We start from the raw sequence: 281,721 nt of genomic DNA, 5'->3' as shown, positions 1-281,721 counted from the left end.
TTTTCTGGGCTCGGTGGTATAAAATAAAGTTTGGAGTTCTCCTTTTTTTTTTGGTACCGGGATTGAATTCAGGGGCACTCACCCTCTGAACCGCATCCCCAGCCCTATTTTGTATTTTATTCAGAGACAGGGTCTCACTGAGTTGCTTAGCACCTCTCTTTTGCTGAGGCTGGCTTTGAACTCATGATCCTCCCAACTCAGCCTCCCAAGTTGCTGGACTCACAGTCCTGCCCCATCACACCTGGCTTTGGAGCTCTCCTTCTGTCTGAGTGTTGCTTGCTGCTTCTGACCTGTTTCCCCCAACAGTAGAACACCCTGGTCTATTTCAGGGATATGCTGCAGTGCTCTGTGAGCAAGTTTTCCTAACAAAAGCTTTGGACTGCTCACCCTGGCGTGTGGTGCTTCTTTTTTTTGAATCCCAACTAGCCCTATCTCAGGAAGATTTGAGGCAATCCTTTGTGGCAATTCCCCTGCCACAGCTTTTAGGATGATGCCACATTAGAGTTCAGCAGTTGTTGTTTGGGGCATCTGGACCCTCAGACTGGCCTGAAGTTACTGTTTCCTTTTTGCATAATTGGGTGTCATGTTTTAGGGTTCTGCAACCCAGGGCAAGTTGCAGACGTGCTGGGTGGATGTGTTTATTGTGGCCCCTGCTGGTGGCTTCTATTAATACTGGCTGAATACATTGCCAGTAACTGCTTGCATCTCCTCACCTGGGCCAGAGTCCTGCAGGCAGAACCAGGAGGAAAGTCAGCACTCTGTCCAAGCAAGAGGCACTAAAGCAACGGACAGCCCATACTGTCCAAGTGTTAATGACTTAGACTGGTTAGTAACAAGTGTATCAGGTGCTTGGCAACTCACTGAAAACCTAGCAAGGGTTAAATAGCAAAGTAGACATTTTAGCATCATCAGAATCTGTCACAATCACTGAAAGAATTAATGGAGAGATTTCTAAGATTTTTTTTTCAGATTAGAACTTGTAGCCAGTATATTAACTACAGACATAAATGAAAAAGAACTAGAATCAGATTCAAAATCATTTAAATGGCATTAAAAAATAAATGTTGAACAGGGTGTTATGGCTTGGATTTTCTGTCTGTTGCAGTACTGAGGACTGAACCCAGGATACTGCACCACTTCACTAGGTCCCCAACTCTTTTTTTTTCTAAGTTGTTGAGGCTGGCCTTAAACTTGAGATCCTCTGGCCTTAGCTTCTCAAGTTGCTAGGATTTCAGGCATGTACCACCATGCTCAGTTATGGTTTGGATCTTAATATTCCACAGAGGTCATATGCTTGGTCCCCAGCCTATGGCACTATTGGGAAGTGTGAAAGCTTTAAGAGGTGGAGCCTAACAGAATAACAAATTAAGTTGTAAGGTCATTGGGAGTTGCTCTCGAAGGGGATGCTGGTCATCCTCTGCCATGTGTTCCCTTCGTGATGTACTATGCTGCCACAGGCCTAAAGCAACAGTGTCAAGTAACCATGAACTGAAAACACAAGCCAAAATAAAACTGTCCTCCTTTTAAATTGTTTATCTCAGGTATTTATCACAGTGATGGAAATTAATTTTAAAGGAGATTAAAACTGGGCTAGGATGTAGCTAAGTGGTAGAGTGCTTGCCTAACGTGTGCAAGGCCCTGGGTTCCATCCCCAGCACTGCAAAAATAACAAGAACCAAAGCAACAAACAAATAACACGCCTTATTCCTTCCATAGGCACTTGGATTCTCTTGCAATATGCCAAAGGATCAAACTTGACATAATATGATCCACTAGTGGGGTACTATATTTTTATACTCATGATATTCTGACAGTGGTTCCCCCTGAGGAATACTGCCCACACTTTTTTTTGCAAACTCCTCAAATTGGTAAGTAGAGATGGCTGGACCTTGAATGAGGAGAAAATCCAGGGTCCTTAACCCAAGTAACTTTTGAGGGGTTGCCTCAGCAACTACTAAGGATTAAGTGCTGGCCTTCTGCCTTCAACTGTAAAGGAAGGACCTACACCCATTTGGCTTCTTTGGATAGTGAAGCCAGCATAGTCCATATTTAAGATTTTTTCTAAAGCCCTGTACTGGGCCATCAGACAAGAAGTCATATTTAAGTGGGCCCCTGCAACAGGAAGCCTTCAGGAGATCAGGAAGCTGTAAGGCAGGCCCGCCGCTGAGCCTCATCTCCCTTAGCCCCATGGAATTACGTTCTCAAAGCTGATTGGAGTCTTTGGAAATTATATGCCACCAGTATTCACTAGCCCTGGCACTTCCCATGCTACTGAGAAGCACATACTCTGTAGAAGGAACCCACATGTACTCCCTATTCCTCTTGTAAGAGAATCCAAGCACATAGATTCCAACAGACAGCACCTGCAGTTCTTTCCTCGGTTTGAAACTTGACCTGTTTGCACATGGGCAGGCAGAGCAACCCTGAAACAAAGCCTGATGGGAGGGATGGGAGACACCCTGGCGCCTTGCCTCTCAGAGGGCTATCACAGAAGGGCACTGGCAATGGCTTCCAGAGTTCTCTACCAAGGAAATTTCCAAAAGCAAAAAAATAAATAAATAAAATAAACAAATACAAGGAAATTTCTGGTAGGGCACCTGTAGCTTTAACATGCTGAGAACTGAACTTGAATTGAGATAAAGAACACAACAGACGGGAGCCACCACAGGCGGGCTACTGCTGAGGAAGGAAACAGTGAATTAGAGGGCCACACTGAGAAAATCTTGCAAAAGGAAGGACTAAAGAAACTAAGAGCAAGACCAAAAGAATTAAGGATAGAAGGTAAAGGTGCTAATATTCAGATAATAGGAATTCTAAAAGGAAAAATAAACATGAAGGGAAAAAGTGAGCCCCTTGGATCAAAAAGGCAGAAAGAATGCCGAAAAAAGGAGATAAAAGGAACTGCCCACACCTCCATATCACAAAACCTTACAAGTATCAGGGAGAAAGCTTAGAGAGTGTGCCACATACAAATGAAGGAGAAGTCAGTCGACATTAGATTTTTCAACAGCAATGCTAGATGCAGGAAGACAAAGTTGTTTCTAAGCCATTAAAGAATTTAGAATCCAGAATTTTATATACATCCAAACTGTCATTTAAATATGATGAATTACTTCCAATATGCCAATTATGACAGAAAGTTAAATGGATTAAATTCATCAGCTAGAAGATAAAAAAATGATTCAGTTCTTAAAATCTAGATACAACTAGAAACATCTCAAGCATGGGTGTACCAAGATGAAAATGCAAGGGATGGAAAAAGGCTTGTTAGGCAAAAAATACTAGCTAGAAGAAAGCTAGGGTAGGTGTATTAACACCAGATGAAATGACCAAACGCACGTGGAGGAGCCCCACAATCATAGAGGTTTCTAGTCCCTGAAGATGACAGCAATTCTGACATGTTGTGTTTATACACTCCAGCCTTGTATATGTGTATTCTTCTTGAAAGATTTTCAAAAATTGGGCTGGTGGGGCTGGGGTTGTGGCTCAGTGGTAGATCGCCTGCCTTGCACATGAGGCACTGGGTTTGATCCTAAGCACCACATTAAAAAAAAAATAAATAAATAAAATAAAATAAAATATATATATATATATATATATATATATATATATATATATATATATATATATTAATTGGGCTAGTGTGTGGCTCAGTGGTAGAGAGCTTGCCTAGTATTTTTAAGGCTCTGGGTTCCATCCCCAGCACCGCACACACATATATACACACACACATACAGATACATACATACCTAAAGATACAAGAAAGCCATATAAAAAAAGAAAGTGAGGGGGCTGGGGATATAGCTCAGTTGGTAGAGTGCTTGCTTTGCATGCACAAGGCCCTCGGTTCAATCCCCAGAACCACACACACACAAAAACAAACAAACAAACAAAAAAACGAAAGAAAGAAAGCCTGGTCAGCAGCAGGCTTTCCCAGCAGGCTCCTGATGGAATTTAAGAAGATGGTTACCTTGAGCCTTGGGAAAGGGAACAGAATGGAATGGGTAGATAAGTGGGGGGTATAGGACACATTGTTGGGTTATTGTTAAAATCCCATTCTCATGAAGGTGATTACAACATTAAACATAACCAACCAATTAAATACAATGACTTACTATATTTTAATTTTTATTTAATTTGGGTTCTTTTGTGTATGTGGGGGTGGGAACAGGGGGTTGAACATAGGGCTTTGTGAATGCAAGGCAGATGCTTTGCCACTGAGCTACATCCCAGTCCTTATTTATTTTGTACCAAGGATTGAACACAGAGGTGTTTAACCACTAAGCCACATCCCCACCCTTTTTTTGGAGACAGGGTCTTGCTAAATTGCTGAGGGCCTCACTAAGTTGCCCAGGATAGCTTCAAACTTGTGACTTTCCTGCCTCAGTTTCCTGGGGTTGCTGGGATTACAGGCATGTGCCACCACGCCCAGCTATTATTTCATATATATGTTTTTGGTTTTTTTTTTGGGGGGGGGGTTTCCTTCAGTGTTTTGGGCAAAAACAGCTGGAATGTTCAAGGCTCTGGCTTGGGCTCAGCCTGCTGGGAAAGCCTGCTGCTGACCAGGTGACAGGCACTCTGTGATCTGTGGTCAGTATGCAGAAAGAAATTTGGGGTGTCTGGTGGACTCTACAACTGGCATCAAGTTCCACATACTTAGCGGTATTCATTTACTAAGGCATTATCAGAATGTCTGGGGACACATCCTCCTCTTCAGCACTTTGAAGCTGGAGTGTGTGGCTGGCAGCACTTGGAGGGTAGGGAACTGTCCTGCTGGAACTTTTTTCAGTTTGTACCCTATCGTCAGTGGGTAAAAAGTTCTGGAGGTCGGCTGCACCACATTGCAAATGTACTTAATGCTAATGAACTGTATGCTGAAAAAATGGCTAAGATGGTACATATTATTGTGTATTTTACCACACCTAGGAAAAACACTAGAAACCAACACTTAAAAAAAAGTTGCATCAAGGGAAACTTTAGCCTTTTTATCCTACAAGGGTTGACTGCCCTAGCCCCACAGGCTACCTGGTAATTACAAAGGGAAAATAATAATACCTCACAGGTATTTTAGTCAGCTTTTGTGTCACTGTGATCAAACATTAAAAGAACAACTTAGACAGGGTAAAGTTTATTTTGGTTCATGATCAGAGGTCTCAGTCCATAGGTGGCTGACTCCATAGCTCTGGGCCTACAGTGAGGCAGAATATCATGGGGGCAGGGTGTAGGGAAGGGAAGCTGCTCCCCTCATGGCAGCCAGGAAGCAGAGAGAAAAGGGGGAAGGTCCACAGGGAAGAGGCACCCTTCCAGGGCATGCCCCCAGTGACCTGCTCCTCCAGTTACACCCTACCTGCCTACAATGACCACCTAGTCTGTCCAAATAAGACGGACCGATTAGATTACAACTCTTGTAATCTGACCTTTCACCTCTGATTAATCCTGCATTAGCAGGAGCTTTTGGGGGATACCTCATATCCACCATAACAACGTGGAAAAAGTTTAGAAGCCACCCCCTTTTCCCAGGTGATTAAAATCAGTATCTGCTGTAACCAGACCTCTCCTCCTGAAGCATGTGATGTCCCTTACTTGCACTACCTAGAGTAGTCACTCAGAAACAACAGGACACCATACTTTTATATCAAGAGGTGCAGTAAGACCTTGGTCCTGTGCTGTTGGTGCTAAAGCTGTTTGTCTCAAATCTAAGCACGCAAAAGCAATCATACAAATCCAACACCGGATATTTCTGTCGGGTGATTGAGCTTGTCAAAATAGCCAATTCTATAAAGAAAAAAGTTAAGGGGTTTGTTCTAAATTAAAAGTAACTAAAGATATATTAACTAAAAGTAACAATGCTGTGTGTATAAATAGAATATGGCAAAATGCTCTTAGCTGACTCTGTTGAAGGGATATGGGCATTATTTTACAATTCAACCTTTATTTAAGTTTGAAAATTCTCATGTTTGGTTTGGAGAAGGAAAAGCTGAACAACTAGGAGCTAAGTATACAACTACAAATGTGGGGAGAAGAGCTACAGAATAAGCCCAAAGGGGTGTAAGTGGAAAATATGACAAGAGCAGAAATTCATGAAATAGAAACAGGTACTAATGAATGGGAATGAAGGCAAAAAGCTGGTGCTTTGAAGAGACTAATAATGAACTTCTGCCAAGAGTGACAGGGATACAAGGAGAAAGCATAAATGATATTTGATATGAAAAGGAAATAACTTTGGATACAAATTTACCTTATAAACATAAGGTAAGTCTACAGATAACTTGTGCCAGTAGATTTGAAGCCATACTTAAAATGAGAAAATATGGAAGTATTTTTCCTTGAGAGTATAACTGACTCAAGAACAGGAAACCTTACTAATCTATCACCACTAAAAGTTCAGAGCTGGAGAGGATAGGAAAGGCAGCAGAACACAACAGACACTAGTATGGCAATATGTAAATCAATGGATGTGTAACTGATGTGATTCTGCAATCTGTATATGGGGTAAAAATGGGAGCTCATAACCCACTTGAATCAAAGGGTGAAATATGATATATCAAGAACTATGTAATGTTTTGAATAACCAACAATAAAAAATTAAAAAAAAAAAAAAGTTCAGAGCTGGGTGTAACTCAGTGGAAAAGCACCTGTCTGGCATGTACAAGGCTCTGGATTCCATTCCCAGCATCACAAAAACAAAACAAAAATCTAAGTCAAAATCTAGTCACCTCCTTAAGAAATGCCAAGTTAGTTACAGAAATTTTTACTAAACATTTTAGAAATCCAGAATCCCAGTCTTTGTTTGGTGGTAATAGGGATTTAACCCAGAGCCTTGTACATGCTAGGCAAATGCACTATACATGACCTACATCCCCAATCTGTAATATAATTTAATTGTCTTGGTACTGGGGAATTGAACCCAGGGTACTTTACCACTAAGCCACAATCCCTGCCCTTTTTATTTTTTGAGACTGTCATGCTGAGTTGCTGAGGCTGGCTTCTAATTTGCAGTCCTCCCAAACTGGTAGGATTACAGGCGTGCACCACCACACCCTGCTCTCCAACTCATTTTGTGTTGATATGAACTTGACATAAGAAAACAAAAAACAAAACAACAACAACAACAACAAAAAAAACAGGGCTGGGGCTGGGGCTCAGCAGCAGCACACTTGCCAGGCGTGTGTGAGGCACTGGGTGTGATTCTCAGCACCACGTATAAATAAATAAAGGGGGCTGGGGATGTGGCTCAAGCGGTAGTGCAATCACCTGGCATGCGTGTGGCCTGGGTTCGATCCTCAGCACCACATATAAACAAAGATATTGTGTCCGCCGAGAACTAAAAAATAAATATTAAAAAATTCTCTCTCTCTCTTAAAAAAAAATAAAAAATAAAGGTCTATCAACAACTAACAAAACAAAACAACAACAACAAAAAAAACCAAGGGCCATAGAAATCTGAAAAGCTTAAACCATATCACTTATGAGCTTACAATTTCCCCGAATATCAGGAACCTGAATCCAGCAATGTGAGACAAACAACAAAACATTGTGACAGTTTTTGCCAAGAATGCAAGTTTTTTTGTTTTGTTTGGGGTCTCACTATGTTGTTCAGGTTGGACTTGAACTGGTGACTCAAGCATCCTCTCCAATAGCTGGGATTATAGTTGTGTGTCACTGCACCTGGCTTATAAGAATGCTCTAATGTGTCAAAATGTCAAGATACTTCACCACATTTACAGATTAAACAAAAGCTCCACATGATGTGTTCTGGTTGCCATTTGTGCTTCTTGGTGCTTATGCCCGGGTAGCTGGGTGACAAAGTGTGAGATGGCTGTGTAAGAAATACCCATCAGAAGTGACATGGCTATAAAAGCTGGTCTTGAAGTGATAAGAACTGCAGAGACAGGAGGGCCCCAGAGTGTCAAGTACCATGCCAGGAGGGGCCACAATGCATGGATTGGCCACAGCTTCAGTGGAAAGGGGCTCTTGGGACATTCTCAGTGCATTCTGGGAGATCTCATCAAACACGGTTGGATCCCACCACAAAGTTAGGGAAACAGATAACAGAGAATGACAGAGAAAGTAGCACACAGAATTCAAGGATCTTCCCACCATGCATAGCTACAGTCTACAGGTACTAAATAGCTGATAAAAAATGGAGAAGTAGAGATTAAAAGATTTTAGGGGTACTAGGGATATAGCTCAGTGGTCAAGTACTTGCCTAGCATACACAAGAGGCTATCAGGTAGATTATGGAATCACCGAGAAAGCTGGAGAAAAAAGTAAAATCAAACTTTTAGATATAACACCAAAAATCTCACAGTGACACAGCCCATAAAGGGGGAACAGTGGAGTAATTAAGGGGAAAAGACAGCCTCAAATGTTAGAAAACTGAAATTAAATCAGCTACCTGTATAATCTGAGAATCTACAAACAAGCAGGCAAACTCAAAGAAACAGAAGGAAAAGGTCAACAAAAAAATGCACCTCTTGCAAAGCTAGCTAAAGAAAAGCAAATACAAAGAGTACGAGACACAGTTGTTGGTTCCACCTGCCTGTACCCCCCTCCCAGCCTTTTTTGGTAAGAGTACTTCTCTATTCTGTGGGAAACATACATCATACAGATAAGGTGTGGTTCATTCTTCTCCCTCAGGCCTGGCCACAGCACGTGACCCTAGCAATACCAATCAGCCTTCCCTGAATCACAGGGATCCTCAAGCAAGGGCCTCTGTCTATGCAGGCTGTGTATAAACTGGAGCTTCCTGCAGAAAACATCTGTAGGACGCAAAAGGATCCATCAAGCTGAAGCCAGAGACGGCTCTGAGAAATGCTGGCCTCTGACAGCTTTGCTCCAGGCACCATTCCTCAACATCACGTGAACAACTCTCACTGGCTTCTGCTAAAGAAGGTGATTTTTTTTTATCATTTACAGGTAAGAGATCCTAAATAATACAAATATTATGCATGATATTTTGCCCCAAAAGTTAAATATTAATGAAATGTACTATCTTGAAAGGCAGAGGTCTGCCCCTAAAATTAAGGAATTTGACACTCTGGACACACCTAATAAGTCCTACCAAATTCTGAAGAAACTATCATTTATTCAAGTCTAAAGATGATTTAATGTCTCCAAACTTATTCAAGGCCCTAAGCAACTCAGTGAGACCCTATATCAAAAGAAAAAATAAAAGGGCCTGGGCATTGGGCTGGTGTTTTGGCTCAGTGGTAGAGCGCTTGCATAGCATGCATGAGGCCCTGGGTTGCATTCTCAACACCACATATAAATAAATAAAGGTCCATTGACAACTAAAAATATATATATATTAGGAAAAAAAAAAAAAGGCCTAGGGATTTAGCTCAATGGTAAAGCACCCTATTCAATTCCCAGCACACCCCGCCCCCCCAAAGTGAAATTGGCCCATAGACACAAAAGTCCTAAATAAGTAAATAAATAATATACTGAATTATGCAAAACTAAGCAGGGTTTGCAACTGCATGCACTTGATCTCAGCCCCAACTATTCAGAAAGCTGAGGCAGAAAGGTCAGAAGTTTGAGGTCAACCTCAGCAACTCAATAAGGCCTTGTCTCAAAATAAAATGGGCTCTCTGGATATAGTCAGTGGTGGTGTGCACCTGAGTTAAATTCCCAGCACCAGAAAATCCAGTAAAACAAAAAAATAAAAATAAGCAGGATTGCTGGGTGTGGGCGCACGCCTGTGACCCAAGTGGCTTAGAAGACTGAGGCAGGAGGATCATGAGTTCAAAGCCAGCCTCTACAACTTAGTGAGGTCCTAAGCAACTCGGGGAGACTCTGTCTCTAAATAAAATACAAAAAAGTGCTGGGGATGTGGCTCAGTGAATAAAGATCCTTGGGTTCCCTCCCTAGTATCAACATTAGGAAACCTATTAGGCAAGTTTTAGGAAACCTATTAGGCAAGTTAGTACATTAATACAATAATTTGATTATCTCAGCAGATGTCAAAATTCATCATTGTTGAATAAAATGGGGAAAATACATGTCAATAATCTAAGAACAGAAGGAACCCTTCAGCTAATGAAAGAAATCCACCAGATGCCTAAAGCAAGGACCCTATCTCATGTTGAATGAGAGCACCATTCCCACTAAGAAACAATTATGGGTGCCATTTGACACCCTGGAGGCCCTGGTCTCTGTGACTCACAAGGAGAAGAAACCGAGGTAAAGGGTAAGATAAAAGATGCTACTAGCAGTACATGACTTTGACTAAAAAGCCAAGAGAATCAACTGAAGAATTATTAGAACAAATCAGAGTTCAATTAGATCCATGAATTAAGCAACAAAGCTTTCCTATATGCTAGTGACAGTCAGAAACGTCATTTCAAAAGATCCCATTCATACAGGGTGTGGTGGTGCATGCCTGTAATCCCATCGGCTTGGGAGGCTGAGGCAGGAGGATCACGATTTCAAAGCTAGCCTCAGCAAAAAGCTAGGCACTAAGCAATTCAGTGAGACCCTGTCTCTAAATAAAATACGAAATAGGGCTGGGGATGTGGCTCAGTGGTCAAGTGCCCCTGAGTTCAATCCCCAGTACCACCCCCCCCAAAAAAAAAGATCCCATTAATAAGGAATTCATAACAAGTAACAAATAATTTTACAAAATTCCTAAGACTAAATCAAATTAGAAATGTAAATGGCCCATATGAGAATACCCACACTTTACAAAAGAACACATATACCTACCTCAGTCCTGGAGAGGAAGATTCAAAACCGCTAAGATAACCATTTCTTCCTAAATCAGACTACATGAAATCATGCCAACGAAAATCCCAACCAGACTCTTACATGAAAAATTGGCAAGCTCATTCTAAAGTTCTATGTAAGAGAAAATGCAAAATGGTCAAGGGTGGGGGCAGGGGAATTGCATCCCAGGTCCTAAGCACACGGCAATACATGACACGAGCACATGGACCCTCTGATCAGACATCTCAAAGAGAAACCCAAATACATGTAGGAGTTTGAGACAGGGACTTGCTCTATTGCCCAGGCGAGCCTCAAACTCACAATCCTTTTGCCTCAGCTTCCCGAGTGGATGGGATTATAAACATGTGACACACTGCACCCAGCTTGCAGGAAATTTTTAAAAAGGTACTTCCAATGAGGAATCAATGATTCAATAAATTTTATATCTGAATGACTCTTCTAGGAAAAAAGTTAGCTCTCTACATCCTATAAAAAACAAACTTGAAGGCGGGCATGGTGGCACATGCCTGTAATCACAGTGGCTTGGGAGGCTGAGACAGGAGGATCAAGAGTTCAAAGCCTCAGCAATTTAGCGAGGTCCTAAGAAACTCAGTGAGACTCTCTCTAAATAGAAAATACAAAACAGGGGTGGGGATGTGGCTCAGTGGTCAAGTGCCTCAGAATTCAATCCCTGGTTACCCGCTCCCCCCAAAAAAAACCCCCAAACTTCAAAAGAAAAAAAAAAACACTTCAGATGAATTTCTGTATCTGTGTGAAGATATATCTTGAATTCATCTGATTTCTGTATACACACGTACATCATTTTACACATGTATATATACATATGTATTCAAGGCCAAAACAAGAGAATGTGCGTGAGAAGCAGAAAAATGAGGTAGAGCTCCAGAGAATGTGGAGACTGGTAAAGTCCTTCTGGTTGTTTCAGAAATGGGATATCTTACAGTGTATGTGTCGCTTACACCTCCAGTAATAACCAAAAAACATCCTGAAGAAACAAAATAAGAGTCCTTAAGGACAGCTGCAGAGCTCAAGGAAGGCCCAGTGGCTTACAACAAGAGGTAAACCGGAGCATACTTGCGGAGTTGGTGAATGGGTGAGTTTTCCCCCAAAGGTTACTGCTTCTTGATGAAGTATGAGCCTGCAACTACCAGGGAAGGAGGATTTAAGTTTTAGACACCCCAGAGTAGACCGGCTGGGCAGTGCTTAGTGTCCATTTAGGCTTGGAGGGATTCATTTAAGGTACAATGAATGGGCCAGGCTGACTGCTTTCTGGCCCAAGTGCCTGGAGTTCAAGCATAGAGGTGAATGACCAGGTTCACTCAGGGTTAGAATTTTACTAGATGAAAGGAATGGCAGAGACAGAGGAGTGAAGGTGTGGACAGCAAACCCCACACTACAAAAGGAGGAAAGTGAAGGCAGAAGGTTAATGGTAGGAATATTAGGATTGAAAATAAGGATAGAAAACTTTTGTAGAGGAGGTAGCTAAGAAAGCTAGGAAGTGGCAAATGCACAGGTTATCTAAATTCTGAAAATACTGCAATATTTAGTGATATCAAAGGTTCGGGGAGCAAGTAGGGGTGTAGAAAGCAAGATAGAAGATAAGGACATTCAGGCTGAAGATCTCAAGGAACCAGGGATAAAGTGCTGAAAAGCTCCATCATGGCGGGGATGCTCTGACCCAGCAGGGAGAAAGACTAAGCCAGGATGTGAACTCTTTTTTATTTATTTTTTAATACCAGGGATTGAACTCAGGGGCACTCGACCACTTCCCCAGCCATATTCTATATTTTATTTAGAGACAGGGTCTCACTGAATTGCTTAGCACCTCACTTTTGCTGAGGCTGGCTTTAAACTCGTGATCCTCCTGCCTCAGCCTCCTGAACCACTGGGAAGGATTACAGCGTGAGCCACCACATCCGGAAGGATGTGAACTCTTTGATGCCTAGGACAATGCCAATCATAAGGGGGAGAGGACAGTTAGAGGCAAAAGCTTCTAAGAAGAGGGATCACAGGATTTCCAAGAGGGTCAATGTCTACTAGGGAGGCTGTGGCAAGAGGATTATAAGAAAGTCATAAGGAGGCCACCAACCCTACTTCTGGTGCTGATGCACAAAGGAAAAGGGCGAGGGTGAGAACACAGCCTCCATTTAAAAAGTTATACAACACACATACACACACACACACACAAAGTTATACCACAGCCTGGTGTAGTGGTACATTCCTGTAATTCTAGCTACTCAGGGAGGCTGAGGCAGAGGGATTGAAAATTTGAGGCCAGCCCCAGCAACTTAGCAACACCCCACCTTTTTAAAGAATTATATAGGGCTGAGATGTACCTCAATAGCATAGCACTTGCCTAGCATGCATATGGCCCTGGGTTCCATCCCTGATACTGAGGCAGGTGTGTGGGTGGAAAGGTTATATGACAGTCATATCATCAGGGAATAACCCAGTTTTAAAATGGAATCAGGAGATGGTTAAGACACAGAGGTTCACTGACCACAAAGCAGATGTTCTGGAGGTAATGAAAAGTTAAAAGTACAAGAAAGATATGGTTTAACGAGGGGATGCACAGCAGCAGTGGTAGGAATGATTAGAAAGGCTGGGGAAGCAGCTCACAAGGCACCATAGGATTCATCCAGAGCATCTATAGAGGCAGGTGTGTGGGCATAGGTCCTTTGCTACAACCTTGAATGCTTATATCGGTGTTAACTGCAAGAGGCTAGGAAGTAGGACTGTTCCTAATTGTGAAACACACAAAAGGAGGTACAGCACAGGGCCTGGCACTTTCTAAATGCCCAATAAGTGTGTGTCAGTGAATCACTTGGGAAAGACTCAGCCAGTTCCCATTTCCTCCCCCATCTGGCCACAAGCCCCAAGGCCTCTACCAAGAAGCAGGTTTTTAGTTTACCACAATTCTCCCTTCCCACAGAGAGCCACTCAGACACCAGTACAAGTCACCACCCACCAGGGGTTTAATTCTCCTAGGACAAAAGGTCAGTTCAAGAGGGTCCTGCCTTGTCCCCATCCAGGGGTAAAGATCTGCAGGGCACCCTGGGAATGTCCAAGCCCAGAGGAGCCTGGGAGTAGTCCCTGAGCAAGTGGAAAAGTGGATCCCAGAGTCTCAGGCCACCTCTTCCTCTTCACTCTCCTCCTCACTCTCATGATACTGTCTGCGATTGGTGTTAACAAAGAGGTCAGAATCATCTTCAGAGGCAGACTCTTCTCCTGATGACTGTGGCTCAGCTGGGAGTTCTGGCTGAGTCTGTCTGCATGGAGGAAGCAGAAAGAATCAGCCTAATACCTTCTAGGAAAATCAAATCTGCAACCAAGGAGTCCCCAAAAAGGAGGATCATTTGGCCAAGCAGTCAGACACACAGGTGTTTAAAAATGCAGCAGTTCCAGAGAGAGAGAGAGAGAGAGAGAGAGAAAGCAGCAGTTCCTTAAAAAACACAAGAAGAGACAGAGAGTCAGAGCCAATAGTGGGAAAACAAACATTGTCCCCCACCCCAAAAGTTTACTACAGCCATTGGTTTCAGTTAGGAATCAAAACAATTCTACTAACACTTACTAGGCCCATATTCCATGCCAGGTACCGTACTAAGCAACTTTATAAGCATTAGCTCCTTCTTACAAAGCTCCTATCTTATATCTGAGAAAACAATCTTAAAAGACTAAGTAACACGCCTAGAGTAACTTAACTATAAATGGCAAAGGTAGGAATTTAACCCAGGGCATCTAACTTTCAAGCCATATTCACAACCACATGTTCTGCCACATGTTTAGGAACTCTCACCAGAAATGAGAGAGAAATGTAGGCTCTACTTTCTCCAGACAAAGGTAAAAACCCTATTTTCTCTTCCCTACACTAGGGTGTGCTCCTCACCTGTTCCTGTTGTGTTTCTCAGCCACTTCAGAGAAGGCCTCAGGCCTGTGCCAAGAGAAGAGCCAGGTCAGAGAGGACAGAGAAACCTCTCAGCAAAAGAGCTGTTTCCAGCTGTCCCTGCCAGGGATGCCACATTCTTCCCTCTCCCAGTTCCCTAGCTAGGAAGTCAGTATCCCCCAGAAACCACAAAACTAAGGATCAGGGGCATCCTACCAGAGGCCCTCCTTCTGCAGAGAGCGCACATGGTCCTTGCAGAGAACAAAGGAGATCTCAGCCTTCACCTTTTCTCCCTCTTCAATGGGGTCAACAATGAGAAAGTCCCCTGTAGGCAAGAAAAGGCATGCTTGCAATGGGGAGCCAGGACCACAGGAAATGATTCTGTCTCCTAGAAGGCTGCCTTTCTCACCTCTCTTAATCCAGATGTTCTTGCGGTATTTGGATGGCATGCTCACCAGGAAGCGCTGCCCTTGGGCTGTCTCCACCTCATGCAGATTATTCCCTGGTGTCCTGAGTACCTGGTCCAAGAAAGACCAAGAGACAGCTTTATCAGTCACAAACACCCTCTGAGCTGCAATGCACCCTACTCCCACCCCAAGGGTCCTATGGAGTGGAGGGGTTGGGAGCAGAGCAGCCTGTGCCCAATGCCACTCACCCTCACAATCTGTTGCTGGTCAGAGGGCACCATGTGCTCCCCCAGCACCTCCTTCACCACATGCTTCCTCTTGGTGGCCTGTGACATGCTGGGTCCTGTCCCAGGGTGGTTAGGAACAAGAATACCGTAAGCTCCTTCTCTGAAGTTATTTTGATGACAGTTTCAGAAGCCAGGCTGTATGAAGATATGAAGATGGGAGGGGCCATTTACTGGAGAGTGACACAGCATCCTGGTTAAGGATTCAAGGTCTCACTGCCTAGATTCAAATTCTGCCTTGGCTATTCCCTGTTTATCTTTTTTTTTTTTTTTTAATTCGCTTATTTGCTTTTGATACTGGGGATTGAACTTAAAAGTGCTTTACCAGTGAGTTACATGCCCAGCTTTTTTTTTTTTTTTTTCCCGAGATGGGTCTGGCTAAGTTGCTCAGGGCCTTGCTAAGTTGCCGAGCCTGGCCTCCAATTTGTGATCCTTTTGTCTCAGGCTTTGGAGTTGCTGGGATTACAGGCTTGCTGCAGCAAGGAGTGTCAACTTCTCATTAAAAAACAAATGACAGGGGCTGGGGTTGTGGCTCAGTGGTAGAGTGCTCGCCTAGTGTGTCTGAGGCACTGGGTTTGATCAATGTCTAAAAATAATAATAATAGGACAAAACTGCTCACCTTTTCTATGCCCCCCCAAAACAATAGCTAACTCAACACTGCTATAAAATAAGATAATGAAAATGCCCCCAGCATGCATATCACACGAGATGACTCCTGTTATCAGAAGTCCTGTTGTGGTCAGGAACTATACATATTTCAGAGAACTTGAGATAAATTGTACCTTTCTCGACATGAATATCATCCCATCTCTAGCACAGCCACGTAACACAAATGCTCAATCTCTTAACACACTACAGGCAGAGACGAATTCAGTGACCACCACGACTGTCCAAGCCAGAAATGCGTGAAGGGTCGAGGTGAAGCAAGCTTGGTCTGCGGCAGCTGCCGTATCTCGGAAGACCAGAGCTGGTATCACCGAAACTGATAGTTTCCAGAGGAAACTCCGACGTGTCTCTAATTGCCGTCTCCAGTCCTCTGCTCCCTTCACCCGGAGGAAAGACCCACACTTACTCGTTGGCCCTTGGGTACCACAGGCGCTGCACAAGCAACCCTGTTTTCCAGCTGGACGCTGAGAGCGGATAGTTCACGACTCGAAATTTCAAAGCCGAGCCAACGAAGGCACAAAAATGGGACTTGCCGGTGATCACCACGGAACAGCAGTTCTGGACTCCGGATCGTGGCGTTCCCAATTTCCGCGAGTCCAACTACAAGGAGGACATCAGTTTGAGTCGGACCCTGTCGTGTACTTCCGGCGCTCTCTCAAAAACCTTCCGGCCGCACTTCCCCTACTTTGTCCGTTCCTCTAACTTGTCCTACCGCGGGGTCCGTCAGACCCAAGTCCTTGGGTTCTAAGTACCGGGTAGTGAACAAAGGAAGTATCCTGTTCGGAAGCTTCTCTCTCTCAGACTGGAGGAGCAGCCCCAGAAGCGAGACCACAGAGGGCAGCGTGGCTTTCCGCCAGGGGCCAAAAAAGAGCGGCTAGTGACTACATGACTGAGACGTGGGGCAATCCAACTCTATGGCCCCTCAGCGGCTAGAAGTGCCCAATTACTTTTTTAAGGCGGGTCTTGAGACAACCCGGAAGCGGAAGTCGAAGAAAGTTCTAGTGGGTTGAGGTATCGGCGGGAGCGGCCGAGTAGCAAGAGCAACCGTTACTGGAGCCGGAGCTGCCTGTGAGCGTGAGCCTCCCAGCGGGGCCCTAGCTGGAGGCTGGAGGAAGGGCGGGGAGGAGGGGAGGAAAGGGACCCCATTGCTGTGGCGAGCCAGGGAGTGCACCTTAGGAGAGGGTTCGGCCGCGGGGAGGAGCGGCGCGTGGCGCGTGGGAGCGGCGGAGCGTGGAGGGGGCGGGGCGAGGCCGGCTGGGGCGGTGTGAACCCCGCGGGGCCGCGCGAGCTGGGGGCGGGGCCGCGCGAGCTGGGGGCGGGGCCGCGCGAGCTGGGGGCGGGGCCGCGCGAGCTGGGGTCGGCGCCGCGGGCCTGCGCCTTCGCTCTGAATGCCGTGTGAAGGGCGGGTGAGGCAGAGACCGTTTTGGTTTTTCACACCGCATGGCTGCTCGAGCAGTGTCAGTGTCATCTTTGCGCAGCCAAGGTCACCGAGAGTGTCAGCTCTAGGGCGCGTCCTGGCCACCGACTTTGGGTGTCTTTCTATTGCCCTGCGTGCGCCACCTGTTAGAGCTGGATTGTTTCTATTGGGACTGCACGGAAACCTAGTTCCCCCAGGGAGTGGAAGACATTTCTTTTCTGAATTGTAGGGAGATTGTCCCTGGTTCTCAGTTTTCTCTGTGAAATGAGGGATTTCACCATAATGGCCCACCTACGTTTTAATATGAGATTGCTCTTGAACCTTTGGGAGCTCAGGTCCTCAGCCCTAACTTGCATTCTCTTGAGATTCCTAGATTAAGCTCGATCAAGATGACCACCTCCCAAAAGCATCGAGACTTCGTGGCAGAGCCTATGGGGGAAAAGCCAGTGGGGAGCCTGGCTGGGATTGGTGAAGTCCTGGGCAAGAAGCTTGAGGAAAGGGGCTTTGACAAGGTGTGGGTTGGCTACGTGTACCAGGGGAGACCTGAGGGGAGAGATGGCAATTTCTTAGGGCAGACTGGGAGTGGGAACAAGCTAGGGGGGAGGAGTAGACAGTGGTGGATAATCCGAAGTGACTGGCTACCTGGGAGAGATGAAGTAGGGGCAGAACCTGCCCTACTTCATGGGCTTGTGTGCTCTAAATGTCACAAAAGTGGCATTGTTCTCCTATCCAAATATCAAGCAAGATTGACTCTGCTTAGCTTCAGAGGCCAGAGGGGATCTGGCACATTCAGGGTGGTGAGGTGGTAGACAGCTGTCTTGCTTTTATTCTCCACAGAACTCAGCAGCATGCCTTTTATTTTGCCTGTTTTGCAGGCATATGTCGTCCTCGGTCAGTTTCTGGTGCTAAAGAAAGATGAAGACCTCTTCCGAGAATGGCTGAAGGACACATGTGGTGCCAATGCCAAGCAGTCCCGGGACTGCTTTGGGTGCCTTCGAGAATGGTGTGACGCCTTCTTGTGATGTTCTCTGGGGAGCCCTCAATCCCTAGCCCCATTATCAAGTCTCCAGAGTTTGCAGCTGAGTGGGGGCTCCTTGTCCTCTACAAAGGAAAAGATTGCTGTTGTTGTACTCCAGGGTCTTTGGGAGTTCTCTCCCCTCACCATTTCAATCTTTTTTGGAATTTTTGCTCTTGCATGCAACTCCCTTTTTCTTTCCCCTGCCAGTTCCATGGAAATCATTAACCAGCTTTTCTGATTGGATTCCTGGCCCCTTCCCTCACCCCCACCTTCACCTCTGGTCTGTTTGATGCCATTTGGCACCTTTTTTGGCATAACAGTCACTGTCCTTGTAAAGTTTTTTAGATCAATAAAGACAGTGGCCTTCATGACTGAGTGTTGTGTGTTGAAAAGTAAGTGGGCTGAGAGTTGCCTCTTCCCCAGAGCTGATGGTGTCTGCTGCACTCCTTATCAGTGCAGAACGAAACTGACACCTTCCCTTCCCACTCCTAGAGGGTAGCCACCCTAGCCACATGGGCCTTGGGCAGGTGGCTTGGAGTGTCCCAATCCCAGGATGATGTGGGAGAGAGTGTGGGTTGACTTCCTGGGAGCCAGGTAGGCTATGGTGTTCCAGCTGTCACTCAGGTCAACAGCTAGGCAGCACCTGGTGGAAAAGTCAGTAGGAGTCAGGTACCAGGAAGAGGGTGGACTGGATATAGGTAAGAGTTCACCTACTGATCACCCCATCATCTCTCATGCCCTCAAAGGCGTGGGCAGGGCTCTTGCTATCTGCCCAGATGTCTTGGGGGAAAGCAGTAAGGGAGTTACACTTGAATTCAGTATATTTAGGTCCTTTTCTCTCTTGCTCTTTTCTTTCTGTACTAGGGATTAACACAGAGCTTTTTGTAGGCTAGGCAAGTATTCTACCACTAGGCTGTGTCCCCAACCCATTTTATTTTAGTTTTTGGTACCAGGGATTGAATCCAGGGACACATAACTACTGAGGCACATCCCCATTCCTTTTTAAATTTTTGAGACAGGATCTTGCTAAATTGCTGAGGCTGGTTTTGAACTTGTGACACTCCTGCCTGAGTCTCCTGAGCCGCTGGGATTACAGGCATGCATCACCATGCCTGGCCCTTTTTATTTTGAGACAGGGTCTTGCTAAGTTGTTCTGGCTGGCTTCAAACTTGCCGTCCTCCTGCCTCAGCCTCTTGAGTTGCTGTGTGTGACAACGCCATGCCCGGCTTGATCCTGTTTTTTCTTGGGACATTTATGAACCTTCCTGAAACTGAAACTTTTGCAAACATTTTTTTCCTTTCATAATAATAAACCATTGTTTTGTTTTTTAGAAGTGAAGAGACTTGGGACTCAGAGAAGTTAATTTGCTCATAGACTTGTTGCTGAGAAATAGCCAGGCTAATTCAGACTGTAACTTGGGCATGTCACTTAGTCCCTCTCGAGTCTCAGTTTTCCCACTTAGGAAATGAGATTGTTTTAGGGATCAAATGAAATGCTAGCTGTATACCACCCATTCATGCTTGGCATTCATCCCTTCAACAGACCATCATTGAACAGCGACTTACTTGCTGTATAAACAAATTGTTCACACAGTCTCTACTGGCTGAAGAGGCACAATTGATGGGTATTAAAACAAATGGATAATATGAGTTTTCAGGGACGTCAAGTTAGAGAAAAATTAAGAGATTAAGTTGACAAAACTACATTAATATTAGAAATTCTATATAAAATCATAGAGTGAAGGGACAAACCTGGAGTGGAAAAGATATTTGAAAAAATATAAAGTATCTAACCCAGAGCATGTGGAACGGTGGTCAAGAAAAAGTTGGAAAGAATAGAAAAACTGGCAAAAGACATAAAAGGCAGTCCCAGAAAATATACCCTAACAGCATGTGAAAAGGCTTGATTTCATTAGTAATCAGAAAAGCAAATCCCATCAACACCCACCCAATTGGCAAGAATCTTAAAAAGTCGGACAATAACAAGCATTGAGCATATGGAGCAACAGGAACTCCTGTGTTGGTGGGAGTGTGAATTACTGTGAGCACTCTGGGAAAACACTTGGGCGTTATTTTACAAAGCTGACACACCCTGTGAGCTGGCAATTCCACTCTTAGGACTATGCCTTGAAGAAGCTCCTGAACACCTGCACTAGGACATTTGTGAGTGTGCATAGTTCTGTTGATTATAATAGCCCCCAATGGGACACAACTGGTGGTTCTCAGTATGAGGATAGATAAGTAAATAAAGCTGCACAGTGGTGAAAAACCAACAAAAAGATGGGGTCCGCTCATGTAAAGTTAAGTGAATTCTTGCTTAAGGATCCCTATATAGATGGTAAGTCTAGAAAGGAAACCAAGAAGCTAGGCATAGTGCTGCACACCTAGAGTCCCAGCTACTAAGAAGGCTAAGGAGGGTTGCAAGTTCAGTGCCCATTGCTGTGCAAAAAAAAACAAGGGAATGCTTATTGCAAAAGTTAGTAGTAGGTCCATAGTGTAGGTCAGTGGTGGAGCACCTGCTGAGCATGGGCAAGATTCTGGGTTCCATCCCCAGCACCAGGGGAAAAAAGTCAATAATAAGAAAAAAATCTGTGGTAGAGGGTGTGATAGTGGAAGGGCTTGGCAGTGGGAGAGGCATTTCCATTTTTTTGACCTTTGGGGTGGTAATGTAAACATTAGCTACTTATTAAATTGGTCAGGGGCAGGGTGTAGCTCAGTGATAGTGTTTGCATAGCATGTGTGGGACCTGGGCTTGATCCCAGTACTAAAAAAAAAGTTGTTTTTTTTTTTTAATTTACCTGAACTCATCTGTTCTTCGATGCCCTTAATGTGGATCATTCTGAAATGTATCAGCTACATTTCAGAATAATATAAGGAAACACAAAACTAAAGACCAGAGGATGGAACAATGATCTGGTAAGCTGGGCACTATGGTCTGTAGGGACAAGGGTCCAGTTGAGGCTGTATCTGGGTAGGATAAATGGCCCACTGTGATAGAGACGTCAGATGGCCAATCCAGTTGGCTATAGTCAGCCACCGTACAAGTAGAAGCATCACTGAATGCTTAGAAAGCACATCCTCAAGGCACAGAGTAAAGTGCAGCAGGCCAGGCCAGAGAGGTGGCTAAAGCACACATGATGAGTTTGTGTGTGTGTGTGTGTGTGTGCGCGCGCGCACGCGCACGCATGCACGCACTGGGGATTAAACCCAGGGGCATTCACAACTGAGCCACATCCCCAGCCCATTTTTTTTAATATTTATTTTTTGTAATTGGACACTATTTTTTAAAAAATATTTATTTTTTTAAACACAATATCTTTTATTCTATTTATTTTTATGTGGTGTTAAGGATCGAACCCAGAACCTCACGTGCTGGGCGAGTGCTCTACCACTAAGCCACAACCCCAGCCCTCCCAGCCTATTTTTATATTTTATTTAGAGACAGAGTAGTTTATGTCTTCACTAAGTTGCTGAGGCAGGCTTTGAATTCCTGACCCTTCAGCCTCAGCTTCCCAAGAAGCTGGGATTACAGGCATGTGCCACCATACCTGTCCAAGATGACATTGTTATGCAATATTTTTAAAATTCAGATGAAGGCCAAAATCCACAACAAACAAAATATCAAAGAGAGGATCCAACCCTGTATACAAATTTGCTTCTGCCACTTCTCCCTGGTCCTTGCTAGATGGGGGCAGAAGGGATAGCAGCTTCTCCCTCATGTCTGTTCCAGCTTCAGGAAGTTGTGACTAGGTGGGTCTCGGCCTTCTACAGGGACCAGGTCTCTTCCTCCTGCCCCAGGACCTACCAGAGCCCCTTACCCACTCCAGGTCTGGGTCCCCAGCTCAGAGCCCTGCATGTGCTTGGGACAGTGGGGCACAATGGAGGGAGGGAGGGGTATATCCAGGCCTGTTTCCCTGGCACCCTTCACCTACCTGGCTCCTCCCCAGCTGGTGGCTGGCATCAAGTACTACCTGACAGTGGAGATGGAGAGCACAGCGTGCCGGAAGACCAGGGTCTCTGGAGACCATGTGGACCTCACCACCTGCCCCCTGGCCACAGGGGTGCAGCAGGAGGTAACAGCACTGCCCCAAGCCCGCACCCTGCACAGAACCTGAGGCCCTGGGCTTGTCCCATCTGAGCTGGTCTGGCTGGCTGGGCAGAGACTTAGCTGAACCTGCCCTGCTTTTGGGTGACTCAGCTTCAGGCCAGTGTGAGGTGCAAGAGGAGAGGCTGGAGCTTTCCTGGGTGTGGGGGATTTGCTGGAAAGACCTGGGATCTAGTCCCATCATCAGACTATGTGTCGCTGGGGCCAGTGATTGCCCCTCTGTGGCCCCAGAGTGACAAGGCAGGCAGAGAGCTGGCTCCTGGGCTGGCCTCACCCCTCCCTGTGCCTTGGCTCTCTACAGAAGCTGCGCTGTGACTTTGAGATCCTCGAAGTCCCTTGGAAGAACTCAGCTTCTCAAACAAGACTGTGCAGCTGTAGTAGGTTTGCAGGTGGGAGTGGTGGGCCCCCAAACACAGCCAGAAACTCCCAATAGTCTTAGAAAAGGGATTGGGACAAAGAGAAGAGAGATAATGTCCCAAGACTAGCCCCAAGGACAGTGTCTGCTCAGAAGGGGAGTGCATGCCCTGCTTCTCTCAGCACCTGGGAGAAGTTCAGGCATGCATGTGGGAGGTTCAGCCCACTGGGTCTTGGACACTGAGTTTTCTGTCCACTAACGTTCCTGTGCCTGTGTGTGGTCCAAAGTGGGTTGCCTGTCCTGCACAGCCACTGCTGTGTAGGCGATGTCCTGGTCCCATGGCCTCTTGGTCTACAACATTTCTAGTACAATTGAATTTGTGGCTGTAGTACATACTCAGACACATACACTCACACCTACAACCCTCAACTCTACAGACATTCACACCCATAAACCCACAGGACACACTCAGATGTTCCCAGACACCATAGACATGCCCTGAAAAAACACCAGCGCCCACCTAGCAACCAACTATCCAGCAACACAACCTAGCAACCCAGAAGCAAAGCAAACACAGAAGCAGCACCCCAAGATAGCCTAGAGATGGGCACGCAGACTCCCAACACTAGCCAGAGTCCCACGTCTCCACCTGGGGGTGTTCCTTGGATGCACCAACTCGCACCCACACCCAGGACAGGAGGAAGTAACCTGGTACCTTGAGGCACTGGGTGTTTGCAGTGTGAGGCCCAGATTGGTAGCACTGTGGGGGAGTGGGGAGCAACCCAGATGATGGGTGACCCTCAAACAATATTGAACAAATAAAGCAAAATATACAATGGTGTGATTCTGTTCATGTAAAGTTAAGAAGTAAATTCTTGCTTAGTGACCTCTACATAGATAATAAAACTAGAAAGAAAAGCAAGGAAATGTTTATTGCAAGTCAATAGTAAGCCTGGCATGGTGGTGCCCACTTGTAATACCAACTACTTGGGAAGCTGAGGCTGGAGGATCACAAGTTCAAGGCCAGCCTCAGAAACTTAGTGAGGCCCTGTTTCAAAATAAAAGGATTGGGAGTGTAGATCAGTGGTACAGTGCTTGCCTTGCGTGCAGGGCCCTGGATTCAATACCTAGTATGGCAAAAAGTAAAGAAAGAAAATATCAATAGTGATTATCTTTGTTTGATTATGGAAGGGTGTACAGGTGGGAGTGGCATTTCATTTTTGACCTGGATGGTGGAAATACATGCACTGACCCTGCAATTATTTGTTAAAAGGAACATGCATCTTCTGGCTTGTTTTCTATGTATTAGCTACATTTCAGAATAATAGAAGGATAAGAAGGAAACAAAAAATAAAAAAAACTGGTGATTGAATGAGTATGGGACAAAGTGACAGAATTGTCACTAGTAGGAATGAGGGTTCTCTCAAGCTGGGTCTGGGCAGCGTGTGGCTCAGCTGGCAGGTTCCGCCAGAGCAGGGCCACTGTGGTTCAGCTGCTTCCTGGGAGGAGCCCATTGAGGTAGTAGAGTGGCCTTCTCTGGAGTCTGTGACATACTATGTGCCTAATGTTTTCCTGATGGGTCCAGACACACTCAGCCTCAACCCTTGTGCTTGTGACACTGTCATTTGCCTGGTGTGCTTAGGTAGGGGCTCGGTAGGGCTACAGCTTCTCCACACTCAGCCCTGACACAGTCACATTGTTGCTGTTGAATGACAAGGTGATGGAGATGCTCTCCTGCTCTATGAAGCCCTTCCTGTGGCTCCAGCCCATACTGGTTGCCTGGCTTTGCCTCCCTGGCTCTGGCACTGGGACCCTGGTGGGACCCTGTGTGACATACTCTCTTCCTTGTTTCTTCAATGTTCGCCTTTCCCTGGCTCACCCATGGGTTTTGTCACCTCTCCCTGGGGCTCGACTGGAGCCCAGGACAGATTGATAGGGCAGGAGCCCTTCATCTGGGCTCTTTATGTTATATCTCACACAAATCCCTGGATCAGTCCTGGGGCATCAGGGGACAAAGGGCATCTAGAATGTACCTTGTGACAGAGTGGCCTCTTAGAGGTCCAGCCCTGACTCAGCTTGTAGGTCAAAGGGAGCAAGGCCTGGCGTGCTGGAGAGAGGGCATGCCTGATGGAGGAGGCAGAGCTTCTCAGCCAGGGCTCAGGGCTCAGCAGGTTGAGCTGAGCACCTACTGGCCTGGGGTTGTTGGTGGGCCCAGAAGTCAGCAAATATTCACACAATATACCTCTTGCCACCCTGACTCCCTGTATGCAGCCAGAGCTTGACCCCTCAGTTGCTCTAGTCCCTAGCACTCAGATCTGGCCCGCAGCTTAGGGTGAACCCTGGTGTCCTAAGGGCTTCTTCCTGCTGTCCCTAGAAAGGAAGGGACAAACAGCCCAAGACACCTTCCCCACCTAGCCCAGTGGCAACCCAGATGGAATAGAAGACGCCCAGTTGGTGCTCATGGCTGTGGCCTCCCTTTCAGGGTGTCCCCTCCCTGCAGGCACCAGGACTCTCTCTGCGGCCATCACTCTGGCTTCAACTAATGGTAACCTTGAAGAACCAGCCAGGGGCACAAGTTCTTCCCTCAGTCACCTGGTGATCTGGAGCCAGTTGTTCCACCCAGTGCAGGGCTCTGAAGATTCAATCAGCTGATGAACAGGACACCCCGGCACTGAGGGGAACTCCTCCATGGAGTCACACGTGTCCTTGCCAGGAAGTTTTCTTTCCAGGATATGTGTGACAGGACAAGGGGAGCAGAGTCCTAGGGAGAGAATGTCCTTCACCCAGCTGAAGTCTCAAGGAAGAGGGATGGGGTGGGCTACAGCAAGGAGCCTGCCAGGGTGGGCCCAAGGTGAGGAGGTTGTGAGAGGCCTCCCTGGTCATCAAGACCCATCAGGCCATGAGAAAGAGAAGGGTGCTGTGGGCAACCTGGGTTGGAAGGCCTGAGCCACAGCAAATCTGGAGCCTGTGCCCCATGGCCAGTGGGATGGCCAATCTCAAGTTCATGCTTGGCCCAGGGCGTTTTCTGGAAGCCAGAGTGATCCAGACAGGATGGAGCCCAGACTACAGGCTCCTTTCTGGATGAGACAGACCACCTTCAGGAAGCACCCCTCTGCAGAACAGCCTGGTCAGCACAGGACATTGCGGGCATGTGGGTGCTACTCCAGGTCCTACCATTTCTTCTTTGACCCCTCATTTCCTCCTTGTAGAAAAAGGTAATAATCACTACTCTGCAGAGCCACTATGAGAACAAGAAAATGTGACTCAAGGCCTAGCATGTGGCAAGAGTCCAGTGATGGTTAGTTTCCCTCTCCTCCCTCTTTTTCTCTCCAGATAGTACTTCTAGCCAAGTGACTTCAGATTAGCTCTGATTAACTCTTCTGCAGATGAGGATACAACTACCTCAAGGTTTGAGAGGAGTAATCAGTGGACGAGAAGTCCTTGGAAATTGCTAGATTGTAGCACCAAAGACTCATTGACATTAGCACAAAGCAGTGATGGACAAGGTAGGTGACAGTGACTGGTGACTCACTGTTTCTTGGTGAATCAGAGATGGTGCTTTACTTTTCAAGGGAGTTATGAGAAGTAAGTGTGGCCATGACTGAGCTCCATGTGGAAGAGCAGAGCTGGGGCCTCCCAGGGAGGTTGCCTGGTCCCTGTGGCAGCCTGCCACCTCTCCCTGTGAGCTGTCCTATGCCTCTCAACTCATGGTCCCTACCTGGCCAAGCCTCCTCATCAAGCCAAGCTTAGGCCAGCTCTCCAACAAACAGAAGTCTGTCTCTTTAAGACAGACACCTGAGCCTGTGACAAACTTGTGACCTTTTCCTTGGAATCCCAGGGAGGTAGCAGTTTGTTTTTCATAGCTGGACTGACTGGGTGGGGAAGCAGATTGGCAGCTGGACTGGCAGTGACCATGCTCTGGTCTGAGAAATCACTTCCTCATGGCCCTAGGATTCTAGAATTGGGGAAGGGGGAATGCTGGATGTCTGCTTATGATACTCACCACAATAATAGTGCCGGGGTGATGGCACACACCTGTAATCCCAGCAATTCAGGAGAAGGCCGAGGCAGGGTGATCTTAGTTCAAAGCCAGCTTCTGCAATTTAGCAAAATGTGGTCTCAAAATAAAAAGTGAAAAAGGCTTGGGATGTAGATCAATGGTAGAATACCCCTGGGTTCCATCCCCAGCACCACAAACCAAACCAATAATAGCTATCACTAACAAAGCACCAATCTTTTGCCAGGTACTGTAAGTGGCCACCTCCTCTGAGCCCCATGTAAGACTCCAAAAAGATTTCAATGTCCCAAGGACAAATGTCCTGGCTCTCCAACATATATTAAAGCCCAAATTATGCAGACTCTAAAGCACAAAGAATTCTAACAAAGTCCAGGCTTTTCCTGTGTTGATTGCTTCAATGCTATTTTTTATATATTTATTATTGGAGTCTTTCAAAAAGTTGTGGGGTCCCTATGTTGCTGGTACTTCTAGCACTTGTCCAGTGTGCCTAGGGGTGACTCGGTCTGCAGGCATTGGCGTTAGAACAAACTTAGGAGAAAAAAATTTTTTTCTTAGAGAGAGAGAGAGAATTTTTTTAATATTTATTTTTTAGTTTTCAGCAGACACAACATCTTTGTTTGTATATGGTGCTGAGGATTGAACCCGGGCCGCACGCATGCCAGGCAAGCGCGCTACCACTTGAGCCACATCCCCAGCCCAGGAGAAAAATATTGTTACCCTTTTTTTCAGCTGAGGCTCTGGGAAGTTGAGTGATTTGTCCAGAGTTATCCAGTCAGTTAAACGGCAACAGGTATGACAGCCCCTTTTTCTGACAGTTCTCACCCTTGGGACTCAGTCTGGTTTAGGACTGCTAAGTTCTTAGAGCTCCCGGGCTCAAAAGCCAGCATCTCCATTTACTGGTGATCAACTGCTGTCTATAGTCAAATCAATTCTCCCTTCCATGTTATTTCCTCCTCTGCAAAGTAGAAACTCTATAATTCCCTCTTGGTGCTGATTGTGAGTTAAATGACACTGGCTCAGGGCAGTAATGTCACCTACTTACCTGCTGTTTGTAGAACATCTGGCCTCTTCCAATTTACTTGTATCAGTTCATTGAATCCTCACAATACTCACTTTCCAGAAGAGGAAACAGAAGCAGTGAAAGGTTAAGTAACCTCTCCAAGGTCACACAGCCCAGAAATGGTGGGACAGTAAGAGCTCAAACATAGCTGTTGGTAGATCAGACTGGACAGACTTTCTGTGAACTGTTCCTACAGTGGCACTTAGTGCTGGGGTTTGTGGCTGTGCTCTCCCTTGCTGGAGGGCTGGGCAACGCAGCATCGTGGCACACAGGGGTTCTCTGACCCCTCGGCCCAGCCTGCAGGACCTGGGGGTGGGGAAGGCACCGTGCAGGGATCCGGGATCCGGGGGCGACTGGCGGCAGGCGGGGCCGGGCGGGGCCAGGGAGCCCGTAAAAGCAGCACAGGCTTCGGCTTGGCACTGACACTGCAGCCATGGCACGTTCTCACCTCCCGCTGGCGATGGGCCTGGCTCTGATCGCGCTCTGCCTCCTGGCGCTGTCCCCTGACGCCCGTGCTGATCCGCGAGGCCGCAGGACTGGAGAACGCCAGGACCTGGCTCCCAACGACCCGCAGGTGCAGAGGGCGGCGCAGGCAGCTGTGGCCAGCTACAACATGGGCAGCAATAGCCTCTACTACTTCCGCGACACGAACGTCATCAAGGCGCAGAGCCAGGTGAGCTGGGCAAGGGAACCCCGCCAGGGCTAGTCACTGCCTAGGTGCCCAGTAAAGGGGATGCCAAGGCAGAAAGCAATATTGCATACGATACTTAAAAAAAATTTTTTTTAGTTGTAGTTCGTGCAATATCTTTATTTTTATGTGGTGCTGAGGATCAAACCCACATAATACATGCAAGGCAAGTACTCTATCACTGAGCTACAGCCCCAGCCCACAATGCTTTCTTAAATGTTCATTTATTTTTTGTGACACTGGGGATCTAACCCAGGGCTTTGGGCATGTTAAGTAAGTGCTCAAGCACCAAGCTGCACCCCTGCCCACTATACAGTGCTTTCTTTTCTTTTCTTTTGGTAATGGGGGTTGAACTCAGGGACACTCAACCACTGAGCCACATCCCCAGCCCTGTTTTTGGATTTTATTTAGAGACAGGGTCTCACTGAATTGCTTAGTGCCTTGCTTTTGCTGAGGCTGATTTTGAACGCATGGTTCTCCTGTCTCAGCCTCCCAAGCCACTAGGATAATAGGCGTGCGCCACCATACCTGGCTTCTCAAAATGAAAAATCCACCATGAACCAAGTTTCAGGATCCAATCCTGTAAATACAGAGTTCCCTTCACTAGAATCCCCCTGGTCCCTGCTAGATGGGGGCAAAGGGGAGGCAGAAGGGACAGGACAATAGCCTCTCCCTGGTGACGGCCTCAGCTTTGAGAAGGTGTGCCCAGGTGGGTCTCAGCCTCCTGAAGGGACCCGGCCTCTTCCCTCTGCCCCTTCCCCCTGCACCAGGACCCACCAGAGCCCCTTACGCACGCATTCCAGGTCTGGGTCCCCAGCTCAGAGCCCTGCATGTGCTTGGGGCAGTGGGGCACAATGGAGGGAGGGAGGGGTATATCCAGGCCTGTTTCCCTGGCACCCTTCACCTACCTGGCTCCTCCCCAGCTGGTGGCTGGCATCAAGTACTACCTGACAGTGGAGATGGAGAGCACAGCGTGCCGGAAGACCAGGGTCTCTGGAGACCATGTGGACCTCACCACCTGCCCCCTGGCCACAGGGGTGCAGCAGGAGGTAACAGCACTGCCCCAAGCCTGCACCCTGCACAGAACCTGAGGCCCTGGGCTTGTCCCATCTGAGCTGGTCTGGCTGGCTGGGCAGAGACTTAGCTGAACCTGCCCTGCTTTTGGGTGACTCAGCTTCAGGCCAGTGTGAGGTGCAAGAGGAGAGGCTGGAGCTTTCCTGGGTGTGGGGGATTTGCTGGAAAGACCTGGGATCTAGTCCCATCATCAGACTATGTGTCGCTGGGGCCAGTGATTGCCCCTCTGTGGCCCCAGAGTGACAAGGCAGGCAGAGAGCTGGCTCCTGGGAGGAGGCTGACCCCTGGGCTGGCCTCACCCCTCCCTGTGCCTTGGCTCTCTACAGAAGCTGCGCTGTGACTTTGAGATCCTCGAAGTCCCTTGGAAGAACTCTTCTCAGCTTCTCAAACACAACTGTGTGCAAGTGTAATCGGCCCCCAGGCGGGAGCGGATGAAGGGACACATGGTGGAGGGCACCTCAGAGCCATTGCCACATCTTCTGCAATAAATCACTGGCACTGCTTCTTGCATTGGTTTCTTCTGTGTGCTCCACTCCCCACTTTCCACCCAGCTACTGATGGCTCCAAACATTCCCCAGCTGACGAGCCACCCATGGTATTCCAGGGGGTGCTATCCCAGCCCAGACAGCACTGACAGTTCAGGGCTCAGCCCTTGAATCTGGGGATCTCCAACTTTCCAGCATCACAGACATGAGGAAACAAATTCTGGGGTCCCCAATCACAGACTCCCACTAGCCTCAGGTAACAGACAGGAGACAAAGTCACAGAAGAGGGATTGTATCCCAAGACTAGCCGGGGACAGTGTCTGTGAGCACTTAGAAGGGGAGCCCATGCCCTGCTCCTCTCAGCACTTGGGAGAAGCTCAGGCATGCATGTGGGGTGCCCAGCCCATTGGGTCCTAGACACTGAGCTTCCGGCCCACTAATGCTCATATGTCTGTGTGTGGCCCAAAGTTGTCTTACACAGCCACTGCTGGCCAAGAGCCATGAGGCCAGGACATTGCCTCTTACATTCTCACTAGTAGGACCCCCCCAGGTTCCCTTGGCAAGACCCCTGGAAGGCACTTGGGGCATCGTGCTGAGTGACCAGCATTTTCCTTCCTATGATCGGTAGAGGCTCTGTTGGTCACTTTCATAGTGATCTGGCCACATTCACAGTGGCCCTAGACAGCTGCCCTGATCCTTGAAGTAGCAGAATGGGTCTTCATGCATAGGCGTGCCTTCCTGCAGCCTCAGGGGTCGAGCTACGCTCACCTGTTCCTTTGTGATATTACTCCCTTGCCCTGTTTGGGAAAGAATGTTCCATGGAAATGCCCTTTGGGTGTGGCCTTCCTAGATGTCAGTCAACCTGCTGACAGCAGACATCATGAAGTTAGACTCAACCCCCTGAAACCTGACCCCTGGCCTCATTTGAATGGCTTCTCCTCAATAAAAGGGGTCAGAACATGCTGGCTCTCTTTCTGTGGACTCTTAAGTTCAGAGGAGCCGTCACAGGACTCCCAAAGAAAAAGGTATCTCTGCTCTTGTGTGGTTATTTCGCGCAGCCCAGTTCCCCTGGAGTGATCCTGAGTGTTTTTGTCGCCAGGAACATGACAAGGCACTGGACATGGAGCCCCAGAGGGAGCAAGTGCAAACCTGCTGCCCACATGAGGAATAGTTCTGACTGAATGTCACTTAAAGAAAATAGGGTTGCAACATTTCTTGCATAGTTGAATTTGTGGCTGAAGTGCATACTCAGACACACCCACTCACACCTACAACCCTCAACTCTACAGACATTCACACCCATAAACCCACAGGACACACTCAGATGTTCCCAGACACCATATACATGCCCTGAAAAAAACACCAGCGCCCACCTAGCAACCAACTACCCAGCAACACAACCTAGCAACCCAGAAGCAAAGCAAACACAGAAGCAGCACCCCAAGATAGCCTAGAGATGGGCTTGCAGACCCCAGACACTAGCCAGAGCCCCGCATTCCCACCTGGGAGTCTCTCTTTGATGCACCAACTTGCACCCACACCCAGGACAGGGGGCAGTAAGCTGGTGCCTTGGGGGTTCTGGTTGTCAGCAGTGTTCAAGCCCAGAGATGGCATGGAGAGAGCTCTGGCATTCCTTCTCTGCTGCCCACACGCCCTTCTTTCCAAATGTCTCTATACCCCACCTGTTCCTGCCTGGGCCCCACCTAGTGGTGGGATGTTATGAGCTTCAGTGCCAGCTCCTTGCCTGCTGCTCAGTCACAGGGGACTACACAAGGATGAAGATGGAGAGTTACAAAATAGATGCTGAGTTCCACCTGACATGAGTAGCTGAGGGTTTGACAGGGACATGAGGAATAACTTCTAGCCCTGCTCCTGCTGGACCCTGCTGGCTATGACAGCCCAGACAGCTAGTGTGTGTGTGGCTGGCTTGGAAGTGCTCCATGTGACACCAAGCAGGAGGCTCCAACACAGGACCAATGCAGGGTAGGTGGCAGAAAATGCTTGATGAATGAATGCGTGAGATCTTGGGGTGAGGCAAATCCCAGGGATGACTGCCTAGTGGCTTCTCCATCCCTGGAATCTCTGCCCAAACCTAGATGGCATTTCCTCTGCACAGTCCATTCCTGGACCTTGGGCCAGCCTGTGTCCTCAGCTAGGCTAGGAAGGGGAAGCTGCTTCTGTCCTAAGGCACGGGGGCTCTACCACTGTCTGGTCCAGCCCAGAGGCAGAGGTGGTTATCAAAACTGCTGCACCCTGGACTGGCCTCCACTAAGGGTGAGATGGTTGTAGATGGTGGAAGACCCCAATACTGGGTGGGGACCCTCAAGGTTCAGACTTGGCTTGAACTTGATTTAGTGCTAGGTCTGCAGTATCTAGCACAGGCTAGCCCAGCCATGGCCACAGCCTGTCCAGACTCAGGCTATAAATAGGGGAATCTCCCAATGCAGCTGGTCCATCCCACTTACCTACTGCTCGCACCTCCCCTGAGGCCAGAAGGACTTGAGCAGCCTCCTCCACCCTCCTTACTGAGGCTCTGTAGTCTAAACCCAGGCAGAGGGCAGGGTGGATGACAATGACCTCAGACCCGATATCCCCAAGGTTGATGTCCTTATACTGGATGCTCATGGTGCTGCTAGGCCTGAATTTCTGGGGTCTGAGCCCCATTCCTGGAGCCCACTGGTCCCCCCAGGCCTCGATAATGTTGACCTATGGGCCAGATGGGCCTTCCTCCCCTAAGTGGGCTACTGCTCCCTCTGTCCCTTACCAGCACCACCAGTTCCTGGGCCTAAACCACTTTCTGCATCACTCTTCTGGCTGTTGCCAATGTGCTGCTGGGCTGAGAGGATAGCCAACACCACCCTTCATCCCACCCCCAGGGGCACCACACAAGTTCCCTTGCCCTGTGTTTTGCACAGCCATAGAAGACACAAAATCGTCTGGGGTGTAAAAACTCTGTTGGGGCCCAATTCCTGCAGGGCCCAGACAACCACGGTAGCAAAGTTGGGGACTTATCCCAACACCCAACTCCAGGTGGGCAGCTTGCCAGAGGCTTGGGTCTGTATCTGGTGGCACTCTCCAGGGTCACTTCTTGAAGTCCTCCTCTCCAGCCTGTGGGATGGGAGCATGAAGGAGCCAGTGCCTTGTGTGACTACTAACTACTCTGGGGCCACTTCTGGCAAGATCCCTAGGTCCCCCATTTCCTGTCCTGTTTGGCTCACCTCAAATGCTGTGTCAACAATCTCATCAATGACAGATGCCTGGGAACGGAACTTCTGCTGCTGATATTCCACCCCAGCCACCAGCTGCAGGAATTGGAACTGGAGCTCCCGCTGCCTGAAGGGACAAGGTGGGGGAGGCTGGACTCTGCTGGCCTGCCTGTATTCTTTCTGGGCCCCCAGAGCTCCCACATGGCTCTTTTTGCCAGTTTCCCCCAAAACTTAATCACCCAAGACCTCCTTTTCTATTTTGTTTCTTTCTCAGTACCTAGAACAGCCCCCATGTCTGCCTGCACCATGGAGAATTCCAGAATTAAATTGCTCACCTACCCATCTGATGCTCCCTCATCTAACCAAGCCTCTCCATAGACCCACTTAACCACCCACCCACATTCATCTACCCCACCCTTCCCTCACTTGGTCCTCCCTAGATCACCCATCCACCTACACCGTGACCATACTGTGCGGGAAGCCATCCACCTAAACCCCCACCCCTTCCCCCATTCACCCACCAGCCCTTCTACCCCATTCATCACTCCACTGGATCTTACCAATCTATCCATCAAATACAGCCAACACTGTAAGATGCTCCAAGGACATAGATGAATAAGAAACAGACTTTGCCCCCAGAGCCAGAACACTGACCTGCTCTGGTTAAGTGTAAACACAGGGTGCTGAGGGCACAGGGAGGGGAACCTCCCCCAGTGCTGGGGGTCTAGAAAGGCTTCAGGAGGGACTGTCCTTAGAGGTGAGGGACTGTCACTGAACTGAGTTTGGAAGAAATTTGGGAGTATGCCAGGTTGGAGCAGGGCTCCTGGAGCTCTGAATCTCAAGAACATTCAGAGAGAGCTCTGAATCTCAATAACTGTGGGGCTCAGGGCAGGCTTCAGGGGAAGCTGCTGCAGCGGGTGGGTGAGTTAGTTGAGGTGCATCTGAGAAGTGTCAAAGCAACGTCAAAGGGGGAACAGAGGAGGGGGGAAAAGCCAAGGTTACACCAAGAACCACTCTTGGGGGAGGGGCCCTATGGGGATGATATCCCCAAGGAAAGTGTCTCCGCGTGCTGAGAGCCCAGACCAGAGTGGTCAGGTGCTAGAACATGAAGGATGAACAGGAGAGCGCCCCAGGAGACAACTGGAGCCAGGATTGGAACTGAACTCTCCCAACTCCTGGTCAACTGAGCCTGACACCAGCATCCAGAGAACATTCCAGGCAGAGAACAATGCAGGCAAAGGCCTATGGGTAGAGAAGTATGTGCCATGCTTGGGAAAGAGTGTGGGCAAACAAGGTTGTGCCAGTTGGGGGTTGGTGGCTGCAATGATATGAGGTTAGCAGAGGACTAGTCAGACAGGGCCCTGGATGCAGGCCATGAAGCTTGGATTTTCTCTTGGATGAGAGGAGCCCAGAGGCTGGACGGGGGAGGGCAGCACCTGGCTTTCAGACAGAGGGGTCTCAGGAAAGAGAGGAGCAGAATCCCTGCTACAGGAAGGTCCCATGGTGCAGGCAGCCAGGGGCCACTCCTGGTTTCCACATCCCAACCCCATTCCACTCCCTTGCACAGAGGTGGCAATGTCCCTTTCCCTCCAGTCCTACTGCCAGCCCCAAGACTGCCTCACTTGACCTGAGGCCACCCTCCCTTCTCATCTTCTCACTTGTCAGTCATGGCCCCAAACTTTCGGTCGATGAACTGATTCCACAGGGTGGTCTCGCTCACTGTCTCCTCAGGCTCTGGAAAAAGAGAAAGTGGGGCGGGGTGGGGTGGGTGAGTAGGAAGATGCCCGGATCTGCAGGGAGGAGGAACGCCAGCGTCATGGAGGTTCACAGAGAGGGCCGAAGGTGTTTCCATCCCTGATGCCCAAAGAGTTTGCTTCTCCAGGCACAAAGCATGTCCCCATCCCGCTCCATTCCCTCTTACGTGTGTTTGTGGTGCTGGGTTTGGAACTCAGGGCCTCTCGCGTGCTGGGCAAGTGCTCTACCACTGAGCTAAACCCCACTTTTCTTGTGGAGCCACCCCTTAGTTCCATGTTGTCTTGCTGGAGGTTAGCTCTTTCCACAGTTCCAAGGACACGTGAGGGCAGCCCGGCCAGTTACAGGCTACGTGATTGGTTCAAAACTAGGCAATGATTCTACTGGAACTAAGCATGCTCATTTCTGGGATTTTGTTGGAATTTGCAGAAGACCATCACTTTTCTGCTGGTAGAGGTATGGTTAGCTAAACTGTAAGGACTTGGCACTATACTTGTTGGTGACCCTTTTGCTATCCAAGGGAAAACTCACTCTAAAAACAAACCCACACAGATGCCCATAGAGCAAATATAAAAGACCAGATTCTGATCATCATTTGTGCCCTGGATCAAGACATTCTTTTTTTTCTTTCTTTCTTTTTTTTTTTTTTTTTTTGGTACTGGGAATTTGACCCAGGACTTTGCCATGGAGCCACATCCCCAACCCTTTTTTATTTTGAGACAGGATCTCATTAAATTGCTTAGGGCCTCACTAGATTGCTGAAGTGGCCTTGAACTTGTGACCCTCCTGCCTCAATCTCTGAAGTAGCTGGGATTACAGGCGTGCACCACTGCACCTGGCTGGATCAAACCATTCTCGAAAGCCCATGCACCCTCAACTTGCTAAGTCATTGGAGCCAATAAATTTCTCTTCTATTCTTCTCTTCTCTCTCTCTCTCTTTCCTTCTTTTTAATTAAACCACTCGAGGTGGCCCTGTGAATGATCCTAAGAGTGGGATTCTAGAGCTCAGATTTCAAAGTTCTGGGGAGGATCACAAGTTTGAGGCCAGTCTCAGCAACTTAGCAAAGCCCTAAGGAACTTAGTGAGACCGTGTCTCAAAATAAAATACAAAAAAATGGCTGGGGATGTGGCTCAGTTGGTAAAGCACCCCTGGTTCAATCTCCGATACAAAAAGAGAAATCATCATCATCATCATCATCATCATCATCATCAAGTTCTGAGGATCTTTCAGCAGGAAGAAAACCATCAGGCTCAAAATCAATACATCCAGGAAGTGAGGTGTGAAAAATGAACACACAGGCAAACTTATTTTCGTAGGCTCTCAATCTGGGTCAAGAGACTCCAGACAAGTATATACAACCTTAATGAAATCCACAAAGGCAGTTGAAACCATCATGGAAGAGTGACTTTCATGAACTTCCTAAGTTATTAATAGGAATGGGAGTTTGGTGAATCAGACTTTGGCTTATTATTTGTTTTCCAAGTGGGTCTTTCTAGAATGGACAATAGAGGCAATTCGCTTTAGAAGATTGTCCTAGAGGCCTTTGAATCAAGGTACCAAACTCCAAAAGTCCTTCCATGTCATTAGGTTCTAAAACTGTAAAATTGGGGGTAATTCTGTGTCCAGCTGTGGAAGGAGGTAGGGTGGACAGAGACTGCCTATGCCCCCGGGGTGGCACAGGGTCTGGGCAGCTAGGCAGTACCTGTTTGCCTGAGCTCCGTCAGTGAGTCTTCCAGCAGATTCTCATGGATTTGGGCGGCCTTCTGAAGAGAAGAGGTCTCAGTCCTGCTGGAGTCCCCTGCCCCCATCCCTGGAGCACCCTGGCCCCCCCTCATGTTTCCCAGGACATCTGCCCCGTGTGGCACCTCCTGTTTTACTTTCTCCAGGCCTCTGAGCAGTGCCATCTGGAAGTTATCCACCAGGACAGCGATCACCAGGCTGAGGAGGGGGACAGCGAGGTGCTTTCAAGGGGGACACCAGAAGAGAGGCATGACCAGGGTGAGGGGCTGGGGTGGGGACTCCTGGGAGAGCTTGGGAGTGAGGCTGGGCAGCAGAGCAGGGTCCTCACTTGAGGAAGATGAAGTATTGGATGATGATGTAAATCATGAGAATGGGGATGATATACCAGGCGCCTGCGGGAGGGGGAGACAGGAGTGTCAATTGAGCAGTCTCCTCCCACCCTTGCTGTACCCCTACCCCAGGCTTCAGAAGCCCCGAATCACAGGTGGGGTAGCTGAGCCCTCAAGGTCTGTGTGCCCATCTCCTGCCCTCTGCCTACCCCGGGCCCTGCTGTCCATGTAGATGAGGGACCAGTCATCCAGGGTGAGCAGAGTGAAGAGGGTGAAGATGGTGGTGAAGATGTTCTGGAAGCGCATGGGGTCCGATTTGCGGAATAGTGCCCGCAGGACCACAGAGAAGAGGACTGGTTGTTTAGGACCAAACCAAGCTCCTATTTCCTGCCCCTGTGCCCTTCCTCCTGCTTTCACTCCTGCCACCCTGTCCCCTCCATGCACTGCCCCAGCCGCAGGGCACAGGATACAGAGGCAGGTAAACATGAGTGTAAGGATGGCTGCGATAGATGGCAAGGAGTGGCCCAGGGTTCCTGTCACTTCCTGGAGGCTGTTCAGGATGCTGTGGGCAGAGATGGAGAGGGAGGTGAATCAGTGGGGGTGGGAGGAGGTCAGTGGCAGTAGCCAGAGCTGGTACTGAAAGCACAGGGTCCCTGATTTGCTGGTGACTTGGGGGAATCCTGTTGCTTCCCTGGAAATGAAGAGGTGGCTCCCAGGGATGGCTCCCGGAGGAGGCTTATTGGAAGCAGGCTGGGGTCTGCGGCTGCCCTTGCCCCATCATTTGAGCAGGTCACAGTGGATTCCTTGGTTTGTTTTCTGATGTTGTTTTTGTAGGACTGGAAATTCAACCCTGGGTTTGGTGCATGCCAGGCAACACTCTGCCTCTGAGCCACATCCTCAGCCCCACAGTGGATTCCTTGGGAACCCAGGCCTGTGTCCCCTCTTCCTTCAGAGTCCCTACAATCAGACCTGAGCCTCCGCAGTACTCGAATGGCCCTCAGGGCCCGCATGCTCTTGAAGACCTTGAGGATCCGGAAGAGGCTGTGGTTGTAGAAGGAGAAGGAGAGGGAGTTGACCTGCATGAGCACGAAGTCCAGCACGGCCATGAGCATGATGAAGAAGTCTGAGGGTAGACGGTGTCTGAGTGGCAGTGGCCTCCCTGTGCCGACACCTCACTGCTCCTCCTTCCTCCTTAGCCTCCCCCAGGCAGTTCAGTGCTGCCTTGCCACCGGCCGCAGCCCCTTTCCACCCACCCAGATTGTTCCAGAAGTCGAAAAAGTATGCCAGGCCCAGAGCAATGATCTTGAGCAGGGCTTCCATGACGTAGATGCAGAGGAAAATGCAGTCCAAGACTAGGAAGTACCACTCTGTAGGGACACCAGGGGGTCATCAGGACTGTCCCCAGCCTCCCAGCCTCCTCCTTCTCCCTCTGTCCACAGCGGCCTCATGCAAGCCCAAATACCCATGCTCTCCCTGGGTCTGCCCTAAATGGCTGTGCGACTTAACCACACTGTACCTTCATTTTGTGGGCAAAGTGGGGATAATAACAGTCTGCTGGACAGAATTGTCGTGGGCATTAAATGCATTAGAATAGAGATGGACAATGACCATGTGGCGGGTCCTTTCCTTCTCACTGCTCCAGGTAATTTTAGGGGCCAGCCTCCCCAGGCTTCCCACAGGCTGCTTTTAACTTCCTGCTCCCAGGGCTCCCCACACCCTGCCCACCCACAGCAGCATATTTAGAGCAGATGTGCCACCTGGTGGCTACATCTGTGAACAGCACAGCCTCCTGTTCAGTGGGTTTCCAGCTGACCTCTGCAGTATCTTTCTTAGCCTGTCTCTAACACCCCAGTGTCACTGAATTCAAAGGATAGAGGATCAAGTGTACTAAATTATATAAATTTCCTGGCCCTGGATGAGGCCCATTTAGAGCAGATGCGCCACCTTGTGGCTACCTGGTGACCTCCTCCACAGGAACAGGGCCCCGTGGTTCTTACCACCCCGGATCTCGACCTCAGCAAAGGTCTGGGCTACAAGCATGACGGTGTTGAGGCAGACGACGAGGAAGATGAAGGTTTCAAAGGCCAGGGACTGGGTCAGCCTCCAGATCAGTCTCCGGAAGCCCCAAACGAGGTGGCTTAATTTATCCCACAACCACTGGAAGAGGTCCATAGTGTGCATCTTCTTGTGGGCCCGCGGGGATCGGCCCACTGTAAGGAAGCCAGAAAGTTACATCTCTGTAGGGGGTGTGGGGATCTCATGCCCCCTCCCAGACTGGTTGGGGGTCATTATCAACCCTGCCTGTTGGCCTGCTGCCATTCACCGATAGCACTGTAGGCTAGTCCTGTGCTGATCTTGACCAAAGTCCTGACTTCTGTCACACCAGGGGCCAGCCCGTTTGGGATTTGGAGTGGCTTGAGTGGATTTTGAGGGTTCCTGACACTAAATCTCCACGTCTTTATTTGCCCACATGGAAGCTTATGCATGGAAACCCTCACTCTCCTCACCTCATCCTCTTGCTGAGCCTCCCTCTCCCTTTGAGATCCTTGAACTTCCCTTCCTCCTGGATGCCTATCTTGCCCCCATCCAGTAAGTTACTCATCTCTCTTCGCTTGTTTGTTGTAAGACTATCGCCATATTTATTGAACTACTAGGAACCAAATCTGGGAGTTTGTGAGTTACCAGATAAGGTCCCTCCCTACCCTCCAACAGGGCCCTCATGCAGGCACTAGTTCCCAGCGGCTCATAGTTAGTAGGGGGAAAGTAGCCACACAGAAGCCACCGAGGTACATGTTCTGATATGGAAGACAACAGGCTCCTAGTACTGGATAGCCTCTGATGGACTCAGTGACCCCCTCAGTCTTAGATCCCCCTTGAGAACAGGAGCCATGCTGGATCCTTCCTTATTCTCCCAGGACCTAAGCACAGTCAATAAGAGGTTCAACATTTGAGAAGTAAATATGTGAGCAAAGCAGTGACCAAGTGAAGAAACACCTCGTGGCCTGCAGAGGTGCACAACGCAGGGAATGAAAGAGCGGATGGTGAACAGTGAGAAGGGGAACTAGCGGGCACAAATGGATGCAGGTGAATGGCAAGCTTCCTGATGTGTGCAAGGTCAGACCCAGCTGAATCTGGGCTGGGCGGTGGGGTCTGGGGTGGGGAGGACCAGAAGAGACTCACGTTTGCGCTTCTGAAAGTGCTCATCTTCACTCCAGCTCTCTGTGTCTTTGGAGCTGCGGGGGTGAATCTTGCTGGACCTCCGAGAGGGGGATGAGTAAAATGTGACATGGGACTGAGTCACGCTGTGCCCCCAGCTTCTGGTGTGAGTTATGCCAGGTGAGTGGGATGCCATATAAGAGGGGGAGCTGCCCAGCAAGCTGCGGGACTTGCGTGGCTCTGTGGTTGGTGGTCCGCTCAACTTGTTCTCCCCGGGATGGTGCTCACCAGAGTGTTCCCTGCGGTGGTGACCACCACGATGATGCACACCACGGAAGTTGGACCCCTCAGAGGAACGGTAAGAGGAGCTCTCTCCATGAGGAGTATGTCTTCGGTGGTGGTGGGAATCAGGATAGTGGGGCCTGCTGTAGTGGTGGGGTTCAGGTAGATGGGCCTCATCATGGTGGTAGTCTTCACCATGTTGGTAGGGCCCACCATGGGGATGGTGGGAAGGCTCGCCATGGGGATGGTGGGGAGGCTCGCCTTGGGGATGATGGGGAGGCTCACCTTGGTGGTAAAACGCAGCAGAGGAGTACTGGGATAAATTTTCTCCAAGGTGATGGGTCTCACCATAGTAGTTATGAATTTGATCTTCACCAGGATGGTGGGCCCCAACATGATAGTGGTGCCCACCAGAATGGTGATGCTTGCTATGGTGGTGGGGCCCGCCACGGTGGAAGGAATCAGTATGCTGGCGGGACTCCCCATGGTGGTGGGTTCCACCGTGGTGGTGGATTCCAGAATTGTGGGACCCACCACCACGATGCATCCTACTACCATAGTGATGCTCATCATTAAAGTGGTTCTCACCAGAATAATGTTGAGAATGGACAGTGCCATGGGGGAGACCCTCACCAGGGGATGGATAGTGGTGAGCCCTGCCACGATAGTGGGCCTTGTCACGGTGGTGGAAAGGATAGGAGTAGGGATTTTCAGGGTCTTGGTAGTGAGGTCCACCATGATGACGGAGCCCACTGTGATGGTGGGGCCCCCTGTGGTGATGGGTCTCATGATGGTGGGCTCCACTAGGGCCTGGCCGGTGGTATGGGGATGATGAGTGGGGGTGAGATAATGTATCCAAGTCATTTTGAATCCTTTCAGTCACTGAAGATTGATCCATAACTGTGCTGGGAATGGTAGAATGAAGAGAGCTAAAGAGTTGGAACCAACAGTTCCCTCCCCGGATTTCTCTTCTCTCCTAAGCTGAGCTTAATGCCAACTGTGGCACTGGGCTTCTAGGAAGGCCTGACTCTTCTCTTGGAACTCTCCTCTCTATGATGTCATTAGCAGGTTTGGACCCCATTTGCAAAAGCCTCTTCCTGAACTATTCTTCAGAATCAAGAATTATTATGTCTAGCACCTTCAATGTAAAATAAGGAAACAGATCCAAGGTGATCTAGCTGGCCAGTAGCACCAAAAAAGTCCAGGCAACACCATTTTTCTATCACTCATTTTAGACCAACTGTTGCCATGAAGAACTTCATGAGGCCAGGTTGTGTAGTTCTCATCCCACTTATAGATCAGTTGGCTCCCCTATAAATAGGTGTGGAACATTGGGCCTATTGCTTAATTTTCTTATGCCTCAACTTCTTCCTCTGTAAAATGGGAATAATAACACCTACTTACAGGATCAAAAAAAAGTTATGTAAACCTTATACTAGTATAACAAATTAAACCAAATTAATTAATTAATTAATTTTTAAAAACCCTTATACTAACAGTATAATGAATGTTAGTTGCTATTTTAGTTATCTTTTTTATGACTGTGACCAAAAGACCTGACAAGAATAGTTAGAGGCAGAAAAGTTTATTTTGGGGCTCCCCTCACACAGGTCTCAGTCCATTCATCGCTAAATCCATTGCTCTGTGCCTGAGGTGAGGCAGAATATGATGGCAGAGGGTGTGGCAGAGGAAAGCAGCTCAGAATTTAGCAATCAGGAAGCAAGGAGAGTTCTGCTCACCAGGGATAAAATATAACCTCCAAAGTCCTACCCCTGATGACCTGCCTGTTACAGCCACACACTTCCTGCCTACAGTTATCATAAAGTTAATCCATATCAGTGGATTAATCCACTCATTAGGTCAAGGCTCTGGTAACCAATCATTTTACCTCTAAACTTTCTGGCATTGTCTCACCCATGAGCTTTTGGGGATACCTCATAGCTAAACCATAACAGTTGGTATTATATGTCACGAGCCAGCCATGGGCTGTGTGTGTGAGCTATGCGCATTTGAGCCTGTGAGGGAACTGGACTGACATTGCTGCCTGGTTGGGCTGTGCACCTTAGGTGTGCCTTTTTGCCTGCTTTGCCTTGGATCCCACACAGCACCTGAGATGGGTGTGGCTTTCCAAGATGTCAGTCAATCTGCTGACCATAAGGCATCACCAAGCAACACTCCACCCTCCAAAACTAATCCCTTGCCTTATTTGGGTGGAATATTCTATGAATGGGTTCTCCCCAATAAATAGGGGAGTTTCAGGTGTGCTCTCTCTCTTGCCTGCCTCCCTTGCTTCTCCGTGCCCTCCAGTGTGGGAGCTTGATTCTTGATTCTTGATTCTGCAAAGCCATCCTGAACCGTGAAAAAGGTATTTTCTGTGTCTGTGTGGCTTTTTCATTGCCAGCCCAATCCACGCAGAATGACCCTGATTCTGCGTATTGCAACAATTATATTCTGTCCTTAGTCACTGATATTGATGGAAATACCTCTTTGGGGCTATTAGCAAAATAAAACTATCAGCCATTATTTGTCGAGGACCTACTTCACATTTAATTTATGACTCACAATTACCCCTCCTGGTGAATTTAGTCATTCTTTTTTACAGAGATAGGTGCAGTGGCTCGGAAAGTATCAGTTAGTTTCTTTGTTAGTAAAAAGTTTAAAATCAGTGCTGTCCAAATCTAGAGGCTCCTCCCATCACCATCATGCTGTTCTGTCTTCCTCCTGAAATCTACTGCACAGCTTGCCCTATGCGCTGAATTCCCTTGTACCCAGCACAGCTCTCCTGGAAGTTTCCAGGTCTCTCTCTTGACTATGTTTGCTTCCTGAGTGTTTGGTCACAGCCAAGTCCACAGTGGGCACAGGTACTGGATTCCCCATGATGGAGAGATACTCTTATCTCTTCAAGGGGCTCCCTGCCTGGTATGAGCAGCAGACAGGAAAGTTTGTGGCAGGAATGCCCACTGACCATGAATCTCTTCTCCTCTTCTTCTTGGGCACAGTCTTTCACCTTGAGTGTGTGCATGTGCCACACACACGTGTGTGTTTTATGGCGTTGGGATGGAACCCAGGGTCTTGTGCATGCTGGGCAAGTGCTCTACCATGAACTACTCCCCAGCCCGGAGTGTGTGCCGTAAACAGCTGTGGCTAACAGGAGAGAGCAGAAACAACATGAGCAACTTCTGGGTCTCGGGTTTGGACCACTGGGCAGGTGAACCTCTCTTTTTCTTCCTGTGGGATTGAGAGCAGGTCCATCAAGAAGGCAGGATCAACATTCTAGGACAGGACTTCAACTGAGCATCTGAGGACCACAGTATTCCCTGAGATGTTTCTAGGTTGAGGGTTTTGTATCATGCTCAGGGGGGAAAAAAATACTCCAACAATCATGGGATGCAACATTTTTGATGATGGACAGCTATGGAGCAGCCTCAGAAACCATTTGCTGGAGATGGTTCAGCCCCTACAGCAGGAAACAGCAGGACTGTTTCATTCAGTTGAGTCCTTTTTTGATTTTTCATGGGGTCATGACATCTGGTGGCAATCTGTGAACACGTGCTTCCTGGAGAGGAAAATACCTTGGCCCTCCTGAGCGACCTCCCCACCTTCCCTAATGTGACAAGGACTGACTTATGGAAGCAAGCTGACTCTACTGGTGTGAGAGAAAATCAGCAGAAGATTTCCTTCTAAAGCAGTGATTTTTCTATCTGTGACTCAGCTGCCTCCCTACCACTTTCACATTGGTGGCAACACAATAAAACATGGATTGTACATTACAAATGAATTTTATTGTGATGATTTGATCATTTTTGAAAGTTTCTTTTTTTAAAACTTTATTTATTTAAGTTTTAATGTGGTGCTGAGGATCAAACCCAGTGCCTCACACGTGCTAGGCAAGTGCTCTACCCCTGAGCCACACCCCCAGCCCGCCCACAGGTTTCTTATTTAGTCATCTACCATGCCTCTCTTTTCTTTTTTTTTTTTTTGCATCTTATCAGCATTTGTATTTAACCAAAGGATCTAACTGTTCAATGTGGTGATTTTAAAATATGAGGTGTGAAAAGGAAGCATAAGCTGCTTTTTTAAAAAATGGACACAATTTTTGTACATGTTTAGGGTACAGACTGACATTTCAGTACATGTATACAATGTTTAATGTCAGATTAAGGTAATCTGCATATCTATCATCTCAGACACAAATCATTATATCATTTCTTTTCTTTTCTTTCTTTCTCTTCTTTTCTCCCTCCTTCCCTTCCTCCCTCCCTCTTTCTTTCTTTTCTTTATTTTTTGTGCCAGATATTGAATCCAGGAGTGCTTAACCACTGAGCCACACCCCCAGCCCTTTTTTATTTTTTTGAGAGACGACTTCGCCGAGTTGCATAAGGCCTTATTAAGTTGTTAAGGCTGGCTCTGAATTTGTAACCTTCCTGCCTCAGCTTCCCAAGTCGCTGAGATTACAGGTGTGCACCACCATGCCTGGCTGACACATATCATTTCATTGCATTAAAAACATTCAAAATTTTCTCTATTAGCTATTTTGAAATATTCAATTAGCTGTCATCAACCATAGTTACCCTGCCATAACGTAGAACATTAGAAGTTATTGTAATAGCATTGATTAATAGCTATTAATTATATCTCCCATCCAACTGCACCCATTTCCCTGTCAACCAGGCTATCTCCACCCTCTCTCCCTCCAAGATCTGGTAACCACTCTTCTATTCTCTACTACTTTAAGATCAACTTTTTAGCTTCCACATATAACTGAGAACATGGTATTTATCTTTCTATTCCTGACTTACTTCACTTAACATGTCCTCCAGTTCCATCCATGTTGCTACAATGACAGAATTTCATTATTTTTATGGCTGAATGATACTCTGCTGTGTATGTGTGTGTGTGTGGTTTTTTTTTTTTTTTTTACTCATTTATCTGTTGATGGACAACTAGGTTGATTCTGTATCTTGGCTATTGTGAACAGTGCTATAATAAATGTGATAACAGATGTCTGTCTCTCTGTGTCTCTGTCTCTGTGTCTCTCTCTGTCTCTCTCTGTCTCTCTCTCTCTCTCTCTCTCTCTCTACTTGGGATCAAACCCAGGGCCTCATGCATGTTAGGCAAGAGCTCCACCAATAGCTCCACCTCCAGCTGACAGACATCTCTTTGGCATACTGATTTTAGTTCCTTTGGATGTACACTCAGTAGCGGGATTGCTGGATCCTATGGTAGTTCTATATCTATTTTTTTTTTTTTTAGTAAATTTTATACCCTTTCTCATAATGGCTGTACTACTTTACATTCTACTTTACATTCCCACCAACAATGGGTGACAGTTCCCATTCCTCTGCATCCTCACCAGCCGCTGTGGTTTGGATTTGGGTTGTCTCCCAAAGGCTCATGTGGCTTGGTCCCCAGTGAGCAGTGTTCAGAAATAGAAAATGACTAGATCAGGGGCTGCGACCTCAGCAACAGCTAAATTCATCAATGGTTCATCTGATGGCACTATTGCAGGATGTGGGCCCTTCAGAGGAAGAAGGTCACTGTGGCATGCCCTGGAAAAGTATGCCTAGGGGTATGGCTCAGTGGTTAAGCACTCCTGGAAAGGTATGTCCCTGGACCTTCCTATCTCTGCCTACTTTCTGATTGCTATGAGGTGAACAGCTCTGCTCCAGCACACCCTCTCCACCCTCTGCCATGTTGCTTTGTCTCACCACAGGCCCGTAGCAATAGAGCAATAGATCTGAAACCTCTGAAACCGTGAACCAAAGTAACTCTTTCCTCCTTTAAGTTGTTTTCCTCAGATGTTTTGTCACAGTGACAAAAAGCTAACTGACACACCAGCATTTATTTGTTTTCTCTCTCTTGTTATATATATATATATATATATATATATATATATATATATATATATATACACATATATATATTAGTTATAGATGAAACTTTATTTTTATGTGGTGCTAAGAATCGAACTCATGGGCTGGGGATGTGGCTCAAGCGGTAGCGTGCTTGCCTGGCATGCGTGCGGCCCGGGTTCGATCCTCAGCACCACATACAAAACAAAGATGTTGTATCCGCCGATAACTAAAAAAATAAATATTAAAATTCTCTCTCTCTCTCTTTAAAAAAAAAAAGAATCGAACTCAGTGCCTCATTCACAGGTGCCAGGCAAGTGCTCTACCACTGGGCCCCAGCCCAGCCCTGCTTTCTCTTTTATGCTAGCCATTCTAACAAGGATGAGATGGTATCTCATTGCAGTTTTGACTTGCATTTCCCTGAGGATTAGTGATATGAGCATTTTCCTCATATGCTTATTGATTATTTGCAAATCCTATTTATTTTATTTTTTAATAACTTTATTTTGCTTATTTATTTTTATGTGGTGCTGAGGATTGAATCCAGGGCCCTGCACGTGCTAGGCAAGTGCTCTACCACTGAGCCACAATCTCAGCCCTAATTATTTTATTTTAGTTTTTGCATATCGTATTTTGAGAAATGTCTGTTCAGGTTATTCTCTCTCTCCCTCTGTCTCTTTGATACTGGGATTGAACCCAGGATTGCTTAGCCACTGAGCCTCATCCCCAGCCATTTTTTATTTTTTATTTTGAGACAAGAGTCTTACTAAGTAGCTTAGGACTCACTAATTTGCTGAGGCTGGCCTTCAACTTGCAATCCTCCTGCCTCAGTCTCCTGGGTCACTGGGCTTACAGGTATGTGCCATCATGACTGGCAAAATCTTTCTATTTTTCTGATGCAGCACTAATTGGTATAAATTTCCCTCTTAGAGCCAGGTGAGGCAGTACATGTCTGTAGTTTCCTGGACCTGAAAAGTGACTTGTTTGTTACTTTCTCAAGACTTGGAAAGTTTCCAATAATTATTTAATTAAATGCGTTTCTATGATTTTTCCCCATTCTCTTCTCCTGAAAAAAGCATAATGTAAATGTTTACTCATTTAACATTGTCCTCTAAGCCTTGAAGACCTTCATTCTTTTTATTTTTTTTTATCTAATTGGATTATTTTAAAAGACCTATCTCCAAGCTCAGAAATATTTTCTTCTGCCTGATCCATTTTGCTGTTGAGGCTCTTAACTGTATTTTTAAATTTCATTTGTTGCGTTCTGTAGCTCCAAGACTTCTGATGGGTTCTTTTTTATAATCCCCATCTCTCTCTCTGCTGAATTTCTCACTCATTATCATGAATTCTCTTCCTAATTTTGTTGAATTCTGTGTTCTCTTATAGATCGTTGAATTTCCGTAAAATTCATTCATTTGAATTATCTGTTGGGCAGTTCATCAAATTCGTTTTCTTTGTGGTCAGTTGCTCGATAGCTCTTGTGTTCCTTTTAGAGTCAATCACCTTATCTTGTTTTTCAGATTTCTTGTCCCCACATTTGTATTTGTGTGTTGGGTGGATCCGTTGCCTCTGCAGTTTTGTAGGGTGGCTTTTTTAGTAAGGACTCTTTGCTGACAATGTTTCCTAGGGTGTTGATTGTAGATGCTGCTTTGTCTTTGATCTTTGGGCACTTGAGTGTAGTGTGTGTGCAGCTTCTTCAGCTGTAATCCATGTTGACAGGCAATGTGTGTGAGTGTCTCTGTGACCTAGGCTGCAGGAGTTGTGGGATGCAGCTCCCCCAGCCGGGACAGGTTTGCTGGCATCTCTGGGTATGGTGCACCTGGCTGTAGGTGTGGGGCATCCATCTGTTTCCTGGATCATGGAGAGCAGGCTTAGTGCCCTGGGCCCAGGTGGGTACAGCATAGTATACCTGAAATCGGGGGGGTTTCCTGTCCATGTCCGAGGGCTGCACAGATGGCTCTGCCAAGGCTCCAGGGACCGACCTGCTCAGAAGGCCTGCCCAGCTGCTCCCCAGGGCTGAGTGTGGTGGATGGGGCCAAGCGTCCAATTCCCACAGCCTTAGTGGGTTGAGCTTCTGAGAAGAGGCTTATAAATTGCTTCTTGGGGTCACAGGAGGATATGTAGGGCCATCTAGTTGTTTCTAGGGTCCTTGGTGAGATAAGCCACTGAGGAAGGGCTGCTCAGCTGCTTTAAAAAAAAAAAAAAAAAAAATATATATATATATATATATATATATATAGTTGTTGATAGACCTTTATTTAATTAATTTATTTACTTACATGCTGTGCTGAGAACTGAACCCAGTGTCTCACACATGCTAGGCAAGCGCTCTACTGCTGAGCCACAACTCCAGCACCAGAAGCTGCTTTTGTGGAATATAGAACAGTTGTTGGCAGAGGGTAGTGTGGCCCAAGCTCCACCGTCCCAGTGTGATGTTTCTGTGCAGGCTTGCTGAAGGAACTACATGATGTCTTTGGCTGACATCTTAATCAGGTACCTTCTAACCTCCAAGTGATAGAGCAGCTGGCATCACAGCTTGGACTTTTGCAGAGACTTTTTAAAGATCTAAACCTAACACTGTCAGATTTACATGTTTCCCAGTAAATGAGTCAAAACAGTATGACCAGCCAGGCCTGGTGGTGCCCACCTGTAATCCCAGCAACTCAAGAGGCTGAGGCAGGAAGATCACAAATTCAAGACCAGCCTCAGCGAGACTGGTCTCAAAGTTAAAAATAAGATGGGCTGGGGATATATCTCAGTGGAAGAACACCCCTGGGTTCAATCCCCAGTGCCACAAACAAAGCAAAGCAAACAGAGAAGTAAAACCCCATGACCAAATGTGATACCTGGATTTAGTCCCCAAATCCAGAAGGGACACCACACATTGCCTTTCTGTCTTTGTGGTATATGGTGGAAGGACACCTACTCGTCCCTCACTTTACAAATGATATCCCACGTTCCACAGATCTCTGCACCCCCAGGATCTTTCCTGATGTGTCAGGACCTCAAATTTTCCCGGATTCATCTCTGATTCTCTGGCATGCAAGTAACTAAACCACCTAGGGTGCTTCCCTTCCCTGTCCACAGAGTTCAAGGTCCCTCTGTACCTTGCAGTTTTCAGGAGAATGGCATGAGTGAGGGTTCAGGTGGGCAAGACACTGAAGGTGTACTGTCATCCCAACTATTTAATGCAAACTGAGTATAGTTTTCCAAACTCATGGGACTTTTTACCACTGAGCCAACTTCCCTGGTCCTCGTGGGAATTTTTTTTCCCCTTTTGATATCAGGGGTTGAACCCAGGGGTGCTTAACCACTGAGCCACATCTGCAGCCCTTTTTTTAAATTTTTTATCTTGGGACTGGGTTTCCCTAAGTTGCTTAGGGACTAGCTAAATTGCTGAGGCTGGCCTTGAGCTTGTTGTTCTCCTGCCTCAGCCTCCCAAGCTGCTGGGATTACAGAAGTGCACCACTCCTCCTGGCCCTCATGGGAATGTTAAGGAAAGTATTTTCCAGTTCAACAGTTGCCTACCTGTTGCTATGATTTACATTCTCCATTAATTTTTTTTCCTTTGCTACTAGGGATTGAATCCAGGGGTTCTTTACTACTGAGCTATACCTCTAGTCTTTTTTTTTTTGAAATGGGGTCTAAGGCTGACCTTGAATTTGTGATCCTCCTGCCTCAGCCTCCTGAGTTGCTAGAATTACTGGTGTGTGTTATAATGCCCAACTTCCAATACAAAGTTTTTAAAAGTCAAGGTGACAGCTGTAATTGGCATCACCAAATCACCATTTACTTTTGCACCTTGAAAGAGATTAATTTTGCAGTACTGCCCATGCACCTCTGAAGTCCTTGATGGTGACACTATTCTCTGCAGTTTCTCAGGATTCTAGTATCACTTTTGCCTTATAATTCAGCAGAGGTGGGAGGCCAATTCTGGGATTTCCACCTAGACTTTTTTCAAACCCCAACAGCCCCCACTGCAGTGTTGGAGAATCCATGAGAGATTCTGCCTGCTGCTGAGTATTAATCTCACAATGAATTTTAGGACTAGGGAAATGCAGCACCATTCAGTGGCCCTTGAGAATTGGTATTTAATTTGTAAAGGTCTTTGGTGCTAATTGGTTTCCAAGGGTAATAATATTGGAATGAATATCTCAAGCTACAGTAAATTCATACAGTGTCATGTTAGCTAAGCTCAACTGTATTTCTTAGAATTCTCTTTGTTATGTAGTTCTGCGTCAGTGTGGACCCAAGTGACATTTTGTGCAAGGTTGGAAAGTGGAAGTAAAATGGGAGTCAGAGAACCTGGGTGTGGTTACTCATGCCTGTAATTCCAGCCACTCAGGAAGCTGAGACTGGAGGATGACAAGTTGGAGGCCAGCCTCAACAAGGAGTCATCTCTTTTTTTACCAGAAGGGTTGAGGTGGTGGAGATAGCAGAAGCTGGTGAGGCTCTCACACAGTGATCCTTATTTGGTAGCTCATCTTGTTGGCAAGAGGTAGCTGGGTCCTCAGTTCCATACCAGGTCCTCCTTCAACTTCTGGGTCTCCTGGTCCAGGTTCTTGCTTAGCTCCATGTTAAAGAACCAGCTCCTCCTGCAGGTCTTTGCATCATCGATGCTGGAGGCTCAGCTGCAAGGGAAACTGATGTGTTTTTCTGGTTCACCCAAGGGTCCTAGCATGTCCTCACAAGTTCCACCTCACATTCATCCCAACTACTTACCTGCTGCCTTTAGGTTCCATTACCAGATAAAGAGGCAACAGTCTTAATTAATCAGTGCTCATGCTGTGTCTTATCCCTGTAATGCAACTTTCACCGGATAGAATCACCTCAGCAATTTTGTTTCTCTAATCAGATCCTGATACAGTAATTTAGAAGATGCGTGTTTTAGTCAGCTTTTCCACCCCTGTGACTAAAATACCGGACAAGAGCAATTTTAGAGGAGAAAAAGCTTATTTGGGGCTCATGGTTTCAGAGGTCTCAGTTCATAGCCAGCCAGCTCCATTGCTCAGGGCTCAAGGTGAGGCAAGAACGTCATGGCAGCTGGGTGCGGTGGCACACACCTGTAATCCCAGCCACTTGGGAGGCTGAGGCAGGAGAATCGAGAGTTCAAAGCCAGCCTCAGCAACAGGGAGGTGCTAAGCAGCTCAGTGAGACCCTGTCTCTAAATAAAATACAAAATAGGGCTGGGGATGTGGCTCAGTGACTGAGTGCCTCTGAGTTCAATCCCTGGTACCACCTCCCCCCCGAAAAAAAAAAATCATGGCAGAAGAGTGTCGACCCTACCTGCATTCAGTTACCACTCTGTGAATCCCTAGCAGGGGATTAATTCACAATTGGATTAAGGCTTTCATAATACAATCATTTCTTCTCTAAACCTTGAATATTCTTACAAATGAACTTTTGGAGGACAGCTCTTATCTAAGCCATAAAAATACATACACTGCCTTTTCTCTTTGTTGAAGAGCCTTAGAGTTTTATCCATATCCATCTGTCCATCTTTCTTTCTCCTTTTTCTTTTTGGTATTAGGGATTGAACCTAGGGGCACTTAATCACTGAGCCACATCCTCAGTGCTTTTTTTGCATTTTATTTAGAGACAGGGTCTCGCCAGTGGCTTAGGGCCTTGCTAAATTTCTAAGGCTGGCCTTGAACTCTCCTTGATTCTCCTATTTCGGCCTCCCAAGCAGCTGGGATTATAGGCATGCGAACTACACCCACCCCTTCTCATTTTAAGAGCAGAACTGGCCTGGAGTGTAGCTTAGTAGTAAAGCACATGCTTAGCATGCACAAAGCCCTGGGTTCGATCCCCAGTACCAAAAAAGAGAGAACAGAAAGTACATGTGGAACTACTTTGGGAGAATTCAGAAACTTCTGGATCTTGCCTGAAAAGAAAAAAAGCATCTAAGGACTATTTTGGAGACAAGGTAGAGAACAGTTCAATGGTGCATAAAAGAGATTTGGATTTTTAAGCTAGAGACACTTCTGTGATCAGTAACCAATTCAAAGCCTTTGATTAGCTGCCAAAGGATTCTGGTCGCCCCTAACATCCTTGAAGTGGGCTCCTCACTGTAACCACCCCCACAGGAAGCCAGAGGAGGTCTGTGCCTACCTGGTCACATCCTGCACTCACCAATTCCTGCAGCATTTGCGGGTTTACTTCTACAGCTGCAGAAGTGCCCGATTCATTGGCAGAAGGCAACAGGGAATATCTAATTTCCCTGTTAAGGTTTTCTGTTAAGGTCCAAACTTTGGGGGTGGGGAACCTCTCATGTGCTGCTGCCCGGTGGCATCCTTGCTTCCCAGGACTTTGTCATCCAGGGAAGTGTCACTGTTTGGTCCCACGGGCAGCCCCTGAGTCGAAGACTTGAATGGCTGCTTTAATCCCTGGTGGATCTCTAGTAGCCACTGCCAGCTATTCCCAGAATAAATTGTGGCAGGAAAAGTCTTTGGCCTCATTGTTAGTCCAGTTTCCTTTTACCATAAATACAATCTTCTTAAAGTGTTTTATTATTCTTGTTTTTAAAGTCAGTAGTATCAGGTAGTATCAGTTGTAGACATTTCAATACAATTTCTTTAAAAAAAAAAAAAAAAAAAAATATATATATATATATATATATATATATATATATATATATATATATATTAGTTGTAGATGGACACAATAACTTTATTTTATTTGCTTATTTTTATGTGGTGCCAGGGATCAAACCCAGTGCCTCAGACATGCTAAGCAAGCGCTCTACCACTGAGCCACAACCCTGGCCCCTCAATACAATTTTGTTTTGAAAATTTTCTTCTGTTTTTATAATTTGTAGAGAACCTACAATTCTCCAGAGTTGTCATTTTGAAGACCCTTACTTTCTCCTGGGGTGTGGTGACACTCTAGGGCTAGGAGACCAGGCGCCGGGCTGCAGCTGCTGTTGGCCCTGCATGGATGCGGAGTCCCAACTCCTTCTTTAATGTTTTCTTAAGTCCAGGTCAGGAGGTTGGCACATTTGTTCCATGAAGTAGCAAATGTTTTAGGCTTCAGGGGCCATCTTGTCACAGGAAAGCAGGGAGCTGAAACTCCAAACCTCAGTTCTTGTGTTCCAACGAAAGAAAATCTAAAGTCAGACACCAAAAACTGTGCAAGAGAACTTTGTTGTATGTAAAAGTAAAGTAAAAGCAAAGTGAAGCTTAAGCAGAGAGCACTCTCAGAGGAGAGAGTGGACTGTCTCTGTGCAGAGAATGACAAAGGAGACAATGCTGTCTCCAATTTTATTACTGTTAGATGTTTACCAGGAGAGCTGGGACCACCTTCTGTACTCTTTGCCAATAGAACCACACGCAGCCCTTCTCATCTTAAGAACAGAACTGGCCTGGAGGTGCAGCGTAGAGCAGGAGGTCAAGCTGTGGAGCTTTTGACCTTAGTTGGTCGTCTCTGGAACTGTCATAGTGGCCATCCTATTTAAGGGGGCTTCATTTACAAGTCAATCCCATGTTAATGTGAGCGCTGGGGTCAGTAACTGATCAAAGTTACCTAGTGTATTTGCGGTACTGAAGGAACCTTTCTTCCCAGACACTTATTGCCATAATTCCTAGCTTTACACCAACCTAAATGGACCCTGTCAAGAGTTAGTCCCAGGCAGGTGTGGTGGCACATGCCTGTAATCCCAGCTGCTTGGGAGGCTGAGACAGGGGTATCGAGAGTTCAATTCCAGCCTCAGCAAAAATGAGGAGCTAAGCAACTTGGTGAGTTGCTTAGAGTTTACAATTCTAAGTAAAATACAAAATAGGGGGCTGGTACTGTGGCTCAGTGGTAGAGCTCTCGTCTCGCACGTGTGAGACCCTGGGTTTGATCCTCAGCACCACCTAAAAATAAATAAATAAATAAAATTAAGATATTGTGTCCATTTTTAACCAAAAAAATTAAATTAAAATAAAATAAAATACAAAATAGGGCTGGGGATGTGGCTCAGTGTTTGAGTGTCCCTGAGTTCGATCCCTCGTACACCCCCCCCGCAAAAAAAAAGAGTTAGTCACATTAATCCTTTTCTGTTGATGTGATTTCCAACTAGCTCCCTTGTTTCTTTTTATTTTCTATAAATTAACTACCACACTTTGCTTTCTCATCTACTTTGGAAGTAGTTTAAAGAAGACCCTAAAGTAATTTTTTTAATATTTATTTTTTAGTTGTAGTTGTACACAATACTTTTATTTTATTTATTTATTTTTATGCTGTGCTGAGGATTGAACCCAGGGCCTCACACATGCTAGGGGAGTGCTCTACCGCTGAGCCACAACTCCAGCCCCACCTAAAGTAATTTAAAGAACACTTGTGACCTTGCCTGCGTTTCACTGCTCATTTCTAGCTACTGCCTAACAACCTGGTCTTCATCATTGTGACTGTTACACTCTGCCACTGTAGTGCACAAGCAGTCACGAACAACAAATAGATGAATAAGAATGGCTTTGTTCCAATAAAATTTTATTTACAACAACAGGTGGGGGATGGTGGTCAGATTTGGCTTGCTATTTGCTGGTCCCTGAGCTAGAATGTCAACAAAATGAGAGATCAGCCTGTGATTTCAGGCTACCAGTAACATCTCTAAATGCCACCTAGGAAGTAAGTGGCAAGCCAGTATATGTAGGAGTTCCACCACATACCCACAGTGGGTACAGATAACCTTTAGAGCATAAGTAGTAGTAAAATGTGGTAAGCTCATGAGGAAGTGATGGGTTTTGTGTACCTTTTTTTTTTTTTGTGTGTGTGTGTGTGCGCACGCTTTTTTGGTAGATGGACATAATACATTTATTGATTTTTTAAATGTGGAACTGAGGATTGAACCCAGTACCTCACACATACTAGGAAAGTGCTCTACCACTGAGCTACAACTCCAGCCCATGTGACAAATCTTTACTTTTAAATGAGTATCAATTTACCAAATTAATAGCATGAAACAAGTTCTTGAATTCTATTATCTGGTAATGTTTATTAAGATAAACTAAAAGCAACCCAAACAAGTAAACTTAGTATTCAGTGTTCTAACCCTTTTCCAGAATATATTTTTTAGAATTATTTTTTGTAGTTGAAGTTGGACACAAAAACTTTATTATTTATTTATTTATTATTTTTAGGTGGTGCTGAGGATCGAACCCAGGGCCTTGCACGTGCAAGGCGAGTGCTCTACCGCTGAGCCACAACCCCAGCCCCAGAATAGATGATATTAAGGCTGACTTTGCTTCATACAAATTACATATCAGTATTTACTACATTGCATAGGTAAAGCCCTTGAGCTTCAAGAAAGTGTGAGGGAGCAGGATGTGGTGGCACATGCCTGTAATCTCAATGATTTGGGAGGCTGAGGCAGGGTTGCAAGTTTGAGGCCAGTCTCAGCAATATAGAAAGATCCTGATAACTAATTTGACCCTGTCTTGAAATAAAAAATAAGAAAGGGCTAAGGATGTGGCTCAGTGGTAAAGTACCTCTGGGTTCAATCCCTGGTACCAAACAACAACAACAAACCAAAGGATAAGGAAAAAATTCTTTAACCCCTTTTTTTCTTCTAAGAATTACTTTTTCCTATTAGGTCTAAGAAAGAGGATTGGGAATGGAGCTCAGTGGTATAGTGCTTGCCTAGCAAGTGCAAGGTCCTCTGTTCTATCCCCAGCTCTTCAAAAATAAAACTTCCAGGAAAAAAAAAAATCTGTAGGTTCAAGAAAGAAAAAGTCAACATTGATAAATATATTACTTGAGCTAAAAAGCACAGGAAAACAAGCTAGGCACTCATTAAATTTCTAAGAAATATAGGTCAAAAGATGAAACATTTAGATAAGTACTAAGTACAGAGGACTGAAATGTGCTATCCCCAGAAAGCCAAGGGACTATATAACACACAGGATTAGTTTACTACCTTTCATAAGAGTAGACCTTGAGCTTTGCCCCCAGGGCATCTAGAATGCCTATCACAGAACAGGTGCTTCTTTCTCCTCTTGTCCTTGGATGTGGTAGCTTTCATGGATTTCTGGCTGGCGGCACTGACCAGGGCAGAGAGGTTATCCAAGACCTCATCCCTTTCTTCTGGAAGAGAGATGAGGGGAGAGAGATGGCAGCCGGGGTCCTCAGATTCCTGCAGCCCTGTGGGTCAGAGGAGAGAATGTTGGGTCTGGAAATAGGTCTGCAGGATGGTCATCATCTTCTGTAGGTCACCTCCTTCTCCTCTTTGGAGCTGGAGCTGCCATGGGATCCCAGGGCCACCACCTCCTTGGCCTTGAGCTCTTTCTCCCTCTGCAGGTGGCACTGTTTAATGTTGGCCCGAGTTTCTGTGGCCTGCTTCAACCTGTGTTCTTCAACTTGCTGGCCTTGAACACTTCTGCCACCTCCTTCTCAGCCTGCAGCAGCTGCTGAGTCCCCTATGACCGACTAGTCACAGATGGGGCCACTTTTGTTCTTTTGGTTGTTTTTGTTGTTACCGGAGTTGAACCCAGGGACCCTTAACCACTGAGCCACATCCCAGCACTTTTTATTAATTTATTTTTTGCAACAGAGTCGCACTAAGTTGCCAGGGCTCAATAAGCTGCTGAGGCTGGCCTGAAACTTGTGATCCTCCTGCCTCAGCCTCCAGAGTCTGTGGGATTACAGGAGACTCTGGCCGCTACGAGCAGCAACTTTTGTTTATAATATAATTTATTTTATTGTTGATTTATTAATTTTTTTAATAATGGTTGTATTTAACAACTAGCTTGCAATATTCAGATTTCAGGAGTCAGCAAGAAGGCTAGGGTTGTGGCTCAGTGGTAGAGCGCTTGCCTAGCATGTGTGAGGCACTGGGTTCGAGTGCCAGCACCACATATAACTAAATAAATACATAAATAAGGTCCATCCACAACTAAAAAAATATTAAACAAACAAACAAAAACAAAAGAAGTCAGAGCCACACCTGTCATCCTGCATCATTTGGGGAATGGTGGTGTAATCCATGCGGCTGTGGTCTGGGGGTAATGACAGACCCAGGTGAAAAGTCTTTGGGGGTCAGACCAGGCTGAGCCTGAGGGTATTTGGTTTTGAATCCTGTGTCCCACATCATGAGATTGGAATGGGGGTGGAGCATGGGGATTGGAGAGGCCAGTTCTGTTCTGCCCTTTGCCCCTGAAGGTGCCAGCACAACCCTTGGGGAGGAGAGAGATGGCAGCCCGGGTCCTCAGATTCCTGCAGCCCTTCTGGGTCAGAGGAGAGAATGTTGGGTCTGGGAGGTTGAGAAAGGGGCTGCCGCTCTTCCTTCCCTTCTCTCTTCCTCCCCTCCACGCCTTCATCTGGATGGAGCCAGAGGGAGCCTTTTCCCCAGGCCCTGGCTCTGCAGTCCTTTTCACTCCTCTCACTCATTCTGGGAGGCTGCCCAATTGCGTTGGCAGATCACCAGCTTCTCTCTGTGCCCTGCCTTACCCCAGGCTCCCAAAGCACTCTGTTCCCCCCCAACTCGGGGCCACTCTCAGGAGGCCTTTAGAGCACTGCTCTTTAATAAGGAGGCCGCAGGGACGGCTGGTTGTGTGGGGCCGTGCAGTGTATTCTGATGGTAAGAACTACTGGCAGGAGCTGGGCTTGGCATCTGAGCACTCTGGTTTCTGCTTTGGCTCAGCTATTTTTCCTGCTGGTGGGCCAGGGCATGACATCTTTTAGTGCCTCAGTTTCCTTTTCCATAAGAGGGGTTAAGAGTTGCACCTAACTCACATGTTGTTGTAAGATTCAAATATTTTAAAATACATGATCCATGGAGGAAAGCACCCAGTACATTCTAAGTGCTCAATAAATGGTAGCTGGTATTGTTGTTCTTATTAACGGAACTTCTTCTGGCAGCACTTGCAGTTTCTCTTTTAAGCCTTTCTCCTGCCTGCTTCAGTGACTCCTCATTATCTGTAATAGAGGGCCTCAGGGCACCTTGCCATGCCAAGAATGGGCTACTGCTGGGCTGAGATAGTGACCTGCTCAGTTCTGGGGCAACCTCCCTTGCTGATCATCTGTGGCCATTCCACTTATTCCAGAACAATCTGAACTTCCTCCTCTCCCTTTCCTCTTTCTCCTTCTCCTTCTGCTTTCTCATTTCCAATCTTTAAAATCTCCCTCCAAATTTGGCCCAGCAAATGAAGTTGAGTGACATATGATGGCCAGCTGAAGAATACACACACACACACACACACACACACACACATTTCAGGAGAGGGCTTCTTTATCTGATGTGGGTGAGCAGGGGCTCTGATTCCTCAGTCCAAACACCTCCAATGTCAGCTGCAACCCAGAGGACAGGCCCAGGCCCTGGGGTCCAAATGCCCTGCAGCAAAGTTCCTTCTACCAACACACATCTGGCGCTGGCCCCTCTGTGCCCACAAGGTTCTAGAGCTTTAGAATCATGTGGCCCCTGCTGATATACCTAGCCTAGTTATCTCATTAGATCAGAAGCCAGCTTGTCACAAGTTATGAAGGATTCATTTCTGTTTTCTGTAAAAATATCAGGATGTCTGTATGGCCTGGCCATTAGTTGATGTTGTAAAGCTGATTGGAATGCCTGCCAGTGCCCAGAACTCACCCATGTCCAGTTTTCCCTGACCATATAACAACCCTTTCCTAAACCTTAGTGACGCCTCATAAATTCTGGCCTTCCCTGGCCGGATAACGACCCTCTCTGAGTCTCTAAGATCTCCATAAATTCTGATGCCGGGGCCAGCAAAAATGTAAACTTGTGTTATGGTCCTCAGAGTGTTGTTATCTGTAACCCCCCTTTGTGTAACTTTTTGGGCTATAAAACTGGGCCACAAAGAAGCCTCGCCGCTGTCCTTGGCTCCCACGATTTTGATGGGCAAGGCAGCCCGGCCGGTCGAAATAATAAGCTTGCTTTAATTTGATTTTAATTTGAGTCAGTGGTCTTTTCTTGCGTCGTGGTCTAACACCTGCCTCAAGGAGCTTGCCTTTATGTCTGGAACAATAATTGAATAATTTTCAGAGGAATTTATCTAGGGAGGGGAGAGTCTCTGGGATCAGGAGGTAATTGACTGGATGGGGGAGATGGATTAGTGTTTTTTGCAAGAAAAGACAGTACCTGTGGCAAGAACCTACCCCCAAATAAAGGATAAATATTCTTGGTTTCTTCTTTTGCCTCAAAACATGATGTTTACTCAAATAATTTATAAAAAGAAATGAAAAAATGCCCAACATAAAGAACAAATGAAAATCGGAAAAAAAGTTGTTCAAACCTTTTGCTCCCTCCCACTTCCTGCAGCCCCTCAGCCCTGAGGATTAAACCCTGGCTAGGCAGAGTAGAGCAAAAGAGCCCTTGTCAGGTAAGGTGGGCAATAGTAAAGGGCATGTCCTCAATGGAGGTGTTTTAGATGGTCTCAATGCGTCTCTAAGAGTTCCCTTTCTGTCACCATATTAGTAGAAACACCCTTATGGCCACAATGTCCACTATGATCCATTCTAAGGGTATAGCTTTCCCGACTAAAGAAAACTACTGAAGCCAAGTGCAGTGGTGCATGCCTGTGATCTCGGCTACTTGGAAGTCTGAGGCAGGAGAATTGAAGGTTCAAGGCCAACCTGGGCAATTTAATGAGATCCTGTCTCAATATAAAAAGGCTGGGGATGCAGCTCAGTGGTAGAGCACTTGCCTAGAATTTACAGGCCCTGGGTCCCATCCCCAGTACTGCAAAAACCAACATGCCATAGGCAGAGATGGCAGGGAGGTGGCAAGAGGTTCACGTTATTCAGCTTATTCCAGTTACTCTCTCAATGATGTGTTCAGGGCCATCCTCTCTGGGCTGGGAATCTTGACTGGTTGACATGACCCTTAGAAATCCTGCCAGGCATGGTGACTTGCACCTGTATTTACCAGCACTCAGGAGGCAGAGGCAGAAGGATCACTTGAGCTCAGTAGTTTGAAACCAAACTGGGAAACATAGGAAGACCTCGTTTCAAAAACATACAAGAGTGAAATTAGCTAATCTGAACTTCCAAGCATGTCATTCAAGGCCTTTCCTAAACTGGTACTGGCCACCTAGAGGGCCCAGTGTGTATGTCAGCTTTCTGTAACAAAGGTACTGTATCAAACTACCTGAAATAATCAGTTTATAAAGAGGAAACATTTGTTTTGGCTCAACAGTGAGGCCTAACTCAAACTTGAGGTCTTTCTGCCTCAGCTTCCCAAGTGGCTGGGATGAAAGTTGTTCGCTATAGTACCCCAGTCCCACACACTTTCATTCTTCTGTATTCATAAAAATCAAGATTATTGCTGGCCCATATTATGCCTTTGGGCCAAGTGGAAAAATGCACCTCTTCCTCAAAATGCTGTCTTCCAACTGCTAGAAAACTCTTAAACGGATGTGCCAGCCTGTAACATCTACCATGTGTTAATACTGGAGGAGCCCTGATAAAACCAGAGGTGGCAACTTGGGGGCACTTCTATGTGCCAGACATTGTGTTAGGTGCCTTATCTCAAATACTGTTCCCAGAATCCCATGGGGGGATCTTTATTTCATGGAGGTTGGCTGGGTCAGGCTCAAATACTGAGTGAAAAAAAGTAGGGCTGGGCGCAGTGGCTCATGCCTATATAATCCTAGGGCTCGGGAGGCTGAGGCAGGAGGATTGAAAGTTCAAAGCCAGCCTCAGCAAAAGTGAGACACTCAACTCAGTGAGACCCTCTAAATAAAATACAAAATAGGGCTGGGGATGTATCTCTGTGGTGGAGTCCCCCTGAGTTCAATCCTTGGTACCCCTGCCCCCCAAATGTAGCCAGTAGTAGCAGATCCAGGGTTTGAACTTCAGAGCACTGATGGTTAATTATTAGGAAAAGTCATATCCATGGAATCATTGCCTCCCACTGGCTGCTCCTACATCTGTTCCATACCTTGCGGTGAGCTCCTTGAGGCAGGGGCCACAATCACCACGGTTCTAAAGCTCTAGAACTTTGCAGGGTAGGCACAGAGGGGCCAGACCAGATGTGCATTGGTGGAGCTTTGTTGCAGGGCATTGGGACCACAGGGGCTGGGCCTTCCCCTGGGTTGCATCTGGAGGAGTTTGGACTGAGGAGTCAGAACCCCTGCTCACCTCAGGGTCTGTCCTTACCCCTACATCAAAGAAGCCCTCTCTTCCTGTTAAGTTTCTGAATGCAGATATTTCTGAGTTCAGAATTGTGGCTGCAAAAGTGGGGCAATGTAAATGCCTGCCTGCCGAGAGCCTGGGAAGGTAGGGGAGGCCTATCAAAGCAGATTGAAAAGGCATGTTTGAGTTTCTGAGGCAGACCCAGGGTAGGGTGAAGGACGTTCCTGCCGGAGATGTCACCAGAGGCTAGGGCTGGCAGAAGAAGGAATAAAGACATCTTCTAGGCTTGGGGGCCAAAGGACACCTGTGTTTGAATACACGACTTTGAGTCTAGTACAATTCTTTATTTCTGCTGAGCATCAGAGAACTAATTATGGCCTTGCATGCTCTAATTATTGCCTTTTCCAGAGCTCTACTGGTAAAAAGTGGGGTGCTATATAAATCACCCCTTTCAAGCCTAAGGAAGTGTGCTATGATTCAGGTGGGGTTTACCCACTCGAAAACTTGTGTTGAAATTTGGTCCCCAGGGGCTGGGGATGTGGCTCAAGCGGTAGCGCGCTCTCCTGGCATGCGTGCGGCCTGGGTTCGATCCTCAGCACCACATACAAACAAAGATGTTGTGTCCACCGAAAAATAAATAAATATTAAAAAAAAAAAAGAAATTTGGTCCCCAATATAATAATGCTGAGAGGATATGATGACTTTAAGAGGTGACTAGGTCATTAAGATGGATAAACACCTCACTCATGGGTGTGTGTTCTTGCTCTTGGGAACTGGCTTAGTTACTGTGAGAGGAAGTTCTAAAGTGAGGCCACCCTTCCTTGTGTTTTGTCTCTTTCTCTTCTGCTTGCACCCACTTGCCCTCTGCCACATGGCCCAACCTGATGCTGGTGCCATGTTCCCAGCATTCAGAACCCTGAGTCAAAACAAACTTCTTTCCTTATAAACTCCCCAGTCATAGGTCATTTATTATGGCAACAGACTGTATCTATGACTAAGATACAGTGTCATATGGCCTGCCAACCAACCATTGCAATCTTCATTGTCCAAGCAGGTCAACTATTTTCTCTGTGGAAAAAAAAAGAAAAGATAAGAGCTGATATTGGCATCTTGGTTCTTCACTTTACATTCTTTTGGGAGGTCCTGGGAGTCAGCCTAGCCTGTGCCATGTGACTTTATTTAAATGGCACCATGCACAGCAATTACAAGCACAGACTTTGAAGTTATGCTGTCAAGGTTCAAATTCTAGTGGCCACTTTCTAGCTGTGTGACCCTGATGTCACTTAAAATTCATTTTCCAACTGGAACATGGTGTCTATCTCCTAAGTTAATACATGGAAAGCCCTTAAACAATGACTGGCATACAGTGGACCATATTAGATATCATTTTTATTTTTTGTCCAGATATGTCAAGGTAGCTCTGAAGAAAGAGAAGTCCTGAAATTTTGCTAGTCTTAAGGGAAGTTTCATTTGAAAGTGCTAGATTTGGTTATATTTTTTTTGGGGGGGGGGGCACTGGGATACTATGGGTTTAACGTAGGGGCAATTTACCACTGGGCTACATTCCCAGCCCCTTCATGTTTTGAGAAAGGGTCTTGCTAAATTGCTGAAGCTGACCTTGAACTTGCAATCTTCCTGTCTCAGCCTCTCAAACTGTTGGTATTTCGGGCTATGCAAGAGTGCCCAGCAGATATGGATATCTTGCTGTGCTCAAGAAAACTGGGAGAGGAATTGGTCCTCCTTAGAGTAGGGACTTGCTGGGAGAGGTAAAATTGGAGGTAAACATTCCCTAACCTGAAACCGGAAACGGATCCTCCTCCCAGAGGAGGATCTTCACACTGTTCTTCCTAGTGCAGTGTGCTCTAACCTGCACAGTCCTTACTGTTTGCTTCCATGCTTGCTTCCATTTCACTGTCTTGGGTGAGCTCCAGGAAGATAAAGACCCTATCTGTCCTGGTCACCTGCATCTTCAAGTTACAAATGCTGTTCAGTTAATGATGCCAAATAAACAAAAATGACTGATTTGAAAAATGAGAGAGACTGAGGTGGCTGTGGTCTGTATTGGTGAGCCCAGTCAATCAAAGGGTTGAGGAGAGTTGTGGGCCTTTGGGAGGGGCAACTAGGAGCTTGACTAAGTCTAGGTTCCCATCTTCATAGGGGCGAGTCACAGTACCTCCTAGATATCTGTCTCATACTCAAATATGGGGAATCTGTCTTTCAATGAATGACATACTGCCTGCACATTTTAAAGGTGTTTTATTTAAAAAAAAAAAGAAAAGAAAAAGAAAAAGAGAAAAACAAACCAACAAAAAGCCCAATCCAGGAACTCTTGGTCCTGGGAGTCTGGGAGCAGCTTAGGTTTGTGGGGAGGGTGGAACCTGGAAGACACACAGTATAGGGGTCTCTGCAGCCCTGGGAAGAGCAAGAACCCAGCCATACTGAGAAACAGCACAGCCACTGCCTGGGGTTCAGCCCCACTCTGGGGCTTGCACTCATCTACTTGGAAAGACAGGTGTGGGGGGGACCCAGCCCCCAGAAAAAAGTAGGGCCAGGGCTTTGGGACGGACCTTACACCTCTTGTTAAAGTCACCAACCAGCTGGGAAGAAGAGGGTGGCCCAGGGCTCCATCAGGCCTAAAAGGTCGGCTCAGATGGGGAGATGCACCCTCAGTTCGGTGTGAGGCTCAAGCCCCTGGGAAAGAAAGGGCCCTGATGGGGCAGGACCTGGAGGCAGCCTCCTCCTGGGAGGGCAGGGCAGGATGCAGGCTCTGGGAGTCAGCTCACGGCTCAGGAGCCCTGGGGACTTCGGGGGATGGCTCGAATGGGTCTGGGTGGGGGATTGTCCAGGACGGGTTCGGGCCGGGCCCGAGCACCACCACGGCGCTTCTGCTTGCGCAGCAGATAGTTCGAGTACTGCACCTCGGGCATGGCCAGCTTGAGGCAGGCCTCGGTGGCTGGGCCGGCGCCGCCGCCAGGCAGGTCATAGCCCATGATGTCCACCTTGCGGCTGGGCTGCCATGGCTGCAGCTGCTTGGTGCGGATCTGCGCGGCTGGACGCAGCACCGGATCTTCGCCGAAGCAACGGCGCAGCAGGCGCTGCCGGGCCTCGCGCAGCTCGCGCGCTTCGCGCTCCACGCATGCGCGGCCGGCATGTGCCACGCGGCGCCAGAAGGTGGCGTTGAAGTGGTCGTAGAGGCTGGCGTCGAGGGCGTTCCAGGCGCGCGCGGCCCGCGCCAGCGCTTCAGGGATGGCAGCCAAGCGCGAGCTGGCAGCGCGTGCGTTGAGCTTGGCATAGAGCACGTCGTCCAGGTCCCAGGCCAGCAGGCGCCGCAGCAGCACGAGTGACTCGTCGAAGTACTCAGCGATCATGACGAGCGAGAAGACCTCCTCCACCTGGCGGATCAGGCCCGCCAGGTAGGCGGCGTCGTCGCGCGGGCTGCGTTCGTTGTCACCGCCCAGGTCGTAGGCCAGCGTGTTGTGCGCGAACATGGCGAAGTGCTCGCCCGCGCGGTAGTAGGCCTCGGGCGTGCGCAGGAAGGCCTCGAGCGACGCGTTGGGCACGCGCCGGAAGGCCGGGCAGTACTGGTTGTAGTAGCTGAAGAGCGACTCGAACATGGCGGCCGGCTCGCGCAGGATGGTGACATAGACGGTGCCGGGCGGCATGAGGCGCTCCAGCTCCGCGCGGTCAAAGCGCAGGTGGCTGGCCAGCACGTGTGGCGGCCGCGTGGCCGGATGCACGAAGTGCGCCGAGAAGTTGCGCGGGTAGCAGAACTGGTGCTCGCAGCTCGGATGCGGCAGGGCCACAGTCAGGTTGTGGCGCTCGGCGAAGCGGAACAGGATGTTCTGCACTGTGGTGCCCGCCGTTTTGTGCGTCTTCAGGAAGGCCACTGTCATATGCTTGGGGCGCGGTGGCGACTCCCGCAGGGGTGGGCAGCTCAGAGGGAATAGCTTAGGGTACCTGCAGGGCCCGGGCATATGTGAGAGGAGGGCTTGCCCGGATGTGCTGCCCAGGCTTTACCCCTGGAGCAGTGGGGGCAGGGGTGCCTTTAAGCTGGGCCCCACGATCCCTGCTGTCCTCCTGATAACCACACCCTTGTGTATTCTCCTCTTGGGGTGACTGGGCTCATCGATGCGCATGACGAATAGAATAGGGCAGAAACTATGGGATGTCACCTCTTAGATTATATCAGAGAAAGGCTATGGCTTCCATCTTGATGGTGTTTTCTTTTTCCCCCTCCCACTCTCTCTAAGATAACTCATGTTGGGGGAAGCAAGCTACCACACTGTGTGCAGCCCTATAGGGAGGTAACACATGGCAACAGACTGCTTGAAGAACTGAAGTCTGCCAAACCACTTGAGTGAGCTTGGAAGGGGATCTCTTCCAGTCAGACCTTCAGATGAGGAGCAGCCCTGGCTAACGCCTTGATTGCACACTCATGGAAGACCTGAACCAGAGGTACCCAGTAAGCTACACCTGGATTCCTGACCCACAGAAAGGGAGAGAATAAATGTTGTTTTCAGCTGCTAAGTTTCAAGGTAATTTGTTTATTCAAAAATAGATAATGGGGGCTGGGGTTATAGCTCAGTTGGTAGAGTGCTCACATCGCAGGTGTGAGGCACTGGGTTCGATCCTCAGCACCACATAAAAATAAAACAAACGGGGGGGCTGGGGTTGTGGCTCAGCCATAGAACATTTGTCTAGCACATGCGAGGCCCAGGGTTCGATCCTCATGAGCAAATAAAAATAAATAAATAAAGATATTGTGTCCAACTAAAAAACAAACAAATAAATAAATAAAACAAAGGTATTGTGTCAATTTACTATAAAAAATGTTTCCAAAAAATAGATAACGGAAGGGACAAATGCCCTTCAGGATCCTTGAGGAATCCCACTTACAGATGTAGAAACTGAGGACCAGAGGAGAATCTGGAGACAATCACTAAATCCTCTATCTTCTTCTCATTTTACTCTTTAACTGATTCCTCACTTTTTAGGTGGGGGACACCAGGCTTTGTAGCAAGCCATTTGTTATAGGTTCTGTTAAGATCTCTGGAGCCTTAGTCATACATTCAGCATTTTTTTTTTTTTTGAGCAAAAATCTACTGTGTGCCAGACACTCTTCTATGCTCAAGAAATGCAACAGTCTACGAAACAGATGATACTCCAACCCTTCATGAAGTGTTCATTTCTGTTCCTCCTTCCTGAAACGAGGGTGTTTGGGATGACTAGTGACCTATAAGGTCCTGCAGGTTTTAATTCACTCACCTTTTTCTCTGCCATCCTAAGATCACGTAATGAGGGCAGTGTGAAGCAGCTTACAGAACACCATGGAGATTTCCTATCTGTAGCTGCTTTGGTTCAGGATAACGGCTACACACACATAAGACTAGCAAATCATTTGGTTCACACTGTTCATACCATTCTCAGGGGCAGGCCACGTAGAAAAAAAAAATGGGAAATTGAGGTTCAGAGAGGTACAGGGAATTGTTGAGTTCACAGGAAGTCAGGAGCAGGGGCAGGATTCCCATCAGTCAGCACATGGTACCTTGTATCAGGGTGACTAGTGGGTTGTACATACCATCACTCCCACTTTATAAGTGAGGAACTGAGGCTCAGAGAAGTGAATGGCTTTGCCCAGAACAAAAGAAGTAATGAGAAGTTATGTGCTGTCCACTGGGGCAGCACTCAGCTATCATGCTGTTCCCACAGGGTTTGGGCTGAATTCATATCCTAGCTAACTCTGACTGACTCTATGACTTTGAACAAGTAACTCAGTCCTTTCAGTGAAGGCCAGTTGTGGATGTAGAGGACATGTATGGAAAGCACTTTCAGAGTAAAGGAGTAAAGATTAACAGAAGGACTCTTCTGTTAGGTAGAAGAATGGGAAGGGGAGCCCCAGTTCTTTTATTTTTGACACAGGGTGTTGCCAAGGGTGGCCTTGAACTTGCAATCCTAACTCAGCATAGCTGGCATTGCTGGCCAGCACCACCATCCCTGATAAACCCCTTCTTAGTGTGAACCCATGTGGCTCTGAGGGAACTTGCCTCCTTTGGGGGCCCACCCACTTACCAGCTGAGCTGCGCCCCCTGGTGGATGAGAAGGCTTACAGTGCTGCACCCCAGTACCAGCAGCAGGATTTTCCTGCGGCTCATGGTCTTGGTGGCCTGCTGCAAGCGCTGCAAGATGGATGGCATGGTGGAGCGCCCAGCCCTTGACCAGCTAGGGCCTCATTAGCCAGGACTCCCTTCACTGGCATTCATGGGGGCTCATGAGGCTCTGGTAGTAGGGCCAGTGTTCCCAAGAAGCCTGGCAGGAGAAGGAGGCAGACAGGTTTGCAGTGGGCAGAGGAGATGGGCTCTAGGCCCTAGCAGGACTGCTGCAAAAGAGAGCTCCAGTGAGTGGGGTGAGCAGCAAGGCCAAGGCAGATCAAATTCCTACCTCCTGTTAACAAGACCCGACCTCCTCACTGTTGGAGATAACCTAGTCTTGGGTGGAATTACAGGGTCTGGTGTGTGGCCAGCTCTTCAGCCTATAGCCACTTCTTACACCTTGTCTCTCCCTCTCCACCTGTCCCTAACTTTTCTTTGTCTCATGGCCATTTGTCTGTCTCTACAACATGTGGCTCAGAACACAGAAGTCTCAGCTTGAGTTTTGCCCTTCTCCAGGACTCCTAGTTTGATTACTTCAGCTGAGGGGTGTGTCTGACCTCGGCAAAGACTAAGCTACTGATCTCCACCTCCTTAAGTCTCAGATCAGTACTGCAGGCTTACTCCCTGCACTCTCCATTACAGACTCTCATTTAATCCTCACTACAGTGCTAATGTAAGTATTATTCCCACTTTAAGGATGAAAAAAGTGAGGTTCTGAGAGGTAATGTCACTTGTGTGTGAGCACATAGCTGGTAACAGCAGAACTGGGATGCTAACCTACTCTTTCTGGCTCCAAAGTATATGCCCTTAGACACTATAATGTGTTGTTTCCATAAAAACTGATTTTTCCATCCCTGCCCTGGTTCTGGCATTTTTGCACACTTCTGACCCTGAGCCCTCCTGGCTGGGCTCCTGCCCTGATGGCTCAGGACCAATAAATCGACGAGGGAAAGTGGGACTTGAATCCTGGAACCCTATTTGGATTCCATCCCCAGACACCTGAAACCCAGGTGGCCCTATCAGCTGACTGCAGTGGAGGTGCCCAGCAAAGGGGATAGGGTGGCAGCCTGGGAGAGGAGAGGGGCATGGGTAGCATAGAAGCGGCTCCTCCTTGTCCCTTTGCTGAGAATCTCTAGCAGGAGGTGAGCCTCCATCCCAGGTGAGGTGCAGGAGTGGGAGGCAGGAAAAAGGCCTGATTTCTGGCCAGTCTACTTTCCCCACCCAAATGCCTTGGCTCAAGGGCAGCACAGCCCTTGGCAGCTGAGGTGGAAAGTCAGCTTCAGCAGCCATGCCTGACCCCAGGCTAGCGTGGGTCTCTGTCTCATCCCACAGGCCTGTGTCCAGGTTCAGGTTCAGGTTCACCTTCAACACACACCCCTCTCCAAAGGGGAGGGGCAGCCTGAAGCCTTATGGGCATGTGCATGTGTGTGGATCTAGGACACCTGGGTCCCAGGAGGGGTGAGGTAATGAGAAAACCCTTTTGATCACCACCAACCTCCAGGTTCCTGGGCTTGGCTTCCAATCTCCCTGGCCCCCATTAATCCTGGATTAGATTTAAACCTGTTTGGGTGAAAAGATGTCCTGGTTACGCTTCCTCTTCTCTCCAGGCCCCAACACCTGCTTTCTTCCACCAGCCTGTCGACAGACTAATCTGCCTGGAGCTGAGGGGGTGAAAGGTCTAGCTACAAAGGACAACCAAGGGCACAGCAGAGGCAACCCAAGGCCGCCTTTCACTTTTCAGGAATTGCTGGGGCAGAGGAGGGCTGGCTCAGCTGGGTGGGGAAGCCTGCAGGAGGAAGCCTGAGCTCTTCCTGGCCCTCTCCCTGGTCCACACCTTCTCAATGTTACATCCCTGCTTAGAGGACTTGGTGACCAAATGGGGGTTTCTGAAGGAGTGAAATGGAAGTCTATTTCTACCTCTGCTAAACTCACTGAAACCACTCTTATTTCTCAAGGGAGTCTAGGCCTGCCAAGGAGGTCAAGTCTATGGGGAACTATAGCAGGCCTTTCCCTGGCCATACAGAAAGGATGACAGGGGTACCTGGTGTCTCCTCCACTCTACCCCGTGCCTTCCCACACTCCCAACATCTAAACTCTGGGGAACTAGCCAGACCCCAGTTTGAGGCCTTCTTGGGGATGGGACATCATCAGTGCAGGAATTCCCTGGACACCAGCCCCCAGTGATGGGTGCCAGGGTCGACCGTTTGGCTTCTGTCAATGACAGCTCATCACCTCCAGATACAGCCTGATCTGTTCCTGAGCACCCACCCCCAACCCACGGTTCCAGAGTTCTTCCTGGGACAGTGGGATCATCCTGGCACCAATATCTTCCCCAGCTTGCCCCTCCCCCTCCTATGCTGTGCTGTGATTTGTGCTGCCCTCCCAGAGCGCATGGCACATTTTTCTCGGTGACAGACCTTCAGGTATTTGAAAGCAGGAACCCTGTTTCTGGGTGGGCACTTGGCCAGACAAAACATTCCAGGTCATGAGAGAGGGTGCCACTTGGACATTGGAGGAGGCCTGCCTTGGCTCTGCCTGTTCACTGCAAGATGCCTCTTTTGGAGATGGATTCAGGGCAGTGGGAGCCACAGGGGGCCACTTGCATTGGGTTTCCTTCTGGTGTTGAGGCTGGTGGGTGCAAGTGGATGGTGGTGCTGCTGGACCAGTCTTTAGAGCAGTGAGTGGCCTTGGCTCCTGCTCACAGATGCTTCAAATGACTCCCCAGTCTCCTGGGTGTCTTCTTTATGGAGAGAGAGAGAGGTTCCCTCCACCATCCCAGGCAGGTCAGGGTGCCAACCTCATCAGAATATCAGTGCTAATTTTAGTCAGAACAATCTACCTCAGGCTGCTGCCCAGTTTTGCAAATTGCTTTCTTTTCTCCAGAGAACCAAAGAAGAAATGGTATAGCCTGCCAGAGCTTTGAAAACTGGCCTGGATACCCACCCACTTCCAAATGAGCCCTTTCTGCTCTGTCTCCTCCAAGCTCCAGGGTTGATACTGATACATTTAGAGGAAGGGGTGCTCTGCACTGGACTATTTGGATCTGACCTCCCAAAGACCTGGAAACAACTCCATCCTGACTTGGGGGACGGTTCAGCCCAGTCAGGAGGGAAAGTGACCCAAGGCCCCAGAGAGGAAGGGGAAAGGGCAGCGGAGGGGCAGCACATTGTGGCCCAGGAGATAGAATATCTTTCCACCTCTGTCCTTTTCCTCTCTCCTTCCAGCCTGCACCAGGTCCCCCCAACCCCCTCTCCCTGTCATCCACCCCCGCTGCATCCCTGCCTCTGAATTCCCTTCATCCTTTTTTCTCCATCACTACTTACCCCCACCCTCCTCCCATTCCTCAATTTCATCCCAACCTCTCCCTGAGATCCGGACACCGTAGGGAATAGGCCAGATTCGCTTTCCCACCCGGGGAGAGTGAGGGTAGAGCGGGCCCCTCCTTATGCTTCCCGGGGCACTAGGCCCCCAGGACACTCTCCCGCCTCCCCTTCTTCCCCATCCCCTGCGGTCCACTCCCTTGGTCGCCCCTAGCCCCAGGTCGGCCACTGCAGTACTCACGCTGCGCAGGTTGCCTGGGCCTCCGACTCAGGTCGGGGTTGGCCCTGTTCGCGCCGGCCTCTTGTCCTGAAATCTGCACGATCCCAGGGCGCCGGGGGCCCTGAGCGCAGAGTGCCGGTCGCTTGCCTCGTAGCGACTAGATGGGATCAGGTGGCGGCGTCCGCGGCTCGGCTCCTCTGGGCTCTGCTTGCCGCCCGCCCCCATCTCACACCGGAGGCGGGGCGGGGGCGGGGGCGGGGGCCGGGCGGCTCGGAGGAGGGGGAGAGGAGAAGGAGCGGGAAGGGGAGGGGGACCACTGGCTGGCCAGATGCCGGCGAACACACTCTCCGGGTGGCATCTTTGGATCCGGGCATCTTTCACTGACAACCATGCAGAGCTGGATACAAACGTGTTCAGCTTCCTTTTCTCACTCATCAGAAGGGTAAACTGAGGCTAAGAAGGTGTCTGTATACTCTGGCATTCCTGGAAACCACTGGTCAACCTTGGGCTGGGGAACTATAGCAGGCCCACATCTCCTGTGTGGCTTAGAGAGGAGGTACACTCATAAGCACCCACCAGCTCATTCCCTCCTTCTCCCTCCTCTTTCCACCTCTAGTAGAGAAAACAATTCCTATCTGGTCCCCATGCCCTCTCCTTTTCCCTTCCAGCCTGTTTTCCAACCAGCTGAAGCAGCCAGTCTACTCACCCTTTCACTCCTGACCACGGTTTTTATTCAGACTGGGGCCTGTGCCCAGGCACCTTACAACAGGAATACAAGAGCCCTAGCTCAATCTGGTTCTTCTATTATGTCTCAGAATTAAGAAACAGCTCCTCAAGCCCCTTTGCTTCCAGTTCTAAAATGGGGAGCTGTTCTTGGAGCTGCTCTACATGTGAAGGCTCCTTGGGGACTCCTCTTTTTAGCTCCTACTTGTGCAACCTGGGCAGAAGCATCTCCCATGGCCATATCAGACCCCAACTTGGTTTTATGACTGGCATAAACCTCATTTTCCCCTATGTTCTGGGCAAGGATCCTGGAGCAGGAGCAGCCACCCAAAGCTGGAATCAGAAGGGTCTGGATACCCACTTCCAGTGCACTCAGGCAATAGGTAGGTGTCATGTAAGAATCCTTGTTGAGGAAAAGAAGAGAATGGGGACTCTTGGAGTCAGGAGAACTGTGCATTGCCCTTTTTGGTCCTTGGACACATCAGTTTCTTTCTGTCCCTCAGTCTTCTCTTCTGCACAATTTTGGGGGATACTGCTACCCTGTCTGCATGCCAGTACTATTGTAATAAAATGAGGCCCCACTGGGTGTATCCCTTTCTGCTCTAGCTGCTTTAACTTCTCATCCATCAGCTCTTAGATATCCTACCTTAGAGACCCCCATCTCCCTGCCCCCCAAGCACATTCCTTCTCCTGGGGCCTTCAGCCTTAGATGACCTTCGTTGTGTGCTCTGGTTACAGGGAGCAGAAAGAGCCTTCCTTTGGGCAAGGAATGTTCCACCTCAATAACTGACAATCTGAAGGGAAGGCTACCACTGTTCTTCTGTGCTGTCCTTTCTGGGTTTTTCTTCTCCTCTGGGAATGGCAGCAGGAGCCTAGGGTAGTTATAGTGAGGCAAGAGGGAAGAGTGAAGGTTTGGGTAAGAGTAAAGATAATTTCCCAGTCAGGGATAAGACAAGAACCAACTTTTCCTAGCCCAGTCCTTTCTTCTGTCTCTCAAACCTTGCCTTCTCTGCATCCGTTGCTATATTCTTTTTCCCTTTCTTCCCTTACTTTTCTTTTGGGGGCAAATGATGAAATGGAGCTATGTTAGCAGAATTTTAGGGCTCCAGGACTCCAGACAACTAGATTCAGCCACCTATCCCAAAATGCCAACAAAAGACATGAACAGGGGTAAAGGCAGGAAAGGAGCTTTAATCAGTGTGGCGGCAGTAGGAAGGACAGAAAAAGGCCCAGAGACCTAATATCTGTCAGCTGGGGCTACAGAAATTTTGAGGCTTTTTAAAAAAGGGGAACAAAGGCAAGCATAGGGGGGTTGCACTGCTGGGGGATCTGCATAGTTGGCAAAGCAGGTAATCTTGGTCTAGTTGATCATTATCTCAGGACTGGTTCTGCAAAGCTATAAGGGGATGAAGGGAACAAGTTTCCATCATGACTGCTCTTGCTTAGGGGGGCAGTCTCACTTCTGTGTTGGGTAATTGCTCCTGGTTGGACAGGGATCTCACCATGGGGTGACCTGTCTGAGAGCTCTCTGTTGCTTGTGAATAGTTTTAGTCCCTTGTCATGAAGATGTTTATTGATCAGACCTGTTGCTCCTGAAATCCAAGGTAAGCAGGACAGAACAACTCAGGAGAACTCAGAAGGAAAAAAAAAAAAGTAAAAAAGAGTTAGTGGCAACATGGAGGTCAGGCCTGCTTTCAGGTAGAGAAAAGATCTAAAGGGTGTATGTAGGGAAAATTTTGCATTTTTCCTCTCCTTTACTTAATTCACACACACAAACTCAAACCTGCTGTCACTGAGAGCAGTGTGACAAAGCTAGGTGACAGAGGTTGGGAGAGAAAATGTTGACAGGACAGGGAAAGGTGGAAATTGGGCAGGCAAGGGTCACTTATGGAAGGCACAGGGTCACCAGCTGAAGTCCTGAGTTTATTTTCAAGTAAACAAATATATAATTATTTTTTCTTCGAGGAAAAAAATGTATATACCCCAGTAATAATTTATTAAGTGCCTTTCGTATACCAGGTATTGCAAGACAGAAAAAGATCAAGTCCCCGATTAGGTTTTTTTGGGGGGTGAGGTAGGGAAAAAGAGCACAAGAAAGATTTAAAAACAAATGGTGGGCCAGGCGTGGTGGCACACACTTGTAATCCGAGACAGGAGGACTGAAAGTTCGAGGCCTGCCTCAGCAATTTAGCGAGACCTTATCTCAAAGAAAGAGCTGGAGATGTAGCCCGGTGGTAAAAGTGCCGCCCCTCGGTTCAATTCCTAGTAACCAAAGCACCCTCGGTTCAGTCTCCAGTGGCAAACTAAACCAACCAACCAAACGAAAAATCTCCACAACGAATGGTGGAAAACTGAAATGTATTATGGGAGCTCCAAAACAGGAACGTAAAGCGGGAAGAAGGCTTGGCAGAGAAGACGTTCGAGGCTGCTCGAAAGGTGGAAAAAAAAAAGGGGGGGTTTTAGTGTCGCTTTTCGTGGGAGCTCAGCCCCCGCAGGCCCGCTTCTCTCCCGGCTCCGATCCCCTTTCAGCCCATTCATCCGTGCCTGCGCCAGGGGTGGGCGGGCAGTTAGACACTGTTTTATCATAGGCATCGGCTTTAATCTCCCGCTGGCGCCCGCAGGGGAAAGTGTCTCGGGACGCCCTGGGGAAGTAAAAGCCCAGGCCTCTCACGCCAGACCCGGGCGTGGGGCCGGAAGACTGACCACGCTGGGGCAGGCAAAACTGCCGAAAGCACGCCCTGGGCCAGGACCAGCACTCCCCGCCGCCCCGCCCGTCGCCCCACAAGGGAGTTCCGGAGCTTAGGTTGGCTCAGCAGGCGGTGGACCCGGAGGCAGCGACCCGCGGACCACAACTCCCAGAAAATTTCGGGACGGGGCCGCCCATGGCCCGGGCGTGGCGAAACACGTCTCCCGGCGGACGGCAGGGGGTGGGCCTCAATCCTAGCTGTCTTCCAACCACGGAGGGGACGTGGCGTACGTCGCTGCCGGAAGTCCCGGGAATTAGGACTCGAGGCTGGCCCGAACTTCCGGGTTGGTCGCGCGGCTTCCTGTGGCCAAGATGGCGGCCGAGCATCCCGAACCCCCCAAAGGGGAGTTACAGCTGCCGCCGCCACCACCTCCAGGGCACTATGGTGCCTGGGCTGCCCAGGAGCTTCAGGCCAAGTTGGCAGAGATCGGAGCTCCGATCCAGGGTAAGAAGCGTGGGGAGGTCTGAAGGGGGCTTTGTGGGCCTGCGGGGAAGCGGGTTAGCCCTTAACCCGGGAGACCCGGGACGTGGGGCTGAGGCGGGCAGCTGGGGGCCTGCGGGGGCCAGGCCTACCCTACTGATCCTGTGCTTTGCTTTGCAGGGAGTCGCGAGGAGCTGGTGGAGCGGCTACAGACTTACACCCGGCAGGTAAGTGTTAGAGGCGGGACTTCAGGATAGGTTGAGGCCTTCAAGACCCCTCAGCTCTGGGTCTTCATTCGTTATGTACTTAGGCACAGCGAGCAGGGGCTTGACCTTTGGCAGAGCTTGTCTTTGCCTGCTTTGTCGTAATCGCTTCTGTCTGCATTGGTTCTTACCAACGCCCTGCCCCAAATCTGGCGGACAGGCGTTGGGTAAATTTTGTTGACTGACAGGGAGAGAATGTTATTTAGTGTAACAGCTCCTCTTGAGTTGATTTAGAGCCTTCCTTTCTGTTTTGCAGACTGGCATTGTGCTGAATCGACCGGTTTTGCGAGGGGAGGATGGGGACAAAGCTGCTCCCCCTCCCATGTCAGCACAGGTAAGGATATTGTTTCACTTGAATGGGATCCTTTTTGCTTAGAGTAGCTCCTTCTCTCTTCATGCATTATAGTGGGGATGCATCTAGCAGATTGGATAAGGAGGTCCTGAGATGACAAAATTGGGAGCTCTGTTTCCCTTTTTGGTGCTGATATTTGCCTCCTTCCCTAGTACCTGCTCCTTCAAATTCGTCATTCAGAATTTAACTAGAGCTGGGCGCTGTAGTCCCAGCGGCTGGGGAGGCTGAAGCAGAAGAATGAGTTCAAAGCCAGCCTCAGCAACAGCGAGGTGCTTAGCAACTCAGTGAGACCCTGTCTCTAAGTAAAATACAAAATAGGGCTGGGGATGTGGCTCAGTGGTCAAGTGCCCCTGAATTCAATCCCTGGTATCCAAAACAAAAACAGAATTCAACTTGAGGGGCTAGGGTTGTGGCTCAGTGGTAGACTGCTTGCCTAGCCCATGTAAGGCACTGGGTTCAATCCTCAGTACCACATAAAAATAAATAAAATAAAGGTGTTGTGTCCACCTACAACTAAAAAAAATATTAAAAAAAAATTCAACTTGAATGCTTATAAGCCTGATTTGATTCTCCCCCATACAGAAGCAATCACCTTTTTAGCTCCCCCAGGGGTAACTTCCATGTTATTCAATGAAACTTTAAGGGATGATTTCTTGATTTGATTATATACTCTTTGCTTTAGTAAACCATTGGGGTTTGTGATGCCACGATGCACTGGTTTCTATTTATTTAAGTCCATATCTCTTCGCATCCAGGATTTGCTTCTCCTCCAAAGCAGTGGTTGTCACCTGGGATTTATTGATCTCTATGTGTGGAGTAAGAAGTTCCTAGTTGGTTTTTAGAAGCATCCTTGAACCTTCTGAAATTAAATGCAGAATCTGAATTCATGATATTTTTTTGAGAAAAGAGTTGATAATTTTCTTTGGTTCTCTTCTCATGATATTGCTATGGAGCATTCTTTTATGGAATAATATGTTACTAGAATTTGAATCCCAGCACCTGGCTTATGGTAGATGTTAGGTTGGTTTGAGGTGCTAAGGGAACAAAGCACTAGACAACCCATGCAGGTGAAAGAACCAATCAGGTGACAGACAAGCAGTGATGGTGCCTTATAACCACCTGTCAATCAGCGGGGTCTCCTGACCAATTCTGGAAGGACATGATTCTCAGCAAGATCCCCAGGAGGACAAGGGAGTCTAAAAACCTCCCTTTCCTGTCCCAAGCCCTCCCTTTCTGCCCTAAGCCCAATAAAATTTCAATGGGGCTGAGCCTGGATGCGATTCTCCTAGACCTGCTCTGTTGGACTGGAGGATCACCCCCTAGGAGTGATTCTCAATAAAGCCTTGTTCATCTGTTTTTAATCTGCCTCCTTTTGATCACTGGTGCCTGACCTTACAGTAGATCCCAACAAATGTTTGCAGCATGAATAGATAAATGCTTCCTAGTTTATGGTCTTATTTTCTTCACAGCTCTCTGGGATTCCCATGCCACCACCGCCCATGGGACTTCCTCCTCTGCAGCCCCCTCCACCACCCCCACCACCTCCACCAGGCCTTGGCCTTGGCTTTCCTATGGCTCATCCGCCAAATTTGGGGCCCCCGCCTCCTCTCCGTGTGGGTGAGCCTGTGGCTCTATCAGAAGAAGAAAGGCTGAAGCTGGCACAGCAGCAGGCGGCATTGCTGATGCAGCAAGAGGAGCGTGCCAAGCAGGTAGGGCAGGTGGAAGCCTGTGTGTTGGCTTCATTAGGTCCCTGAAGGGGGAGTGGAGCCTCAGAAAGCTGGATCCTGGGGCCAAGGCTTTTGGGACGATCTGGGACAAAGATTAGAACATAGGTCCAGGACTGGAAGAGGACCACAGGAAGCAAAAAGTTGTGGCAGATTGGCCTGGGGGGTTTTGGTGCTGGTATGAGCTTGTTTTCTTTTTTAAGCAGGGAGATCATTCATTGAAGGAACATGAGCTCTTGGAGCAGCAGAAGCGGGTAATACCCCTCCCCCTAATCTTTGACCTCATGGTCCAGTCTATAGGCTGTCATTTAGTGTTTAGTGTCCAAAATGAGGTGCATCACTCAAATTTTCTGTGGAGGCTACCTCATCCCCAACTATGTTCCAGTATCTCCCAAAGAATTCCATTTTTCCTATAGTCCAGGTGTTGACAAACCAACCTGGAACCTGCTTTTGAGTGACCTGTGAGCTAAAAATTATTTTTATATTTTTAAAGAGTTGTAAGAAAAGAACCTCAAACCAAGAAGAGAAAACATAGTTCATATAATAGCCCAAAAGCCTAAAATATTTAAAAATTCAGTGGCCTATTACACAAAAGGTTTATTGACTCTTACCAGTCTTATATAATTTTAGGTACCTTGGAGAGGATTCTGGGTTAATTTAGTCCTTTGTATGGGATTTAGACTAAATGTGATGCATATAAATTTGGGAATGATGTAAAAGATATTCTGCTTGAAGTGCAAGGATAGAGGGGATGTCAGAACCTGGGTATTTCCTCCTTGTTCTTATGTCAGTTGTTACCCATTAGGATACTCAGTAGTATTGGAAAATAAGGATTTAAAGCTGCAGGTATGGAAATACACATGAAGTACTGGCTTTGCCCAGACTTTGGCAAACATTAAGGGGTAAGAATTTTCTAAGGAAAGAATTCAGCTGGATATGGTGATACATGTCTGTGATCTAGCAACTCAGGAAGCTAAGCCAAGAAGATTTCAAGTTTGAGGCCAGCCTTGGGAAGTTCAAGGCCAACCTCAGTTAACTTAGACCTTGTCTCAAAAAGTGAAAAGGGCTGGGGAATATAGCTTGGTGCTAAAGCACCCATGAGTTCAGTCTCTAGTACTTAAAGAAGAAAGGAAGAAAAAGAATTCATAGTTCTTTCTAAAGAATTTTTGGAGAAGAAAACTCTCACTGAGAAATGTAAGGCTGCATTTAGCTAAACACTAAATTCTCTTCTAGGAACCAGAAATTTCCGGGGGATTTCGTTGGTGTTATTCTCAGGGATTGTTTGTTTTGATATGAGGGCGCTTCTGTTTTGATCATTAGTCTTGAAGTGCAAGGATAGAGGGGATGTCAGAACCTGGTGTTTCCTCCTTGTTCTTCTCAGGCCTATTACCTGGCTAAAAGATTACATTTGGCATTTTCAAATGGGTCTCCACTCCTGCTTTCCTCCTGTAGGCAGCCGTGTTACTGGAGCAAGAACGACAGCAGGAGATTGCTAAGATGGGCACCCCAGTCCCTCGGGCCCCACAAGACATGGGTCAGATTGGTGTTCGCACTCCCCTGGGTCCTCGAGGTAAGAACCTGGAATGACTAGGAAGAACAAGGAAGGTAATTTAAAAGGTTCAAAAAAACTTTTTTTTTTTTCCTGGTGCTGGTGATTTAATCTAAGTCCTTGTGTATATTAAGCATGCCCTGTTACTACTGAACTATAGTTCCAGACCCTAAAAAAGACTTTTTTTTTTTTTTTTTGAGGGTGTTCTGGGGATTGAGCTCAAGGTACTCGACCTCTGAGTCACATTCCTCAGCCCTGTTTTGTATTTTATTTAGAGATAGAGTCTCACTGAGTTGCTTAGTGCCTTGTCATTGCTGAGGCTGGCTTTGAACTCACAATTCTCCTGCCTCAGCCTCCTGAGCCGCTGGGATTATAGGTGTGGGCCATTGCGCCTGGACTATTTTATATTTTATATAAAGACAGGGTCTCACTGAGTTGCTTAGCACCTTGCTGTTACTGAGGCTGGCTTTGAACTTGTGATCCTCTTATCACAGCCTCCTGAGCTGCTGGGATTACAGGCATACACAAGTTTTTTTTTTTTAAAGTGCTGTGGGCCCTCCATATCTGCTGCTTCTGCATCAAAGCATTCAACTAACTAGGGATTGAAAATATTTTAAAATAATTTGCTGTGGTGGTGCATACCTGTAATCCTAGCTACTTGGGTGGCTAAGGCAAAAGAATTGCAGATTTGAGGCAACTTAACGAGACCTTATCTCATAATAAAAAATAAGAGATGGGAATGTAGTTCAGTGGCAGAGGGACCTGGGTTCAATCCCCAGTACCACAAAAACAAAAAACAAAAACTTTATTTCTGAACATGTTTAGGTTTTTTTTTCTTATCTTTATTCCCAAGACATACTGTAGAAAAGTGATTCATGTAGCATTTGCATTGTATTAGGTGTTACAAGTAATCTAGAGGTGATTTTAAAGTGTATGGAAGGATGCTTGTGGGAAAAATGTGCACAGGCCATACAGATACTATACCACTTTTTAGAAGGGCTTGAGCATCCTTGTATTTGTGTGGGTTCCAGAAACAAATTCCCTATGAATACCAAGAGGCAACTGTATGTATAACATTTAAAAAATATTTATATAGTAAATGTACAGTTTAATGAATTTTAAAAAATTGATACACCCGTAACAACCAATACTTAGACCAAGAACTAAAACATTCCTAACACTCCAAAAGCACCCTTGTCACTTGTCACTCTCTGCCTTGAAGAGTAACCATCACCCTTTCAGTGAAAGAAGTAGTTTTTTTTTTTTTTTTAATGTGTGTGCTGCGGCTCAAACCCAGGGCCACATACATGCCAGGTATGTGCTCTTGTTGCTGAGCCACATCCCCAGCTCTGGAGGTCATTTTTTAAGAGGTGTTTTGTCTCTTCTGACATCGGACTTCTTTTCTTCTTTCTTTCAGTGGCTGCTCCAGTTGGCCCAGTGGGTCCCACCCCTACTGTTTTGCCCATGGGGGCTCCTGTTCCCCGGCCTCGTGGTCCCCCACCGCCCCCTGGAGATGAGAATAGAGAGGTGAGACTAATGATTCCTTCCTAGGGACAGTAGAATGGAGGTTTGGAAGGAGACTATTTTAGGATTTTAGAGGATTTTGTGAGAAGATTGCAGGGGTGGATTTAAGGTCTTAGTGGGAGGGGAAAGCCACATTGGTTAGAGTATGTTTAGGGTAGGGCAGAGGGATCTGGAAGGCATTTCTGGTCAGAGTTTTGAGGTCCTGCCCACTGTCTGTTGATTACGTCACCCAGCTGGTAGCCTTTGTAGTATAAGAGGTGAAAGTCAGAGGAGGAAGAGCACTGTGATTCAGCCCCTCTGACTGGTTGTCTGGCAGATGGATGATCCTTCAGTGGGACCCAAGATCCCTCAGGCTTTGGAAAAGATTCTGCAGCTGAAGGAGAGCCGCCAGGAAGAGATGAACTCTCAGCAAGGTGAGTGTATTGGTGGGTCCTGAAGCTGCAGGCTATGACTGCATCCTCTTTGTCCCCTCCCTGAGGAGGCTTTAGAAAGTTACTGGCTCTTGGCAGAGTGAAGGTACTCTGGGCAGGGCAAGGGCACTGGAGAAAATCAAGTCTTCTTGATTTTCTTTTCTTTTTATTGTTTGTTCAAAACATTACAAAGCTCTTGACATATCATATTTCATACATTAGATTCAAGTGGGTTATGAACTCCCATTTTTACCCCAAATACAGATTGCAGAATCACATTGGTTACACATCCACATTTTTACATAATGCCATATTAGTAACTGTTGTATTCTGCTACCTTTCCTATCCTCTACTATTCTTCTTGATTTTCTCCTTTCTCCTTGACAGAGGAAGAGGAAATGGAAACAGACACTCGCTCATCCCTGGGCCAGTCAGCATCAGAGACTGAGGAGGACACGGTGTCCATATCCAAAAAAGAGGTATATGATGGAGCTGGTCTGGAGGTATTGCCAGGAGATGGGGCTCAGGTACCAAAGTAAACTAATTGTAAGTGTTCAGTAAATAGTATCTTCTGATGTTTTGTGTCAATTTTTGTTCTTTTTTTTTAACCAGAAATTGAACCCAGGATGCTTAGCCACTAAGCCACATCCCATTCCATTAATTTTTTTTTTTTTTTTTTTAATTTTGCGATAGGGTCTTAACTAAGTTGCTAAGGCTGACTTTGAACTTGCAGCCCTCCTGCCTCAGCCTCCTGAGCCACTGGGATTATAGGCATGTACTACTATGCCTGGCTCAATTCTTGTTCTAAACATCTTGCAGATGTTTTTCATTTCATTCCCATAAATCCCTTTAAGTTCTCAGATCTGTGCATGCCTACAGTTTACACTGAAAAGGCTGAGGTTCTGAGAAGTACAGTAACTTACCAAAGGTACACAGCTTGAGAGAGGCAGAACTTGGGATTCTGTCCCCAGGGCCTCTTTATGGCTGCTTTATGAGATTGCCTCTTTGGGGAAAGACTGAGCGTTGAATTATTGTTAGAGTAGGGATGGGCAAGGTGCTTGGATTCTCTGACTGAGTTGGTTTTTCTTGTCTTGATAGAAAAATCGGAAACGTCGAAACCGAAAGAAGAAGAAAAAGCCCCAGCGTGTGCGGGCAGCATCCTCGGAGAGCTCTGGGGATCGGGAGAAAGACTCTGCCCGGTCCCGAGGCTCTGACTCCCCTGCTGCTGATGTTGAGATTGAGTATGTTACTGAAGAACCCGAAATCTATGAGCCCAACTTCATCTTCTTCAAGAGGATTTTTGAAGCCTTCAAGGTAGACAGAGCGGCACACTCGGGGTTGGGGGGCAGTCGGACAGGCTGGTAGACAGGGCTGAGGAGGTGGTGTTTCAGTGCAGGGTTCTGGAATGGGATGGGGGCTGGCTCTTGAGAGGTGGGGTTTCCACAATGTCTGCCTCCTCAGCTCACCGATGATGTGAAGAAGGAGAAAGAGAAGGAGCCAGAGAAACTTGACAAAATGGAGAACTCTACAGCCCCCAAGAAGAAGGGCTTCGAGGAAGAGCATAAGGATAGCGATGATGACAGCAGCGATGATGAGCAGGTCAGGGCATCCTTCCTTGGCGGGGAACAGGAACAGGGGTTGGGGGGGCATCTAGCCTTCTCTGGGACCATGGTGAACTTCTGCAGGTTGTTCATGGCTTATGAAAGTGGGGATTCCCACCTGCTCAAAAGAGGGATTGTTCTGTCATAGGAAAAGAAGCCAGAAGCCCCCAAGCTGTCCAAGAAAAAGTTGCGCCGAATGAATCGCTTCACTGTGGCTGAGCTCAAGCAGGTGAGACCTGAGATGACCCAGCAGGCCCTGGATCCTGGCTGGAGACCCATGTGAGGCACGCCTTTCACCCTGTGGGAAAGTTTGGGTGACTTGGATATGGTCCTTTGGAAGAAAAAGGAAGCCTAAGGGCTGGTGCTTTCTAGAGGTCTTGTTTGGAGGTTCTAGCCACGTAGTAGCTACTCGTATACCTTGACCCAAGAATGGTCCTCCTCTCTCAGGCAAGATCATGGACTTCAGAAGGAGGAAGGGGACACCAATGTAGCCAGCCAGATGAGCTGGATCAACCCTTGCTATCACAGGGTTGACTGGTGTCGCAGCCACATGGCCCTCACATCAGATAGGACTTTCTAGAGACATGTTGCTGTGTGTTTTCCAGCTGGTGGCTCGGCCTGATGTTGTGGAGATGCATGATGTGACAGCCCAGGACCCCAAGCTCTTGGTTCATCTCAAGGCCACTCGAAACTCAGTGCCTGTGCCACGTCACTGGTGTTTTAAGCGCAAGTACTTGCAGGGCAAACGGGGCATTGAGAAGCCCCCCTTTGAGCTGCCGGATTTCATCAAACGCACAGGCATCCAAGAGATGCGGGAGGCCCTCCAGGAGAAGGTGAGGGCCCTGGTGGAGTGCAAACCTGTGCTTAGGCACCCACGTCCTTCATAGCAGTCAGCTTCAGAACTGGAGTCAGGTTTTCGAAACACACCTACTCGTTACTAGTCTAATCCTTTCTCTAGTTTAGAAGTTGACACTATATAGGTGCACTGTGTACACCTGGCAGGAAGCAGGAGGGGTGGGACTTTGGGGAGCAGACCCCAAGTCTGTTTGGAACGGCTGTCCTGCCCCAGGCTAGGCCTCTGTTTTGAGCGGCTCTTTTCCTCCTCCTCTCCCCTTCTGCTTTTACTTTGCCAGCTCACGTGGTGACTCCTTTCCCTGATGTACTTAGTGGCTAGAGACTCACAGTGGTTTTGTAGCTTCTTAGGTTTAAAGATTTTATTTAATACTTGGAATAAGTACTAATTACCTCTGGTGCAAGACTGGAGGATATGCCAAAATACATAGTGAAACTGCCTTCCAGTTAACCTCTGTTCTCCTGGTCTTCTGCAGAGGCAGCTACTGAGATCTGTCTCTTTGATCAGATGGTTTAAAAAATAGTTATTGACATACAAAGTGGAGGCTGATTTCATATACTAAATGTTATTTTTTTCAGTATGGGTTGTGTGATCTTATTCATTTATTTGGTGCTGGGGATTGAACTCAGGGCCTTGAACATGCTAAGCACGTGCTCTGCCACTGAGTCACACTGAGCTCATTGAATTATGTAATTTTTAAAAAAATATTTATTTTTAGCTTTAGGTGGACACAATGTCTTTATTTTGTTTTTATGTGGTGCTGAGCATTGAACCCAGTGCCTCATGCATGCTAGGTGAGCGCGCTACCACTTGAGCCACATCCCCAGCCACAAATTATGTAATTTTGAGGGTTTTGAGCAGGAAGGATTTTGGAGACTTTCAGAATGAGATAAATGAGATTTCTCTTGACTTCTTTTGGGAGTTGGGAGCCAGATCCTCTGCCAAGAGTTGAAGTTGGTGATTACCTGTCAACTCATGAATACTGCCATTATCCACAGGAAGAACAGAAAACCATGAAGTCAAAAATGAGAGAGAAGGTTCGGCCTAAGATGGGAAAGATTGACATCGACTATCAGAAACTGCATGATGCCTTCTTCAAGTGGCAGACCAAGCCAAAGCTGACCATTCATGGGGACCTGTACTATGAGGTTAGAGAAGAGGCTGTGGATGCATACATAGCTCAGTCTTGGGGTTGTGACTTTGTACCTGTTGATTGGAAGGGCTTTCACAGTTGGTTTCCCAGAGATGGAGTTTGAGATTTTAAAATGAGATCCTTCTTGAAGGAAAGATGCAGATCATGTCTTTTTATTTGGTATAGGGGATTGAACCCAGGAGTGCTCTTCCACTGAGCCATATCCCCCACAACCTTTTTTATTTTGAAACAATGTTTCACTAGGATGTCCAGGCTGGCCTCAAACTTGCAATGCTCCTGCTTTAAACTCTCCAGTCAATGGGATTAGAGGTGTGCAACACTGTACCTGGCTCTATCATGTCTTTGAAATGATAATAATAGTTTGTGGTGGGTGGTTTACAACAGAGGGGCCAAGTGGCAGATATTTTTGAGAAACTTAATATTGGGAGCGGGAAAAAAATTTCTATCTATCTATCTATTTATTTATTTATTTTTTGGTGCTGGGGATTGAACCCAGGGCCTTGTGCATGCAAGGCAAGCACTCTACCAACTGAGCTATATCTGCAGCCCTTTTTTATTTTTATTTTTTTGTCCTTGAAATATCATGCCTCAGACTTCATAGGATGTCTGAGGCAGAAGGTTCTTGGAGATCAGCCTGTCAAATGTCCTCATTTCACAGATGAGAAAGCAGGTCTGAAGTTGGCCCTGTTCTTACAATGGGTTAGTGACAGCCTGGCCTCTATTCCTTTCCCTATGGTAGCTGGAATCCAAGTGGGAACCAGGCGGCCCTCACGGGATTTTGTATCTGATGCGGATTAGGACTTCTTATCTCCCGTCTCTTGTCCCTGTGCCATTGAGGCTCCATTGTGTGTCTGGCATCCCTAGTACAGCATGTTATGCTTTTTCCTCAGGGGAAGGAGTTTGAGACACGACTGAAGGAGAAAAAGCCAGGAGATCTGTCTGATGAGCTGAGGATTTCCTTGGGGATGCCAGTAGGACCAGTGAGTGTTGGTTAGCTGGTTGGGGAGGCAGGGAAGAGGGTGGGAATTGGGGCAGAAAGGAGAGTGCTTAGGTTAGGCAGGTAGTAGCCTATTCTCTTTTTCTTGTAGAATGCTCACAAGGTCCCTCCCCCTTGGCTGATTGCCATGCAGCGATATGGACCACCCCCGTCGTACCCCAACCTGAAAATCCCTGGGCTGAATTCGCCAATCCCCGAGGTAAGTATTATGCTTACTTTCATTCTTGGCTGTCTATATTTTAACTGAGGGATGGTTGTTTGTTTTCCTTCTTTAACTACTGTGTTTAACAAAAAAAAAAAAAAAAAGAGAGAGAAAAATAGTAACAGTTTTTGTTTTTTAAAAATATATGACATGTTTATTGTAAAATATTTGGTCAAGCTAGGTGCAGTGGCACACACCTGTAATCATAGCAGTTGGGAGGCTGAGGCAGGAGGATTGCGAGTTCAAAGCCAACCTCAGCAAAAGCGAGGTGCTAAGCAACTCAGACCCTGTCTCTAAATAAAATACATAATAGGGCTGGGGATGGGGCTTTCCCCCACCCCCACCCCCCCCGCCCCGCCAAATATTTAGTCAAAATTGACAGGTACAAAGATGAAAACAGATACACCACAATTGCACCAGTGTAAAATAACCAGATTTGATTATATTTGTTGATCATCTTTCCAGATGATTCTCTGATATATATGTGGAAGACAGAAGTAATTTTATCTCAAGAATGGCACAACATTTATCATTTCAAAATAAAAAGCATCAATTAAAAAGTATTAACAGACAACAGAGTCAAATGAAAAAGTGTCATTGTTAAACTTCAGATAAAACTATCTGTCTCCTAAGTGAAGTAGATATTAACCAAGCCAGCTTTCCAAAATTAGGAAAAATCAGTAAGAAGTTGGAATCATGGTTTGTATGTGTGTGTGTTGTGCTGGGGATCAACCCAGGGCCTCATGCATGTTGGGCTGCATCCCCAGTCCTGGAGTCCTGATTTTTAAAGTCTTTTGTTTCAATTTTTGGCAGCACAGACATCACCCTGAAGGAGGAGATTTTTAGCATACTCTGCCTCCTGTCCCCATTCTGTTGCCTTCAGAGTTTGGTGCTTATTAATTTTGCTTTCTAATGCTTTATAAAATTTGATTTTATTTTGCATCACAATTTTCAGATTTCCCAAATATGAGTTCCATACTTTGCTGCATGACTTTTCTCTAGGGCTTTGGCATGTTTCCCTGGAACTGGTGAGTGGAAATGATTTATGCTTTCTCTCCTGCAGAGCTGTTCCTTTGGGTACCATGCTGGTGGCTGGGGCAAACCCCCAGTAGATGAGACTGGGAAACCGCTTTATGGTGACGTGTTTGGAACCAATGCTGCTGAATTTCAGGTATGGGCTGTGATCTGGTGAGCTTGTTTTACTTAAAGCCATGAAGGTTAGAGAGAATTGGCCTATACCTTCATTATCAGGGAACGGGGTGTTCTGAAGTTTCAGTCTGAAAAAGTGCATGTTTTTTCCTGAGTTGTAAGACAACTCCCCACTGGACTGTGAGCTCCGTGTAGGTAGGGATTATTGTCTGTTTATTTTTCTGTGGCTTCAGTTTACAAAAGCTTGGCACATCATAGCTACTTTGTATATGTTTTTTGAATGAATGAGTGATGTCTTTCAGACCAAAACTGAAGAAGAAGAGATTGATCGGACCCCTTGGGGGGAACTGGAGCCATCTGATGAAGAGTCCTCAGAAGAAGAGGAAGAGGAGGAAAGTGATGAAGACAAACCAGATGAGACTGGCTTTATTACACCTGCAGACAGGTGGGGTGATAGAGTTTGCCTTCCCCCGGTAGCCTGGTTTGGGGTCGTTTTCTCTACTCATGCGCTTCTTTCTTCACAGTGGCCTCATCACTCCTGGAGGGTTCTCATCAGTTCCAGCTGGAATGGAGACCCCTGAACTCATTGAGCTGAGGAAAAAGAAGATTGAGGAGGCAATGGATGGGTGAGGGAACCAGGCAGGCAACAAAAGGAGGACCTTCACTTCCCTTTAGCCTCTGGGTTGCCTAGCTGACACATTAAGTGACTTTTTTGTCTGTCCTCTTCTTTGTTTCCTCTTTCTGTTTTCTTCTTGTCTTTAAGATTATTGAACATTATTTTCTGTGATTCCATTTTACCTCCTTGGTTGTCTTATTAACTGTGAGTCTTTGTTTTGTTATTTTAGTAGTTGTCTTAGGGTTTATAGTATCCAGCTTTACATAGTTACCTTAAAGTGATATTATGCCAATTCTGATGGTATTGAGAACCTTAGAGCAGTGTACCTCCATTTCTATCCTTTCCACCTTGTGTGGTTGTACATTTCACTTTTACACGTGTTGTAAATCCTGTGCTAAATAGTTACTATATTTGTTTAAGTAGTCCACTATCTTTTAGTAAGAATTATATATGAATCTTTGTAATTATCATCTCCAGAGTTTTTTGATTTCTTGTTGTCTATTCAGTATTCTGTCTGGTATTAGTTTCCTTCTGTATGAAGGGTTTCCTTTAACATTTCTGATGTGGGTCTACTGGTCAGCGTTCCTTCTGCTTTTGTAGTCTTAAAAGGTTCATTTTTGTGGATTTTGATTTTGAAAGATTTCTGTTGCATGTAGGAATCTAGGTTGACAGGGCGTTTTTTCCCTTTCAGTACTTCTGAGATGTTCCAGCATCATCTTTCTTACGTAGTTTCTGATGAAACAACTGCTGTCATGCTTACTGTTTGTTCTTTGTGATGTGTCATTTTTCTCTGGCAGCTTTTAAACTTATCTTTTTAAAAAAATATTTATTTTTTTAGTTTTAGGTGGACACAATATCTTTTATTTTATGTTTATGTGGTGCTGAAGATCAAACCCACGCCTCATGCATGCTAGGCGAGCACTCTACCACTGAGCCACAACCCCAGCCCTTTTAAACTTATCTTCATCTCTCCTTCTGATCAATCTGAGTATGATGTGCTTTTTTTTCCTTATGCCTTTTTTTTTTTTTTAATTTTTTGTAGTTATAGATGGACATAGTGCCTTTATTTTGTTTATTTTATGTGGTACTAAGAATTGAACCTAGTTCCTCATTCATGCTAGGCAAGTGCTCTGCCACTGAGCTATAGCCCCAGCCCCTTTTCATGTTTTTTTGCTAGGGGTTTGTAGAGCATCTTAGACCTGTGGATTTATAGCTTTTATAAATTTTGGGAAATAATTGGCAGTTATTTCTCCTTTTGCCCCCTTTTTTCACCTGTCTTTTAGCAACTCCAATTGTATATATAATGGTCTCTTGTAGCATTTATAAGAATTTATAAAGAATTCACTTTATAAGAATTTCTCTTTTTTCTTACATTTAAGCAAGTTTCTACTGCTGGGTCTTTATGTTTGCTATTTTCTTCCGCATTTATATATTCTATTCTGACATTAATCCATCTAATGGAGTTTTAATCTCCAGAAGTTTGATTTGGGTCTTTTTATATATTTTAAACCTCATATTTAGCTTTTTGAACATGTAGTATACACTTAGAATAACATTTTATGTATTTGCTTGTTAATCAGCAGTTCTGGACTGATTTCAGTTGATTGATATTCTCATTAGAGGTTGTATTTTCTTGCTTCATATGCTTTGTAATTTCTGATTGGTTGCTAGTCTTCATGCAGGGCCCAAGATATTTTCATGTTCCTCTAATCCTTTACAGCTTTGATCAGGCATATAGTTATTTGCAAACAGATGAATCCTTCAAGGTCTTGTTTTGAGGACCTTAGCAGGACTGGAGCTGTGAGTAGTCCTCCCCACCAGGATGCCCAAGACCCTTTTGTATGCTGAAAGCCCTGTGAATCCAGAGGTTTTTCCCTTTATCTGGTAGGAATCATCATGATTCCTTATCCTGAGTGAGCAGCAGGTACTGTTACCTCTGATATTTTTGGATTGGCTCTTCCCTGTCCTCACATGCATATGCTCCTCATCACTCTTCCAAATACCTGAAGAGGACTTCTTCAGTCTCCATTTGTGTCCTGCAAACCCTGGCTGCCTTGATCATTCTGGACCTTTGGTTTTTATCACAACTCCCTTCCTTGTTCTCCCTTTTATACTACAGCTCTCTTGGTGCAGTATGCTGGGGCAGTAGAAAGGGCTCACCTTATTTGTTTCTTTTGCTCTGTTTCTAATATCTTGAAAACCACCATTTCATGTATTTTGCCTATTTTGGTTATTTCAGGTAGGAGGATAAATCCAATTCCTGCTTCTCTTGTCAGGAAGCAGAAGTCTCAAGCTTTGTATATTCAAGGAAGAAAAACAAAGAAGGGTATTGTGGACAGAATTGTAGTAAGAAGCGATTGGGCTGGGGACCTTTAGGTCTTGGTTAAGAAGTTTGGAAGCCTTAGGTTTTTGTTTTGTTTTTGTATTGGGGGTTGAAATGAGAGGCACTTTATCATTGAGCTACATCCTCAGATCTGAAATAGGGTCTCCTAAGGTAAGGCTGGCCTTGAATTTAGGATCCTCTTGCTTCAGCCTCCCAAGTCACTGGGATTATAGGTGTGTTTCACTGTGTGTGGCTAAGAAGCCTCAGGGTTTTCAGCAAAGAAAGGGAAGAATCTGAATTCTGTTTTAAGGTATTTACTCTGGTTGCTGTGTGAAAAGAAAATCATGTTCCAGAAGAGTGGGAGACAACATGGTCTGGGGTGACAGTGGTAGATTTGTTATTGTGTTCTGAGTATAATTTTTGAGTTAGGTTGTGAGACTGGTGGTGGATGGCCCTTGTGCCCTTGGGAAGTGTTGCAAATGTGAGTTGTGTACATTAGAAAACCAGGCACCACTCTCTCCAGGAAGCTTTTGGCCTCTTTGATTTTTAGCCGCCTTTGCCTGTTTTCTGATCCCCTAACTTGATTCAGGGGGCCCCTTAGCTCAGTCTCTATACCTCTCTAACTGTATCCCCTGAAATCAGTGCTGTGTCCCAAGACATCCCCCAACCAAATCCTTTCTTATAGGCCTCCATGAATGGTAGAGGCTATATACCCAGGTATCTCAGAATCTGGGTGGAGGTACCACCTATGTTTCCTTTGCTTCCCCTTCTGGAGACCCTTGGTCTCTTTTTGGGCTTGACTTCATTGTCCTTTGCAGAAGTGAGACACCTCAGCTATTCACTGTGTTGCCTGAGAAGAGAACAGCCACCGTGGGGGGAGCCATGATGGGATCGACTCACATTTATGACATGTCCACGGTGAGCATTGGAGGACACTGCTTGTGGAGCTGGGGAAGGGGGAGTTAGGGCCTCTGAGACTCTTTGGAGATAATAATGTTTGGAGATAATAATCTTTCTTCTAGGTTATGAGTCGGAAGGGCCCCGCCCCTGAGCTACAAGGTGTAGAAGTGGCCCTGGCACCTGAGGAGTTGGAGTTAGACCCCATGGCTATGACCCAGAAGTATGAGGAGCATGTGCGGGAGCAGCAGGCACAAGTGGAAAAGGAAGATTTCAGCGACATGGTAGCTGAGCATGCTGCCAAACAGAAGGTGAAAATTCCTAGTGGACTGAAGCAGGGAGGGGAGAGCTAGGGAGCAGGGTATGCCTTTTCCTGTGGAGTTGTGCCCTCTAGTGGTCAGAGTGAAGGCACACTCAGTGCCTGCTGCCTGGCTTCCTTAAAATTCTCCAGTTGGTTGTCTTCTCTAAGGATCATGACACTGAGGCACAGGAAAGGAAAGGATCTGAGAGGGAGGATCATCAGGTCTGAAAGGGAGGTGTTTTTCACACAACTTCCATGTCCATCAGGCTGGCCCCTCTTGATTGGGCTATGAGGTGGTTTAACCTGTTATAACTTTTTTTTTTTTTCCTTTCCTACAGCAAAAGAAACGAAAAGCTCAGCCCCAGGACAGCCGTGGGGGTAGTAAGAAGTACAAGGAGTTCAAATTTTAGGTCTTCTTCACACAGCCAGACTTCTTTTAGGCTCTTTGGATGCCTGAGCTTCATACATGGGTCCCTAAGAACCAGTTCCCCTGCAGTCATTTCATGTACTTATTTTAGACCTGTTTTGTAAATAAAGCTGTTTCCCAATGAAAGAGATGGCTGTGAAACACTCCTGATCCTCAGTCGTCTCCTTTTAGCCCCTTCTGCAAATGGACTAAAATAACCACAACCACTGGGCTGCCACAGAGATCAGGGGCAGGTACTTGGATCAAATGTTGCATTGCAGAGATGGTAAAGGTAAACCTGTACTGAAATTGTGGTTGTTTTACCACCTATACCCCACTCCCCTTGGTAGGGAGGCTCTGGGGGAAGCACCTCAAGGTTTGGTTTGACCTTACTACTTTGCCCTTGGGGAGTAAAAATAGCCAGCTTAGCGCCCTGGCTGGGCTGGGGAAGTAACTGTGGGCTAAGGAAGTAACTGTGGGCTAAGGAAGTAGGCCATGCCAGGCCTTCCTAATTGACCTTGTGGAGGAAAGTCCAAGTCCTTACCTGTGAGAACATAGCTGGAAATCTAAATAGGATGTCCTGAGTCCCTGGGAGCCCCTGGATTTATTTGACACTAGAGCTAGGGTGTTTGGAGTGTGGGAAGGAGCCTGCATTCTCAAGGTCCCCCTTCCTGAGAAATCTTCCTGGATCAAAAAGATTTGCTGAGCCCTGGGGAGAGCTCCGTTGCACTACTGTTATCTGTGGAAATGCACGGGAGGTGCTAGAATACTGGTCTTCAAGATGGTTTCTGGAAAGGGGGAGTGGAGAGGTCCCACCAGGACAGGGTCATTGAACTATTGAGCTAGGCCTTGAACAGAATTTGAGAAACTTGAGAACACATTGAGGCCTTGTAATAAAGGCTTCTGGGAGGGAGGGGAGCTGTAGGGAAAGGAGGAGTAAATTGTCGCCAAACGGGCCAGCCCAGGGCTAAGCCCGAGAACCTGCCCACCCCCAACCCAGGGTCTTTTGGACTCCAGATTTAAGCCCCTGCCTACTACCTCGGGCCGGGAACTTATAGCTCTCGGGCGCTTGAGGTGCTGGGCGGCCTCCCATCCCCACCGACCGCTCCTTTTACCCTTTGGTGGTCTGGGTAATAAAGCCCCAAGGTTTTAAAGCCGGGATTAGAGGCGGTGGGCAAACAGCTTGCGCACCGCGCACGACGCTCTACAGACCCCGGGGGCCAGGCGCGCTCCGGCGGCAGCCCCCCCTGGCCGGGACCGCGCCCCGGAAAAGCGGGATTTCCGCCGGCGGGGCTGCGACCGTGGAGCGCGGGGAGCGGAAGGGGTCAGGCGGCGGCGGTCAGCGTGGGGCGTCGAGCGCAGGCCTAGCGCGCGCCTTCTCCGCCCCTCGGGGCGGGAGTCTGGGTGGGCGCGCGCCCAGAGCCGGCCGGGCGCGAGCGCGCGACCGGGCCCCGCCCCTCGGCGCTGGGTGGGGCTGCGAGCCGGGGCTCCCCGCCCCTTCCCAGACACGCCCACCCAGTGTCTCGGCGGCGCGGGCCGCAACAGGCAGCGGCGGGCAAGCGCGAGGACCGCGCGCCGCGAGGCCCCGCGCGTGCGTGCAGACTTGCTGGCGGCCGTGCTCGGTCGCGCGGGCTGAAGAGTCGCGCCGAGGCCCCGCCGCCGTCGTCGCCGCCGCCGCGGGGGAAACCTGGGAGCCGCTCGGCGTCGCCTCGGTTCGCGTGAGCCCCGCGCCCCTCGACCCCCAGCCGGGCCATGGCTGAACGCGGAGGGGCCGGCGGTGGTGCAGGAGCCGCTGGGGGCGGCGGCGGCCAGAGGGGCTCTGGGGTCACCCAGTCCCCGCAGCAGCAGCCACCGCCGCCGCAGCAGCCGCCGCAGCAGCCGACGCCCCCCAAGCTGGCCCAGGCCAACTCGTCGTCCTCGTCCACCTCGGCTGCGGCTGCCTCCTCCTCGTCCTCGTCCACCTCCACCTCCATGGCCGTCGCGGTGGCCTCTGGCTCCGCGCCTCCCGGCGGCCCGGGGCCAGGCCGCACCCCCGCCCCGGTGCAGATGAACCTGTACGCCACCTGGGAGGTGGACCGGAGCTCGTCCAGCTGCGTGCCCAGGTGAGCGGCGAACGGGTGGGACTTGGCGCTGGGGTCGGCGGGGGCCGCGCCCGCCGGGCTGGGCTGTGACAGGCCCCCGCGTCCCCATCCCACGGGTCACGTCGCCTGGCTGGGGCGTCCTTCCCAACTCGCCCCCCGCTCCCCGCCTGTCCCGAGGCTGGGCCTGGCTCCAGCCAGGCCTCCCAAGACTCCGCCGTGGGGACCCGCCCTCCTCCGGCAGCCCCACCTTCTGCCTGTGCGGGGACCACCCTCTTCCCCTCGACGAGCTAGCGGGCCTTCTGGACCCAGCCCAGGGCCTTCTCTCGCTGGGTCCGCCGGAACCCGGCCTTCCCACCGTCAGTTTCCCCGAGTAAGTCACTCTTCCTGCCTCGCTGGCGCCCCTGGGCTGTATATATGTTGCACAGCTGTGGTGGAGATGGCTTTTGATATTCTTATTTCCCAATATACTCAGCATGTGCCAAACTCGGTTGTCACCTTTTCCAGGTAAAACCCGTATAGTAACCCTTGGGGCTTCTAAGAAGTCTTGAGTACCCAGGTTCACCGGCCTTCAGATCACACTGCTTCCCTGCCTGGACTCTGGTGCTTGTAGTTTGGAGTCCTATTGAATGTGTCTCTAGGTGTGTTTTTCATCCCCTCCTACCCACTAGAAACTGGTCACAGAATCTTCCAACTGTGTAGGGCTCCATAAAATTACTGTCTGGTTACTAAATTCAGTCCATTCCTTTCTGTTGGAACCCTCGGGGACTTTCCTTTCATTAAAAAGAATATGCCTGGATTGGGAATATTTTCTGTTTCTGTATTGGCAAGGCGGTCTTTCTCCAGTTCTTTGGGAACAGTGTACCATGTCTTAAAGCTTACCCTGTGAGTAGGCAGCCTGTAGAGCTGGTTTCACCCAAGAAGCCCAGAGAAGTGCCTGGAAGGTGTCCTTTTTTAAGGCACCTCTAAACTTGAGTTGATTCTCTTGGGCTCTCTTCTTACTCTAGCCCACCCATGGGCTGATGGGTGTTTAAGAGAGAGGGAGTATTATGGGGTTACACCCTCAACTTTTTTTTTGTGGTGCAGGGGATTGAATTCAGGGCCTTGTGCATGCAAGACAAGCACTCTACCAACTGAGTTATCTACCCAGCCACTCAACTCTTTAATATTATTTTTCTTTTTTTTGGTACCAGAGATGGAACCCAGGGGCACATCCCCAGTCCTTTTTATTTTATATTTTGAGACGAGGTCTTACTAAGTAGCTTAGAGCCTCACTAAGTTGCTGAGGCTGGCTTTGAACTTGCAAACCTCCTGCTTCAGTCTGCTGAGCAGCTGGGATTACAGGCATGTGCCACCCAGCCTGGCTAATATTTTTTTCTTTTTAAAATTTATTGTTAACATTATCATATACTCAAATGCACACGTAAATATAGAATGTGAAAAACAATCTCAGGCTAAGAAATAGAGTGTTGCCCCTTCTGTCGAAATCCACAGGGTGCTCCTGAACCATATCCCCACCTTTCCTCTTACAAGGTAAGTACTCTTCTACATTGTGTTTATTATTTCCCTTGTCTTCCATTTGATTATAGTTTTACTGCGTATTTGCATCTCTAAACAACGTATTTAGTTTTGAATGTTTTTGAAGAAATGCTGTCATACTGTATGTATTCTTGACTTAGTTTTTTTAACTCAAAATTGTGAGAATGATGAATGTTGTATAGTAGCTCTAGTTTTAAATATTTTCATTAATGGATTGTAGCATGTTGTATGAATGAATATGTCATAATTCTCCCGATGAACATTTAGGTTGTGTCCTATTTGTAACATGAGGAGCGATGCATAAATATTTTTTTTCAGGACTCCTAGTGTTTCCATGCAGGTTTCTTTAGGGCATATTTATACAGACGGTAAAGTCACTGATCATGTGGCATAGATCTGGAACTTTAGATAATGCCAGGCTGTCCCACTTGCCCCTCTACTCTTCATGTCCTTTGTGCACAGCACTGCACTGATTTACACTTTCTTTTTTCTCTATCCTTCCTTTTCGGGAATGTTTTAATTCGCTTTGGCCAGAGCCCTAGCACAATACTGTACTCAAATGAGAACTTAGCCTGTGATGATGTACCTGTTGGTCTTGAGCTGTTGTAGGTGAAAGTTGGTCTTTCCTCTGTCTACATTGTGCAAGTATGCAAATTTACCTCTTTAAACATAAAAGCTCTGTGCCCCTTTATGCAAAGACCCACTGTCAATTCAGCCATGCTTATCCACTCTTCCTTCACATCCATCACTGTGGTTGTTGACATTTGGACAGCTGCCTCCTCTAGCTCGTGAGATTGAAAAGGCATGAGCTGACTGACAGGAAACTACCAAAGAGGAGGACAAATAAATTCACTGGTAGCTGTTGATTTTTGACTCTGGATTTCTTAGCCACTAAGTAGTCCATGTTAATAAATTTTTAGCTCAAGAAACAGGCAGGCATCCTGATGAGATGGGCAGTGATTAATGCTAGCTTGTGAGAGGCTTGTTTTCCTGTGCTGAGTGCATGCAGTTGTGTCATGTTTACTGACCAGTCCTTGAACTTGTCCGTTGTCCTGCTCCAACCTTGTTTCTGGGCAATGACCCTTGTGCCCCCAGATCCTTGTGAAACACTTGTGCTCCTTGGAGCATGCTGCCGCTCTGTCTTCAGGATGGAAAACAACACCGTATAGGCAGAAAAATGGCTTGCTCTTAGTCCTTCTGAGGATTGAGGTTTCCTGGGTGTACTTGTTTGTTGTTTAGAATATATTGACAATGTGCAGCTCTGTATAGAGAGTGTCTTGTGTAACTCCATGGAAACACAGATGTATGAGCTGTAGGCATTTAGGAATTTTGTGATCTGAGGTTTGGTGTGCATAAGAACATGAGAGTCAGTCTCTCCCTGGTGCAGAGGAGAGGAGTTGAGCAGTCACACTTCTTTTCTTGATGCCTGTGAAGAGTATAATTTGCTTTTGAAAAAAAAGTTTCCTTTATTAGATACTTAAATAAAGATGAACATTGTAGGGGCTGGGGCTGTAGCTTAGTGGTAGAGCGTTTGCCTAGCGCATGTGAGGTACTGGGTTTGATCCTCAGCACCAAGTAAAAATAAATAAAATAAAGACATTGCGTCCATCTACAACTTAAAAAAAAAAAAAAAAGCACTGTAGTAGTTTCTCCAGGTATGTGTTTGCTCTTTTTTAACATCTACTAAATTCTCTCAGAGTCCATAGATTTTAACATGTATGAGCTATAGGCACTTAGGAAATATCGTGATTTTAACTTTTTATAAATAACTGACTTAGTCGAGAAGGTGTAATGATGCATGCTTATACACTTTCTTTTTTCTTTGTTCTTCCTGCCCCAGCTGCTAAGGAGGCTGAGGCATGAGGATTGCAAGTTTGAGACTTAGCGATTTAGCAAAACCCTGCCTCAAAAATAAATAAATAAATAGATAGATAGGACTGGTTGAGGATGTGGCTCAATGATTAAGCGCCCCTAGGTTAAATCCCCAGCACCAAAATAAACAAATAAAATAAAAAACAAAAAGGGCTGGGGATGTAGCTCAGTGGTAAAAACCCTGGGTTCAATCCCTAGTACAAAAAAAAAAAAAATTGCCATTTTACCAGAAAATTTTTTGGGGGCAGGTACTGGGGATTGAACTTAGGGGCACTCAACCATTAAGCCACATCCCAGCCCTATTTTGTATTTTATTTCAAGACAAGGGCTCCCTGAGTTGCTTAGCGCCTTGCTTTTGCTGAAGCTGGCTTTGAACTCATAGTCCTCCTGTCTCAGCCTCCTGAGCTACTGGAATTACAGGTGTCCACCACCATGCTCAGCCAGAAATTTTTTAAACAAGAAGATTAACACATGTCCATGGTTAGAAATATAAGCAGTATAGAAAGATGGCAAGTGTGAAGGGTAAGCCCCTTCCCTGTTCTCATTCCCCAGAGGTAATCCCTATGAAATACAGTTGCTTTTAAGACTTTATTACAAGAAGGCAACTCAGCTATGAAATTCATAGTGTCAGGAGCTAGCATTGTTTCCCTCCATGCTAAGTCACCTTCTACTGTGGCCCAGTGTGGCACAGTGGTGTGCTGTGGAGACTTGGTTGCATGCTGCCCGAAGGGTTTTAGGGTCTTATTATTGATTTTCTCTCTTCAGTCTTTGTGAGGTGGAATTCCCCCTGGTGTTATTTTCTCTCTTTGATTTGCTTTAAGTAGGAGAGGCACAAAAATTGTTAAATTTTACAAGTACACAATATTTCCTCTGGCATAAAAGTGATTGTTAGGAGCCAACTTGTGCTCTTCCAAGTCACTCAAACCAGAGTACCTTTGTCTTTTAGTACAAAGCACATTTGCATATCCTTATCTTCATGTATACTTAGGGAAGGAGTTGAGCAGTTATCAATCACATTGCTCCTTAGACCACATTTTAAAAAAATGGGTACTAAGGTTAATTCTTATTGGACAAAGTGTTAGAGGCAGAGGAGGTGCCTGCCACAGCTGAGTTGGCATGCCTGGCCTGCAGCAGAAGTGTTCTTTGCATGAAAACACTTGGGGCCAGTTACTCCTGTTACCACAGAAACACTAGGCCAGGAGAGACTTGTTAACTGCTCTGACTGTACACCAGAACAAGCTCTTCCATGCTTTAGTTTTTTCATCATTGATCAGGAATACTTTTACTTACCACCCACCCTAAGACGTGTTGAAATAAATATAAAATAGAACTTAAAGAGCTACAACAGTGAGCATTACTTAAATGATAGATATAAAGTAAATGTAATTGATCAAATAAGAGAGAGCTGGTGACATGTCTATTATTTCCCTAGCATTAAAAGTCTTAAAAGCATGTTTACCCTAGGAGATTCATAATAGAATATCCTCCCTATCAGGGTAATATTATCCATTATCCCTGTGGAACCTCAGATTTATCCTTAAGTCAGAAAGAGAATGACTTTCAGAGTCAGTTTTACATGTATTGATTTACAGATATTTAGGACATATTAGTGGTTATGTGATTTCTGTTTAAACTAGTTTTTTTTTTTTTAAGAGAGAGAGAGAGAGAGAGAGAAAGAGAAAGAGAGAGAATTTTTAATATTTATTTTTTAGTTTTCGGCAGACACAACATCTTTGTTTGTACGTGGTGCTGAGGATCGAACCCGGGCCGCACGCATGCCAGGCGAGCGCGCTACCGCTTGAGCCACATCCCCAGCCCCAGTTTAAACTAGTTTTGCAGTTTCTTTTTTATTTTATTTTTTTTCTGTGTACTGGGGATTGAACTCACGGGCACTTGACCACTTAGCCACATCCCCAGCCCTATTTTGTATTTAGAGACAGGATCTTACTGAGTTGCTAAGCGCCTCTCCTTGCTGAGGGTGGCTTTGAAGTCTCCTACTTCAGCCTCCTGAGTTGCTGGGATTACAGGCATGCGCCACTATACCTAGCTAGTTTTCCAGTTTCGTCAGACATCCGGTTGTGGCTGCCATTGTCAGCACTTGCCAGAGGGAGGTGCAATTCGGGTGCTTGGGCTGTGTCTCTTAACTGCCTCACCTTGGGAGGCTGGTCCTGCTTTGGCCAGGACTTGGAGGTGTTGATGCAGACTGAGGCAGATCTTGTGGGTCCTTGGCCTGGTGGCATCACTGTCATCACATTCTGGAAGCTCTTTGGGGACCTAGGGTAGCTGTGGGAATGATTTTAAAGTGTTGGTCTTTTCCCACTTAGGGTTTGGAGTAAGATTGAGGGCTCTTGAGAAAAGGCAGATTTTCAAGTTGGCCTTAGAACTTCTTTTACATGGCCCTGATCATGGTGGTTGAATTCCAGATTGGCAAGCACCAACAGGATCCTTCCTTCTCTAGGCCGTGACCTAAGAGTAACCAGCACAGTGAGAAGGGTTTAGAGAACCAGAGGTATATGGCAGCACCCACCTTAGTATGCTTTTTCCTCTTACATTCAGGGGGTGATTGTCTGCTTAGAAAGGTGGCTGACAGCAGGGCGCGGTGGCACATGCCTGTAATCCCAGCAATTTGGGAGGCTGAGGCAGGAGTATCGCAAGTTTGAACCCAGCCTCAGTAACTTAGCAAGACCCATTTCAAAACTAAAAAATAGAAAGGATTGGGGATGTGGCTCAGTGGTTAAGCACCCCTGGGTTCAATGAAAGTTGGCTTACAGTCAGTGCTTCCCAAAGGGGTAGACCTGTATTGACCTCTATACTTTGGGAAGCAGTGGAAAAGGCAACAAATGATGATACATACAATGCATAGAAAATGGTTCCTTTTCTTTTTTGTGTGTGTGGTGCTGGGGATCAAACCCAGGGCCTTATGCTTTCAAGGCATGCACTCTACCAACTGAGCCATATTCCCAGCTCTAGAAAATAGTTTCTTAAAGCATTCTATCAGGCATTCAGTTATGTCTTAGCATCATGAGTTGCTTTATCTTAAAGCTGTGCCTTCCAGTGTAATAGCTGTTAACCACAGGTGGCTACTTAAATTGAAATTCACTTCCCCAATTTACTGGCCCCTTTTGTGTCACCTTGGTAATGTGTGGCTAGTGGCTTCCATATTGTACAGGGCATATCTAGAACATGGTAGCATCACATAAGGTCCTATTAGATAATACTTAGAGGAAAAACCTGCCTAAGTCTTTCTAGTATGAATATTTATGGCTTCTTGAGAAAATACTTGCAAAGTGTTTGTCTAATAAGGGATTAATATCCAGAATATACCAGGAACTCAAACAATCCAACAGCAGAAAAACAAATAATCAGACTAAAAAGAGGGCAAATGATCGGAATAGCTATTTCTCAAAAGAAGACATACAGGGGCTGGGGATGTGGCTCAAGCGGTAACGTGCTCGCCTGGCATGCGCGGGACGCTGGGCTTCGATCCTCAGCACCACATAAAAATAAAGATGTTGTGTCCACCGAAAACTGAAAAATAAATATTAAAAATTTCTCTCTCTCTCTGTCTCTAAAAAAGAAGACATACAGATGGCCAATAAGTATATGAAAAATGTTCAAATCACTGATCATCAGGGAAATGCAGATCAAAACCACGAGATTTCCTCTCACCCCAGTTAGAATGGCTAGTGTAAGAAAGACAGTAAATGCTGGCAAGGATGCAGAGTAAGGGGAACTCTCATGTGCTGTTGGTAGGAGTATAAATTAGTACAGCCATTATGGAAAACAGTATGGAAGTGCCTCAGAAAACCAGAAGTAAAACTACCATATGACCTAGCAATTCCATTACTGAGTACATAGCCAAAGAAAAGGAAGTCATTATGTGTGAGAGATATCTGTACTTACATATTTATTGCAGCACTACTCACAGTAGCCAAAATATAGAATTAACCTAGGTGTCCATAGATGGATGAATAGTTAAAGAAAATGTGGTATGTATGTACAACAGAATATTAGTTAGCCATCAAGAAGAGTGGAATCTGTGACAACATGAATGGAACTGGAGGACATAAGGTAAAGTGAAATTAGTTGGGCACAGAAAAACAAATACCAATGTTCTCACTTATATGTGGGACCCCCAGAAATTAACCTCTTAGAAGCAGAGAGTGGAATAATGGTTTCCAGAGACTGGGGAGGGTGGGGCTGAGGGAGGTTTAGGGAGGATGGCTAGAGGATACAAGGTACAATTAGTAAGAGTGATAATCTTTTTTTTTGGAACTGGGATTGAATTTAGGGGCACTTAACTACTGAGCCACATGCCCAGTCCTTTTTATTTTTTATTTTGAAACAGGGTCTTACTTAGTTGTTTAGGGACTGAGTTCCTGAGGCTGACCTTGAACTTCAGATCCTTGTGCCTCAGCCTCCCCAAATCACTAGGATTACAGATGCACACCATCACACCTGGCATCACACTTTTGTCCTCTTCCAAATAACCTTTTCTTGGCAAGAGGATTAATTTTTAATGTTCTGTAGCACAGTATGGTAACTATGGTTGACAATAATTAAGTGTATATTTAGAAATAGGGCTGGGGTTGTAGCTCAGTGGTAGAGTGCTCACCTAGCACGTGTGAGGTATTGGGTTCGATCCTCAGCACCATATAAAAATAAATAAAATAAAGATATTGTGTCCATCTACAACTTAAAAAAAATAGCTAGAAGAGAGGATTTTGAATGTTCCCAACACGGGGAAATGAAAAAATCTTTAAGGTGTTGAATATACCAATTATCCTGATCATTATTTGTGTATTGAAATATCACACTGTATCCCATAAGTATGTACAATTATTATGTGTCAATTAAATTTTAAAAAAAATTTAAAAAAGGAATTAGTGTTCTATGTGACTTGACTGGGAAAAGACTCTTGGAAGCTTGTATCTGGTCTCCTCTGAACTTTGCCTCATGAGCCTTTTCCCCTTAGCAATTTTGCTTTGTATTTTTTTTTTTTTGCTCTAATTTTTTAAAAAATTTGTTCTAATTAGTTATACATGATAGAAGAATGCATTTCAATTCATTGTACACAAATGGAGCACAACTTTTCATTTCTCTGGTTGTACACAATGTAGAGTTGCACCACATGTGCAGTCATATGTGTACCTAGGGTAATGATGTTCATCTCATTCCACCATCATTCTTGCCCCCATGCACCCTCCCCTTCACCCAATCAAAAGTTCCTCCATTCTCCTCATGCTCCTCCCCCGATTATGGATCAGCATTGGCTTACCAGGAGAACATTTGGGCTTTGGTTTTTTGGGATTGCCTTACTTCGCTTAGTATGATATTCTCTAACTACATCCATTTACCTGCAAATGCCATAATTTTATTCAATTTTAATGATGCTTTTTACTGTAATCTTTTGTAAAAAAATATTTTTTAGTTGTTGACAGACCTTTATTTTATTTATTTGTATGTGGTGGTGAGAATCAAACCCAGTGCGTCACACATGCTAGGCAAGCGCTCTACCACTGAGCTATAATCCCAACCCCTTGCAATCTTAACTGTGAGTATCTTTTTAAAAATATAGGCTGAAGATGTAGCTCAGTGGCAGAGCATTCGCCTAGCATGTATGAGGCTCTGGGTCCCATCTCTAGCACCACTAAAGACAAAGCAAAACAAATACAAATATATATGTTTTTTTCTTATTCACTTAATTAAATGGAATATTTTTGTCCTCTTCCAAATAACCCTTTTCTTTGCTGTTTTGAGGGCTCCTGAGGTTTCTTAGTGTTTTCTCCTTGGACATCACCTTCTGGTTTGCTCTACTTCATCCTGTCTTTGCTTTCAGATGCCTGCCTGCCATTTATATCCCACAGCTTTAGGTCTAAGTCAATATCTATACAGTTTTCAATATCTATTGAAAACTGACTGGATGTATTAACTCCAAAATGGTTTCATTTAGTTTGATTCTATTCTGTTCTGTTCTATGTTTTGAAGTATTAGGGATTGAACCAGGGATGCTTTATCACTGAGCTACATCCTTAGGCCTTTTTAAAATTTTTAAATTTATTTTTATTTTTTTCTTTTAAAATTTTTCATTTTGAGGGCTGGGGTTGTCGCGCTGTGGTAGAGCACTTTGTCTAGCATGTGTGAGGCACTGGGTTCGATTCTCAGCACTATATATCAATAAATGAATAATTTTTTTTTTTTTTGACACAAAGCCTTTCTGAATCGTCCAGGATGGCCTTAAACTTACAATCCTCCTGCTTCAACCTCCTGAATCACTGGAATTACAAATGGATGCCCCTGTGCCCAGCTTCAACATGGTTTTTAGATGGTAAAATTGTGCATGATTTTAATTTCTGGCCTTATTATTTTGGTGATTTCTAAAAATTATATGGTAAACATGTATTACAGAGAAGGTCAGTAAGTAAATATTTAAAACATACATATTGACTCTGTGAATACTGTATACTAAACATTACTAAACTCTACACTTCAGAAGGGTGAGCTTTATGAATTTTGTGTCACATTAAAGCTATTAAAAAAGGGGAGGGGCTGGGGTTGTAGCTCAGTTGTAGAGCATTTGCCTCACACGTGTGAGGCACAGGGTTTGATCTTCAGCACCACATAAAAAATAAAATAAAAGTATTGTATCTATCTGCAACTAAAAAGGGGCGGGGGCAGATGCAGTGGTGTACACCTGTAATCCCAGCGGCTATGGAGACTGAAGCAGAGGATCATGAATTCAAAGCCAGACTAAGCAACTTAGCAAGGTCTTAAGCAACTCAGCAAGACCGTATCTCTAAGTAAAATATAAAAAAAGGGCAGGGGATGTGGTTTAGTAGTTAAGCACCCTGGGTGCAATCCCTTGTACAAAAAAAAAAAAAAAAAAAAATTATGTATTTAGTGAACATCGAATGAGAAAATGGGAGGGGGTAATGCTGCTTCCTTTCTTGGTTCTAGAATACCTTGTTCATTTATATTGGTGGCAAAATGGCAAATGGAGAATGTTCTAGACCATTACTTACCTTCCTTGCATTGGGTAGATGAAGAATAGAAGGATGAGTTGGTGTTGATGAAGGCAGACTGATTTGTTTAATGTTTGTGCAGTTAGTTTTAGATGGTGAAGTATTTAAGATACACTAGAGGTTAGAATATTTTTTTAGTTCTAGCTTCACCAATTTTTCTGAACCTTGAATATTGTACTTCCTGTTTCTCTTTGTAAGTAATGATTCTTGTCAACTTCAGGTAAACCTGGCTTTCATTTGGCTTTTAAGCACTTTCAGTTTTAGTTCTGTAAACAGAATTTCACCAGATAATACCGCAGGTTATTTTGGCCAATGTATTTTTTAGGCTGTGTGCATTTCAGAAGTTGCACTGTAGGTAATTACTCGATGCTGTTTTTATGACCCAGTTTGGATACTGGAGACATGAAAGGGATGATGATGAAACTTTCCTTCCTTCAGTACCACCTGTTCCTCTCTCTGTAGACAGCAGAGCTCCTCCAAGACAGTTCATCTCTCAGGACCTTCCTGTGAGCAGGATTCTTCCAGATGGCATCTTGGGCTAAACTGGCACATGGACCATCTCTAAGGAGTTTTAGAATGGTTATTGTGCTTAGGTATAGGAAAGTGTATTTTTTTTCCAGTTATTCTCCAAAACAGTGTGTATGTCTATTTGTCTTTGAGTTTCTTTTGTTCCTCTTTTCATAGGTGAGACAGCCTTCATTCTTTGTTAAAAAAATAAAAATCTAGGACACACCAAAGGCTTAGGACATCACTTGTCACTTATTTGATCCCTCCCCACTAGCCTTTCCCTGTGTCTTGCTTAAAAACACTGAAAGGCTTCAGGCTTTGGGGGGCAGCTTTCTCTCCTTCTATTTGCTGGCTCCTCTCAACACATTGCACTACACTGCTGGTTTTTCCCTTTCTCTGACACTCTGGTCTCTCCTAGAAGGTAACCACTAGTGGCAGTTCAGAGTGATGGAAGTTTCATTTTTGTTTTGTTGTTTTGCAGTGCTGGGGATTGAACCGAGGACCTTACACATGCTTGGAATGATGTTTTAAAAAAGAAAATTAAATCATATCCTTCTCCTTCCCATAATCTTCAATTTACGTATTGAACAGATGCTGACAGACCAGCTGGTATATGCCACAAACAAAATCCTTGATGTCATGGAGTTTATGTTCTAGTGGGCAAAGATAAGAGACACTATCAAATAGCATCTGTCATACTTAGAGTAAAACCCCTTTTCATGTATTAGGAGACATTTTGTGATGTGGCCCCTTTCTTTGACTTTGACCTTATCTTCTGTCATTCTCTGTTGCTTACATAGCTCTTGGTGAACTGGGCCTGAGCACAGTCACCCCTTCTTCAGGGCTTTTGTCTCTCCTGTCCTCTCTACTTGTTGTTCTTAATTCCCTGGATGGTAGCCCTGGTGTCATTCAGGTCTCAGCTGACCTGCCATCTTGAAAGGCTGGCCTCACTTGCCCAGTCCATTCAGAGTTGGTGAAGCCTCTTCACAACAACTTACCATTAGCTGAAACAATTCTGTTCATTTATTTAGTCACTGTATAGGTGCTCAACAGATATATGTGTCAAGTTAATGACACTGGTTTTCCTATAGTACCTGTTTATTTGCAATGTTTGTTGAATGGATCTCTATTATAAACAATTCATTCAATAAATATTTACTGAGTATTTCTGAGTAGCAAATGATGTAGGTGCTGAGGAGACAGCAGCAACAAGTTGATAAAGTCCATTCCCTCCTGGAGTATACATCCGAGTGCAGAGAGAGAGAGTTGATAAGCCACTGATGAATCAGACTTACAATAAGTGAGTGAAACAGACTGAAATAGGCAGGGAGTTGAGGGAGTCAGGGGAAGCTGTTGAGCAGTGAGGCCATGGAAGGCCTCTGTTGGGGTGGTGTTTGAACTCATGCTGAAGTGAAGGGAATCTGATGAACTGAGCATGTTCTGTATGTGGCCATCAGAGGCAAGTTCTCACATCTCTTTTCTCAGAAGGAAAACCAAGGCCCAGTGAAGGGAAAGCATTTTTGTAAGGCTACACAGTTTAGATGTGGGTGGAGCTGGAATTTGTCTCGTAGCTCATGATTGTCTGACATCAGAGCTATTTCTCTGTTAAACTTGGTACCTTAAGTCCTGTCTGGTTCTCATAGTTGACAGATAATACTGACTGCCTTATCCATTGTCAGTTGGAAGTACAGGAAGTGGGAAGCTACATGGCATAGAGGCTGTGAATGTGGGTTCTAGAGCCATTGCTTGGATTTGAATCCCAAGTCTACTGTTAATTATTTGAGTGGCCTTGGGCAAGTTATTTAATCTCTAATGCTTTGATATTATCTTCTATAAAATGGGCACAATTATTCCTATCTCATAGCATTATCATAAAAGTTAAATTAATACATGTATTAATTGTGTGTGTTGCATATAGAAAACAATAAGTGATGTACTCTTGTTATCCCACTTTATTATTTTTAAACATTTTTTTATTTTTTGGAAGTAGTTGGAAACAACACCTTTATTATGAGGATTGAACCCAGCTAGACGAGTGCTCTGCTGCTGAGCCACAGTCCCAGCCCCAAGTGATGTACTCTTGTAATCCCAGTTACTCAGGAGGTTGAAGCAGGAGGATCCCAGTTTTGAAGCCAGCCTGGGCAATGTAGTGAAACTCTGTCTCAAGATAAAAAATAAAAAGGACTGGTTATATAGCTCAGTGGTAGAACATCCCTGGGTTCAGTCCCTAGTACTGCCCTCCCAAAGCAATTAATATTAGCTATTGCTATCTTTCTTGCCAATCCAGTCTCTCTGTCTTCCCTCTCTTCAAGAAAACCAAAAGAACCTGCTATCTTTCTAGAATCAGGGTGACATTCTGTTGTCCTCAGTGGGTGGGATGGTCACAAGATCTTGAGTTCACCTTAGGCACAAATACTACCAAGCCCCAAGCTTATTAGAAAGTCAAAGCTACATATTTTGGTCTGAAGCAGTGGCTGGGTCTGGATCCTGTTTCTACATCCTGCCCACTTACATGAACGGAAGAGATGGCGCAGGTCCCGCCTACAAACCACAACTGTGTTTTGAGGCAATTTGACTTGACAGCTTCCTTATTTCTACCTGCTGACTTCTTTATCCCTGGTTTGGCAGCCAGAAGAGCAACTAAACCAGTTTATAGTTCGCTATTTATTGCCAATAAAACTAGAATAAGGACTAGGAAAATGAGGACTTGTGGGGGGGTGTCTTTTTCTCTTGTCTCCTTGAGGTTTTTTTTTTTTTTTTTTTTTTTATCTCAAACTATAGAAAAACTCTATTTTCTTCTTATGTGAGAAATCTGATAATACTTTTGTGGCCTCTCCTGAAACATTTGGATCTTTGCATGAATATTAATTTTCCTCTTTAATGATATCAAGAGTTTTAATTTTGGTTGAAAATTTACAAACATATTTGCTTATTGTTGGTTCTTCCTTTGGAATATATAACATACAAGCTGGATGTGGTGATACATGGCTATAATCCCAGCAATTTGGGAGACTGAGGCAGGGGGATCACAAGTGGGAGGCCAGCCTCAACAACTTACCAAGGCACTGTCTCAAAATAAAAAAAATGAACAAATACATAAAACAGACTACCCTTTCCCCAAGTCTCACTCATCATGATGAACAGGATCCTCCTGGTAGACATCAGGGTCTAATGAGTAGTGTAGACTGGTACATGGAGCATAACTACTTCAAAATTTATATGTTTTTTAGTTTTGTTTTTTCCTTATTGTTAACAGCATGCCCTTTCTCTTTTGTTGCTTCTAATGGGCTGAAGAACCAAACAGTTGAAAATGTTAAGAATGACTGGGCTCCGAGTTTGAGGGTAAGATAATTAGCAGCATAGCCTGAGAATGGGAGATTCAGAGCTGGTGTTGTAGGGAAAAGGAGCAGGCAGTTTTGCTCACCTCCTGGTTTAGGCTGTGTTCTAGAGAAGGAGGAATGTGAATTTGGGGAGGTGTCCATCCTTCTAAAATCTTAGGGAGCGACAACTTGGTGGAAGATGATTTAGAGACACAAGTCCATGTGCATGTGATGGGCGTGCCGGGGCTGGTGGATGGAACCCTGTGTGCTTGGTGTAGTCAGTTCTGGTCCGTTCTGGGCCACTTACTTTTGTCCTGCTATTTTAAAAAAAGACTGCCTTTCTCCACCTCAAAGATTTGTTATGAAGAGAAATAGATGGTACATGGAATGTTTGGGCATCCAAATCTATGGACAGCTTGGGTGCTGTTAGTGAGACTAGGAGCATGATGGTGTACAGTGTTTGTCCTCTGGTAGACCTTCTAGTGGTCATCATTTTTGTTGTCTTTACAGGTAGGTTTCTGTTTAGTCCTTTTGGCTCATGGACAATGGAATTTGGCAGTGTGATATACATTAAACCCATTATTTGATTAAATCACCTCGTTAGACTTAAAGCATGTGGAGAGTGGTCTGCTGCATTATGGTCATCCCTGCCAGGCACAGCTTTTGCTGTGGATGAAAATGAATAAACAACTCTGGAAACCAAGGTCCTCTGGGAATATAAAAACTCTTGTGGCTATTAATGGACTTAATTGTATTTCCTCTCTGTCACCAAAATGTGCAATAAATTTGTTTATGCTCATGCCTTTAATGGGGAGAATTGCTCATTAAATGTGCATAATATCATTATCACTTTGTTTTTTTAGAACTGGTAGTGTCTCCTCTCTAGCTTTTCTTTAAAAAGAAAACTTATAATAAAGATTAGCTGTAATGTTATTAAACATTGTCCATTAATCCCTTGATTGACTTTTTCCTCCATAAAGAAGGAAAGGATATCTTACTGGGAAGCAGACTTTGGCTGGGAATAGAGATGGTCTCCTAAATCCAAGATAAGGCATGAGGTCAGTTTGGTAGGTTCAGGACTTAGGAAAGTGATATATTTACATGTGCTCCAGAGGGCCTCATTCTAATGCAGCCTCACTGATAAATGAATGCCATGTCCCAGTATGATTGGGCTTCATCTTATTTAAATCCATTTAAGAGAATATTTATAGAGAAATGACCTTAGCATTGTGGCTCTCTTTGTTTTGTGTCATTTAGGTATTTCCTCCTATTGTAATATAACTGGGGAGAAATATCAGCAATAATCTCTTTAAAACCATTATGTCAGAAATGCTTTGACTTTAAAATATGATTTCTCATTTGGCTTTACCTTGCTGTTTGGATTTCTGTATGTCTCTAGCTCTTCTCTGCTTGCTTCTTCTTGGTTTCCTCATTTAGTCAAAAGACACTGAATATACATTCTGTGCCAGTCATTGGTACATATACTGAGCAGAGAGCAGTGAAAAAATGCAAAAATTTCAGCTCTCACAGTTGTCTGCTAGGGACAGGGTAGGCAGCAGACGGTAAATAAGCGAATGAGAAAATAATAGGTGGATCAGGTGGTGAAGATAAAAGGGGAATGTGGATAAGCGGGCAGGAAGGAGAATGTTATAGTTAAACAAGGTGGTCTAGAAAAACCTCAGAAGGTGATCCAGTCAGGTGGAGCACACATGAATGCAAGCCACATGAATTTATGGGAAGAGCCTTCCCAGTAGAGGGAACAGGAAGTATTATGGGTTCCAGGAATATCCAGGTGGCCATTGTGGCTGGAGCCAAGTGAATGAGGGAGAAAGTAATAGGAGATAAAGACATAGATGTAAAGGGGACTGGTTTTTGGTTTTGTACTGCTGGGGATTGAATCTAAGGCTTTTCTGTGCTAGGCAGGTACACAGATCTTATAGGCCATTGTAGGACTCTGGCTTTGACCTGAAGTGAGATGGAAAATCATTGGGGGCTTTAAGCCAAAGAAGAGACATAAAAATGACATCCACTTAAAAGAACCACTGGCCTCTGCAGAATCTCTTTAGAGAAGGATGGGGTTGGGCTAGGAGGTGCTGTGATGATCTGGGTAGAGCTGGTAGGGCTTGGACCAGGACTAGGATAGGGGGAGATGAGGAAGTAGTCAGATTCTGGGTATATTGTCAAGTTTAAAGGATTTGCTTGTGGATTGGATTTGAGGTATGACAGAGCACAAGTTTTCAAGGATAATTCCAAAATGTCATTTAACCTCTTTGTATCTGTTTTCTATTTTTCTTCCTCAGAGCAATATTGTCATCTCTTTATCTTAGTGATGTTATGAGAATGAGATTTGTTTAACAGGGCTCTTCAGAGCTTTTTGGGAGTTTGTTTCCCCTTTTGCCATTTGTAATTAGTTGGAAATAAATTTCCTTGAGAATTTAAGGGATGATGGAATAATCTATAGGTAGATGCCCATTGGTTAAAAATTTAGGTAAATTCTTTCTATGCTTTAAGCCAGACGAGGCCTTCGGAGCAGCTGAGTCTTGACATCCCTAATTATTCTGCTGTCATATTTGCTCTGTGTGTTATCTTCTCTGTGATCCTTATTTACTGGATGGTTTTTCAAGAGGTGATCTATTGCAGAAATTGTTAATATCTGTAGCTCAAATCTTTTGTCACCAACCCAGTGAAACTAAAAAGTCAAAACATTGTTGGCTTCCCTCACAAAGGATTGGTTCGCTATAGCAGAACCACTGGCATATGTTTATGATCACGTTTAGATTCTGTCTGTGCTCCCTAGGAGCTGCTCTGTAAGGAGAAAAACTGCTGCAGAATGATCTAACTTGTGTAATCTTGAAGGTGGAGCTATTTTTGAAAGAGAACAGAAAAATAATGGAGTCTTTGCTGGTGAATGCCAAACTGGAACTTTGTGATTTAAAAGGAAAAGGATTCCTTTAGATGTTGTAATTTGAACTCCTATCTCCATTCTATTCTGCTCACCATGTCTAGATCAATTTTATGATAGATACACTTAGGTAATTGCTCTTGAAAATGGTAGCTGTTTTTTTTTCTTTCTTTCTTTTTTTAACACGTTTTAGATAAGTGTATAATTTGCATAATTGGATGATATGAGTTGCCTAAAAGAACAGTTACTAAGTTCAGAAATGAGAATTCTATTTACATTTCCTACTGATATACTGATGGTTTGTAACTAGTTCTCAACCCTGTCAGATTCTATGGCCACTTTCTTTCCTGAAATGGAATTCCCAGATAATAAAGTCTATAATGTAATAATTGCAACATGAAGGAAAAATGGACATTATTTATAGTGAAGTATGTATTTCTTTATGTAAATTCTCACATCATATTAGAAACCATAGCCAATTGGTGCTTGTAGATTCAAATAGCTTTACCTTTGTGAACATGGCACCTATAAATAGACATTGACCCAGGTGTATTACATTGTTGACTCAGATGATATATGTCAGTGCCATGAGTGATTTGATTTTCTAAAACGATGAATAAATCTTCACGAAGTTCTACACAAAGCAGAGTAAAATCTTCTCTATTTACATGGTAGTTACATTCCTGGAAAATTAACTGGGTTAAATTGTGGAAAAATACTTATTTCTGTTTCTCCATGCAGTTTCTTCACTTGCAGATATGTCTGGTGGGGCCAAAGGCAGATTTGTTATGAAGGCAAACTTAAGTTTCAGGGCTCTTTTACATGACAAGGCAGCTCTCTCAGCCCTATACTTGATGTAAACAGCAGCAGTAGCTTCTCATTGAGGTCTCACCTGCACTCAGAAAAACATACATGATGTGTACAGCTTGGTAGAGTTTTGCAAACTGAATACACACACACACACTCAGCACCTACGTCAGGAAACTGAATGTTACCAGCACACCTGAACATCACCACACACCTTCTGATCATTGCCTTCTCTCCACCAAGGATAACCATATCCTAACTTCTGACAGTTAAATTACTTTGCCTGCTTTTGTATTTCAGTGTATACATTTATATCTAATTCTTTGGCTTAACATTGTGTTTGTTTGGTCTGATTGTCCTGGTTGCTATAGACCATCTTTTCTGGTTGCTGCATACTATTTTGTGGTGTGATGCATTACACTTTCTTTAACCACGTTCTGCTGATGATGGCCATGTGTGAGATTTCCAGTTTGGAGCTAATAATAATGCTACAGTGAATGTTCTTGCACCTGTGTGTTGGTGACCAAAGTAAGTACTAATTTCTCTTGAGCATGTAACCAGGAGTGAAATGGCTGCATCATAGGGTGTGAGTCTGTTCAGCTTAGCAATGAATGAAAGTTGCTTTTGGTCTACATCTCCCAACAGTTGATATTCTTCATCCTTTTCCTTTTAGCCATTGTGGGGGTCGGGGTGTGGAGTTGTTTAAAATGGTTTCTCCTGTGGTTTTCATTTTCATTTCCCTGTTGATGTTAGAGTACCTTTTCATGTTTATCATCATCCATCTGGATATCCTCTTATGAATTATCTGTTGAGGTCAGTTGCTCAATTTCTTATTGGGTCTCTTTTTCTTATTTACTTTTAGAATTTTTCTTACATATTACTTCATGCTCTGTGGGTTGCTTTCACTCTTTCAATGGTGTCTTGATGAACAGAAATTCCTCATCTTGGTATAGTCCAATTTATCAACTTTCCCCTTTATGTTTAGTGCCACTTATGTTCTGTTTAAGAAATCTTTGCCTGTTCTAAGATCATGAAGATGTGCTCTAGTATTTTATCCTAAAGCTTTATTGTTTGTCCTTCACATTTAGAGTTATTTATAGTCTATCTGAATTTAACCTGTGTGCTGTGTAAATTTAGGGATCAAGATGGAATTTTCTCGGCATGGATGATCAGGTAACCCTGCACCACTTACTTAAGAGACCATTCATTTCCCAGTGTACCATGTTGCCCCCTTTAACTAAGTGCTGTGATATTTGCATATGGTTCTGGTTTTAGCCTTTCTGTACAGAACTGTTGGTCAGTTTGTTTGTTCTTGCACTAACACCTCTTCCCACCCCCTTCTCAGTTTACCGCATCTCATATCAGGTCTGTTACCTGGTGGCATGAGTTTTCTAGCTTTGTGCTTCTTCAAATTACCTTGATTAGTCTTTTATTTTTTTAATACCCGGGATTGAACCCAGGGGCGTTTATCCCCTGAGCCACATCCCTAACTCTCTTTATTTTTTATATTGACACAGGGTCTTGCTATTTTGGCTTTGAGCTTGAAATCCTCCTGCTTCAGTCTCTCAAGTTGCTAGGATTATAGGTATGCGCCACCACGCCTGTCTTCTTTACTAATCTTTACCCTTTGTGTTTCCTTTGATATGTTAGAATCAACTTTTTGATTTCCTTAAAAGGTTTTTTGGAGGTAGGGGCGTTTTATTTAAAGTTGCATTGTATATGAATTAATTTGGAAAGGGCTGGGGATGTAGCTCAAGCGGTAGCGCACTCGCCTGGCATGTGTGCGGCCCGGGTTCGATCCTCAGCACCACATACAAACAAAGATGTTGTGTCCGCCGAAAACTAAAAAAATAAACAAATAAATACTTTAAAAAAATTTTGAAAAGAGTCAAAATGTTTAGAATGTTGAGTCTTTCAATCCAAGGACAATACGTGTTCCTCTATTTTTTAGGTCTTATTTAATCGTTTTTTTTTTTTTTTTTTTACATTTTTAGCATGAAGTATTCTCTATTTCTTTAGATCTATCCTCAAGTGTTTGATATTTTAAATCCTAGAGCTAATTTAGTAACTGGTTTTTGTATGATTTTTCTTACTGAGGACCCTCTAACTTTTGCTTAAGCTTTCTGTCCTACAAAACCTGGTTCTGTCCCTGGGTGGAATGTTTTCACTTAGATAAATGTGGGAAATCATGTGGGAAGCTATTTCCTAGTTGTGTGGAATTGAAGGTCCTCATTTGGGTGGGTTGAAGGATGTCTGACATTATTTATTTATTTATTTTTAAGAAAAAGGAGAAAGAAGGTTTATTGCTTTGCTAGCAAAGGAGAAACACAGGGAATTCTGTCCCAGAGGCTGTGATTCTGCCCATCAGCAGGAACAGGGTGCTTTTAAAGAGGTGATTCAAAGGTTACATTCCACTCTTCTCTGTTGAAATTGTAATTCTCTTGTTAATTTGTAATTCTCTTGTTAATAGTTATTTCTGAGATCTTCTGGTACCATCCCCAAAGTCTGGATTACTTCATTCCTATAATGGGTGTGTGCACATGGACAGGTAAATCTGCCTAGGATGGGGAAAAAAGGTTTCCCCTGAGCATTGTTTGTTTTTATGCCTCTGAAAGTCTGTGAAGTTCACAACCAGTGGGTGATGGTCCAGCCAACATCTTAGGGACTTATCACCACCATAGCTCATCACATTTTAGAGACACATGTTACAGCTATTAGGGGCTGTTAATGTGAGTGTGGCTGAATGTCCACTAGTGTTAGACTTTTGCTTGTTTGTTTTAGGAAGGAATCTGAAGCAAGCCAACAATTTCAATCTATGCCATCTGTAGTCTTCTAGACTTTAAAAATAAGCAAATGATTAATCTTCAGAGACTTCTATAATAGGCCTGCTGGTAGAGGAGATAGAACACTAGTCTTGGAGCCAGGAAAATCAATTTGTCCTTCAATAAATAAAAATTGTGATTTGGGGTCATTGCCTTTAAGCCTCGATATTCTCATCAAAAGGGCTGAGGTTGTGGCTCAGGGGTAGAGTGCTCACCTAGCATGTGTGAGGCCCCTGGGTTTGATCCTCAGTACCACATAAAAATAAATAAATAAAATAAAGGTATTGTGCTCAACTATAACTAAAAAATAAATAGTTCTAAAAAAATGGAAAGAGGGCTGTGGCTCAGCGGTAGAGCGCTCACCTAGCATGTGCAAGGCCCTGGGTTCGATCCTCAGCACCACGTAAAAATAAATAAAATTAAGGTATTGTGTTCAACTACAACTAAGAAACAAATATTTTAAAAAATGGAAAGAAATAAAAATAAGTATCTGGCAGATACTGAGAGTTGTTGGGAAGAACAGATAACATGACTTGGACGTGTGTTATAAGTCCATACAGTGCTATAGCAATGCCATTGGTGTAAATTCACACATTTGCTAACTGTTCTGTGCCAGGACTATAGGATAATTACCAAGGCAAAGCTTGATAACTTGGATCTGCCCAGTTTGGGATTATTTGAGCATGGGCACTATGACCATGACTTAGGGAAGTGGCATCTATTTTCCAGAAGTGTGTGACAACAGGAGCACTAGTCTGTTGGGATTCCTATGACTTAATTCTAGTTTTATAAATGAAAAGTATGCAAACCACTCACTTTCCATTTCTTTCATGTCTTACTTCTTAGAAATGCTTTGAGGATTAAGATAAAATCACTAAATATTTTTATGTTCCTCAGGAAAGGTGCTATAGGCATAAGGATGGTGCATTGTTACAGTTAAATTACCAGGCTAGGGAGGGGTTGAGTGGTAGAGCACTTGCCTAGCATGCACCAGGCCCTGGGTTCTATCCCTAGTACTGGCGGTGGCAGAAGGGGGAGAAAAGAAAAGAAAAATTCTCATTCATATGAATTCACTATAAGTATAAATATCATCACTCTGAAAGGTAATGAGATCTTGGAATGTAAGCTTTGAGGTAGGAGGGATATGTCTTTGCATATTAATGTGAAATATTCTCAATACTGATAAGATTGAGTTTCAGTGTGATTCCTTCATAACCCTTGGTCTCCATAATCAGTATTACTCTGAAATGCAGCTTCTTGTACAGAATTGCTTTTTTTAACTGCATTTTGGTTTTATTTGAAGTTTCAGGATTTATTTTCCTCCTTTTCTCTCTCTTTTTTTTTTTTTTGTTATTTGATTCCCCCTAATAGTTTTTTTTTTATCTCATTGTTGCTGTTATTATTTTTTTTTAATTTTATTATTTTTTTATTGGTTGTTCAAAACATTACAAAGCTCTTGACATATCATATTTCATACATTAGATTCAAGTGGGTTATGAACTCCCATTTTTACCCCAAATACAGATTGCAGAATCACATCGGTTACACATCCACATTTTTATATAATGCCATATTAGTAACTGTTGTATTCTGCTACCTTTCCTATCCTCTACTATCCCCCCTCCCCTCCCCTCCCCTCCCATCTTCTCTCTCTACCCCATCTACTGTAATTCATTTCTCTCCTTGTTTTTTTTCCCATTCCCCTCACAACCTCTTATATGTAATTTTGTGTAACAATGAGGGTCTCCTTCCATTTTTTGCTGTTATTTTTAATCAAAGTTATACATATATTTCAGAGAGTCCAGTGGTTCTACAAGGTGTGTTTAGCAACAGCCTTTGGATATCATCTGGTGAATCTAGTTTGTTCCCTGTGCTCTTTACCTGGCCTGGGTCTGCTCATTGAATGCCAAATAAGGCAAGCCTATTCAGGAGAGGGGGGAATTGCTTCCACCTGTTCATGAGAGGACTGTCCAAGAGTTTGTACATAGTCCTTTAAACTGGTGCCAAGTTATATTTTTTTTTTCTGTTTGAGGTTGTGCTAGTACCATTGTTTTTGCTAAGAATTGAACCTAGAGGCACTTTATTACTGAGCTACATCTTCAGCCCTTTTTATTTCTTATTTCAAGATAGAGTCTTGCTAGGTTGCCCAGGTTGACTTCAAACTTCTGATCCTCTTGCCTAACCTCCCAAGTCTTTGGGATTACAGGTGTGCACCACCAAGCCCGGTTGTTTGTCTTTTTAGAAATCATTGCCGTTTTCCCAGTAAAATTATAATTTTGGTTAGATTATTATTTAGGGTTTTATCATTATGACTGTAGAAAGTGAGTCATTGTTGAGCCAAATAATAAACTGTGATTTTTTTCCTTCCCTGGCCCACTTTAAATTTTTCCTAGTGTTAATAATTGCCTTTTTAGTTTTCTTTATTAAGAGCTAAACTTGAGTACATAGTTTGTTCCCTGTGCTATTGTAATTGCTATCTCTGTGTTAACTCATTGAATTATTAGATAGCCATAGAAGCACAGAGAAGCTAGAAAACTTGCCCAAGAAAGCAGCACAGCTGGAGTTCAGACCCTGGTAGCCTGGCTCCCCAATTTATGCCTTTAACTTCTGTGCCAAACTCTTGTGTGTTTTCTGTTAGTTGTGAGCCTTTTGTTTTTTTGAGGTGAAATTTAAATGCAGTGAAATCCATGACCTTAGGCTTATGATTTAACTTCAGACAAATGTAGTCAAGTAACTAACGCTCCAGTCAAGATAGAGAATGTTAGTTGCACTTCCAGTTAGTCCCATCCTTCACAGACAATTATTCTTCCAGTTTCCATCACTATAGATTAATTTTATCTGTTCTTGGACTTTGTGTAGATGAAATCACATAGTGTCGATTCTTGCAATGTAGATTCTGAGTCTTTTTCCAGACTCAGCCATGTTGTTGTGTTGTTATTGCCAAGTAGTGTGTCACTGAAACAGATTCCACAATTTTTGTATTCTCTTGTTGATGGACATGAGTCCTGTGTAGTTTTTGCTGCTCTGAACATTCTTGTTACAAATCTTTTTGTGGGCATATATTTTAGTTTCTTTTTTCTTTTTCTTTTAAATTTTTTTAATGGACGTGATATCTTTATTTATTTATTTTTATGTGGTGCTAAGAATCAAACCCAGTGCCTCATATGTGTGAGACAAGCGCTCTCCCACTGAGCTCCAGCTCCATCCCCAGTTTCTTTGGGGATAACTATAGGAATAGTGTGAAATGGTGGGTCTTAGAATTAGGTACATGTTTAACTTTGTAAGAAACTGCCAGCTTATCAAAAGTAGTTTTTATCATTTACATTTCCTGGTATGGGTGGAACCTGTGACGTGCTCCTTACTGCTGGAATATGGCACAGGTAATGGGTGGTACATATTATGTTACATCAGATTGAAATGCCCATCTTACTGGCTTTGGAGAAGCAAGTTGCCATGTTGTGTGTCCATGGAGAGGGCCATGTGGCAGGGAGTTCTGGGCGGTTTCAGGTCCACAGCCAGCAGGAAACTTTTTGGCCAGCAAGGATTGACTACTGCCAACACCCAACGTGAGCTTGGAGACGTGCTGTCCTGCTCAAGTTGTGGCTGAGACCAGTCCCAGCCAGCACCAGGTTGTGATCTTATGGAACACTTCTCTGATATAATAGATGTATTGTTTTAGGCTGCTAATAAGTTTGTGGTAATATTGTCATGCAACAGTGGATAGCTAAAAATAGTAATATATAATAGAAGTAACATAACATGCAAGGCCCTGGGTTTATCCCCAGTAGTGAAAAAAAATATAGTAGTAATATATAAAAGTTCATATTGCAGTACATTTCTACCAACATTTAGTTTTGTCATTCATTTTCATTTTGGCCATGTATGAAATATTTAACTCCGGGCTGGGGATATGGCTCAAGCGGTAGCGCGCTCGCCTGGTATGCGTGCGGCCCGGGTTTGATCCTCAGCACCACATACAAACAAAGATGTTGTGTCCGCCGAAAATTAAAAAAAAATAAATATTAAAAAAAATTCTCTCTCTCTCTTATCTATCTATCTATCTCTTTAAAAAATAAATTTAAAAAAATTAAAAAAAAAAAGAAATATTTAACTCCTGGTGAAATGACTTACGACATTGAGCATCTACTAGTTGGCCATTTGGATATCTGTTGTGAAGAACTGTTCAAGTTTTTTTTTTTCTATTTTAAAAATTGTTATGTTTGTCTTTTATAATTTTTTAAAAATATTTTACTTGTAGATAACTTTATTTTATTTATTTTTATATGGTGCTGAGGATTGAACCCAGTGCCTCATATGTGCCAGGCAAGTGTTCTGTCACTGAGCCACAACCCCAGCCTTTAATTTATTTTTAAAAGTTTTTTTATATTACAGATTAAATTCCTTATCAGATGTAAGACAGTTATCATTTGAATAATAGGTGTTCCCCAAGAGCTCCTGTAAATGCAGGACTATTCAGAGGCAAAATGATTAGATTATGAGTGCTGTGACCTAAATAATCCATTCTAGTTTGTACCAACTAACTGGCTGGTAACTGCAGGCAGGTGGAGTATGGCTGGAGGAGGTGGGTCACAGGGGTGTGCCATGGGAGGGCATCCCTACTCTCTTTAATTCCTGGCCACCATGAGGGGAGCAGCATCTCTCTGCGCCATCCCTCCCCCATGATGTGCCGCCTCATCTGAGGCCCAAGTGATGACCATGGAATGAACCTCTGAAACCTTGAGCCAGAAATAAACTTTTCCTTCTCTGAGTTAGTCTTGTTGGCTATTTGGTCACAGTGATATAAAGCTGACTAACACAAAAACCCTTAGTCTTTTCCTATCATTCTTGTCCTCAATAATATTATGTTCAGGTTGATCTTAGCTTCCTTAATGTTGCCTATGATGAGACTTAGGTCTTGATTTCTTGATAGAAAATTTGACAAAAGTGATTCTACAATATTCCCAAAACATTACATCCATGGGTGCACAATACTAACAAGCCTGGTTACTAGTGAGATGACTCTGATTACCTGGTGGTGTTGGTGTCTGCCAGGTGTGTCTATTTTCTTGACTGTAATGTCATTATGTCCTTTGTAACTAACAAGTGTGTTGTATGCAGACAGTTTGAGGCTGTACTAGTACCATTTTCCTTGTTAGACTTAAGCTGTCAGCACAAGCGTCCTGCCCAAGTCTGTTGCCACTGTTCAGTTACCCAGTGATTTTTTTGTTTGTTTCCCATGTTTCTTCTCCATTTATAAATTGTCCTTCTTCCTTCCAATATAGACTCACGGATTTTTATCTTATTTGCAGGGTTGTAATGGATTACTACCATTACCTATTTTGATGCCCAAATTATTGCAGAGATGGTTGGTAGGAGCCCATTGTGCTATTTACCTTTTATTTGTCCTAACCTTCTTTTAGTGAGGAGGATGGTAATTAGAAGCTAGTAGTATCTGGGAGTTTGTTGGGCCCATTGCAATGGGTGGCATTGCTTCTGGTGCTCTTAGCAGACAGAGCCAGGAAGTGAGTCTATGTATACAGTACACATGTCCCCTACACCGCATCACTTCTTTCTGTGTATGTCTTTTTTTTTTTTTTTTTTTTAAATATTTTTTAGTTGTCAGTGGACCTTTATTTTATTTATATGTGGTGCTGAGAATAGAACCCAGTGCCTCACACATGCTAGGCAAGCGCTCTACCCCTGAGCTATATCCCCAGCCCTCTGTGTATGTCTTTAAAAACCATGAGTTCAAACTGATGTCTTCAATTCCAGTGTAACATCCCAGTGTTATCTCCAATTTTGTCACTTTCCATGCTTGTAAATACCTTTTCCAAAAGGGAGAAATCTGTCTTTCATTATTTAATACTTTTACTTACTTGCTCATTGTATCTGACCTTCTAACTACCCTGACCTTTTCCATCTGCCACATCTGCACACCCCTATGCACCCCTTCTCCAGCAGCCTGTAGCCTTAAGCATGGCAGGTGGAAGCAGGAGAGCAGACTACTGAGACAACAGAGATGCAGGATGAGAAGCAACTCAATTTACTCAGCTAATCTCAAATAGTATTTATTTCTGTTATCTACTCTTCTGCAAAAAAACCCACTGCAAAATATTTTCACCTAAAATAAGGACAGTATTATTTTGCATTGCTCAGCAAGGAGAGTCAGTTCTCTCTTCCACCCAAATTTCCCTGGGATGAAGGAATCATCTGCAGACTCATTTACTCAGCAGCTGGCACCTCCCCTAGGGCTGGGGCTGGAAGGCCTGCAGGTGGCTTTTCCATGTGTAAGTTCCCAGGGCCAGCATCATAAGAAACAATGAGCCAGGTGGAGGCTCCCCTCTTTACCTGGCCTGGGTCTGCTCATTGAATGCCAACCAGTAAGGCAAGCCTGTTCAGGAGAGGGGGGACTTGCTTCCACCTGTTCATGAGAGGACTGTCCAAGAGTTTGTACATATGTTTTTATACTGGTGCCAAATTATAATATATTTTTTTCTCAATAAATGGAAGATTCTTTTACTTATACAATTGATTTGTTCAATACTTTCCAGTTTGTTTTTTCATCTTTATTTTATTATGTGTACACACACACACACACACACACACACACACATTTTGCTATCCTGGGGTTTGAGCCCAGGAGCACTCTACCACTTAGCTACATCCCCAGTCTTTTTATTTTATTTTGAGACAGGCTCTTGCTAAATTGATGAGGCTGGCCTTGAACTTGAGTTCCTTCTGCCTCAGCCTCCTGAATCACTGGGATGACAACTGTGTGCCATCTTGCTTAATTAATTGTATTTAAAAGTTTAAAAACATTTATAGCTACTCTTACATAAAGACATAAAAGAGATGTTATTCACTTAGCTTCATGAAGTCTGTTGTTTCTTTTTTGCTTGAGTCATTTCCCCCTTTCTCTGCACTTTCCCTTTTTCATCACCCGTAACTCATGCATGTATTTTTCCATATTTTCCTCCATTCTTATAAAATATGGAAAACCCACAATGGATTAGGAAAATCATTTATAAAATGGAATCACATTAAAACCAATTTTTTTTTTTTCATTTTGCTTTTCTCACAGAAGCCCTTGTGGAAATTCCTGTGAGTGAAGAGGTTTTGTTCTAATTTGTTGGTTTTGGGGTGGTTGGGGATTGAACTCAAGGGCACTTGACCACTGAGCTACATCCCAGCCCTATTTTGTATTTTATTTAGAGACAAGGTCTCACTGAGTTGCTTAGTACCTCGTTTTTGCTGAGGCTGACTTTGAATTTTTGATCCTCCTGTCTCAGCCTCCTAAGCCTCTGTGATTACAGGCATGTGCTGTGGTTCCCGGCTTCTAATTTTTTATTTTTAGTGGCCACATATAACTCTATTTTCTAATTTGGTTATTTGATCATGAAGGAATGGGAGATTGGTCTCAGGGAATAGGAACAGAGAGGCATAGCCTTCAAGGGAAAGAGTAGCCTGGATGAGGAAAGAGGAGTATAAGATATTTCTGGGGTTCTAGACCCAGTGAGCCATGGAGGAGACGGGGAAGTTGGAAAAAAATGGTAATGGGGTGGTTTATTGGTTGGTTTTAGTGGGGAAAATGAGGGTGTTTGCATACATTGACATTGATTTCTAGGTCATTGAAGGCACAGGACCAGGGTACAAGTCCAGGGATGGGACTGGAGCTAGGGAGAGGGTTCCCTGAGGGAGAACTGTGTCTTGCTTGGTATTAGGTGTTGCTGTTGCTGGTGGACCCATAGATGATGGATTTCTTCATTCCAGGCTAGGGATGTGTGTATTTACACTGGATGCATTAGGTACTGTTCTTTAAAAAGCTGTCCATTTTCAGAAGCAGCTTTTGTCTTATTTTATATAATGTTGTCTGAGGGATCCTTGTGCTAAGAATAACATCATGAGTTTGCTAGTTTTTCCGAGGCACTTAAGGGATTTAAAATTCAAAACTAGAGCTATGTAACTGGAAATTCCAAGATCTCTTCTCCAGATAAACCAATTGATGCTGGAGTGGTGATTAGCCTCTTTGAATGACAAATGGACGTTTTTTTCTCTTCTTTTGGTAGAAAGAGTATTTGTAGTAATGGATGCCTAATGAGTAGGATGGACACATGATTCCAGACTTTTGTGTGTGTGTATGTGTGGTGCTGGGGATGGAACCCAGGGTCTGTACTATAGTCGTGTACCCTACCACTAAGCTGCACCCAAGCTCAGATACATGATTCTGATGAAACTTTGATTAAGGCAGCTCTTAAGACACTTGATTCCATTGCGGGGAGAAAGATATTATATAAATGCTGGTGGCCTTGGAATCAATAATGGAGAATAATTATGCCATCTCCTTTTTTAAGAACAAAGGTCTTATTTTTCACATGCCCTGCTGGCTCAAGACAAATTGAAGGAATTGATTATTTTTTACTTTTAGGTGAGGTTACTGAAGCTCAGAGCTGGAGGTTACCATGAGCTCTATTTAAATAATAAAGGAGAAGTCAGTAAAGTCCTTAAGATTTCATTTTGATCAGAGCAGGAGATAGATTAGAAGGTGTTCCTGTTGTGTTCCCCTCTAATCTGTTTGGCTTTGGTCTGTTTTCAATAACTGAGACAGAACTTGAGATGTCCATTCCATGTGAAAAGCACTGAGAGCTGCAGAAATGAGGCTTGCCAGGCCTGTCCTTAAGCTCAGTGCTCTGCAGTGGAGAGCAGATTGACAGAAGTAGTTAGTGACTGTATGCATGTGCTGAAGTTTATAGGGAGGGGGGCTTGAATTCCTTTCTAGAATCTGACTTTTGAACTGGAATTTTTGTTTTCAAGTTTTTGTTGTGGAGAAATTTTTTAAATATGCAAAAATGAAGAAGAGTGTACAATGAATCCCTGAGTACTCATCACCCAGGTTTGTCATCAGCCCATTCAGTGTTGTTTCATCTGCACTCCTATCCCCCATCCTCTGCTCTTGTCCCTGCTCCCCAGCAAATCCCAGGCATAATAGTTTCAATGTGTAGCTCCAGAGGGTGGGGGCATAAACAAATATATAACCACAATACCTTTATTTTCTAAAAATAATTAATAGTGAGCTCTCAACTATCTAATTTATGGTTGGTCAAACTGACTTTTCAAAGAAAAGATTCTAATGGATGGTGATTTGGAAGAAGGAATAATTCAGGGAACAGCATGTGCAAAATTAGAAAAATTGTATAAGGAGAGGTAATAAAAGTCTGACTTAGGGTTGTGGCAGTGGGTGTGAAAAGGAAATTGCAACTATGAGTCACAGCAGAGGTAAATTCAGTGGAATTTTGTAGTTGAGGATGGCATTCCTTCTGTTTCTGGCAACAGTGTTTGAGTGGTCATTTTGAATCATAGAGAAACAGGGTCAGCAAATTATGGCTTATAGGCCAAGTCCACCACTCTATAAAGTTTTATTCAAACACAGCTGTACCCCTTTGTTTATGTGTTGAGTATGGCTACTTTTACCCCACAATGACTGAACTGAGTAGTTACAGCAGAGACCCTATGACCTGCAAAGGCCAAAATCTTTACTCTGCTGGTCCACTCTAGAAGAAGTTTGTCTGTTATGCTCGAATTCGAGACCCCCAAAAGACCACCAGAGACCCAAGATCAATGTAAGCAGCAAAGAGGTGTTTATTGTGAGCTAGCTCGGTCCTCCGCGCGCGCACACAGCAACTGGTGACGCTGAGAGGCCTTGAGCCTAGGGTTGCAGCAGTTTTATACATTCTTTGGAGAAGGCAGGGACCCCCACATACATCAACTCTAAAACATGATTAGCACATTCACTGACGGGAACAAGTTGGGTAGGGGTGATTGGTTACTACAAGAGGGGGATTTATTTGAACTGATTGGTTTAAGCCAAGAGGGGTGTTTGTGCTGAACTACGTGGTTTCTCAACACCATAAACTACTGGGAGGGTCATCTGGCATCCCAGGTATTTCCCTGTCTCATGCTGATTGGTGGCTGCTAGGGGGTTGCTATGGGTCCCCACCTAGCCTGACTGAGTCAGGGACACCTGGTGCAGCAAATCTCTCCTGTTATTTGTAGATAAACAACTTAGCAGGGTGGGAATGTGCCTAGGAGTGCTCTGTGGGTCTTTCCAAGGACAAAGGTCCTGCCCTTCCTTGGACAGGTTTTGCTCTGAGGTAGAGGCTGGTTTTTCATGTCACGGGCTGAAGTTATACCTCAGTGGCAGAGCGCTTGCCTAGCATGTGTGAGGCACTGGGTTCCATCCTCATCACCACATAAAAATAAATAAAGATATTGTGTCCATCTACAACTAAAAAAAAAAAGAAAAAGTTTGTCAAGCCTTAGTCTATAAGAGCCTGGGCCCTGGTTAAATACTGTGATGCAGCTATTGATCAGAAACAGCCATGGTTTTGTGATAACACTGTGTAGGAGTCAAAAGCCTTGAGTTGTATTTTGCTTTCTCTTTATCACTCATTCCAGCTGAGGAAGTGAGTCTGTAGGAATCTCTCTGCCAGTTTGTTACTTGATTTTATTTTGTGCGTTGACTTGTTCCCCTGCTAGAAAGAAATCTCCCTGAAGTCAGGGTTTTTTGTGTCTTGTTTTTACTACTCTATCATCAGAGATTGGGTCAGTGTCACACAGTTAGTAGATCCCAGTAAATAATCTGTGGATAAATATAAGTGAATCCTTTAGTCTTTTGCTTTTCTTCTACATTAAACACATTTGGAGCTTCTTGGGGATCCAAGGATGATATATTGTAGGTGGCAGGGATGCTATTATGTAAATCTGTGGTAATTTTCCCTTAACAAAGTTTAGAAAGGTATTTCATCAATACAGTAGAGTATCAAGCAACAATGAAAACTAATAGCCGGGAAGACTGTAGAAATGTTGGAAAATGTTCATGGTGTGTCACAATCTTATGTAAATTTTACTGCCTCTGTAAAATACGTGTGAATATGGACAAAGCCTGGAAGACAAAGCGAAATGAAATCATTGTTTTTAGACACTGGGATTTTTGGTATTGTTTTTTCTCTCCAAGATTTTCTTTAATACTGGTATTTGACTCATCCTTTCAATAATGATTTTTTAAAATATATAAACTTCCTGTGCCTCTCTCCCCAGGTCCACACCCTCCTGTACTATGTCTAGTAACTCAACCCTGAGTGTAGACACAGACAACAGTGACCACTGGGCATGGTGGCGCACACCTGTGTTCCCCGAGACTCAGGAGGCTGAGACAGGAGGATCTCAGGTTCAAGGCCAGCTTTAGTAACTTAGTGAGAACTTATGTCAAAATAAAACAATAAAAAAAAGGGATGAGGATGTAGTTTAGTGGCAGAGCACCCCTGAGTTCAGTCCCCAGTACTCTCCAAAAGTATGACACAAGGATGAGAAATTGGAGATTAATATAATATATAATATAATTAGAGATTATGTTAAATCTCTAATATTAGAAAGGTAGATAAGCATTATGGGTAGACATTTTACTTCATCCTGAAATATAAAATTACCGTGCACTTCCCAACAAGAAGTGTGCCTATGAGCATCCCTTGGTTGAAGTCCGATTTGTTTATAGGCTTAATTACACAAAAGCCCCAAGGTTCTCATTCTGGCTGTCTTTCTCATGGTACCATACAAGCCAGCATTTTTTAGCAGATGCAGTAATTTGTGTAAGACTGGAAGACGCCACACCACACAACACAGATCACCAAAGAGGTTTTCCACTTTATTACAAAAGGCTGTGTGTTTATATAGGTCTAAGGAGAGGTCGCAGGGCTGAGGTAGATAACATTTGGAGCAGTCATTTGGTTTTCTTCCCATTTTAATTCAGCCTGTTTTTAAAAATGTGAATGACTCTTTTCTTTGTACCTCAGTTTCTCAATGTACAAGATCATTGTTCTTGGGCTGGGGATGTAGCTCAGTGGTAGAATGTTGCCTAGCAAGCATGTGGGACTGGGTTCAATCTTCAGCACCACAAAAATATAAATAAAAAATTTTAAAAAATGCTTCAAAAAAATCATTGTTCTTTAAATATCTTCTAAGGATAAGGTAAGTTTACAGTCCTTTTAGTTAAATATTGAATAGGACTTTGTGTTTTTTTTAGCAAACTACATTTTTAGGATACATGTGGGCATTCTTGCAGGGCTGGAATTCTGCATCACAAAGAAAATTCTGCAATTTCAGAAGTCTACTTCCCAAGGCAGTATTACCTCCCAGGGTTGCAAATGGTAGATGATCAAGTACCTGCTCTCATTTAAATGAGAATAAAACCCAGGTCCTGCTGTTGGTCCTCAGGAGTCTCTGTGAATTGACTCCTTTGTTGATCTTGCCATTTCCTGCTTCCACATTTCTGCTTTGCTGCACAGGCAAGCCCCTCATCCTCAGAAACCTTAGACATGGGTCATGGCCTCAGCCTTTGAACTGCCCCAGCAGGGTAGAAGTCAGGGTTCTTTGTTGCTCCTTCCCAAGGTCCCAGCTGCCTTCCCAATGAGGTCTCTGAGCTCCCCTCACCTGCCTCCCTGCTGCTTCGCCATAGACTCGCCAACTTCTCACCTGCTCCGTAGTTTTCCTTATAGAGCTTGTGTATTGCATACCATCTCCCCCACCTCCAAGTGGAATGGAAGGTCCATGAGGGCTGGGATTCTTGCTGGTTTTGTCACTGTTATATCCCCAATGGTTAGATTGGGGTCCAACACATAATAAATGCTTGGTAGGTATTTGTTGAGTAGACAAGATGGCTGGGATGCATGTCTCCCCTTCCTCTTGGAATTTTCTTAATTACATCATTATTACCACTGCACTGCATTGACTTCAGTCGTACTCTGTTCCCCCTCTGATGAGCAAGGACAAAATGTTTTCTCTCAGTTCTTGGTGTAGCTGAGAAAGGATGGAGATTTCAAGGAAACATTTTAGGTGTGAAGAGCAGTAGAGTAGTTGGTGTAGAGAATGCAAGTATTATATGGTCCCGAAAACTCCTGAATCTGTGCTTGCGTGACCGTATCCTAACCTACCTACTTAGAAGAAGCACACTTCTACCTTCAGAGAGCCAGTGCTCACCTTTCCTGTGGTACTATCTCATACCCTGCTTTCTCTTGTACATGTGACAGCTGTAAACAGGACCAAGATGATACCCACTTGCTGGTTGAATCTTGTTTTTCTAACCAGGCTGCTATAACAAAAGACTGTAGAACAGGTGGCTTAAGCAACAGACATTTGTTTTCTACTAGTTCTGGAGACTGAAAGCCAAAATCAGGGCCAGTAGGGTTGGTTCGTGGTAAGGCTGCTCTTCCTAACTTGAAGATGGCTGCCTTCCTGCTCTGTCCTCATGTGGCCTTTGCTCTTTTCGTCTGTGTACATGCAGGTAGGGGAAAACAGAAACAGGGAGAGAGAGAGAGAGAATGAGAGAAAGCAAGCTTTGGCATTCCTTCTGGTTGTAGGGACACCAGCCTATCAGATCAGGTCTACCTTAGGACCTCATTTATCCTTAACTACCTCCTCAAGGCCCTGTCTTCAGATATTGTCACATTGGGGGTTAGGGCTTCACATGAATTTTGGGGGGATACAATTCATTTCCTAAAATTGCTGTTTCTTTGACTGAAACAATAACTTTAGGCTCCAGGTACGATGTCTCACATAGTTGGGATGACGACCTTCATTCACTTTTTCAACTAGAATTTATTGAAAATCAACTATGTGCCACATTCCCAGCCAGATGCATGGGCTATCTTGGACCCAGCCATCATGAGGCTCACGGCCCAGTAGAAGAGACAGGTAAACGGTGTCAGAGTCTGGAGGTGAGAGCTATGGAGGAGCTGTCTGTGATGAGGAAGTTTCCTTGAGAAGGCTGTGCAGATTCTTGTGGTCTGTAATTGACCACACAGTAGCAGATGAGTCACGTCTTCATGCACACAGTCACAAGAAGGAGAGCCTGTGACTAACCTCAGACTCTTCCTGGGTCTTCACCTGTCTTGCTCTTCTGTGGTACTCAGTCCCCCTCCCCAATCTTTGCCTTAACATTTTATTATGTCATTTCAACCACCAGTGTCGTCTTCACATTTCATTGAAAGCTGTTGATTTTTTTTTTTCCTGATTCCTTTACCTTAAAGGATTCAGCTGAACCTTCAGTCTCTCTCCTCATCTAGCTTTCTGCACAGCAGTTAAGTGAAAGCTGTTCCTGGCAGAGCCTACCATTTTCTATCAATAAGTGATAAGGGAGATTGTCAGCCAGCACAAGCACTCTGTTCACGAAATTGCAATTACTAATGCAGCATTTCATGAAGTTCTTACTATTGTTAGAAATACCAGAGTACCACAAGGAAACAAACGTGCTTGGAAGTAGCTCCGCAAGGCAAACTTTACTTCTGCAGAAGGGCATGCTACCAAAGAAAATTCAGCAAGCAAGCACACTTGGGCAGGCAGTCTGCCTGTTTTTATCCCTAATGCAGCACTGCCCCATGCTCTGATAGGAGGAGTTTGGGGTTATAGTCTATGTGATTGGCTAATGTTAAAATTGGGAATGGCAAAAGGAAGGGCTGTGATCGAATCTCAGTTGAGACGGTCATGATTGGATCTTACTTCCCAAATAAGGCAAATACTATATTCTAAAAATGGACCACCAGACTTTCTATTTCTTAGACTATGTAAAAGGCACAAGTAATTTTATAAGTTATGACTCCAGAGAATTTCTTTCATAATAAGGCAAAATTTCCTTTTTCTTCCCCAAGGGGATAACAGATGTCATTAAGTTTGTCTTAGTTGCCATTTGCTTTAACCCTGTCTGGTTTTCCTGCCTGTGGTGGTCATGTTTATGAGAGTGCAATTGATGTCTCTTAACAGCATGGAGGAGTCTCATTGGTGACCCATAGTCTCGAATGAATGAAAAAATGCTCCATGCGTGCCTTAGTGCTCCATGACCCTGTTTACCAGACATGGACACCTTACAGATGCCTCCTGGTGTTAATGGCATGTCTTGACTTCACAGCATGCTCCAGAACAGACTTGGAGTCTGTGGACACTCTCTTATCCTTCTCACTTCTGCAAGTTCTTTCCTAAGTATTTGTCTACGATGTTTCTTATCCTTGGGTTATAAACTTCCCAGATAGGTGACCCACCTTGTAAGTTGACACATTTTAATAGTGTTTGTAATTGTATAGTAGAGACTTTTTTTAATATTTATTTTTTAGTTTTAGGTGGATACAATATCTTTATTTTATTTTTATGTGATGCTGAGAATCGAACCCAGTGCCTCACGCATGCTAGACAAGCGCACTACCACTTGAGCCACATCCCCAACCCAATATAGTAGAGACTTTTAAAAAGAAATTTTAAAATCTTTTTTCTTTGCTCTTACTCTTTACTTTCTATTCCAAGTTTGCTTGTGCATTCATCCATCCTTCCATCCAGCTCAGATAGGGTGCTTACTTAGTTGTTCATTCTTGCATAATTGTCTTGGTCCACTTGACAGTTGCCCTGACCTGAACAGATTGAATTTTTGTTTTCTGGGCTGTGTGTGTATGTGTGTATGTGTGTGTGTGTGTTACCTTACTCTGGTTTTCTTTTCCATCCTTATGTGGAATAATTTCTTGTGCTCTGAGACCTTTGAATTTCAATTGCTGAAGTTAATTTCTCCAGTAGACTCTTTCTGAGTTTTACCTGCTGGTTTTTTTTTTTTTTTTAAATATTTAGTTTTCAGTTTTCGGTGGACACAACATATCTATTTTATTTTTATGTGGTGCTGAGGATCGAACCCAGCGCCCTTCGCATGCTAGGCGAGCACGCTACTGCTTGAGCCACATCCCCATCTTACCTGCTGTTTTATAAATAGGTCTATCACAAAGACAGTTATATAGATAGGAAATAAATGTGTTTTCCCCTTTCTCATTATTATTGTGACTGACTCATTGTAACTTCAGAAATGGAGAAAATCTCAAATGATATTGACCAATAGAAATGCAAGGTGAGCCACATGTTTATTTTTTTTTTTAAGTTTTATTGGGCTGGGGTTGTGGCTCAGCGGTAGAGCGCTTGCCTAGCATGCTCGAGGCCCTGGGTTCGATTCGCAGCACCACATAAAAATAAATAAATAAAATAAAGGTATTGTGTCTAATTTAAAAAAATAAATCTTAAAAAAATTTTATTGTGGTGTGATTCATACTGTGCAGTTCACCCATTAAAAGTGTGCAGTTCCATGGTCATAGAGACTTTCAGTTTTTAATAGCATTATTTAAAAAGGAAAAGGAGCAGGTGAAATTAATTTTAATAATAACTTCAGTATATTTAAAAACTTCAAGATGTAATCAATCTAAATCATTTTCTGCTGCTTTAGTTTTAAAGTTTAAGTTCACTAAAATTAAATAAAATTTTGAAATGTAGTTTCTTAGTCCCACTAGCCACTTTTTTTAATGCTCAGTAACCACATGCAGCCAGTGGCTCCCTGACAGAGCTCTAAAGGGACAGTCTTATTGCAAGATAATTCTATCTTAGACAATTGTAATGTATGAAATACAAATTTTCTTTTTGGGGATGATAGTTCATGACTATTTCTCTTCTAGAGCATGAATCAAAATTATTTGGCTGACATAGTTAAAAGGCAAGAGTAGTTTATTCTGCATTGCACAGGGAGAGGGGATATGTGATGCAGAAGTCTTACCCTGAATTACTCAGAGAGGGTGGAGGAGTTGGCAGAAAGCTTCACTTGGTCTTATAGCTCTCCTTTGCATGTACACTGTCCTCAGTATATGGATGCACTTCCTGATATTGAGCACCTTTTGTCCTCATTCCACCTAAGTACCATAGTTCTGATTTTTGTATCTGCTTTGTCCCATGAAACTTTTCAGTGCTTTCAAAGAGCAAATAAAGGAACCATGTTTTCTTTTTCTAGCCTTTATTCTGCTGTCTTCTGCAAGCCTACTTTTTCCTCCAGACTCTATCACAGATTTAAGAATTATTAAATAATTGCAAAGTGTGAGAAGCAGTAGCAACTTCAGTTGTTCAGAGACTTTGGAGTCAAGAGTGCTTACTGGGAGCTGCCTGGAGTGGCTGAAAGGGTCAATCAACCAAGGCAGACAGTGACAATAATCTGATGCCTCCAGGAAGAGCTTAGCAGTTTGGCTCTGATTCATTTAATTGGTAAGGATGTTCTTTAGATGAACAGAGGATATGATGTATTCATGGTTCAGTCAAAAACCACTACTGAATATGTTCAGGTTATTTGGTCTTCTCCCAAACTATGTCATTGAATTGGTTTAATAGACTTTAAAAATCATTTGACTAAAATGGACTTTGAGAGCTTGAGACTCCAGCTGCCTTCAGGATTCAGTTCAGCCCACTCTTGGCCATCAATGCTGTCTGTAGCAGCTTTCCTACAAAGCTCTAGGTACCACTGCCTCTGCTGCCATCAGGCACAGCAGGACCCAGTGGAGGAGCAGGAATTTTACGCCAAATGGACAGCTACGCTTCAATACTCCAGCCGCGTAGTCTTCATTAAGGTATATGACATCTCTGTTTTCTTCTGGTAAAATGGAGATAACAGTTTGTACTTCATGGTGCTGTGATGAGGAGTAAATGAGATGGCACATAGTGATTTCATAAGGTATTCAGCAATGTAACACAAGTACTTATGTTATTGTGCTTTTAAGAACTGATAGATCTGAATAGACATTTCTCCAAAGAAAGTGAGCTAAGCACATGAAAACATGCTGAACATCATTAACATCATGGGGATGCAGGTGAAAAACCACAATGAGATGCCACTTCCTACCTACTAGGTTGGTGAAATGTAAGCACATGAGCAGATGTGTTACATCTGGCATGATACAATAGATAAAAGCAGGTGTTGATGGGAAGGTAAAGTGGGGCAGCTGCTTTGGAAAACAGTCTGGTGGTTCCTCAAAAGATTTATCAAACTTGAATCCTAAGACCCAGCAGTTCTATTCCTAGGTATTTGCCTAACAGAAGTAGAAACATGTCCACACAACACCTCTACATGAATGTTCGTAGCAGCATTATTCATAGTATCTGAAAAGTGGGAACAGCCCAGATTCCATCAGCTGATGGATAGGCAGATGAAATGTGTGAAAATTATCTGGCAGTAAAAGGGAATGAAGGATTGATACATGCCATAGCATGGATGAACATTGAAAATATTTGCCAAATGAAGGAAGCCATACACATATTGAGTGACTTTATTTGTATGACATGTTTAGAGGAGGCAAAGCCATAGACACAGAAGGCAGATTAGTAGTGGTCAGCAGCTGGTAGGGTGGAGGGGAAATAGGGAGTGACTGCTAGCTAATGGGATTTCTCTTTGGGATGATGAAAATGTTCTAAAATGGCTTGTGATGATGGTTATACAACTCTGTGAATGCACTAAAAATGATTGAATTGTCTACTTTATTTAAAAATTTTTTTAGTTGTAGATGGACTTTTATATTATTTTTTCATTTATATATGGTGCTGAGAATCAAACCCAGTGCCTCACTCATGCTAGGCAAGCACTCTACCATGGAGCTACAGCCCCAGCCCCTGACTTTTAGTGAATGCATTGGTTTGCATATGAATTACCTCAATGAAGTTTTTTTTTTTTTAAAGAAAGAACCAACATGATCATTGATGTGGCAGTATCCCTATAGTACGCTCTTTTAAGATCATCAGGGAATAGTCTGAGAAGGGCGATAGCTGGGTCAAATGGTGGATCCATTCCCAGCTTTCCCAGGAATCTCCATACTGTTTTCCAAATTAGCAACTAAGAACAGAACAGGGAGGAAGAGCATGAGGAAAAGATTAACATTAAACAGAGACCGAGTTGGGAGAGAGAAAGGAAATCATATGGAAATGGTAGGAGACCCTCAATGTTACACAAAATTACATATAAGAGGTTGTGAGGGGAAAGCGGGGGGGGGGGGGGACACAAGGGAGAGAATTGAACAATAGCAGATGAGGTAGAGAGGGAAGATGGGAGGGGAGGGGAGGGGGGATAGTAGGGGATAGGAAAGGTAGCAGAATACAACAGTCACTAATATGCCATTATGGAAAAATGTGAATGTGTAACCGATGTGATTCTGCAATTTGTATTTGGGGTAAAAATGGGAGTTCATAACCCACTTGAGTCAAATGTATGAAAGATGATATGTCATGAGCTTTGTAATGTTTTGAACAACCAATAAAAAAAAAAAAAGAAAGAACCAACAAGCAGGAGTTTTCAAATTCTCTGCTAATCTTTGTTCTCTTCCTTTCCACATTGTTTTCACCTTCTTTATTCCCCTTCAAGTAAAACTAGAAAGAAACAAAAGCTAAAAGCCTTTCTATTTCAGTGTACAGTCTTCTTAGTTCAAATATTAGTGCTCTCCTGACCAAGCCTACCAATCACATTGCATATTAAAAATGCAGCATGCAGTTTTAGTTCCCTGTAGATTTATGTCTTGGAGTTCTCACTAAAGAGTGAGACCCTGGAGAGCGGAAACACCTGGGGATCAGGATTAATTGGGGACTGTGCTTCAGCACTTACTCTTTCATTGAATCTTCAAAGTAACCCTGAGAGGGTTGTTGATTCTGAGGTCCATTTGCAAATCCATGAACTTGACCGTCATGTTGGCCTGCCTTTTTGTAATGCCTACAGCTGTTGGCACAGTCATCTGATCTGCATGTTAAATATTTGTGTACTCTGATACTCCTCCAATGCTTTATTTTCTCAAATTCTTCAAGAGAGAAATAGAAATACATCACTAGGAGTAATATAGTCTAAACATGGCCTCTTATAAAGACAAACTTTCTTTGACATCTTATGTTTAATCTTGAAAAATTGTGTGAATATTAGCATTTTACTCTTTATATGTGTATATTCAAATAAAATTCATTCACCCACCCATCCCCCCAACTCTAAGTAAGATTGACGTGTGTAGTATGACATGGTGTCAGCCTGGCACTCCAGGTTCATGTGCACTACTTCTAGGAGCCAAATTGTGTGTCAGTTTTCTTTTCAGCCTTGGGTTACTGTTACCTAGTGCTTTATCTGGTGCTGACTTCCTCTTAACTCCAGATTCACTCTCCAGCCTGTTTGACATCTGTACTTGGATATGAACTTAGTCTCACAGACTTAGCAGGACGTGAATAGATTGATTCTTGATTCACTTCACTGCTCTAAAACTCCCATTGTCTCCTCCTCAGTTGCCTGGTTGCCTGTTTTAGTCAGTTTTTTTTTTTTTTTTTTTGTCAGATCTGACAAAAGTAATTAGAGGAGTAAAAGTTTATTTTGGGACTTTTACTTTTTTTTTTTTAGTTTATTTTCAGAGGTCTTAGTCCATAAATGGCTGACTCCATTCCTCAGGACCTGAGGTAAGGCAGCACATCATGGCGGGTGTGGTGGAGGGAAGTGGCCAGGAACATCACATCAGGAAGCAGAGAGAGCTCTGCTCAACAAGAATACAATATATACTCCAAAGGCACTCCCCCAGTTACCACTCACTTAAGTCCTATCGGGATTGATCCACTGATTGGGTTAAGGTTCTCATAATCTAATCATTTCACCTCTAAACCTTCTTGCATTGTCTCACATGTGAGCCTTTGAGGGGCATCTCACATCTAAATCATAACATTGCCCAAGGCCCAAACCTAGGAATTCTCCTAGTCTTTTCTTTTATACCTGCCATACTCACTCCATTGGCAAGACCTGTGGGTTCTAAACTACCCTTTCATGTTCCCTTTGTTCTTGTAGCCCAGGCCACCCCATTTCACCTACTTTAGGTGGGAGCCCCTGCCTTATCTGCTTCTACCCTCTCTATACCTCTCTGCACAGCCCATTGAGCTATCTTTTAGAAATGCAGGTCTGATTTCACTCTCCTGCTTAATTCCCTCCAAAAAAACCCAGATTCTTATCATGATCGATAAGATTTTGTTTGGGCAGGCCTCTGCCTTCCTCTCCAGCCCCTTCCTTACCCCGAAGCTTTGTTCTTTCCTTTTCTACCCCATGCCCATTTTCTGCACCTTGAATAGAAGTCCAGTCTCTCTGGGTCTGTTGCAGTGTCCTCTGCCTGGAAGCCTACTTCTCAGAAGCTGTTGGCTTCATGTCATTCAGATCTTGGTTCAGACAGGCCTTGCCTGACCATGGTATCTAAATTAGACACATGTAACACTAGTCACTTTCTTGTTCTTTCGTTTTGAACTTTTTTTTATTACATACCACATCTAACATGATCATGATCTTCATTTATTTTTGTTTGTGCACCTCCCCCTAAAAAGAATGTAAATTTTATAGAAGAGGGATTTCTCTGTTTATTACCATATCCCCAGTGCCTGAGCAGTTCCTGGCATATAGTAGACCCTTTTAAAGTGTTTATTGAATAAATGATTGCTTTTCCCCTTGTGCCCAGGGCCACCAAAAGAGTTGGAGTTGTGGTCACCTGAGAGTGTAGTCTCACAACACTTAGTGATGGGGACGTGTTCTGAGAACTGTGTCCTTAGTGATTTTGTCAGGTTTTGAATATCAGAGTGTACTTAGATCAGCTAAGGTGGCTGGCTCCAGGGTTGGTAGGCAATATGATCCTATGGGACCACTGACATATAGGCAGTCTTTTCTTGACCAGTGTTGTTTTGCCACACATGACTATACGGGCAGCACCCAGTTAGGGAATGAAAGTTATCAAAAACCTCTGGTACATTGCACAATCACAGCTGATCTGTTCGTGATAATCCCAAATTGGAATCCACCCAAATGTCCATCAGCACATGGATGAATAGACAGATGGTGGTCCATGCAGTACAGGTGTTACTTGGACTTGGAAGAAAGGAAAAACCAAACACAGCTTGGCATGAATGAACCTTGAAACCTTGTGCTACCTGAAGGGAGGGCTGGCACGAGAGCCTGACTGTGATTTCACTCCTGTGGAGACTGGGAACTGCACATTTAGTCTACGTGGACATGAAAGTGCTCACCAGGGCCTGGGATGGAATACAAGAAAACATCTAGGGCTGTGGAAGTATTCTGTATCTTGAAATTGGTGGTGACTATACCAGGTATGAATTTGTTAAGACTTACTAAAATGTATAATTACACTAAAATGTACAATTTGTTACAAAATTGTTTTACAGATTGTACCTGCTTAATTCAAAGGAAGCATACATCTGTGGTCTGGAGTTAGAGACATGGCCTCTGATGGTAGCATTCAGAATCACCAGTTGGTTGTAGTCAACACTCTAGATCAGCATTTTCCCGTGGAGCTGGAGTCAAGCATATGGGAAAAATGTTGTTTCTTTCTCCCCCTTTTTATTTTTTAGTTTTTAGTTTTCGGTGGACACAACATCTTTATTTTATTTTTATGTGGTGCTGAGGATCGAACCCACCCCGGGCATGCCAGGCCAGCGCGTTACCGCTTGAGCCACATCCCCAGCCCTCTTTCTCCCCCTTTTTAAATTTGAAATCCTGTTAGGACACTCATTGATGTGGAACTTTTTGCCAGCCTCTACATCTGTTGCTAATTCATTTGTGTTCAAAATATTAAAGACTAAAGGTGTTTCTTCATCCTCTTGCCCTGTATTCATGGAGATGCACGGATGTGAACGATTGTGGTGCTGAAGCAGAATTGGAAAGCTGTATTTCTGTAGAGGGATTGGGGTCTCTCCAAAGCCTGGGCTGTCAGTGCCTTTCAACTGTTCCAGATGGTGGAGTGGGGGAAGGCTGACACCGCTTTAGCCACTCCAGAGTGGCCTTTTATTAGGTTTTGACTGCGTCTTAGTTATGAAACCATCAGACCTGGTTTGCTTTCACATTGACTGACCTCAATGTTACCCTTACCTTCCTTCCTCTCTTCTGTTTTTGGCATTTGGCTTGCTTTTCCGATCGTCAGTGTGCCTCGGTGTGAGGGCGTTGCTCTCAGGAGAAAGTACTACATTTTCTGGGAGTATTAATTTTCCTGGCTTTAAGCTTCCTTCCTCTTAAACAATATAGGCTGCCTGTCATGTGTGAGGGTATAAATTCTTGTTAACTTTTTAATTTATTGTGATTAAGGTGGATTTTAAAAGAAAGCCATTTCCTCTTCTTAAGAATTGCTTGGCAAGACGTTGGAAACCCTAGAACCATGTTGCAAAGGAGTGTGTAGCCATCTATCAGGATTGTGTTTGCCCAGATCCAGTGGCCGCTTCTCTGTACGTGCGCAATTAGATATCTTCGTGGGGGCAAAGCAGCAAGCAGGATAGGGCAAAGGGGAAAGTGTCGGACAGAGTTGATGAGCAGGGGCCTGGGATATCGACTCTGTCTATTGACTAACCTTGAGGCATTTCACATCATTTCTTTGTCCTCAGTTATTAGATAGTAACTTTCATTTGTGGATGAATGAGATTCTATGGATTTTGTGGATAAATGGAAACGGTTCCATTTTCCTCCAAGGAATTTGTCAGTATAAAGTATTGCATATTATCTTTCTTAAGGATGACAGATCCTAGTAGAACTATCTTTGATTGAGTAAAGCTCTTAGGAGATAGAAAGCTCATTTAATAATTCAACAAATACTTACTGAACATCTGTTATATCACAGGCATTTTCTAAGTTTTGGGAATAGAGCGGTAAACAAAATATTTGAATGTCTGCCCTCATGGCACAGAGATTTAAGCTAGGGAGATGTACTGAGACAACACGAATACAGGACAGTTTAAAGTATTAGTGACTTGTGCTGTGCAGGAAAAACAAAGCAGGAAGGAAGACAGGAAGTGTTGAGAGTCATCATGTGGCTTAGGTATTATTGCAGCTGGTTTCCCTTTTTACACTACACGTTTTATTTTGTGCATTCAAAAATGTCTGTTGAGGGGGGCATGGGATGAGTGGAGGAACTTTGGATGGAGAAAAGGGAGAGGGGTAGGGGGCATGGGAGTAGGAAAGATGGTGGAATGAGATGGACATCATTACCCTAGGTACATGTATGATTGCACGAATGGTGTGACTCATGTACAACCAGAGAAATGAAAAATTCTGCTCCATTTGTGTACAATGAATCGAAGAGCTTTCTACTGTCATGTATAACTGATTAGAACTAATAATAAAAAAAAATCTGTGGGGCTGTGATTGTGACTCAGTGACAGAGTGCTTGCATGTATGAGGCACTGGGTTCAATCCTCAGCACCACAAAGAAAGAAAGAGAGAGAGAGAGAGAGAAAGGTATTGTGTCCATCTACAACTAAAAAAAAAAATAAAATAAAATAAAATAAAAAAATTTTTTTTTTTTTAAATATCTGTGAAGGGGACTAGAGTACCCAAGGGACTTTGGCATACAAAAGGTTAAGGACCCTGCATGGGAGTTTACTCCACCACCCCCCCCCCATGTGATTAAGAGGTATCTGTATCCTCTTTTATGCTTTATATTATAGTGATGTGGTGCTTTTCTGTGTAGATTTTAATATTATATATGGTAATTGTGGCTTTTAGGTTTTCTTTAATTATTTGAAGTCATCACTCACTTTGAGAATGGTGTTGTGGTCAGCTTTTCCATTTGTGTTCTGCACAATTCTCACGTACCCTGGAGCCTTTTTGGTGACTCTGTGGCCATCTTAAATTTGTATTTGAATCATTCCCATCCAGGTTAGTCTGAACAAGTCAGTTGGAAACCTGGCCTTAAAGGATTATAGTAAGGAGCATAGTCAGGTGTTGCTGTATGTTTATTCGGTAGAAACAACAGGTTGTTAACAGATGCAAAAAGTGGATGAGCCACTGATTTAACCCCTTCATTGTATGCTGCTGAACCAGTATGAAGACCTTGAGCTGATGCTAATGTCTGTATAAAAATGTTAAGAATTTTGTTGTTGTTGTTGTATAGTGCTAAAGATTCATTTAGCACAAACCCAGGGCCTTACTTATGCTAGGCAAGGACCCTCCCACTGAGCTGCATCCCCAGCCCCCAAGTATTTTTTTCTTTTCTTTTTCTTCAAAGAAATAAAACATTGTTTGCCCTTCTTAGTGGGGAGCTGTAGACAGTTGAACAATTAGCCACAATACATTATGGTTAGAACTAGGATAGAGATAGGCCCAGGTGTCACTGAAATTACCACAGGGGGACACCTCCTTTACCTGTGCACCAAACCAGTTGAGAAGGGTTGAGAATGTGAATGGCTGTGCTCACCATCTTTGTTCTCTTCTTATCACAGCACTTTGTTGTTCAGTGCAGGTGGACTTTCTAGCCCACCACCTGCTGCTGGATAGTCTGTAAGGCATACCTTTCTAAGAATTTAAGAAAGAGCCAAAGAATAATATTTTGTGACATGTGAAAATTATGTGAAATTCAAATTTGTATGTTCTAACTTGATTACAACACAGCCATTCTCATCCCTCTGTGGATAGTCTGTGGCTGCTTTCTCCCTACAAGTAGTAAGTTGAGCTTCATCAGAGACCTTACTGCCCATAAAGCCTAAAATATTCAGACATTTTGTAGAAAAAGTTTGCCAACTCCTGCTTTAATGCTTTTTAATGCCCTACTAAAAATGCAGAAGACTTGAAGTGGTGGTATTCTGTCAAGAAGAATGCATGACATCCTGGTACTCTTCCCTTAACTGGTTGCAAGTAGTGCATTAGAAATATCTGAAACTTCCCCCTCTCTCTCTCTCCTTCCCTCCCTCTCTCCCATCAAAGCAAAGTAACAGTACACATATACCTTCATGTAGTAACAGTCTTTGACCTCATTCTTATTTTCTGTTTTCAGTTTGATTATGGGAAACATTTTAATACTCATCAAAAAAGAGGGTACCTGAGTCAGGATGACCCCAGAATGTTTGCCTGAAGAGCAGGAATTATGAGATCCCTTTTTGGGTATGTATGAACTTGGCAGAAGGACCTTAGAACCATCCTTTAGCTTCTCTGGGGTTCTCTGTAGATGGCGGGTTGTTGGGTGAGTTTGCTAGATCATCTCTAGGAAGCTTTTAGCTTAGTAGAGCTTTTAGCAACATGGCAGGTGACTGGGGTGATCTGGCTCTGTTACTTTGTACTCTGATGACCTTAAATAGCTTATTTAAACTCTCTGAGCCTCTGTTAGCTCATCAGAAAACATGGCTATAACAGCGACCTTATAAATGAAATAAGATCATGTTTTAAAATCTGCTGGCATTGCTGGGTGCCTGTTTTTCTTGGAGTTGCTGCAGACAGAATTCAGCCTTGTGCATGCTAGGTAAGCACTCTGCCACTAAGTGACACTGGAGCCTCCTAATAGGTGTTTAATGTAACAGTGAAAATTATTATGATTGTGAACCCTTCCTTTGTATTGTAAGACTTTTTAAAAAGTAAAGGGTGTCCCAGTAGTTTGTTTTAATGTGTGATTGATAGCCCATCATTGTGCATTAATATGTTTGCATTTTATGTTAATGTGTTTGCTGATAACTGGCTTCCTAAACACTGAGTAATTTGAACCAAGACCTTTAGTAGCTGGGAACTTCTAGCTCCTGTTTTAACTCAAATTCAGGAGTGGAGAGAATGTCTTGTCCTGTGAACACATTTAGTCATAGTATCATTTTACATGCTCATAGATGATGGTGAGGAGGAGAGGTTCCATTTGTCATGTCATCTCCCTTCTGTATTGACTACTTTCTATCCTCTCTACCTGTTTCAAATAATTGATTGAGCTCTTTAATAATTTTAATTCTGCCTTGGAAGGTTAGTTTTGACAAGACAGAGAAGTTCTAATGTTTGCTTAGCATAGTGTTGATAGTTTAGTGGAAACATGCAGTGTTAGATCATCAGTAAAGACACTGCATTTTTTAGAAAAAAATTTAAATTTTTTATTTTATATACAAAGAACTGGTGTGGTTTCTTTCATTAGGTGAATGTTTTGGATAATCTATTCAAGAAGCATCCCTGCCTTGGTCTCCATCCTTGGCAGCAAACCCCAGGTGGCACACCTTGAGGCCATGTTTCTGCATCAGATCAGGCCATGTTGAGCAGTCTCAGTAGGAGTGAGAATCCTGGCTGGGTTTTCTTAGGAGGCCTTAGCAGAGGTGTTGGTGACCCAGCTTGCTTTTAGGGGTGCAGCAAAACAAAAGACTTTTTGTTTTTGAATGATTTTCCATTGATCTTTATTTAAAAAATTTTTTTTAGTTATAGATGGACACAATATCTTTATTTTTTTAAATGTGGTACTGAGAATCAAACCCAATGCCTCACATATGCTAGACAAGCACTCTACCACTGAGCCACAGCACAGCACTATTGATCTTCATTTAAAAAAAAATTTTTTTTTAGTTGTAGATGGACCCTTCCTTCCTTCCTCCTTCCTCCCTTCCTCCCTTCCTCCCTTCCTTCCTTCCTTCGTCTAAACCTAGCGTCTCACGCATGTGAGGCAAATGCTCTACCACCAAGCTACAACCCCAGTCCTGATCTTCATTTATGAAAATCTACTAAACACTAATTGTATACTTCATTTTATGCAAACTCATTTATGAAACACCTGTGTTTATGACTTGCTTAGTGAAAAAGATGGGACCCCTTTAAATATCTAGCCTTCCTAGTAGAATGAACATAATTATTTGAATTACGTGAAACTATGTAAAATCAGATTGACGCAGAGTAAGATAGACATGTATAGATTATAGTTAAGAACATGGGCTTTGGAGTCATTAATACAGCTGTGGTTCAAAACCTGGTTTTGCCATTTATTTAATAGCTGTCTGTCATCTTGGCCTTTTGGTTTTTCATGGGAATAATAATACTGAGGGTCATTGTGAAGGTGAAATCATCCAGTACTGAATGTGGTGCCAGATGCATAGTAAGGGCTTCCATTATTTTCGCTGTGGGTAGGTTATTTGAGGTCTGCACAGTGTGTTGCTTCCTTTGGGTATAGAACGGAGTCTTCTGTCTCTCAAGCTTCATTTTTTGCTCTCAGGCTCCAGCTATTGTGATCTAATAGCAGTCCTCCTAAAGTTTCGTGGCCTTCTTACCCTCTCTACATATGCCTGTGCTCTCTCTGTTTAAAACAGCTTTCTTCTTGCCTTCTTTTTCCCTAACTTAGCCTTCAGAGCCCTGTCCAAGGGACATTTCCAGGAAGTTTTCCCTCACCCCCAGCCCCGGTGCCTCCCTGGAATCTTGTGCCCCTCTCTCCTTCCCACCTTGCATTGTAAGGAATTGCTTACTTGCTGTCTCTCCGTGAGACTTGGAGCTTCTTAAGGGCAGGCATTTTGCCCAGCTTTGGAAATAGTGTCCATGTGCTGCCCTGGCGCAGAGAGTAGTAGCACTAACAGGAGACACATCAGAGATGTCCCTTTCTTAAGGCGGTGATGTGTTGAAGTTGCAGCTGAAGGGTGTGGGGGGGACAGCCAGGTGAAGAAGGGAGTGTGCAGGTGGAGAGCAGTGCATGACAGGCCTGCTTTGGGTGTGGCTGCGCTGTGCTTCAGTTTTCTTGTTTGTAAAATGAGAGCCTCATGTCCATCTCAGGGTGTTGTGAGCATGAAGACTGTTACAGTGGTCTGCTGACTGAGACTTCTGAAATGAAGTGTGATCAGTTCATTCCACATGGTTTCTGAGTGGATTTAGTGAATTCCTAAATATGCAAATGAATCTAACTTGCACTTTTTCTCAGCCTGTTCTTTAGCTGTCCTAAGCCTTTGTCCAGTTTCAGTGACAAGAGGGCAGTTCGATTGCCTTTAGTTTGCTTGCTTATTTTAGATGGGGAGCTGAGGCTCTGCCTTTCCTTGCTGCACAGTGGCATGTCCAGCTTTTTGGACAGTCATTGTGGTCAGTTATAGTCTTTTACTTTCCAGAAACAGAAACCAGCTCGTGACTATACACAGAATACCTAGTATTTCGGGTAAGCCTTGGGCAGGGTGACATTAGTGCTGGTTAATTGAGCAAAGACATTGAGGACCCAAGTTCATTTCTTCTTTCTGCACTGTCATCCTCAGTACAGGTTTGTTCTGGCTGGATCCCCATGATATTGGGGAGTCTGTTGTGATTGTGAGTGCATCAGATAGACACCAGCTCATCCAACCAAGGAACAGGAACTGTTCCTTTCTGTGTGTCTCTGTTGGTGGACTTTTGGATGGTTTTCACCTTTTGACTGCTGTGAATAATACTGCAGATGAACACTGGTGTACGATAAGTTACTGTTGTTGTTATTATCATCACTATTATTGCCCTGGGGATTGAACCCAGGACTTTACATGTGCTCGTAAGCATGCGTTCTACTACTGAGCTGCACCCCTAGTCCCATAAATGATTTTTTTTTTAAATACAGCATCATTTCATCAACATACACACCAAATCTTGTTGCGATTAAAATTATATTTTTAGCATCATTTGCTATAATGAGATTATAATATTTGAAAAATTTTGAGACACTAGTTTGATGTTTAATGGGGTGTGATCCCATAGCAAAGAAAATATAAACTAAATAAATAAAAGGAATCTTAGAAGTAATTTTATTCCAAAAATCATGGCATTTGCAGGTAAATGGATGGCATTGGAGAAGATAATGCTAAGTGAAGTTAGCCAATCCCAACAAAATAAATGCTGAATGTTTTCTCTTATATAAGGAGGCTGACTCCTAATGGATTAGGGAGGGGGAACATGGGATGAATAAATGAATTCTAGATAAGGAAGAGGGGAGGGAGGGAAAGGGAGGGGGCAGGGGATTAGCAAGGAGGTGGAATGTGATGGACATCATTATCCAAAGTACATGTATGAAGACATGAATTGGGTGTCAACCTACTTTATATATACAAACAGAAACATGAAAAATTGTGGTATATATGTGTAATAAGAATTTAATCAAAAAAAACCTAAGTACATGTATAAAGACATGAATTGGCGTGAACATAATTTATACAAAGACATGAAAAATTGTGCTCTATATGTGTAATAAGAATTGTAATACATTCCAGTGTCATGTATTTAAAAAATAAAATCAATTAAAAAAGTAATTTTATTCGATCCCCTTCCCCTCCCCCTGCTCCCTCTCCTTCCCCCCCTTACTTTTTTTTCCCCTTGTACTGGGGATTGAACCTGGAGTGCTTAACCACTGAGCTATATTCCCAGCCTTTTTTTTCCCCTTTTTTTAAAGATGTTAATGAACCTTTATTTTATTTATTTATTTATATGCGGAACCCAGTACTCGAACCCAGTACCTCACACATGCTAGGCAAGTGCTCTACCAGTGACCCATAACCCAGTCCCCCAAGCCTTTTTGAGACAGGGTCTCACTGAATTGCTTAGGGCTTCACTCAGTTGCTGAGGCTGGCATTGAACTTGAGATCCTTCTGTCTCAGCCCCTTGAGTTGCTGGAATTATAGGCATGTACTACCATGCCCAGCCACTTCATCCTTTTTTGAAGATATTCTGGATTCAGAATGATTTTCCAGGATCAGAGATTTAAGTCACTTTAAATAGTTAAAAGTGATTGAAAGTATACATTAGTCCGATATTTTAGGAGAGTTTCCATGTGTGTCTTTTGCCTGACTCTTATGCTAATCAATATATAACTGGCTATGTGGGCAAAATGAGGTGGAAAACTAGGATAGTTTAGGTATCTAAGTAATAGATGAAAATTTCTGCTGCTCAAAATGTTTGGACAACTTTAATACTCATTTGAGGTGTTTGCTCTTTTCCTGTGGTCCACTTTGTGTGATAGTTTTTGTGTTTTTCAGGGGATTCTGTTCCTCATCTTGCTTTCTGGTTTCTGTCAGTAGTGGTCTCATAGTTGCACACCATTGCCACTGGTTAGAGGACAGGCAGGGGGTTGCCCTTGGAGAATGCTCCAGACCTGAGTGAGCTGGCCTGGTTGTGGCCTTTGCTTTTCCCTTGACTCCCAGTAGTCAGGTGTTTCCTTGCTCTGAAACATGCCTGGGTTTGTCAGGGGAGATTCACAACTGGCAGACCAGTGATCCCTGGACAGGTATATCCCAGTGGAACCAGAAAGCTGGGTCTTACTTTCTTTAATTGGAGCTGACTTAGAGATAGATATTGAACTGAAAAGAACACATCAGTCATTTGAAAGCAGTTTCAATTACTGGTCTATCCATATTTAGAATTCTTTCAATCATTTCCACTGTATGTAACACTGAAATCCTTTGTGGTTGTCTGCTACAAAAATGAATCTTTGACCCAGTGACTTTAAATGCTTTTGACACCATTGGGAATTTTGAGAATTCTTAATTTAATTTGTGCTTGTCCTGGGAGGTGAGGAACAAGAGAGAAGCTATAGCCTTTGCGTGGAGGGGTATGCTGTTTGTGGGTGAACAGAGGGGGTGTGCTTCTAGAACTTCTGTTTACCAGGTAGTGATTATTAACATAATAAATACCATGTTTTAAATTTTATTTCTGGAGGCAGTAAAGAACCAGCCAAGCACAGAGATGAGTGGGAGGTAATTGGCACGCCAGGGCCCCAGAGCTGTTTGTGTAGCCCAGTCCCCAGGTGCCGAGTGCCTCATCAGAAGGAAAAGGAGCCCCGCTCCTGCTGCAAATGGCACTGACTTCCTTGGTGATAGAACATGCACCTCTCCTCTTCATGGGCCTGTGGTGAGTAGAGATGGAAACCACTTTTCTCTCCTTCCCCATCCCAAAGGTCACAGGTTGTTTCTTTACCTTAACTGGTAAAGTGATTACTTGACTCTTGTCAAGCAGGGACTTGTCCTGCCAGAGAACAGGAACGTCTCTTCACCACACCCTTTGGTTCTGTCTGTGCAATGACAATAGCCCTTTTTCTCAAAGACTGTGTGTTCAGAGGCACATGCCTCCCCGAAGGAAAGGAGAGGCTATAGAGATGCACTTGGCTCAGCAGGTTTTCTGAATGGCTGGGGTTTTGAGTGCTGAGCCTTCCACTGGTCCACCCACTCCTCTTTCTCCTGCTACTGCCTCCTCTGTTGTTCCCTGGTTGGTGCCTGGAGAAGGGCCTGGCCTGACTGCACCAAGGATGGAACAGGGCCTCTCCTCAGCAGGGAATGCATCGTTCCTGCAAGTTGTGTGCAGGGCATTTGTGGGAGGGGTGGAGTAGGAGTGTAAGACTGAGTTTCCTCTCTCAGTGAGCTAAAAATATGGTTGGGGAGCGATGACGAGCACAAAAAGATGAGAATGGGGAGCGATGACGAGCACAAAAAGATGAGAATGTCAGTGTATGTTCTACATATAACTTCACAAAGTGACGGTGTAATATAATGAACAGAACCAGCAAAGTCCAGTTGTCCCTTTGGGTCTGTGGGAGATTGTGGGGTTGGTTTCAGGACCCCCCCAGATATCATAATCCCCAGATGCTCAATTACCTCATATAAAATGGTGTAGTGTTTGCATATAGCCTGTGCACATTCTCCTGTATACTGCCCCCTGCCCCCGCTGCCCCTGCTGACACACACACGGGAAATGAACCCAGAGGCGCTCTACCACCAAGCCATATCACCAGCCCTTTTTATTTATTTTTTAAATTTGAGTCAAGGTCTTGTTAAATTGCCTAGCTGACCTTGAACTTGCAATCCTCTTGCCTCAGAATTGAGTTGCTGAGATTATAGGCTTTGCCACCACACCTTGGTCAGATTTGTTTTTTTCCAAATCAAAAAAAAAAAATTTTTTTTTTTTTTACTGAGGATTTTTACTGAGGATTGAACCCAGGGATGCTTAACCACTGAGCTACATTCCCAGCCCTTTTTCTTTTTTTCTTTTGAGACAGAGTCTCAATAAGTTGCTGGGGCTGGCCTTGAACTTGCAAACCTCCTGCCTCAGTCCCCCTGCCCCCGCCCCCAAGTCACTGGGATTTACAGGTGTGCACCATTGTGCCCAGTCTTCCAGATGTTTGCCTAGTCCCTAGGTGCTGAGTGCATCCAAGGGCAAAACCCTTGGATACAGAGAGCCAGCTGTGTTTCAGACAGTGATTTAGGGGTACTTGTCCTTTTGTAGGGATACCATCCTGCAGAATGAGTCTTTTAAACAGGGATTGGTGTCCCATTATACTTTTCTAGGTTAATTGGTCCTAATATAGCATAATAAATACCTTTATTTTTAGTTAGTTGAGGAAAAAATATAGTATTTTTCAAAAAGTGAGAAAGAAAAATAAATATGGGACAGCATACATGTCTCCTGATAGGTGTACACAGTACCACTATAAAGTTGTCTTGCTGACTAAAATACATCCTGAGTTTATAGGGGATGCAAGGGACAAAGAGGCAGTGTTTTTTTGGGAGGGTTGCAATCAGCAAATTCCAAACCACGGGATCCTTAACCCAGTTATTTCAACAAATAAATCATAAGGGAAAGTCTCAAAGATAAGAAGAGACTTAAGAGGTGAATGAACCAGTAATCACATGTGGCTCTGGTGCAGACAAAATGACGAACCTGCGGCCTTCTGGGATGCAGCTCATTAGCAACGCACTTGCTGGGCCTGGGTTCCATCCCCCAGGACCACACAAACAAAAGCAAACAAAAAGGGAGATGTCTTGACAGAAAAAAGATCAGTGGTTGCTTGGAGCAGGGCGAAGGGGCCACCTGGCTTCATAGGGCAGGATGGACATACCCGTATCTTCACATGGTGGTGCATACGTTGAAATTCATCATACTGTTCATAAAATGGATGCCTTTCTTCCTTCCTTTCTCTTCCTCTCCCTTGGCCCTTTCTTTTTCTTTCTTCCCTGGGTATTAAACTGAGAGCCTTGTTCATGCTAGCTTTACCACTGAGCTACACCCCCAGCCCTGGTATGTTTTGTTGTATATAAATTATTCTGTAGTCAGATTGATTTAAAAATTGATTGAAAATCAGTAAAAAATTTTTCTTGTACCCACAGTGATGAATCAGTTGTTCAAAGGCTTAATGCTACCTGACCCTGATTTGTGCTGAGTTTCCATTTATCTGATTTGGGATGCATCTCTGTTGCTTTCTCTACTTAACATGAACTTTTATCATTTGAACATCTGACTTTGCTGTAGTGTCTCCGATGTTTCCTTGTAGCCACAGAGCAGACTTGAATTTTATGATGTTTGTTCATGTGTCTGTCATCTGAAAGGACATGCATTTTGATGCTAGAAGAAGTGATGTGAGCCAGGCGTGGTGGTATGTGCCCATAATCCCAGTGGGCCAAGAGGCTGAGGCAGGAGGATCCTAAATTCAAAGCCAGCCTCAGCAAGTTAGTGAGGTCGTAAGCAATTCAGTAAGACCCTGTCTCTAAATAAAATTACAAGGGCTGGGGATATGACTCAGTGGTAAAGCACCCCTGGGTTCAATCCTTGGCACCCCCCGCCATAAAAAAGAAATGATATGAGCTAAGAATGCAGCTGGGTGGGAGAGAATTTGCCTAGTATGCATGAGGCCCTCCCTGGGTTCGATCCTCAGCACTGTAAGCAAACAAACAAAATGATGTGAGAAGGATACATACCGATTTATAAAGATAATTTATTGAACATTCAATTTGCTGCATTATAGTAGTCAAGATACATTTGAGTGGAAAGTAGTCCATTTGGATTCTTTTTCATCCAGTTTACCAACCAATCAACATTTATTGAATATATTCTTTACACCAGCCACTGTGTTGAGTTCAGGGCTTATGAGGATGAATATGATGCAGTGCAGATCCTGCTTGTCACTCTATTGGGATGATAACTGTACATACTTGTTATTTTAGCAGTGTGATAGATGGCATGGTACAGGTTGGTGCAAAATCCAGTGGTGGCCACATTTACACAGTGACATTGTATTGTGACCCCTTCCTGCCTCATACCAGCCTTTCCTTGCCTGTCAAATCACATGAATCATTGGCAAAGTGTCAAGACAGTTTGGCAAAGGTAGTTGGAGAAAAACCTTCCTTTTGTCCCTTTAAAATTTGTTATTTTTCCTTTTAGATCTCTGTATTAGAGTTAAGATTTTGATATTCTTCAGTTCATAAAACATTGAATTGCAAAGTCCCTCTCATTTAATTACTTTTCATTGTTATTTTCCCTTACTTCTCCCATTTCCACCCCATCCTCATCAGGATGGTTCTTCTGTGAAAGGAAGGCAGCTGTCATTTCAGAGTTTGGGGATTGAATCTGGCTCTGGCACTTACTTTTGAGACTTTAAGATAGTCACTTATCTTGCCTGGGAGTGTTTTTCATTTATAGAATGGAGATAAAAACACTGAATTGGTGTTTTGTAAGGAATCATTTAAAGTAACTTAGGAAGTCTCCCCTGAAACACAGCAGACCTCCAGCAGCAGCAGAGTTGCCTCCCTAAGCTTTGAAGCTCGTTGCCTCCCAAGCCGCATGTGTCTGAACTAAGAGCAGTATTTCTAACATAGGTTCTGTTTATTGGTTACGTTATGTAAAATCAGCCAATATTATTGAAATTTCCCCGATGACTAGCCATTCCTTCTGCTGAGGGAGGTGAAGACAGCCAGCAACGAGGAATGTCACAGTGGTAGTGAGATGCACTCTGTGGAATCCCAAAATGATGAGAGCAGTTTTAGACCTTTTCCTTTCCCCCCCCCCCATAAAGAAGAACATTAATTTACATTCTCAGTGGACTAAAGGAGGTTTTAAACTGTCACAATTAAAATTTTATTCTTTAAAAAATATCATATTGGGTGGGGTTGTAGCTCAGCGGTAGAACGCTCGCCTAGCACGTGCAAGACCCTGGGTTCAATCCTCAGCACCACATAAAAATAAATAAACAAATAAAATAAAGGTATTGTGTCCAACTACAATTGAAAAATATTTTAAAAAATCATATGATCAACGCACTTAACTTAAGCTTCTGGTATTAATAACCTCATTAGACTTCTTAAAAAACCAACACAGGGCTGGGGTTGTGGCTCAGTGGTAGAGTGCTTGCCTAGCAAGAATGAGGCACTGGGTTTGATCCTTAGCACCACATAAAAATAAATAAAATGAAGATATTGTATTCATCTACAATGACAAATTATTTAAAAAAATAAGTATGCTTTCTGGAGTGCAAAATACTTCTTATTTTATAGTTAGTACTGCAAAAGCACTTGGTTTGGAAATAGAAACTCTTTTCTGAAGGCCATCCCCACAAAGATGCCTACAGCCAGCAACAGACACTGGACAGAACCACCAGCACGAGAAAGACGTGACTGCAGTTTATGCTTAGCATTTACGCCTCTTGAGGTGACCCTGCTTACTGAACAGGCTGGTGGTTGGACTCTGGCACATGCACATGTCTGCATCACAGAGAGATTTGTGGGCATAGCCTTGGGTTCTCCTAGAGTCCAAGGAAGGTAGATCCTCTAGAGACATCTTCAACTGTGCACCCACCTCCAGGCAGGGGTCACTTGGGAATGTTGAAGTCGTCTGACCACTATCCAGATCAGCCATGCTGCCAAGAAGAGCCAGGCAGAATCATCCTCCCCATACTTTACTAAACCATCAAAGTGGCTTGCTTGTTCCTATGCAGACAGCAGCAAATGACTTCAGACAAGGAAGTCTCATTCCCAGGCAGGTATATTTTGAGGAAGCAACACTTGTTTATATTTGTGATTCAACTTCTTGGGATGAAGGTGGACTTGAGGTTTGCGGGTTTTACGTAACACGCATACATTGCAAGCCCTCTGCAGACCCTGCACTGCCTGGGAGTGTCTTCAAGTAAATCTGTTATATTTAATTCCAGAGAAGGAAACATTTTAAATATAGTTTAAAGTCTTTGCCAAATTGATGCATCTGGATAATCAAACATGATGGTGCCTCTGCAAATTTCAGGATACAGTTGATAAAAGACTATTCTAGCAACTGCTAGATTGTAGGAACTCCAATTTTCTCATTTTTTCCCATAAACAATGGGACAGAAGTAACAGTCTTCTACTTTTTGATCTCCCAATTTAATTTTTGATAATAGTTCCATCCTTAAGATAAAACAGGATATTTAAGAATTCTTCAGGATCTTTTCCTTTGAGGTAAATCCTGATACAGCCTCAACTTTTTAAAATATTTCTCTCAGTTTAGTAATTTTTGTGGCACACACATATCCATATATTTTCAGAAGATTAACAGTTTCTGTCCTCAGTAGCTCTTAAGTTTCACTATTGTATTCTACATTATTCTTTTCTTTGGGTCTAAGTAAATGTCTAGAGTACAACCAAAAGCAGGTAAGCAGAATAAGGTTAAGTGTAAGTAACAAGAATTGTAATGACCCTGGATACCTTTCTTCTTTCCAATCATTATCTCCAAACCTTTTTTCATTTTTGGTGGAATATTTTCTTATACTCCTTCACTTAAGAAGCCTTCAAAGGCTAAAGAGTTATAGTGTTGGATCTGGTTGGAAACAGGCTGTAGGGATGCAAACCTAGAGTCAGGCCTGCAGCTCTTAAGCTTAACCATTAGTGGCTTCTTCAGAGCATGGGCGAAATACTAAGTGCCCTAAAGGTTCCATCTACACAGCCTGCATATTCATCTTCCAGTTCCAGTCCAGCTGACCAGTCCAATGAGTTACCCCACAGAAGGGAGGATTGTCTTTAACTTTAGCCAGCAAGCCCACTTCTAGATCATGTGAGTTGCCAGAAGATATGGGCAAGGGCAGACTCTCTTGGACAGGTGCTTTGTTTAGCTCTCCCATTGCAGACTGTGACCAGTGCTTCCATTGGCATTGGGTGTCTTTGTCAGGCTGAATGGTTGAAAGTGAAATTTGTTTTCATTGGGTTAGAAGTTTATGGAGTTGTGAGAGTGGGGAAGAATGTCTCAAGTCTGTTAGTGACTTGCAGGGTCTTCTTCAACCTGTAGCCTTTGGTTTATTATGTCTAATGAACTTTTGTCCCCAACACTTCTTGACATAAAGGCAAATTTGGGAGGTCTCCTTTTCATTGTCATACTATCTGGGATGATATCGTTCATGTGCAAGAGAATTGTACTTTCCATATGTTATGGTTAGTATGTGAGGTGACCCCCAAAAGCTCACATGTGAGACAATACAAGAAGGTTGAGAGGATAAATGATTGGGTTGTGAGAGTCTTAACCCCATCAGTGATTTAATCCCCAGATAGGGATTAACTGGTAACTGAAGTGGTAGGGTGTGGCTGAAGGAGATGAGAATTGGGGGATGGCTTTGGGTATATATTTGTATCTGTTGAGTGGAGTCTTTCTCTCTGCTTCTTGGTCACTATGATATGAGCTGCTTCCCTCTGCCACATGCTCTGCCATGATGTTCAGCCTCATCTTAAGCCTTGAGAAATGGAGCCAGCCTTCTATAGATTAAGATCTCTATGAGCCCTCAAATAAACTCTTCCTCCTCTATAATTGTGCTGGTCAAGACCTTTAGTCATAGCAACGAAAAAGCTGACTAAAACACCATACTTGCAAAACTGCAAAGCTGCACTCCATCACATTCTCCATCCCAGTTGCCAATAAGGTTATCCATGTCCTAAGCTCTCTTTTCCTGGCAAGACATTACAGAATATAATTTTTCCAGATTCTATAGTTCTCCAACCTTTAAAGAACCTATGGAGTTTGTTTCCCAAAGGGGAGGAAGTTCAACCTGCATGGTGTCCACTGGGCCATTGTCATCCTCTTCTATGATTTCTAGCTTGTCCAGTACAACAAACACCAGTCTTCGTCACACTGAAAGAGCTGTTCCTTTCATATATCTCACCAGTGAAACCTTGACCACGACCTCCTTCCAGCATTTCTGCTACAAAGAGTGTTCCTGACACTGCACTGTCTCCTGGCAAGGGTCCTCAGAAGCACATGACTCCCAGGAACTTCTCTTCCCCAGACCTCAGCTTCACTCACAGGGCAGCCCATGTGACCTGGAGGCCTTGACTCAGTGGCTTCCATTCTTAAGCAGGCTGAGCCTCTCACCGTTGGTAATTGCCAACAGTAACTCTGTGAATTGCTTGTTTATTTCTGCAACAAAGAGAACTGCATGAGGTCACTCTAGACTTTTTAATCCCATCTGATTTTTCTTGTCTTTTGCAGAAGGAACCCTCAAGTGCCCCACAGAGCAGTCTTGGATATAACTGTCCTTTGCTCCCCTTTGGTTTTTAAAGGAACTTCTGTGTCTGTCAGTGACACTGCGTTCTTCCAGTAGGACAAACTAAAGTTTTTCTTTGCTGAACTCATTGTGATAGTAACTTCAGAACATAAACTCAAAAACGAACCACTAGTAAGTTTGTTGTAAAATCACAAAGAACAAATCATTGGCAGTCCCAAAGTGTGTTTTTACCAATTTGTTGTAAAAAGACAGCAAATCAAAATGCCTCTGATGTGTGTCCCCTGCTCAGCTGACCCTGCTACCTCAGTTTTCACCCTTGAACTTTTCTTCCCTTCTTCCCCTTTCCTCTGCGTGTCCCTTGGCTTCCCTGTCTCCTGCTCCTTGGCTTTGCTAGTAGCATCTGGAGGCATCGCTGTTGACTGACACTAGGGCCAAGGATCTTGCTAATAACCCTGATGGTGTTCATCAAACAGCCCATAGGCTCATGCATATTGTCTCTGTAAACTCGAGAGATTCAGCACAGCTTTCACTGCACATCTATTACTTAGAAAAATGTTTAACAGAAAAAAACTGGATCAGCAGGAGAGTGGATACTTGTCCTGGTTAAGGACAACAATGAGCCAGTGGTTTAATTAACTTCCTTCTTATTCAGGTGCCTGCTTGTGCTCCATGATAATTCTCATTTCTCAGAGATACACACACACACACACACACACACACACACACACGGCTTTAATGTGATCATAAAACATTTATTCCTGAGGTGTACACTGAATCATCCATGCCATGTCCCAGGTTTCTCCCTGCCCTGGCCTGAAATCCCTATTACTTTGATTATCTTTGTGTGTGGGGACACACTGTGCTGCTGCCTGGGACCTTGCTGATGTCCACTGAACTTCAACAGCAGGAACCCCAGCAGGGTTCCTTCAGCCTTTCCTTCCTTACTTCTGGATATCAAATGACATACTCTGTCATGCCATTTCTGATGGCAGAGGGTGTGTGCTTGTTGTAGATTTTTTTCTCTGTTAACATGGCTTTAAAAGCATTTCTAGTGGTTTGTAGTTTGGTATTTTATTCCCAATTTGGAATTATTCTGTAAATATGGAAGTCCAGTGGGTATTTCTGCCCACACACTAGCTGAGATGTCCTGGCCGAGGGTGCCCTCAGATGACCCACGTGGAACTTGGTCACAGTGTTGTCCTCACTATGGGGGATTCCCTCCCTCCCCAGCCTTTCCTCACTCTTGAGCTTTCTTGCTTTTACTTTCAGTAGCTGAGGCACTGGGGAATGTCCTTCTGTCCCCTCTTTGGATTTCTCATGTCCTCTGTTACCTCTCTTGCTTCTCATTTCTCCTCCCCACTCATTTCTTTTCAGTATACTTTTTTTGCGGGGGAGGGGGGTTGCCAGGGATTGAACTCAGGGGCTCTTGACCACTGAGCCATATCCCCAGCCCTATTTTGTATTTTCTTTAGAGACAGCACCTCGCTGTTGCTGAGGCTGGCTTTGAACCCAGCCTCCCTCTTGCGTCAGCCTCCCAAGCCATTGGGATTACTGGCATGCGCCACCGCACTGGCTTCAGTTACTTTTGAATTAAAAACTTACCCTAATCACCGCTAAGCAGCATTTAGCAGCATGTGCATATCCTTGAGAAAAGAGGCACCAGATGACCCAAAAAAGATATAATGAGAGCTTCTGAAATCTGCAAGGTGTTCCCAGAATCTTTACAGTGTTGTTCACCTCAGCCTTCTCCAACTAAGTTTGCCTTTCTTAAGCTTTTTCCCTTTAAGTGATTACAATTCCAGCATATTTTATATTTTATACTCAGAAAGCGTGTTGACTCTGAGTGCAGTTTGTGTTGACAGGTGGCAGGACCAGCCTCTCTCTCTGCTCCTTGGAGTTAAGGGTCTGCTCAACTGCCCACAGCTTAGCTTCTGGAATACATCCATCTGTAAGGTGAATTCTTATACTATTTATTTGTGCTTTTTAACTCATGATTGGACTGTAGTAAAAGCAACATAGGTAGGTAATCTCTCCTATCTGACTTATGTGGCTTTACAACAAAGAACCACATGACTGAGACCTCTTGCTTAGTCCTCCAGCCCTAGTTCATTCTTTTCAAATTGAGCTTTTACTTTCAGTAGCAGAGGCACTTAGGGGAAGAGTGTGGATGAAACAGTCTGCTCAGTAATTTTTCCCTCTTGGAATTGTGAACGAGTATCAAGAACACCAGTTGAGGAGGAAGGAGAATTTTATTCTTGACCAAGAACAGGAAGTGGGAGATAAACTCCTAAATCACCTTCCCACTGCTTGGGGGTCAGGAGGTTATAGATATAAGGTAAAAGAAAGGAGAGGGAGGGATGGGCTAAGAAAGGGAAAGGATAGTCACATCTTTTATTATAATGAAGTCAGAGGTGGTCTGGCAGTCACTCTGGTGGCTGTCTTCAAGCCCACCTGAAGAAGATCTTCTGGCTTGTACACAACTTGTCCTCAAAGACAGGCAATATTGGGGCAGGGTAAAAATTCAGCTAGGCCACCCAGTTTGTACAAAACCAGGGTGGAGTAATAGTCTCTGAAAGTTGGCCATCTAGCCTTGGCCCAATTCTCCCGTGCAGCAAGAACTCAGGATTTTTTAAAGGAGATCCAGTCCCAGCAGTGCATTCTCAACCTCTAGTGGCCAGACTCAGGTGCTGCACGAGGCTGGGAGAGGACTGCTCTCAGGGAGGACCCTTCCAGTGTGTGTTTAAAAGCCGGGGAATGAGTGATATGTACATGCCCCCAAAATCAAAAGATACAGAAAGATCCACAGTGAATTGTGTCCTCACCATCACTCCCAGGTCTGCTCAGATCCCATATTCTTCTCAACCCCACCTTGCCCAGTTATTGTAGAGCTCTTGATTAATTCCTTGTGTATCTTCTCAGACATTTTTATGTATATACAAGCAAGTATGAATATATTTGTATATAATTGTATACATTATCTGTATTTTTACCTTTAAAAATTAATGTTAGCATACTATGGATGTTGTTCTGTATCTTGATTTTTCTTTTGTTCATTCAGCAATTAATTCTTGGGGATCTTTCCACATATCAACATAAAGAACTTTCTTCATTTTCTTTCAGCAGCTTCAATAGGATCTTATTATATGGATCTACCATAGTTTAACTAGAAATTTATGTACTGTTGGACTTCAGATTGTTTCCAAACTCTTCCAATTATAGTGCTGCAAAGAATATATTCATGTGTATATATTTTATGTGTATTATGAATGCATTTTGTTTTCTGTTACTCAGCAATATTATTTTATTTTTAAAGTTTTTTTTCCCCCTAGTAACAGGAATAGAACCCAGGGGTTCTTAACCACTGAGCCACATCCCAAGAACTTTTCTATTTTCTATTTCAGACAGAGTCTTGTTAAGTTACTTAGGACCTCATTAAGTCACTGAGGCTTGCCTCAAACTTGCAATCCTCCAGCCCCAGCCTCTTGAGCCTCTGGAACCATAATTTTTTTAGGTCTTAACATTTTATTTTCCTTGAGCTTTTTGTATGTTTAATGCAGCATTATTATTTTTGTATCTAAGTACTCCCTTAGTGGGTTTGGCAAGTGTTTAGTTGTCCTTAATGTAATAATAACACTAAGCATCTTCTCACACAGTCGTCTCTTGCTATCCCTGGGGTATTGGTTCCAAGACCTTCTTTGGATACCAAAATCCATGGATGCTCAAGTCCAGTATATAAAATGAGATAGTATTTGCATATAACCTATGTGTATCCTTCCGTATGCTTTACATCATCTATAGATTACTTATATTGCCTAATACAGTGTAAATGCTATGTAAATAGATGTTTAACAGACATAATTTTTTTTCTGAAAAAAAAATATTTTTTGCTACTAGGGGTTGAGCCCAGAGCCTTGCACATGCTGGGCAGGTGCTCTATCACCCACTGAACTACATCCCAACCCTTTTTATTTTTCATTTTGGGACAGGGTCTCCCTAAATTTCTAGGCTGGCTTTGAATTTGCAGTCCTCTTCCTCAGCCTCCCGAGTAGCTGGGATTGTGGGGATGTACCACCTCACCCAGCTTTCCTGAGTATTTTTTATTGCAATTGGTTTAATCCATGGGCATGGAACCTATGGAATGGTTCTGTCAGGGGTTCCCTTTCCATAATCCAGGTAGAATATGTTCTTTTCTTAAGAATCAGCATTTTATTAAAAAAAGAAAAGAGACGATTACTATCCATGTAAACCTGATACTTTTACTAATTCAGAAATGTGAGTTTAAACCAAAGGGGAGAGGAACTTCTGAGAAATGGGGCAGGGTGGTATGCTGCCATCTAAATCTGTTTGTCCCTCAAGAACACTAGAAGACTTGGGTGGTTCTAAATGGTGTGTTGAGGATGCACATAGGTCATATGCAACTACTGCATCATTTTACAATTTTACATTCTGACCCCTTACACTTTAACCACCTTCACTGGAAAACCCAAATCCATTAGTGATGTTTGTATCTGACATGCCATCACTGAGAAAACAAAATGAATCACAAACCCAAGTTTCACCTGCAAAGACTCCAGCTATCTGGCTTGAATAGCACTTCCATTGTGTACAATCTATCTAGGAGGAACAGTAAAAGAGGCTATTTTTCCTGATGCAGCTTCTTAAACTGCAGTCAGGTTGTGCTATTAATTAAAACACCAAACAAAAAGGTTAATTTCCCTCCCAAGCAGTGCTAGATTGTAGCCCTGTCTTGCAATTGGATTGCATCTTGTAATCAGTACCCCCTTATCAGTGAACTCTGCTTGTAATGGACCGCTGGCTCCAGGAGACTCGGGGTTATTTGAAACCTCTTGCTGTCTGGAAGAGACATCATCTGTAGCATTTTCACCTTCCTCAAGTATTCTTATCCAAGCACTTTATTTATTATTATTATTATTTTTTTTTTTTTTGGCAGTACTGAGGATAGAACCCAGAACCTTGAGCATGCTAGATAAGCACTCCAGCACTGAGCTACATCTCAGCCCTTTTAATTATTATTATTTTTTTTGTGAAACAGAGCCTCACAGAGTTGTCTGGGCTAACCTCACACTTAGGCTTCTCCTGCTTCTGTCTCCAAGAGGCTGGGATTACAGGTATGCATCACCGTGCCCTGCTCTGAGCACTTTAGAAGCTGTGGGGTTATTGGCCTTACTTGTCCTGGGAAGGGGCAGATATTGAGCACAGGGAGCAGTGGGTGTGCTTGATTATTTTGTAGCCAGGACCCTGTGTGTGCTCAGCTGGATTGGATTTAGTTGGTTCCATTCCTTGTTGGGGTCGCTCTTGCTCTTTCCTTTTACACATGCCTGTCCAGTTGAGGAAATGGATGGGAAATGTAACATGACATGATGTTTACCTAGTTTGGGAAGCCATTTGCTTTTGAAGACATTTGTGATAAAGAAAAGCATTTTAAGAAGTTTCATAAGTGAAATTGCATTTAATTTAGGGTAGATTGTGTGGAAAAAAATTCTTTGTCACAGATATACAGTGTCAGCACAGCAACAGTGCTGCAAACGCTGTCAGTTTTGTGAGGTGCATGATCATGGAACTCAGTCAGAAATTCTTGAATATTGCCTTTTCTTGATAACTATATTTAGCTTTTTCTTGGGCTGAGTTCTTATCAAAGAGGGAGGAGACTAACAGTAACAGTAATGCCTATTGGCTTAATGGCAAGAGACAGTCAGGTGGGATTTTCCAGGTTTTGTAGGGTAAGGCACAGCAGCATGAACCATTTCTATAACAAAGAAACTGTCACGTCAAAGGAATAAAGAAGGGTTTTTAGTTGCATGTACAAATAAACGTAGAAGGCTATGGGCAATCTGGTATCCAGCCCTCCTGGATGACTTCAGGTGCTGTGGAGGGAATGTGGGGAAAGGAGAACAAAGCAGCCAAACAATTTTCTTTCAGATGAGACTGAAGGTAGGACCTGCATCTGGTCCTGAGATAAGATGTGAGGCAAACAAACTATCTTTAGACCTAGAAGTGCATAGTATAACAGCTTAGATAGCTGGGTGTAAAAATGTTCCTTCTCCTTTCTTTTCTTTTCTTTTCTAAGTACTTTTTCTAAGTTCTTTTTCTTTTCTGAGAGAGAGAGAATTTTTTAATATTTATTTTTTAGTTTTCTGTGGACACAACATCTTTATTTTTATTTTTATGTGGTGCTGAGGATCGAACCCAGCGCCCCGCACATGCCGGGCAAGCGCGCTACCGTTTGAACCACATCCCCAGCCCCCTTCTCCTTTCTAATCTCACTTTTGACTTATAGTGTCATGTAATGACTCATAATATCACATCATGTGATACCCTTGAAGAAGAAAGAGGATTTAAAAGTAGCCAAAGACAGTCAGGACTTCAGTAGTTAGAGTAAGAAGTCAGAAAATCTCTACTTAAAAAATCAACTTATAGAGAAACACAAATTAAAACTACACTGAGATTTCATCTTACTCCAGGCAGAGTGGCAATTATCAAGAATACAAGTAACAATAAATGTTGGAGAGGATGTGGCGGGGGAAAGGTGCACTCATACATTTCTGGTGGGACTGCAAATTGGTGCAACCACTCTGGAAAGTAGTATGGAGATTCCTCAGAAAACTTGGACTGGAACCACCATTTGACCCAGTTATCTCACTCCTCAGCATATACCCAAAGGACTTTTTTTTTTTTTTTTTTTTTTGGTGGTGCTGGGGATTGAACCCAGAGCCTTGTGCATGTGAGCTATATCCCCAGTCCTACCAAAGGACTTAAAATCAGCATACTGTAGTGATGTGGCCACATCAATGTTCATAGCAGCACAATTCACAATAGCTAAGCTATAGAACCAGCGTAGGTGCCTTTCAACAGATAAATGGATAAAGAAAATGTGGTACATATGCATATATATGGAATATTACTCAGCCATAAAGAAGGATGAAGTTATGGCATTTGCTGGTAAATGGATGGAACTGGAGGCTATCATGCTAAGTGAAATAAGTCAATCCCAAAAAACCAAATGCCAAATGTTCTCTCTGATATGTGGATACTACAGTTGCGTGGATAGAAATTCATTGGTTTATACAAAGGGGACTGAAGGGAAAGGGAGATGGGAATAGGAAAGACAGTAGAATGAATTGGATATAACTTTCCTATGTTCACATATGAATACATGACCAGTGTAACTTTACATCCTGTACAACCACAAGAATGGGAAGTTATACTCCATGTATGTATGCCAAAATATACTCTACTGTCATGTATATCTAAAAAAAAATTTTTTTTTAAATTAAAGGATGGGGTGAATCAACATGAGCAGGGACTGGTGGGGAATACATGTTATCCTAGTGACTCCACCAAAGGCTGAGGCAGGAGGATCGTAGGTTCACAGCCAGCCTCAGCAACTTAGCGAGTCTCTAAGCAACTTAGTGAGACCCTGTCTCAAATTAAAAGTAAAAAGTGCTGGTTATGTGGCTCAGTGGTTAAGCACCCATGTGTTTAATCCCTGGTCCAAAAGAAAAAAAATACAACATTAATATCAGACACATGTCAAAGACAACAATGTTAGTGCTCTGGAAATAAAACTATTGAGAATTGAGATTGAATTCAAATCAATCAGAAACAAATTAAGAATCCTTTATCCATGAGAAACTGCTAAGCTTCTACTTCAGGTATTAAACTTCTGCTTCAGGTAGAAGCAGTGGGGGTCTGACATTCTTACCTGGGGCTCCTTCATTGGCCTGGTGGTTCTGCAGGGTGGGGATTGGCTGCCAGTGTGCACTCACTTTCCTGGAGCAGGAGGTGAAGAGCCCTTGTCCAGAGGTGGTGATCTCAGTGGCAGGTGAACAAAGAGGCAAGCCATTGTGGGAGTCTGAGGGAACCATCGCCAGAGGGTCAGCAACACACTGGCAGACTTGCCCAAAACTAACATCTTGGGAGATGAGATGATTAGAGAAGTGTTAGAGAATATGTCCACATACCCCTGGCTGACTTACAAGTCTGTGCACACATGCAGGTAATATTGTCTGTGTACCCCTGGTTGATTGAAAGCTGAATGATGTATGGAGGAGATGCAAGAGGGCTCCATCAGAAAGGAGAAGTTGGGGAAACCTGAAAAGTGCCTGACTTTGCATTTACTAGCCCTGGTACAGCTCCAAGGGTGGAGATTGGAAGCCTAGCAGGCTCAAGATGTACAACTTTTAACCAGTCATTGGCTAATCACTAAAAAGATGAGTGGCCAAGGAGACAACCCCAGCAAGCTATGCTAAAAAAAAAAAAAAAAACAAAGTTGGGTGTGGTGGTGCACACCTATAAACCCATCAGCTCAGGAAGCTGAGACAGGAGGATGGTGAGTTTAAAGCCAGCCTCAGCAACTTAGTGAGACCCTGTCTCTAAATAAAATATTTTAATAAGAGTTGGAGATGTGACTCAGTCATTAAGCACCCCTGGGTTCAATCCATGGTGGGGGGTGGGGGAAAGCAAGAAATTGGAAGGAAAATAAAAGAAACAGTAGAGCTAAGAGTGGTGGTTGAGCACTCCTATAATCCCAGCAACTCGGGAGGTCCAAAGCAGGAGAATTACAAATTTGAGGCCAGCCTCAGCAATTTAGTGAGATCCTGTCTCAAAATAAAAAGGACTGGGGATGTAGCTCAGTGATAGAGTACCCCCAAGTTCAGTCCCCAGTACCAAAAGATGAAAGAGAGAGAAAGAAAAGAAGGTGAGGTGGGGGGAGAAAGAAACTGAGTAAAGACATCAAGTAGCTACATACCAGGAGGCCGAAAGGGAGACAGACTTTTAGATCTACTCTAGGCAGATTATTAAACAAGCAAACAAAACCCATAACCCACACGGAGAGTTATAATCCAGTTGTTAAAATATATTCTCTAAGATATCCAGTTTTGGTGTGTGTTTTTGTGGTGCTAGGGATTGAACCCAGAGCCCTACTCATGCTAGGCAAGTCCTATACTACTGAGCCATATCCCTAGCCCAAGACATCCAGTTTTTAACAAAAATTATGAGACAAAGAAACAGGAAAAGGTGATTCATATTCAGAGGAAATAATTAGTCAATAGAAACTGTCTCTGAGTGAGACTAGATGGTGAATTGGGCAAACAAAGACTTCAGCACAGCTATTTTAAATATGCTCAAAGAATAAAGGAAGCTGTTTAAATACTTAAAGTATGGTGACAGTGATTTAGTAAATAATCCCATTGGAACATAGTATAAAAAAGAGCCAAATGCAATTAGAATGCCTAAAATGAAAAATTCACTATAGGGATTCAACAGCAGATTCGAGATGCAGAAGAAAGAATCAGTGAACGTGATAGATCAATAGAAAATTATCCATTATGAAGAACAGAGCAAGAAGAGTGAAGGGGAGTGGGTAAGAGAGCCTCAGAGGTCTCTGGAACATTAGGCCTACCAGCATACATATAGTGGGAATCCTAGGAAGTGAAAAAAGGAAAAGACTGAAAAATACATGAAGGAATAATGACAAACCTCCCCAAATCTGATGACAGTCATCAATGTATACATTAAGGAGGAGAACCCCAAATGAGGTAAATAAACACCAAGGTGTTAACAGCTCCTAATCAAAGAAAATAAAGATTAAGACAAAAAAGGCTGAAAGCAGCAAGAGAAAGGTAATTGATCAAATTTTGAATAATGATGGGCTTCTCAGCAGAGATAGCGCAGGCCAGGAGGCAATGGAATGACATTCAAAGTGCTGAAAGAAAAGTCTCCAGCAAAACATTTGTATTGGGCTGGGGTTGTGGCTCAGTGCTTGCCCAGCATATATGAGGGACTGGGTTTGACCCTCAGGGCTGCATGGAAACAAACAAAATAAAAGCATTGTGTCTGTTTACAACTAAAAAATAAATACATATCCTCAAACATTAAAAAACATCATATCCAGCAAAACTGTCCTTAATGGCAGGCAAAACACCTTCCTGGATGAACAAAGATGAGAGAATTTATTGCTAGCAGATCTGCCTTATAAGAAATACTGAAAGGGGTCTTTTAAAGGAAAACTCCATGCACTGGCATTAATTTAAATTGCAAGAGGAAATGAAGCCAGTGCTGCCACATGCAGGGCTGAGTGTGAGTTGGTGTGCAGGAAGTGCCCGGGCTCTCTTGCAGCATGTTCAGGTGAGTCTGAAAGTCAGTGTACCACAGCCATTAAAAATCTGAATGTCTAGACCTTTCAACTGAGCATTTCTAGTTCTAATGATTTATATGATAGAATTATTACAATAGCTCTCTGTAATAGCTAAAAACTATTATAAGCAAATTAGATGTCCATCAGAAAAAGACAGGTTAAATAAATGATCATATATTTATTTCAACTAAATATTATGATTATTTAATAAATGAAATCAGTCCGTGTTCTGACATGGAGAGATGTCCACTTAATGCAAGTTACAAAATAGGATCTATTTGGATAAAAAGAGAAATTGAGAAGCACAGAGGTGTATGCTCAATGTCTGTAGATACGCACACTTTTTTCCTTCAGACTTTCAACATTAGATCTTCTCTAGGAGTTTATGGGATTATTCCACTCTGTTATGCACTTCCAAAATAAATTAGTTATTTTTTTCTACTGTATACCAGTAATATTTTGTAAAAACATTTTTTTAAAAAATAACTTATGGCATAACACAAAGTTTGTGATTTGTAATTGAAAGGTTGAATAAATCAGGTACTTATCCTGTGAACAGAGCTTAGCTGTCTATATCCATTCCTCCCTGTGTATGTGCTCTTTATTTACATGTCTTTGTAGTACCTAATATAATCTTTAGGAGCAACACTGATCTTTTCTTTATTCACTTTCTCTTCCCCATCCCATCTCTGTTCCTATCATATAATGCTTTGCACATAGCATACTCTGTTAATATTTGCACTTTAAAAATATTTGTTTATATTTAGTTGTAGATGGACATAATTCCTTTATTTTTTAAATTTTTTTAAAAGAATTTTTTTAGTATTCATTTTTTAGTTTTCGGCGGACACAACATCTTTGTAGGGTGCTGAGGATCGAACCCAGGCCGCACGCATGCCAGGCGAGCGCGCTACCGCTTGAGCCACATCCCCAGCCCGACCTTTATTTTTTATTTATTTTTATGTGGTGCTGAGTATCGAACCCAGGGCCTTGCACGTGCTAGGCGAGTGCTCTACCACTGAGCCACAATCCCAGCCCAATATTTGCACTTTTTTACAGACATATAAACTAGTAGCTATTCCATACAGCAGCTAGAATCCAGTACAACAGCACATAATACAGTTATTTGATTGTCCTCTCCAAAATAACCAGAGAGTCTCTCAAAACAAAATAAAACATAAGCAACAAAAAGAAATGCTCTCCTTTCCCATCTTCCCAGTGGCCAACTGAGAAGAGACTGAGCCCTGCTGACTCCTAGACAGGAAAAGGATTCAATTTCTAGGGACAGAATTTTTGCTTCTCACTGGGCTACTCTTTTTTCTTTAGTGTTATATTTTTTTCCTTTTATTTCATTAAAATAAAAGAAACAAAACAGTCCTAGCCCAGGCCTTTCTACTTTTGTGGCATGACTGTTACATGCAGCATTTAGACTGTTTGACCTAATAAATTTCTAAAGATGCTGGGCATTGTGGGGCACACCTGTGACCCTGCAACTCAAGAGGCTGAGGCAGTAAGATCACAAATTCAAGGTCAGCCTCAGCAACTTAGTCATACCCTGTTTCAAAAACCAAAAAGGACTGGGGGTGTAAATCAGTGGTAAATTGCTCCTATGTTCAATCCCCAGTACCAAAAAAATTTTTTTCTAGGGATTGCCTTCGCCTCCCCCTTCTTTTTTCCCCTCCCCCCCTTTTCTCCCCTCTTCCCTCTTGGCAGTGTTCGGGATCAAACCCAGGGCCTTGACCTCTACCACTTGTGCCTTCTACTACTGAGCTACATCCCCACCCTAATCATTATTTAATAATTTCTGTTGCTTTCAAATCTTTGTACATAGCATTAGGCTTTGAAAAGTAAGGTGATGGGCTGGGGTTATAGCTCAGTTGGTAGAGTGCTTGCCTCGAATGCCAAGGCCCTGGGTTCAATACCCAGCAAACACACACACACACACACACACACACACACACAAACACAAAAGGTGTTATTTTAAAAAATTCAAAAAGTAAATTAACTTGTAAATTGCTTTCTACTGGATTAGAGGAAATTTCCAGTAAAAGAGATGGAATGAAGTGTTTGCTCAAACCCTTCCTCAGATAACAATGAGAAGATTTGCACAAAATACAAGAAACAACTGAAAGCGCCCAGAAACTCTCTGTAGAGCCTGGAGGAGAAGACCTGCAAGTCTGTGACTGTTTTTTGCCAGAATCTGTGCCCCCATCCCCACAGTGGCTGCAGGAATGGAATGGCCATGGAAAACTGCATGGTTACAATGGCAGGGGCCAGAGACTAGACGTCAGGGTTCAAAGTGCAGAGGAAAACACAGTGAGTCCTGAAAGCAGGACTGAGGCCCAACTCCTAAGTAGAAACTGCCCAAATCTCTAGTTGACTGTTAATTAAGCTCACTACAGACAGACAGGGCAGCCCCTAGGAAGCCCAGCTAAACACACAAAAGTAAAAAGAACCAGCCAACTCAAAAAACTAAAAGTGGTCACAGGGAAGAGAGGAATATACCCTTGAAAAACCTAAACCAGATGAGATGTGTGTTGAATGCTTTTTTAAACTGTGTTCTGTGTTCCTAAACTGTACACAGCTCAGGCAGTAGAAAAGTGAAGCCTTACTGGCATGGGGTGTCAGAGGACAGACCCTGAGACTGGCAGCACAGATGGAAAATTCGGGGAATATCACACACACACAAATCACAGTGTGAGCTCCTAAATCTGAATATAAGCTGCCCAAATCCATGATTGTCTGCCAAATTACACAGGTGCAGGAGAGACCCCAAGGTGCCAGGCTAAAACAGCAGCAGCTAGAAGCTGCAAGGTCTGAGCAGTGGTGGCAGCAGCTGCATACCACAGAAGACACAAATTGACAGTTTGCATCTTGACAAGTCAACTGCCTACTGTAGATAGATAAATCCTCAGAAGGGAGGACACAGCAGGATCCAGAATGCAGCGTTGTCTTATGTCCAGTTTTCTACTTATAAGTGCAAGACAAGTAAAGAAACAGGAAAGTATAACTCATACAGAGGAAGAAAAGCGATTGATAGAAACTGACTGTGAGTGTCTGTGTGGGTACAGATGCTGGATTTTGCAGGCTAACTTCAAAGCAACTTTCTACATAGGACTGGGGAATTATGGGCAAATGCCATAAAGAGTTAAAGAAAAAATAAGTGAATAGAGAAGTTGTAACTAAGACATGGAGACCGAAAACATAGAAGTTATAGAGCTGACATAAAATAGTAAGTGAATTTTTAAAAATCACAAATGTGCTCAGCAGGGGAAAAAAACCTGCGTAATTGAAGGTGGATCAGTGGAAACTACCCCATCCAAAGAAGAGAGGGGAGAAACAGTTATAGAAAAGTGAAAAACCCCAGGGACAATACCAGATATCCAGGGCAGCTGCAGTTGAAGTCCTAGAAAAGAAACAGAAGAATAGGGGGAATAATTGGGGGAAAAAAAATTATAGCCCCAGACATCTCAAATTTGATAGAAAACATTGACTTACAGACTCAGGATGTTCATTGGAATCTATCAAGGTACAAAGAAAAAGCACTCACAAGCATATCATAGTCAAATTGCTGAAACCAAAGGTAAAAAGGAAAATTTGAAAGAAGAGGGAGATGGCACAGTATCCCCAAATCATCAGTTTACACATATGGCTGACTTCTCATTAGAATCAATGAGGACCCAGAGACACTGGAGTAATTGAGTCAAATACTGGGTATGAGTGGGTCTCTCCACCAAGAATTCAAGATGCAGAGAATCCATCTCTCAAAAATGAAGACTAAATTAAAAATTTTTCAAATACACGAAAACTGATTTTATCACCAGCTTGCCTATACTAAAGGAAATTTGGAGGAATGACTTGTAACTCACATTTACTGGAAGAGATGAAGGCATTGGAAATGGCAAATACATAGGTAAATTAAAAGACTATGAGGAGCTGGGGTACAGCTCAGTGGTAGACTGCTTGCCTAGCAAGTTCTAGGCCCTGAGCTCAGTTCCCAGCACCATAAAAAAAGAAAAGAAAAAAGACTATGTGTTTTTTCTTCTCTAGTTTATTTGTAAGACATGACTTTAAAGCAAGCACCTATAGTCTGAGTTTGTAATATATATATAGATGTACTGTGATAGCACTAAGATGGACATTTTTTTGTTGTGACTGTATTTTACCTTCTTTTCCTCTTCTTCCCCCCAAGAGCAAACTTTAGATACAAGACATAGGTTGAGAGTGGAAGGATGAAGCATGGGGGTGTAACTTGGTGGTAATGTGCCTCTGAGTTCAATCCCCAGTACCCCCAAGCAAAAAGAAAAAAAAAAATCTACTAGGACTAGTAAGTTAGTTTAGCAAGGTTGTGGAATACAAAGTCAATTTTAAAAATTACTAACTATGTTTAAATCTGCAGTAACAGATAATTGGACTTTTTTTAAAATCATAGTTCTACTTACCATATGTCATTCAAATACATGAAGTACTTGGGGGTGAATTTCATAAAATGTATGCAACCCTATATATTGAAAACTATAAAATATTTCTTGAGAGGTGGTTTTTTTGTTTTCAGTACAATCTCAATCAAAATTTCTGCAGTGTTTTTGTTATAGAAATTGGCAAGTTGGTTCTAAGTATATTTTGGAAATGGAAAAATACCGAGGTGGGCCAAGACAGTTTTATAAAGAGTGAAAATTGGAGGACTGCCTTACAGTAACTGTAAGCTGTGCTACTGGCAAACAGACATACACAGTGGAAGACAAGAGTCCAGAGACCCACACATGTGTGGACAGTTGATTTTCAGCAAAGGTGCCAAGGCAATTCAATGGGAAAGGAAGGTCTTTTTAACAAATGGTGCAGAAACAAGTGAACATCCATATGGAAGAAGATGAATACTCGTCCTTATCTTGTATCCTATACCAGAAAATCAACTCAAAATGGGTTAAAATCAACTCAAATTGGCTTCTTCTGGAAAAAAACCTGAGAGAAAATGTTGGTGTGACCTCTGGGAATGAAAGTTTCTGTTAAGTGGGATATAAAAAGCATATACCATAAAATAAATTCTAAATTGGATTTTATCAGAATTAAAAATGGAAAGGAGGGGCTGGGATTGTGGCTCAGTGGAGAGTGCTTGCCTAACACGTGTGAGGCCCTGGGTTTGATCCTCAGCACCACATAAAAATAAATTAATAAAATAAAGGTATTGTGTCCAACTACAACTAAAAACTAAATATTTTTTAAAAAATGGAAAAGAAAAGTCATGCCACAATATGAGAGAAAATAATTACAATTTATATATGTGACCAAAGGTTAGAGAGAACTCAGAACTTGAAAAGATAACCACATTTTTTAAAATGACAAAATATTTTAAAAGATACTTCTTCACAAGGTAAGATAAAACAATGGCCAGGAGCTACTCAAAAAAGATACTTTATATTATTAACCATCAGGAAAAAAATCAGTTTAAAACTGCAATGGGCTACCACTGTATACCCCCAAAATGGCTAAAATTTACAAGACTGATAATACCAAATGTTGACAAATATGTGGAACAAATGGAACTTTCATACTGTCCTGTTGAGAACATAAAGTGGTACAACAAATTTGGAAAGCAATTGGCAGGGGTTTTTTTCCAAGTTAAACATACACTTACTAAAAATTACTAGATTACTAGTAATTCTACTACTAGATATTTACCTGAGAGAGACAGACAGGAAAGTGCAGAAACACGCATGAATATTCACTGCAGCGTTATTCATCATAGCCAAAGGCTGGATACAATCCAGGTGTTCATCAACAGGTGATTGGACAAATTGTGGTATACCAATACAAAGAAACACTACAGTTAAAAGGGACTATTGATACATACTACAACATGGATCGATCCCAAAAATACACTGTATGAAGGAAGAATATAATATATGTACCCAAGGATGTATGTATTGTATCATTCCACTTGTGTAAAAAATGAAAGATGCGAATCAATAGTGACAGGAGAGCAAGTTCAGGGATTGCCTGTAGCTTAGAGTGGTGGAAACTGATTGCAAAAAGGCACAAAGGAGCTAATTTTTAAGAGTGATAGAAATTTTCTATTTCTTGATACTGATGTTCTTGGTATATTTTATGTTTGTTTATAAATTATATGCCCTAGTAAAACTGGTTTTAAAGAAAAACTTTCCACTATTTACAGAAGTCCAGTGAATATTCATTCATTAGCCGATTATTACCCCTTAGATTACTTATTCTCCTTTTCAGAAGCTATTCCTTTTTTTAGAGTAATATGTGCATTTTATTTTATTTTATTTTTATTTGTTTTAATTAGTTACACATGACAGTACAATGATCTTGACATATCATACATTTGAATCAGATGGGATATAATTTCTCATTTTTCTGAGTATACAGGTTGCAGAATCACATTGGTCATGCAGTCACGTATATACATACAGCAATAATAAAGTCTATTTTTTTTAAGAGAGAGAGAGAATTTTTAATATTTATTTTAGTTTTCAGCAGACACAACATCTTTGTTTGTATGTGGTGCTGAGGATCGAACCCGGGCCGCACGCATGCCAGGCGAGCGTGCTACCGCTTGAGCCACATCCCCAGCCCCAATAATAAAGTCTATTTTATTCTGCTCTCCTTCCTTTCCCCCCTTCAGAAGCTATTCTTTGTTCAACTGTCAGTTTCCCCTTTATTCCTCTAGGAGGAATGTTCCTATCTCAAGTTCTGGTGATTTTGCTTGGTTTCAGTTTTGTTCCCTCTCAAGTTTCTTAGGTTGGTGCATGCATTGTGACCAATGACAAATGGAGTAGAAGTCTTCTGGAGGAGCTTTTAGAAAAGATGATAGATTGAATTGCTGCCTCCCTGACTCTACTAAAATGACAAGGAATTTTCTTTTTAAAGGGCAAAAATCTCCAAGGATTAAGAGAACGAGAGAGAAGATAGCAATGGACTAGATTTTTACTCACAAAATTTTTGAAAGTTCGTACACATGTGATAAGTAACTTAGGATTCAATGTTCTCTACTTCACTAAGGCTTTTCAGTAAAGGAAGCTAATTGGAAGTGAGCTACTTTGTTTTTTTTTTTTTTCTTTCTTCCAGATATAAGAAGGCAGTGTTCTGGGATAAGTTTTAGGTACCTCAGAATGTGGGACTAAAAACAATTAAAAGTTTGAATGGGGAAGAATGAGAACCCTAGGTCCCCCATCTCACCCTTTTAGGTTACTACCCCCTTCCCATTCCTGCCTCAAATGGGAGATTTCATATCAGGAGAAGTTAAAAGAGAGATTATGTTTGTGGAAGTCAGGCCTAGGGGAGCCCTCTTATAACTGAGGGTGGGAGGGCGGTTTCTTGCCCCCAAATAGACTTAAATGCAAGTCTGCACATTCAACTGGAAGATCTTCCAAACACCTTCCAGCATCCTGGATGTTCGGCTTTTCACACCACTGCCTCTGACCCCTAAGACTTGGAAGGATTTGTCTCAGAGAAACTGACCCCCTCCTTGGTTCCTAGAACACTAATTTATAAACCCCTTAACCAGAAGATTAGAACATTCTTCTCTGGGGAAATTGACTAGTCTGTGGAAAACCCCATGACATTTCTAGTGTCCTGTCCAATTAAGCTCTGGTGAGGCACAGCATTCAACAAGCTATGCTCATATGCTCATACACATAGAATTTCTAGTTAGTTCTTTAGCTCCCCTTTTTTACATGAGCAAAATCTAAGGAACTCCAGATATTTAAAGAAAGCCTGCACCCTGAAAACTGAATTTCTCACAAAGGTAAGCTATTATACCTAGAAAACAAGAGCAGGATGTTATGTAAAACAGTGGATTAAAAGACAGGCCAACAAGAGAGAAGAAATCAAATAAATGATTAATAGAAGTTCTGAAAGAAAAGATGAAGAGCAGAACATTATTAAAGAAAAGCATAAGAAATCTCCCCAGAAATAAAGGTCTCAAATTTATAAAGGCCCACCCAGTGTCCAAACTGAAAATAGCAAGTGAAAAAGACCCTCAACAAAATGCATTATTATGTATTATTAGAAAAGTGGTAACAGATTTTTAAGTCAAAGAGAAAAGTCACACAAAAAGGATCTAAAATAAGTGTCATTAGGCTATTTAATAACCGCTAAAATCTAAAACGTATAGATTAATAATGCCTTCTTAAGTCTAATGAAAATCTGTTTGATCTATAATTCTATACCCAGCCAAACTATCAAATCCAGAGTGAAAATAAAGATATTTTCAGAAATGCATGGTCTTAGAAAGTTTATCTTCTGACTACCTTTTCTCAGAACATCTAGAGGATATGATCTTCCAAAACTAGAAAATTAAAGGAAGACCTGGAGTCCAAAAAACGGGACTCTTGGGGCTGGGGATGTGGCTCAAGCGGTAGCTTGCTCGCCTGCCATGCGTGCGGCCGGGGTTCGATCCTCAGCACCACATACAAACAAAGATGTTGTGTCTGCCGAGAACTGAAAAATAAATATTAAAAAAAAATTCCCTCTCTCTCTCTCTCCTCTTTCTTTAAAAAAAAAAAATCCTTTAAAAAAAAAAACGGGACTCAACCCAGGATACAAGGGGAATGCTCAAGTTGTTGGTAAAGGAAATTCCAAATGTGACAACCATGCAATCATTGTCAGGCCAGATTGGAACTCATGACCCAGAGTTCCAGGAGGGATGTCTTCCCAGAAAAATGAGACTAAGACCATATAATATGTTGTACTAAGAAGAATCTTAGAATTCTGTTAAAGAATTTTTTAAAAGAGTAAGTCTCTAAAAGTTTTTCCAAGTTATATGAAGAAAGAAATACAACATGCTACATAATCAGACTGGATAATATTTACATAGCATTTTATCAGTTTAACAATCTATAATTCATATTGCCATATGATCTTTGGGAGGAAGAAGACAGGGTAGTGTGTGTGTCTTTTCTATTGTGGGAGCACTAAATCTTCATTGCATATAGATAATGTCTAAAGTTGAGAAACTTAGATACAATCTTTATTTGAATGTTTATATCATTATTTATTTATTGTTTAGGATATTTTGAAAGATGAAGGTAAACATCAGGAGAGTTGAAAGGGGTGAGTGCTGAAAAGTGGGGAAGGATGGAAAAGCAAACTGTTCTTCATGGATTAAGCTTTGTGGTACCATTTGGTCTTTCAGTTACAGTAGTGTTTCCTCATCCACACTTTTGCTTTCTGTGGTTTCAGTTACCTACAATCAAGCACAGTCAGAAATATTAAATGGAAAATTCCAGAAGTAGTTCACAAGCTTTAAGTTTCATGCTGTTCTAAGTTGCATGACCAGATCTCATGCTGTCCTGTTAATCATGTCCAGGGTGTGAATCATCCCATTATCCAGCATATCCATGCTGTACATGTTGCCCATATGTTAGTCACTTAGTGTCCTTCTCAGCTATCAGATGGATTTTAGTAGTATTACAGTGCTTGTGTTCAAAGATCACTCTCATGTGAAAAATGAGAATTGAATATACAGCCTATTATTTTCTTCCTTCCCACCTGCTCATGGAAACTGTGCTTTTATTTTCAGTATTTTGTTGTTGTTGTTGTTGATTGTGGTGGAAACTTTTGTAACTTTAAATGTTTTAGTTAAGCTTCCATTTCTCATTCCACTAATGTCATTACCTAATTAGTTTTTCTCTTCCCTACTAAAAGTTGAAAACAATAAATAACATGTACTTATAACAACCATTGCGACTGTAACCCTACAAATCTAAGTACTTAGAGTGGTGTGTTTTCTTCATTCAAAGGAGAGTGTTCTTAGAATAAAGATCAAATGGCTTCTTTTTCATACTTAGAAGCTATTTAGTTGCTTAGAATCATGTCATATTTTTATCTTGCCTTATTTTTGGGTCACTTCTTTCCCCTTCCTTCCTTCCTTCCACCCAGTACCTTTTATTTATTTATTTATTTTTATATGGTGCTGAGGACCAAACCCAGTGCCTTACACACAGTAGGCAAATGCACTGCTACTGAGCCTCAACCGCAGCTCCATGGGTTATTTCTTTTATGGCTTTTTTGTTTGTTTAAACTTTAAATCCCAGGCTTTCTAACTACTTTTTTTTTTTAATCCACAGAAGAATAATAGGTCTGCATGATATCCCCAAGGTTCTTTTTAAACTTCTCATCTTACTACTTATTGCATAGAATTTCCCTTTTATACCGAAGTTTCTGTCCATAAATTTCCTTCTGCCTCCTAACCTGACCACTTGATATGTGAGCCTTCGATACAGCTGTGATTATAAATTTCTTAGCTCTCACACCTGCATTTCCTGCCCTCATTCCTACTTGTTCTGGTGACCACCCTTAGTCTGTTAATCCTTCCAGAGTTAACTTTTAGCACATCCCAGAGGACTCATACAAGTTCTCCTTTTGTTTCTGCTGTCACACAAATGCCCTGTGCTGTGCTGTGCTGTGCCCATTTTCACTTAAGTTATTCAGCAGATCTTTTCCTATCCTGACAGACACAGCTTCCTCACTTCTTCTTACAGACATGTGTCCATCATGGAAAGGTATTTTAGGTTTTCCAACCTTTTGCTATTACAAGCAATATCGATCTATAGAATCAATTCCTAAAGTAGAAACAGTTGAGTTAAAGAGTTTGTGATTGGCAAGGTAGGTAGAATTGTTCTCTCTAGGGATGGCCAGTTTACATTCCCACTGGAGGTTTACTGTTGCCTGATTGTGACAGCCTTGCAAAAGTGTGCAGGATTTTCTCTTTTCTGCAGGAATATCTGCTAACATGATAGTGAAGGACAGCAATGAGACATGTCAATGAGTCTGATATGGAAGATTACCCCACTTTCACAAAAACAATGAAGCAAGATGCAAGGAAAAAATGCTAACAGATTAAGGAATTAACCACAGGACCTAATTAGAAAAAGACTTGGCAACATGCCTGGCTCATCAATGGCAAAGGGAGAGAATATTCTGCATTCGTTACACTGTTTAAAAAGGGCTAATTTAATGCCCTTTAATCTGGGCTAATATTGTCCAATTAGAAGGCTGTTAGATGAAAATTCTGGGGTTTTTATGCTTAATGGTGAGGGGAAGCAGATAGTTTTTATTCTTTTAATATATTTACATCGGATGGTTTAATTAAATAAACTACACATTTCCAGTTTTCTTTCAAATCACTGTGGCAGGAATCCAGGAGATTAAAGTAAGAGGAGGGCAGCCTCTGCCCTCCAGCATGCCTAGGCCTCAGGTGGCAGAGAATGACCCCCGAAGGGGGTCCAGAGGGAACGTGGATTGGCAGCATAGCTAGGGGGAGGGAAGGTTTCCTCATTTCTTTATCTGGTTGCGCCCCGCACCTGCATCACACACACACTTTCTTGGCACTGGTGCCCTCTAGTGGCGGGCAGGATTGGCCTTGATGCATATGGTCTCTGATTTAGGTAGAGGACCCAGTTAAGAGCAGACTCCAGCATCTTGGCCACCACCACGAGCTGCCAGGCCTCAGGCAAGCTACCCAGTGTTGCATCAGTGTATCGAGCGCTCTGTGGTGGTGTGTGTTTGGGTTCTAATGAGCAAAATGCAAACAGTGTCTTAGAGCTTATGCAAAATGCAAATAGTGTGCCGGCAGCCCCAGCAGTATTTTTGTGTATCCCAGTCACCTGGCATCCCTGCGAGTTGGTATCATTCCAGCGGTCATTTCACAGATGAGGAAGTGGAGGCAGAGGGAGATGGAGCAGCTGACCCACCATCACCTAGCTGGCAGTGAAGTTGCTGGGTCACGGACTTCACACAGGGCAGCAAGCACAGAGGAAGCCTAATGGTTTTCTAAAGTGTCCGTGCAGTCAGTACTCCCTCTGGCAGCATGTGAGTTCCTGTCGCAGCACATCTTCACCCACACTTCATTTTGCCAATTTTGTGGGTGTAAAATGGTATTTTCATTTCCATTTGCATTTCCCTGATTCCAAATGAGGTTGAACATATTTTTGTATATTTATTGGCCCTTCGTGTTTCCTCTCCTGGAAACAGGAAACGTCTGTTTGTGTCTTTTGCCCGCCTTTTCATTGGTTAGTCTTTTTCTTATCAAACTATAGTTCTTTAGTTTCTAGACCCTTGTCAGTATTATGATTTTAACATCTCCAAATTAAAGCTTGTCTTTTGATTCTGTATATGTGTCTCCTAATGAATAGAAATTCCTGATTTTTATATAGCTGGATTTCTCGGTTTCAGGGTCTTGTTTTTAGAAATCCATCCATACTGTCATCCCATATTTCTCAGGGAAGCATTTGCATTTCACACATAAGCATTTGATGGACCTGGAAAATATTTGCTGTGTGGTGTGAGGGGTGAATCCAGGCTTCATTTTCCGCCTCATGTTTTGTCCCCGTCCTAGGTTACTAAGCACTGTCTTTTTCTTATCAAGTTTCTATATAATTGTGAGATTGTTTCTTGGCGCCCTCTTCTGTCTGTTGGCCTACTGTAGTTCACAGACACCACCTGATATCAATAACTGCTGCATTATGGTAAATCCAGGCATCTCATAGGCCAATTTCTATGCCTCGTTTCTCTTCTTTAAAAAAAAAAAAAAAGTCTTAGTTTTTCTTAGTCCTTTTTCTAAATTATAAATTTAAAGAATTATCACATATGGAGAATCCTGATGGAATTTTGATCAGGGTCGTGATAACTTTATTTCCGTCTAAAGAATTGAGATTTTTTTCTTTTAGTTGTAGATGGACACAGTACCATTATTTTATTTATTTTTTTTGTGGTGCTGAGGATCAAACCCAGTGCCTCACATGTGCCAGGTGAGCACTCTACCACTGAGCCTTAACCCCTGCCCAGAATTTAGATCTTGAGTTTCCCTTGTGTGTGAGCATGGCATCTCTTTCACTGTTTACTATCTCACGCTGACTTTTGTATACTTATGACGAATCTTACAATGCCTTGTAGGTCCTGCACATCTTGTGGGGGAAGCAGGTTAGAGCAGTGGCCTGGAGCACAGGCTCCAGGGCCAGCCTGCCTGGATCCAAGTCCTCACTCCCTAAGCTGTGTGCAGTGGTGTGAACTTGGGTGGATCCAATTCCTGGTCCTCCTTTTCCATGTCAGGAAATCTGGCTGATGGGAGTTCCTCTTTGTAGAGCTGTGTAGTGAATACACAGCAGTCATTAGCTATTTGCTCCTGCTTTGTAAATTATATATTTTTTAAATAACATTTTCTAATTCTTTGTTGCTAGTATCTAGAAATGCAGAAATCTAGCAGCCTTGTTAATAAGCTCTCACTAATCCTAATAATGAGAATTATTTTGGATTTCCTGAATACCTACCATATATCAACCTGCAATTTCTTTCATTTCAGCGCTCGCTCGCGCTCCCCCCCCCCCCTTTGCATGCCAGGCAAGGTCTCCACTGCTGAGCTGCCCCACAGCCCTTCCATCTCAAGTCTTTATATGTTCGTGTCCTTTTGTTCTCTTCCAGGGCTGTATGGGGTCTTGATGACAGCATAACCAGGAATAGAAACAGGAATGAGGAGCCCTCCATTCCATTCCAAGTTATCCTAACATTTTACCTTTAGTGTTTGCTATAGATTTGAGATGCTAAGAAAGTCTTTTCATAAATGATGTTTACTTTTACCAGATTCTTGATACCCGATTTATTGGAAAAATCATATATTTTGTCCTTTAATCTGTTCATGAGGAAAATTGCATGCATAAGTTTCCTAATGTTAAAGCATCTTTAGATTCCTGGAATAAATGTAACTGAGTTATGATGCATTTTTAAAATACATTATTAGATTCAATTTGCTAATATTTTATTTTGAAAATTTGCATTTATGATGGTCAATGATTATTTTGTAATTTTTCTTTGGGTACTAAAGTTATGTTAATTTTATTAAATGAATTGAAAGTGTTTCTTCCTTTTGATCCTCTGGAAGAATGTGTATTAAGTTGAAATTATCTCTTTGAATATTTGATAAAATTTGCCTGTAATCATCATCTAGACCTGATGTGTTCTCTCTCTCTCTTTCCTTCTTCCCAGTATTGGGAATTGAACCTAGGGGCCCTGTACCACTGAGCTACATCCACAGCCCTTTTCATTTTTTATTTTGAGACAGGGTCTCACTAAGTTGCTGAGACTGAGCTTGAACTTGTGATCCTCCTGCCTCAGCCTCCTGAGTCACTGGGATTACAGATGTGTGCCACATAGCCTACTCTGATGTTTTCTTTTTCAGAACAGTTTAAATTACTGATGTCTTTAATAGTTAAAGAGCCATTCAGATTTTCTCTGGCTTATTTAATAATTTCTGTTACATTTTTTAGGATTTTGCCTTTTATATCTAAGTTTCTAGCTTTACTTACATAAAGCGGTTTGTGACATCCTCTAATCTGATGAATTGGCTTTATCTAGATTTTTTTTTTAAAACAATTTTCAGGTTTTAAATTTTATTAGTCTTCTAAGATTAGTACGTATTTTATGAAATTTGCTTTTGTCCTACTTTCTTACTTTTAAATTGGGAGCTTATTTTGTTGGCCTTTTATTTTTTACTTTCAATTGCTGCTTAATTCATTCATTTCAGTACTTTTTCTGATATAACCACTTGAGACTGTTGTTTCCTTTTAAAAATAATATCAAAATTAAGTTCCCTCTAAGAACTGTTTTAGTGACATAGCTCAATTTTGATACATAATATTTCAGTTTTTGGTTCTGAATATTTTCTGATTTCTTTTTAGGATTTTCTCTTTGGTTAGGATTTTCTCTTTGGTCCTGTATGATGATGATGATGATGATGTTGTTGATGTTGTTGTTGTTGTTCTTCTTCTCCTTCTCCTTCTCCTCCTCCTCCTCCTCTTTCTTCTCTTTCTCCTTCTTTTTCTCTTCCTCCTACTTCTCCTTCTCCTCCTCATTCTCCTTCTCCTCTTGCTTCTTTTCCTTCTCCTTCCTCTTCTTCCTCTTCCTCTTCTTCCTCTTCCTCTTCTTCCTCCTCCTCCTCCTCCCTTTTTCCTCCTCCTCCTCCCTTTTTCCTCCTCCTCCTTCCCCTCTTCCACAGGGAATTGAACCCAGGGGCACTCTACCACTGAGTTACATTCCCAGTCCTTTTCGCTTTGAGACAGGGTCTTGCTGAGTTGCCCAGACTGGCCTGGAATTTATAATCCTCCTGCTTGGAATTATAGGTGGGTGCCACCTACCTGGCTCATGAGTTCTTTACAATGATGTTTTATATTTTTTAAGTGTATTGTCTTGAACTTATTGTTCTAATTCATTTTGTGCCGTAACAGAGGGATAATTTTTAAACAACAGAACTTTATTTGGCTGACAGTTCTAGAAACTGGGAAGTCCAAGGTTGCCTGGCTGCATCTGGTAAGAGCCCTCTTGCTGCATCATGAAGTGGTGAAGACATCACGAGGCAAGAGAGGGTCAAGATGGCTTTTATAACAGACCGCTCTCTCCATAAGGAACCCACTCCCACAATAACAGCCCTCATGATCCCCTTACCTCTTAAGGGACCCACTTCCCAATGTGGTGGCATAGGGAATTAAGATTCCAGCACAGGAACTTTGGCGTGGGGCATATTCATACCATAACTCTTCTTTTTTTTTTTTTTTTTTAAACCCTGGCTTTTGGAGGGGGCAGTACCCAAGATTGAACCCAGGGGCACTCAACCACTGAGCCACATCCCCAGATATTTTATTTTTTTATTTTTTAGTTGTAGTTGAACACAATACTTTTATTTTATTTATTTATTCTTACGTGGTGCTAAAGATCGAACCCAGGGCCTCGCAAGTGCTAGGCAAGCGCTCTACTGCTGAGCCACAACCCCAGCCCACCATAGCTCTTCTTATTCCTGATTTCTAACTAAATTGCATTTTAATGGGAAAAACTAATCATCATATTACCGATTCTTTGAAATTTGTTGTTAACTTGCTTTACCCTAAAATATAAGATCATCTTTTAAAAACATCCCATATATGGTTGAGGGAAAGAAAAGAGTATGGTTTTCAGTTGTTGGGTTCAGGATTCTGTATTTACCAAGTCAAGTAACTGTAATATTATCAATTTTTTCCTACTTAACTATTAACTACATATGAAATTTAAATTATTTTTAAATTACTGATCAATGTCTTTAATAGTTATAGAGCCAGTCAGATTTTCTCTGGCTTACTTATTTCTGTTACATTTTTTAGGAATTTGCCTTTTGTATCCAAGTTCCAACTTTACTTACATAAAGTGGTTTGTGACATCTGATGAATCTGCTTTATCTGCAGTATGTTAAAATATGCCCATCTGGGGCTAGGGTTGTGGTTCAGCAGTAGAGTGCTCGCTTAGCATGTGCAAGGCCCTGGATTCAATCCTCAGCACCACATAAAAATAAATTAATAAAGATATTGTGTCCAACTTCAACTAAGAAAGAAATATTTTTAAAAATATGCCCATCTGATAATGATCTCCTTATAGTTACTATTGTCGTCTTATACTTCTGACAGTTTTGTGGCATTTATTTTAAGCTATTTTTATTAAGTATAGGTTTAGAATTATCTGAACTAGTGATCCAGTCTCTTGTATGGCTACTTTGTCTGGTATGGATAACATTGTAGCAACTTTCATAGATTATGATATGCCTGGTATAACTCACCAGTCTTTTATTTTAGGTGACCTCTTACCAAGAACATATGGGTGGATTTTGATTTTTAAATATAATCTGTCTTTGACCTTGAGTGTTTAATATGTGTATGCTCAGTGTGGCTACTGATGTTTGGATTTTTTCCTTTCCCTCCTAATTCATGCTTTCTGTTTGTCTTTTTTTCCTTTCCTTCTGTGTTTCTGGATGATTCTTTCCTTTCTTTCTTCCTTTCAGTACCAGGGATTGATCCCAGGAGCATTTAACCATGAGTCACATCCCCAACCCTTTTTTATATTTTGAGACATGGTCTCACTAAATTGCTCATTCTGGCCTGGGATTTTCAGTCCTCCTGCCTCAGCCTCCTGAGTACCTGGGATTATAGGCGCGCACCCCTGCACCAGGCTCACCATTTCTTTTTCACCCTTGAGCTTCTTTCTGGGACCATTTTCTTATTTTTGCAGTATATCCTTAAGAAGTTGCATAAATATGTGAGCTGAGTTGTACAGCCCTTAGAACACTGAGGAAACTTCCAAGGCTGGATTGTCAAATACGCTGCACTTTTTGCCTTCCTTTTTCTTGGCCCACTCACTGGGGGACTCAGCTGTTGTGTCATGAGATTACCTAGCAACCCAGGAGATGTCTTTTGTGGAGAGGAGTGGAAGCCACCTGTTGACCCCAGTACTAACCTGCTACCCTTGTAAGTTAGCCACCTGGGATGTGGACCCTGCAGCCCTGGCCAGGACCTTGACTGGCCTTGCAAGAAACCCTGATCAAGGCCACCTAGCTCAGCTACTTCTGAATTTCTGACACATGAAGCTGAGAGATGATAAATGTGTGTTATTTTAAACCATTCGTATTGTTATGAAACAACAGCCAGTGCACATTAATGAGTCTTTTGGTGGTAAACTGTTTCTGTTTATCTGAAAATGTTTTTCATTAACCCTCATTCATAAAATGTTTTACCTATGTACAGAATTCTATATTCACAATTCTTTTCTCTCTGCACATTGAAGATATTTTTCCATTCTCTTCCAAATTATTATTGCTACTAAAAGTCCATTGTTAGATCTAAGACTTGTATCCAGACTATATAAAAAACTTACCACACAGGAAGACAAAAAACCCAATTTAAACACAGGCAAAGGATTTGAATAGACAATTCACCAAAGAAGATATGCCAAGTAAACACACTGAAAAGATGCTCAACATCTTTAGTCATTTGAGGAAAGCAAATTAGTCATCAGGGAATTGCAAATTAAAACCACAATAAAATACCACTTCACACTCACTGAAATAGCTGTAATCAAAGAGGCAGACAATAACGCACCTACCTCCAGAGGACATGGAGAAACAGGGGCCTTTGTTCACTGCCAGTAGGAATTTAAAATACCACATTTTTGGAAAATACTTTGGTTGTTTCTTAACAAGTTAAACATAAATGTATTGTGTGGCCCAGCAATTCCACTGGTAAGTACATACCCTGGGGAAATAAAGCAAGGTCCTCACAGAGACTGGGAGGTAAGTGTTCAGAGCATTATTATTCAAAATAACTAAAAGTGGGCACAGCCCAAATGTCCACCAACTGGACTGGATACATATGATAGACTACTGTTCAGCAACAAAATGAATAAAGTTTTGACAGATGCTACAAATAGATGAACCTCAAAAACCTACTAAATGGAAGAAACCAGACATGTGTTGTGTGGTTCCATGTATGTGAAGTGTCCAGTAAAGATAATCACACAGAGAGCAGGTTGGCTTCTTGGAGTAGAATGGGAACAGGGATTTGCTGTAAATGGGCTCAAGGGATCTGATCTTGGTGATGGAAACATTCTAAAACTGTGGTAATGATTGTACCATCAGCAAATTTACAGAAGATCATTGAATTGTGCACTTAAAATAAATGATTAATATAATTGTAAATCAAACCTCATTAAAATAGTTTTTCTTAAAGTCAGCTGTCAAGGATGGAATATAGCTCAGTTCCATCCCCTCCCCTCCTGCCAAATCCCCCTAACTCAACTGTCTGATTGCTTCTAATCTGTCTTTCCCCCTCCCCCTTAGGGAGCTTTTAATTTGTCTGTGGTGTTCCAGATTTGCAGTAACATGTCTGAGTGTGGATTTGTTTTTGTTTACCCTCTTTTTGGATTTGTTGGGCTTTCTAAATTGGAGGTTGAATAAATTCTGGCACCTTTCTGCCATTAGTTCTTTGAATGCCCCTTACCTAATCTGTTTCTCCTAGAAGAGTACTGTATTTTCTAACTTCTATATTCCAGGCCTAACTGTAATATTTACTGTTTCACTGCCACTCTGCTACATTTTGAGATTTCTCCAGATTTGCCTTCCACTTTACAAAGTCTCCATCTGTCCTAGTGGTCAGGGGTCATGGCTCTTACAGATCACATGCTTTACTTCTTGTGGCTGGGATGAGGGTCTCCAGCACCTCCTACAGGGGACTCAGGAGCTCCTGAGTGCCATGCCAAAGGATACCTGGAGAACCACTGCCCCAGGTGCATCTGTGCTCCCGCTCCACCACATCAGCCAGGTCCTCCCACCAGCAGGCTTCAGTTGCTCCGATTATTCTAATCATATCACCTGATATTGTTATAGTGATCATTTTTGCCAGTTTAGTGAAAGTGAAATGCTATCTTGCAGTGGGTTTTGTTTGTATTTTCTTTTTACTAGCAAGATTGAACATATTTTTATTTGCCATTTGCTTTCCTTTTCTTTTCAGGGCCTAGCCAGTATTTTTTAGCCAAACACAGGTCCTGTTCTGCCTTGTACAAATAATTTTTTTTTTTTGTTGAAGTACTCATTTAGAGGGTCAAATCAGCCATTCTCATTACATGTTTTTATTTGAGCAATAAATTTGACATGTGAGAAAATGTTTGGTTGGGGCTTTTGTAGATTTTATTCATCTTACGTATTTCTTTTTTGGTATGGGGCACTTAATCACTGAGCCACATCCCCAATCCTATTTTTTATTTTATTTAGAGATAAGATCTCACTGAGTAGCATAGCACTGAGGCTGAGGCTGGCTTTGAACTCACAATCCTCCTGCCTTAGCCTCCCAAGCTGCTGGGATTACAAGCATGTGCCACTGTGCCTGGCTTTTGTTTTTTGTTCTTTTTTAATGTGGTCTTGCTATGTACCCTGGAAGTGATACTCTGGGTGGCTGGGTCTATAGGCATATGCCACCCTAAATTTTTTTTTTAATTTTTAATATTTATTTTTCAGTTTTCGGCAGACACAACATCTTTGTTTGTATGTGGTCCTAAGGATCGAACCCTGGCCACAGGCATGGCAGGCGAGCGGGCTACAGCTTGAGCCACTTCCCCAGCCCCACCCTAAATTTTTTTGGAGTGTGTTTCACTAAGGAGCACTTTTTTTTTCATGGCCAAACATAGTAACTATTTATTAATTTTCTTATAAACATTCAGTTTCTTCCTTTAAAAAAAAAACCTAGAATTTAAATACTTCCCCCATCCCATCACATATAAGTCTATATACATTATTTACATCTTTCAAATAAAACATTACAGATTTTCTGACATTCATTATCCCCTATTAAAGTAAAAATGATGAAATAATTAAACTCTGATCAATAACAGCTACAATTTGTATAACCTTGGCACAGTTTACAATATGGCGACCATGCTGCATTTCGTATTTTAGATTATTTTTCCCCTTCCAGCTACTTTAAGAAACTATTTATATCCATGAAAGTAGGATTTTTGTCTTTATACATTCTCTTAAATACTTGCACAACATGAACACTGCCCTTATACTTCCATTACTTGGCAGTGGCAGTATTTCTCTCCCTTTGTCTTCAGAAATGGTATCTATTTGAACTACATGTTCTCATATTTACTGTATTCACTCTCAACCTAGATTTCATGACACTGTTCTTAGTGATAATTTTAAGTAATAAATGTATAGGAAAAATTCAAATAGAACAAAAGTATTCCATAAAATATTACTTCCTCACCACCTTGGTTATGCATGTACAAAAATAATAAATACAATTTAGTGGCTATAAAAAACTATTTTCCCTAAAAATAGTCATTTGTGCAGAACAATTTAAGGAGAAAAGTGTTCCTAAATGAAAATACACAAATCTGTTTTACAATCTGCACAATTAAGTATTTCAGAAAAAAATAAAAGCAAAAACCTATAAGAAACATCCACCTGTAAAATTTAATAATAATAAAAATTAAATATTTTGTTTGATTTTATACAACTAATATCCTTTTCAGTGATATAATTTAAAGAAAGCTGTCAACCAAAACAAATAGAAACCTATATTTTGACAGTAAGCACTAAAGAATCACTAACAATGAAGACCTACAAAGTCAACCTAACTGCTTTGTTTTCTTGTTATGTGTGTATGTATCTGTCTCTCAAACAGAAGATGGAGAATAGGAAAACATACAGCTAGAAAAGGCCAGTGATTTCACTATCTGTCTTTGAGAATTATAGTCCAGAGTTTTCTATTATATAACACTATTTGCAAACAGACTTGCAAATTATGCTTATAAAATTGAGTACCCATATTTTAATCTGTTTTTTCTCTTTTGTCTAAATAAAGTTCAGCTATGAGTGGCAGACATGGAATGCACTGTTATGTTTTCAAAATAAATTTGCTTTTATTAACTTATTAGAAAAGTTTTAAAATTCAAATAATCTGCAGTCAGAATTTTGTTACATGTTCTAATTACACTTGTTCATTAAATCTTGAGATAGCTTTACCTCTAGCCATGTATCATCTCATACACAATTAAGCTGATAGCTGAACAACAGTGATTCCTATGGTAAATCTTAACATCATGTTAAAACTCTTTGTCATTTTAATTATTTTAGGAATGGTCCTTAAAGTGTAGATCTGTGTTTCTAAGAATTGGCATATTCTTTAATATTCTAGGTAAGTTTCAAAATATGATTGTATGCAGTCACATTTCAAAATTACAAATATATTTTTGGCCCCCATCTTTTCAAAACAAGTCAAACTTTAAGGTTAAAAATGATATGTGAAATAGTTACAAAATTCTAAATATATTATTTCTGACAGACTTAAAATCTAGCATAATTAATACATAAATGTTCCAATACTAAGGAGCATTTTTGTGGAACTGAGTTCTGTTTGCAGCATCAGCATATACCCATTCTGATCAGAGGGAATCTGTCTCATAGACTCAAGGTTTCTGTTTATTTAAATCTCATCTCTTTGGCCCATGTTTTCCATCTGCAGCTCCACTGTTCTGGAGTTCTAATTGACTTTGTTTTATCTTTACCTTTCTTTGTAGTTGTATAAATGGGCTTTAAGGGGTTGGGGTGTTGCTCAGTGATTAGCGCTTACCTATCATGTATGAGGCCCCAGATTCCCTCCGAAGCACCACTAAAACGAACAACAAAAAAAGAATGGGCTTCGAGTTCATTTTACCACAGATACTTTTTCTTTGTGTCCCCTTTAATGAACTCTGGCCCTCTGAATTTATTGCCTGTTCCTTTCTCTCCTGTTGGGTATCTTTTAACTTACGAATTTTCAAAAATGTAAAGAAAATAGCATAGTGATCCTCCACCTCCGTGTCACCCAGCTTCAGTAAGTACCACCTTCTAAAAAATGTTTCTCCTAAAATTGAAGTAGGAATTTTTTAAATGAGAAAATAGGTTTTTAAAATTTTTTAATGTAAACAATACAAAAAAAAACTTAAAGAAAGTTGAAATAAGATAAAACCCCATGTCCAAATGTGACCATTATGTCAATTTGTTTGAACAATTTTCATTTACATGAAAATTGAGTGTGAGATTTAACAAAAATGGAATAACTCCATAATTATTGCATTATAAATGTGTTCCTTTCCATTTAATATGTGAAACTCTGTATTCTTTGTTTTAAATACACCTTGTTTCTTACATGAATATAATTTATAATAACCAGTTCCCTATGGGGACTGTTCTGCTTATCTCCTTAGGTAAATACTTAAATGTGGGTTACTAGCTCAAAGAGTATGAATATTAAAAATGTTTCCACCTATAAGTAAAAGTGAAAATTGATCATGGTTTTCATTTCTCCCAGTGGTTCATGGATGTGCGTGTTCCCGAATCCCACCTACCCAGGACGTTGTCGCTCTTCCCATTTTCAGTCTGGCTGTCTGTATCTATTTGACCTGGTGAAGTTAAACATCTGCTTATATTTTTTCACCACTCCTTTTTATTATTTTGTCAGTATTCTTTGCCAGTTTTAATCATGGGGTATCTTCTTATTGCTACTTTTTTTGTAGTTTTTAAGATTTTTAAGTCTTATTGTGATCATTGTTTATTATATTATTTGTTGTGCTATATAGAAGTTTTTGGTTTAAAATTTATTGATCAGCTCCTTTATGGGTTCTGATTTTGGCATCATGCCTAAAAAAGTCCTCCCCAACCCCAGGATTTTTCATTTTAACCATCCATATTTTCTTCTGGTACTTTTATAACTTGCTTACTTGCTTTTTTCTACTCAAAGCTTTGATCTGTCTGAAGATTACTTTGGTGTGAGGAGTAAAATAAAGATCCATATTTTTTTTTTCCCCAGACAGCTGGCTTTCCAATACTGTACTGTCATTAATTGAGTAGTATCTGTTTCCTGTACACAGTGAGGTTCTCTGTGTACTTGGGCCTGGCTTTGGACTCTGTTCCCTGCTCTGGGTTCTGTGTTCCTTTCCCAATACCATGGTATTTAATTACTCTGGCCTTGAGTACATGTTCATACATACCTTACTCTCCTTTTCCCAGAATTTTCTTGGCTTTTGTTATTGTTACTATGAAAAGTTTGAAATCAACTGAAAAGTAGAGAGTAGAAAAGGGTTTAACAAACCCCCATATTATTCATCTTCTAAATTGAAGAGTTGTTCATATTTTGTCCTACTTGCATCATCTGTTTTTTCTAAAGTATTTTGAAATCAATTACAAATTCATTTCTCCTCTGAGTACTTTAGCCTGTGCCTCTACTTACTTTTCAATTATTTATACATTATTATTGGTTACCCTTCTATTGCAGAATCTTGATTTTTCTGTATGTTCATATTTTCTTAATGTCTCCACTAGCTTTTGGGTTGATTTTCTTGAGATCCAGTACACAGTCATATATTATCTCTTATGCCATTTATCTCAATACTTCAGCCAACTTTCTAGAGAAGTTTTATCTAAGTAGTGGAGATAGGCCCTTATCATTATTATCTTCTTTTTTTTTTTTCCCTTTTTCGGCATTACTGGGGATTGAACCCCAGGGTGGTCTAGCACTGAGCCAATCCCTCCCTATTCCTTTTTTTTATTTTGAGACACATCCTTGCTAAGTTGCTGAGGGTGGTCTCAAACTTGCAGTCCTTCTGCCTCAGCCTTCCAAGTCACTGGGATTACCTGGCAAGATAGGCCCTTATATTCTTCCTGTCCTCAGAAGGAATATTCTGGTCTCCTGTCTGTGCTATTTATAGAACATATATATTTTAAAATTGATAGTAAGAATTCTTTTTTCTATTACTTTTTTTCCTAAAGGCCTTTTTAAAATTAGGAATATGTTGAATTTTAGCATCTAATACAGTAAGTATATTTATATTTATATATTTTTTAAACTAATTAACATAATAACATGTATTAGTAAGTCCCTAATATTCAACTATCTTTGCCTTGGGAGTCTCCCTTGGGCATATTTTTGTTTTAAATACTTAATTAATTCTTGCCCTGGTTGCTTGTTTGGGCTGGATCTGAGAAGGCTTCTTTTTGCTTGTTTTTGTCCTCACCGTCCTCCCCTGCCTTGATCACTGAAGCACATGAGTTGAGGGGATAGTGAGTGACTGCTGGGAATTTCAGATACTGGTAACAGTGCCTGGGGTTTGTCAGATACTGGTAACAGGGAGGGTCTGTTCAACAAAGGCTGAGGCTGAGGGAGCTCCTGACATCTTTGAGCACTTCTGACATGCCAGGCTTTGCAGTCTGCAGATGTGAGCTTTTCATATTCCTCAGCAGTTCTGTTTTGTGGAAGAGGAAGCTTGCACTTGAGTCTCTTCTGCAGTCTAAAAGAGCTACTTTGGGCCTGAGAATTTTAGAGTCTGGTTTTGCCATTCACATTTGAGGCTTGTCTTCTCCTCCAGAAGGCTGTCATCAAGGATGCTGTAGAGAGAGAAAGGAGGTTTTGTAAATGTTCTTGGTCTGTGCAAGTAATTGGCGTGGACACCCCCAAAATAATCCTATGCCGAATAGCTGAACATTCAGTGTATACATACTGCCTTCTGTCCCTCCACCTTGTAGGAATTCACATGTGATGGCCTGGGAAAGAAAAATGCCTAAGCATGTTTCACAGTTCTATTTTTTTGTTTGGCTCCAAGTCTTTTTCTCATTCTCTGATTTTCCCCTCATTGGAACAATTTTGGGATTAAACCTTTAGTTGCTTTGTTTTTGAAAAATCCTTCAAGTTTACTGATTTAAAAATAATCAACATACCTTATATATAATCAGAGATGATAAATTATTGTATAATGGTGTATTAAGAATTATAATGCAAAAAATAAAATAAATAATAAATAAAAAGAACAAAAGACAAAGAGTCAGAAATATTTTTTCAAAAGTGGAGCCCCTGATAGATCCAGTCCACACAAGAGTTGGAGCTAGACAAAAGAAGATGGCTCTAGTGGTTTATTTAAGGGGTACATCAAAGGCAGGGATTAAAAAAATAATCATAATCATAATCATACTTTAATTCATTGTTTGACAGTCAAAATCATACTATTTCACATAAAGTAATGAGTTCAATATCTCCATAAATTGAGGTAACTTCATAAGCAATAAAAGCACACTGCCCAGAAATTTACCCGCTCATGCGATTGTTGCGGAAGCTCACTCCAGCTTCAAATTGTTACAGTGCCTGTTAAGGTAGAAAGTTCTAGAAATAAACATTGCTTTCACAAAGGAAAAGCTCTCCTGTGATTTTTTTTTTTTTTTTCTGTTTATCTCCCATCTTTTCTGTGTAGAGGGAAGGCAGAGCTTATCCTTCCCACCTTGTGTTTAAATCACTAATGTGGCGAAAAAAGGGACTTGCTCATTTGACAGCCATTTTGGGGAATGACAAAGGAATATCCAGGTCACTTGTCTTCTATTCTTACATTTATCTGCTTTGGTCTCAAAAGGACTGTCATTTTGATTCAGAAACTGGCTGTTCCATATTTTATTTCATCCATATCTTTCTTTGTCTTCTTCCCCCTTTTGTGTTCACCTCGTGGCCACTTCACTGTTCATTGATGTGCTGTGGGAAAGGAGATGGGGGACGGACTCTCTCTCTCTTGCCGAACATCTCTAGTTATGATTCACAAGGGAGTGGGTTTGAAACAGTGGCAAAATGCAGGCTGAGGATCATTTGTAGATGTTATGTAAGGCTGTTTCTCCTTTACCTTACAGTCAAGCACAAACTAGAATAATTTAGAAGGTTTCAGGGTCCTTGTAATTATATTTTTGTCCCAGTTATCAAATTGGCAGCCTAACTGCTTCAGATTTTGTCTAATAGGGTCTAAAGAAAACAGTTCCTTGAGAGAATCTGCTTGTGCCCAAATAATAGGTCCTCACTGAAGCCTCTGCCAGCTCCTGGGTGACTTCCTTTATGTAAGTCAGCACCTCACTATGTGCTGTCACCTTCACTGGCTAAGTCACTGATAGACTAAAATCCTGTCCTCTCAGCTAGGTTATAAATGCTCAAAAGCAGAGAACATACTGCAGTTTTTTTCTCCGTATTGCCCTGCTCCTGGCACAGAGCTCAGTGGAGAGGAATGTCCACTGAATGGGTGGAGAGGGCTTATGTGGTCTCCATCAGGGTTGAATTGAGGCTCAAGGGTAACCAAAGAATACACAACAAAGAAAGCAAGGGGTGGCTCAGGAATCAGCAAGATACAGAAGGCAGTACCCCTTTGGGTGATCAGGGGACTGTGACCTGCTGGTCTGTGATGGTTTTATTATTGAGAACCTTGACTGAGGTTTCCAAATGGAGATGTGTTGGGTTTTGTTTTTGTTTTTGGCAGTATTGGGGATTGAACCCAGGGTCTCATTAAGTTGCCCAAGCTGGCCTCAAACTAACATCCTCCTGCCTCAGCCTCCTGAGTCACTGGGATTACAGGTTTGTGCCACCCACCATACCTGGCTCTTAAATGGAGTTTTAAGAGGAGAAAATAAATGACATCATTTTCCAAATACCTTGAGAGAGAGAAAAGTTATTTTTAAGCCAGATGACCTGGACTGCCTCCTGAAAGCCTCTGAATTGCTGTCCTGTAGCCTTCTGTTTTACTTCAAAGGCAGATCATTGGCCTGAGTTCCAGGGCACTTTCACCAGCAGTCCAGAGGTGGACCAGCTGGAGAACTCAGCCATACATTTTGTGGCTGGAGGGGAGTTACAGAGGAGCCTTCAGCCTGTACCCACATTCCCCGGTTGTCCCGGGAAACTGACTCTCCCGCAGCAGCATGAGCTTCTGAGTGAGCTCTTGGAAATGTGGAAGGCCAGGCATGGGTTCTCCTGGAGAAGATCTCTTTTCCCTTCAGATTCTGAGATATCTTTTCTTCCTTCTTTTCCTTTAAAGTAGACTATGGGAATAATTCAGCCACATTGCTCTTAAAAGTGTTTAGAAACTTGTAGTCTAGCAAGTTTGGTTCCTGGTATGTTAAAGGATAGGCTCACCTGCTTTAACAGAAAAGCCCCAAATAAGACATTTATATACGATAGCTCTTCATTTCTTTCTTACATAAAATGGGAAATCCAGAGGTAAACACTCCAGGAGTGATCCAGCATTGACATCCTGTGATGTCAACAGAGCTCCTGGCCCCCTTTCTAATTCACATTTCCTGGCACATGACTTGAATTGTCATGGATTCCTCATGGCCCTAGTTAGCTGCGGAGCTCCAGCCATCAGCTGCATTGCAGAGCAGAAGAAGAAGGGACAAGAGGAGGCCCTGGCTGGGGAGTAAACTCCCTTTAAAAAGACCTCCCCAGGAGTCCCATCTAATCCTTCTACTTGGATTTCATTTGCCATGTTGTAGTCAGTGTTCTCACCTTGTTGTAAAGGAAGCTGGCCAGCTAGGGCTTTTATTCTAAGAGGCAGTATGCTCAGCCAAAGATCACTGCTCTGTTATTAATTAGGAAGGGGAGAAGAGACTTTGGGTAAGCAGCTAATTTCTAGTACACTTCTTTTAACAAACAAAAACAGTTTTATTGTATAATTGAAACAATAAAACTGCACATATTTCTAGTATACAATTTGATAAGTTCTGACATATACAGCCCATTAAGCCATCATACACTTAAGACAATGGACATATCCATCACCCCCAAAAGTGTCCTTTTATTAGTGTTTCTTCCCATCCCAGCCTTGTCTCAGGGGTCTCCAAGACCACCCCAGGTTCAGGGATTCACCAAGACTCAGGACCTGGAATTTAGTCATGCCCACAGCTGTGGTTTCTTTCAGCAAAGGACGTGACTCTGGCAACCAAGGGAGGAGATCTTGGGTTCACCAGGCAGGGGCTTCCAGCATCCTCCAGCAGCAGATGCGACAGCACATAAAATGGTGTCTGCCCAGGTTCTTCCTGAGAGCTGCAGAGGGAGTTGCCCTCTGTCTCCCACGTGCCAAAATTACACACTGCACAGAGAAAGCAGGTGTTTGCCTGAAACGTTGGTAAAAGCAGTTCAGGAGCAGTGAGCTGCTGGCATGAATTCTGGAATTTCATTAATCCTCCCCAAATCCAGGGGCCCAAATACCTGTCATGGGTAGCAGTCTGAGGCCTGTCCTGTGTTGTTAACACTCTCCTGCACACCCCTGTCCTTAGGCCACCACTGATATGCCTCCTGTCTCTCTGTAGATTAGCTTCCATTGTCTAGAGTATTGCTGGTACCCTTTTGTGTGCTCTTTTCACTCAAAATAATTTTGAGACTCATGTGGTTGGTGCATCTGCAGTTTTTACTGCCAAATGGTATTCCATTTGGGATGTTCACAATTGATTTATCCTCTCATTTGTTGATGGACATTTGGTCACTTCTAGTTTTGCAGGGCTTTTTTTTTTTTTTTTTAATCAGGGATTGAACTCAGGGGCACTCAACCACTGAGCCATATCCCCAGCCCCCCCTTTTTTTTTCCATTTTTGTTTGTGTTTTATTTAGAAACAGGTTCTCAAGGGACTAAGGATAGCTCAGTGCTTGCCTCACATAAACAAGAGCCTGGATTCAATCCCCAGCACCAACACCAAAAAAAAATAGAGACAGGGTCTTGCTGAGTTGCTTAGCACCTCACCATTGCTGAGGCTGGCTTTGAACTCACGATCCTCCTGTCTTAGCCTCCTGAGCTTCTGGGATTACAGGCATGTGCCACTGCACACAGCTTTGCAAGGGTTTTGTAGTTTATTTTGCAGTACTAGAACCCACGGTTGCTTCACTACCAAGCCACATCCCCAGCCCTTTTTATTTTGAGACAGGGTCTTACCAAGTTGCTTAGGGCCTCCATAAAGCAGCTATGAACGTCTGGGTACAGCTCTGTGTGTAGGCATATATATTTCCTTTGGGGTAAATGCCTAGAAGTGAAATAACTTTTTAGGAAACTGCCATACTGTTTTCCAAAGTGACCAAATAGTTTTATGTGTTGGGGGAGTTCCAGCAGTTCCACATCCTCACCAACATTGGTGTGATCAGTCTTTTAAGTTGTAGACATCCTGGAAAGTGTGCAGTGTGTCTCATTGTGATTCTAATTGGTATTTTCCTAGTGACTGATTGTGTGAGCCTCTTTTTACCTGGGGACCTTCTTTGGTAGAGTGCCAATCACAACTTTTGCTTTTTTTTTTTTTTTTTTTTCATATATGTTTGTTTTCCTACTACCACATTTTGAAAATTCTTTATATATTCTTGAGACAAGCCCTTTGTTTTAATTTCCAATTATGTGTTATTAGTATATAGAAATACCATGATTTTTGTATATTACCTTGTATCCTATAACTTTTCTAAACTCATTATTCTAATATTTTTAAAAAGATTTTATCACATTCTTTACATAGATGATCAGATTGTTTGAAAATAAAGACAATCTTACTTCTTTCATTCCAGACTGGACATCATTTGTTTGTTTCTTGCCTTCTTGCCCCTATTATAAACCTCCTTTGCAATATTGAATGAAAATAGATGGTCTCGGCTTGCTCCTCATCTTACAGGGAAAATATTACATTCTTCACCATCAGGAAGGGCCTACCTTAGGTTTCTCATGGGTGCCTTCTATCAGATTGAGAAAGAGCTGTTCCTAGTTTGCTGAGAGGGTTTTTCTTTTTCTTTTTTTCTGAGAGTTTTTATCAGGAATGGATATGATTTTTCAATCAATTTTCTGCCACTTGTTGCAATGATCATATGTCTAGTCTTTTAATGAATTAATTAATTTTTCTAATGTTACACCAATCTTGCATTCCTGGGATGATGAAGAATTTATTTGGTCAAGATATATTATCCTTTTTACGTGTATAACCCAGAGATGGATTACATGTCGTACTTTCTACTCAGTGGCTCCACTCAGAGGTCTGAGACATTTCACACCTAATGTCTGAACCTGAACTCTTGATCTCTGAACTCTCCCCAGACCGACTCTTGCCAGTTTTCCTCATTTCAGTTCATGATAACCCCCTTCCCAGGTGTTCAAGCCAAAGGCCAGGTGCTAACCTGTATCTTCACAATGTACCCAGAGTTCAAACTGCCATGCCTCCTCCACTGTCCCCTCCAGACCACTGTTAACTTTCCCCTTTCTACCCTGCTCCCTTCCTTTACCCCTAGTGACTGATTGTGTGAGCCTCTTTTTAACCTGTGGACCTTCTTTGGCAGAGGGCCAATCACAACTTTTGCTTATTTTTTTTTCATTGATATATGTTTTCCTAGAATGATCAAATTAATGTAAAACATGTTTGTTGCCTCTCAGAGCTAGTGATGCCCCCTCTTTTGCAGAGTGGTAGTCAAGTCTTCAGTCTGACTTACAGAGCCCTGGGTTGGCTATGTGACCCTTTCTGGCTTGGGTCCTACTGGCCTCCTTGCCATGGCCTGGTGAGCAGACAGACCTTGGAGTGTGGCCCCTTCCTCACCTGGAACTTCTCCGGGAGGCCTGCCAGCCCTCCTTGCCTCGTCTGCCCCACCTTGCATCCCCTCTCCTGGCTCTGTTTTCACAATCTTCCTGCTACATACTTTTCTTAATTATTATGCTAATAGGTTATTGACTGTGCCCTTTCACTAGAGTGTAAATTCAGTTCTTGTTCTGGATCACAAGTGACTAGAACAGTCCCTAGCTGGCTGCTGTTCAAAGCAGAGTCCATATGGCTCTAGGGCCCTGATTCTGGCCTGTCTCTCTCTTTTAATTGATGTGTGGTTGGCATACAATGGGTTCATGGGTTTTCAATATGTGTTTTGCTTGTGTTTATACCCACATGACCACACAGGTGTCACTAGTTACCACAGAGAGGTCCGTTGTGTCCCTTCGCATTCAGTGTCTCCACCTGCTCCAGTGCTCTGTCGCTGTGCGTTGACCTCCCCTGCTTGTGAACTTCACTCGGATGCAGCCATACAGTGTGCAGCCTTGCACCTGGCTCTGGGCTCAGCATCGTGTTCTTGCAGGCCTCAGTACTCTGTTATTTTTCTATTCCATGTTTTAATTTGTTCTTTCTTCTGTTGGTGGCCGTGGAGATTCTTTCTATTTGGGGGCTATTGTAGGTGAAACTGCTTTGAATCTTCTTGTGCCTATCTTTGTGGTCTGTGCCTTGGTTTCTCTGGGGTCCTCTTGGGAGCAGTCATGGGAGGAGGTGTGTGTATGTAACATCTAGTCATGAACTTCCACGCAGCTGTCTTGAGTAATCATATCATTTTGTGCCTTAAATGGGATTAAGCCACATATGGGATTTCTGGTTGCTGCACATATTCATCTACATGTGGAGTTGTCAGTCTTCATAATTTTAGTGCAAAGTTGTTTACTGAGTAGAAAAACTGATCTAAGTAGGATCTCATCAGTGTCAAGTGTCAGGACCCCTCAGGCTTTGAATGCTGCATCCTAAGTGCATGAAAGGTTCCTGCCAGTGACACATGGACTGACAGAAGCCCTGGGTGGACACCTAGTTCAGCCTCCTAACCCTGAGACACCTTCAGTCACAGTGGCTTGCCTGACTCTGTCAGTCTCAGAACTACAGTTAGGAGTCTTTCTATAAATTGTGTTTAAATGTGAGATTTTGGAGAAAACTTAAATTGGGGGCTGGACCAGGATAGGTCTATGTTTGCATCTCTGCTCAAGTACTTTTTATGTGACCTTGGACAAGTTTCTTAATTCTTCCCAGCATCCTTATCTGTAAAATGGACACAATACCAGCTGCTGGGGCAAGGCAGGTGTTTAAGAAGTGGCAGGGTTGTTCTTTCGCTTTGGAGAATTAGAACGTGTTGGAGACCTCAGATCCCCCTTGAGTCAATACTGTTACACACACAAAAAAAAAACTTGTCATACTGTTTGCAATGGTATTAAAATCACTATGGAGGGAGCTGAATTGTAGCTCAGTGGTAAAGCGCTTGCCTAGCACATGTGAGGCACTGGGTTCGATCCTTAGCACCACATAAACATATTGTGTCCATCTGCAACTAAAAAAAATATATATATATTTAGAAAATCACTGTGTTGGGTTTCATCTCTCAGCCAACACTAAAGACATCCAGTCTAGCTGTTGCCTTACCTAAGGTGCTGGACCTTTCCTGGTTTACCTAAGGTGCTGGACCTTTCCTGGTTCTTATTTCTGTTGGGTGCTGTGGTATGAAGGTTTGTTTGCCCTGCCATGTATTCTTCCTTCCTAACATAATTCTGCCATATTATCCTACAATATCATATGTATCATGAGTGAGGAAGGCTGGCCCAGAGCCCCATGAAACATAAGAGAGCAGAGGAGTAGGTGCAAAGCAAGTAACAGACATGTGTCCCAGTTTCACTCCTGTGAGCTTTTGTCTTGCAGTGAGTTTATTCAGCACCAGCAGATCAGTCTGGAGGTGGAAAATGTTTGCTTGTGAAACAGAGATAAACCTAACCCATCAGCAGCATTCATAATTAGCAGCCTCAAATGAGAAATAAAACTGGGCACATGCAGTCGCCATTTGCTTATCCCCATCATGCTCCCCTTCCTTCCTAACCATGAAGATTCAACTGTGTTTCTTAGTTACCAATGTGTGAACTGTACTGATCCACGTGGCATAGGGAGAGCCTGGTTGGGGTCGGGGCAGGGGTGGGGGGGCGACACCTGTACTCTAAAGGGAAGGGAGAGCCTGGGATGCTGCAGGCAGGAGGGAGAGATTTGGGAGACAAGTGTGTGGACCCACGTGGCTGTGGCTGAACCAGCAGGACTGATCTCAGAGGATGCCATTACTGGCTGGGGAGGTGTTCGCTGGTAGGAGCACTGCTAGCTGAAGAGGTGACTGGACTTCAGGTGCAAGGACGGACAACAAGAGATGGGCCCAGAGAGCCACAACTGGGGAGAGAGCAAACATAAATAGAGTCTGATTCCCACACCTTGTCATGTCTCTGGGCATCAGCATCCCTTACGTGTCCCTGTTCTCTGGAACCTTGCCAAGGAGATGACAGGAAGACTCTAGCTGCTGTGACTGGAAGTGAGAAGCAGCGCCCAGATCTGCCTCCTGGCTCCTATAGGAGGACAGGGTAGCCCTGCTAGGAGGCAGCCACAGCAGGCAGAGGGTGGTCCTATCACTTTTAGTCAAAGGCAGTTTTCTTATGTGGCCCTGAAGGTTTATCTAGAAAAAAAATTCAGGTGAAAGTGAATTTGTGACCATTTAAATCATGTCCTGCCAGGTGGTCCTCTGATGTGTTCGTGTGGATTATCTCCACGTTGTCAAAACTCCCATGTATGAAGGCTTCAGGTGTGCCTAGGTGGCAGGTGGAGGAAGACCTGGGCGGGCAAATAACGGCACGGCCTCCCCACCTCCTGCCCTGAGCGTGTTGGCTTTGGCTTGGGGTAGTTGGGCTTGCACAGAGATTAATGGAGTAACATGCCTTTGTTCACTTCTCAAGTATACAAATCAAATAAAGGGACATGCTTTTGCTGAAGGGGAAAACTCTGGACCGAGAGTGGCTTCCTCACGTTCTTTCCTGGTAGAGCAGGTCCTCCCATCAGACTCAATTCCTCATAAGTTCCTTGTATTTGACCCGGTCTTCTTTCTCTGTATTTTTCTAGGCTATTCAGCTTGACCCTGAAGAAGCTTGTCATGCTAAAAGAAATGGACAAAGATCTTAACTCAGTGGTCATTGCGGTGAAGCTGCAGGTGAGTTGGACAGTATGTGCTCGAGGACCAGGGAAGCCGGATGGCCATCTGCCCACTACTGGGGCTTCAGAAAGCCCCTGGGGGCCACATCTCTCTCTTCCTCGGCTAAGCACATGACCTTCTGAGTCTCAGTTCTGCCTCTTAGCATGGCACTTACCTCCTTTCAGTTTACTTTCTCACTCAAGTGCCCTTCCTGCCTGCCAGGGCCCCTGAGAGGGGCCAGAGTGTTTTATGAACTGCTCAGTGATGACTAGTGTGGCTGTGGCCAGTTTCTGTCTTAGTCCTAGGACATCGGGGTCAGGAGGCACATTGGAGGTTTTCCATAGGGTGGAAGAAACTGGCAGCATAACATGTGCTGGGATATTTATCTTCTGGACAATAACATTTAACTCCTTGTACTTAATTACACTTAATTCAGTATTCTCAAGGAACTCAGATACTTCACCAGTGTTCATACTCTAAGTATTCCTGAATTCAGGAAAAGAAGAAGGAGGAATAGCTGCAGCAGTGTGGAGGAGCTTCCCTGGGCCAGCTAATCACCATGTGGCAGAGCTGGGACTGGAAACCAGAGAGTGCAGTTTGTTTCATTAAACTCCATTACCAGACCTTCCTCCACAAAGCCTTTCTAATGACGACTCCCTGGAGCTTAGTGAGATTCCGAAGTGCCTTTGCAGTCATTAAGTAAGGACTGAATTCTTCAGCTTGAGGATGGTGTACTTACTGAATCTTATTCATTGAAAAATGATGAGCTAAATATGGCAACTCCCGACTAACCAACTATTAGCTGGTGCAACTGTTAGGCAGCAATTTATTGTGCTAATACTGGCTCCATTAAAATCCCCATCCGAGGTCCTCACAGTGTGGGAATCATACATTGAGCTCCTCAGGTCCTTTTGGTCCTGTTTTGGGGAAAACTTGAATGGTTTCCAGCATTCTTTGTGGATTCCTGCATGTCCCACCTTATATTCTGATTCCCTATTATACGTCCTTCCAAATCTGTGAAGCATTCCCAGACACTGTGTGTTGGAAAAAACAAATGTGAGAGAGAAATGATGTGAAGGGGCAGCTTTTAGCATCTTGTCCTCCTTTCCTGGTTTTGTCCCCATTTCTAAGTCACAGGCAGTGTTCCAGTTTTGAGGAGTTGTTTCCTTTACTGAAAGCTGTTGTTTTCCCCCCATACACTGTTGGTATGGTTTTCAGCATTCCCTAGTTGCTTTTGCCTTTTCTGCAGTTAAAACCTTTTGCCAAAAAAAAAATTTACTTATTTTATTTCCCAATTAGATGTTTAATATTCTATAAATTACACTAAAAACTCTAAATATGCTGGGTATTCTTTTATTATTTTACTTCCAAGCAACTGAAAGTAACTACAGATATTATCACATACATTTATTTAGTCACCTGATTATTCATTCATTTAGTAATTACTTACTGAGCATCTCTTTATGTGCCAAATATTGTTCCAGGCACTAGGAATATAGGAGTGGGAGCCTGGGGGCAGTGGGTAGGCTCCTCAAAGTCAGGCAAAAATCCCTGACTTTGAGGAGCCTAGGGATAGGGATGAAGCTCAGGGGAGGAGCACCTCTCAGTAGTGCCCCAGGGAACCAAGCCTTTAACACCGGAGCCTTTGGGGGGGGGGGGGGGGACAGTCTTCCAAACATTCATACCACCACATGCAAAATTAAGAGAAAGCCAGCTTCACTTAGGAATGAATGTCCCTTAGGAAGGTGTAAAAACTGCCAAGTTACTGTCACCCAACCCTGATGCACATCTGAGTGCTACTGTGATGAAACAGGCAGTGTGCAGGGTACACTTGCAGGCCACAGGGAAGCACAGTGACACATGCCTATCAATTGTGCTGCTTTTTCACAGGATACCATTTTCTACTTGAAAAAAGTCTCAAACTGGTTGTTGAGACTCAAGTAATTGGAAGGGATCTCAATAACCAGCAAGGTGGGTCTGTGGCTTCAAGGAGGCACCCAGGGATCATTGCCAACAATAAAATTTGAGCTTTCAAGTGAAATTCATAATTTTGGAAAAAACCTGCCTCTGTCACTGTAAATCTAACAGCTTCCAGATTCTTAAAGGCTTTGTGAGGAGAAAAGAGGAGGTGTTAATGATCTTGATTATATAAGGCACTTGTCTCTCACAAAGGATTTGCATAACTGAGTGAATCAGCATTTTCCAAATGACCAATGCATGAGGCTGCGAAACCAAGCTGGATAAAGATTCATTCAAAGAACAGATCAATTGATTGGAATTTACTATTAACTTTTTATTTTAAAATAATTCTCACTGTACAAAAGAAATGCAGGGCAGGGTTGGGATTATAGCTCAGCAGTAGAGCACTTGCCTTGCACTTGTGAGGTACTGGGTTCCATCCTTGGCACCACATAAAAAATGAATAAACAAAAAAAGATATTGTGTCCATCGGGAGTGGCTAGTACAAAAAGTTTCTGTACCACTCATCCAGTTGCTCCCAATATTTATCTTTCTCTGTCGTAGTACATTTATCAAAACTAAGAAATTATCATAGCTGGGCATGGTGGCATGAGCCTGTAATCACAGGGGCTTGGGAGGCTGAGGCAGGAGGATCACAAGTTTGAAACCAGCCTCAGCAACTTAGCAGAGCCCTAAGCAACTCACTGAGATCCTGTCTGTAAATAAAATATGAAAAAGAGCTGGGGATGTAGCTCAATGGTCAAGTGCCACTGGACTCAATCCCTGGTACCAAAAAAAAAGAAAGCAAATAAAGAGACTATCATTAATATAGTACTATTAATTAAGTCACAGAGTTTATTCAGATTTCCTGCTTTTTCCATTGATGTCCGTTTTTCATTAATTGATTGGATTTTGGTATATGAATGCAAAAGCCTTATTGATATAGTTTGCAATTCTACTTTGCAACTAACCTTTAAGAGGCTACCCCATGGGGCTAGGGCTGTAGCTCAGGGTAGAGCGCTTGCCTTGCATGTAGGAGGCACTGAGTTTGATCCTTAGCACCACATAAAAAAATAAATAGGGAGCTGTGGTTGTGGCTCAGTGGTAGAGCACTTACCTAGCATGTGTGATGCACTGGGTTCTATTCTCAGCACCATATTAAATAAATAAATAAGCAAAATAAAGGTATCGTGTCCATATATAAAATAAATAAAGATAAAGCAGAAAAATATTTTAAAATAAAAGAAATAAAGGGATTGAGTCCAACTACAATTAAAAAATGTTTTTAAAGATTTGCAGAAATGTAACTTCATATCCTCTCCTTCATACATTTCTACTGGGAATGTTAAGTAGTGCAACCACTTGGGAAAACAGTCTGGTAGTTCCTCAAAATATTACCATGTTACCTAGAATTCCACTTCCAGGTCATACCCAAGACATATGCCTATGTCCATAGCAGCACTATTCACAGTACTAAAAAGTGGAAACAACCTAAGTCCATCAACTGGTGAGTAGATGGGTAACATAGGGTCTCTTCATACAGTGGAATATTATTTAGCAATAAAAAGAATGAGATACATCCATTTGATTCAACAAATATGAGCCTTCAAAACATTATGCTAGCTGAGCTGGCTGCAGTGGCACACACCTGTAATCCCAGAAACCCGGAGGCTATCAGGAGGAACACAAGTTCAAAGCCAGCCTCAGCAACTTAGCAAGACCTTATTTCAAAATAAATAAATAAGGCTGGGGGTGTGGCTCAGTGGTAGAGAACTTGCCTAGCATGTATCAGGCCCTGAGTTTGAACCCCCTGCACTACAAAAAAATGAAAATAAAATTAAAAAACATTATGCTAAGTGAATGAAGCCAGTTACAAATGACCACATATTATATGATTCTATTTATAATGAAATGTCTAGAACGAGAAAGTACATATAGAATATATGAAAAGCCCTACAACCAGAAAGTAGAAAAATGGCAGCACAGGGCAAGGGAAGAGAGGTGGGTGGCTGGGGAATGCCTCTGTGAAGTGGTGAGAATGTTCTGATTCAGTGCTGATGGTTAATTATGTGCTTTAAATGGGTGAATTTTATGGTATTTGAATTATATCCCAATAAAAATGTAATTTAAAAGCCTGTGCCATCTCACAAAATTATTTTGGTTTTAGAAAATATATTTTTTATTAAATACATGTTGGTAAATATGCAATCTGTTCATTATGTTATTTTTAATTTTTAATATTTATTTTTTAGTTGTAGTTGGACACAATACCTTTATTTTATTTTATTTTATTTTATTTATTTTATGTGGTGCTGAGGATCGAACCCAGGGCATTGTGCGTGCTATGCAAGCGCTCTACCCCTGAGCCACAACCCCAAGCCCTCATTATGTTATTTTTAAATGAACTAATACATATTTTAAAATATCTGCTTTAATTCATACTATAGTAAATATTGACATGTAAACAAAGCTGTTTGGGACCCTAAGTAATTTTTGAAGCATGTAAAAAGTTCCAGAGACCAGCTGGGCACAGTGGCTCGTGCCTTAAGTCCAGCAGCTCGGAAGGCTGAGGCAGGAATACTACTAATTCAAAGCCAGCCTCAGTAAAATCAAGGCACTAGGCAACTCGTTGAGCCCCTGTCTCTAAATAAAATACAAAATAGGGCTGGGGATGTGGCTTAGTGGATGAGTGCCCTGAGTTCAATCCCTGGTACTCCCACTCCCCAAAAAAGAAATATTTGCAGATGTGTATAGCACATGTTGGATGGTGAAAGTCCAGTAACAAGGGCTGCTGCTATTGGAAGGTGAAATGTCCTGTGAGTAAATAAATAAATAATGTAAGATAAGGGGTGAGGAGTGCTGGATGGAGGAAATTAGCAAATTACATATGGTGGTCAGGGAGCTCCAATGAACAAGATGCACAGATTTAGAGGGAGAGAGCTGTGTGTATGCTTAGAAGAAGAACATTCCAGGTGCAGGGAAAGCCAGTGGAAAGCCCTGCACAGGTATGGCTTGCGTGTGTCAGGCTTGATTCAAATAAGTACAGCTAAAACTGGTGAAATGTTTGGAGTGAGAATGTTGTAGCTTTTAGAAGTTGTTTTTCTTGGCTTCAGGGGTCAAAAAGAATACTTCGCTCCAACGAGATCATCCTGCCAGCTAGTGGCCTGGTGGAGACAGAGCTCCAGTTAACCTTCTCCCTTCAGGTAAGAATCTTCTAGCTCTTTAGTCTAACATGCCACTGCCAGTCTAGTTCCCAAACAGTGCTCAAACCTGGAAACTGCTTTCCCCAACAGGAGCAGAGCAGTCCCTCAGTCTGCCACAGTGGTGTGCTCAGACAGGATATGCTGCTGAGACGTGTGCTGCAGCTCAGGCTTCCTTCCCTTGCCTTAGATATGGCCATAGCCACCTACTCACCCCTATCCTTAGTGACCCACAGCACATACCCAGCAGTCTTCTGTTGCCCCTTGTGATCCACATCCTCCCCTTCCTCATCCCCCTGGCACATCTCTCACCGTAATCCCAGTAGCCACATTGAAAAGCATGGAGAAAACACCTGACCAGATGGCAAGGGAAGAGGCAGTTCTGAAACTGTGTGGAGCCTAGAACTGTTGGGGAGCCAGGCACCAGGCAGAGCCAGCCCCTCCAGCACTTCTTTCTCCCCTGACTACCCCGTGCACAGATGGTAGAAACCAAAGCACACAAGGGCTGTGTCCTGTAGCGGGACTCCAACCCCCCGCACCCCCCAAGACACGGTGGCTTAGCAACTGTCTGGATTCTGTTTGTGCTCCTAGTACCCTCATTTCCTTAAGCGAGATGCCAACAAGCTGCAGATCATGTTGCAAAGGAGGAAGCGGTACAAGAACCGGACTATCTTGGGCTATAAGACCTTGGCTGTGGGACTCATCAACATGGCAGAGGTGAGCAGAGAGTAGTCTTAAACTGCTGGCCTGTAGGTCAGAGAGCCAGGACATGCGCAGGGCCCAGCTGTTCATGCCCAGCATGTGATTTCCACAGCCTGCGGGCAGGTGTTCAATTTTACTTTGTAAGTTATTTTGTTGGAAATTCAGGGTATACCTCTTTTTATCACTTTCTTCTTCATGGGTTTTTTCTCTCTTTTTGTTGTGGTGGTGGTGGTGGTGGTTGGTGGTTGATTATGGTTGTTGTTGTTTGAGATGGGGTCTTACTAGGTTGCCCAAGCTGGCCCCAAACTCCTGGGCTCAAGTGATCCTCCTGCCTCAGACTCCAAAGTAGCTGGGACTCCAGGCTTATACCACCTTGTCCAGTTCTAACTTTAAAAAAATAATAATAATGTCAAGTTTATGGAAAATTTGAAAGAATAATATGAAGAATTCTCCTGTACCAAATTCACCCAGATTCTTAATTTGTTAGCTTATTACCACCATTGCCTTATTATCCTGTGTCCCTTTATGTGTATCACTTTCTTTTCTGAACCATTTGAGAGTAAGTTGTAGGCGTGGCCACCCCATTGCACATTACTAGTGCACTAGGTTAATTTCCTAAGAACAAGATGCTCTCCTTCCCGAGCTCCATGCCGCCATAACAGTCAGGACACTGACACTGTCTCACCCCAGCCCCCAGTCAGATGGTGCTGAATGTCTCAGTAACCTGAGATCTGATCTAGGAGTCCAGATTGTGTTTTGTCGCTGTGTCTCTTTGCCCTCCTTCAGCATGTAGAGTCCCCCAGTATTCCTTGTCTTTCATGACCTCCTGGGTTTGAGAGTCCAGGTTCCTCAGTCAGGTTTATCTTACCATTGTCTCAAGATTAGTTCTGTTTGTGCAGTTTTGACAGAATTACCCACCTAAGTAGGGTTGCTGCATGGTGTTGATTTGTGCCTTGACTGGTGGTAATAAATTTTATCACTGAGCAAAGATGTTATCTGCCAGGATTTTCCACTATAAAATTAATGAGTAAGTATTTTGTATTTATTAACAAAAAATATTCTATGTAGAGTTATTTTGAGGCTATGTAACTTATCTTTTTCACCAACTAGTTTGAGCATCTATTAATGATTCCTGCCTAAACTGGTTAGTACTTTGATACCTGCTGAACTGTGAATATCTAATCCTACCCTTCCTCCTGTGTTACCAGTTGGCTTCTGTTATAAGATGGAGCATTCTCTTCTCCCCTCTATTTACCAGTTGATTCACTTATTTGTACCAGTTATGCAGGTGGGTTCCTAAAAGGACATTTATTTGATGGGAATTAATATGCTAGTACATACTTACCTATTTTGATATTCCATTTGTCTCAGATCTGGCCAGTGGGAACCCCTAAAAGCCGCCTTTCATGCCCTTTTTGATATGGCCCTTCATTTTTCACACACTTTTCTTTCTGGCACAAAATATTCCAAGCTCATCTTGTTCTTTCCCTAATCCAACCCCTGGAATGAACTCATCCTCTGAGAAGTCCTGGGTTTTTTGTAGTGGATAATGGTATTTAAAAACCAAGATGTGCTGGCTTCCATGCCTCGTTGCTCCCGCTGCCTCTTCACACGTGCATGCACATGTGTGTGTGCACGTGTGCTCGCAGACACTCCTGCACCATGTCCCTTCCACATCTGGCCTCTCACCATGAGCACAATGGTAGCTTCAGTTCCAGCACAGTCATGGGCTTTTCCAGCTATCCCCTTCCACATTTCTAATTCCCTTCTGCAACAGGGAGAAGGAGGCTCCCATTTTTTTATTTTCAGCATTTTGCTGCTTGTGCAGTTCTCCTGTGTGCCAGGCGAATCCCCTCAGCCCTAACAAAATCTAAGGAGAAAGGAGCTGCAAGTCAGGTTTTTCTTTGTTGTTGTTACCAGGGGTTGAACCACTTAGGGATACTTAACTACTGAGCCACATCCCCAGCCTTTTTTTTTTTTTCAAACATTTTATTTAGAGACAAAGTTTCACTGAGTTGCTTAGGCTGAGTTGCTTAAGCTAGCTTTGAACTCAAGATCCTCTTGCCTCAGCCTCATGAACCATTGCTGCACATTAGTTTTAAAAATTATTTTGGTACTTTAATAAATTAAATAAGGAAAAGTTTGTGTCCTAGTAGAATATGTGAGATAGTTCTAACCCATCTTTCTGTCCTCTTCAGGTTTTATAACAAAGTGAGAGATTTGAGGGTCAGTGGATTAATGTCAACACCCCATTTTCCCCACTTTGTCAAATCCTGCCATTTCCCTGTTCTATGGCCCTTATTCCTCATTGCCAGAGTCAGATGACCACCACTTGTAGGATGAGCCCCACCAGCCTTGAGAACTAGTTTGTCTGTGAAGTACTTAAGCTAACATGCAGTCCCTAAGGATTAACAACCATTTTCAGTCTCAGGCTTGGATTACCAGCTGTAAGTACATGGCCCTGACCAGTGGCTGGCACTTCTGGAGATAGCTGTTTGGTTTGGGTGTTTTGTTTTGTTTGAGATGGGACCTCACTACATTACCTAGGCTAGCCTCAAATTCCTGAGCTCAAGACCTTCTTCCTTAGCCTCCCATGTAGCTGGGGCAATAGGCATGTGATACTTTGCCCGGCTTGGCAATAGTTTTAAAGTAAAAGTTTGAAGGCAGTGGGAGTACAGTAGGTGTTGACTTAGAAGTGAGAAGGAAAATGTGTCAGCAGAATGCCCTTGTCACTGGCTTGCTCGCTCATTTGTATTAATAAAAATAACAGCCCTGTGACCTGCATGAAGGAGCTTCCACTGCCACTCTGCTCGCAGGTGATGCAGCACCCTCACGAAGGCGCTTTGGTGCTGGGCCTGCACAGCAATGTGAAGGACGTCTCAGTGCCAGTGGCAGAAATAAAGATCTACTCACTGTCCAGCCAGCCCATTGACCATGAAGGAATCAAGTCCAAGCTGTCTGGTGAGATACATGCAGTGTCTGGGGACCCATGGGAGACAAGGGTGCCTGTCCCCTGATCTCTGTCCTGGGAAAGCTTAGCAAGGCCTTCCTGAGATGTGTCCAGGCAAGAGAAGCTTGGAGATCCCTGGAAATAGTGTGTCCATGGTCATAGGCCTCCCCTCCTCTTCTCTGCAGCCCATGTGTGCTGCCTTCTGATCATCAAAGTCTCTTAGGCAGATGTTCCAGGGCAAGTCTGTCTCACTCATGTGTCTGTTCCAGATCGTTCTCCTGATATTGACAACTATTCTGAGGAAGAGGAGGAAAGCTTCTCATCAGAGCAGGAAGGCAGTGATGATCCCTTGCATGGGCAGGTAGCTTCCCACGGCCTTTTCTATGAAGTGCCCGAGAAGCTTCCGGGATTTCGTGGCCTCATTCCATCCCCTGTCCACTTAGGACCTGTTCTATGAAGATGAAGATCTACGGAAAGTAAAGAAGACCCGAAGGAAACTGACCTCAACCTCAGCCATCACGAGGGTGAGCCACCCAGGTCGTGCAGCCGAGGCTCTCATCTCAGGTGGGAGGGGAGTGGTACATTTAGATCTAGTGGGGCTTTTGAAAATCTGTCAGCTCATGGCTATATCATCAAGATTTCCATTCAGCCCCAAGTCCCTACCCCACTACCCACTAAGAAGCAGCATGGTAGGAAGCCACTTTGGCAGACAGGGCAGTGCGGGCTTCAGGTTCTGCAGTCTAGAAGAAAGGCGGAGTACACTTCTTCCAGAGTTGGAAAACAGGTGCTTGGGAGTGGGGGGCGGGCAAAAATACTCAGACCCCTCACCTCCCCTCTCCAGGCAGGTGCTACAGAGAGAAGACCACCTCTCTCTAGAGAGTGCAGCTAGGTTGTCCTTTACTGAACTTACCCAGAAATAATAGGCAACTACCTGCAAACTCCAGAGCTGGGTTCATTAAGGTTTGATTACATTAGAAATAGATATAAATATATAGTTCTGCTTCATGGATCCACAACCCTGGAAAACAAATGCCTTTGGATTATGTTTCCTGCAGAAGGTTTCCTCAAGAGTCCCTAATTTTTGTAAAATTCAAGTCCTAGACAGAGAAGCTAAGATCCAAAATTTCCAGGGACCTCTGATTGATCCTGAAGGCCCTGTGCCAGCATGCAGGAGTCAGGAGTACCAGGGGGTTTTAGGAGAGAAATTCCCAGTTTCATTTCCCCCAAAGGCATTCTGATTCTCTTGAGTGCAGAGCCAGCCTAGGGACTGACACCCTGAGAGTGAGGGGCCCTTTCCCTTTGGAGTAGAGCATAGGTCAGCCCTTCCAGAGGTGTATCCAAGCCTGGCAACCCACTGTGAAACAAGGCCATCACCTCTGCAGGCAGCCTCAGGAGCCCCGGGGCCTGTGTTTCCATACAAACCCTCCACACAGTGACCTTGATTTCCCCTCCACATCAATGATTGGGGAACAGGAGAACTGCTCCCTTATCCCATTGTACTTAAGTACCTCAGGCACCCAGAGCCCCAACCCAGCCCCTCCCAACATAGCACTCTGAGAAGATGGAGGGCTGAAGCTCCTTAGGCTGGGCTTTTCTCTTTCCTACTCTGTAGCCACCAGGAGGCCCACAAAGGGTGCCCCTGGGCTTTCTGAGTCATCTCTTCCTATGTTTCCTGCCATAGTGTCCCCCGGAGTACAACCAGAGATCAGTTTCCCCTGTCAACATCCTCCCCCAGGGATGGTTCTGGATGTGGCAGGCACTCTCCAGTTGTGTTTCTGGACTCTCAGCGATTGCCCTTGGCTTGCTTTCCTCAGTGTGCCTTCTCTCTCTCCACCAAGAGCACATTCCAGATGTTAATCTGTGTACTGTGCTGATAGTCAAGCTTCTCCTGTCACTGTGAACTCAAGGGCACAGGCCCTTTCTGCCCTCTTTGAAGGCCTTTCAGTTTTATTTGCAAATAAGTTGTGTCCATCCCCAGTTTGAGTCTCATTCAGGCAAGAAATACTTATGTCCACAAACTAAGTCTGGATCTCCAAGCAGGGGACAGAGATCAGTGAGGCTGGTCAGTGCCGTCAGAGAGCTCTAATGTCTGCTCACACTCATCTCTGCAAGTAGCTATAACACAGCAGGATGGCACTGTGAGGCTGAACTCACATAAGGGACAGTCGTGACACTAAGGGGAAGGCGACCACATCTGATAGTATCTCAGATGAGATGCCAAGAGATGGGCACATACACCATCACCAGGTAGATTTGGGGACTACTTGTGTTCAAGGCAGAAGACCCTGTGCACAGAGGCAGTGTGGGGCTGAACGGTATTCTCCAGGCATCAGCAGCAAGCTGCCACTAGGCCAGGGATGAGGAGTGGGTGAGGCTAGAGACGGGCAAGACTGCCCTTGGACACTGACAGACCTGACTCCTAGGCCTTATTCCAGAGAACAGGCCAGCCAGAGTGGAGTAGCATGATCAGATTTGCCTCTGGAAGGAAGAAGGCCGATACAGTGGCCCTGGGGAAATGCTAGGAAAGGCTTGGGTGAAGGCAGTGGTGTCACAGGTTCTGACCAGACAGCCGGAGTGGGCCAGCGTGGGCTTGGAGGGCACTCCAGGTTTGGACTCAATGACTGGCAGGTTGGGATGTCACTGACTGGGGTTGCACATGCAAGAAGAGGACAAATGTCATTCTAGGGACTGAGTATATGACAGGACTCTCACCAGAGCAAGGGATGAGCTGGCAGTGCACACCTTGGAGTTGTCAGGGTGCCGAGGGAAACCTGGGAACAGCAGAACCTCCTCTCAAAGCTGCGCATAGGGCTCTAGGACCTGTGCTATGATTGGCTGTGCTTGGGCCTGTCTTCCCTGGGAGGATTCAGTGCTGAGGCCAGGAGACATCTCTTCCTGTCCTCTCGCCATTCCCTGCAAGGATGGGCTCTGTTGCCTTGGATTGACCACTAGTGGATGTCATTTGAAAATTACTGTGCAATTTGTCTCCACAGCAACCTAACATCAAACAGAAGTTTGTGGCCCTCCTAAAGCGGTTCAAAGTTTCCGATGAGGTATGGCCCCTTGCCCCTGAGGTTGATGGTGAGTAGAATTCCTGGAGCTCCCCACCTTGTTCCTGTGTAGCACTGGGAGTCTGCCTCCTGGCATGCCTAGTAAAGCACTGAGGGAGAGGGAGGCTAAGCAAGACATTCCACTCCTGGAAAGAGGGAGGAGCTTCACACCTCATGTGCAGCTTCGCAGTGTCTGGAGACAGTACAGTGGTGTCTAGCCATTAATTAATACAGGGCATCTGGCTTGGGATGTCAGCAACAAATCTAGCTGCTGCTATTGATTTTCTCTCATCCCCTAATGGAAACGTCAGTGAGCACCAGCCTGCAAGATCAAAAGTCCTTGATGGTTAGCTCTTGAGCCACCAGGAATGGACCACTGATAGAAAAGCCATCTCTTCTGGGTTACAGATGTTCTAGGGCTCTGCATTTGAGCCAAAGCTCAAGTGAGGCCAGAGCTCCTCCATAGCTGCTTCCTGACACCTTTCCTCCCTCAGCCATAATGCCCCCTGCACCCACCTTCACTCTTCCCATCCAGGGGATCTTAGTTCTTCATCCTTTCTGAACCTCCAAGTCCCAGGCAGAGATTCACTTTTTGCCTCGGTGGACTGAAAAGGGGATAATGGTGAAAGTTGTTCAGAGAGTAGGTCTTTGTCCTTCTGTGGACCGCAGAAGAAGGCAGAACTAGCCGCCCACATGAACCTGGCTTCTGGGTTTTCTTGGCCCGTTTCTTGGGAGAGGCATATTAGCACTCAGTTTTCCTCCTGATGCAGGGTCCTGTTATAGATGACAGGGAGACCTGAGAGGGGAAGGTGGCCTTACTACATCCCTGCTCTCAGGGCTGGACCACAAGAGGACATCAGGACTATTCTACCAAGTGTGACTCTGTGACATGTCCCTTTAGAGGGCATATTAGGCAGGCCAGTTGACATGTGGCCCAGAAGAAAGGAATTGCTACCATAATTGTTAACATGAAGAACCCCTCAAAGATCCTTTTTCTACACACAGGTGGGTTTTGGGCTGGAGCATGTGTCCCGGGAGCAGATTCGGGAGGTGGAAGAGGACTTGGATGAGCTGTATGACAGCCTGGAAATGTATAACCCCAGCGACAGCGGCCCTGAGATGGAGGAGACGGAGAGCATCCTCAGCACCCCAAAGCCAAAGCTCAAGTGAGGCCAGAGCTCCTCCATAGCTGCTTCCTGACACCTTTCCTCCCTCAGCCATAATGCCCCCTGCATCCACCCTCACTGTTCCCATCCAGGGGATCTTAGTTGTTCATCCTTTCTGAACCTCCAAGTCCCAGGCAGAGATCACTTTTTGCCTCTAATTGACAAAATTCTGACTGGATTCTTAGGAAGTCCCTCCACCCAGGTGCCATTCTCCGCCCCCACAGCATCCTTCCTCACTGGGTGGGCTTCCTAGAAGCCCAGGCTGTTGATCTGCCTTGAGCACTGGCTCTGCTTGGCTCTCGTGAGCTGCTGTTCTGAGCCACGATGGCTACTGACCCCGGCTGTGCTTCTTCGCTGCAGGCCCTTCTTTGAGGGGATGTCGCAGTCCAGCTCACAGACGGAGATTGGCAGCCTCAACAGCAAGGGTAGCCTCGGAAAAGACACCACCAGCCCTGTGAGCAGACCAATGGCAATGAGGGGTGGGGAGAGGGACCTGGCGTGTTGGCTTCACACTCTGGCCCTCTGCTTCTCTGAGCATGGCTCCTTTGAGACCACAGGAAAGTGGCTTTAGTTTTCCTCTCGTCAGCCTTGGCTGGGAGCATAGCACTCTGATGGCATTGCTGTCTCTGATCAGATGTTCTTTTTGATCTGTTTCTGCTGTGACATGGAGCCTTCCCTCCTGTCTCCAGAACTCTCCCTCCATGTCCTTTATGCAGTGTTTGAGAGCATGTGGCATTTGGCCAAAGGGAAGTGATTGTGCCTTCCAGGGTAGGGGAAAACCAGTTTCAAGGGGCAGAGGAGCACATGGTCTGTCCAGAATATAGTACCTCGACTCTGCTGGGTGGAGAACTTAGAGAAGCAGTGCCCTGAAGGATGTAGAATGTAATGAGTAAGAGGACAGAGCCACCCTGCTGTGGTGTCCAGTGCCCAGCAGCAAGTCACGCAGGATCCCAGGGTAACGCTGCCACCTCAGGCCTGGAGAAGCTGCTCTGCCCTGGGTTCACACCTAAAGGCTTGCAGAGCAGAGCTGTCTTTTCTGTAGACAAGAGGAGCCAAATCCTCCAGTTGTTGCTGCTTTGGCAGAAGATGAGGGATATGGTCCCCCGTCCACAGAGGGAATACACAGCTCAACCTGCAAGTAGTAGGTGTTAACCATGAGGAGATGATCCAAAGCTGCCAGGCACACCATCTCCTGAAAGCATAGTCTAGTAGGGCTGTGTCCTCCTGCATGCACAAACCACCAGTGTCTCCTGGGGCATCCGTGGCTGCTGTTCTGCCTGCTGTCACCAGGTGGCACCGTCTCCTAGCTTATTCCTCTTCCCAGTTAAGGCGCAGCCTGACCCATCAAGAATGGCCTGGCAGTGTGTTAGGAGACAGAGGAAGGAAAACTGGGGTCTACACCAAGAATCCTCCCACGGACAAGCTTCAGGCCTGCCTGGCCACCAGTGACCCAGTGCCTCCCCAGCTCTGGTCCATGGTGATCTGGGCCTGAGGGTCCTCACTTACTGTACTGCTAGCATTTAGGATGTGGATCAGAGTTCCTTTTCCTCACAGGGGGCTGCTGAATGGCCCTGCTGAATTGTCACTGTCCCTGTGGACAGACCATTGGCCACAAGAGCCAGATTCCATCTTAAACAGAAGTTGTAGTTCTTCTAGAAAGAAGCCCAGGGCCTGCTGAGGGAAGGCTGCTACCCAGTGCTCTGGAATGTGGGACAAGTGCTGGCCAAGCTGATGCCACGGGGCACTGATCACAGCACTGGCATGCTCTGTGGGTGCTAGTGCTCCCTGTCACTTGGTCATTAAGAAGAACTAATTTATAACAACAGAATTGTTTCTGGATTGATAGAATTTTACTATAGGTTCTGCTTTAGTCTCACTCACATAGTTTACAACATTTTGAGGAAAAAATTACTTTGACAGTCTAAGCCTCAGATGTCTTATTTGTAGGGTAAGGGTGTAGGCACAGGAGCCCATTGCCTCAGAAGGCAATGGAATATCAGTCTCTACAATGTGATGGCCTATGAAGGCAAAGAATGCATTTGTGCAGAGCAGAATTTCTAAGTATGAATCGTGACTCCAGTGACTGTAATCTTGGTCAAATTCCCAAGCCTCCATTTTCTCATCTACAAAGTACTTGTCAAGAAACATGCTTCACCAGGCCTCGTGGAGATACAGTGAGATCATACAGGTCAGACCTCCAGCAGGAGCTGCTTACTGGTTGCTTGCTGGGGACCTGCAGCAAGTGTCAGCTGCTGTTGCTCTTATTATCATAATTCCTTAAAGCCATTTCAGTTTTGGACTCCTAAAATTGATAGAATTTAGATGTCTTTTATACAAGTCCTTCAAATTCTGGTTCTTTGGCTAGAACTCAGACTTGCTTTGCTGCTCCTCTACTGAGAGTTCTATTTTGAAGAGCCCCATATGTCTTGATGTGGGTGTGGAACTGTGTAATCTTCTGGTAAGAAGGCACTTTGGGAACAGCAGAACAAGCCTGTGCTCTTATATGGAGAACTTCCTGGTAGATTAGGAGCAACATACAGTTGTGCATGTCTAGGGACTATCTGGGTAGCTGCTGCCTCACATTGGTGGCTTCTTGTCCCTACTGCTGAGCATTGTCACTGTTATATTTTTGCTTCTTTGTTTTTTGGTGGGTTTTGTTTGTTTGTTTGTTTGTTTTGTTTTGTTTTGAGGTGCAGGAATCAAACGCAAGACCTTATGTATACTAAGCAAGTTCTCTACCACTGAGCTACATTTCGGCCCCATATGTTCATTTTTTTAAATTCACCTTTTGTTTTATTTTGTTTTGTTTCCCAGCTTCTCAGAAGATTTGGTTTATCACTAGAACCAGAAGAAATTCCTGATACAAATTATTGCAGTTGTTGAGTTTTCTGAAAGCTCCAGCACACATAGCAACATAATTTGGCTCTTTATGCTGATAACAATAGGCCCTGACAGTGCTTCAGGAAGTTGACCCAAGACACTGCCTGCTACTAGGAGCTGCTATTTCCATAGCACTGTCAGTAATGTGTTAGAGACTAGAGCTTTATCCCCCTCACCACACACACTTCCTCAACAGCCACCATTACCTGTGGGCACATGCTACAGACTGGGAACCCCCTCCAGTGCCAGTTAGGCAGACACAGCTGGAGCACTGCTGGGCTGGAACAGAAGTTTGGAGAAATTAGGAGCTAATTCCAATTTTTATTGACACTTATGCCTTAATAAAGCTAGTTGGGGGTTCTTGCCCTATGATCACCCTCACTTGAGTGCAGACTTTCCCTTTATAATAGATCTCTCACCCTGATAACCTTAAAAAAGACAACAACAGAAAGCTAATGTGGGGGGCTGGGGTTGTGGCTCAGAGGTAGAGCACTCACCTAATATGCATGAGGCACTGGGTTCAATCCTCAGCACCACGTAAAAATAAAATAAAGGTATTATGTCCACCTATAACTAAAAAAAAATTTAAAAATACAATAACATTAAACAAAAAAGCTAATGGGGGTTACATCTCAATAAATGCCCCCTTTGCCATGGAAACATAGTAAGAAAACAACAAGGTTACTTTAAAACCCCCAGTGGAGCTGCATTCCCTCTCTGGTCCATGCTGATCTGAAAGTGAATGAGAACTATCATCAGCAGTGCTGTTATGGGATTCTAAACTCTGTTAGCAATGGCTAGTCACGTAGATAATGTGTAAATAAACTACCTGCATGCTGTTCTGCATGGCTATGAGCTGTTACCCAAGCTACCCCACCTTCAGCCCTGAGGTCATGGGGTCTAGCAAGTGACCATGGGATTCTCCTTGCAGATGGCTCTGAACAGCAGTTCTCCACTAGGTGACCTTGCCTGCCAGGGGACATTTGGCAGTGACTGGAGATATTTTGGGTTGTCCCCAGTGGGGGGCTGCTACTGACATCTGTGAACAGAAGCCAAGAATGCTTCTAAACATCCTGTGGTGCCCTGGACAGCTGGTCCACCAAGACTGTCAGCAGAGCTGAAGTGGAGAAACCCAGGTTTAGAGTGTGACACAGGAAGCCTGCTCTTGTGGTCTTTGTTCATTAGCTGATCCGGTGACCCCCTGAATGTATTAGCCTGATGTTCCCAGTTTTATGACATTTACTCAGAGAAAGGACTTTGAGTAATTGAGAGGAAGCAGAATAGCCTTTATATTTTCTTCCTCCTTTGGTTCCTTAGAAGAAACAAAGAAATTCACTGAGGCCAGTGCCTGCCCAACATCCAAGACCCATAGCACATGCTGCTCCTGGCTGTGGTGTTGCTGTCTGAATAGCTAGAAGCCATATTACCTAATACTAAATATTTAGTTATTTATCTTTATCTGCAAAATAAACCTTCATTATTTATGAGCCACCACGTGGTTTCACATTAGGCATCTTTTTGCTTAATATATATTCTGTTAAGAGAGTTTTCTGGGTGTTTCTACCAATCAAAAAGCATTGGGCGGGGCTGGGGATGTGGCTCAAGCGGTACCGCGCTCACCTGGCATGCGTGTGGCCTGGGTTCGATCCTCAGCACCACATACAAACAAAGATGTTGTGTCCACCGAAAACTAAAAAGCATTGGGCACCAGTTGCAGTGGCCACTCCTGTAATCCCAGCTACTTGGGAGACTATGGCTGGAGGATCAAAAGTTCAAGGCCAACCTCAGCAATTTAGCTAGATCCTCTCTCAAAATTTTAAAAAATAATGGGGCTGGGGTTGTGGCTTAGTGGTAGAACACTTGCCTAGCATGTTTGAGGCACTGGGTTTGATCTCCAGCACCACATAAAAATAAAAACAAATAAATAAAGTATTGTGCCCATCCACACCTAAAAAACATCTTTAAAAATTTTTTTTTTTAAATAAAAAGAACTGGTAATGTAGCTTAGTGGAAGAGCACCCTGGGTTCAGCCCCCAGTGTCCAGGGAGGGAAAGCATTCGGCTACCATGAGTATCTTCAGTCTAAAAATCATAGACCATGGGGCTGGGGTTGTGGCTCAATGTTAGGGTGCTCACCTGGCATGCATGAGGCACTGGGTTTAATCCTCAGCACCACATATAAATAAATAAAGTCCATTGACAATTAAAAAAATATTTTAAAAAAATAAAATAAAGATATTGTGTCCACCTAAAACTAAAAAATAAATATATATTTTTTTAAATCACAGACCCAAACTATAAGATTCTCCCTTCTCTGTTATGCAGAGGAAGCCTCCATATTTCCCTTTAGGGCAAAAGTGTCCACTGAATTCAGGGTCAAAGACTGTATGGATCCAATTGCAAAGTCATCTAACTTTGAGCCTCTCTTCCCTAGTGACATCTTGTGGGAGTCAGAATTTCTGAATCCCACATCTCTGTGTCATTCACTTAATGATTAATAAAATAACTGACCCCTCTGAAACTTCGTTTTCACAAAAATATACCCCTCATAAGAGCCCTAAAGATGTTCTGAGGTTGAATACACTAAAAGTATTTTAAGCATCTAGGGACCTAGTAAAACATGTTAGAGTTATAATCATTTAGATCAAGGATAACCAATTATTATAAATTTTGCAGATGGAATTGGCTGCTCTAGAAAAAGTCAAATCTACTTGGATTAAAAACCAAGATGACAGCTTGACCGAAACAGACACTCTGGTACGTATGATTCCATTTCCTCTTCTAGCCATTTTGGATATTCTCTGCACCTTTGGAAATAAAGGCAGAAAGACTCTTGTGGGCTGGTGCACATCTGTGTTCTTTTCCTCCTGAAGTCCTTACGCGTGGGGTAGAGCTGACCCTAAGATCAGCTCATTGCCCACATTAACAAACCAGAAATGTCCCCATTCTGCCCTTTAATCAGAGCTCATCTTAGGGTTGAATAGTTGGGATAATTTCTGTCATTTACTTCCAAAAGATGATGACCAGTGTCTTCCCTTGAAAAGCTGTCCCTTTCCCCTTTCATTGGGGAGTTTAAATCAGGAAGTAACCTGACTAGAATTTCATCTGAAAAGATCACTTGTAGTAGTCACATGGCCAAGCAGTGAGCATTAAATCTCTTGAGTGGCTACTGATCACTCCTGCTCCAGGAGTGGGGCTGCCCAGGGTGCAAGCCAAAGCCTAGTGAGGCAGAGTGGAGTCGGTTGGGATGGCCCCCACGTGAGCCTTGAATTGCACATACATTCACCATGCACCTCTGGTGCTAAGCACAGAGGATGCAAAGATGCCTGAACCATGGTCTCTGCCACCAAGTTCCCCTTTGCAGGGGTAGCCACCTGTGCACACCTGGGACAAGACTTTGTTAGAGGCCCAGGGAAGTGCAGGGGGATGCACTCTGGAGAGAGGTCATCTGAGCTGGCCTTGCAAGACACCCTGCAGTTCATCTAGTGGGATGGGAGGCTGGACACTAGGTGGGAGGGAGAATGCCATCTGATGTGCTGTATCTGAGCCTCAAAGTGAGACCTTCTGGTAGTTGAATGGAGTCCATGGAAGTTATTTTAGACTTTTGTTTAATTTTTTTTTTTTTAGTTGTAGTTAGACATAATACCTTTATTTTATTTATTTATTTTTATGTGGTGCTGAGGATCAACCCCAGGGCCTCACAACACGTGCTAGATGAGCACTCTACTAATGAGCCACAACCCCAGCCCCTAGACTTATGTTTTATATAGTAAATAATACTACATTGAGCATCTCATGCACGATGGAGCATTAGGCTTAATTCAAGATTTAAAATGTACTGTATTAACCTGTTCATTCACCAGCTTCCACTCTTGCCCATTGTGGTCCATACTGCATGCGACTACTACAAGTGATCTTTTCAGATGAAATTCTAGTCAGGTTACTTCTTGATTTAAACTCCCCAATGAATGATTATATCTCAAATGGAATTTTAACTTAGCATTGAGAGGAAAAAGCCAAATGTTAGAAGCATGCCATAGGATTTCTTTTCTGTGGAATTCATAAAGAGGCAGAACTAACCTATGATGGCAGAAGTCAGGGTACTGGGTGGGAATGGGAACGGGCATTTGGGACCTTTCAAGTGTACTGGAATGTTCTTTCTTCATCTAGTTAATGGCCCCTGGGGCTATCCTTGCATAAAAATCAAAGTTTATGCTAGGGAGCAGAACACTTGTCTAGTATGGGCCAAGCCCTAGGATCTGATCCCCACCATTGCTAAATAAATAGATAAATAGACTTTATACTTCAGATCTAAACATTTTACTCCATGGAAGTTATTCCTTAGTAGACATTTTTAAAACATAAAGGATGGCAAATGCAGGGAGGTAAGCAGGCACACGTGTGGAAAGCAGTCTTTCAAAAGGCTAGGGCATCAGGGAAGTTGTCATCCTAGGGGCTTATGGGAGATTGACTTGATACCTCGAAGGCCCACTGGAACTGTGCAGAGCTGTTTGAGCTGTTTGCAGTGTCCCAATAGAAACACCTTGATCTTAAGAGAACACTCTGGAGTGAGCAGACAGGATGGGTTCTCAGGGGAGGAGGTAAGACTCTTGAAGATTGTCAAAATGATCCAGGAAAGACAGAAGCCTAGACTCAGGGTGGGAGGAGGTCGCTGGGTGGAGAAGGAAGTGATTGACTGCCAGACAGATGCAGGTTGGCTTTGACCAGTGTGAGGAGGCTGCAGACAGACATCACCGGGTCCCTAAGCCACAGGTCCTGCCCTGACGAGGTGTGAGATCCTGCCTCCCCATCTGGGAGCAGGAGTCCCCAACCCCTCTGAGGAAGGCCCATCGTCAGCACCCGTTCATGTGCTAAACACCTTTGTAGTCATAGAGGGCAGAATTGGGAGGGAGCAGATGAAACCCAGCATTGTGGGAGGATGAAGTTAAATTGAACAGTAGTAGCTTCTCCATTGGTGAAGGAATAGTTTTAGAGCCATGCTTCCAGGAAGAGAGTGATTGGGTGGCTTTGGTGGTGGTAATGGGCCCTGCAGGCTCTAGGGAACTCCTTAGTGGTCAAGTGAGAAGTAACCTTCTTTTGTTCCCTTCCTCCATGGCAGGAAATCACCGACCAGGACATGTTTGGAGATATTGGCACAAGTCTGGTTGTGCCAGAGAAAGTCAAAACTCCTATGAAGTCCAGCAAAACAGAACTGCAAGGCTCTGCCTCCCCCAGGTACACCAAATTGGAGGGAAGCAGATGACACAGACCTGCAACCAAACTTGGCACAGACTCAGGGACCTAGGGAGGGTGAGAGCTGGTGCAGCTTTGGGGTTGGAAGGGCTACTTGACCCCTCCCCTCCCCTCCCATCTCATCCCCTTTCCCTCAGCAAAGTAGAAGGGACACACACACCTCGGCAGAAGAGGAGCACACCCCTGAAGGAGCGGCAGCTCTCCAAGCCCCTGAGTGAGAGGACCAACAGCTCTGACAGCGAGCGCTCGCCTGACCTGGGCCACAGCACACAGGTATTGTAGTCCCCCAGCAAGACCAGGCCCTCCGAGGTTGCCTGGATGTTAATCTCCTCCTTCGACAGCTAGATGGTGAGGAAAGAACACTTGAAATGCCGTGAGTAGAAGACTGTAATGAAAGACCTAAGTGAGAGGAAGCAGACATGTTTGTCATCCACTAGTGGGAGGGAGTTGGGCTTTGTGCTAATATGTGGGGAGCAGCCATCAGCTGCTCAGCGTGTGCCACCTGAAGCAGCACACAGGTCTTGCAGCAATTCTGTAACCTAAAAACTCATATTGAGGGGGCGCTGGGGTTGTGGCTCTGCTGGAGAGTGCTTGCCTAGCACATACGAGGCCCTGGGTTTGATCCTGAGCACCACATAAAAATAAATGAACAAAATAAAGGTATTGTGTAAACTAAAAAATATATATATTTAAAAAAAAAAAAAACTTACATGGGCCAGAATGTTGCACTTTATCAGTGGCTATGTGAAGGCCCAAGGTGCCAATGTTAGACATCAACTTCTTAAGGCAGACTTGCAATTTATCAGAATCTGCATGAGCAAGTAAAATGTCATCCATATAATGTATGATCAGACAAAGCTGTGTAAGAGGACTGATCGCATGAGAGACAAAGAGCTGGCATATTGGAGGGCTATTCTTCATCCCTTGGAGGAGGACTATCCAGTGATATCTCCGGGTGGGTGTCGTGGTGTTAGGTTCCCACACCATAAAGGCAAAAAAGGGTCTGTCCTGATGTGCTGTAGGTATAGAAAAGAAGCAATTCTTGAGGTCTATAGCAACAATAAAATAGATGCTCCGGATGCTGGCAGGATGAGGAATACCTGAATGAAATGAACCTATCTTTTTCATATATTTATTGGTCTTAAATCTTTTTTTTAAATTTATAGTTATAGGTGGACACAATATCTTCATTTTATTTTTTTATGTGGTGCTGAGGATCGAACCCAGTGCCTCATGCATGCTAGGTGAGCACTCTACCTCTTGAGCCACAACCCCAGCCCCTTAAATCTTGAAGTAACCTATGTTTCCCATTTTTCTTGGGGATTACAAAAATAGGTGTCTTGTGAAGGCTGGTGGAGGGTTCATTGTGCCCAAGATCTAATTGCTCCTGAACTAGGTGCTTAAGAATTGTTAATTTGGGCGGGGCTGGGGTTGTGGCTCAGTGGTAGAGTGCTCCCCTCACATGTGCGAGACCCTGGGTTCGATCCTCAGCACCACATGGAAATGAATGAGTGAAGTAAAGGTATTGTGTCCAACTAAAAATAAATAAATATTTAAAAAAGAATTGTTAATTTGGGTTCTAGGATAGGCCACTGTTCCACCCAGATGTGATCTGTGGTGTCCCATTCCAGGGGGATGGGCTCTGGCTTAGTGGTCAGCGGAACAGTGGCCCTTAGAATTGGGGAGGCACTGGTCTCCCCAGCAGTCCTATTTTGTCATGTATCATTATCTCATCACACAGAGCTTTATCATCAGTAGTTATAACACACAGGGAAGCAGGGCAGTGACCCCACTCTCAACCGCCACCTGGAGCAAAGCCTAAAGCTCTGGATTCTCACCCTACTTCTGTCCTCTCCTACCTATGGGATCTTCAGTCACTGACTTTTCTGTACCTCGGCTTCCTCATGCAAGGGGCCATGCAAGCCTGAGGAGAAATGAGAAGAAACCAGACCTCGGGGCATGTGTCCTCTCTGAAGCAGTGGCTTCAGAGCTGGGGCTGGCATACCTCACAGTCTCGCTGTTGTGGAGTTAGGCAGTCAGCCTGTTCATTTCCCTGATAAATATGAAAAGTTTGTGTCCATATGACTTCCTGAGTTTGACACTATTACATAGCAACAAATGAACCTGAGACCAGAACAGCCCAGTCCCTGGGGTGAGGTATCATCCTTCTGGTTCATCGTCACCCCTAAAACGCCTTTGTTCCTGGGACAGTGGGTCCCTGTGCAGAGCCAGCTGCCACTGTCATTATTTCTCTCCCCACAGCCCTCCTTGCCATTCCCCCACATACCCACTCTCCACACTCACTCTTCTGCTCCCAGTACGTAAACTGCCACTGTTCCTGCCACCCCTTCACAGGAAGCTCATGTGTCCCTAGCCTGCAGGCCTCCCTGGCAGAACCCCACCGTGGCTCCTTGCCTGCTGTGTTGCAGGTGTGCCCTCCAAGGACTTTCTGCTTGTCCTTCCTTCTCTCCATTTTGGTCAGGCCAATGGGAGTCTGTATCTTTCACAAATTCCTAGTATCCACACTCTGAATATGCCAGTGCCAAGGGTTCTCCCCACTTCCGGCACAGCTGCCTCTGGCTCCCTGGCTGTGCCTAACAAACGTTTATCCCTGCAGATTCCAAGAAAGGTGGTTTACGACCAGCTGAATCAAATCCTGGTGTCAGATGCTGCCCTCCCAGAAAATGTAATCCTGGTGAATACCACTGACTGGCAGGGCCAGGTAAAGCATTCAAGACCTCACGGGGCTCAGCATGTGCCACCTGAAGCAGCACACAGGGAAGCAGGAAAGTGACCCCACTCTCAGCCCCGACCTGGAGCAAAACCTAAAGCTCTGGATTCTCGCCCTACTTCTGTCCTATCCAACCTATGGGATCTTCAGTCACTGACTTTTCTGTACTTCAGCTTCCTCGTATGTTTAGGGGGAAAGAAAAAAAAAAGGCAGCAAGCATTGGGTCTGGCCCGCCTCCCAGGTGCCAGCTGTGTTGGGCAGCCTTTTAGGAACACCAAAGGCTGTAAGATGGCTGGAGCTGCCCCTGGATTTCATGAAAGTAATTTGGCAGGAACAGAGCAGCCCTGCCTGCCCCCTCCCCTCTGTCTGCCCTGTGAGACACTGGTGCCAGGAATGTCTGGGTTGTGGTCTCTGCTTAAAGCCCCCTATGTCCTCCCATCTTCCACCATCAGCCTATCTCAGGGTGTCTGTCCCACCCTCTAAGCCAGAAAACCTCACTGCCTCTGTCCAGCCTTGGCCAGAATAACAGAGGATAGGGGCCCTGCAGCTCCTCCTGGGTCTCGTTTGCCCTCTCAGCCCCTGTGGGGAGAGATGTGGCCTGACCTGCCTCCCTGTCCCTTCCTTCCCCCAGTATGTGGCTGAGCTGCTCCAGGACCAGCGGAAGCCTGTCGTGTGCACCTGCTCCACCGTGGAGGTCCAGGCTGTGCTGTCCGCCCTGCTCACCCGGATTCAACGCTAGTAAGGACTCCAGCTTCTTTGCTGCTGCCCTTTTGGAGCTCCTCCACCTCATTCTCCCACCCTGACTCACACAATGGTAGGACCTCCTGGCCTGCAGTGCAGGTCCACGTGTTTGGGGCAGTGGCAGCAAGCTGTAGGGCCTGATGTCCTGGTAGAGTATCAGCTCCTGAGCCCCCTGACTCCCTGCCCAGACTCCTCCCACACCTTGACTTGCCCCAGCAAGAGGCAAGAAGAGAGAACCCAAGGTTTTAAAAAGAGCTTTTACTCTGTTCCCGTAGCCATATCATCTGCTTGACAACCAAGAGTCAGTGCTTTCCCCTTCTAGGGCCTTCTTAGAAAGGCCTGTAGTCCCCTCCCATGTATCAGAGAATGAGGCTATCCCAGATGCTGGGCTTAGGCCCATGCAGGCTTCCCAGGTGGCAATGCTGGCTTGTCCCTATTAGCCCCAGCTCTCCTGTTTCCTTCATTGGCAGATGCTGCCTCTAGACCAGTGCTGTGGCTTGTTGCCTCCCTGTATTGCTTTGCTTATTGGCTTTCTTTTCCCCGTGGCTTGTTGAAATGATTGCAGTCAGAGCTTGGGACCTGCCCTGAGTATGGCTTGCGAAGATCCCCTTTCTCCCCAGCTGCAACTGCAACTCCTCCATGCCGAGGCCAGTCAAGGTGGCAGCTGTGGGAGGCCAGAGTTACCTGAGTTCCATCCTTCGGTTCTTTGTCAAGTCCCTGGCCAGCAAGACCTCTGACTGGCTGAGCTACATGCGCTTCCTCATCATCCCCCTCGGTAAAGTGGGGCAGCACCCAGAAGGGGTGTTAGCCACCAGCAGCTCCAATTCTGGCAGCAGGGTGGGGGTTGGTCCTAGGACAAGAGCATCAGGGAGACCAAAGGCCCAAGCCATGGCTGGGGACAACTGCTGCCCACCTTTTCATTTGCTAACCCATTTTACCTTCTCTGGTTTTCCATCCACCAGGTTCTCACCCTGTGGCCAAATACTTGGGCTCAGTCGACAGCAGATATAGCAGCACCTTCCTAGATTCTGGCTGGAGAGATCTGTTCAGCCGCTCAGAGCCCCCAGTGTCAGGTAAGGGAACCTCCACCCGAGCCAGTACCGGGGTCACAAGACAGTGCAGCTGAAGGGGGCTTTTCCTCCTCAGGGCCCCTGTTCCCTGTCACTGTGCCCATACTTCCCTGGTGAGTATTCATTAAGTGCAGCTCTTCCACTTGGGGCCTTCTCCAGATGCTGTGCACCCTACTGCTGCTTAGCCCCTTGTAGGAACAAAATGTAAGAAGCAAGAAATCACTGAGCAGTCTCTTGATAAGTGAGTGACGCTGTACCAGCTGGTGTTTCCCTGCCACCCAGTGAAGTTAGTGGTATCAGAGTGAGGTTGCCATAGACAGGACTGTCCTTTGGCTCACAGTCCCTTTGATTCAAAGGGGTAGCCAGGCATGGTGGCACACTCCTGTAATCCCAACAGCTTGGGAGGCTGAGGCAGGAGAATCACAAATTTGAGGCCCTACGCAACTTAGTGAGATCCTGTCTCTAAATAAAATATAGAAAGGGCTGGGGATGTGGCACAGTGGTTTAATCCCTGTGCAAAAAAAAAAAAAAAAAAAAAATGGTGGATAGAATAAGCAAAACTCAGGGGATTTTAGAGCCCCTCCATCCCAGATCCATGGTCCTTTCCTGGGTCTCAGGAGGGCGCTCTCCCAGGGTTTGTGGGTTGCCAGCTGAAATGAACAGGCCAATCCCTCCTGGCTTTTCTGCAGAGCAATTGGACGTGGTGGGGCGCGTGATGCAGTATGTCAATGGGGCAGCCGCTACACACCAGCTGCCTGTAGCTGAAGCCATGCTGACCTGCAGGCATAAGTTGTAAGTCTGACTTGGGGGCTTCTTACAGTTGAGGTGGGCTCTGGGAGTCTGGAGAGCTCCTGTTGTTCACATTCTCCTTCTCCACACCCCTTTTCCTGTCACAGGAGCCCAAGAGCATTTGCAGGTCTTTTATTTCCTCTCTTGCAGGCACCCCCCTCCTCACCCTGGGCCTCCCAGCTCACGAGGTCCTGGGCCTGAATTAGTTACTCCTCTCCCGTCCCCTCAGTACTGAAGCAGCCCATCCTAGGGCTGAAGTCACCTATGCGGAGCAGGCAGTATAGTTTGCACAGTTGGGTCCTTTGCCCTAATTTTGTGTGCTCCACATGTACAGTGAGTAACAGGCCCTCCTCCTGACACTGAGATGTCTCCTGAAGATGTAGCACAGTGTTCTGGACTCCTGTACACCACTGTGAAATATGAAGGGCTTATTTCCCCACTGCTCTGCTCAGTCACATCTGCTAACCATAAAGCTTGTCTGTCTCCCAACAGCCCTGACGAAGACTCCTATCAGAAGTTTATTCCCTTCATCGGCGTGAGTATTGACTCCCATTCTCTGCACCCCATTCTCATGGGGACAGATTTTGCCCCCTGGGAGACATTTTTGGTTATCATAGCTGGGAGCGTGGTGCTCCTGGCATCTAGTGGGGAGAGGCCAGGGATCCTGCTGAACCTCCTCTAGGATGCAGGACACAGTAGACACAGTGTGGCCCCAAACGTCAGTAGTGCCAAGGTAGAGAAGCCCTGGGCCAGGACACATACTGGGCTGTCGATTTGATTTTTATTTTTTAATTTTTTTTCTATTTTATTTATTTATTTGCAGTACTGGGGATGGAACCCAGGGCCTTGTGCATGCTAGGCCAGTATTCTACCACTGAGCTGCCCCAGCCTTCGGCTGTCCCTTTTAGGGTTATCCTTTCCCCACATGAACTATCCCTGGATTCATCCCTGGTATCTCCTGCTTATTAGACCAGGCCCTGAATTTGGAGCCTGTAGATCCTGGAATAAAATCCAGAGCTTGGCTTCTGCAGGCTCAGGGAAGGGAAATAGTGAAGTGTGGTCTTCTGGGCAGAGGTCCATGAATCAGAAACTTCTATCTCCAGGCTCAGATGGACCACTGAGAAGAAGGGCTCTTCCTCTGCTTAGTCAGGAAGAACCTTTATTAGTGAATTATACAATAAAGGAAGAACTCTTAGATGCCTTTGGTGTCAGGTATACCAACTGTTGCTCTGTTTGTTGGTGAGAGCTGGGCCCAAGCTCAGACTGACCTAACTAGTTAGGGGCCCAGACAGAGCACCCCACAGAAAAGGACCAAACACTTGTGTTTCTGCTTCTGAGGTGTTCTGATTTCTCTTTCCAACCAGTTTGTATCTTTTTCTGTAATCTCCTTGAGGATCTTGCATAGTTTTTGGGGAGAAGGGGCAGTGAAGTGCAGATAGACATGCCCAATTCCCCACTATCCCTGATCACTGAATGTTCAAGTCTCTGGGTATCCTGAGTAATCTTAGTTGAGGGAATGGACAGCCCTCCTCAGGCTTCTGGGATGTTCATATAGTTATACCGCTGCAGGCCATGGGACCCTGGTCACAGCCCAAGCTGTCAGTTTGACTCATGTCTTTATGGAACTGGGGATCGATGCTTACTCTGGTCTCCCAGCCAAACAAGAGTTAAAATATGAAAAATGTCATAGGGGCGTAGCTCAGTAGTAGAGCACTTGCCTAGGATATGCAGGGCCATGAGTTCCATCCTGAATTTTGTTCCTCTCAGTGAGTGAATGCAGCAGTGCTCTCAGCAGCCTGACGAAAACTGCTGCCACCTGCAGTCCCCTTCACTCCAGCAGCCCAAACCCAGCTGACTATCAGACCACAGGAGATAGTCACCAAGTTTGCCTCTAGCCTCTAGCATCCTTTTGTGACCACTGGAGGGCTCCCTCTGTCCTTTCCATAATAGTCTATGGGGAATCTAAAATTCCTGAGATGCCCCTTATGGGCACTCCAGATTCCAAGAAGGTAGAAAGAGGAGGGCTGGTGTCTGCACTGATTCAGTATGTTCAGTTGAGCTGGCTCACACAGAGCATGGCTGCCATGAGACATGCCTGTCCCGACAGAGATGGAGCTGGCTTCCTGGGACCCTACCTATGTGGTCTTAGAAGAATTGAGATCACTACACTAACTGGTTCCTGCCTTCATATGTGCCTTGCTCATTTCCCCAGAGAAGAGCTGCAAATTCCCATGGGCCCTCCTTGTGTTGTTTGGACTGGGCTTCCTTTCTTTTTGTGGTATTGGAGTTGGAACCCAGGGCCTACACAGGCTATGCCCATGCTCCACCATTGAGCTACAGCCCCATCCCTTAAGCTCTGGGCTGTTCCAGGCTTATAAAGATTTTCTGAGCCTATGATAAAATTGTGTGTATGATGGCTGTTGTGCTGGCCCTATTTCCTGTTGGATCATACTTGCCTAAAAGACTTACTGAGCATGTCTTCCCTCCTCCAGGTGGTGAAGGTGGGCCTGGTTGAAGATTCACCCTCCACTGCAGGTGAGCCTGGGCCCCTGGGCTCCTCTTGGGTGAGATCATCTCTCTGGTGCAATGGTCAGAAATTGGAGGTGCTGAGTGTTCTGGGGAAGCAGCTTGGGCAGGAAGATGTGAGCCTTGCTGTGCAGCTGTGTGGGGAGGGGAGGCAGGAGCAGCCCAGGGCTCAGGAGGAAAGCAGGGCTGCCCCTAAGAAAGTGGCTCCTCCCTCCCTGCCATCAGCAAGTGAGGATGGCTGCCTCTGACTGACAGTGTTCATCTCCCGACAGGTGATGGGGACGATTCACCTGTGGTCAGCCTTACTGTGCCCTCCACATCTCCACCCTCCAGCTCAGGCCTGAGCCGAGATGCAACAGCCACCCCTCCTTCCTCCCCATCCATGAGCAGCGCCCTCGCCATTGTGGGGTAAGCAAGGCCCAGCAACCTAACTCTTCCCAGGCACAGACACACTGGCCTAAGAACGTCACACTGGTGAGAGAACTCAGAGGCCAGTCACCAGCCAGCCAAGTCATTGGACAGCTCAGTGCAGTGAGAGGCATGTCCAGCCCGGCAGGCCTTTTATGGCTGTGAGGTGTGATGCAGGTGTCTTGTTATAGGACTCACTGGCATGTGAGTGGCTCTGTGGTGTGTCCACTGTGCTGGCGTGGGCAGGTTACTGGGCTCCAGTTTCATCTTATGTGTAGTAGAGGTGAGTTGGCCACCTTGGGGACTATTGTGTAGCTTATAAATAGGAACCGAGTATCAGCTGGGGCACGCTGTGGTGTGGTGCCTTGCGTCACTTGGTCCAGTGGTACCTGCCCTCCTGGAGCTCGGGCTCCCAGGCTGGGCCTGCACTGCAGAGGCGGCAAAAACCTCATGATCGTGGGGTGTGGCAAAGCGGGGAGGAAGTCTTAAAGAATCTCAAGTACCTAAAGCTTAGCTGGAGAGCCAGGGAACCCTTTCCTGCCAGGCCTGAGGAAGGGGAGGGGGATGAGAAGAGGCTTTTAGGCCATGGCCAGGAGCAGAGAGCAGCATTCTTTTTCTCTTTCTTCTGCCTTTACCTCTTTCCTTTCATCATAGCACCTGAGAGGGAGGCACTGGGCAATGGCTTTTCCAGAGGCCTCAGTGAGAGTGTCATAGCCCTGGACCTGGTATCCCCAACCTGTCCTCCAAACCTCTCTTCCTCCTCTCCTCCGTGGACTTCTGATTTTTCTGGAAGGGACAATGTAGGAAAAACAACCATGCTCTGCCCCAGAGACCTGCTGGATCCAGGCTTCCAGGAGCCCTGTTTTCTCTCAGACCCCCCCCACTGCCTAAAGATTTCTGTCCAGCATAAGTTTGGGGAACCTTGAGTCCAACCCCTACCTCAACCTCCTTTCTCATACAATATAAGCTTTTTATTTATTTATTTAATGGAACCACTAAAAAAATGAGGCAGAAAGAAAAAATCAGATGACTTTCATAGCCATGTGCCTATTGTATCTGCCACCTCCTTTCAAGAAACCATCAGCCCTTTCCCTGGGAGCTAAAATTATCCCTGAGCTAAAAGTGCCCCATCTAAGCGAGTTCCAGAGCTGCTCTGCAGCCACTCTGGCTCTTCAGCCCCCGGCCTCTAGGCACCGACTTTGCTTGCTGGGAGCATGTGTGCATGTACAAGGATCTGCGTGCCTGTGTGCACTCTGCTTCACAAAGTTTCCACTTCTCTCACCCTGTGATAGTTTTACTTGGGCCTTTATCCTCTGCTGGTTTTGTTCTCAGATCAGCCTGATTCTTGATACCCACATGAGCTGCTGATGATTCTGTGTGACTGGAGGGAACACAGCCACTCAACTGGACTTGCTCCCCATCTCCTGCTCCAGGAGGCTGGCAGCCCCTCTTCCCAGATTCTGGCCCATGTAATTGGGCTCTGAGGAAAAAGCTGATCTCTTGTTTTTATCCCATTTCTCCAGGAGTCCCAATAGCCCATATGGGGATGTGATTGGCCTCCAGGTGGACTACTGGCTGGGCCATCCTGGGGAACGGCGAAGGGAAGGTGACAAAAGGGACGCCAGCTCTAAGAACACCCTCAAGAGTGTCTTCCGCTCAGTACAGGTTTCCCGCCTGCCCCATGGTGGGGAAGCCCAGCTTTCTGGCACCATGGCAATGACCGTGGTCACCAAAGAGAAGAACAAGAAAGGTAAAGAGAAGTGCAGGGGCCACCAGGCCTCCTCCCTTCTTTCAGGGTCTGAAAGACAATTTGCTTTCACCTGGTGGAGTGGGGGCGGGGGGCTCAGTGGTAGAGTGTTTGCCTGTTATATGCAAAGCCCAGTATGGCAAAAAGGGAAAAAAAAGTCTGTGGGTGGGATGCAGTACACTTATCACGTGATCAGCCTGGGACCCAGTGAGAACACCCTGCCTTCCCCTGGGGGAAACGCCATACCTTATATAATGCAGGAAACTGAGGTCCCAGCTCAGGGGCTGAGGCCCTTGCTGCTGCAAAGTACAAGGAACCTTTCTGACCTTTGCCCTCAGGGTTGGACTATGGGACAGGATGACCATGCCCCAGCCATGGTCATCGTGACCCATTGAGCAGAGCTTTCACATCCAGCACAGAAGAACTCCCCAAAGAAGCTTTATGAGCAGAAGGATATAACTATTTTAGGAATTAAGGGGAATCAATCCTTCCAGAAAAAGAGGGGTGGCTTGGGCTGGGGTTATTGCTCAGTGGTAGAGCGCTTGCCTAGCATGTGTGAGGCACTAGGTTCAAATCTCAGCTCCACATATAAATAAATGAATAAAATAAAGGTTCATTAACATATATCTATATATATCTATATATATATCTATATATATAGATATATATAGATATATAATCTTAAAAGGGGGCGGGGTGGCTTAAGGCCCTGGAGGCAGAGTTGTAGAGGCAGGGTCCTATATTCTGTGTGAGGCAGGAATCCCCATAACCAGGCTGCTGTCCTTGTAGATTGCCACTCTTCTAGCTGGTTGGAACCCCACAACTCCAGCTGTGCACCAGCAGCAGCTGAGGACCCTGCCTCCTGGGCTGGCAGAGCAAGAGCAGATGGGCCTCTTCCTGTGCATGCTTTCCACCCTACAGCATTCCCCAGGGCCCTGGGCAGGGGCTGTGCGAGGCTAGGGCCAAAACCTGCACACTACAGCATAAGGATTTGCTGAGAGTGGGGAGCTGAGCAGTGTCCTCTGTATCAGTATCCTTGCCTCTTTCCTGGGGCCAGGGTAGAGTTAATGCAAATACCTGCCCCCACATCATCTCCTTTGCTGTAGGCCCAGCAAGCCCCAGACAGGGAGCTAGGCCCCTTCCCAAGGTGCCTAGAACATTTCGGCTAGAAGGGACTTCAGAGACCATCTAGCCCCAGGTCTTGACTGTTCAGATGAAGATAGGCCCGGGAAAGGATGCAGGAAGGTGTAGATCCTGACCTGCAGCCTGAGCCAAGCAGGAAGGGAGGAGGACAGGCCTTTTGCCAATTATCTCCCATTGCCCCGGGAAGAAGGAAGCACTGGGGTTGGGGAGGAGAGGGATGGCTATTTCCCAGGGCTGCAACAGAGATAGTTTCTGCTGGCTTTGCAGTTCCCACCATCTTCTTGAGCAAGAAACCCCGGGAAAAGGAAGTGGATTCTAAGAGCCAAGTCATCGAGGGCATCAGCCGCCTCATCTGCTCCGCCAAGCAGCAGCAGACTATGCTGAGAGGTGTGGTGATTTTGATGGTCCTCCCCAAGGGACAGGGAGATGACCTCAGCTGCCCCATTACCTCCCACTTCCCTCTTGCCCCCAGTGTCCATCGATGGAGTCGAGTGGAGTGACATCAAGTTCTTCCAGCTGGCAGCCCAGTGGCCCACCCATGTGAAGCACTTTCCAGTAGGACTCTTCAGTGGCAGCAAGGCCACCTGAGGCCCGGCTTCTGGCTACTCTCCCTCCTGGCACTGCCATCCAGCCTCACCGCCTGCGGGCAGGGGGAGGCCAGCAGGCCGGGCCCAGAACCACTTTCCTGGCACTGGGGCCAGCCCTTCACATGCCCAGTCCTGAAGGACACTGCCACTGGGGATGCTGCCCTCCCTCCCCACTGCCCAGCCCCATCCCTTACCACCCCTCCTCCCTCCTGCTCCAGTCCCAGGGCAGGTGGGTTCTGTCTTCTGGTGCCCATGGTCCCTGGAATTGAGTCCTGCAGGCCTTCCTTCTCCTGGCCCTACCTCTTTCCTTCTGTGGCACCAGTTCCCTTCCTGGAAATAGGAAATGTGGGATCCTGGTCCACAGTGGGAGAGCCCAGTTCTCCCCACTCCCACCCCAGCCATCAGGCTCTCATTTTCCAAGGCCCCACTGCCAAATACCACTCATCCCACCTGCCCCCAGTGGGGCAGGCCAGAGCCACTCCCCCCCACTCCTGTAGGGACCTCCTCCTGTCCATGACTTCCCAGTGGAGGGTGAGGGGCAACTGAGTGATGCCGTGTGTTTCTGGAATGGAGGGGCCTCCCCCATGCACGACTTCCTATCCCAGCCCGCCCTGTCCTTGTATATGTCAGGTTTCCTGAGCATTTCTTCGGTTCTCTGCACAGCCAGTCCCTCGGTTGTTTATGTAACCCCCATGCACCATCCTGTCCTGTGACTTCCTCTCACTGGTGATGTTCTTCCCTCAGCCTTCCCGCCCCTTCACCCAGCACAGCTCTGCCGGGCATGAGAGGTGGAGGCAGACCCTCTGTCCACCGGCCGTGTATCTCCCTTTCCCATGTAGACTTGTCTCCCTCATCCTCCTACCTCCTCCATGTCAGGGCAGCTGGGCAAAGGCCTCTCCACCAGGTCTCCCCTCCAGCAGCCTCTTTTCCTCCCTCTTGTCACCATGGCAGATCCTGAGCCCTTCCTCAGCTTCGTCCAGCTGTTCTCAGGAGAGGCTGAGGGCAAGGACACAGAGCCAACCATGCCACTGGCACTCCAGAGCTTCTGCATCACCCTCACTGCTCCCTAGAAGTTGTGGCACAGAACTGCATTTTGAAAGTGTTTGCTCACTCTCCATGCCTCCCCCAAAGTCCTCTAGCCCTTCCCCAGGCCTGGCCCTGCTGTCCAGAGCATATCCTGGGCCCGAGGGTGGAGGTGAGGGTGGGAGGACGGGGTGAAGTTGATTTTTCATTCAATAAACTGGTGATTTCTTACCAACTGCCTTGGGCTTCTGTGCCCATGACTGTCATCCGGGCTTTCACCCCCACCCCCCAGAAGGACACAGCATAACTCCATTCAGAATCAACTAGGAACCTAGGTGGAAAAGAAGTACACTCCCACTTTTTCCATTACGGAAACCAGTATGATGATGTCTCACCCAGCCTGAGGCAGGCAAAGGTCAGAAATAGGACTGATTTCCCACCAAACTCCATTTTCCCCCAGGACCCTCTGTTCCCAGTCCCCAGTGTGCCTAACAAGGCAGTGGCATGTGAAGGGATGGTTTCTCCCTTCTGAAAATCTGAGGCTTTGCAAAGGGGTCTTTGCCTCTTAGGTGGCAGGGTTGGGGCTTGGGTTTCTCTTTGGAGTTTACTTTCCTGCCCGTCCTTGATATGAGATATGAAACCATCATAGCTGATGCTTCCTGACACCTGGGTCCACCACAGGCTCCCAAGCTCAGGCCTTCACACACAGCCTCCTGGAAAGAAGTGTCTAGAGCTAAGAGCGGGGACAGAGAGTGTCCTTTCACCCTGCAGGATACAGCCCAGGGGTGCAGCAGCCAGGTAGGGCAGGCTGTTGCTGGCCTCAGACAGACTCCCCAAGCCCTGTGGCATATCCTAACCAGTGTCTCTGGGACCCAGCTACATGACCTGGCAGGAAACTTCCTGAGCCTAGATGTGGGCAGGGACACTGCCACAGGGCAGAGTGGACAGAGGACAGCTGCATGCAAAACTCTTCAAAAGCGCTATCTGGCCTTGACTTCTTCCCACTCCCCTTAGGCTTTATTTCTCAATCCCAGCCTCTTGTCAGAGATACAACCTGGGTTGCCAAACCCAAGGGACAGTGTTTTCCTTTGGCCTATCATCAGCCTTTGATGCAAATGACCATTTCTCCCTTGAACTTTTCTCCACTAGGCCTTAGACTGTGGACCATACCTGCTATCCTCTCACCTCAAATGGCCATTTCCCCTCCTGCGTCCTCTTCAGCCTAGGAACTTGGAATACTCAGGGCTCTGCCTCTCCTGTCTCTCCAGCCTCCATTCCTGCCCTAGAGGGAGCTTACTGCGCCCCATAGCATGAGCTGCACTCAGGAGATCTCTTCCCCTACAAGTGGAAACTCCACTCTTCAGTTGCCAAGGGTGAAAACTTGGGAATCCTGCTTGATTCCTCTTTTTCTCACTCCCAACATCCAGTCTGTCAGCCATCCTGGGCTTTCCCTTCAAGACAAATCCAGAAGCCAACAGCTCCTCACCCTTCTCACTGCCAGGATTATCCTTTGTCTGGATACTGCAATAGTCCCATTACTTCTCTGCCTTTACCCTGTTCTCCCTGCCTTGTATTCTCCACACAACAACCAGAGGGAGTTTTTTAAAAAATGTTGATCAGATAGTTTTAAATTGCTGATCTGAAATATCCAGTGACTTCCCATCTCACTAGAGTACAGAGCCTCCTGGTAACCTTCAAGGCCTAGCAGTTCCCCACCAGGAATTGCCTAGCTCTTATTTTCCCCTGGGGGACTTTGCACACGTCATTCTTCCTACTCCTGCCCCCAAGCCTCTGTGGCTGCACCCTCATTCATGTCTCAGCTTAAAATCTCTTCAGGAGATCTCTCCTTCTCTTACCTTTCCTTCTTTTCTGACTAGTACTTCTTGCTCCTGAGCATTTAATTATTCATTTGTTTGTCTCTCCCACTAGAATATAAGCAGCTCCAAAAAAAGGGGAAAAAAAATCTCTCCTTGTAGAGAATCAGACAAGACTGCAAAACGTCTGTTTGCAAGTATGCATACAGTCATGTCTGATTCTCTACATCTCCTGCTAGATCTTCAGCAGCAGGATTTATTGCATAGGTGTGTGGTAAATATGTGTTGACAGAATGAATGAAGATTCCCTCTCTCATTCTGCTGGAATGGGGTCCCCAATCCAGATGAGCCTTGCAAGACACTTTAACCTGCAGCCCAAAGGACACCTGTGTTTTCTGGTAGGCTCTGGAGTAAGAGGATGGACTTAATCCTGAGCCAAGAGGAGAAGGTGGGAGGCATTAAATTTCCCAAGATGCCAAGCACCAGACAACTCAAGTGAAGGCTTTGGGTTACATCTTGAGACAGCTCTGTCCTGTCACTGACAGAGACATCATTTAATGGTGAAGAAGTAGCATTGTGGTGCAGAAGGTGAAACAACCCCTATCTAGCCCACACACCAAGGGGGTTTACGTATTTATTTTTTTAATTTTTTTTTTTTTTTTGGTACTGCAGACTGAACCTAGGGCACTTTACAAACTCAGAGCTTCATCCCCAGTCCTTTTTATTTTTTATTTTAAGAGATCTTGCTAGGTTGCTGAAGCTCTCCTCCAACTTGAAATCCTCCTGCTTCAACCTCTCGCATCACTGGGATTACAGGTGTATGCCATCACATCCAGCTTCAGTGAAGTTTTTTATTAGAATGTTTTGATTTACAGAAAAGTTGCAAACATGGTACAAAGAGTGGCGGTAGGGCCGAGGATACAGCTCAGTGTAGAGAACTTGCTTAGCATATGCAAGGCCCTGAGTTCTATCCCCAGGACCACAAAAAAAAAAAAAGTGACTCTATACCCAGTCTCCTGCCCCCCCACTATTGTGAACATGTTCTGTTTGTGTAGTAAAGTTGTCATAACTAACGGCACTTGCTGATGATGGTGACTTTGCTCACCTGGCTAAGGTGTTATCTGGGATTCCTCACTATGAAGTCTGTACCATATGGAAAGAAGTCACTGAGTAGGGGACAAAATTGGGGGGAATGAGTTTATCTGTATGGCAGATTTCAGACTGATGTTTTGTTTTTTTAACAGATACAACATTTTTTTAATTTATCCATTTTTTTTAATGTGGTCCTGAGGATTGAACCCAGTACCTCACACAAGTTAGGCAAGTGCTCTACCACTGAGCCACAACCCCAGCCCCAGACTGATGTTTTAAACAACTTCTTTCATCACCCCGATGCTGTGTCCAAGGACAGATAGCATTAGTAGCCATCATGTCACCTCTCAGTCATGTTCTTTGAGCCAGGCCTCTGCTGAGCACTTCACATGGTTTGCTAAATTGAGTCCTCAGCCGCCTCCTTTGTGCAAGGTCAGAGAGCCACCTCTCCCAGCTCTAGGTCCTCGCAGCACAGTCAGCTCAATCCTCATCTGGCCAGAGTGGGACTCCTGCTTCCTGGCACTCCTCCCCACATCTCCCCAATCTTAGTAAATGGCACCAGTATCTATCCTGATACTCAAGCCAGAAACCAGCTCATCTGGCACGACCCCTCTTCCCAACTCATCAGTGACCCTATCCATTCTGCTTCCCAGATTGCTCCCAAACTTATGCAGTACCTTTCCCAGGTTGGAGCCCTGCAGTGCCTAAGTATGATGCACTGAGTGTGACACTTCACCTCTGAGATCTTCCTAAAATCTCGAACCTCAGTGTAGGCATAAGAAAAATATCAGGCTTGGCATAGTGGCGCATGCCTGTAACCCCAGTGGCTTGGGAGACTGAGACAGGAGGATCATGTGTTCAAAGCCAGCCTCAGCAATACAGTGAGGCCCTGACTCTAACTAATAAAAAATTTAAAAGGGGGGCTGGGAATGTGGCTTAGTGGTTAAATGCCTCTAGGTTCAACCCCAGTTGAGGAACAGTTCAAAGAGTACCTGACTTGTATTCCTCAAAACTGGGGAACACTGGGGTTATGTTATAGCTCAGTGGCAGAACATTTGCCTCACATGTACCAGGCCCTGGGTTGGGATATAGCCCAACCATGTCCTTCAGGCCACAGGGTCTGGCTCCAGTTACCTTCTCCCTCAGGCTCTCACTTGAGTCACATGGCCCTGTCCATCATCACAGACATCTAGCCTCACTGGGCCTAAACTATAGATCTTCCTAGCTTGCAGAATCATTCCTTTTCCTTCGAGTAGCTTCCTGTTGTGGTCCTCTGAGAGGTTTCCCCACCTCCCTGAAGCCCAGCTGTTGTCAGTCTCTCTTGGCCCTTTGTTCAATCACAGTTCACTGTCACCTGCAGTATTTTTTGCCACCTTGAGAAAGAGTAGGGCCTTAAGACCCTTACCAGACACAGATCAGCTGAGTATCCATATTCCTTTTTTTTTTTTTTGAGATGGGATCTCACTATGTTGCCCAAGGCAGCATTGAACTTGACCTCCTGGGCTCCAGTGATCCTCCATCTCAGCCTCCCAAATGCTGGAACTACAGATATATGCCACCAAGCCTGGTAAGGAACCAGATTTCAAACCCAGGTCTTCCATCTCCTGATTATCTCAACCCTCCATACACCCAGGAGTCATGAGGTTCCTGCTGTGGGTCAGCTCCTGTCCTAGGTATGCTGACACAAGGATGCACACACAGTTGGATCCCTACCTTTTCAGGCAAGCAGGGGAAGAAGTGAACAAGTGTCACACAGCGCTACAGGATGCACAGGAAGGGCATCTAACCCAGACTGGGAGCATCCAAGCCGTCCCAAGGGAAATGACACCTGAGCGGTGTCTTAAGACGCCTGACAAGCTGGATGTTCTGGTACAAGAACCAGCATGTAAAAATCAGATAAGAGTGAGACCTATGCTGAGAACCACATATGGTTCAGTGTGGCTGAAAGGCTTTGGGGATGGTGTCCTGCAGAAGAGAAAAGAGCCCAGGGCATGAGGACCTTGTGGCTACTATTATTACTTAATATTAAGGTAAGTGCAGTGGCTCACACCTGTGATCCCAAAACTCAGGAGGCTGAAGCAGGAGGATCAAGTTTGAGGTCAGTCGTAGCTACTTAACTAAACCCTGTCTCAAAAAAAAAAAAAAAAGGCTGGGGATGTGGTAGAGTGCTATGCCTGCATGCATGAGGCCCTAGGTTTGATCCAAAAAAAAAAAAAAGTAGTATTACTTTTTTTTTTTTTTTTTTGGTACCAGGATTAAACCCAGGGGCATTTAAGCACTGAGCCACATCCCCCAGATCCTTTTTATATTTTATTTAGAGACAGGTTCTCACTGAGTTACTTAGGGCCTTGCTAAATTGCTGAGAATGGCTTTGAACTCACAATCCTCCTGCCCCAGCCTCCTACTAAACTACTGGGATTACAGGAGTGTGCCATTGTGCCCATGAGTATTACTTCTTATTACTATCTTAGAACAAGGATTGGGCTCTTGATCCTGAGATAATAGGGAACTAATAAAGGGTTTCAGGCAGAGAAACAAGATAATGGAATTGAAGCTGAGCCGGCTATGCCCACCAGAGGACACAGGACCTGTGTCCAGACCAGGCAACGAGTTCAAGGGCTGTTGCAGCATGTTTTAGTCAACTTTTTTGTTGCTATGACCAAAAGACCTGACAAAAACAACTTGGCTCACAGTTTCAGAGTTCAGTCCATGGTCAGCCGCCTGTATAGCCTTGGGCCTGCGGTGAAGTAGAGGTCATAGCAGAAGGGCATAGCAGAGGAAAGCTGCTCAGTCTGTGAAAGCCAGTAAACAGACAAAATGTCACCCCCAAAGGCATCCCCCACTGACCTATTTCCTCTGGCCACACCCTACCTGCCTACAGTTACTACCAGTTAATCCATACCAATGGATTCATCCACTGATTGAGTTAAAGCTCATAATCCAATCACTATACTAGAACATTCTTGCGTTGTCTCACACATGAGTTTTTGGGGGATACCCTGTATATAAACCATAACAGTGATTTAGAAACAATGTGACAAAGACAGACTAAGGAAAGGGTAGAAGGGTGGGAGAAAAGTCACATAGGCCTGAGAGTGATTTAGGAGGCAGTCAACAGGTTTGCTGGGCTGATTAGAAAACAGGGCTGAGTGTGTCAAGGACAGGACTGGCTATCTGCCCATACGAGGAGCAGATGGTGAAGCATCCCTGCGGATTTGGACAGGAGATGGTGGGCAAGGTCCAGTGTTAGAGGCATGCGTGCTGATCCACAGTAGGGGCTAAATATCTGGGTCTTACTGGAGACAGAGGTAATGCAAGGAAGAGGGCAAATCACCATGCGCCCATCCACTCCATCCGACCACCCAACTCCCCCTAGCAGCACCACCTTCTCGTTCCTGTTCAGCCTTTCTGTCTCCCCTCACCTGTGGCTCACTTCATTCTCAATGTGTTTTCTCTCTGGCAGTACTGTAAGCAGAGACTCCCGCTCCCTGACACAGGGTCTGTCAAATAGTGAGCTTGGCGGTGGTGATAATAAATAATTATGAAGAACAGTGTCTGTTATGTGCAGGTTTAATGTGAGAACTCTGGGCCTTTTTTTTTTTTTTAATCATCTGACAAATGGAGACACACAGGGGTGGGGATGTGGCTCAAGCGGTAGCATGCTGGCCTGGCATGCGTGCGGCCTGGGTTTGATCCTCAGCACCACATACCAACAAAGATGTTGTGTCCGTCGAGAACTAAAAAATAAATTAAAAAAAAAAAAAAATGGAGACACACAGCTTTGACCTTGGCTGAGTCTGACCCCTATGTTCCCTCCCACTGAGCAGGGCAAGGACCCTTCTATCCTGGCTGGAAGGGTACAGAGTTGCCATATAGCTGCTGGGACAGGAGCCAGGGACTGACTTTAAGGAGACCTCAGAACAGACTTGATCTTGGCTCAGTGGTAGAAAGAATCTAACAAGCAAAAGTGGGAAGACTCCTCAGGAAGAGGGGGACACGGTGGTCTTTAAGGAACCATTAATCTTGAGCACTCGTGGGTGAATCTACAGAAGTGTCAAAGGGGATGAGATTGTTGAAGAAAGTGCCCCAGCCACTCAAAGAAAAGGAGGGAAGCTACCAGAGGAAAAAAGAAAGCCAATTTCAGTGGGATGGGTGCTTCTGAGGATCTGAAAGGACAGGGTAGAAGCAGTGAGAGTGATCTTCAGGGAGAAGAGCATTAAATATCAAAAGTATCAAGAATGTTCCCGGGCATGGACAGGGGCAGGGGGCTGCTGAGGACTGCAGAAAATGGCAGAAGGAGCTGAATCACCATCAGGCATGGGCACGGATTCCTTCGTTCATTCTCCATTTACTGAGCAGCCATCAGCAGCCTGGCAGGAGACCAGCAGCTGCGGGGGAGGCGCAGGACTGAGCAGGATGAACAGTGTCTTCCCTCTAGAGATGCACAGTGTAATCCTCAGGACCAGATAAAAAGCAAGTGGCTGAAAAGGTTGAACAAATGCAAGGTTAAGTGCTGAAAGCAAGATAAGGGCATAAGAACTGGCAGGGAAAGGCCCAGTCCTCCCTCCACCAGGCACCAGGGACACAGGGCCAGCCGCCTAAGGAGAGGCACAGCGGACCCACAGAAAGCCAGCCATCAAGGGAGATTGAAAACTGCTCTCTACCTACCTGGGAAAAGGTGATAAAGGAATGTGCTCCTTCATTAGGCAGAAAGAAAGCACAGGTAAGGAGGCAGAGGTAGCAGTGTGCGTACCCGGTATGTTCTGTGCAGCCCATAGGCCTGTAGATGCAGGTGAAGTACATGTGGGCACTGGGTGCCTCTGCCCTGGGTGAACCTGCCTCAGGCTGTGTCAGGGGTATGCACCTGTATTTTTGCATGGGTGTGAACATGCAACTTAGTCCCAGTTCTCTTATCTCCTTTCTGTGTGTTCAGTCTCCCTCACACACTCTTGGGGACAAAACAACTTGCATTCTAGATTTGAAAGGGATGTAGTGGTCGCTGAGAACAGCAGGATAAAAAATATAAGCCCCTGCTCCCTCCGTTGGAGAGCTGCTTCCCCCTCACTGGGCCCCAGCTTCCTTACCTGTAGAACAAAGGCATTGAGACAGCACCTTTCAACCCAGGCTGCACATCACAGGAACCAATGAAAGGTTTTTAAAAAGAGGTGCCCGGGGACCATCAAATCTCAGTCCTGGAGGGACAGACTTCCAACAAAGTTCCCCAAGGGCTTCTGCAACCCAGTCTTACTAAGGAAAATAAAGGTGCCCTAGATCCAGATTCTTCTCTCCCTATGATCTGGACATGTTGGCAAGTTTGGGGTGCAGTCCTGATGGAGCACACAGGTAGGCTTATCAAACCATAGCCAGGGTGCCGCTTGAAGATGGCCAATGTGAGGACTGAAGGACACCAGATGCCAGGTTCCTCAGGGACTCTAGAGGAAAACTGACCAGCTGAAATTGGCAGGGATAAATGAGCTGGGCTCTGATGCAACTAGCATAATCAATAGAAATAGTAAACTGTAACAGAGGTGCTTCTCTGGGGTGGGGCATTGGATGACTGGAAAACTGCATTTCCCTGCAACTTGTGTATATGCCTTTTGAATGCTACATCATGTGAAAGTATAAACAAGCTGGAAAGAAAAATCATTGGCAGAAGTACAAGACTGAGAAGGACCAACTCAATGTGATGGAGTGGATGTACCCAGTCTTAGCTGACCATGAGTATTACCTGTGGTGGCTGACAGTGTTAGCGTGAATTCAGTTTCAGAGGTGGAAAGATGGCATGGTGTTTTATGTTTTGTGGTGCTAGCGATCAAATCCAGGACCTCCCACATGCTAGGTAGGCACTCTATCACTGAGCTACAACCCCAGCCCCTGGGGCAGCATATTTTTTCAAAGTGGGGATGTCCTTCTGTGGTTGGTACAGTTCACTCCTTGTCTGGATCATTGGATCCTGGGTACAGCACCACTTTTTAAGCAAGGTCTGGATTAACAGAAAGGAGAAAAACTGGGATGGGGAAGGGTCAGGAGACTGCAGTAGGGCTAAGGAAAGAGATACCAAACCAGGTAGAGAGAAGACTGAGATGCCATCCTGTCTCCAAGTTTCTTTATTGGTTATAGGGAGAAGATAAGCTGTGAGCACTGAAGAAAGGCACTTTTGGGGGTTAAGGAAAAACTTCTAACCTTTAAGACTTATCTATGGCAGAAGACCACCCCTCTGCCAAAGATGGAGCTATGGGGGGGATTCCAACACCCCCAGCATGCTGAACCTAACAAACTCTAGGAGGGGAATACTGATTTGTAGGAATACCCCAGATCTCCCATAGACATTAGGCCTCATTGTAAAGCTTTTGTCCCTTGGGAGGTCATCCTGCCATCACCTCCTAGTGCTGTCAACTTAGAAGTGGTGGGGTTAGTGTGGGTGGGGAGGGAGAGCTGGCAACACAGGGTTACAGAGAATCAGATCAGTACCTGGGTTTGGAGGGAGTTTGTAAGCCCAATAGGTTTCCTCCTTTTTTCTCCCATTAGAGTACTATCCAGGCCCAACCCTGTTTAGTGTCTGAGAACAGACGAACTTTAGGTACCACCTGTAAACCTTCTGACTTTTCCTAAACCAATTTTTACTGAGCCCTGCTGTGTCTCCATGAAGAGCTGCACCGGAATGAACAAGAGGGCAGCTCAAGGTCTACATTACAGTGGGAGAAGCAAACCTACAAGAAAAATGTCAGAAAGGCTAATCCTAGAGCCTTAAGCAGATGCACCACAGGGCATAGAGGACTACTCTAGAAGGGGATTGGGAAATCGAGGAGGTGACATCTAAGTCCCAAGTTATTCCATCACAAACCACACACTCACTTTGTCTTGATCATCTGGCCAACAGCATTTGCTGTGGAGTTCACCTGAGAAAGTCAGGGACCCCCATGGAAAGCAACATTCCATAAGAGAGTAAAAACTCAGCAGGGAGTGAGTTAAGTATTGGGAGTACACTCCAGAGTCCTTAACTCATAATGTGTTAGCCACTAAAAGAACTCTGCTTTCCCCACCCTCTCACTCTGTCTCATCTGCCTCAAAGCACATTAATTACACCTTCACCATGCATGACAAGAACATGCATCCACATAAAGGATAAAACTGTCAAGTCAGGGAAACAGCAAATTCCCAGGACCCTCAACTTGTTACTCCATGATGTGTGTGAATTCTTCCACTCCCCACCCATGTGTCTCTCAACAGTCACAGCTACTCAACCTCATCACAGGCAAAGATGTTCATGCAGGACTCAGCATCCATATGATATATGAGAAATGCGATATTTGGTTCCAGGATGTCGACTGACTACCCCTCCCTCAAAATTGAATTGTTCGTCCAGGAAAAAAACAAAACAAAACACCTTTTGAAATGTACCATTAACATTCCTAAACTCCAGCCCACCCCTACAACCTTTTAACGTGAATAAAACTAGCTCCGTGTTCTGAGAGCCAGCTGGACACTCTCTTGGCCAGTGCTGCTTCTCCCTTCTGCTGGAGCAAGACGTCCCAATAGTCTTGCTCCAGCCGCAGCTATGCCTTTATCAAAGTCTTCCAATATTCTGCTGGAGAGCACGAGAACCTGCCAAGCCAGTAACATACCCACGGGGGCACGAGTCTTGGCTCCACCTATGCCCGCCAGTCCATTTGCCACCCCTGTCCCTTACGGCAGGAAGCTTGCGTCCCTTTCCCCAAGAAGCAGCCCTTCAGCTACCTACAAGAACGTGGACAGGGGCTGGGGATGTGGCTCAGGCGGCAGCGCACTCGCCTGGCATGCGTGCGGCCCGGTTCGATCCTCAGCACCACATACAAAACAAAGATGTTGTGTCCGCCGAGAACTAAAAAATAAGTATTGAAAAAAATTCTCTCTCTCAAAAAAAAAAGAGACATAACTCATAAATCTTCACTTTAAAAAAAAAATAAAATTAACTTTAAAAAAAAAAAAAAAGAACGTGGACAGTTCCGAAAGTGGGATGGGGATTGGGGCACATCTCTAAGTATAAATGAGCAATAAATGAACATCTCGAACCTGTGAGATGGGGATAACAGCAGCACCCACTACAATGGGTCTTTGTGAACGTCGGGGTCATACATTTAAGGTACCAAAGCGCCCGACACATTACGCGCCCAGGAAGTGGCAAATGCTTCAGTAATGTGGACTACCCCTTGGGGGTCGGGTCTTCTCCCTGTGTCTCAATTTCTCCGTCAGTCTCTCAGGCCGCCGCGCTAAGTGCATTCGGTTTACCAACTCCCGAGCACCTCCACCCGAGCACACCCGCTGCCTCCGGCGTTTCACAGCCTCACAGACGCGGAACCTCCGGCAGGAGCAGCAGCGTTGACCGCCGCTGCCAACCTGCGCCGCAGGCGAGCTGTGAGCGAGCCGAGCCCCGCCCCTCCCCGCCCCGCCTCTCGCTGGCCCCGCCCCGCCCCCGGGTGGCCCAGCTCTGGGAGCCGGCCTGGCCCGCGTGCTCCTTTAAGGCAACTCGCCCGCGGAGGAGTGTGTTTCGCCCCCTCCGACCGCGCCGAGGTAGCTGCTTCACCTTTAAGGCGGCGCGGGGACTGCTGGGAAGGCCGGTGGGATGGAGGCAGCGGGATCGGCTCACGGCCACGGATCCCGGTGAAGCGGGGCGGGAGCCGGAGCCGGAACCGGAACCGGAGCCGGGCGGAGCCAGAGGCGCAGATCGGCGCGGGCCGATCGGTCCAGGAAACCCGGTCAGGCCCTAAAGGGGAGGGGCTGCGGACAGCCTAGGGGAGGGGTCGTGGGCCCGGCCTTCTGGAGGACCAGGCTAGCCGGCGGGGAGGGGGCGCGGTCCTGGGGGCTCGGGGGCGGGAGCTGGGCTTTTTCTAGGGAGGGTCTGTTGGGCGTCCCACCAGCCTATGGGAGGGGTCGTCGTGGGCGCAGCCTAGAGGCTCATTCCCGAAACCTGAGACCTGAGTTCTCTCTACGGGGAGGGTCTCCGTGGGAACGATCTGCCCTGGGGGAGGGGCTCCGCAGTTCGGGCTGCCTGTGGGGGAGGGGGCTATCCCTGGGGCTGGGGCCGGATCGCCCGGAGGGGCCGGGGCTCCCCGCACCCGGGTGAACCCCTACGATCCGCGTACGGCTCCCTGATCCGTGTCCTAATTGAAGGAGTTCCGGGAACGCCCCGAGACTGGGCGGCCTAAGCCAGCCAAGAGCTGGTGGTCTGAGTCGGAATCGGGGTCCAGCCTCACCGGCCGCACCGCATTGCGTCTGCCTGGCCAAGACAAGCCTGGCGCGCCCCCTATAGGCCGAGCGCGGGCACGGTGCAGGCGGCCTGCTGGGAGATCCGGACACCCCAAGGACCCAGGCGGCCCGGGACCGCCGGTGTTTACCAAATCTGGGGTGGACAGCGGTGTGGCCCTAGGCCCGGTGCCCGCCTGCCCGCCCCTCGCCATCACAGGCGGCGCGACCATGGCCACGATGGTGCTTCCGCGGGAGGAGAAGCTGAGCCAGGATGAGATCGTTCTGGGCACCAAGGCCGTCATCCAGGGATTAGAGACCCTACGTGGGGAGCATCGTGCTTTGCTCGCTCCCCTGGCCTCTCATGAGGCCAGCGAGGCCGAGCCAGGCTCTCAGGAACGCTGCCTCCTCCTTCGCCGCTCCTTGGAGGCCATAGAGCTGGGGCTTGGGGAGGCCCAGGTAGGTCATCTGGGATGCCGAGGTGGGAGGTCATGGAAGGGGTTGAGTTTTCTAGAGGAATCTCGGTAATGTAGGAACAGTATCTGAGCAGAGAACCACCTGGCCCCTTGAGCCCCATGCTAGGACTGCAATAAATATTTTTTAAAGATAAGAAGTGCACTTTGGAGACCCCAGCCTGCCCCTGGAGACCTTGAACACCCTCACTCCCACCCAGAGACAGGGTAGGAGAACAGAAAGGAGATCTTTAAGGAAATACTCCCCCCCCCATTCATTGTAACATGAATACTTTAAGTTATCTGATTTATTATATGCCAGGCAACAAGTCAGTGCCAGGGATACAGGGTTCAACAAGGCAGAACAAGATTCCTGCCCTAGTCTGGTAGAAAAAGAAAAACAGTTAATTGTAACAAATTGTGATAAATTTTCTAAAGAATAGAGAGCAAGATCTTGTGATAGCTTATAATCAGAGGTCTTATCTAATGGTCAGGTATAATTTCTCTGAGGAAAGGACATTTAAACCAAGACCCAAAGGAAGAAATGGACCAGCCTCCATAAATGGGAGTTGGGGGAGAAGTTGCATGCACAAAGGTCCTGAGGTAGGGAAGATCTTGTGAGGGAAGTAAGAGAACTGTGTGACTAGAGCTTCATGGGGAAGGAGAAAGGGAGAAGGCAGGAAACACTCATGGCCTTGTTAGTTTTTATTTTATTCTCAGGAAATCAGGAAGGACTTTAAGCAGGCAAGAAATATAGACTTAGGTTTTAAAAACTCCCCTTGCGATATGGAGAATAAACCTGGTATCAGAGATGGAAGCAGGTAGCATGTTGCTGGAAAGCCACTGCTCACATTCAAATGAGGGAGGGCACTTGGACTAAAGGGATGGCCATAAGGGTGGAGAGAACTAGCCCATTTCTAGATATTCTAGAGGTAGGTCCAGCAGGATGTGGGGATGAAATAAGGGAGTGGGGGCAGCAGAACTCAGATTTGTGTTAGAAGCAAGTTCAGGGACAAGACAGCCTGGGTGGGTCAGGAGTTCTCTTTTGTCCCTTGTAAATTGGGCTGTCAAGACCATTTGCAGACAGAGATGTCCAGAAGGCATTGAGACTCACAAGGACTTAGACTCTGGGAAAGCCCCACCCCTGTACTGGCAATTAAACCCAGGGTGCTTTAATACTGAGCTACATCCCAAGTGCTTAGTTATTTTTATTTTGAGACAGGGTCTTGCTAAGTTTTACCCAGGCTGGCCTTGAACTTGCAGTTCTCTTGCCTCAGCTCCCAAGTTGCTAGGATTACAGGTGTGTACACCATACCTGGCTCTGGAAAGGGTTTTGTTTCCCCCAGATCTTGACTAAGCCACTGCCTGGCTGTGTGAATCCTGGGCAGGTTGAATCATCTTGTTTTCTTGTCTTTAAAATAGAGATCATAGCCTCTGCTATATATACTTCCAGGTTGTTTAGGGAATTTTTTTAAAAGCTTGTGGTTGTGAAAACACCTTTCACTTAAACATTTGCTAACCTATTAGAAAGAGCAGGATCTCAGACTGCCTAACCTCTGCAAGGGCAACATATTCCTTTCCCAGTTGGCTGTCAGTTGCAGAGATGGCCACATGGGTCCCACTCCCCGTGGCTTGTAAGCCTCACACAGTTGGGGAACAGGAGAGCACAGCAAGGAGGCCACACGTGGAGGGAAAGTGTGACCAGGAAGAGGAAGACCATGAGATATTGAGAAAGGAGAGTGGAGCCCATGCCAGGGCCCCAAGGCAGGAAGAGCCTGGAAGCTCAGGAAGGGAATCAGAGGTTAGGGAGAGGGGGGAGGTGGAGCTGAGGCCTCTGGATTCCCTTACCTGCCTCTGTGCTTCCACAGACCCTCAGGGCTTGTGAGGGATCTTCAGCAGAAGTTGGGATGAGGCCTTTTCATCACTTGGCAGCCACTTGTCTGAGTTCTTTGGGCAAGTACTAGTCCTGGGGCAGGAAGCAGTAGTAGAGTGGCTGTGTTTTCAGAGGGTTAAGTACAATTCTCACTAGAGACAAAGGAGAGTCTAGCATCTCAGGGATCCCAGAGGTAGCACTGAGGGACCTCCTCCTGGGTTTGAGCTTTGGACTATGGGACTAGGGGAGAATCTTCCTTGAGTTGGGGGAAACTCTTGAGTCCCAAGGCCCTGCAGCTCCTCACAAGCAGAGCCAGGACTGGCTCTTCACAAGCCCAGGAGTCCCAGGGGGTGGCCTGGGCTCTGATGTGCATCTGGCTGACCACAGGTGATCCTGGCACTATCCAGCCACCTGGGTGCCGTGGAATCAGAAAAGCAGAAGCTTCGGGCTCAAGTGCGACGGCTGGTGCAGGAGAACCAGTGGCTGCGCGAGGAGCTGGCAGGGACGCAGCAGAAGCTGCAACGCAGTGAGCAGGCAGTGGCTCAGCTGGAGGAGGAAAAGCAACACCTGCTGTTCATGAGCCAGATTCGAAAGCTGGACGAGGACACCTCCCCCAATGTGAGTCCTAACCAGCGAGGAGACTCAGGCAGGTGAGGCAGCTGGGGACAACTGGCTGCCTGTGCCTCCCTCCCTGACACTTTGTCCCTTGTTCCTCCCCAGGAGGAGAAGGGGGATGTTCCCAAAGACTCTCTGGATGACTTGTTCCCCAACGAGGATGAGCAGAGCCCAGGTGCAGATGGGCAGTTGGCTCTGGGTTGGGGCAAGGAAGGGTTAGGCTGATTCCTGGGCCTTGGGACCCAGAAGTCACAGGAAATGGGGAGGGGTGGCAGCTATCTTCTTTCTTGCCTTTTTTCTCCCCTTTTTTTAATGACATCCCAGCACACTAGTGCTTTAAAGGCAGGTCTTCCCTGTTGCATCTTAATACCCTCTAAGTTCTGCCAGCAGCAGACATCACAGTTAAGAGCTCTGGAGCCACCGGGCCTGACTCCACCTACTCTCCACTAGCTCCTCTGAGGCCACTGGGAGAGTTCCTTTTCCTCTCACAGCCTGCTCTGAGGGTCAGAGGAGAGACAGGAAGGATAGTGCCCAGCAGGGCTGTGCTTGCCTCTCTCAGGATGTTGAGTACACAGTGAAGCCTAACTCTGCAGATGGAAGATTAAGTCTCAGAGGTTAGGGAACTTGCTCCAGGACATACAGCTTGAAATGTTGGAGCTAGGACCCTACCCATTTTCTCTGGGATGACTATTCTACATACGGGGAAACTGAGGCAGAGGTGAATGACTTGCCCAGGGCCACATGTTAGGTGGGCAAAATGCACAGCTGGCATGTGCCAGCCCAGCCCAGGGGCAGATGGCACATCTGACCTGCCCCTTGGCCCTGCAGCCCCTAGCCCTGGAGGAGGGGATGTGGCTGCTCAGCATGGAGGCTATGAAATACCAGCACGGCTCCGTACCCTGCACAACCTGGTGATCCAATACGCTGCTCAGGGCCGCTATGAGGTGGCTGTGCCACTCTGCAAGCAGGCGTTGGAGGACTTGGAGAAGACATCAGGCCATGACCACCCCGATGTGGCCACCATGCTCAACATCCTAGCACTGGTCTATAGGTGAGGGCCCTTTCTTGCCAGTCATCCGTGGGAGCACCTGCATCCTTCCTGACGACTCCAGCCCTGGGTCACTAACTCTCAATGCCTGCTGGGACCAGGACTTAGGCCTCAAGGGGCAGCTGAGAGAGAAGAAAGGCCTTCATGGAGTGGGGCTCTCAATCTAGTGGAGAAGAAAGATTTGGGCATAAGCAGGGAGTTGGTCCAGCTTAGGTACCCAGCCTTGGGTACGGACTCTATGAAAAATGAGTTGGCCCAAAACACAAGAGTGACACAAACCAGGGCACTGGGGACTAGACAGCAGGGTGCATTTGAAAGCTTGGGCCCCTGGTGAGTTGTGAGTGAATTGCCAAAGCCCCCAAGTGCCTAGAGGGCAGGGGCTGCCCAGGCTTCCCAATACTGAATCATAGTATCATGCCACACATCAGTGACTGCAGGGATCATGGGCCCCTGGGGACAGGCCTTGGCTGGAGGACAACCCTAAGCATTTCCTGCCTGCTCCCAGGGACCAGAACAAGTACAAGGAGGCTGCCCACCTGCTCAATGATGCCCTGGCCATTAGGGAGAAGACACTGGGGAAGGACCACCCAGCTGTGAGTGAAGGGCATGGGTTGTGGGGGGGGTTGTCCTCCACTTCCTGCAGATCCCCAAGTCCCTGCCAAGTGAGGCCCAGGGTCAGGTCCTTCCATGTTCTACCCCTGCAGGTGGCTGCAACACTGAACAACCTGGCAGTTCTGTATGGCAAGCGGGGCAAGTACAAAGAGGCTGAGCCACTGTGCAAGCGGGCCCTGGAGATCCGGGAAAAGGTGGGAGCCAGCAGGGTTAGAGCTGGGCAGGTAGGGAACTAGCCAGACACCCTTAGCCCAGCCACTGGCCCCTTCTCTTACCTCAGGTCCTGGGTAAGTTTCACCCAGATGTAGCCAAGCAGCTCAGCAATCTGGCCTTGCTGTGCCAGAACCAGGGCAAAGCAGAGGAGGTGGAATACTACTACCGGAGGGCGCTGGAGATCTATGCTACCCGCCTTGGGCCTGATGACCCCAATGTGGCCAAGACCAAGAACAACCTGGTACCTTGAGGCTGGAGTCTAAGCAGGAGAGATGGAGGGTTGGGGACAGGGAGGAAGAAGAGGGAAAGCCCAGCTCCCTTCACTCTGCTCATTCCCTGGGGCCCTGCCTCTCCAGGCTTCCTGTTACCTGAAACAGGGCAAATACCAGGATGCAGAGACTCTATACAAGGAGATCCTCACCCGTGCTCACGAGAAGGAGTTTGGCTCTGTCAATGGTGAGTCCATGTGCCTCTAGCTCATCTAGCACATGCATACTCAGCCATGAATGCCTCGGATACTACCTCTACTGGGCAAGTCCTTACACCTAAGGTCTGGGTGGTGGCCCAGCCTCACCTGTGGATGGTACCCATGGAGCACACCTACCAACTGGATAGCCATAGCTGTGCATATTTTGGCAAGCCCCATGCTCTTTGCTCAGTCTTCCCTTTCTCCACCAGGCAACTCCTACTCACCTTGAGGGTCTGGCCCAAGTGTACCCTCTTCTGAGAAATCACCTTCTGGCCCCCAGTGGTCAGCCATTCCCTGCTCCCAGATCCCTAGAAGCTGATCCATCTTTTAGGCCTACCACTTGTCTTGGGCTCTGGTCCTAGTTGTGTAAAGATCTGCCCTCTACGCTTGCTTTGCCCCAGTCACAAGCCTCTGCATGCAGGCCTGTGTCCTGCTCATTTCTGTCCAGAGGAGAGTCAGTGATGATTTTTGTTGTTGTTGTTGTTCATTTATTCAGCAAAGCAGAATCCTTGTTCTTCCTGGGTAGTCCTGTTCTCCCCAGACCCCAGTCCAACCCAATCCAATCCAGCAGGCTGGTGACAATCCCTTTTCTCCCCACAGGGGACAATAAGCCCATCTGGATGCATGCTGAGGAACGGGAGGAGAGCAAGGTAGCTCTGTGAGCAGGACTGGGGAAGGCCCAAGACTGGGATATTCGGAGGGGAGGGCCTTCGCCTACCTCCCCAACTGACTGAACTTTCCCCCAGGATAAACGCCGGGACAGCGCCCCCTATGGGGAGTATGGCAGCTGGTACAAAGCCTGTAAGGTTGACAGGTGAGGGCAGGAGTAGGCTGGGATTAGAGCAGATAGCAGAAAACTGCATCCAGGGTGAGGTGAGGCCCAGGCTCTACACTCTATCCTCTTACCCCTCCCCAGGACACACACCTTTCCTCTGCCAGCTCATCTTTCAAGTACTAGGTCACAGGCCACCTGTCCCAAGGAAGCTTCCTGCACCAAGACCTTTTGGTGTTGGTGGCAATATCCCATGAGGGCCTTGGGCCAGGTCCCCATTCCTGGGGTGATTCTCCCAAGAAGTGAGATACCAGTGGGCTAGAACAGGACTGGACAGATGGGAGAGGCTAGATTCTCAATGACTGGGTGGTTCTTCAGGGCTCAGTGTGGACTAGATGCCAGAAAGGCCCTGGGTCAGAGAAATATGGAGTTTGAAACTCTTTTGTTGTCTGTCCACAGCCCCACAGTCAACACCACCCTGCGCAGCTTGGGGGCCCTGTACCGGCGCCAGGGCAAGCTGGAAGCTGCGCACACCCTGGAGGACTGTGCCAGCCGCAGCCGCAAGCAGGTAGGGCTCCATGCAGATGGAGGGCAGATGGGGATCTAGGAGGCCCTGTATGTGTTCCAATCAGGGCCTTATGCTCCCTGCTCCTTTCTCAGGGCCTGGACCCTGCAAGCCAGACTAAAGTGGTAGAACTGCTGAAAGATGGCAGTGGTGGGCGGGGAGACCGCCGTGGCAGCAGAGATGTGGCTGGAAGTGCTGGGCCTCGGTCTGAGTCTGACCTCGAAGAGACTGGGCCTACAGCTGAGTGGAGTGGGGTGAGTGTGGGGACTGGGGTGGCCTGGGAGTCTGTGTAGCCAGTGTAGCCTAGAGACTGACCTGTCACTTACAGGATGGCAGCGGCTCATTGCGGCGCAGTGGTTCTTTTGGGAAGCTCCGGGATGCTCTGAGGCGCAGCAGTGAGATGCTGGTGAAGAAGCTGCAAGGGGGTGGCCCCCAGGAGACCCCTAACCCCAGGTGAACCCCCACCCAGGGTGAGCCTCTCCAGAACTACCCAACAACCCCAGATAAGCTCATGATCCAAATGCAGCACCACCACTACCAAATGTGCTTTCCCTCCCCCTTCCCAGCCCCAACCTGACTCCTCCCCGACCAATCCCACCATGGGCAAATCCCGGTCATCTTTTACCCTCAGAATGAAGCGGGCCAGTTCCCTCAACTTCCTCAACAAGAGCGTGGAAGAGCCAGTCCAGGTAGGGGCAGAGGGTCTTGGGCATTGGGCAGCTGAGGCCCAGGCCCCTGCCCTGGGTCCCAAGTCTGCAAGTGCTCCTGCCCAGCTTCTCCTGGAGCATGTCTCTTGATTAAGCAATGTTCTGTCCCTGTCCCAGGCCTGCTTTGGACTGGACAGCAGGGAGACAGATGAGAACACAGCCCCTGCCCTGGGGTGGACATGTACAGGGCCAGTGCCAACATAGTAACCGTGGAGTGACAGGAGTGTCAGACACTGGGGTGTGGCCTTGGGCCAGACCTGCCTCTCCCCAGCTGGGGGACACAGGCTGTGTCTGCTACAAAGGAATGGCTGGGTCAGGCCCTTGGGGCCTGGAAGCACAATCCCAGCAGCATAAGGCTGAGTCACCTACCCCTCTGCCCACAGCCTGGAGGTACAGGTCTCTCTGACAGCCGCACCCTCAGCTCCAGCTCCATGGACCTCTCCCGTCGAAGCTCCCTGGTGGGCTAATCCTGAAGGGGGAGCCAGTCATCAGAGCCTCCACCGGGCATAGCCCCTACCCCCTGCCCTGCGCATGGGCCTGCTGCTTGTCCTGCCTGTCTCTCCCAAGAACCCCCGTCTTTTCTGTTCAATCTCAGGGTAACCTCTCCCCTTGTCATCTCAGCCTGAGCCCTGGAGGCCGGGCCTGCCAGCTCCAGCTCTACCCTTATTTATTCCTTCCAGCAGGGGCCCCTCTTCCCTAGGATACAGGCCAGAGGGAAGGGCTGGCTGGAGTCTCCAAAATAACTCGGTGTCCTGCCCTCCCCAGATCCTGGACTGGAGAACACTAAGCACCTGCCCAACCTTCAGCACTCTTGCCCTCCATCCCGATCCCCGCCCCCACCGGCCGTTGCTTCTGTATATAGAGAAATAAGTTATTGGCCGCGCCCCACCCCTCAGTCCATGTACTCCCTGGGCTTCCCTTCGCCCGCCCTTCTCCAGTGGTACCGCCCAGGCCTTAATCACCTCCATTCCGCGCGGTGGTATCTCCCATGCTCCATGTTCTTAGGGGCGGCGCCTCCGCATAGGGTTTCCTGGACTTCCTCGCGCTTCTGGCCTCCGAGGGATACGTCCCATCGCGCCTTGCCCGGTGCCCCAGGACTGAGGGTCTGAACCCGAGCCCATCCTCCATCCGCCGGGCCCTGCCCCTCATCCCGGCCTTATGCACTGCCCCTCCTGCCAGGCCCAGACCAGGCACCGCCCGTTGAGCCATCCTGCCACGCCTCCTCCCGCGCCTGCAGCTTCTCGGGAGGGCCGGTGACAGCCCCTGGTGGCAGGAGGGACTTCCCCAGTTGAGGGATGAGGTGGTCGCTATTTTCAGATGTTGCTGTAGAAATAAAGACGGTTTGAATCTGTACTAAGCTTGTTTTAAAGGGGAGGTCCCTAGCATATCGGGGGCGGGGGGAGATGTCGCGTGGAGTGGAGTGTGTGTGTGTATGTGTGTTGTATCTGTCGCGTGCGTCCTGCGATGCGGGAGCCCAGATACTCTGCCCCTACCCCGGAACTGTGTGGGGGTGCCACGAGTGCGGGATTTCTAAAACATTTACCTCTGGGGTTCTTAAGAGCTCGAGCTTTGGTAAGTTTTGCACCTTAATACTGTTTGATCTTGAATCCGAGTTTTCGGGGACTCGATTTCCCATGTATGATAAGTGAGTTATGGGGCTGGGGATGTAGCTTAGGGGTAGAGTGCTTGCATAATCATGCACAAGACCCTGGGTTCTATCCCCAGCACCGCATGAAAGAAAGAAATGTGGGTGATGACCTCCTCCAGAGCCTCGGTAGGGCTGAAAGTGTACAGCACACGAAGAACCCTGGATAAATAAAATTTTACTGCTCCTGCTGCAACCACGCGCCTTCTCATTTAATGCTCACATCCAGCAAGTCAAAAGGGTGAGGATGGCTGCCTCCGTTAGACAAGTGAAAAGTGCAAAACTGAGGTGCACCAGTGAGTCGCCGCCGGGTTCGGAGCTAGGTCCTCCCGCCAGGTCCGTCCAGGAACTGAACCACGAGCCCCAGAAGTCAGTGCGCCGGCAGCGACGGGAGCGCTCGGCTGCTGTGTCTCTCGGAGTTAGGCCTGCGCAGCGGCGGCGAGTCGCACACTCTGGCAGACTACAAGTTCCGGGAAGCAGCGCGGCGCAACCCAAGTCGAAAAGGTTTGCGCCTGCGCGGCGCGGGCGGGGCCTCTGGGGCGGAGCGGCCACCATCTTGGAACGGGAGGCGGAGCAGAGCTGACTGGGAGCGACCGAGCGGGCCGCCGCCGCCGCCATGAACCCCGAATAGTGAGTGAGCCCCGCCCGCGCCGCCCGGGGCAGCCTCGATCCCGAGTACGGGGCTATAAGCTTACCGGGGTGTCTGGCCTGGGTCAGGACGGCGCAGCGCCCCTACATCCGGGTCCCTCTTCCGCTGACCCCCCCCACATCCGGGTCCTGCCCCTCCCCCCGTGGGCCCCAGGACCCCGGCTCCACACCCCGAGTCCTGGCACCCGCAGCCCAAGGGCGGTGGCCCTGAGGGGCAGCACCTGCAGCCGAGGGCACCGGTCCTACTAGGCCTTCTCGGTCAGGTGACTCCGCAGCTCCAGTCTCTCCAGGCCTCAGTTTCCCCACCTGCTGCTTGACTACAGTCCCGGTGGTTTGCAGCTTGTCAGAATAATCCCGGGGCCCTGGTTCAGACTTGGGCGCTTTAGGCCCGGCTGTGAATCCTTCTGCCCTTCGTTTTCTTCTGGAGTCGGGTTCCCCGGGCCGACCTGACGCGGGAGGCCCGGAGCGCCACTTGGCTCGCGTCCCCTTGAGGTCCTCCCCTCCGGAGCTGCCGCCTCGCCCTTGTCTGGGTCCCGCTGCTCTGTTGTTCCTGGTAGTCCGTCCTTTCCTGCCCTCTCACCTTTGCTTAGCCCTCCAGCGCCACCGTCACACCTTTTCCCTCCGTTGTCAAACTGTGGAGAAGTTTAGGGGAATGTGAGATTTGCTTTTCCCTTTGCAGTGGGATTCTGTAGTCCTTAGACTCCTCACTTCTTGGTCACCTCCCCCTGCGGGTGGGTGGACCACATCTCACGCCCTGCACTTCTAGTTTTCCCCAAGTATCAGTTATCTTCTTCCTCTTTTGCCACTTCCTTTTTCTCCTCCAGCTCCAGGCCTCAGATTTCCTTGGGGAAGGGTGAAGCTCTGAGCCGAATTAGGAGGGGGAACAGAGAAGGGAACCGGCAGGCCCTCAAAGAGACTGGAGTCTGACAGGCCTGGTTTCAAGTCTCAGAGTTGTCAGCTGTGTAACTTAGGGCAAGTCACTTCCCTTCTTTGACCTCTGGTTTCCCCATTAGTTTGGGAATAAGGACACTGACTTCCTTGGACTGTCAGGGATTTAACAAGAGATGCACTTGAAGTACTTTTCACAGAGCCAGTCACAGCTCAGTAAGTACTAAGTGCTGTTATCATTGCCACTTGTTGACCAACTCTTTTTGGTGACTTCACATCAGGCTCTTTACATTGCTTTTTCACTTATTTGGTTCTGGGATGGGCCTTAGTTTCCACTTCTGGGGACTCCCTGCCTAGATGGGTATACCACAGGGCACAGTGGGGGTTCCCTAAATAGCTCCTAGTGGACAGAACCACAGTTTGTCAGGAATCAGGGTAGGATGCCAGCTTTGTCACTGATTGCAATTCTTGACAAGTCATGTTCCTCTTTGTCTCAGTTTCCTTTTCCATAAAGTGGGACTTAGCAAGCTGAGGGTGCTATGTATGGGTTAGATTATTTTGGGGCGGGGGGTGTTTGAATTCTAATAACTGGTGAGCATTATAGTGCACCATATCAAGACATGCTTTATGGTGTGGGGGGAATGCTATAATAGTGACTTCAGGATGATGGCAGCTGGGTTTCCTGCCTTCCTTCACACCTTCCTGTCTTTTTTCTCCAGTGACTACCTGTTTAAGCTACTTTTGATTGGTGACTCGGGCGTGGGCAAGTCATGCCTGCTCCTGCGGTTTGCTGTGAGTAAGAAGCCTCCCATACCATCTATCTGGGGTCCTGGCTGAGGACTGGGGCAAGGAGAAACAAGGGAACTAAGGATGAGGTTGCAGCATCTGCTAGCAGTGCAGCGCATCTGACTGAACAAGGGCACATGGTTGGCAAGTTGGGGTGCTCAGAACAGGAGTTTGGCAGCTAGGAGCCCAGCCAGGACAGAGAGCTGGAGGGACAATTTCCATATAGGAAAAGGCCCATTCACCAAGGCCTTTTCACTGGCCCCAACCTTCCAGGATGACACATACACAGAGAGCTACATCAGCACCATTGGAGTGGACTTCAAGATCCGAACCATTGAGCTGGATGGCAAAACCATCAAACTTCAGATTGTGAGTGTGGTTCCTCCCCGGTCCCTGGGACAGAGGCATGTGTCTTAGAAGGGGAGGACTCAGACTGACCAGCCCCTCTCCCTACTATGTCGTAGTGGGACACGGCCGGTCAGGAACGATTCCGGACCATCACTTCCAGCTACTATCGGGGGGCTCATGGCATCATCGTGGTGTATGACGTCACTGACCAGGTACTCCCAGACTTACCCTCCCCAGCTTTGCCTCCTTGGGTTTAAGATTTTGACTCTTGTTTTTTATTCTTCTGTCTTCTCTTTGCTGATGCTCCCCAGAAAGGGGAAGCATTTATATTCAAACTTATTTCACAAGGAGTGGAGTGGCCACAAAAATGATCCTCTCACATCCCTGCTGCAGGGTCTTTGCAGAACCAGGCCTCACACTTCCTCCCACCACCTCATTCTAGACCTTCCAGTCACCTATTTTGTGGGGGTTTAGTCAGCTGATTGGCCACTGTGCTGGGCCCATGGCTTCCTATGTGAAGAACAATTGAAGGGGGAACAATTGAAGGGCCTTAGATAAGTAAGCGAGGGAGCTCTAAGCTTAGGGCCCAGAGGTCCAGGAACTCTGTGTCTAATATAGTGACATGTCACTAGCAGTAGAGGTGGATGGCAGCAGGCAGAATTAAGCCTACAATGTCTTTTACTTTACAGAATCGATCACAGCCTTAGAGTTGCTTTTTTTTTTTTTTTGATAAGGGAGGGGTCTTGCTCTGTTATCCAGGCTGTGACCTCCTAGGCTCAAGTGATCCTCCTGCCTCAGCCTTCTGAGTAGCTGGAACTATAGACTATAGTGTGCCACTGTCTGGCTTCATATTGCCTTTTAATGCTAGTAAGAGATCTATGTCATGTTCCCATCTTACAAATGAGGACCTGGGTTCAGGATGGTGAGGTATCTCGCTTAGGGCCCTGCAGCTAGTACAGTGGCAGAGGCAGAAAGCCTGGTCTCTGGATCCCACCTGCTTTTTTTTTTCCTACCAAACCTTGTTGTTTAATAGGGGCCAGGCCCTGGAGACATGAGAGTTTACATCAGCGCCGAGCTGAGAGAGTCCCTGCTCTGAGGAGCAGTAGGGCTTTTCTGCTCACCGAGGATTCATGCCACTTATTGTGGACAACAAGCTGGGGGGTAAGCTAGATGGACCTAGGCCCTCCTGACTGACTGCCAAATGCAGTGACCTTGTTTCACTTCTCACCCTGATTGACCTCCTGTGACTTTTAACTCCATTCTCTTCTCTCTTCTTGGAAAGTGGACTATCGATAGTGCTCCACCTTCTGCTTTACACACACTCATATCACTGAATTCCACCTCAAGCCCCTTCAGTGTTTTTTATGGTTTATTCTGTATTGTCCCCCAATTCCATATTTTCTGCTTTCTGACTCTGGCCCTGGCTTCCTCCTTACTATCCTACATGGTTCTGGCCAGTTCTTTGATTTGGCTTCTGTCTTGTCTTCTGTGATGTCTATTCAGCTTTCACTGTAGATACCCTCCTTTGTGTCTGTGCTTCTGTTGGCACTTGGTGTCTGTGTTAATTCAAATCTCACTATTTTACCTAGTTAACTTAAGGGTGCAGTCTGTGTTTCCATATGAGGAAACTCACTTGGAGAGGTGTTAAGTAACTTGCCCCTGATCTCCCAGTCAGGAAGGGCAAAGCCAAGGTTGACACCCAGGGTTCCTAGCTTTAAGCATAACCTTTCCTGCCCTTGATACCTCTCCTCAGCCTCAGATATTTGCAGAACTCAGATGTCCAATATTGGCCTCATCTTCTCTCCCCAAATCCTCTCCTGCATCTTTATCTTTGTAACAGAATCCCTGTCAGAAAACTCTTCCCTCCCCCATCCAGTGTGTCTCAAGGCCCCTTTATTCTCTCACCATTATGTCTTTCAAATTTGTCCCCTCATAATAATAGCAGTGATGAGGATAATAGCCTTACTTGCTAATTAAGCACTTGTTATGAGACAGGCTTGTATTCATTCTTTCATGCAAACAACAGCCTTGCCGGGAGGTACTATTTATTCAAAAAAAGAAACTGAGGCTCACAGAGGTCACGTGATATACCTAAAGTCACACAGTAAATGTCTAAGCCAGGGCTTCACCCAGGATGACCTGATGCTAGGCCTATGTGCTCCCCCACTGCACTCCACATCTTTTCCGAATTATAGCAACTACCTTCCAGTTGGTCTCTGTCTTCTTGCTGATTCTCTGGCCTCCACATCCTGTCTGGTCCATTTTCCCAGAACAGGTTTGATCCTGCGGCTTCTGCGAGAGACCCCCCACTGGCTCCTGGTGTTCCCAGTCTTATCCAGGCTAACACCCTTTGAGCTCTGGCCTGCCTGCTCCTCTCCTCCCCAACTCAGGGCTGTGTCCTGGTAACATCCCACTTCTCCTTGCTCCCTAAAGACACCATGCCTTCCTGGTCTGTGACCTGGCACATGCTGTCTCCATAGCTGGCACCTTTCCTGCAGAAGGCCATTTGGTACCTACAGGCTGAAGTCAAGAGACAATCCTGGGGCTCCCCAGCACCTGCCTTCCATTCCTATCTTGCCATTGTGTATGTCCTGTTCTGTTCCTCCATTGTCCTCTGAATGCCTTAGGGAAGGCCCAGGGATGAGTTCTGTCTTTGTCCCCTAAGAAGAGAAGCAGCTCTAGCTTGAACACTTAGCCTAGAAGTTCTGCCCTTTGACTTGGTGGGTCTCAAGCTGCTCGGAGAGTCTAAGGCCCAGTGATGAGGATCTTGGTGCAGAAATAGGAAAAGTGTTCAGCTCTGCACCCTCAAAAGGCTCCCCTTTAAAGACCTCCACCTCCCACTAGGCTCCAAGCCCATAAGGGTTTTTAAGAGATATCTACCTGTCTCACTCTGACCTGCCTCTGTCCTGCTGCCATTGGCTCCCACATATGGTTAGGCCTGGAAGTGGCTCAGAGAGAGCTGCTGGAGGCACAGTCAGATGGCAGGCAACGTGGCTGTGCTGGGCCTGGATTTTGGGGTCCCAGATGGAGAACAGCAGGAGAGGGGGCTTCTTTCTGGATCCTTGAGCCCACAGCTCCCATCTCTCCCTGAAAGGATTCTTGTTTACAGGCCTGGAGAGGGGTGGGAGTTGGGAGATCAATAACTTTGGACCCTGGGCCCTCTAGGAATCCTATGCCAACGTGAAGCAGTGGCTGCAGGAGATTGACCGCTATGCCAGTGAGAATGTCAATAAACTCCTCGTGGGCAACAAGAGTGACCTCACCACCAAAAAGGTGGTGGACAACACCACAGCTAAGGTGAGCAGGCCCAGGCCAGGCCATCCAGGGGTTTGGGGCCTTCTGCCTCTCACCCTTCTCTCCCCTCCTCCTCTCTTCTCTCCCCTCGTCAGGAGTTTGCAGACTCCCTGGGCATCCCCTTCCTGGAGACAAGTGCCAAGAATGCCACCAATGTGGAGCAGGCATTCATGACCATGGCTGCTGAGATCAAAAAGCGGATGGGGCCAGGCGCAGCCTCGGGGGGCGAACGGCCCAACCTCAAGATTGACAGCACCCCTGTGAAGCCAGCTGGTGGTGGCTGTTGCTAGGAGGGGCACTTGGGGTAGAACAGGAAGGGGCACCTTCTCCAGATGATGCCCCTGGAGGGAGCAAGAGGTGCCTCCCTCTGCCTCTCCAGGGGCACTTGAGTCTGTGGCTTTGGGGTGTCCTGGGCTCCCCACCTCCCTCTGGTCCATCTGCCTGCTGCCCTGACCCCAGTTCTGTCAGGGCCCCCAAGGGAGTTCATGCAGGACCTGTGACTTGGGTGGGGGTGGGGGGCTGCTCTGCTGCTGCCTCTAGGTACCTTGAAAAGATGCCCCACCATGCACCTTCCTTTGGAACAAAGGCTCTGTCTCCCTACCCCCATGTATGCTGCACTGGGTTTCTCTTCTCTTCCTTCTCTCCCACCTTCCCAAGAGCTGAGGGCTTCCCTGGCCTTTGCTGCCCATGGCTACAGTCAGTGCCTGAGGCCAGCAGTGTGGCCAGGGGATCCAGGACCTGGGATCCAGAGCCCTGGGCCGGAACTCAGGATGGGCATGGGGGTCACAGGGGCCCAGCAGCCCACTCTTTCCCTGCCTCCCTTCACCCCTCCCACACTCACAGCTCCAGCCGTCCAGCTGCAGTGGGGATAGAGTACGGCTTGGGCAGGTGGGTGGGCCGCTGCACTGGGCCTGTGTCTTGAGCCCATAGGGAGCCTGCTCCTGCCTCCCCCTGCCCTGCCAGAGGCAGGCCTATGCGCTGCCTGCCCACCGTGCCCCTTTGTCCCTGTGGCAGGCGGAGGCGGAAGGCCCACCGTGCCAGAGGCCAGGCACCAGCCTTAACCCTCACTCTGCCAGCACCTTTTCCCTATCCCTGAGGCAGCACATCAGGCTTATTCTCCCATCCCTCAGAGCCTAAGAGGGCAGAACCTCATCTTGTGTTGCTACTTCTCTGGGAAATATGGGTGCAACCCAGGGTTGGGGGTCTCTCTGTTCACCCCTTCCAAACCCAGGATCCTGACCCCCTTGCCCTCTGGCACAGCTTCTTCCTGCAGAAAACAAATCTGGTCTCTACCTAAGAAGCCATGTCCCTTGTGCTGTCTCTTGCCTGTCCCACCCAAACTGTGCCCTGCCATCCCCTCCTCTTCAGCTTGTATTTAAATCCCTGAGCTGCCCCTTGGGTGGGGAGGCCTACTCCCAGGTTCCCCTCTGGTATTATGTCAGGCATTTTGCAAGGAAAAGCCACTTGGGGAAAGATGGAAAAGGACAAAAAAAAAAAAAAAAAACAATAAATCTCACTGGCCCTCGGGTGAGCTGAGGGTTTTTGCAAGGAAGTTGTGGTGGCTGTGTGTGGTCTGTCGTGGGAGACTGCCTCGGGATGGGATGTGGAACTGCATCTCGGTGTGGTGAGGTACACAGGGGTCTTAGCTTGAACTCTCTGTCCAGGGTTACTGGCAAAAGACCTTGACCCACATACTGGGGCCAGGAAAGCTGCCTGCTTTTGCTGCTGTGGGCTGTCCCCAAGGGCCCAGCACGATTCTGGGAGGCAGGCAGGCGGCATCAGCAAATACCTTTAGCCACCGACAACACCACACGGGGTTTTTGTCTCAAACATGGAGTTGGGCAGAGCCAGGGTCAGGGGTCCTCAGTATACTCTACAGACATACCCCGTCGCACCTGACTCGCACCAGGTTCAGCCCCCTCTCTGGGTTCCTCGGATGAGTCCTTCGCACTTAGGACCTCAGTTTGGCTCCCGCGCTCAGTGAGTGCGCTGTGCAAGGATAGGGGAGTGTGCTGGTCCAAGTGGACCGAGGGTGGCCGTGATGGGTTGCTTGTGTGACGGTGGCAGGGATGTACATCCAGGTCTAGGTCTGCGTCTTCTTGAGGGTACGTGGCGGTGGGCACTTGGGGCGGGGAAGCGGGTCGGGCGGGCCCGGCGCGCTGAGCCCAGGCCCCGCCCGAGGCCGGTGCACGGCGGCCCCGCCCCCGGCTCCGCCCCGCCGGCTTCGCGGGCTGGAGAGCGAGGGAGCCGCGGGCGAGGGATCGCAGGATGAGCGATCGCGGCCCGGGCAGCCGGCAGCGGACGCGCCCCCCGAGCCCACCGGCCCGCGCCTCGCGCCCTCCACGGCCCCGCGGCCCGGGTCCCGGCCGCGCCGCCAGCGTCCTTCGAGCCCCTCGGGCCATGCCCGGTCGGCCCTAAGCGCGGGCCGGGGGGCGTCCCCTTGCGCCCAGACCCCGCGCTGGCGCCCCCCGGGCCACCGCCCGGCGCGGGGGCCATGGCGTTCACCTTCGCCGCGTTCTGCTACATGCTCACCCTGGTGCTGTGCGCCTCCCTCATCTTCTTTGTCATCTGGCACGTAAGGCTGGTCTGGGGCTGGGGGCGGGGTGGGGGGCAGGGGGGCACACGGAGCGGGAGGGGGCTTGGGTGGATGGCCTCAGAACCCTGGGGAAACTCGGAGCCTCCTCTCCGCTATCCCCCATCCGTCGACTTCTGTTCGCCCCCATTAATACCCCAGCGTCGGCTTCCTTCCCGGTGGGGCCCCCTTTCTCCACCGCCCCCGCCTGTCTGTGGGTATGTCAGTCCGTCCCTGACCCCCCCCCTCTTCCTTTGCCCTATCTTAATGGTGGGATGGGGGATGGAAGTCTGGGATTCTTGTTCCTTCTCCTCCTGCCCCCTCAATCTAGCCACCCCCGTTTGTCCGTCAGGCAGTTTGTCTGTCTGTTGCTCACCCCCCCCCCCACCTTGGGTTTTTCCAGCGGGAGTGGTGGAGCCGGTTGCTATGGCAACTGCATCTGTTTACAGGACCCACATCTCTGAGCCAATTAACCCTTTCCCTTCCTGGCCCCCTCTCTGACCAAGGAAGGGGCTCTAAGCAGCTCCAGAAACCTAGCTCGCACCGCAGCTCATTTTGGGTACCCCTCTGCCCAGGTTTCTGCTCCACTTTCCAGCTTCCTTCCTGTTTCTGCTCCCACATCCCCTTTGTCTTGTGCTTACCTACCTGGTCTGCCCCTCACCCTGGCCTAGCTTCACACCTGGTTTTTCAGAATGTCCCTGTCTCATCCCTCATCCTGCTTTCTCTGAGAGGGTCCCTCTAGCTCATCCTCTCTGGGGCCCTCTCAAGGGCCTTCTCTACTGGGCCCCCTTCCCCTCACTACAGAACTATCAGTCAGCCTCCAGCTTATTGTTGGGGTCAGGGCCCCCCTTTTCAGCCCTCTCTCCTCCTCTGCCCCCTGAGGTTTCTGTCCCACTGGGACCCCTCCAGTCCTGTCTGTTGCAGCCACTGACACCTCCTGCTCACCTCCAGCACATGCAGCCCTGATCTTCATTCCCTTCCCTTCCGGGGTCCTCTTACCCCTCTCCAAGCCTTCTCCCTGTACTCCTTCCCGTAGTCGTCCTTCCTCTCTTCCTCCAGTTGCCTCACCTGCCTCTTTCCTACTCTTCCTACTTCCTCTCTTTTTCTGGGACCTGCTGCCTGCTCCATGGTTCTCCTTGCACTCTCCTCCCAGCTCTCCCTTTGCCATCTGCCACTCCACTGCCTTTCTCTTTCACATCAGGATTCAATTGACTCTGCTGCACCGCTGCTGTGAGAGGAATGAGCCCCCATAGGCACATCCAGACCTGCACCCCATTTCCAGCACCCTCCTGCTTTTGCTTCTCTCTCACTCTGGGTCTCGCAGTGGCTATTTCTTTTTTCTCCCTCCTTCCTTCCTTTCAGAGCCTTGGACAGTCTTGTGGGGTGAGAGGAGGCTTGGGTCCTAAGGAATGGAAGGAATTGGGGACCACAGCCTGGGGAACATAAGGCTAGCCAGCTGCTAGAATTAAAAAAAACAAAAACAAAAAAACCTTTCAGCCCCCTGCCCCAGGGGATTCTCAGAGTCCCTTCATCCAACACACCTGTGTCAATTCAGGCTCTGGGAGGCTCTGAGGGAGTCAAGGATACATAAGAATCAAACTTTGCCCTTGTGGAGTGACCTGGCTGAGAGGAAGGTCCTGAGTTTTGAAGTAACACCTTTGTCCATTCAAGAAATATTTATGGAGCACCTACTATGTATGAGGCAGTGTTTGCTCAGCCATTTAGCTGGGTGATCTTAGCAAGCCATTCATCCAGAGTCTGTTACCTTGTCAGTAAGTGCTTTAGACATCAGTGCCCAGAGTGAAGTCGGCTAAGAGGGAAGGGGGCGGGAGGTGTGGTCCTTCATCCAAAGCTGGTAAGAACTAGAACCTTCCAGGGCAGGACCCCAGATCCTGCTCCAGCCCCTGAACCTTGGTTCCACTGGTTGCTAGGCAACCCTGGTGGTGAGTGACGTGTGTCAGCTGTCACCGTGGGGGATTGTTTGTTCCAGGGGGCTGAGTCAGCGCCAGGCAGCCTGAGGGGTGGGAGGTGCGACACCGGCTGCCTGCTGGTGGTGCCAGCTTGGGGGCAGACAGACGGCACCCTTCCGCTCCCTGCTGGACCCTGTCACTATGCCTATCAGGCGGGCTGCTGCCCAGAGTCAATGATGGGTTGGGGGAGGAGCTCCAGATGGCCCCAGCTCCCTTTAGGAAGCCCATGTTCTTTCCCTTTGAGCTGTCTGGGGTCTGGGATATTTGGGGGTGGTGGGACTGCTGCCTCAAGCTGATGGGGAGGGAACTTCAGCAGCTCCTCTGCTAGCTTCTCTCAGGTCTGGGCTATCATCCTCTTAAACACCTACTCCCCTCAGAAATTTCCCACCAGTGAGGACACTGCCACCAGCCAGACACCCCAAGAGAAGACACCTTGTGCCCCTCTGTCTTACTTCCCCTACTGTGTGCACCCTTTGCAATCTGGCTCCTGGAGAACTGTAGAATCTGCCTACACCTCCCCTTCTTCACTGCCACTCTCCTCAGACCACCAAGCACCCCTCCCCAGATACTCAACAGTCCCCATACTGCTCTGGCCTGAGTATGACAAAGTGATCAGTACTTGTAACTCTACAAACAGACTGGCCTTGGACAGGATACTTAATTTCTGTCTTAGCTTCCTCATCTGCAAAACAAATGAATATAATATTAGCACTTAAGTCATTAGGTTGTTGCAAGCAGTCAGTGAGCTAATAAGTAAAGCTCAAGGATGGAAGTCTTGTTTAGCCAGCCTGTGCCCCACCCCCAAGACCTCAGCCTGACTACCCTACTTTGCCACAAATGACTCCCCTTACTCTTGTGTTCAAACCCAAACACCTGGGTCTGGCCTCACAGGAGACCCAAATCCAGCTCTGCTGATCTCTTCAGCCCCATCTTGCACGATTCCCTCCTTTCTTCCCACTCTCCTCACACTTTCACCCCAGCATCTGAAATGCAGCTTCTTGAATGTTCTTTCAACCCTGTGCCTTTGTACCTGCTATTCCTGCTGCTTGGACTGCTTTTCTCTCATTTGTTCACCAAACGCCTACTTAGAGTTAACCTGAATCCCCATCACTCCCGCAGGGGGTCTTCCTATACCCCAGGGCCCCATCACTTCTCCCCCCAAAGCTTGGGCTCCTCCCAAGCAGGGGCTGTGTCCCAGGCCTCTGGGATTTTAGTGCTCAGCACAAGGCCCTGTAAAAAGAGGCCATGTCTTGGGATATTTGAGAAGAGGCTGTAGTGAACACCACCAAATTGGGTGTCAGGACACTAGGAGTCCATTCCAGACTGTTGCATGACCAGGCCCTGCCCCTACCTGGGCTTCAATTTCTCTATTTTGCAATAACCTCTATATGGCCCCATCCCTGCACACAAATTCCAATCCCAGGGAAGGATGGGTGTGGGAGGCCATCAGTTGCTGCCCTACCCTTGACGGGCACACGCCCCTCCTCCAGATCATAGCCTTTGACGAGCTGCGGACCGACTTCAAGAACCCCATCGACCAGGGGAACCCAGCGCGGGCAGTAAGTGATACATGTGCTGTGCCGAGGTGTGTCCGTCCATCTGTCTTTCCATTTGTCGCGGGTGGCGCAGGGGTGGGAGTGGGGTCGAGGAGGTGCGGTAGGGGGGGCCAGCGGCCATACCCCTTTCTCGCTGTCCCCGCCCCCAGCAAACACCTGGCGCGGGCTTCGGGCTCGGGTTCCTCCTGGCGGGGCAGCAGTTGCCAGGCTCTGGGCTGTTGCCGTGGCGACGCGGGTGAAGGCCCCTGCATGGTTACTGTCGCCATGGGGACCGCGCGGCTGCTTCCCTGCGGTGCCGGGGATGCAGTAGAGACTGCTCTGCCGCCTCCTGGTGGCCGCGTGCGGAATGGGAGGGAAGCACCCAGATCCTGCTCCGTTGCCTTCCCCATCAAGGCCTTTTCCTTCCTCCACAGCGCGAGCGTTTAAAAAACATCGAACGCATCTGCTGCCTCCTGAGGAAGGTCAGTGTCACAGATGTGGCAGAAGGCTCCCAGTGCAGCACTGCCCCGAGGCTGTGGCCCAGAGCCAGGCCCTCCTCTTTGGGCCTATTTGATTCACATTATCACCTGAGGGGGTGTGGGAGGCCAGAGGCCTTTTATCCCTGAATTCATGGTGGGTTGGTACCTCCCAGACCCCAACTCCCAACCGCCTTGAAGCTTGAATCTGCCCTGGCACCAGACCGCTGACTTCTCACCCTCACTCCCCAGCTGGTGGTCCCAGAATACTCCATCCATGGCCTCTTCTGTCTGATGTTTCTGTGTGCAGCAGAGTGGGTGACCCTGGGCCTCAACATCCCCCTCCTCTTCTACCACCTCTGGAGGTGAGGGCAGCAGCTGCCTGGGGGAGACTGAGATGGGGGCTGAGGGCTGGGTGCAGGTAATCAGGCCTCTTCCGGTCCCAGGTATTTCCACCGTCCTGCGGATGGCTCTGAAGTCATGTATGATGCGGTCTCCATCATGAATGCTGACATCCTTAACTACTGCCAGAAGGAGTCCTGGTGCAAACTCGCCTTCTACCTGCTCTCCTTCTTCTATTACCTGTACAGGTGAGACCCTGCCCATGGCAGTCAGAATTCAGGGAAGAGATCTTCTAGGGATCATGCTTCCAATCCTAAATTCCTGCCCTTTGAACTTGAGGACTGAGGGCAAACCCAGGGTGTGACTGGGTGGGTGGCTGGATTTGCTCAGGATGCAGGCTCACTGCCTTATCTTCCCACAGTATGGTTTATACGCTGGTGAGTTTCTAAGGGGGAAGCCGGCCAGGGAGCGAGCCCAGAATGGACCGGACGCCTGTGCACCCCCAGCCCTGCCTCTTGGCCGCAGAGGCCTCAGCCCTGGGGAGGGAGGGGGCACTGGTGCCCCCAGCCTCTCCACTCCCCAAACTGCTGCTGCGGGGACCCCCGCCTTCAGAGCCCTCCCCCTTGGACTAGGGCCAGGCAGAGCTCTAAACAGGGGCAGGGGCTCCTCTGCCAGCCTGTAGTCAGGCATGGCAGTCAGTCCTGGAAGGGGTGAGACTTCTGGCCTGGTCCATTTCGGGGAAAACTTGGGCCCTGCCACCAGGTAGAGCTTGACCCTGGAAATTCTGGGCCGCCCCCCTCCACCCTTACCCTGAGGCTCCCCCTACAGGTGGGGGCACCCGCACCGGGAATGAGCAGGCTCAGCAGGGGGGCAGCCCATTCCTACTCTGCCCTCCCCCATCCCCAGGCTCCCTCTCCAGCCCTGTCTCCACTTGCCCTGACCCCAGCCCACCCTGTCTCTTGAACCTATTTTCTATGTTGCCTGGAGGAGTCCGGCACCCCCTCCCCGGCCATTTGTGACAAACTATGAATAAACTACTGCAAACACATGGGCCCTAGTCTGCTCCTGTAAGGCCTGAAGAAGAGATGGGGTGAGATGGTGGGCTGTGGACTGGGAACCCCAGAGCAAATTCCCCAGCACAGCTAATCTTGCCCCACTAGCCTCAGGCCCCACTGGCCCACTCTCAGATGGATCAGAGGCCTTCCAGGCTTCCTGGACTGCTGCCCCTTCCATCCTCACTTTTCCACTTGTGTATACTGAAACCCTTCCATCTGCCTTTCATGGCAGTGCCAAGGCCACAACCTCTAGGAAGCCCTCGTTGGGTCCACCCTCTTCTTAAACAGCCCTAAGTTGGGTCCCCTGGACAGTGCAGAGGCCCAGAGGTTGTAGCTCTCCCTCAGGCCCAGAAATGAGGATCACACCAAGTCAAGGAAACCAAATTTTCAATGTATGAAAAAACCAGTGCCATCTGGGGCTAGGAGTCATCGGACCAGGTGGAAGGTCAACCAGTATATGATGAGGGGCTGGAAGGCTGCAGCTCCTAGAGTCAGGTAGAGCTGGAGACGCTGCCGAGGGGCTGGACCCCCCACACTGTCAGGGCCCAGAACTGCTGTTCGCAAAGAGCGCACCTGAAAGAAAGGAGTGCTGAGAATGGGTCAGGGGGGGAAGCTTGTCCCCAGCTCTGACCCAGGTGAGGAGGCAAAAGGGGCAGCCCAGACTCACGATGAAGTACATGAGTGCAGATGAGGTCCAGGCCAGTGCCACGTAGTAGCCGTCACTGCCAAACACCAGCCCTGTGAGCACACTGAGGATCATCCTAGGGGAGGCAGGCAGCAGGTGACCGCAGGGTCCAGGCCTGAGATTGACCCTGCCCACCAAGTTCCTGGGCCCACCCTAGACCCTGCCCACCACCATGGCCCTTTATTCCCAAGCTGTCCCCACAGGGACCCAGAACCAAAATGGATTTGTAAGGCCCAAGACCTGGATATGAAACCCCTTTTCTTGAATCCCACACATCTTAAATATCTTAAAGGTCACTCAGTTCCTGGGAAGACTGCTGGAAACAGCAGTGTCTCTAACAGAGTGGAGCTAGTGGCTAAGATAGAGGAAGGACATGACAGGGCCATACTTCAGGGCTATAGCTATATAGACCTAGAACCCACGTCTGTAGGCCCCTCCTCCAAGCCCCCTCCACCCAAACACCTCTCCACCAGCCCAAAGATGCTCACCCCACATATTTGTAGCCGCTGTAGGCCAGTAGGTGGAAGGTGCTCAGGTCACTGCGTACGGTGGCCAGGTAAAGGCCCAGGAGCAGAGCCAGCACCTCCATAACCATCCACACCAGTGCTGTGCTTGCACATAGGCCCAGCACCTCTGGAGAGAACCTGTAGCCATGGGAGGGGACAGGTCAGAACCAGTCATCCTGTAGCAGGTGTAAGGATGAGATGGGAGGCTGGGGCAGCAAAGTGTGGGCTGAGACATGGTGCTGGTGTCTGGCACAAGTCCTCTAGGGAGGTGGGGAGATGAACCAGGAAGGAGAAAAGGGGGGTTGGCACAGACCTTTTCTGAATTCCCAGTGCCATCCCAGCCAGCAGCACGTAGGTGATGAAGGCCATCGCTGCCAAGAGTCAGAGGGTGGTTGTCAACCTGGCTTCCTCATCCACAGCATCCTTGCTAGGCATTCAAGGCCACTGACATTCCAAGTGCCTCCATATTTTCCCCTGTCTACATATCCCAACATGGTCCAACCTCCACATTTGGTTCCCCAATACCCTGCATAGGATTTCCCTTCTCCAACCAGTCCTCTCCCTGAATAAATGCCATCTGAATCTTCTCCCAGAACCACAAATCACCTTCCCCTCCCCTGACCCCATGCTAGGAAGCTTGTCATGAGTTTCCTGCTGTGTCTCAGAAACCACATCATGGTCTAGGCACAGTGGCACACGCCTGTAATCCCAAAAACTGAGGGCCCTAACATAGGAGGAGCACAAGTTTGAGGCCAGCCTCAGCAACTTAGCAAAACCCTGTCTCAAAAAGGGCCAGGGATGTAGCTCACTGGTAAACCACCCCTGGGTTCAATCCCCAGTACCCACCCCCCAAAACACATCATGAGCCAAGATCATAGTACATCCCAGACAAGATGAGCTTGATTTTTTGCAAGGCTATTAGGGTTAAAATACAGGTTCAGTGGGCAACCCAGGCTGTCCCTAGAGTCCAGGGCCACAGGGATGACTTCATCTCAGCCACTGGATGAGCTCTGGCCACCCTCACAACACAGAGAACTCCAAGTTTAACCCTGAGCAGTTTTCACAAGAGCTCAGTGCCAGTGGGGGCTGGGGTTCAGTAGCAATTTAAACCTCATCATTCCTGTCCTCTGTCTCCTGTGAGGTAGCAGACTGATGTGCCTCCCAGAAGGCAGTGTCTGGTGTTAGGAAATCAACTCTGCCACCTATAGCTGTGTGGTCTCAAGATACTGAAGTCCCTCTGAGCCTTGGCTTCAACGTGTAACTTGGGGATGCCAGTGCCAGCCTTACACAGTGGCTTTGAGAGGCACATAGAATGAAGTATGGAAGAACATTTGTCCTTCCTGGAGCACCTGGGTGGACTGCCCTCCCTAGCAGCTTCTCTGGGGACTGACCCCTCTGGAGTCATCCTTCTCAGTGTGTCCACTCTGGACCTGGTCCTCTACAGTTAACAGGGTGGAGAAGTCAGCAGCATAGCTGGCCAGCCACGGCACAGTATGTGTGTCATGTGGATAGGCAGTTGTAGGGACCCAAAAGGGAGCAATTACTTGTTCAAGGGGTTAAGGCAGGCTTCCTGGAGGAGGGAAAGCTGGAATAGGCCTTGGAAGACAACTACTAATGATGATAACGACTAGCATTTACTGTGGGCTCCTATGTGCCAGGGGAGATGTTGAACACACATCACTTCTCTGAATTTCCACAACAATCCTTTGAGGTAGAGGCTACTACTATTGCTGCTTTACTAAGGAATGCAAGAACCAGGCTAAAGTCCACAGCTGGAAATGGCAGGGCAAAGCCCAAGGCGCCAAGCTAATGAAGGACATGGTCCAGATTAAGAGGCAGAAAGTGCTATGGGGACACTGAAGGCATATTCAGGAAGTTTCTTACTAGTTACTTCACCCCAACTACCTGGGTTCTAGCAACCACAACACAAAAAGCACCAGAAGCAGACATTGGATCAAGTTAAGACTCTCTTCCTGCTCATGCCACAAGGCACTGTGTCTCCCAATCCAGATCAGAGACTCACTAGGGATGTAGAGGTCGGGAGCGTTGAGGTCTTGTCGTGGGGGCAGAGGCACATCACGACTGTACTGCACTTCCCAGTTCTGGCAGTGGTGGCAGCAGCCAGGTCAGAAGCAGAAGAGAAAAGAGAGAAGGGAGTTGAGGTCTGACCAACGGAGGAGGGGGGGGGGGGTTCTGCCCGTTTACCTGGTAGGAAGCTCACCTGGTGTGTGTAGGGGAAGACCAGCAGCCCTAGCTTCTTGGCCACATAGGCTGTGTCCACAGCGAAAAAATACTTGAGTTTGTTCACAGACACAAAACGGTGTAGCTGGGAGGGAAGAGAGGAGGCTGTGGGGGAGCCACATCCAGAGCCTGAGGGTACTCCTGTGTGCTCCTTCCCTGAGGGCCACTATGAAGATCAGGTGGGATCCCAGCCCTAGCCAGAAATCCTGCCACCCCTTTCCCTGGGGGCAGACCACACCTCCTTGTGCACTATGTCCTTTCCATGAGATGCGATGGAGCTGCCATAGGCCATAGCCACGTTGGCCATTGGGTCCCCAAGCAAGTGGTTGACATTGAAGGCCACCTCGGCTCCTGGGGCTGGGTATCCCCCAGGCTGGCTGGAATAACCACCGCTTGTATCATCAAAGAGGGGAGGGGAATCCGGAGCTGCCCGGGCCCTGTGCTTGGAACCTGTGAATTTGGAAGTACTAGAGTGGGTGAAAGGAATACCAAACCACAGCCCAAAACCCTGTCCTTTCCTCTGGCTGAGCAGCCCCATGTTGAACCTGGGTGCACCAGGCAATCAGTGAAGGAAAGTCAAGCTGTGTGAAGGATAGGTAATTCAGAAACAACTTTGATGAGGAATCCTTTGCGGAAAATCTTTTACTAAGCATAGGCAAAGGAAGAGAGCCTGGAAGTAGCTGTCCACCTGGGGTTTCTGAGCTCCCAACCCAGTCATGGAAAGTGAGCAGAAGTTGCAAGGTGAAGATAACTGGAAAGATATCCCTGCAAGAACAAGGGTAGGAAAAACAACAGCTGGCTATCGAGAGGCACTGAGAGGTGATCATGACATGGAAAAGGAAGTTTTGGAGAACCCCGGGTTTGACATGGAGATCCAAGCTATTGGGTAGAAAGGATGAAGTCCGGGACGCCTTGCAGTCTTGCAGGACAGAAACCCAAGTGATATTCCCTGCCCTGGGCAGCGGGAACGGCCGCCCCTCTCCCTCAGGGTGAGCGGGCCGCGCCACTGATTTTCCTCCAGTCGGCCAGGCCGCGCCCCGCCCGTCCCACACCTCACGCACCGTGGGCTCCGTAGCCCGAGTGATAAGCCATTGCTGCGACGCTCGCTCTCCCTGAGGGACGGTTGCGCTGCCTCGTGGGTACGATTACTAATAGGGCCGCTGCTTCTCTCCCCGGGCACCGACTGAGGTTACCCAGCGGCCCGACACGTCCCGGAGTTGACCGATTGCGGTCGCCATGTCCGTAGCGTCATGCCAAGCCTCCTGCCATTGGCTCTTAGGCGGCTCCGATTCTCCTCTCCCTTCCCTCAATTGGCTACTGGAGAGCCTTAGCTAAAGCAGATTCGGCTGTAGCCAACTTCCGGGCGAGGGATAGGCGGAGCAATTAGAGACGCTCTTAGATTGGATAGTGGGCTTGCTAATTCGAGGCGGGAACAGCCAATAAGTGGAAGGGTGTTGTGAATTATTTCCGCGTCTGCGCAGTGGAGCACTTGACCCTCGCTCTGCCACGACTGCACCAGGAGCAAGACTTAGCAGGAGACTAGCGGCTGAAGTCAGAGAACGTAGCTTCATTAGTGGGACGTATTCCAGGAGGGAATAGGGTAGTCGCATTCTGACCAATCCCCGTCCCTGGGGACGCCTGCTCCTCCCTCTCCCCGCTCGATTTCCTTCTTGTCCTTCATATTTCATCCAATTTTGGAGCGTTACACCAACCGACCAAGCGGTGTTGGTTGGAGGCGGGGCCTGGCAGTGATTGAGAGGCTGACAGCCCCAGAGTTCTGACTCCTCCCGCCTCCCTCTCCTCCTTTCGGTGAGGGTGCTGTCCACCGACCGGTGCTGAAAATTCTCTCCGGCTCCACCGCCATCATGCAGACCCGCCCGCAAGGGCCTCTGCTGGGAAGACTTGAGATTTGGATCCATACGCTGCGCGTGCATATCTAAAACCCAGAATATCTGAAGTCCCAGAAGTTGGGTAGTATAGGTGGAGCAGGATCCTGCACCGGGCCTGTCCCATCGACTCTCCAGTGGTCCAGCCGATTTTTGATCTGTTATCTCCTGAAACTGCAGCTGAAACTCCTGAGCCATTGCTTGTCCTTTATTTTCAAAGTGAGGCCCCCAAACCTCTCTTGTCCCAGGGGATCCTTTCTGTTCACTCAGGTTCAAATCACTCCCACTTTGCCTAGAGACAATCTTCAAACACCTCCCTGTCTTCAGGCATTCCTTTCTAGGGAGTATGATCAGGCTCTGAGACCTGCCTGTAATTAGCTTCCTAGTGTCCATTACACCAGGTAACCTTCCTGCTCCCCAGACTCAACCCACAGTGATCCAACCACTGTGCCTTTGACTAGAGGTCCCCTCCACTTGGGATGCCCTTCCCCCTCATATCCACATGTTCAAAGCCTTTAAGAATCAACTCAGCTTTGCCTCAGAGAAACAAAGAGGACAGAGGCCTGACCTGGTATGGGTTGGAGGCCAGCGCCTGTGATGTAAGTGCCCTCTGGTTTGCATTCAGTTTGCCCTGGATGTAGGTGCTGTGAGGACAGAGCCTTTTTCACTGTCCACTCCTACAGTTGTCTCCCCAGGCCCAGTGCCAAGCATGGTAGTTTCATATAGGAGACACTCAATAAACATCTGTGCACCATAAATAAATCATAAATAAATGGATGAAATAAATAAGTAAATGGATGTAACCCTAGACCTATTCTTTCTCTCCGCCCCCCCCACACACATTCTCTCTGTTATGTCATCTTTAAATGATTATCCCTTTGCTTAAACACACACCCCAAAATAACTCACCCAGTATTGCAGCTTCCTATATTCCATCCACTGATTGTGAGCTTAGGGTTAAGGCCCAAACCAAAGCACAGTGTGAGGATGTGAGGCTGTTAGGGGCCAAGGAGCAGCACTGGGGCCTCGTGTAGGAGGCCCACCAAGGGCAAACCCCACTGCCCCACATGGCTTGATGAATGCTTGTGAATTTACTCCAGCACTTTTCCACCCCCATTTCTCAGAAGGAAAAATTGAGTTTGGGGGTAAAGTATGCTAGCCTAAGGTCTTGCAGCCTAAGGTCCCCAATATCCTAATCCCCAGCTCACCTGCTGTAAGAGGAGCCTAGTGCCACTGCCCAGTGGATGAGGCTCATAAGCCTTTCTGGATGGTAAATGCCCCAACAAATGAGGCTTCCAGGGTGAGTTCTGGGTGGGCTTAGCTCTAGGCTTACCCCTTAGAGATGGGACGCATCGGGCACCCACACATCTTCAAGATTCACCTTCTTGGTTTTACAGCCCTGGGCAACTCAGGAGTCGTAGAGCACGGACTTGCTCAAGGTCGCAAGAGCGAGAGCGACCAGAAGAATACCCAGGCGTCCGGCAGCCCAGACGGCTTCTGGGGGGCTGGGGAGAGCCCGCGGTGCCAGGCGCTACCGGCGGCGCCGCCGGTGCCGCGGGGGCGGGGTCAGCGGAGGGCGGGGCGCCGGGCACCGCCAACGCCGCCGCCGCCGCCGCCGCGCTCGGGCTGGGGCTGGGCGCACTCCCTCCGCGGCCGCCGAGCCGAGCGGACGCCCCTCGGGGCCGCGCCGCAGCCCTCCGCGTCTCCCCTATCATGCCCCGGGCCTGGGCCGGGGCCGCCGGAGCAGCCAGAACACCATGCCAGAGGGCGGCTGTGGCGACGGTGGGGAGGTGCCTGCGCTCATCCCGGACGGCGAGCCGCTTCGGGAGGAGGTACCTGCGCTGGGTGGTTGGTGACCGGAGCCGGGGCTGGAGCCGGGCGAAGGAGACTAGCAGAGGGGATGACCCCCAGGAAGGGGGTTGAAGAGGGAAATCCTGGAGCCCCTATAGCCAATGACGTCATCGGAAAGCCCGCATTCGGGCAGGGGTCCCAGACCTAAGGGCGGGCAAGAAGTGGGGCGACTGGGCAGGAAAATGGGGAGGTGACTCCCACCCTCGGCGCCCCCTCAACTGTCCTAGCCCGTCCGGTGACGTCAGCGCCTGGCCCCCACGCGTTCCCGTGCCGCAGCACAGCCTGGGATGCTGACTCCCACCCCCAGGGCCACAGGGTCAGGCCCCCAGCCCGGCTCAGCTGCTCACGAGGTGCCAGGCGGCGCCTGCAATGCAGCAGCAGTGACAGGGCCTGGGGGTGGGGGAGGGAAGAGGGCAATGAGAAGGGAGGCGGCCTCGGTACCCCTTCTTCCTTCTGGTGAGGCCTAAGGGTCACCCTGCTGGAACCCCCAGGAAGATCCTCCTCCAACCTAGCCAGGAAGATCTGCAGGGACCCTGTGCCGTGGGGTGAGGGGTATGGTGGCCGGTGGTGAGTGAAGGTAGCATGCCCATGTGTGGGGTGTGTGTGAGAATTCCAGTGTGTATATTCCCTACACTCGGGTAGGTGGGACTTGTGTGCCCTATGATCACTTGAGGATCTGGTGGGTCCCTTGGCTTGGGTCTTTGCCCAGCAGTGCCTATGTGTGTGAATGTGTCCTGTCATGGGTGGGTCTGTGGTTTGGCATGGAGTGCCCGTGTGGGTGTCAGGTTGCTGTAGAGGTGGGGCATGTGCAGTGTGGTGAGGTGAAGGTCTGGTGTGTCTCTGGGATTTATAGAGTACGTGACGTGTATGTGCATGTGTACGTGCTGTGGTGGTGGTGGTGGTGGTATGTGTGTGCACCTTGATGTGATTGCAAGGGTTTGTGCTTTAGGGACAGGTGAAGGCCTGATGTTTCTTCAATGATAGGTCATGTGTTCCTCCTTGGGGAGGGGTCTGTGATAAACACTGGTTGGAGGTGGATGAGTGGTATGTGCACCTGACTGGCCATGTGGGGCTGGGTATTGGGTGAGGGAGATAGGCTGCCCTGGGTGGGGCTGGAGCCAGTTCTCCTCTCCTTAAGGCCTTGTGGGTCTGGGTAGGAGATGTGGCCATATAACCTGACCTCTATTATTTCTGCCTCCTTCTGCCCCTTTTTAACCTTCTTCTCCATGCTCCCCACCCTCTTCTCTCTCGTGGGGTGAGGTGGCCAGGCTGGCAGCCCTGCTGAGGAGGGCGGGCCAAGCCCTAGGGCCAGAGAGTGGCCCCTGCTGCCCAGCAGCTGTGTCCCTCCCACTCCCTTAGCACAGATGGGGAGTGGAGGGCGGCCCTCCATCTGCTCCCCACCCCAAGACTCACACCTCCCCCACTCCCAGCTCTCCCTCTTTCTCACTGACTTAAAAGCTTCTCCAAGTCTCCTGCTGTCCCTAGTGGAATAAGGACCTGAGAGAGTCTCAGGATAACAGTAATAATGTTTATTCCCATGGGTAGACCCTGTGCTAATATCTTCACACTTACAATCTCCTTGAATCCTCACAACCCCAGGTTACAGATGAGGAAATTGAGGTCCAGGGAGTATGAGGGACCTGCCCAATTTATCCTGTAAGTTGCAGAGCAGCATCAGATCCTGGGCTGTTAAACTCCAAAGCTCATCCTGTTGGACCCTTGGGCCCCTGCCAGTCTGGCCTCCCAGACCACCAGGGCCAAGAGTCAAGGCCCAGAGAGGGCAGGGATATGGCCAAGTCCACACAGCAAATCAGGGTAGAGCTAGAACCACCAGCACTCAATTTTCTCAGTAGCCAGCACAGTAGAAGACAGGCTCAGAGGTGGTGGGCCTGGGTTTGGATCCTGCAGTAGCACTGGGCTGGCCAGCAGCAAGGTCTGAAGCAGTGGACTCAATTCCTTACAGCCTCAATTTCTGCTCTACACAGTGGTCCTGGGGCACCACTTCCTTCACCACCTGAGCAGGGTGGGCTTAAGCAGGGTGACTGGCCCAACCATGGGCTCCATCCTGACTTCATCCTCCCTGTCTCTGCCCACCTTGCAGCAGCGGCCCCTGAAGCAGTCCTTTGGAAGCTCCCTGTGCCGGGAGTCGCACTGGAAGTGCCTGCTCCTCACTCTGCTCATCCATGCCTGCGGGGCTGTGGTGGCTTGGTGTCGCCTCGCCACCGTGCCACGTCTCGTCCTGGGGCCCGAGGCAGCCTTGGCACGTGGGGCAGGGGGTCCTCCACCCACCTACCCGGCCAGCCCCTGCTCGGATGGCTACTTGTACATCCCACTGGCCTTTGTCTCCCTCCTCTACCTCCTCTACCTGGCTGAGTGCTGGCACTGTCACGTGCGGTCATGCCAGGCACCTCGCACGGACGCCAACACCGTGCTTGCTCTGATCCACCGGCTACAGCAGGCCCCGCCCTGCGTCTGGTGGAAGGCCACCAGCTACCACTACGTGCGGCGCACACGCCAGATCACCCGCTACCGCAACGGCGATGCCTACACCACCACGCAGGTCTACCACGAGAGGGCCGACAGTCGCACTGCACGCGGCGAGTTTGACTACTCTGCCCATGGGGTCCGCGACGTTTCCAAGGAGCTGGTGGGCCTGGCCGATCATGCGGCCACACGCCTCCGCTTCACCAAGTGCTTCAGCTTCGGCAGCGCTGAGGCCGAGGCCTCGTACCTCACGCAGCGCGCGCGCTTCTTCAGCGCCAATGAGGGCCTGGACGACTACCTGGAGGCCCGCGAGGGCATGCACCTGAAGGATGTGGACTTCCGGGAGTCCCTCATGGTCTTCGCAGACCCCCGCAGCCCGCCCTGGTATGCGCGCGCCTGGGTCTTTTGGCTGGTGTCGGCAGCCACGCTGTCCTGGCCACTGCGCGTGGTGGCGGCCTATGGCACCGCTCACGTGCACTACCAGGTGGAGAAGCTGTTCGGCGCCAGCTCGCCCCCTCCGGGGGCCGTGCCCAGCGGGCCGCCTCTCTCCCGTGTGGCCACGGTGGACTTCACCGAGCTTGAGTGGCACATCTGCTCCAATCGACAGCTGGTGCCCAGTTACTCAGAGGCTGTGGTCATGGGCGCCGGTTCCGGCGCCTACCTGCGCGGCTGCCAGCGCTGTCGCCGCTCTGTCAGCAGCAACTCGCTGCCCCCTGCCCGGCCCAGTGGGCCCCGCCTGCCCTTCAGCCGCAGCCGCCTTTCCCTGGGTGCAGGAGGCCGGGCCACGCCTGGGGTTTTCCGCAGCCTGAGCGGGGGGCCACTAGGGCGCCGTGGAGAGGACACGGAGCCCCTGGAAAGCCCACCGTGCTATGAGGATGCCCTTTACTTCCCGGTGCTCATTGTCCATGGGGACAGTGGCTGCCGGGGGGATGGGCAGGGTGCACTCTGAGAGCCCCAGAGCCACCCCTCACCATGGGCAGAGATACCTGAATAATTGTCCAAAACACGAGGGAGAACAGACCAGCCACACATCAGGGGTGGGGGCGGGGCCGGGGTTCCCTAAACTAAAACGCAGTGACCTGTGTCATTCATGGGAAATGGACGCCACCTATGTTGAGTCTATATCCATCCCCAGCATGGTTCCCCCCAACTACCACCTTCCACTCCCTGTAATGGTAGAGGACCAGGCTTGGGGGCCCTGCACATTGTGCAGGAGAGGAAGGTTCCAGAAAGGCTGGAAAGAGGAGGAGTCCTGGAGACAGCTGTAGCCTGCAACAGAGAGCTGCACGCTGGGCTCCTTCCTGCCCTGGCTGAGGCCATGTTGGGAGCCCTCCAGCAACACAGAAGCACAATGTAGTGGTTTGGGGCCATGCCCACTGGGTTGGCCTCCCCAAAGAGAAGAGCTGGAGGAGGCAGCATGGTGGCCTCGGCCCCACTGCCCACCCAAATTTCCCACCCCCTTCACATGCTAGGTCCTTCCCTGCCCACCCTCTCACCTCTGCTCCAGGGCAGTCCCTGATCTGACCCTGCAATGCAGCCCTCTCCTTTGGGAGCCTGGTTCTGGGAGCACAGTCTCGCCCATCCTGCTCTTCTCCCTAGTGCCCATACACCCTCTCCTACCCAGATCCCTCCCCTGTGACCTGGGGCTCGCATTAGGCCCCCCACAGTCCCTGGGCTCCACTCTGCCTCCTGAAGTTCCTGTCTGCCTCTGTTAGCCACGCATACACCCCAACCTTGTGCTCATTTCTCCCAAGGCTTCTCGTCTTCACCTTCCTGATGATCCATGGGACACACAGGGAGCCAGGACATCCGAGGGGCCCTGGCCCTGGCCACCGCCTCTTGGACGATGCCCTTGACTTGCCCTGGGTGCCACTGCTTCTCCCATCAGTGGAGCCTGGCCCAGGGGACACCACCCCTCCCCCAGGGAGGAGAGAGTAGTCCCTTCCCTTCCAACTGGGGCTTCCACCCCCTCTCAGGGGCCGGTGGGGGAGGGAGGAAGCCGAGAAGGTGCAGATTAAATAAAGATATGAATGGAAGGGCTTCTGTGCATTCCTGAGTGGTGAGTCCAAGGTTACCACTGCAAACACGATGGATATCCTCCTTGGGTCAAGGTGTAATGTTGGATTCTGGGTGGGGGACCAAGATTTTGACTCCAGCATTCTCAGGAGCAGGATGAAAGGGAACCTCATGGCACAGCCTGAGGCCTCTGAGACTCAGGGGTTTGTGTTTATTTGTAGTGCTGGGGATGGACCCTAGGGCCCCTGCTACTGAGCACCTGCCCTGTCTCTGAGCTGTGCCCCAGCCCTGAGACTCAGCTTTGAGTTACCCTGAGCAGGTGACTCCATATTCCTATGTGGTCTAGATCCCCCACCCCCTATCCCTCCTGCAAGTGGGAATTAAACCCAGGGGCATATTACCACTGAGCTACATCTCCAGCCCTTATTTTTAAATTTTAAGATAAGATCTTGCTAAATTGTCCAGGCTGGCCTTGAACTTGGCCTCTTCCTGTCTCAGCCTCTTAGACAATGCCCTTGCCTTGCCCTGGGTGCTACTGCTTCTCCCATCAGTGGAGCCTGGCCCAGGGGACACTGTCCCTCCCCCAGGGAGGAGAGAGTAGTCCCTTCCCTTCCAACTGGGGCTTCCACCCCCTCTCTGGGGCTGGTAGTGGAGGGAGGAGGCAGAGAAGGTGCAGATTAAATAAAGATAATGAAATGGAAGGGCACAGTCATTTGGAAGGTCAAGGAAGAAGATCGCAAGTTTGATCTCGGCCTCCCAACTCACCATTGCCCCAGCACCTGGATCATTTCTAAGGCACTGTCCAAGTTGACCCCTCCTTCAGCTCAATGGAAGATTCCATTCTGCTGCTGGGCATGCTGAGGACAAAGGGAAGAGCTGTGGCCTATGACTCTGGTTCAGTTCCCCTGTGGCTATTGAAGTTATTACCAGTTTTGGGGATGGACACTGAGCAGGTTGGAGGACACAAAGCTGGAAACCGTCAGCCCCAAATTGGGGCAGGCCAGCATGGGATCCAAAAAAAATAAGAGAATAAGGGGCAAGGGAAGGGCCTCACTCACTAAGCTCAGAAAGTTGCCTGGAAATGGCATCCTCATACGTATGGCTGCTAGAGGTGTTTCCTGTGCAAGGCCACTGGGCTAAAGGGCAAGTCCCAGCATGGAGCTGTATCTGCTTGAGGAAAGGGCACCCTCTTCTAATTTATACAAAGGTGCCACAAGGGCTGAAGGTGGCCCTAGAAGGGCACTGAGAATGGATGGGATTTCACCAAGGGTAGAGGTGTTCTGGGCAGGGCCAGTGCCTGAACGAAGTCCTGGGAAAAGGGCACAAAGCAGGATGTGCTAAGAAAGTAGTAGCAGAGAGCCCTGGAAGAATCTGTTGTGGCTTCCTTTCCAAACTCCAGAATTTGTCTTTAAAGTGGGACAAACTAGTGGAAGGCAGTTGGGGAAGGGAAGTGATAATATCAGGGCTGCATGTTAGGGTGTTTGGCAAAAATGCAGCTGCCTGATGGCCACGTGAGAGGATGGAGTTAGAGATCAGAGCTCTGCTGGGTGCCAGTCCACTGCCTCACTTTGGGAGTGAAATCACCTCTTTGTTCAGAAGTAACTGAAGTGGAAAACCCTATGGTGCCCAGACACTCAAGAAGGCTCGAGTGGGAGCTAGGCGCAGTGGTGTGCGTTCATAATCCCAGCCATTTGGAAGGTCGAGGAAGGAGATCGAAAGTTTGAGGCCAGCCTGGGCAACTTAGCAAGATCCTCCCTCAAAATAAAAAGGGCTGGGGATGGAGCTCAGTGGCCAAGTGCCCTTGGGTTCAGTTCCCAGTATCACTAAATCAATCATCAAAATATTTTTTTAAAAGGCTGCAGTGGGCAGGGAAGCAGACATGCTGGTTCCAGCTCCTCCCCACAAAGAAGGTCTCCCTCTTCCATCTTTTGCTCCAACCCCATAGATCTGACTGCCCCTTGGCCACTGTATATTCTCCTCCCATCCTCAGCAATAGAACCCCGGTTTTATTTCAGATGGTGTGACTGTGTGATTTAAATCTAGGATATGAGATCAAAACAGAAGGTGTCGGAAGGAATTACCAACAATGCTCTTGAATTAGAAACAATATTGGTGAAAACAACTTTCATCTTCCCTCCTTGCTTAAGTCTGGAATGCATATGTGGTAGCTGGAATTCCAACAGCTGTCTTGGATCAGAAGGTCACCTTGAAAATTGTAGCCATGTGCTGAGAATAGCAGAACAAGAAGATAAAAGATTCTGGTTTCTGATGACACCAGGGGAGCTTGCGTATCAGATCTGGGTTGCCTATTTTGAGAGGCTATTGAGAAAGAGAAGTCAAATTTTTGTTTGCTTAAGTCACAGTTGTTTCTTGTCTGTAATTACCAGCGTATTTTATTAATTATCAGCTGCTGCATAACAAATTATCCTAAATATAGTGGCTTAAAACAGCAATAATCACTATGCTCTCCCCTGACTTCTGTGGGTCAAGAATTTAGACAAGGCACAATAAGGATTGCTTATCTCCACTCCACAATGTCTAGGGCCTCTGCTGGAAGACTGGAAAGCTGGGGCTGGGATCATCTGAAGGCATATCCACTCACACGTTTGGCAGCTGATACTTGCTGATGGCTGAGGGCTAACTAGGGCTAGAAGCTGGACAGACACACCGGGCCTCGCTGTGTGGCATGGGCTTCCTCACAGCACGGTGACAAGGTTCTCAGGAAAAGCATACTGGAAGGATGAAACTATTGTTCCTTCTAATCAGAAGCCACACAGCACAGCTTCTGCCTCTTTCCATTGGTCAAAGTTGTTACAAAGGTCTACCCAGTTTCAAGCTGGGCCCGGTGGTGCACGCCTGTAATCCCAGCAGCTCCAGAGGCTGAGACAGGAGGATCATGAGTTCAAACCAGCCTCAGCAACTGCGAGGCTTCTAAGCAACTCAGTGAGACCCTGTCTCTAAATAAAATCAAAATAGGGCTGGGGATGTGGTTCAGTGGCCAACTGCCCCTGAGTTATATCCCCGGTACCCCCCCAAAAAAGGTCTATCCAGTTTCAAGAGGTGGGAACACATGATCCCACCTCTTAATGGAGATTTGTCAACATCACATTGTAAGAATAGCATGTGGATGGGAGATATGTTAGTGCCATCTTTTTTTTTTTTTTTTTTTGTACTGGGGATTGAACCCAGGGGCATGCAACCACCAAGCCACATCCCCAGCCCTATTTTGTATTTTATTTAGAGACAGGGTCTCATTGAGATACTTAATGCCTTGCTTTTGCTGAGGCTGGCTTTGAATTTACAATCCTCCTGCCTCAGCCTCCCCAGCGGCTGGGATTACAGGTGTGCTCCACTGTGCCTGACTGTTAGTGCCATCTTTAAAATGCAGTCAATTGCCAAGCCAAATGTCATTCTTAACTGAGTGACATCTATAGAGTGGTCTGCATTTTTTTTTAAAACTTTGTGGTACTGGGCATTGAACCCAGGGGTTCTGTACCACTGAGGTAAATTCTCGGCAATTTTTATTTTCTATTTTGAGACAGGGTCTTTCCAAGTGCCCCAGGCTGACCTTGAACTTGTTATCCTCCTGCCTTGGCTTTCTTAGTAGCTGGGATTACAGGTGTGTGCTACCACACCTGGCAAATACCAACTCATTCATGATGCTGGTTTGAGGGAGGAGGGCAGTGGCATGTTAGATATGAGCCAACTGGGGGCCGAGTGACCTGTAGTAAGTTAAATGTGGCCACAGATTCTTACCGGAGCCTTCAGGCCTGTAGTAAGTTAAATGTGGCCACAGATTCTTTGGAACTCTTCTCCTCAAGAGGCAGAATCGATCTTCCTGCTCTTTAAGTCTGGGCTGGGCTTCTTCACTTACTCTGACCCTCAGAATGTGGTGGAGAGGAGCAAC

At 46.1% G+C, this 281,721-nt stretch overlaps 12 protein-coding genes, 1 long non-coding RNA gene and 1 pseudogene across 20 annotated transcripts; 9 read left to right on the top strand and 5 right to left on the bottom strand.

Annotated features, from left to right (window-relative positions):
* Window positions 1–13,679: 13,679 nt before the first annotated feature.
* On the bottom strand, window positions 13,680–16,473 carry Eif1ad (eukaryotic translation initiation factor 1A domain containing). The gene is made up of 6 exons (XM_027944402.2): window positions 16,376–16,473; window positions 15,267–15,440; window positions 15,021–15,129; window positions 14,828–14,936; window positions 14,615–14,659; window positions 13,680–13,997 (listed from the first exon to the last, which is right to left on the bottom strand). The coding sequence occupies exons 2-6, from the start codon at window positions 15,351–15,353 to the stop codon at window positions 13,853–13,855; spliced, it is 495 nt and encodes a 164-aa protein (XP_027800203.1). The 5' UTR covers window positions 15,354–15,440; window positions 16,376–16,473; the 3' UTR covers window positions 13,680–13,852.
* Window positions 16,474–16,705: 232 nt separating this feature from the next.
* On the top strand, window positions 16,706–18,779 carry Banf1 (barrier to autointegration nuclear assembly factor 1). 4 transcript variants are annotated; one of them, XM_027944404.3, is made up of 3 exons: window positions 16,706–17,037; window positions 17,760–17,898; window positions 18,262–18,779. In XM_027944404.3, exons 2-3 carry the CDS (start codon window positions 17,776–17,778, stop codon window positions 18,406–18,408), a joined length of 270 nt encoding a protein of 89 aa, XP_027800205.1. In that variant the 5' UTR covers window positions 16,706–17,037; window positions 17,760–17,775; the 3' UTR covers window positions 18,409–18,779. The 4 variants fall into 4 exon arrangements, with proteins under 4 accessions (XP_027800205.1, XP_071472140.1, XP_071472141.1 ...); XM_071616039.1 differs by having other exon boundaries at window positions 17,752–17,898; XM_071616040.1 differs by having other exon boundaries at window positions 16,706–17,043.
* Window positions 18,780–26,216: 7,437 nt separating this feature from the next.
* On the top strand, window positions 26,217–30,211 carry Cst6 (cystatin E/M). The gene is made up of 4 exons (XM_027944403.3): window positions 26,217–27,671; window positions 28,373–28,614; window positions 29,553–29,678; window positions 30,030–30,211. Exons 2-4 carry the CDS (start codon window positions 28,375–28,377, stop codon window positions 30,111–30,113), a joined length of 450 nt encoding a protein of 149 aa, XP_027800204.1. The 5' UTR covers window positions 26,217–27,671; window positions 28,373–28,374; the 3' UTR covers window positions 30,114–30,211.
* Window positions 30,212–33,231: 3,020 nt separating this feature from the next.
* Catsper1 (cation channel sperm associated 1) lies at window positions 33,232–41,552 on the bottom strand. Its single transcript, XM_027944371.2, has 14 exons — window positions 41,288–41,552; window positions 40,661–41,202; window positions 40,397–40,610; window positions 39,214–39,426; window positions 38,470–38,583; window positions 38,186–38,339; window positions 37,687–37,778; window positions 37,426–37,569; window positions 37,216–37,279; window positions 37,013–37,085; window positions 36,850–36,910; window positions 35,053–35,128; window positions 33,407–33,521; window positions 33,232–33,296 (listed from the first exon to the last, which is right to left on the bottom strand). The coding sequence occupies exons 1-14, from the start codon at window positions 41,550–41,552 to the stop codon at window positions 33,270–33,272; spliced, it is 2,154 nt and encodes a 717-aa protein (XP_027800172.2). The 3' UTR covers window positions 33,232–33,269.
* A 22,181-nt stretch (window positions 41,553–63,733) lies between these two features.
* Gal3st3 (galactose-3-O-sulfotransferase 3) lies at window positions 63,734–67,766 on the bottom strand. The gene is made up of 2 exons (XM_027944401.2): window positions 67,642–67,766; window positions 63,734–65,529 (listed from the first exon to the last, which is right to left on the bottom strand). The coding sequence occupies exons 1-2, from the start codon at window positions 67,764–67,766 to the stop codon at window positions 64,359–64,361; spliced, it is 1,296 nt and encodes a 431-aa protein (XP_027800202.1). The 3' UTR covers window positions 63,734–64,358.
* On the top strand, window positions 64,933–66,099 carry LOC114099894 (uncharacterized). The gene is made up of 2 exons (XR_003583961.1): window positions 64,933–64,985; window positions 65,823–66,099. It is a non-coding gene; the product is annotated as an uncharacterized lncRNA (long non-coding RNA).
* A 7,241-nt stretch (window positions 67,767–75,007) lies between the features above and the next one.
* Sf3b2 (splicing factor 3b subunit 2) lies at window positions 75,008–91,618 on the top strand. 2 transcript variants are annotated; one of them, XM_027944397.3, is made up of 22 exons: window positions 75,008–75,175; window positions 75,332–75,378; window positions 75,671–75,748; window positions 77,236–77,475; window positions 77,694–77,744; window positions 78,943–79,060; window positions 80,457–80,566; window positions 80,880–80,976; window positions 81,361–81,452; window positions 82,072–82,287; window positions 82,435–82,572; window positions 82,723–82,803; window positions 83,180–83,407; window positions 84,426–84,575; window positions 85,471–85,560; window positions 85,669–85,776; window positions 86,843–86,950; window positions 87,231–87,373; window positions 87,453–87,554; window positions 90,686–90,785; window positions 90,890–91,075; window positions 91,404–91,618. In XM_027944397.3, the coding sequence occupies exons 1-22, from the start codon at window positions 75,043–75,045 to the stop codon at window positions 91,473–91,475; spliced, it is 2,688 nt and encodes an 895-aa protein (XP_027800198.1). In that variant the 5' UTR covers window positions 75,008–75,042; the 3' UTR covers window positions 91,476–91,618. The 2 variants fall into 2 exon arrangements, with proteins under 2 accessions (XP_027800198.1, XP_027800199.1); XM_027944398.2 differs by lacking the exon at window positions 77,694–77,744.
* Window positions 91,619–93,023: 1,405 nt separating this feature from the next.
* On the top strand, window positions 93,024–231,367 carry Pacs1 (phosphofurin acidic cluster sorting protein 1). Of its 2 annotated transcripts, none has more exons than XM_027944396.2 (24): window positions 93,024–93,573; window positions 197,139–197,226; window positions 202,281–202,370; window positions 202,959–203,084; window positions 205,886–206,030; window positions 206,289–206,380; window positions 206,463–206,543; window positions 209,013–209,072; window positions 210,075–210,235; window positions 210,596–210,689; window positions 215,791–215,871; window positions 218,234–218,349; window positions 218,505–218,640; window positions 220,985–221,089; window positions 221,730–221,836; window positions 222,460–222,614; window positions 222,802–222,912; window positions 223,599–223,701; window positions 224,191–224,233; window positions 226,191–226,233; window positions 226,497–226,632; window positions 228,156–228,382; window positions 229,790–229,909; window positions 229,995–231,367. In XM_027944396.2, the coding sequence occupies exons 1-24, from the start codon at window positions 93,224–93,226 to the stop codon at window positions 230,108–230,110; spliced, it is 2,886 nt and encodes a 961-aa protein (XP_027800197.1). In that variant the 5' UTR covers window positions 93,024–93,223; the 3' UTR covers window positions 230,111–231,367. The 2 variants fall into 2 exon arrangements, with proteins under 2 accessions (XP_027800197.1, XP_071472138.1); XM_071616037.1 differs by lacking the exon at window positions 93,024–93,573 and adding an exon at window positions 93,858–93,922.
* On the bottom strand, window positions 151,942–153,569 carry LOC114099799 (ubiquitin carboxyl-terminal hydrolase CYLD pseudogene; annotated as a pseudogene).
* An 11,139-nt stretch (window positions 231,368–242,506) lies between the features above and the next one.
* On the top strand, window positions 242,507–251,933 carry Klc2 (kinesin light chain 2). 2 transcript variants are annotated; one of them, XM_027944408.3, is made up of 16 exons: window positions 242,507–242,773; window positions 243,431–243,719; window positions 245,973–246,203; window positions 246,306–246,375; window positions 247,029–247,251; window positions 247,754–247,841; window positions 247,953–248,054; window positions 248,141–248,314; window positions 248,430–248,529; window positions 249,143–249,192; window positions 249,289–249,356; window positions 249,774–249,882; window positions 249,975–250,133; window positions 250,208–250,332; window positions 250,511–250,568; window positions 250,970–251,933. In XM_027944408.3, the coding sequence occupies exons 2-16, from the start codon at window positions 243,492–243,494 to the stop codon at window positions 251,051–251,053; spliced, it is 1,869 nt and encodes a 622-aa protein (XP_027800209.1). In that variant the 5' UTR covers window positions 242,507–242,773; window positions 243,431–243,491; the 3' UTR covers window positions 251,054–251,933. The 2 variants fall into 2 exon arrangements, with proteins under 2 accessions (XP_027800209.1, XP_071472137.1); XM_071616036.1 differs by lacking the exon at window positions 250,511–250,568.
* An 818-nt stretch (window positions 251,934–252,751) lies between these two features.
* Rab1b (RAB1B, member RAS oncogene family) lies at window positions 252,752–259,747 on the top strand. Its single transcript, XM_027944151.3, has 6 exons — window positions 252,752–252,861; window positions 254,487–254,559; window positions 254,827–254,922; window positions 255,018–255,113; window positions 258,067–258,198; window positions 258,291–259,747. Exons 1-6 carry the CDS (start codon window positions 252,848–252,850, stop codon window positions 258,483–258,485), a joined length of 606 nt encoding a protein of 201 aa, XP_027799952.1. The 5' UTR covers window positions 252,752–252,847; the 3' UTR covers window positions 258,486–259,747.
* Window positions 259,748–260,604: 857 nt separating this feature from the next.
* Window positions 260,605–266,136, top strand: Cnih2 (cornichon family AMPA receptor auxiliary protein 2). Of its 2 annotated transcripts, XM_027944000.2 has the most exons (6): window positions 260,605–260,770; window positions 264,228–264,296; window positions 264,707–264,754; window positions 265,001–265,113; window positions 265,195–265,338; window positions 265,512–266,136. In XM_027944000.2, exons 1-6 carry the CDS (start codon window positions 260,690–260,692, stop codon window positions 265,537–265,539), a joined length of 483 nt encoding a protein of 160 aa, XP_027799801.1. In that variant the 5' UTR covers window positions 260,605–260,689; the 3' UTR covers window positions 265,540–266,136. The 2 variants fall into 2 exon arrangements, with proteins under 2 accessions (XP_027799801.1, XP_027799800.1); XM_027943999.3 differs by lacking the exon at window positions 260,605–260,770 and having other exon boundaries at window positions 260,856–264,296.
* A 379-nt stretch (window positions 266,137–266,515) lies between these two features.
* On the bottom strand, window positions 266,516–270,881 carry Yif1a (Yip1 interacting factor homolog A, membrane trafficking protein). Its single transcript, XM_027944589.3, has 8 exons — window positions 270,639–270,881; window positions 269,816–270,027; window positions 269,558–269,662; window positions 269,360–269,438; window positions 267,650–267,707; window positions 267,319–267,474; window positions 266,813–266,906; window positions 266,516–266,718 (listed from the first exon to the last, which is right to left on the bottom strand). Exons 1-8 carry the CDS (start codon window positions 270,667–270,669, stop codon window positions 266,572–266,574), a joined length of 882 nt encoding a protein of 293 aa, XP_027800390.1. The 5' UTR covers window positions 270,670–270,881; the 3' UTR covers window positions 266,516–266,571.
* Window positions 270,882–273,220: 2,339 nt separating this feature from the next.
* Window positions 273,221–276,747, top strand: Tmem151a (transmembrane protein 151A). The gene is made up of 2 exons (XM_027944083.2): window positions 273,221–273,295; window positions 275,416–276,747. Exons 1-2 carry the CDS (start codon window positions 273,221–273,223, stop codon window positions 276,745–276,747), a joined length of 1,407 nt encoding a protein of 468 aa, XP_027799884.1.
* Window positions 276,748–281,721: the final 4,974 nt, after the last annotated feature.

Source organism: Marmota flaviventris, chromosome 9 (genome assembly GCF_047511675.1).
Source record: "Marmota flaviventris isolate mMarFla1 chromosome 9, mMarFla1.hap1, whole genome shotgun sequence".
NCBI classification, from domain to species: domain Eukaryota; kingdom Metazoa; phylum Chordata; class Mammalia; order Rodentia; family Sciuridae; genus Marmota; species Marmota flaviventris.
The sequence above is the reverse complement of the archived record's forward strand: the minus strand, read 5'-3'. Positions and strand labels throughout refer to the sequence as shown.

Excerpts from the sequence above, each read along its gene's own strand:
- Klc2 (XM_027944408.3), top strand. The coding sequence starts at position 243,492 with ATGGCCACGATGGTGCTTCCGCGGGAGGAGAAGCTGAGCCAGGATGAG. Across the intron at positions 246,204-246,305 it reads ACGAGGACACCTCCCCCAAT|GAGGAGAAGGGGGATGTTCC; the intron begins GTGAGTCCTAAC and ends GTTCCTCCCCAG. Across the intron at positions 246,376-247,028 it reads CGAGGATGAGCAGAGCCCAG|CCCCTAGCCCTGGAGGAGGG; the intron begins GTGCAGATGGGC and ends TTGGCCCTGCAG.
- Gal3st3 (XM_027944401.2), bottom strand. The coding sequence starts at position 67,766 with ATGCCATCCATCTTGCAGCGCTTGCAGCAGGCCACCAAGACCATGAGC. Across the intron at positions 65,530-67,641 it reads CAGGGGGCGCAGCTCAGCTG|GTACCCTAAGCTATTCCCTC; the intron begins GTAAGTGGGTGG and ends CGGGCCCTGCAG.
- Catsper1 (XM_027944371.2), bottom strand. The coding sequence starts at position 41,552 with ATGGATCAATCTTCAGTGACTGAAAGGATTCAAAATGACTTGGATACA. Across the intron at positions 40,611-40,660 it reads CCACCGCAGGGAACACTCTG|CCACGCAAGTCCCGCAGCTT; the intron begins GTGAGCACCATC and ends CCAACCACAGAG. Across the intron at positions 35,129-36,849 it reads GACGGAGCTCAGGCAAACAG|AGCCTGAGGAGACAGTGAGC; the intron begins GTACTGCCTAGC and ends CTCTTTTTCCAG.
- Pacs1 (XM_027944396.2), top strand. The coding sequence starts at position 93,224 with ATGGCTGAACGCGGAGGGGCCGGCGGTGGTGCAGGAGCCGCTGGGGGC. Across the intron at positions 210,690-215,790 it reads GAAAAGACACCACCAGCCCT|ATGGAATTGGCTGCTCTAGA; the intron begins GTGAGCAGACCA and ends TAAATTTTGCAG. Across the intron at positions 221,090-221,729 it reads CCACTGACTGGCAGGGCCAG|TATGTGGCTGAGCTGCTCCA; the intron begins GTAAAGCATTCA and ends TCCTTCCCCCAG.
- Cnih2 (XM_027943999.3), top strand. The coding sequence starts at position 264,126 with ATGGCCCCATCCCTGCACACAAATTCCAATCCCAGGGAAGGATGGGTG. Across the intron at positions 264,297-264,706 it reads AGGGGAACCCAGCGCGGGCA|CGCGAGCGTTTAAAAAACAT; the intron begins GTAAGTGATACA and ends CTTCCTCCACAG. Across the intron at positions 264,755-265,000 it reads TCTGCTGCCTCCTGAGGAAG|CTGGTGGTCCCAGAATACTC; the intron begins GTCAGTGTCACA and ends CTCACTCCCCAG.
- Cst6 (XM_027944403.3), top strand. The coding sequence starts at position 28,375 with ATGGCACGTTCTCACCTCCCGCTGGCGATGGGCCTGGCTCTGATCGCG. Across the intron at positions 28,615-29,552 it reads TCATCAAGGCGCAGAGCCAG|CTGGTGGCTGGCATCAAGTA; the intron begins GTGAGCTGGGCA and ends GCTCCTCCCCAG. Across the intron at positions 29,679-30,029 it reads CCACAGGGGTGCAGCAGGAG|AAGCTGCGCTGTGACTTTGA; the intron begins GTAACAGCACTG and ends GGCTCTCTACAG.
- Rab1b (XM_027944151.3), top strand. Across the intron at positions 254,923-255,017 it reads AAACCATCAAACTTCAGATT|TGGGACACGGCCGGTCAGGA; the intron begins GTGAGTGTGGTT and ends ACTATGTCGTAG. Across the intron at positions 255,114-258,066 it reads TGTATGACGTCACTGACCAG|GAATCCTATGCCAACGTGAA; the intron begins GTACTCCCAGAC and ends TGGGCCCTCTAG.
- Tmem151a (XM_027944083.2), top strand. The coding sequence starts at position 273,221 with ATGCCAGAGGGCGGCTGTGGCGACGGTGGGGAGGTGCCTGCGCTCATC. Across the intron at positions 273,296-275,415 it reads GCGAGCCGCTTCGGGAGGAG|CAGCGGCCCCTGAAGCAGTC; the intron begins GTACCTGCGCTG and ends CCCACCTTGCAG.
- Banf1 (XM_027944404.3), top strand. The coding sequence starts at position 17,776 with ATGACCACCTCCCAAAAGCATCGAGACTTCGTGGCAGAGCCTATGGGG. Across the intron at positions 17,899-18,261 it reads AGGAAAGGGGCTTTGACAAG|GCATATGTCGTCCTCGGTCA; the intron begins GTGTGGGTTGGC and ends CCTGTTTTGCAG.
- Yif1a (XM_027944589.3), bottom strand. The coding sequence starts at position 270,669 with ATGGCTTATCACTCGGGCTACGGAGCCCACG. Across the intron at positions 267,708-269,359 it reads TCCCGACCTCTACATCCCTA|CGATGGCCTTCATCACCTAC; the intron begins GTGAGTCTCTGA and ends GACTCTTGGCAG. Across the intron at positions 266,719-266,812 it reads CTGCACTCATGTACTTCATC|GTGCGCTCTTTGCGAACAGC; the intron begins GTGAGTCTGGGC and ends CCTTTCTTTCAG.
- Sf3b2 (XM_027944397.3), top strand. The coding sequence starts at position 75,043 with ATGGCGGCCGAGCATCCCGAACCCCCCAAAGGGGAGTTACAGCTGCCG. Across the intron at positions 75,749-77,235 it reads CCCCTCCCATGTCAGCACAG|CTCTCTGGGATTCCCATGCC; the intron begins GTAAGGATATTG and ends TTTTCTTCACAG. Across the intron at positions 87,374-87,452 it reads TTTATTACACCTGCAGACAG|TGGCCTCATCACTCCTGGAG; the intron begins GTGGGGTGATAG and ends CTTTCTTCACAG.
- Eif1ad (XM_027944402.2), bottom strand. The coding sequence starts at position 15,353 with ATGTCACAGGCCACCAAGAGGAAGCATGTGGTGAAGGAGGTGCTGGGG. Across the intron at positions 14,937-15,020 it reads GAACATCTGGATTAAGAGAG|GGGACTTTCTCATTGTTGAC; the intron begins GTGAGAAAGGCA and ends TCTTGCCTACAG. Across the intron at positions 14,660-14,827 it reads CTGCAGAAGGAGGGCCTCTG|GCCTGAGGCCTTCTCTGAAG; the intron begins GTAGGATGCCCC and ends CTCTTGGCACAG.